Source organism: Paroedura picta, chromosome 3 (assembly GCF_049243985.1).
Source record: "Paroedura picta isolate Pp20150507F chromosome 3, Ppicta_v3.0, whole genome shotgun sequence".
In the NCBI taxonomy this organism is placed as follows: domain Eukaryota; kingdom Metazoa; phylum Chordata; class Lepidosauria; order Squamata; family Gekkonidae; genus Paroedura; species Paroedura picta.
The window spans coordinates 134,066,735-134,310,527 of NC_135371.1; the positions used below are offsets into that span (position 1 = coordinate 134,066,735).

The window sequence follows — 243,793 nt, forward strand, 5'->3', positions numbered from 1 at the left end:
TGACCAAGACAGTCCAGTCATCAAAAAGTGGGCTGGAGATGGCTGGGAGTGGTCAAGACAAATCAACAGAAACATTATACAACAGGAGAAAAGTGGCTCAAAATCCACTTCCAGAAAAAGATTGGGGTAAAAGTGGTCTACAATGGGGAGGGGGGAACTAAAATGAAAACTAAAGAGACAAAAATATGTATGGAAATCAGGGGATAAACTAAATCAGTATGGAGCTGGACCCTTATTAGTCACATTTTTTCTTCTTCTCCCTTCTATCTTGGGGGGTGGGGGAAGAGATTGACATGCCTGGTTAGCGGATTCTTATGGGTCAATGACCAAACATGGACAAAAAGATGGCTCCTTGACCAGTGAGCTAATGCAATGTTGTGTTTGGGCTTGGTTTAAGGCCCTTTGTGATTGTAGTGCTAGCCTGTACTGTTGAGTTAAATAAAGACAAGACAGAGACTGATCAGGCTAACCTGGGCTTTTTATAGGACAGGAAATAGGTAGGCAGGTGGCACCTGGGCCCTAAAGGACCAGTCTCAATTGGTACACTTACAGAGACTTGTACCTCAGTTATATGGTGGTGGGAGATTCACAGGTAGAAACGCGTTTCCCACTGAAATGGATGCAAATTTTTAAAATATCTGAATGACTAAAACAAATAGCTTTACTAACACATTTCATCAAGCTGAATAATATTGAAAAACAAATATCTTCTCTCTGGTGGATCTCTTATTTGGGAATTCAGATGTTAGACTGATATACTTCACTCAATCTTTTCATGGCAGTTTATATTGACCTACTCTGAGTTGTGTCTACCACTTTATTTGGGTTTTAGGCTGCAATTTAGTTGGTAATGTTTTTTTAAATTTGGTCTAGACATTTTATACTGTTGTAATTTATAAGTTGTCTTGAGGGCCTAAATAGTTGAGAGGCGGAATATACATGTTTTAAAATGAATAGCCATACAGTGCTTTTTGAGCGTTCAAGCATTAACATACATTAACAAAGTATTCCTTATAACTTCTTTGTAATGTAGGTCAGTGTTTACTATCCCCATATCGCAGATGGGCAATGAGAGTGAGGGACATTTGCTGCCATTTGGTGAGTTTATGGTTTTATGTGATCTTAAATATGCAACACAACTTCCAAAGTATGGATATTGTACCATCCTGAATTCATGTTTGGTGTTAAAATGAGTAAAAATATATAAAGTCCTGGCATTTTATTTATTTATGTATGCATTAGCTGCCCTTTGCACTGAGACTCAAGGTGGATTACAAAATGCATAACCATGCTGACACTATGAGACATCCAATATAGGGCTAAGATTACAAAATGAGAAAACAATGCAAACAAAAACTGTATAAGCTATGAAGTGCCATAAACAGTGCAGATAACAGAACTACAAAGAAGACAACATTGCAGTAAGCATAAGATAATACATACAATAATACATGATACAATGCAGTAAATATAAGGTAATACATACAATAAGCAGTGCAATAGACTACAATCCTATTTCCTTTATAAAATGTACTCCTGAACGTTTGTTTTACATGACCTGTAGAATGAAAGAAGTGTGGGAGCCATCCTGACTGCCTCAGGTAGGCCATTCTACAAGTTGGGAGCCAGAACAGAGATTGTATGTGTAAATGCAGCTGTTGATCTTACCCATTTGTAGAAGGCCTTGCTCAAAAGAGGAAAGGTGTAACAGTAGGGCATAGCAGGAGGTGGTCCTGCAGGTATGCACATCTAAAGCCATTCATTACTTTGTAGGTGATAACCAGTACTTTGAGTTGAACCTGATAACTGATCTATAACCAATGCAGTGGCTACAGAATGGGTTGAATAATGCACTCTTCCTAGCTCCCTTGAGTTGAATCCTATGGCAGACCGATACAGAGGATATTGTAGACTCCTTGTGGGACCTCCAAAATTACAACTTATTTCTAGATGACAGAGATTAATTCTCTTGGAGAAAATAAATACTTTGGAGGATGAACTTTGTGACATATCCCACAGAAGTCCTTGTCCTCCCAAGGGTCCATATCTCCAAATCTCCAGGAGTCACCCAATCTGGACCTGACAACTCTGCCCCCACCCCCCACCAGTGGCCAGGGGGACCTTGCAACCCTAATTACAACAGCCTAACACTAAAGTTACCATAACATGGAACAAAGTGACCAGATTAACCAAGTTAAGATGGGATTGGTTAATTTCCCATAATCATAAATATTCAGGCTTGCTGTTTTAACTTCAGTTTGTCTCATTAAAGGAGAGTGAGAGAGAAAGCAATGTCAAATTACGTAGATCAGATTTTTCAAGTTGAAATCTGTGTTTAAATTCTTGAAGCCTTAAAAAATGTAGACAGCTAGTTTTTGACCTACCAGTATTTTAGGTGCTCTGAGTGCATTTCACTTGTGCATGTGGTAAGAATCTTATCTCTAGAAACCAAACATGGAATATGTAATGACTTAATTACAGTTAGCATTATTTCCCAAATATAGTTGAATTCTGATGCAAGTTATATAACTGGACTGTTTTTATACATTGGTTGAACTGAAATTAAAAAAGGAAATTATTCTCCCGATACTCAGTTTTAATCCCCATCTGTCTGTGTTTTTAATTTTCTGTGCTTGCAAAGCTCCCTTGATCAAAAGGTCTTGAACAGATCCCAGATTTTCTAATCTAGTGTGCTTATGCAACCAAAACTATAACAGGAATTTTCCCTGAGGGTCACTAAGCATATATTTGAAGTTTGTCTCATTTTCTTAGTCCCAATAATGCTATAAATAGAAGGAACCTTGACTTCAGTCCATTCTATTAACATGACAGGCAACATTTGTAAGGTTTTAAAAAGAGATAAGAGAGAGATGGCCAATGGCTTAGCAGAAAGCCAGTGTGGTGAAACACAAAAGGACAAAATGAATTAAATAAAATTTTCTTTTACTTTCAGACCTGGGCAAGATACCATCTAAATTCATTCACAAAAAGGAAAAGCAAAGGTAAAGATTGGAAGGGGGGGCCTCATGAATACACACATAAATTGTTAAGCTAAACATATTTTCATTCTTTTATCACCGCAGTATCAAGAGAAAATACAGTAATATTATTTTCTGTTCTAGACAAAAGTAGTGCTTCTAAAAAATAAGTATTTTATAGCACTCACAACCTGTTATGTATGAGTGTTTTCCCTTGCGTTCATCATGCATGTTGGTCAGGTTTTCTTTTTCATTCCTTATTGATTTTCTTCCCTCTAGCACTTAGTTTCCTTTCCGGTCTCTATTTCCTCAGGTTTTCTGAGAGTGGTTCTGTGCCAACTTTCCCCTTGTTTTCCATCTGAATGGAAAGTCATTCAAAAGTGTACAGCTTCACTCAGATACCCCCCTACTGCCCCTTGAATGTCACTCCCCACCTACATCAAGGTATTCTGTACCTTTTACCATTCATCAGTGAGAAATTTCCATTTATTACTTTGATATGGGGACTATCACTGGTCTCAGATTGTGTGTGTGCGTATGTGGGGAGAAATGACAGGGGGAAATCTGTTTCTCTGTTAGCTCTTTGAGAAGCCTTTTCACAAGCTCTGAGCAAGGGAAGGGGAAAGGGAAAGATTGGCAATGAAAAAGGGGGATGGAGGAGGTTGGTTTCTCTTCCATTTTTCACAGTGGCCAAAAACACAACAAAGACTCCAGTAATGTTCAACCACAAGAAATGGAAGCTTTGCAGCTACTCTAGTCAATTTCAAAAATAGTTCGGTCAGTTTCAGGATTTTTTAAAACTTTACCTGCATTCCTTTGTGTTCCCATTCAAGGAACTGAAGCAGAAGGATTTAAATGGAAGGCACTTACTTGATACTATTGTGCAGCTGCAAAAGGGCAACTAAGTTAAAAAAAAAAAAAAACCTTTGGACACTCCCACACACACATGTCATAAGTGATGTTCCCACTCCAATTAAGAAAAACAGCATTTTGGGGTTATAGCTGCAGAATAAATATGCCAGAGAAAAAAGAATGTTTGCATGGCAGTCACAGAATCCAAAATCAAGCTTCTAATACTTGATTGCTCAGATTCTGTGCAGTAAACTGTGTGCGTAATAAGCAACAGATACTGAATTGACAAATCAGACACCCATAATACTGCTGGGTTATGTTAATTCCTGTGGTGATCATTGCTAATCTAGCAGCATTACAAATTGTGGTGCAGCAAACCCAGTAATGACAGCATCAGTTCCTTATATAAGTATCTCTTCTGTGAAATATTTTCTGTTCATTTGTTGCAGAGTAAATTGCTAGCTGCAAAGATCTATATCTTGAACTCAAGCAGATTACACTGAGCCATACAGGCCCTCAATGACATGATGGGGAAATCAGTGATTTCTTCAGAACCAAAGCTGTACCACACATTGTTGGATATTGCACTGCTATAACAAGAATCTGCAACTGGATTATCTTATCACCACAGAAAGCTCTATTTGGAAATGATTGCTATAGTGCAACAATAGCATAATATCCAACCATGTATGGATGCAGTCCAGCATCAATTTTTCTACACTAGTTACTGAGTCCCAATATCTACTGATGAAATCAGAAATGGAATGAGTTATTTTTAAGGTCAGGTATTTTTATCTATTCATAGAAAATATCTGTTGAGACTTTTGGACTTGACTTGGTTTTGAGTCCCTCCATTGAGCTGCAGAGTAACAGAGTGCTTTGAATGTATGCTGTTTAGTTACTATATATATCCATGCCTTCACCTTCTAGATCAGTGGTCTTCAGCCCATGGGTCAGGACCATCAGTCGGATTGATGAACCCTACCTGCTGGGACACCTATAGAACTCCCGTATTTTTGGCTGCCATTTGGAAGAACTTGCTTCTGGTATGCATATGAAGAGGGCAAGGACGGCTTCTGACTCAGCATGCATTCTGAGATGAATAGCAGGCCTATTCCTGAGACTGCCTAGCAGTGGAAAGGTTTCTCATATGGTTTTGATGTTTGATTTGTTTCTTATTGTTGGCTTGTGTTTCCATTCCCCATTCCATGATCACATTGCTCACAATCAGCATCAGATTGCCTTGTACTTGTAGTTCAGTAAGTCTCAAAGTGCCATGTGGGGATTAAAGGTTCAGGTCCTGAAAAGTTGAAGGCCATTGCTGAAATGCAATAGACCACAGAGATATTTATCAAAATCCATCTGTTAGCATTATTGTTGTTAGACAATAATGACAAGGTGACCTGTGGCCCCTATTTAATGGCAGCATCCTTGTGAAGGGTGTAGGAATAACTTTAGAAAAGGCTTGCTCAATCCAGACTGCTCAGAATGTGGAGTCCTCTTTCCAGGATCCTCAACATGAAATCTTTTACTAGCATTAAATTTAAGCAGTTCGTTCTGCCTAGGCCTTAAAAACAAACAAACCCACACAAACACGGCCCTGAGGAAATAATTAATCCAAGGATAAGATATCAATCCTGTTTAAGGAAAGGAAAATAAACGTAACTAGTTGATTATTTGGACATGAATCAACGATGTCTTAGAGCAAACAGCTGGTGTCTTGTCTGGATTTGGCATTTTTTTTTCACCATGTTAGATTTATCATTGATGCTACTGATTTGCAGCCCCAGGATTTGCCTCTTCTCACACTTCATTTCTTCCCTGATGTCCTGAAAGCAGACAGTTGTTAAACCACTAGTAATCAATACATGCCAGTGTGTGTCCCCTACCCTTGTGTCAAATGTCACTGTTCTAAGTGGCGAGCACCTAGTTTATAAATAACTCCAGATAGAGTTACTTCCTGGCCTTCATTTCTCAGCTTTGGAAAATCAAGAGTAGGCCAATGAAAAATTATTGACTGACAGAACAAGTCAAGCTCTGTGCTTTGGGCATCCCTGATAAGTAGTGCCTTCCATAGGGAGCCAGAATGTTTATGTTAGCACTCTGCACAGTCTATTTCATAAGCCTCTAGCCACATGTCAGCAATGAGGAGTCCTTCTCTATGAAATACTAGCTTTTGATTTAATCATTCTGACAGGCAGTTGACTTCCACGTAGGAGTTTCATACTTGGGTATGAAAGTACAGTGGGATTTTTTTAAAGCTCCCACATCGCATTATAGTGTATTTTTACGCCTTCGGTTTTTTCTCTTGTGATCGTTCCTAAATTTTTGCTACATTTTTTAAAAAGGCTGCTGTGGGAATGGGAAAATGTAGATTTTCCTCAATCCAGCCCACATTTATACCATTTTCTGTGCCCAGTCCCCCATGGCTGTCCACTTCCCCAGTGCCATCTGAGGGCTTTTGGGTGGCCCACTTAATTGGTGATTAACTATTAAGAACAAAAAATGGTAAAGTCATCTGTCAATTTCTTATTAAAGAACCCAAGCACTCTGATGGCGTGGGATGGCTGCTGGGGACTGGGGCAGGAGGAGGGTGTTGAAACATGCCATGGGGATGTGCTGTTGCCATTGTGAATGGTCCTGTAATCTCAGCAGCCACAAGAGCCCACTCCTGTGTAGGACCAGCCTACATCTAAATCTAAATTATGGACAAAAGGCAATATCAGATGGATGTTCAAGATATAGGCAGACAATGGTGTCCTCTCTGTTTTTTAATTGGCAACTGATTGAAGTGATGGTATGCACGAATACCGTTTTTAAAGTTTAGTCAAGGATATGGTATTCCCAGTTGCAATGTATGGCTGCGAAAGTTGGACCATAAGGAAGGCCGAGCATCAAAGAATTGAGGCTTTTGAACTCTGGTGCTGGAGAGGACTCTTGCGAGTCCCTTGGACTGCAAGGCGAACAAACTGGTCAGTCCTAGAGGAGATCAGCCCTGCCTGCTCCTTAGAAGGCCAGATCCTGAAGATGAAACTCAAATACTTTGGCCACCTCATGAGAAGGAAGGACTCCCTGGAGAAGAGCCTAATGGTGGGAGCGATTGAGGGCAAAAGAAGGGGACGACAGAGAATGAGGCGGCTGGATGGAGTAACTGAAGCAGTAAGTGCAAACTTAAATGGACTCCGGGGAATGGTAGAGGACAGGAAGGCCTGGAGGATCATTGTCCATGAGGTCGCGATGGGTCAGACACAATTTCGCACCTAACAACAACAACAAAGATTGTGTAAGGGTTTGTTGAAGACCATTTGACCTGTCTTCTTCCCTCCTTCCCCAGGATGCAGCAGCAATGTAGAAGAGCAGCTCATAAATTTGGGCATCAGGACCCTCAATGTTCTCACCATTTTAATCAGTTCTAGGATAACATTATCTATATACACAAATCTCCCAGGAGAATGTGTATTATAAACTCCATAAATGAGGGAATGTAGCATCTGCCATACTGGTGCTGTGTCTAGAAATTTATTGCACAATGTTTATATAGATCATTTATACCCTGCCTCTTGCCCTAATGGAGACCTGGAGCAACTTATACTGTTCTTTGTTTCCTCCATTTTATTCACATAAATACCTCACTCCTGTGAGGTAAATTACACTCCTGTTGGGACAAACTCTTCAGTCAATTCTGTGTCAATACTTAGGGCCATTCCGCATGAGTTTAATGTAGCAGAAGGCTTTCATATTGTAAACGCTACTAATTTGCAGTTCCGCAAGACGTCGCACACAATCTGCAACACTCCTGCAACAGTTCCGCAAAAAGCGATTCATTGTAGCGCTTCTAGAGAAATTGGTAAAAGTGGATTCACCCTTTGAAAAGCGCTACACTCTTGCGAACAATCTGCAACACTCTAGCAAAAAGACCTGTGCGTTCTCATTGTTGCAGTTCCAACAAAGTCCCTCCCCCTAGCTCTCTCCTCCGAACCTCCGGCGAAGCAATCGCCGTTTTTTTCCCCTAGGAGCGAGCAGGGAAAGCAATGAACCAGCGAGGCTTCATTCACCCAACGAGGCTTCCCTCCACAGAAGTGCTTTAAAGCTCCCCTAAGTCCCCAAGCACAACACAGCCCCGTTTGCAAGTTCCCTTTATTTTCGGCCGAAAATCGTGCCCGTGCGGGGGGGGGGGATTTTTTTTTCACTCCAGGGGAGCGTGGTAATGATGAATTGCCAGCTCACATGCCAGCCAGATGGGTCTCTCTGTTGCAACGAATCAACGCATATTCATTGCAATGTGTGTTTTTTTTTTAACTGTGCTTAAAGGGAATGGGGCTTTTCCGGAGCATGATAACAACCGCCCATTGGCTGTTTGTTTGATTGATGGCCAGGGGCGGGACCAAGCACAGAAAAAATTGCTTCCTTTCTAGCGATTCCTGTTAGACCGGAAACCTGTGGGGAACGAATGAAACACTACTGGATTCCACTACAAATGCAGGTATGCGTAACACCGAGATTCCACTATTTAAAATAGCATTTCCGCTTTGTGGAACCAATTGGCAACATTGATCCTTGTGTGGAAACACCCTTAGAATTTATCTGGAAAATCAGCACTCTGATCTGGGCCTGTCAGCAGGGGACTTCATAAAGTCTGTTAGTGGTACTCTGCTTCCTGAATTAGGATATTCTCCATTACTTGCCTGGGCTCCTTTTTTTCCAGATGCTGCCCTGCTCCTGTGAAACAACATGCTGGAGGAGGTAGAATAGGCATCTATGGGTATGCCCTTTCTGCAAGGATGTAAAATAGAGCGAGTCAGGAGACCATATGAGTCAGACTGCCTTGGTTTGGCTGTAAAAGGGTTGTGGTCATTTTTGTTTTTTAACATTATATAGTTTTCCTTGTGTTTATAGTTAGGACCACTTAAGGTCCTAACTATGTTACCTGAGTAACATAGTAACATCGTTACCTACACGGGTTACCTTAGTAACATGCTCTACCTATGTGGGTCTTTCCATTTCTTACCTATATTAAGGTAAAATTCCAGTTTAAACCAGAGAATTTCCTACTAGGATTAATAGACAAAGAAGTGGACAAACAATATAGAACCCTGTTTCAATATATGGTAACAGCAACAAAGCTTGTTTTTTCTAAGAAACGAAAAGACCCGTAAATACCAACGATAGAGGATGGGATATTTAAATTAAGAGAACTTCCTGAGATGGCAAAATGTTCATAAATGATTGGAAACCCCTATTGGAACTTTTGCAAAAGAGAGATAAAATGACTTACTAACTGAAGGCTTTGAAAACTAGAAACTCAGTCTATACACTCGGGCAGATGCCGGTCAGCTGGCTGCAGAATTTTGAGTAGGAATGCTGTTGTCTCATCAAAGGGACCCAGGTCTTACCGGCTCTGCTGCATAACAGGTGATGAAGGTTCTCGTCATGCAATGCGTTCTGGAGAGCTGAGGGGATGAGTCTGGTCTTTGTATGATGGTGTCAGAAAGAAGGGGAGAGGTGAGTCGGGGTATCAGGGAGACGAAGTCCGGGTGCTTCAGTCAAGCAGCTGTGATTCTTTCATGGAGTCTCATCATGGAGGCCTGCCTATTTAGCTGTTGGGGGAGGCTGTTGGGGGAGATCTTCAGGGGGAAGTTTGCATGCTTCCCACTTAGCACCCATGTTCAAAAGCCTGGACTTGCCTTTTCTGCTGAGAAGGACCGCAGATTCAGTCCTGTGACTCTGCCATCTTCCCTGGAAGTCCAACATAATTATGTATTTTGTTTTGGGTTTTTTTTCTCTCCCCCTTTTTAATTTTACTCTTTTTCCTTTTTACTCCAGGACTTTGTTTCACTCTATGTTTTATTAATGAAAATCCTTAATAAAAATATATATGAAAAAAATTAGGTCCTGACTATGAAAGAAAAAAGCATGCATATAAATATTTTAAAAATAAATGGGACTCAAAACATTTAACCACCTCTGATTGGACATCTAATGGAGTTGAAAATAGAACAGTCTTTCTGTCCACTACACAACCAGAAAATATACTAACCCATCCAACGGATGAAGCGGATCCAAGAGCAATCAGTGGAGAGCACAACTACAGTGTTCCCCCGAAAATAAGACATTGTCTTATATTTATTTTTCCTCAAGATGACACACTATGGCTTATTTTCAGGGAGTGTCTTATTGGTATTTAGAAAAGTCAATGCCTTCAACAAAGGTGTTTATGTGGGGCGAGAGAGACCCACAGACTGTTGCTGGTCAGGGCTAGGGAGCAGCAGCTTTACTGGTGTTTGTGGGGGGGGGGAGAAAGACTGGGGTGGCCAGCGCAGTGGCGTGCTGATGCTGGTGGTGCACCAGCCTGTGCCTGCCCACAAGTGCAGAGCTTTGCGCCTGTGTGCAGGTGCTGGCTGGTGTGCTGGTGCCGGCTCCGAACCTCCCACCAGGAAAGCAAACCCCAAAAGGGCCAGGGGAGGGAAGCGAGTGCACTGCAGGGGAAGGGGGGGAGAAAAGCGGGGTAGGGTGTAAATGTGCTGGGAGTGCTGGGGCTGGCACCTAGGAGGATGCCTGGGTGGCTGCAGGCACCCAAGTCTTTCACCAAGCATCAGCAGACAGCCAAGGGTACACTGGCCATCCCACTCCGAAGGCACTGAGGCCACCAGGAGCCCCACAGATGCCCCCGCCAGCCCCGCCTTCAAGAGACAGGGCTCCAGAGGAGTAGGCAGCTGTTCTCCCCACAGCCTGCTGGCGTGTTGCTGCTGGTCATCCCTGGTTACAAAAACACCCTCCTCACTGACTCGCCTTGCCTCGCCTCTCCTCTCCTGTTCTGGATGCTGGGAGCCACCTGGGATTGCTGCCGAGGAGGAGGTGGCGCACGCCAGAATCTGCCACATGGGAGAGAGGGAGGGTGGCTCTCAGAGCGGATTCCCAGCCCCACAACCTGGTGCCCCCGCCCCCCCCCCAGCCCTACCACAGGCTGTTGCTGGTTGGTTCTGGGGAGAGAGACCCACAGTGCTGAGTAAAATGGCAGCCACAGCTTTACTTCTATGGCATATATTGCGCAAACAGTTAGAAATCCTGCTACGGCTTAGTTTATGGGTATGTCTGGTTTTCAGGGTATGGCTTATATTGCACAAATGCTTAGAAATCCTGCTGCAGCTTATTTTATGGGTATGTCTTATTTCAGGGAAACACGGTAGATGTGACGGCATCCCTGGGTTGGACATAAGGACAACAATGCCATTTTAGTGCCCAGTGGGACATTTTTAAAAGCTTCAAAGGCCAAATCCTGATCCGGCCTGTAGTCCTTGTTTGCTGAAACCTGGGGACACTGTCATGTCTAGGTGCACCCATGTATGTCTGTGAGTCTTCATGGTTGTTACAAAGAGTGTACCCCCAGTGGGCCAATGTAGTTGTAGTTAGACATGGGGAAGACAGGTATTTTGCGGTATGGGGGGGTTATTTTAGGGTGAAGGGTAGGCACGAATGACTATGTCCAAAACAATGACAAAATACAAATGGTCAGTCCCCTGAAGTTATTAGCAGGACTTAGGAATGACTGTAAAATTTCACCCTGGCTCACTGACTGCAGTATCTGACAAAGGAAGCAATGAATCTTGAAAGCTCATAATCTGAAAATATTGTTGGTCTCTAAGGTGCTCATGCATTCAAGAATTCATTTTTCTTGGATCACAAATTGATAAGAGTGGTGATTGCAGTATGGAAATAAAATGTCAAATTTCTCTGGGTCACTCAGCAATGATAAGCTTGAACTGAGCATGGAATTGCAAGGACACAAGCCAGACTACCAAGTGCAGACTATTCCGATCTGTGATATTTCCAATAACCACTTATGGCTGTGAAAGTTGGATAATGAAAAAAATGGACAAGAGGAGAATTGATTCATTTGATTCATCTGGTGCTGGAAAAGCTTCTGTGGATTCTATGAACAACAAAACTCACAAACAAGGTAATAGTAGAACTTATGAAGCCTGATATATCACTGGAAGGCAAAAATCACAGAACTCTGGCTCACTTACTTTGGCCATATCATGCAATCCAACTAATTGGAGAAAGCTATTATGCTAGGATTGGTCCGGAGTAAAGGGAAACCAGGCTGACAAAGAACACGATAGTTAGACAAGATCAAAATGGAGACTGGCCATAGCATTATACAACTGAAAGAAGCGGTGCAAGATAGAAAGACATGGAGACAGCGGAGCCGTAGGATTGCCGAGTCACAAGTGAATGGCTATCATCATCAAGGCACTACTGGATATGCAAGATCTGTAGTGTGCATGATTCAAAGGTATATGAACAATATCCTACAGGAGGCATCAGAGGAGATGTATATTTAGCATAGATAGAATAGGAACCTCTTGATATTTTTCAAACAGTCTCTTCCTATGAAGCCCTATGAAGATAGGTTGAGGGACTTGGGAATGTTCAGCCTGGAGAAAAGGAGGTTGAGAGGGGACATGATAGCCCTCTTTAAGTATTTGAAAGGTTGTCATTTGAAGGAGGGCAGGATGCTGTTTCCGTTGGCTGCAGAGGAGAGGACATGCAGTAATGGGTTTAAACTTCAAGTACAACAATATAGGCTAGATATCAGGAAAAAGTTTTTCACAGTCAGAGTAGTTCAGCAGTGGAATAGGCTGCCTAAGGAGGTGGTGAGCTCCCCCTCACTGGAAGTCTTCAAGCAAAGGTTGGATACACACTTTTCTTGGATGCTTTAGGATGCTTAGGGCTAATCCTGCGTTGAGCAGGGGGTTGGACTAGATGGCCTGTATGGCCCCTTCCAACTCTATGTTTCTATGATTCTATAAATATTTCAGTCACATAATTAACCCAGCTAACCACTCAACTCCCTGCTGTTACACTTCTTAGCATGTACAGTCCAGTCTTAACTTTATGATTCTATGATTCTATGTCCGGATTGGCTCATTTGGAGACTGCTGGCTCCTTTGAGAACACCTCCTCCCTGCTTGCCTCCAGAACAAACAGACTGAATGAATGCAGAACAACAGTTAGATAGTTAGTTAGGACACTCTCTCCTCTATCTATACAAAGTTTGTTTCTCTTCTTAATACAACTATTTTAATCTTTTAAGTAGCTTGGTGCTTTGCTTCTCTTGCAAATTTAAACTCTAGCTGTTCTACTGCAGACCAAATATCCCAGTTTCTCCAGCTGCAGGACAGAAACCCTAACTACTTCTACTAGACTGCACATTGTGGTCCATTATATCATTATCCTGTCCCAGTTAAATTTGGCCTGTTTGTTTGAGCCAAAAGAGTATAATCTTTGCACTATGTGACATATAAGCTGCCTATGAAATGACTCAGATAAACTGAATGGGAAGGAAAGAAGGCAGATGTGCATTGGTAGAAATCTGAGAATCAGATCCATGTGAGCTGTGTCAAACTCTCACAGCCTGTGCAGCCTGATCTGCTTCTGCCTAAAGAAACGCTGCATGGATGGCTACCACTACAATAGTCCTACATACTGTAATATTTAAGGATTTTTGCCCATCTTTTCTCTCCATTGGGGATCCAAAGTGGCTTACAAATAAGTAAACAACCAGAAATCAATATGACATATCTTGGGCTAGTCCTAGTGCACACAGGACCACAGGTGATCGGCCAAGAGTTCTTTTGCATGGCTAGGCTAAATATGTAAAATAGAAAACAAACACAAGTTCAGGCTGGATTTCAATCACCTGGGAAAAAAATTATTCCCATCTTTCTTCTACTGCTAGAAATGTTTCTGTTACCATCCATGCTTAATAACTGTAGTATTATTATGGAATTCTTACTTAAAGAATATTTCTTTTATTTGCAGTTATATCTTGCCCTCCCTCCTATGGTGGCATCATCACAACAACCCTTTAAAGTAGATCACAATGAGACATAATGATTTCATGGCTAAGCAAGGATTTGAATCCAAATTTCCCCAGTTACAGTATGTCACATTTGGTCTGCTTCAGTTCCAGTTTTGTGGTACACAGCCAGTGCGCAAGGAATCACCAGGCTTGTGTAAACATCAGCAAATGAAACCGAAACTGTAAGGAGCACTGTGTGAATCCTGTCTGCCTGTCTGCCTGCCTGCCTTCCCCCCAGCCTCTCTTTATGCAATGCAGGGATGCAGCCTGGAGGAATTTGATGGAAACTACCAGAGACTTTTAAAAAGCAAAACTGTAAATCTAGTAGACACCATTTAGGCTTATTCCTTAATCTGCTTTTGGTTATATAAGGAGGACTTAAAAAAATCAAAACAAAACCACACCGACCATATTGTCATTCATTCCCACTCACATATGTTGCAGTTAATCTTACTGCAGTCTATAAATATCATGTAGCATTCACTTGTCTCTGCTCCCAAAAAACCTGCAGTTAAAACCGCGGCCAACATTTTTACTTCATAGCTAGCAAATATACTATAAAAAGGCAAGTGTGTGTGTATGCGTATATAATCAGACCCCTTTAGATGTGTGTGTGTGTCTTCGCAAATAGACGTTAAAAAACAAAAAGGGGAGGAAAAAAAAGAGAAGAATTCAATGCCTGGTATCTCTGTAAATGATTAACTGCAATTCTAAGCAATGTTAGACTCTTCAATAGGCTTAGAAAGGTGTAACTCTGCTTAGGATGGCACTTCCAATCCATTATAAATAGCTCAGCTTGCTTTGTTTTCTTCTCTTAAGGTCAAGACTGCAACCAAGATCAATATACATGTCAACATTCTGTTGATATTCAAGGGCTTTCCGCACCGGGATCTTTGTAGCAAATTGGTTGCTGAATGAAAAATCGCCATTTAAAATAGTGGAATTCGTCGTTATGCATACCTGCCTTTGTAGTGGAATCCAGTTGCGTTTTGTAGCGTTTCCCACAGGCTTCCGGTCTCGCCAAAAATCGCTAGAAAGGAAGCGCTCTTGCCAAGCTCGTCCCACCCCTGGCCGTCAAGCAGCCAATGGGCAGCCGTTAGCATGCTCCCAAACAGCCCCTTTCCCTTTAAGAAAGTTTAAAAAAAAAAAAAAACCAGACCCATTGCAACGAATCTGTGTTGATTCGTTGCAACGGAGAGACCCATCCAGCTGCCTGGTGTGTTTGAGCTGTCATTTATTCGTTGCCACGCTCCCTCCGAGTGAAAGAAAAAATCCCCCCCCCCTCTCACGGGCCCGATTTTCGGCTGAATGAATGTGTAAAAAATAAAGGGAAAATACATCAGCAAACGGGCTTCTCTTGTTTGTGCTTAGTGACTGAAGGGGAGGGACTGAAGCCGGGGAAGCCTCTAAACAGAAAGAGGCTCGCTGTCATTTCATTGTTGCCACGCTCCCTCCGAGTGAAAAAAAAAAATCCCCCCCCCCTCTCACGGGCCCGATTTTCGGCTGAATGAATGTGTAAAAAATAAAGGGAAAATACATCAGCAAACGGGCTTCTCTTGTTTGTGCTTAGTGACTGAAGGGGAGGGACTGAAGCCAGAGAAGCCTCTAAACAGAAAGAGGCTCGCTGTCATTTCATTGTTGCCACGCTCCCTCCGAGTGAAAAAAAAAAATCCCCCCCCCTCACGGGCCCGATTTTCGGCTGAATGAATGTGTAAAAAATAAAGGGAAAATACATCAGCAAACGGGCTTCTCTTGTTTGTGCTTAGTGACTGAAGGGGAGGGACTGAAGCCGGGGAAACCTCTAAACAGAAAGAGGTTCGCTGGTGTGTTTATCCCCGCTTGCTCGGAGAAAAAAAAAATGGCGATCGCTTCGCCGGAAGATCAGAGGAGAGAACCAGGGGGAGGGACTTTGTAGAAACTGCAACAATGTTAACGCACAGGTCTTTTTCGCTAGTGTTGCAGATTGGTTGCAGGAGTGTATCGCTTTCCGGAGGGTGAATCCACTTTGGGGGATTTCCCTGAAAGCGCTACAAGGAAGCGCTTTTTGCAGATCGTTTTCAGGTGTGTGGCAGATTGTCAACGACGTTGTGCATAACGGCAAATCAGTAGCGTTTTCAATTGGCAACCATTGTGCGATTTTGAAGGCGTGCGAAAAGCCCCTCAGGAACACCACAGCTCATAAAGCAAAAAATAAATGCATTCCCATTTAGTGCTCCTAGAGCCACGCAGATAGCTCCAGTGCCTCTGAAACGTATGGAAAAACCAGTTCAATTAATCAGAATGAGAAAAGGTAAACACAAACTTAATTTATATCAAGTCTGTATTGTTTCCTTACTCCATATTTTGGCTTAAAAGGAATTTTTTCTGAGCATCTTTGAATTTCTTTCCCCCAAAGCACCAGAAAAATCACATCTGAAATAAATTGTTTAAAATAAATTTTAAAATACATTGGTTCCATTCTGACTAAAGTTAAGTGTGTCAAACTTCCACTGAAACCAATGAAACTAGCGAGTCACAAATTTGATGCTTAAGTCCTGTTGCTTTGAGTCTGGACAAAAAGAATTACAAGCTTTTCTCTGCTTGCAGAACAAATTATTGCTGCCTTCTCCATTCAACTGCAGCTCTGCCCCAACCCCATCTTATCAGCTGCTGGGACTCTTGAAAACTTGCACTTCAAGTGTGAAATCAACTCTCTGGGAGGAGTGACCATGTCTTCCTAGAATTCCTTTTGAAATGGGGGGCCAAGGAAGTTCGTAGTCAGATGTGTATGTTAGACTTTCGTAGGGCGGACATTAATAAACTCAGAGACATGATGAGAGTCATCCCATAGACAAGAAAACTGGAAGAGAAAGGAGAAAGTGATGGGTGGGCTTCTCTTTAAACAAGAGCTATTGCATGCTCAAGCCATGACTATTCCAGCAAGATAGAGACATGGTAAGGGATCCAAGAAGCCTATTAGGAAGAAGAGAGAACTTCAGGAGGAGCTAAAGAAGAAAAAGGAAATGTTCAAACAATGTAGAGAAGGACAGACCTCTAAAGAGGAGTACCTGCAGGTTACTAGGCACTGTAGATCAGCCATCAGAGAGGCCAAAGCAGCTAGTGAGTTGAGGCTGGCCAGGGAAGCCCACTATAACAAGAAAAGCTTCTTCAGATATGTGAGGAGCAAATGGAAGGTAAAAAAGGCAATAGGCCTGCTGTTGGGTGAAGATGCAGAGGCTCTGGCAGAGAACAGAGAGAAAGCAGAAAGGTTAAGTACCTATTTTGCCTCTGGATTTTCCCAGAAAAATATGGACACATCTAGGGATGGTAGTAGGCAAGGGATAGTGTCTGGGTGGCGGGTTGACATGGACAGAGAGGTTATCGAGAGGCACCTGGCTGCACTGGATGAGTTCAAATTCATTGGGCTGGATGGTGTGTACCCAAGAGTACTCAAAGAACTTTCTGGAGAACTTGTGGAACCCTTCTCCATCATCTTTAGGACCTCTTGGAGGACTGGAGAGGTGTCAGAAGATTGGAGAAGAGCAAATGTTATCTCAATCTTCAAAAAATGGAGGAGAGATTTTATCAGATTGGAGGGAGGTGAGCAGTGGGGTGCCAAAGGGCTCAGTACTGGGTCTGGTACTTTTCAACATTTTTATCAGTGATCCTGATCAGGGGGTGGAGGGTCTCCTCATTAAATCTGTAGGTGACATCCAATTGGGAGGAGTAGCAAACACCCCAGAAGATAGAGATAGAGTTCAACAAGATCTGAACATGCTGGAAAAGTGGGAAAATAAGAACAAGATGCAATTCAATAAGAAATGCAGATTTCTACATCTGGGTCACAAAATGGGAAGCATGCATGCTGGATGGCAGATACACTTCTGAGTAGCAGGGTGTGTGAACATGTGAACATGATCTTGGGGTACTTGTGGGCTGTAAGCTAAATATGAGCAGACAGTGTGATGTGGAGGGAAATGTGAAGTGTGAAGGAGGGAAATGCAGTCTTAGACTGTATAAATATTGTTGCTATGTTGTGTTTTTATTAAAATCGCAATGGATGTTATCCATTTATTTATACATATAAAACAGCAGATATTCCTGAGATTACTTTTTTACCAAAGGGCATCAAAATATCAAGAAGACTAGTTTACCCTCTTTTCTAATGATTCCCCAAGTTGCAAGTGAATTCAACAAAGGTGTCTGATTTTATAGCCCCTGGAATAAGGTGCCTCCAGCCACCTTTACTTAGTGGGAAAAGATATAAAAATGACCCCTGGTTTTCTGGGGCAACATTTTTTTTTAATCAGACTAAGTGAATGCAACTAAAAGTAGTTCATCCAGGGTGTCTGTGTAGCAAGGGGCCGGCCACCTGCCACTCCGATCGTGTTGCAGAGAGTTGAGAAGCACTCTCCAGGCAGATCCAGCTGGCCACGTTCTAGCATAATCCAAGCAAGGTGCCTCTTCCAAGAGTAGCAAACGCGGCACCCATACAGTGCAAAACAGCCAACATAATGGACCACTGCTGTGTAAAGACCAAAGAGAAGCACCGTTTTATTTTGATTTAAAAGTGGACAGAATAATTAATTTACAGTGCTAAGAGATCTGGGAGTCATTTTGGGAAGCCGTTATTTGACTGCCTTGGATATAGCCTAGGTACCTGATCCAATGCTGGGTGAGCTGGATGATTATTAGGGTCAGCAGTATTCAACTGCGGACTTGTAGTCCTTGCAATAATCTTTACAACAATCCTGTAAGGTAGGCCAGTATTATTACACATATACTATAACTGTGAGACTGAAGCTGAGAAAGTGTGACTTACTTAGGGCAACTGAATAAGTTTACAAAAGATGAGATTTAGACTGGTGCCCTGTCTCGGATTACAACCCTCCTAGGGCCAAGCTAGACTGAATGGCATCCTCATGTATAACAGAATGGATTCCACCCTGTTTTAAAGTGATTTAAAAGTTCTGCAAAGGCCTGATCCTGAGCTGGCTGAGGAACTCCTGTTATCCCTCCTCTTTAAAGCACAGAAACAGCTGCACCCCCCCTCCCCCCCAAAAAAGGAAGGGGGAACAACAAGAGCACCTCAGCCTTCTGCACTATGAGCCTATGTGCTATTTTTAAATTACTCTAAAATTATGGTGGAGCCCCTGTGGCGGACATGTGGACACATTAACATCTAGTTTGGCCACAGTACACCATCTCTCAGATGACAGTAGAATTCTGAAAAGGTGCACAGGAAACAAAAAGCAGTTTGTTGAACCAACAAGTTTTATCCTCAGGAGCGGCTAAAATTGCTTTTACTGGAAGGTACCCCTGGAAGTCATCGATGGCTGTATCTGTTAACTCACAAGACAATTCTAGAGGGAATGCCAGGGTGAAAAGCTGAGGGGCATTCGTACCTGTGGAGAGCTGCTAATTTTTAAACTCAGCAGCATGAAATCTCCTCTGGGGCGGTCTTCCAAATTATTTTAGCAAATGTGGCGTAAGACTGTTTTAAGCAGCTCCTTCCAAGAAATGGATTAAATTGCCTCCAAGGGAGAAGTCTTCTACTCGAAACATGTTGAGCTGTATTCATACAGATGGCACTTTGCTGGCATAACAGCTAGCATGTGTGTGCACGTGCGTTCAAAATGTGAGCGCACACGGACACACATTCTACTGATCTTGTCATTTCCCCTGAAGGATCAAATTGTGAGTCTGTTCTTACTTTGTTTTTTTCTGGACAGCCTTTGCCTCTGCTTCATGATAATAATACCAGGGTAGGAGAAATGCAGGCACTATTTCTATTCTAACCAGTTAAGATGAAAGAGAGACTGTTCTGCTAAAGTTCAGCAGTTAATGCTTAACCTTTGGTTCACAGCCAGCTTACAATGCTCTTCCTATCATTTGCTATTACTTTCAGAAGTAGGGATGCCAGCCTTCAGGTGGGACCTGGGAATCCTCTGGAATGACAGTTTATCTCCAGATTCCCCTGGAGAAAACTGATGTTTTTGGAAGGTGGGCTCCATGACACTGTACCCCATTAGGGTCCCTGTTCTCCCCAGGATTCACCTGCAAAGCTTCAGGACTTCCCCAACCTAGATCTGGCCATGCTACCCCACTATCTCCCATTGGTGCCAGCGGGGACGTATTAACCCTATTTAGAAGATGCTTTTCAGGTATGATCATTCTACATTTTTGCTTAGTACAAAATATTTCATGTATGCAGTTCTGTTCCAAACCCACATTCGTGAAAGCCACTGTCTTCAGGCCTCTTTGGAACAGCTGTTTAGATTGCACAGAAATTCTTTGCTAAGAATTATTCAGCCTCATCGTACTGGGATGAAGCTCTGGCTTACTTCCAGTTTCTCTTCAGGTCCCCACAGACAAACCAATAAATGTGATTTGTCATGGATTTCCCTCCCCCCCCCCCCCGGTCAAATTGCACAGCCTCTTCCCAACAATGTTCATAAAAGAACATGCATACTGGCTGAAAATCCAACACTGATTTCCTCTTTGATCTTCTCCCAATGCTTCAGGCTGTCTACCTTTTATTTTTTCATCTTTCAACCCCCATGCATGTTTTTTTCTGAGTAAGCATGTGTTTGATTGAATTTGACAGACTAATCCAACAAGGTAGCTTTTTGACTGGCTACCCCTTGTGACAGTGCTGAGGAGCATACAGGAAGAATGGGCTCCCCCTGACCTTTGCCCTAGAGAGAAGGCTGTCAAGTCAAGTTTATTTATACAGTCACAGACCAGAAAGAAGCTAAAACTTTAAAACTTTCAGAATTTAGACAATATAAAAATTAAATGTTTTCATTGAAATTAGCTAAAAGGATTTGGTGATAGTGGTTATAAGTGTTTTATTGTTCTGGCGGGCTTGAATCACGTGGGCGCAGAATTTCTGGAATGAAACTCCAGGCTTTTCATCCTTAATGGGCAGGTGCACAGTCTCTGAGAGATTGGAGTCCTCTTATATCTGCCCTCCAGAAATGCTGTAGGCATGGCCGAGGATCTTGCTAGTGTAAAGGCTCTTCTATATCTATTGATATCAATTGATTGGAGATAGGCAATTGGTTTTAATGTATATCTTATAGCTGGCGATGAGAGAAAAGCTGGAGCGTTTGCTATGTCCATTTGCCTTTCAGTGTCTTCTGTTTTTTGCCTGAGGACTTGCTTAGCCTGTTGTTCACCCAGACTAAGTCACTTGTGAAGAAGCCCAGGCATGTGAGTTTAGTCTTCGTACCTTTAAGCCAGCTAGATTTAAAAGGGTCTTGAAGAATCAAAGGAAGAAGCCCTTGGGCTGAGTTTTATTTTGAGCCAAAAATATAGGGATCTGACAGACCCTTGCCTCGACTCTTAAGATATCAGTTTTGAGTTGTATCATGGCATTCGAGATACATCTGCATTTTTGAAAAACAGCTCTCAGGTACTTCAACTGGACTTGCTCCAAAGGTATCAGGCAGCCTTTGGGAGATCCAAGATGAGTCCCATATAGCAGTATAGATATTTAATAAATAAATGTAAAAATATAGCTGAGATTGGATCTAAGCGGTTGTTAAGATCCTTTCATACATTCTAATACTGAAAACAATTTGCTATGTTGGTTGCAATGAAAAGTTAATTTCTGCCTTGTCATCTTCACACGTGAAGTAAATTTATTGTGTAACTGCAATGTTTGTAACTTCTAAATCCTGTAGAAACACCATTCAGATTTCACTTACCCTGACTTCATGGAGGAACTTCCTCAACCATGTTCTACAGAGCAGCTGAAGTTAATAAGAAGTCAAGATGCCTATCAAATGACACACGAGCATACAGAAATATAATGTTCATAAAGGTTAGTGGTTTATCTTTCCTACAAAACACCCAAGACAACAAGGCTTCTTGTATCCATAAAAAAAATATTGATTATTTTCTGGATGCTCATCTCTTAAAAGGTTTAGAAAAACAAGAATATCTGTAGCCCTCCATCAAATGCCATCTTCATAGTGATTCTAGCACTGTGGAAGTTGCTTCCGTGTGGAGCAGCTCCTGCCTGGGTGCCAAATACATGGGGGAAACCCCAATTGCTCCGGCACATAGCATTCACACAAGACCTTGAGTGTCAATGTGGGGGCCGTTCCGCATTCATCCAAAATAGCACAATGGTTACTAATTGAAATCGCTACAGTTTTGCCGTTATGCACAACGTCGTTTAAACAATCTGCAACACTCCTCAAACCGATCCGCAAAAAGCGCTTCATTGTAGCGCTTTCAGGGAAATCCCAAAAAGTGGATTCACTCTCCGGAAAGCGCTACAGTCCTGCAACCAATCTGCAACACTAGCAGGAAAGTTCTGTGCGTTACCATTGTTGCGGTTTCTGCAAAGTCCCTCCCCCTGGCTCTCTCCTCTGATCTTCCGGCGAAGCGATCACCATTTTTTTTTCTCCGAGCGAGCGGAGATCAACGCACCGGCAAGCCTTCGTTTACCCAGTGAGGCTTCCCTGGCTGCAGTCCCTCTGTTCAAAGTCACCAAGCACAAGCAACACAGAGGCCCGTTTGCTGGTTTATTTTCCCTTTATTTTTCACACTGTTTTCGGCCGAAAATCACGCCCGTGAGGGTGAGGGTTTTTTTTTTTCACTCGGGGGGAGCATGGCAATGATGAAACGGCAGCTCAAACACCACCTGCTAGCTGGATGGGTCTCTCCGTTGCAACGAATCAACGCATATTCGTTGCAACGGGTGTGTGTGTGTGTTTTTTTAAACCTTCCTTAAAGGGAAAGGGACTGTTTGGGAGCATGATAACAGCCGCCCATTGGTTGTTTGACGGCCAGGGGCGGGACACAGATCAGCAATAGCGCTTCCTGGCTAGCAATTTTTGCCGAGACCGGAACCCTGTGGGAAACGATAGAAACGCAACTGGATTCCACTACAAAGGCAGGTATGCATAACGACGAATTCCACTATTTAAAATGGCGATTTTTCGTTCTGCAAACAATTTGCAACATGGATCCCGGTGCGGAATGGCCCCAGGATTTGGGAGACCTAGGTTCTAATCACCACTCTGCCGTGGAGGCTTGAAGGGTGACTAAGTGCCAGTCCCATAAACTTAACTGAACCTGCCACACAAGGCTGTTGTGAGGATACAATAGAGGAGCAGGAACAATGTAAGTCTTATTGGGGAGAAAGGTAGAGTATAAATGAAGTTTTTTTTTGGGGGGGGGTTAAGAAGCCTTAGCACGGGAAATTAGTTGATATTTAGGAGTGGTGCCTGGGAAGGAAAGACTATAGGGATAGGATGTCACTCAAGGACTGCAGTCCCTCCTAAATGTTATGGTACACCAGAAAGTCCACCTTCCAAAGCTGCCTTTTCGTTCTGGGGAACAGATCTCTGTAGCCTTGAAATCAGTTGTAATTGTGGGAGAAGGCCAGGTCCCACCTTGTGGTTTGTAACTTTAATCCATATATGTGCTCCCGCTCACAAGAGCAATCTTCAAAACGCCTGCTTGCTTTTTGCATTGAAGGCAATCTGTAGAAGCGGTCTTAATTGCTCCACAGTCACTAGGGCATCTAGCCTACTTGGCTCCCAGGGTGGACCAGTTTGGTGACATGCGGGTGGGCAGGGATGCCAAGCTCCAGGTGAGTCCTCTGATCTGAAAATAGCAACGCCTTATCCCTTGCTGGTGGCCAGGGTGGGGACCTGGCAACCCTATTAGCTATTAAACACCCCCACACACACTTACCTGAACAATGGTGGCACTGTCCTTCAACTCTCAGAGGAGCAGCCCAACAGGCCAGTGTCTGTTCACTCTGGGAGCAGCCCTGCCTTGCTTGGCTGCCTCCCTGCCCCCAGCTTTCGCTCTGCCCCAAGCTCCCCTCCTCCCCATCCTCACTAGCCTCCCCACAGCCTGGATAAAACCCTCCATGTGCCTCTGGAGCAGGGCAGGCAAGTTGGTCCAGGCTTCCTGGCTCCAGCATCCAGAAAGAGCACCATGGCTACACCAAGCAGGGAGTAGCTCCCCAGCTTCAACAGGCTGAGTGTCCAGGAATGGAAGTGATCGGTTCATACCAACAATTTTTCCTATTTATCTCTGGAATGTGTTAACCATTTTCATTATGCTGTATGTAAATTTACTCTTCCATTTTGCCTATAAGTATGAGCTGATCCCCCCCTTCAAGGATCGCTGCCTTGTTGTGGCAAGGGGGCTTGCGTAGTTCAGTGAAGCTATGAGCTATGCCGTGCAGGGCCACCCAAGACGGACAGGTCATAGCTGAGAGCTCTGACAAAAGGTGATCCACTGGAGAAGGAAATGGCAAACCACTCCAGTATCTTTGCCATGAAAACTCTATGGACAGTTCCAATAGGCATAACGATATGACGCTGGAAGATGAGCCCCTCAGGTCGGAAGGTGTCCAATATGCTACTGGGGATGAGCAGACGGCTAGTACGAGTAGCGCCAGAATGAATGAAGCGGCTGGGCCAAAGCCGAAAGGACGCTCAGTTGTGGAAGTAACTGGTGGCGAAAAGACAGTCCGATGCTGTAAAGATTTTTATTCCATAGGAACCTGGAACGTCAGATCCATGAATCAAGGCAAGCTGGACGTGGTTAAACAAGAAATGACAAGACTGAACATCGACATTTTAGGAATCAGTGAACTAAAATGGACAGGAATGGGTGAATTTAATTCAGATGACCATCAGGTATACTACTGTGGACAAGAATCTCGCAGAAGAAATGGAGTAGTCTTCATAATCAATAAGAGAGTAAGAAAAGCAGTCTTGGGATACAATCTCCAAAATGACAGAATGATCTCAGTTCGAATCCAAGGCAAACCATTCAACATCACAGTGATCCAGGTCTATGCCCCAACCACTGCTGCTGAAGAGGATGAAGTTGATCAGTTCTATGAAGCCCTACAACACCTTCTAGAAGCAACGCCCAAAAACGATGTGCTTATCATCATGGGGGATTGGAATGCTAAAGTAGGAAGCCAAAAGATAACTGGGATAACAGGCAAGTTTGGCCTTGGAGTACAAAATGAAGCAGGGCACAGGCTGGTAGAATTTTGTCAAGAGAATACAATGGTCATAGCAAACACTCTTTTCCAGCAACCCAAGAGACGACTCTATACATGGACATCACCAGAGGGTCAACACAGAAATCAGATTGACTATGTGCTCTGCAGCCAAAGATGGAAAAGTTCTATCTAGTCAATAAAAACAAGACCAGGAGCTGATTGTGGTTCAGATCATGAGCTTCTTGTTGCAAAATTTAGGCTTAAATTGAAGAAAGTAGGGAAAAGCACTAGGCCACTCAGGTATGAACTAAATCATATCCCCGACGAATACACAGTGGAGGTGACAAATAGATTTAAGGAATTAGATCTGATAGACAGAGTGCCTGAAGAACTATGGACGGAGTTTCGCAACATTGTACAAGAGGTAGCAACTAAAACCATCCCAAAGAAAAAGAAATGCAAGAAATCAAAATGGCTGTCTGAGGAAGCTTTACAAATAGCTAAGGAGAGAAGGGAAGTGAAAGGCAAGGGAGAAAGAGAAAGATACACCCAATTGAATGCAGAATTCCAGAGAAAAGCTAGAAGAGATAAGAATGCCTTCTTAAATGAACAGTGCAAACAAATAGAAGAAAACAATAGAATGGGGAGGACCAGAGATCTTTTCAAGAAAATTGGAGATATGAAGAGAACGTTTCATGCAAAGGTAGGTATGATAAGGGACCAAAATGGTAGGGACCTCACAGAAGCAGAAGAGATTAAACAAAGGTGGCAAAATTATACAGAAGAACTATACAAGAGCGAGCTTAACATCCCTGATGACCACAATGGGGTAGTTACTGACCTGGAGCCAGACATCCTGGAATGTGAAGTCAAATGGGCCTTAGGAAGTCTGAGCAACAATAAAGCTAGTGGTGGTGACAGCATTCCAGTTGAACTATTCAAAATCTTAAAGGACGATGCAGTAAAAGTGCTATACTCAATATGCCAGCAAATTTGGAAAACTCAACAATGGCCACAGGATTGGAAAAGGTCAGTTTACATTCCAATCCCAAAGAAGGGCAATGCCAAAGAATGTTCAAACTACCGCACCATTGCACTAATTTCTCATGCTAGCAAAGTTATGCTCAAAATCCTACAAGCTAGGCTCCAGCAATATGTGGACCGAGAACTTCCAGAAGTACAGGCAGGATTTCGAAGAGGCAGAGGAACTAGAGATCAAATTGCCAACATACGCTGGATCATGGAGAAAGCTAGGGAGTACCAGAAGAACGTCTACTTCTGCTTCATTGACTATGCTAAAGCCTTTGATTGTGTGGAGCACAACAAATTGTGGCAAGTTCTTAAAGAGATTGGAGTACCAGAGCATCTTATTTGTCTCTTGAGAAATTTATATGCAGGTCAAGAAGCAACAGTGAGAATTGAACATGGAATCACTGACTGGTTCAAAATTGAAAAAGGAGTTCGGCAAGGCTGTATACTGTCGCCTTGCCTATTTAACTTGTATGCAGAGCACATCATGAGAAATGCGGGATTAGATGAGTCACAAATTGGGATCAAGATTGCAGGGAGAAATATCAACAACCTCAGATATGCAGATGATACCACTCTAATGGCAGAAAGTGAAGAGGAACTAAAGAGCCTGTTGATGCGGGTGAAGGAGGAGAGTGCAAAAGTTGGCTTGAAACTCAACATCAAGAAAACAAAGATCATGGCATCCGGCCCTCTCAATTCCTGGCAAATAGAAGGGGAAGAAATGGAGATAGTGACAGATTTTATTTTCCTGGGCTCCAAGATCACCGCAGATGGGGACTGCAGCAAAGAAATTATAAGACGCTTGCTCCTGGGGAGGAAAGCTATGGCAAATCTAGACAGCATCCTAAAAAGTAGAGACATCACCCTGCCAACAAAAGTGCGTTTAGTCAAGGCTATGGTCTTCCCAGTTGCAATGTATGGCTGCGAAAGTTGGACCATAAGGAAGGCCGAGCGTCAAAGAATTGAGGCTTTTGAACTCTGGTGCTGGAGAAGACTCTTGCGAGTCCCTTGGACTGCAAGGTGAACAAACCGGTCAGTCCTAGAGGAGATCAGCCCTGACTGCTCTTTAGAAGGCCAGATCCTGAAGATGAAACTCAAATATTTCGGCCACCTCATGAGAAGGAAGGACTCCCTGGAGAAGAGCCTAATGCTGGGAGCGATCGAGGGCAAAAGAAGAAGGGGACGACAGAGAATGAGGTGGCTGGATGGAGTCACTGAAGCAGTCAGTGCAAACTTAAATGGACTCCGGGGAATGGTAGAAGACAGGAAGGCCTGGAGGATCATTGTCCATGGGGTCGCGATGGGTCGGACACGACTTCGCACATAACAACAACAACAACATGAGCTGATCCATTCCATGACATGGTATCTGAGGAAGTGTGCATGCACATGAAAGCTCATACCTTAAATAAAACTTTGTTGGTCTTAAAGGTGCCACTGGACTCTAAATTAGTTCTGCTGCTTCAGACAAACATGGCTACCCACTTGAAACTAGGAAATACCCATGGTTTCTTATGCTTTGCTTATCTCACCGGGGGAGGGGGTCTATATGTGATACTAGGGCCATTTAGAAAGTTCTCAGAGGTTCATTATGTCTAGACCAGATTTATCAACCATTTTACCACAGAGGCACACCTGAAAATTTGTTCAGGCTTCGAGGCATACTGGAAGTAATAACAGCTGGCCATGCCACCCTGCCACCTCCCCCGAAAGTGACATGTCACCCAGAATTCACACATGCACAAGAATCCTGGTGAACTTCACATTTTTTTAAAAACCCTATGCCACCCATGGCCCAGAGTGCGCAGAAGGCCCCTCTGCCACCAAGTAAAAAAAAAAAAAACCCTCAAAACACCCCTAACACTTCCACCCACCCCAACTCCAAGGAAGGAGTTTGATATCCTGATTTAATGGACTTAGGCAGATTGTGGGTGTGTGGGCAGGTAGTTGTGAGTTCCTGCATTGTGCAGGGGGTTGGACTAGATGAGCCTGGAGGTCCCTTCCAACTCATATGATTTTATGATTCTATGAAGGAATCACATTGCTGGACTCCAGCCACCACCAATGACACAGGTCAACAAAGTGGTAGGAGCCTTGGTTGGCAAAGATTAGAATGGGCAGGGGCAGGGCCCCTCCTCCAGGCCTATAATTGGTCACTCCAGGCCCATATAAAGGAGTGTTTTCCTAAAGCAAAATAATATATATATTTTAATCCCAACATGCTGCAGCACACCTTGGGTGCACCAACGGCACATCAATGTGCCATGACACATGAGTTGAGAATCCCTGGTCTAAACCATGCTTTGTTGGACTCATTCTTACAACTATCTTTTAATATGGCTAAGTAAAGGCTCTGTCAACCTTCATGTGAAGGATTTTTTTCCCTACCTTCCCACAAAATTACTTTGGTTGATTTAATTTATATTTGACTCTGCTATACTTAACATGATTTTGAGACCTCTTTTATTGATTATGTGTTTACTTCTGGGTGAAGGTTTTTTTTAATGTTTATTTTCAATATCATATCTTCTTCTCTTTCCCTGCCTCATTCTCTCCTTCTCAGCCATTCACCAACCTACCTTTTATCTGCCTTCCATCTTACATTATTTATTTCATTTATACCCTACTTTTCTCCACTGTGGGGATCAAAGCAAGGAAGATCTGGGGCCTCTCCCAGAATCAGCCTATCCATCTGGGACCCTGGATCTCATCTACCCTCTACCCCCCCCCCCCGAGGCATTGTAAGGAGGCCGTTGAGTAGGGGAGGATTTGTTGCCACCTGGTATGTTTTAATGTATGTTTCTTATGCTTTTCTTATGTTTCTTAACTGTTTTATTGTATTTTATTGCGGGCACGAATGTTACCTGTCACAAGCCACTTGTGGGGGAGTGGCAGGATACAAATATGAAAATAAACAAACAAATACATTAATAAAATTCTCCTTTCCTTCTTTTTATCCACATAGCAACCCTGTGAAAGTATGTGACTGAGCTTCCAAAGCAATGTGGGAATTGGAATTGGAACATGTGTCCCCCAGACCCTAGCACAACGTCTTTCATGGGGTGGCTGAATACTAGAAGACAGCTAGATCTAGCTGAATAACAAAAATCAGGTAGTATCATCAGATGCTGCTTCTAGGCCTAGGGTTTCAAAACTCCAGGTGGTACCTGGAGATCTCCCAGAATTACATCTGAACTCTAGACAAAGAAATCTGCACTCCTGGCCAGCTTTGGAGGGTGGACTTTATGGCATAATATTCAGCTGAGGCCTCTCCCCTTTCCAAATCCTGCCTTCCTCAGACACCAGCACAAATCTCCATTAATTTCCCAGAACTGGCAACCCTAACCAGGCCTATCCCCCCCCCCCCCAAAGACCAAAATAGGCCTGGAAAGGACATCATCCCCTCCCCCTTTTTATTTAGAGAAACCCAGCCTGGAAATCTGAGGTTGCCTAGCAACAGCCATATAGGGAATCCATTGCTTAAAGCCACAGGCACTCCTTTTATCATTTTCAGCTTTTCTAAAGCCTCCAACGTAGTTTTTCCTGCACACAAGGCCCTTTTCTGGTTTGTAGAATGATCTGTTTTGCCCATTCACATTTCCAGTCAATGGATGTCAGTATCCAAAGAGTGGCTGACTTCACTCTTATAAGACAAGTGTGGGGGGAAACTAGCAGAGAGTATGCACCCCACCCACTACCACCTTTGCTCCTTCCTTTCTCCCTTCTCAGTCTTCCACCTCCCCCTTCTTCCCCACCCCCTTCTGATAACCTTACCTCCTTCCTATAGTTCTCCTCCATCGCCTTCTCTATCTCTATTACTAACTACACATCTCTCTTTCTCCCTCTGCCCTCCTTGATCTCTTCAGCTGCAGGATGACCGATGAAAGGGGGAATTGAGTTTTAAAAGTATAACTAAGCCAGAGACTACAGAGAGATGCAAGGAGAGCAAGCTCAATCTCATCCCAGGCTCTGTAGCTGCTCCTTCATCTACCCTTTTAAAACTTTCTCCCAGGTTCTAATTGGTCAGACCGTGGGGAGAAGCAGCTCAGGAGATTTGGGAGGGGGTGAAGCAAAGTGTTTTGTGTGCAATTCCGAGCCATCATTACAGTCTTCAAGCATCATGAAATGCCTCTCTCCTTTTTGCAAGCAAGGAAGTGTAATCTTTTTTGAGCTTTTAAGGCATCACAACACATTGCAAAGCAAAGGCAAAGATTTGACATGGTATTGCCAAGATGTCCTTTATTTCTACTAGCAGTTCTTACATGATGGAAATAACAGCACAAGGTCTTACAACCAAGAGGAGTGGTCCCAGAATAGCAAGCAGCCATAGCAGTTGCTGGCACCCCCGAAAAGACAGCCTCCTACACACACACGCCAGTAAACTCTGACAAACAGTAGTGAGACAAAACTGCCAAGAGGAGATGCACAGTCTCTGTGGAGAAATGGCATCTACTGATTTGCTATTTTTGCAAGATGGCTACATCTAAGATAACTTTGGCAGTGTTAGGGTCAAGCACATGCTACTAGGGATAACCTTTCTGCTCAGGTGGCAGAACAGTTGTTTAAGTATAACTTCAACTGCTCCTAATGAAATTTCAAATAATTAACATTGAGAACTCATTCATGTCATGTTTTTCAGTAAAGGAAACAAGGTTAAGTGGGACACACGGATTCAAAGAATAACAAACTGAGGAGAAAGTGTGATTGTGTATAAAAAGGCCACACAATTAATATATTCTCATAGTTATTTATGGTATACAACTAGAGGTTAATATGTCGGTTACAACAGGGGTCCCCAACCCCCGGTCTGCGGCCCGGTACCGGGCCGCAAAGGCCATCGTACTGGGCCGCCAGCGGCCCGCCTGCCTCCCCCCCCCCTGCAGCGAGAGGGGGGGAAGAGGCCGGCCCGGCAGCCAGCGCGCCAGCGACACTAACGCACACGCGTGGAACTGCCGCGCATGCACGTTTGCGCCCCTGGTGGCCAAAACTCGCATGTGCGGCAACTCTGCGCATGCGTGTTAGCGCCACCTGGTGGCCAAAACGCGCATGCGCGGCAGTTCCGCGCGTGTGCGTTTTTGAGCAACTGCGGCAGCCAGGCCGCTGGCTCTCCCCCACCCCCGGAGGCGGTCCCCGACCAGATGAAGGTTGGGGACCGCTGGGTTACAATATTATGCCTTTACTTTGGGACATAAGAAATTCTTCAATATAACAAAAAGCAAAAATCTCTACGATATGTTCAGTCATTCCATGCAATGGGATATTACTCTCCAGCAATGCAATGACTGAGTGTATCTTAATGCTTTTTAGTAAATCATAATGTTCCTATGTAAGATATCTATATGCCAGCCTGATATAAGTTTAGGATTCACATGGAATGTTTGTAGTTAACCTATATTTTTATGGTAAAATTGAATCAGATTTCAATTTAGGTGTGTAGAAGTCCCCAGGCTCTTTACAAAATGAGACTTTCATTTCAAATTACGGCTATTTATAATTCAAATATGATTAAAGAAATGGTAATGAGGTTGTATATTTAAACATTTTAATCCCATTGCTAAACGGTGGGTAGAAAAACCAATTAATTAAAGGCTTACTCCTGTATTGTATAAATATATAAATACTTATTTACAAAAGGTGACTACCAGTGCATCTATTTCTTTCACACATACTTTTTTTTTCTATTAGAGCCCTGTAAAAATGGACACTCTAGGCAACTTTCCATCTGATCCTGAACTCAGCCCATACTGGTCTTCAGTCTCACACCAAAGGACTTGCTTGGATTTAGCCTATCCATTTCACAGACTACTCTGACTCACCAGTATCCAAGATCCAAATAAAATATGAGGAATACAAGATTAATATATCCCAGCTTCAGTCTGCAATAGGTCAGGAGCACTCTGGAGGACTTAAAGTACTGAATGAATCACTATGTGAGTGGATTCCTTCCATCCTTTGGGGCATGTTTGCAGCATGGCTTCATTCAACCTGTATTATGCTTTTAACACTAAAACATCCTAAATGCTGGGAATTTGAAGACTTTTCTATTTATAAATCAATGTCTTCCTGTTTTGAAGGATTAATTTTCTACTCTGACTACTGATTGGTTTTTTATGGGGTAATCTCTCAATAAATATTGACCATATTCCAACCGATTGTAGTTAGGTTTGAACAGCTGCAAGAGAGAGGAAATATAATACTGTCTGTTGAACTTTTGATGACCTGAAGTTGAAATGTGATCTTTGACATTCAGTATTTCTTAATGTTATGTCATGATTTTTTGATGAAAATTTTTTTCCTCCATCACTGTTCTATATATGTTTTTTTGAAAGCAGAGGCCAATTAAGATGACCAAATGATGCCCACAACCCATTTAAGGTTATTTGGCTATAATTTTCCAACCTGAATGAGTAAAATTGGGCTTCAGGGCATTGTTGTTTTGTTTGTCAATTCATGTGCTCTCTTGTGGAACCAAGACTTCAGGCATGCATGGAGTGGCAGATTTATACCGTGAAAAAATACCTGTAAGAAGTGGTAAGTCACTAGGAGCATCCAAGCCTCTTCTTACTACAGAATTCATTTCTAAAGCCCTGTTTACAAAATCATAGTACTCCACATAAAAGCTTTCTTACCAGTTTTAATGCTTTTGTGCAAAACAAGTTAGTTTTTTTTTTTTTTGGGGGGGGGAGGGAAGAACCAGGAATGTTGATAAACTTTGGTATATGTAAATCTTCGATTCAAAGCCAGTCTTCCAGGCATTTTTACTGAACAGTTGGCTATGTGAGCTCTGTTGCAGTTCCCTAGTGTAATGTAATTGGATGATAAAAGTCACAGAACCAGGAGCTGTGCTAATTTGGTGCTGGATCCTATGAATCCTATGAATCCTATGAATCCATTCCATGATCTGATTAATATATTCAATGAATGTGAATGGCAGAGTCTTCCTTCCATGGAAGGTCCATGAGGCAGGGAGCCTTTTTCCAACAGAAGAGTCATGTTGCCGTAGAACAGGCTTTCTGGATCGGGGTTTCATGGAGTTTCTTGAAGGCCCTGGAAGGGTTTCCTGAATGGGTGAGATTTAATTATTTATTAATATTTGTTTTAATTTGTTAAACATTTATCAGGTGATATGGCCAATTATGGGCCTGGAGGGGGTGGAAAGAGGAGGGACCCTGAGTGAGTATGTACACAGCTATGCGGCCTGTTAAATCTGTGGGTTTGGAACAACATGAACACTGGAAGAGATTTAAGCTCATTATTAGATTTAAGCTCATTATTATTTGCTGATACAACAAAAGAGCAGAACTGAATTGAAAAACTCCACCAAACCCCCCAACTTATATACATGCACAAGCAAAGGGATCTTCCCCCGCTGCATGCTATAGGTCAGTTTCAGTTTAACCCCTGCAGGCGGGATCTAGCCACACATTCACTGATGCAATTGCAGAGTTCAGATCCTGCATCAGACCTCAAGCTAGGTCCTCAGCAAGTCAACAGGCACAGCACCTCCCAACGATATTCTGCATGATCGTGCCACTTCTGGAGTTTTTTGAAGCCTGAAGAATGTTCCAGGAGCTTCTTAATGGTAAAGTTGAGAAAGGCTGCTGTAGAACAAGGCTGCTTGTGCTAGAGGGAGAGTCAGCTATAATGGGAAGGGTTTTTTTCCAAGGCTAGAATGGGATACCAGATAAGCCACACACCTCTCAAGACTACACCATCAGAGGGAGGGAAGGACTTCTCTCAAGCAGGGGAAGCACATGGCTCATCCAGGCAGGGGCAACAATGGTGGCCAAATATACTGTCAGAGAAAGGGTTAACTATTTGTTGACACTAGTTGCTAGTGGAGACATGCAGAGTGGGTCATGTGATTTTGTTTATTGGTATATAAATGTTGTTTCTCCATTGATTTCATGTCTGTTTATACATAAGCCACAAGATTCTCCTTCCTCCCTTTGTTTTCAGAGTTCTGCTTTAGAAAGAAGAGAGATCTATTTTGATCTTTCACCACTTAACAGCCTGATAGAGCTCATAAAAGTTATGTATTTTTCTTGTTTTACCTTCCAGTATTCCCTACCCTGATAGTTCTAGTAAAATAGTATTTTTATATCCTTATCCATTGTTGTTCCTCTATATATTTATGAAACAGCCTAGGGGGTGGGATGTGTCCAGCTGTCCAAGTTAGAATAGGGCTAGTCAGGGTGCAGCCAGCTTTGCCCTGATTGGCCCTGCCCCTGCAGCTCCTGCCCTCTGTCCCTGGACTCTAGCCTTTTTGCTCTCAGATGCCTCAGTGCCTGGAGCCAGCAGCAGGTAAGGGGAGAGGCCTTGGGCAAAGGATCGTGGTGGAGGGCCTTCTAACGAGGGCCTGCTAGGCTGGGCCTGCTGATGAGGGCCTCCTGGCCTGTTAATTGCTCGTTAAGGACTGCTAAGGAGCTGACTAGCTGACTGCTAAGGAGATCTGTCCCGGCCGTGCTAACTAGCTGCCCAGCCCCCACCCGCCCCACTTGATCTGGCTGCGAGCTGCCGCTCAAGGCCACCTTAAGCTGCCTGGCCTGGGGTCTAGGGGAGGGGACCCTTTCAAGGCCTGTTCTTAGGAACGGGCTTTGAAGCTAGTACTATAATAATACTCCCTTGTCTGATCTCATCATTTTTATAATAACTCTGCTACTTTTACACAAAATATATCCAACAGTCTCACATTCCAAGCTGGCTGGATCTGGATGGGGAGCTCAGCAGAGGTGGCCCTTCACACAAAAATTTTCATCAGGATTTTTCCCACCTGCCATAATGGCCAATCTACCCCTGAGTTTGTTATGGTTGTGCATAGACAACGTTTTCCCTGCATAAACTATGTAACACAGTCTTTTCAGACTGTTAGACAATTTCTAGGATGGTATAATATTTATGACTCACCTCTTTCTGGCAACTCAGGGGTTTATATAAATAGGCTGAAATCAAGATAAAGGCTTTAAACATATTAATTAAAAACATTAAAACCAATACAAAAATATTTCCTAGGTTTTAGTATCTTATGAGAAAGGGCAGAGGAGGATCATACGACCCTTTAGATGGAATAGATTTAGTGGGTTTCCAGTTAGAAGGCCAGCAATTTCAGGTGTCATCTCAGCCTCAGCCATAGGGCTGGTGGAACAGCCCCATTTTATATGCCCTGATTAGGGAACTGATTAAGGTCCTGCAGGGCTCTGATCTCATCTGGTACAGTGTTCCATCAGGTTGGGGACAGGGCTGGTTGGGGCCAATTTAATATTGAGCCCAGGGATCCTGAGCAGACTTTGGTCTGCAGTTCTTAAAGCTCTTTGGAGGATATACGGGGGGAACAAAACAACAACAAAACAACAACATTGTCTTGGTTTATCAACTTTATCCAGAGGCATTAACCCATCTGCTGTCACCATTTTAAAACTATAGGCAAGGAAAATTTTGGAATTATTGGATAATGAAGTAATAGTACCCCCTATAATGGTCAAAAGAGCCTCTTGTGGCGCAGAGTGGTAAGGCAGCCGTCTGAAAGCTTTGCCCATAAGGCTGGGAGTTCAATCCCAGCAGCCGGCTCAAGGTTGACTCAGCCTTCCATCCTTCCGAGGTCGGTAAAATGAGTACCCAGCTTGCTGGGGGGTAAACGATCATGACTGGGGAAGGCACTGGCAAACCACCCCGTATTGAGTCTGCCATGAAAACGCTAGAGGGCGTCACCCCAAGGGTCAGACATGACTCGGTGCTTGCACAGGGGATACCTTTACCTTTACCTTTATAATGGTCAATGATGCCCTTTCCATGCCTGACAGTACCTGAGAGGTGGTAGGGATCTCTGTTCTTGAGAAGGGGCTTGCCCACTTGCTCCCTTTCCCTCCTCTCATACAAGTAGATTGCCACCACTCAAACACTGCCTTTTCCTCATGATCAGTCATTTGAGGCACGGGTAGAGGTGACGATATCTCTATGCGTATGTTTGTTAGCAAACACACATACTGCTAATTAACTCTAGCCCAGTCAGGAGTTTTAGCCTATGTGCGGATGAATGGCCAGGTATTTTTATTAACAATTTTTGGTCATAGTCTGAGATCTTTTAAATAAGAAAAAAAGATCTTATTTACTAACCAAATTTCTAATTTCTGAGAGTATAGAACCATAGGAAACTCATATCAAAACATTAGCAGAAATGTTACCAAAACTAATCAAAAGAAGCAAAGCCATGAAGCTAATCACTGGTTACATTTCAGCATTGCATTCTGATGAATGGATACAAGCAAAGCTAGAATTTCAAAGTAGATGCTAGTCAAGACAGATTTCATTTCTCCCTGTTCCCTCGTTCTTGTCTTGCACACTTGTTAAACCATTTAACTCTTTTCCTTCTAGCTGGAAGGATTTATTCCTGACCTATCTTGGAATTTGGTTTGAATTTCCACATGTGCTACCTTGCACCTTTACGCAATCAAAACAAGTGGGGTTGTCAGGGCCCCCTTGGCCACTGGCAGGGGTTGGGGGGGTAGGGTTTCCAGATCCAGGTTGGGAAAGTCATGAAGATTTGGGAATGGAGCCTGGGGAGAATAATGTCACATTCAAGGCCAAGCCTGGTGTTTACTGAACATAAGGCTCCAGAATGCACAAATACAGTTGAGAGCAAGCAAAACAAATGTCATATTCAGGACAGAGACTGGCACTTTTTACTATACCCTGGGGCTTTTCGCACACCTTCAAAATCGCACAATGGTTGCCAATTGAAAACGCTACTGATTTGCCATTATGCACAACGTCGTTGACAATCTGCCACACACCTGAAACCGATCCGCAAAAGCGCTTCCTTGTAGCGCTTTCAGGGAAATCCCCAAAAGTGGATTCACCCTCCGGAAAGCGCTACACTCCTGCAACCAATCTGCAACACTAGCGGGAAAGTTCTGTGCGTTACCATTGTTGTGGTTTCTACAAAGTCCCTCCCCCTGGCTCTCTCCTCTGATCTTCCGGCGAAGCGATCGCCATTTTTTTTTCTCCGAGCAAGCGAAGTTCAACCCACCAGCAAGCCTGTTTAGAGGCTTCCCCGGCTTCAGTCCCTCCCCAGAGCTGTTTATTCACTAAGCACAAACAACAGAGAAGCCCGTTTGCTGATGTATTTTCCCTTTATTTTTTACACTGTTTTCGGCCGAAAATCGGGCCCGTGAGGGGGGGGATTTTTTTTTTCCACTTGGGGGGAGCGTGGCAACAATGAAACGACAGTTCAAACACACCTGCCAGCTGATGGGTCTCTCCGTTGCAACGAATCAACACATATTCGTTGCAATGGGTGTGTTTTTTTTTAAAAAAAAAACCTTTCTTAAAGGGAAAGGGGCTGTTTGGGAGCATGCTAACGGCTGCCCATTGGCTGCTTGACGGCCAGGGGAGGGACGAGCTTGACAATAGCGCTTCCTGTCTAGCGATTTTTGCTGAGACCGGAAGCTTGTGGGAAACGATAGAAACGCAACTGGATTCCACTACAAAGTCAGGTATGCATAATGACGAATTGCACTATTTTAAATGGCGATTTTTCGTTCAGCAAACAATTTGCTACAAGGATCCCGGTGCGGAAAGCCCCCCTGGATGCACAGATGTAATCACAATCAAGCCAAAAAAAAGAGACCAAAGTCCACAAACCAGCAGAGTCAGGGTGCTGAAGGTTCCATCTGAATGTCAGAAAAACAAGAAGGTCTGGAAAACAAAGTTCAGAGTTTGAGAGCCAGGACAGGATATACGGTCTGGGATTCTAGCTGAAAAACAAATACAGGTTAGCAAGACAGGATGCACAGCAGCAAGCAAGGCAATACTGTCTTTGCTGAGAGAACCAGCTCAGAGCAGTGGTAAGCAAAGTTGATTCCACAATAAGTTCCATTAAGTGTGTTCCTTTTATCAGCCTAATTAGCTGATACAGACCATTTCTTTGGCTTGTTATTCCTGCTCACGAAATGACTCTACTTCAGCGACTGTTTACCTTTTCCTGAACTGTCAAATCCTCTCAACATCTCCTGCGCTCAGCTGATTCAGGAGATGCCAATGGAGACTGACACTCTGATTTCTGTTCTACCTCTTTCATTTCCTGCCAGAATGAGCATCCTTCATTTCCTGGCTCTTCTTTCACTGGCTCTGTTTCTAAATCGAGCTGCTAAAGTGGCCATTCTACTGTAAAGGACCTAATTCCTCCGTTTCCTTATCCTTGGAAGAGGAGGCAACTGGCTGGCTGATAAACAGGGACCTCTGTGGGGACAATACCATAAAGTCCAACCTCCAAAACAGCCATTTTCTCCAGGTTTACTGATCTCTGTATTCTGCAGATAAGCTGTAATTCTGGGGGATTCTCAAGGTCTCACTTGCAGATTGGTATCTCCAATAATAAGGCCCATGTCTTGAGTGTTTATGGTACTAATACAGGATATCCCAAAAGCAAGCTACCTTGCCTCTTCCTGGCAGGTGGACAAATGGTCATTTTCATCATGCTCATGTATCTCCATAAAGGCAAATGATCTTTCAGCATCAAATCTGAGGAGTCTATCAATTCATTCAAAGGAAAGAGGGTAACCTATTTGCACCAGTATTAGCAAAGGACGTTCTTTATCATAACACCTCAACTGAATTAATTCTCCAATGCCCACCCCAATGATAAGTGTACTAAAAAAGAAGAATCTCCTGCAATTATTATTCAAGTGCAGTCATGTATAGAAAATGTCAAGAAAATCCAAGTGCATATTATGTGAGATGTTTGAGAATGAATGGAAGCTGTAATATCCATGTTGTGCCTGCCCAATCTTAGTTTACAGTTTTGCAAATTGAAGCCTGGCTGCTCTTCTAGGCTGTTTTGATTTAGTAAGGATGGGAAGCTTCATAAATCCATTTTGGCCAGAAGCAATAATTCCCAATCTCTGAAAGCTGTAAAGGGACTATGGCAGGTATCCATAGGCGCTATATCTATGTTCATCTCCTAAAAGCATTTCAGCACTTAGCATCCCAAAGTACATGACATTTTTCAAGGACTGATCAGGCTTTGTCTGGTGGTACAATGGATGCCTTGGGAATGGCATGCACACTTAATACATACCAGTACTCTGTTCACTTCCTTATCATGTTACAAAACACCCCGTAAACAGAATCATTTTAACTATTTGATCTCTCCCCTCCCAGACACTATTGGCAAATTGATTTTCCCTTCTCTCATACCAATTCCACACCAGCGCCACCACTCTGAAGCACCACCAGTCCTTTGCGGTGGAGCAGCATGCCCTGTCGCTTCCTGTGTCCCCACAGGGGACTATTTTGGGCGCCAGACCATGTCCACCCCAGATTTTTGTGTACCCACAATGCAGGCAGGGTGGAAAGAGGATTAGCTCCTCTGCCTTAGGAGTGCTGGCCCAGCCTTTTCTGCCCATGCAGAATCTGTCTCAGTGTCCTTTCTTCTTCAGAAAGTAAATTTAATGTGCCTTGTGTCAGGATGGCCTATGTATAAAGGGCTTGCTTGGCAAAGATGAGTCCAAAGCATTATCAACATCCAGCTGAGCGGAAACCAAATCCTCAAATCCCTGGGATCACCAGAAGTTCAAATTGCTAGGATTTCCCTATTTTGCTGTCTGCCTGGCTAAAGCTTCAAGGACTTAGCTGCAGAAATTGCTAGTATGGTCCTAAAATTATGAACTCTGTCCTTTTTTATTATTTTGAGAGTATGCTTTTAATCAGCTTACCACATGACTACTAATTTAAGGGAAGCAGGAAATGCAGAGCATTCAATCTGGTCTGGCATATGAGTTGATTTCCTTGAATACAATAGCAAAACTCCTCTAAATATCAATGAAAGGAGGAGTTCACCCTCTATAATTTAGTTTTAAAATGCCTTTACTTTTATAATTACTATGAAGAATATTTGAGCATTGGCAGGATATTTAGAGATGTATAGAAAGGATTTAAACATAGTCATTGCTTTATAGCAGAGCAGGAACATTTTTAAAAAATTTAAAATATATTAACAAACAAGGATTAATAAGTATCTGAAACATAAGATACTCTCCTTATGGACAGATCAGCAGTACACTCTAAATTGTTTGTTTGTTTGTTTTGCTTGTTAATCACATTTTTATACCACCACTCCCAGCATAGCTGTCTCGTGGCAATTTACTATCAATTGTTGTTGTTGTTAGGTGCGAAGTCGTGTCCGACCCATCGCGACCCCATGGACAATGATCCTCCAAGCCTTCCTGTCTTCTACCATTCCCCGGAGTCCATTTAAATTTGTACCAACTGCTTCAGTGACTCCATCCAGCCACCTCATTCTCTGTCGTCCCCTTCTTCTTTTGCCCTCAATCGCTCCCAGCATTAGGCTCTTCTCCAGGGAGTCCTTTCTTCTCATGATGCGGCCAAAGTATTTGAGTTTCATCTTCAGGATCTGGCCTTCTAAGGAGCAGGCAGGGCTGATCTCCTCTAGGACTGACCGGTTTGTTTGCCTTGCAGTCCAAGGGACTCGCAAGAGTCTTCTCCAGCACCAGAGTTCAAAAGCCTCAATTCTTTGAAACTCATCCTTCCTCATGGTCCAACTTTCACAGCCATACATTGCAATTGGGAAGACCATAGCTGTGACTAGACACACTTTTGTTGGCAGAGTGATGTCTCTGCTTTTTAGGATGCTGTCTAAATTTGGCATAGCTCTCCTCCCTAGGATCAAGTGTCTTTTAATTTCTTTGCTGCAGTCCCCATCTGCAGTGATCTTGGAGCCCCGGAAAATAAAATCTGTCACTATCTCCATTTCTTCCCTATCTATTTGCCAGGAATTGAGAGGGCTGGATGCCATGATCTTCGTTTTCTTGATGTTGAGTTTCAAGTCAACTTTTGCACTCTCCTCCTTCACCTGCATCAAAAGGCTCTTTAGTTCCTCTCTGCTTTCTGCCATAAGAGTGGTATCATCTGCATATCTGAGGTTGTTGATATTTCTCCCTGCAATCTTGATCCCAATTTGTGACTCATCTAACCCCGCCTTTCTCATGATGTGCTCTGCATACAAGTTAAATAGGCAAGGCGACAGTATACAGCCTTGCCGAACTCCTTTCTCAATTTTGAACCAATCAGTGATTCCATGCCCAGTTCTCACTGTTGCTTCTTGACCTGCATATAGGTTTCTCAAGAGACAAGATAATCAATAAATAATTACAATCAATAAAATATAACAAAACACCAGTAATACTATAAAACTTCATAAAAACATACTAGAAAACCTAAACATTATAGTAACTACAGAAATCACAACTACAAAAATCACAAGATGATTGTAAAAACCAATTCTCTGTCCCAACAAAGTTGTATCTGTCTTTGGCTCCAGCACAAAATGGCTGTGCAACCAACCCGATACATTTTCAGTGGCTGGAGTTGCTCTCTGTCCACACAGATCTGTGTTTGCGATGGATGTTGCACTCTAGCCAGGCACAGTAATTGGAGGCTGATAATGAAATCGGCTTTTAAAAGTTTTTTTGGTCTACCAAAGTCCTCATACGTTTCTTCTCACGAGGAGGAGCATGTGCCATCCAGCATTAGTGACAATTTCAAATGACTAACACTTAAGCTCCAAAACTAAAATTTTATAAACCAATGATCTTGTTACAGCGTTACATTATTTCTCTCCCCATTGCAGACAAGATGAGATGAAGGTGTTGAGACCACAGATAACCCCCCCCCTAAAAAAAATCCCCAGAACTGTGGGCAAAAACTTTTAACCATATCTATTCCACTTAATATTTCTGGTAATTATTTGGAGGAGGGGCATGTCTCATAGCTTAAGAGCCACTCACTGCTTAACACCCACTCAGGGTATCTGTCCCACCCCTGAGTGCCTTCTCCTCCAACTGGCTTGCCTGTCTGTCCAGCAGACAGTGGAAACTAAACATGGCGGCGGAAGGGAGGGGACCTATTTAATTAGATAGGAATCTTTAACCGCTCCTGCAATATTAAATAAAAGAGTAGCCACCTGGGGAGGAGTTAGGGCGGGCCCTGTCCAGGATAAAAACTCAGGCCCAAACAGGAGCCGCAAAGCGGCTCCTGATTGGGCCCTCCGAGTGTCCATCCAGGGCCAAGCAGCCAATGGGGAGGCGCGTAAAGCGCCTTCCTATTGGCCCCTCACCAGGACAGACCAAAATTCCATTCACCCAGCCCAGTCTGGCTGCCAGTCTGCTCCTGACTACCAAAGTGAGAAGAGGTCAGTAGGGCTGCCAAGGGGGATGAGAACAGAGGCTTGGTCAGGCTGTGCCAGCCCTTTTCGCCCCAAGGCTGTCCTAACTGCCATGTCCAACTGCAAATTGCCTCAGAACCCTGACAGAGCTGGCAGGAGGCTGCAGAGTGCTCCCCCTCCCCCCCTTCAGGCCTGCTGCGAAGGAGCCTCTGACAGGCCCTGACTGAGGGGAAGGAGGCCTTTCCAAGAGCAACGCAGGGGACCCTGAGGGCCTTCCTTTTGAGGGGGGGGGGTCTTTCCCCTGCCAAACAGTTGGCTGACAGTGAGGCCACAGAAAAGCCCCTTCTCACTTAAAATACTGCTCTGCCCGGAGGTTAGACACAGCCAAGCCATGTGTCTTTCTTCTTTGCAACTCTGCAGATTTGAGGCCACTGCACAGCGTTATTCTGCAGAGGAAACTGGCTCTTTTGTCTCCTGTTTCATATGCACAACAACCCTGTGCAATAGGCCTCAAGTCTTTCAATTCAACAACAACCTGTGTGGGAAGACTTAAATGTTTCTTTTCTACCACAACCCTGTCCAAAGTTGCCCTTTCTGCCTGGGGAGCTGATCTTTATACTCTGCAGGTGAGCTGTAATTCCAGGAGCTCTCCAGGCCCCACCTGGAGGTTGGCTACCCCTGGGTTGGAAATATTCCTGGAGGTTTGGAGGTGGAACTTCAAAATCATACAAACTCCTCCCCTTCCTCTTCCCACTGCCAAGCTCTAGCGCCCGTTGTATTCTTGGATACGCCGAGCCGCCTCCCGCCCTCCAAAATGGCTGCTCGCAACAGTAAGCTCCCTGTCCTCACGCTACCCTTGCGTCTTCATCCCTCTCCCTCCGCCATCCGGCCCACACTACGGGCCGCTGTCGATGCACCACCTCTACCACCCCTCTCCCTTTCTACCCACTGGGGGGGCTGTCGCTGCTGCACAGTACGGGGCTGCTTACACGGACCCCTGCCAGAGCCCCCCCCCCACAACGTCGAGCGCCTGCTAGCGCCCATTGTATTCTGACTACAATGGGCTTTATTCCTAGTAGTGTTATAATGCAATAAGCCCCTTTTTTAAAAAAGCGGGGGAAGGGGGAGTTGACGATGGAAGTGACGCTACAGGGGGGTGGGGAACAATGGTGTCCACAGACAGGAAGAGGCCGAATGCTATGTTTCTGCACTGAACGGTTCCAAATTAGACCCCACTAGAGGAGATCAAATTGGGTTTTCTGGGGAATCCTTTGCTATGGGGCAAGTAAGAGGGCAATTTGGGTCTGTGCTGGAAGATGCAGATTTCAGATTTCAGTGCAGAAATGAACTGAAAAGTCAACCCCTTTAAAAACGCAAATCTCAACAATATCTCTAGTGTGAAAACAGTCAGAGAGAGAAAAGAGTGGAGAGGGATACTGCCAGTCTACTTAAAATTTGATTACACAGATGAAGAGGAGGAGAAGTTAAGCCAAAGTTTGCAAAATATAAATCTGTGATTCAAAAAAGACACAGTGGCTTGTCCTTCCAGTGTCACGGAGTACATTTACCCAGCTTCTTAAAACTTAGCTTGTTCTTTTCATTCTGCTAGCTTTTAGGATTGTCATGGGATTTATCCTATTCGTCTTGTGCTTTGATTTAATAATACTCAACTACAAGTCTGTACTAAGAAGAAATACCCCTAAGGAGTCTGACTGCAAGGCTGGAGAGTATAGCCAACCAGTTTATGACAGCACACTTCAGTCCACTGGGTAATAAACTTTCTTTTTGGGCTTCCAAAACCACTGAGTACATCAAGCTCTTTTAATTATTAATTAGGCCTTCTGCAAATCCTATAAGATGTAGAAGATGAGCCAATCGTGTTGCTTTTAAATTAATTTAAGGGCAAAGGAAGCCTTCAAGCATAGGACACCCAACCCCTCAGGTGGGAATTATTGAAGCCAGTGGGTGGGCAGTGAGATTCCCTGATGACTGAGTGCTGCAACTTGGGTCTGCATACTAGAAAAGTACATAGCCATGAAAAAAACATTTTTTTAATTGCATGCAATTTTTAAAATGGAAACCCATGTGTCTATTTCCCTAGCCCTTTAGTGTCAAGGCAGAGCTTCTGGGTCAATTCTACCTTTATTGCCTATGCCATCTCAAATTTAGGGTGTGTTCTTTTTACATTATTTACAATCTGTGCATTATCCTTTCCTGTCCAATACCACAAATATTTCTTAAAAGGCCCAGGGACTTTTATGTCTGGTATTGGCCCTTTTAGAACAGTAGGAGTGGTATAGGGGTGAGGAGATGGGGAGGTTGTGTTCCACAGGGGGAAATCCCTTCCATCCAGGGAAATTACCTGGTCAGTATATTAAATTAGATTGTTGGAGACCTGTCTGTCAGTTATCCCAGTGGCTTTGCACTCAATGGCCAGAGCACTGGAAGGCAAGGGCAAGGATTTTTTCTTACAGTGGAATTGGGTAGAATAATTCCTGTACGTGATCCCATATTTATCCACCAAAACAAGGCTAGAGGCTTACTTTGGTAAACGGCAACTAAAAATTCAGAGAGGGGGCTGGAATGAGGGTGCCATGGTTCTGGTTTTTAAGAGCCATCCTGAGGCTTTCTGACTGTGAGGTTTCTACAGATTGCCCCAATAACGAATCCTTGATGATGCAAAAGATTGATTTATTGAACGTAATGTAATTAAACCAAATCAATGCATTGCCAGAACTGGTCTGCAACAATAAGGCTTCAGCTTTTATCCCAGCATTCCACTACCCCTACCCCTCTCCCAGTGGCATTCAGGTTTCAGTGGGAGAAAATCGAAGCCAAAACAAACGGGGCAGTGTGAAATCAATAGGTTCTTATCAAGGACACTGGCCTGTCCACCCAGGAACATTTGGAAGATAGATGGGGGTGGTGTGAAGACAAAGCCAAGGAGGGCGCCCAAATGACCAGGTGTCAGAACCTGGTTGTTTCTGCCATGATTTTTGGTTGTTTATTGAGGTTGCTAGCTATATAGGGTCTGTAGTTGAACCGACCTGTTGGCTATGTTTTATTACTCTGATGCTCCTTCCTGAATTCCTATCTTCTCCTCCTTGTATCTCTCACCTCCTCCCGATCCATCTCCATTCCCCTCTGGAATGCAACCTTGGAATTTCCCAATCTGATTGTTGAGACTGTTTGAAGTCTTTCCACTTTCCTGGGTTTACCACGGGGGGGGGGGGGAGGGCACAAGAGTAGCATAGCTGGCTTTCTTCCACATGCGCCAAGCCAAACTATTAGTGCCCTAGTTGACTCCAGAACACCTAGTCACAGTGATCCATGCAACAGTCACCTCTAGACTGGACTTCTGCAGCTCGCTCTACACAGGTCTACCCTTAGCCTTGATCCTGCAGCTGGTCCAGAATGCAGTGGCCAGGATCCTTACAAAAACACCACGGTGATCCCACATCCTTCCTGCTCTCCAGCAGCTGCACTGTTTACCACTTCAGTTCTTGATCAGCCCTTTAAGGCCATATGCTGTCTGAGCCCAGTGTACCTGAGGGACTGTCTCACTGTCTATATCACCCAAAGAGCTTTAAGTACCACCACTTCCAACTGGCTGGTGATCACTGGCCCCAAAGAAGCACGTCTGACCTCAACCCAGGGCCAGAGCTTTCTCTGTGCTGGTCTCCCACCTGGTGGGATTAGCCCCCCCCCCCCAAAAAAAAAGATCAGGGCCCTGCCTGAGCAACCACAGTTCTGCAGGGCCTGTAAAATGGAGCTCTTCTGCCAGGTATTTGGCTGAGGTTGACCAAACCAAAGATACTTGCTGGGCCCCCAGAACCCCTCGGCCATGAATCTGATCCCCAAACCAACCTACCTATGAGACCATAATTGACAATGTTGTCACCACTGATGCTGGAACTGTTATGGAAGTGTTGCTGAAACCTTGTTACCAGCTGCTGAAACCACAATTGCTGTTATTATTGTGTTATTTGAGGTTGTTGTACTGTACTTATTACCAGTCAAAACAGGGAGATACCTCTAAAAAGTGGGGAGATCTAGTGAAGTTAAGTGCGGTTAGAAACTGACTTTTAAAACCCGACGGTTAGTAAAGATCAAGAAGAGTACTGGTGTGTTTAGATAAGTGGTTTGAGGACTGGATAGGGTGTCCAAGCCTTCTGGAAACCAAAAGAGTCAATGAACGCTCAAAGAAAGTGTACTGGAGTGTTTGAGAAATGATGGAATGAAAGAAACAGTCACTGTGAAAAATTTATGAAACTCTCAATAACTTGAAACCATTGAACTAAAGTCTGTACATATACTGATTTACATAAGAATTATATTGCATTACCTCAGAAATCTTATCCCTGTTACCTTCTATGTTGAATGGTGTAGTGGTTAGGAGTGTGGACTTTGATTTGATTCCACACTCTGCCACATGCAGCCAGCCGGGTGACTTTGGGCTCACCACAGCACTGATAAATCTGTTCTGACCGAGCAATGATATCAGGGCTCTCTGAGTCTCAGCTACCTCACAGGGTGCCTGTTGTGGGGAGAGGAAGAGAAGGTGATTGGAAGCCACTTTGAGATTCCTACAGGTAGAGAAAAGTGGCATATAAGAACCAACTCTTCTTGTTGTTGTTAATTTGGAATCTCAAAATGCCTTGAGTGCCATTTCAGCTCTCTCCCTCAGGTTCCTGGTCTGAGCCAACAGCCAAAATATAATCCTGTGAGAAGGTAGGACAGCAAAAGTTTTTTTAGGAAAGAAGAAAACAGATACATAGAGCAGCTCAGTCAGTAAGGGTGGGGAAGGTGGAGGGAAGGAAAATATTGCCTCCGAGGGAGGGAAGTGGACAGGGGGGTCATAGGCACCAAAAGGATGATGCTATCTAAAGGTGGAATTTCTTTGACAGTCATTCTAGTAAGTAAAATGTAATGGTTTCTATCTGATGTGACTAATCAGAGACCCGTAAAAGTAACCAGTTCTGAAAGACAACGCAAGTATTAGGTTTTCTAGAAACGGACCACATTATACTATGCCACACAAGCAATATTAACATGCTGTTTGTTGCAATCAAAAACTCAAATGCAGTCTTACACTAGCATGACCGAATGTCTTTGCCCCAAAATAAAAAAAATTAAGTTGCAAAGGAATAGCACTGGATTTTGTTTTGTGCTGCCCCCAATCTTCTCTCTGCACGCAGCCAACAAAGCTGCAAACTTGAGAGACGAAGTCTACTGTCTTTTCCCCCTAAAATTGTTATATAACTCAAAGCCCCATGAGGATGAGCTAAAACAAGGTTTGAGGAGATGTTAGCTCGTTCTGGTGCTTTTTGTTTTGAGCTTTGTTATTTTTGGATTTTTCCCTAAAGGACAGACAAGATGTTAGCAACTCATGAAATGTCTGCCTTTAGGCAGCCCTAAAAAGATTTGGTGATGCAGCTAGATAAACAAAATTCAGGTGTTTAAGGTCATTTCAACATAGGTTACTTGCCCCGGCTTGGATGGTATTGGTTGTTTCCTTGCTTTCCACAGTATCATGATGTATTTGTGTTCCTCTCAGGCTTTTCTGCAATCTTTTCTGCAAACTTTGCTGTGAAGTCTTGGGAAAGATTGTGGCAAAAAAGTCTGGCTGCATTGGTGCTGCCCACATTGGTAACATTTCCCCTGCCCACGTCCTCAACAGCAGCCATTTCCTCACCCATTATCAGACAGCTTGTAGTTTAAAAGTGTGAGGAACCTCTGCCCTGGCTGCTGGAGGGCCCCCCTCCCTGAGTATTGCCTGTGAACTTTTGAGTGGAGCCCCCTGCAGTTGGTCCACGGATGGGAGAGGAAATGGGCTATCCTCTCCATAGTCCTTGCCCTCCTCACTGGACTTGGTAACTCGACTGTTGCCCCCCTGCAAGTTGGGACACTCTTCCCTGCCTCTCTGGGCTCCCCCAAGGCCACTCTCCCTCCATTCTGGTGCTCTCTTCCTCCTCTGTCTCCACTCCTTCTGTTGGTTCTGTCACATCTTCTCTCCGTCTCTCACCTCTCTCTCACGCCTGAACTCTGTCTGTCCACTCTCCGCGTCCTCTTTGCCATCCGCTCTCCAACGCTCACCACTTCCTCCTCTTTCCATCTGACCCCAAGCTTCCCTTGTGTCTATTTTGTTCCCCTTCCTATTCTAGACTCTGCCTGTCTCCACCTCTTCCCAAACTTTGATGAACCCCATCCTCCCACTCAGCACCTTCCTGGCATCTTTAGCCTCCTCCCATGGTGGGTAGACATGGCCCATGTTGCCTTCTTCAGCCCTCTTCTCCAGAGGCATGCTGCTGCCTCCCTAGTCATCTTCATTGCTGTGGGGGTGGCTGTTGTGTATGAAGACCAGCCAAGGACTGAGCTTGAGGTCTGAGGCAGGATTGTAAATCAGAGCCAACAATTGGCTGGTTTATCCACAGGAGCCAGTAGATTCATGCCAGGCAGCTGCAGTCGAATTGGACGGCTCACAGCAAGATCCATGAAGGACCCAGTCAGTTCAAACTGTCATGTAACCCAGTGGTCCCAAAACCCCGGTCCGGAGATTGGTACCAGTCCGTGGCTCAGTTGGTACCGGACCGTGGCTCCTCCTTGTTCTCCTCTCTGGCTGCTGCCTCGGGGGCTGCCATGCCTCTTTGCCGCTGGCTCATCTTTGGTGCTCTCCAGCGGCCGCCATGGCTGAGGCTCCCCCTCAGCGTGGCATTGCGCAGCTGCTGCTGGCAGTGCCCCCACAGTGGGTGTTGGGAAGTCAGGGGCACCGGCGGGAAAGAAAGTGGAGCAGCGGCGACGTCCCTCAGCAAAAGACTACCCCCCCCCCCCGGGCCACTGTAAAATTCTCAAGAATTGACTAGTCCCCGGTGATAAAATGGTTGGGGACCACTGATATAATCACCCACCATCCCAGGTTGTGTTTCTTGTGTGTGTGTGTGTGGGGGGGGGGGGGTTGCATGAGATCAGCTCAGTGTGTCAGGGGAGTCTGAAGCCTGCTATGATCTCTCCATTACTGGAAGTGGTGGTGAATGTTAAAAGGAGAAAGGGCACCATTTAGGCCCCATGGGAGAACTTCAGCTAATTTAAGCCTAAATGCTACTGCTGTTGCTTCTACTGCACTCTCCGTATTCCCCGTTTCCTCTACTTTTTAATTTAGTGTTTTGATTACATTCTAAATAAATTTGATCAGTTTAAGACAAATGTTTTTTCATTAAAATAATCTTCAAGTACCACCTGGCCTGTGATGCTTTAACCTACTAACCTTAATTTTAAATACATGTTAAAAGAAACATTCCAAAAAACACATTACAAAAGGGCAAAATTGGATACTACTCCTGTAGGAACACTTGTAATTAAATAGCTGGTGCTTTTGCAAAACAGCCTAGCCTTATTGCACCTGGATTAGTATGTCCGTCTTGGTCCATGTGTCGTGTCCTGCTCCTATAGCGATACCCCCTGTGCAGCTGCTTGAGATGCTGAGGAGGAGGAGGAGGACATATGGTTGTGAACTTTATATATCATTCTATGTAATTTAAGAAGCCACAGCTGATTCAATAGCAAGTCCTGACATGAACATCTCAAGCATTATTGTAAAAGGACAGGCAAAACCAAGCTACTTGTGATGGCTACAGCAGCAGCACAGAAGTGGAGCTTTAATTTATTTATTTGAGTTTTAGGCTGCCCCTCCCAGCACAGCAGGCCTGGGGAAGCATACATTGGAGGTTTAATCCACAATTAAAAACATAAAATACAAATTAAAACAATTCAAAATTAGTAATTCTACTTATAAGAGTAGCACTCCCATGGATAAATTAGTAGATTGCTCAGTTTTTAAAAATCTAATATTTCCTTTGGTGGGAAGGGGAAAGGAGGGGAGGGGAGCCCAATTTTATGGTATGCTTGCTTGTTTGGACCATTTTACAGGCCCTTTAGATGGTCTGAAAGGACCTGGATCTGTACTGGTAGCTCATTTCACCCAAAAGGCCCTGGCTTGACGTCAAACACACTACTTTGGGGCCAGGGATCACAAACAGATTGGAATTTGTGGAATGCAACAGTCTTTGGGGGACATACTCAGAGAGGTACAGAGAACCCAGACTGTGTAAGCCCCTAAAGGTCAAAACCAACACCTTGAACGTGACCTCATCTGACAGCCAATGAATCGTTGAAAGGCAGTTTGAATATGGGCTCTTCATGGGACTCAAGCAGCCACATTCTTCACCAGTGTGATTTCTGGATCAAAATCAAGGGACGACCTGCATAAAGCAAGTTACTGTAGTCCAGTCTGGAGGTGACTGTTGCATGGATGACCTTGGCCAGGTATTCTTGGGCATCTTGCTTTAGTCAGAACGTGATTTCTTAAAGCAGGGCAACCTGATACTCAGAAACAAAGCCACCTGGAAGCCAGTGCATGGGAAGACACCGCAATTTTTTTGCACTTTTGTATTTATTTATAGATCTATATAAAAACATGAGGATGTAACAGGGAATGGTGACAAGAATAACAGACAAGAATATCTTGGCTGGCCAGTACAGTTGCTTCTTTTGTTCCTGATGAGGGCTTTATGCTTTCCAAATTTTCTTGAAGTCAAAGACTCACAGATTTTCTTGAAGTCAAAGACTCACAGACAAGCCTTCTTGTAACAAAGCCTTTGTCACCAGTGCATGAAGTCAAAGCCAGACACCAGCATCCTCTCTGGATCACTGTAAGCTGAAACAGAGAAACGGACCATCCAACAGATGAGCACATCTCTGCCCACATTGCTTGAAACGGCATGTTGCCTAATCAGTCTTGGAGGATTTTTGGTGGTGATCCTGTGAGGCCACTTTTAGGATATACAGACTTTGGCACACAGAGGCTCCTTCTGTCATTGCAACAAAGCCATCCCTTTTATGGGCAAGACCAACAAGTCAGTTTTCAAACTGAGAAAGCTATAACACAGGCTGGGTGAGATAATAATAACAACTCGGTTTTTCCTCATTATTTTGGATAAACCTGTGATAAATCAAAGGGGACCAGGTAGAAAGTACATTCATACATTGACTCTCTTTGCAGAAGTCACTGTAATATATGCAATGGAGTAATAATGATAACTTTAAGTGTTGTTGTTTTTTTTATTCCATACTCATCAAGCCAAAATTTTAAAACAGCATCCACACCTGTTAAATGTAGTGACATGCTTACCTTATGTAGTCGTTATATTCCGGCCCCTCCATATGACGTCACAACATCCATTGTCTGGGCAGTAACCGGCCAGCTACATCCTCCATTTTAAAGCACAAGTTGGGGAATTGCATCACTTGGATTCACCAACTTATTTAGCACAAGCTACAGGAGAGCAAGCAGCAGAGGGAAGGTATGGGGGCTCAAACGTGCTAAAGGCACTACACCAAACTGGCTCCTCAAGCTGAGGAGGGGCTTGGAGGCGCGATAATATTTAGCGCTATACCATTTGGCTGGCATAACACTATTTTTAGTGATGGGTGGAAATGGCCCAATAATATTATATTAGAAAACGAGCTAACCAGCATCTGGTATCGCATGATATAACCCCAAAGCCAGTTTCCTACCAGCAGTGGGGCAGGCTCTGCTTCAGCTCCTCTTGCTAGTAATACCACAGGACTGTTGCATGTGTTACCAAGATGATACAAAGTCCTTGAACATTCAAAAATCCTGTATTATTATAAAGTACAATAAGCTTCTCTTGGGATAAGTTATGTGTCTGTATAAAATAAATGCTTCCCCCCCCCCCCAGTATTCCCTAGATCTATAAGAATACCGAGTGACGGTCGACTGAAGATGGCGCCATAAAAAAGCTGGACTTCTGTTCAGCTCTTAAGCCATGCCGAGGGTCAGGAGCTTCTGCACCTGGCTGACCTGAGCAGATACGCAAATCTGCTCGCCGATCGCCCCAGGAACCGGGAACGGCATCCTGAGGGTCCTACAGATCCGTGGGGAGGTAGGGGGACCGAACTCCCCAGATTAATAGCGGCCTGTGCTCAAGGTCACGATGGCGTCCTTGTCGCAAACAACTTTACAAGCTTGAAACGACCAGCTGACCTTACACTCTTCCGACCATCTTTTACCAGACTGACAGCAGCGTTGACAGAAGCTGAAGCCCACAACAGTAAGGATTGAAAGCTTTCTGGCTTTTTTCTTTCTTCTCCCACAAGCTCTTCCCTCCCCCCCCCCCTCAACCAATTCACAAGCGAATTCCCTCCTTCGTCGAGTGAGAGACTCCCAGCTAATTATACCCACTAACCAAACAAAGAGAGAGCTTTGAAGATTTGTCGGTGAAAGTTCAGTGGGGGAATTTGACTTGATACGGAGATCGACAAACTGATAATTTGGGATCGCTCGTGCTCCCGCGAGACCTCACGAGACTTTCTGTTTATAGTCTGTGACTGCCTAGAACTATGGAAGAATTAACTAAGGCACAGCTTTTCCATTTGTTATGCAAAGGAAACTCAAAGATACTGAAAGCAGTCAATAAGCTGGAAAAGGAAATCCATGGGACTAAGGGGGAGCTTTTGGATGGAGCCCATGGTCCGGAGAGACCAGCTGATGACGTAGCTCAGCTAACAATAAATCAAACGAAACCTCAATGTCTGGAAGTTAATCAACTGGAGGGAGAGAGTGCCAGAGATGTAAAAACCCAAAGTACCTTTGAAGAACCTGGGAAAACAGATTCAAGGAAGGAAAGTACCGAAAACCTGGAAGCCTATTCAGAGCAGGAAATGATTTGGATCAGCAAAATAAAAAGAGTCTATTCAAAAGCGACAGCAACTAGGAAGCTATCAGGAGATATTCCTTTGCGACCAGAGGAAGAGATCCAGATTGATAAAGGATTCAGAGTCTACTCAAAGGCGACTGCAAGCAAGAATCAAGTAAGAGATTTCTTTGGCCCTGACAGAAGGACAATCAGAAACACTCTACTATGGAAAAAAACACAATTTCATTTTCTGCGACCACCTGAAGGATGAGTTGAACAATGGAGTATTCTCCTGGCTTCCTGTGGGAAAGACAGCAGCAGTAACTTTTAGGACAGGACCAATATATGAAGGGAACTGACTTTATATCATCTAAGACAATAATAGAATATATCCTTATAATAGATTATACCCTCATATGTATCAACAACTACTTTGCTAAGAAAGATGGTAATAACTCCTAGATCAGGATTAATATGCCGGAATTGAATATGTATGTCAATATGTATGCACTTTATAGGCATTAACAAGACGGCAGTAGTAATTCTTGGGTCAGGGACAATTTATGGAGACTGACCTAATATCATTTAAGATAATAACAGAATGTATTCTTATAACAGATCATACTCTCATATGTATTAACAATCACTTGACTAAGAAAAATGGTAAAAACTTCTAGATTAGGAATAATATGTGATGGGAACTGAATATCTATGTTAAAAGAGATGGCAAACCATATCAGCTGGTCGCTTTCTCTTCTCAATTTCTCTGTAAATGCTTTATATAATAATAAATAATAAAATTATAAAAAAAAAAGAATACCGAGTGACACATTGATGACTTCTGCATGAGGGATTTGGCTGCGATCACTGCTTGTTTGGGTATGGGGCTAATTCCTGCCTGCTTCCAGACAGAAGTGGTTCCAGGCCTGGCCCAACTCAGGCTCTTAGTTGGCCCACAGTAAGGGAACATGGAGAACCCACGTTCCCTTTTTTGACACGGGATCTAACAGTGTATGTTAGAGCAGGGCCATGTGTAAGGGGAAACACTCAGGATGTCCCCAGTCAGGGCACAAAGCTTTTTCTGGCACACGTGGGAGCGCAGTGGTGATTGAGACCTGGGCAAAAGCAGAGAGTGGTATATATTTAAAAGGTGGGCTCCAATTCAGATACCTTTATATTAGTAAGACTAGTTGGAGCAACACCAAATAGATTATTCTTTGCTACCCAACAAGCCTTTTGATTTTATACATGAGTGCATTTCTCATAATAATTTGATCACTGACGAAGAGCCCTCAGGGTCAAGACATGCTAGGTCCATTCTATATTGGTCTATTCCATGTGTAGTTAGAAATGTGATGTTTTTAAATTATAATGACTATGTTTTTAATATGTTGAACTAGTGCACTTGATATAATAAATATTTGAAAATGCAAAAAATTATTTTTGCAGCTCAACCTTTGGGCTCCTAACTACATTGGGGCTCCCTTGGTGCCTGTGAATGTTTGGTTCTTGGGTCCGACCAGTCCTGACCCTGCTGCAGTGGGCATGTGCCAGGAGGATAGGGCTGATTTGGGCCTCCAAGCCAGAGAGATGTGGCCAGGGAGGAAGCTTGGGTGGCTGGCAGCTCTTGCCTTGGGGACCGTTCCTCTCATGGCATGAGTGGCATGGGATAGAAAGGCTAGGGCGCCACTGCCAAGGTGACTGGGACAATGATGAACTTCATTCATTACAATGTGTGCACTACTAGGAGAATACACCATTGAAATTTTGGGCAGCCTTTGGAAGAGAGCTAATAACTGATAACTAGACATCTTTCATTAAGTGACTCTGATACTTTACAGCTCTTACCTTGGAGCTCTTATTGGCTGCTATACATATTTTATATGAGTTAAGAACTCGTGTGTGTTAAAACCAGACCTTTGAGGAAGGCCCTAGAAACAACGATTGATTGACAAGCCAAAAAGGAAAAGAAAAAAGCAGGAAGTTTTCACTTCCTGGCCTTTAGCTCTCCCATGTGCACACAACTCCCATGGGCAAACAGGGGAGAACAGGGCAAGGGCTCCCCTTGTGGTCATTGGAAGAATCACGGCAAAAATCCCCAGGCAGCGCGGCATAACGCCTCCTGTGCGGTAGATGTCATTGAGAGTGTTGGTTGTAGAACTGAGAATCTTCTTAGAGATTTCAGAAAACTCCTAGAGGAATTCCAGCACTATCCTATACAGAATTATATTTCCTAAGCATGTTTTCCACAAATGTGTTAGCTGCCTTGAGCACCGCTGGGGAGGAGAGATTTTACTATTAATTAATAACAACATATGAAATATGACACTTAACTGAATACTGTCAGTTTAATGGTTCAGTGTTTGACTTTAAAAGTAAAAGAAACTGAGCTGAGGGAGGAGTAAGGGAGGGAAAACCTGCCCTTGAAACTGAAGAAAAGATTTCGTATTAAATTTAGTGGCCAGGCTTCCCTTTCCCTTGTGTGTGATCAGTACATACCGTTCTGAAGAGATCATCAGTGTTGTACACATCAGCCTGTTCCCCTCACTCTCCTCTGTTGCTGCCAGTTAGACGCTCTTCCAGTCCCAACAAGATTTCAGGCTCCCCTCTCCTCATCCCGTTGCCTCTGCCAGTCATTGTGGCCCCATGTCTCCTTATTTCTGTTTTTCACCACTGCAAGTGTGTTGCAGGAGGCGGTATATTCACGGTCTGGAGATTTGTTTCTAGGTAAAACCTCTGCTGAATTCCCAGGGTAACAGCATATGTCATATGCCAACCAGAACATATTTCCAGGCTATAATAAGCACATAGGAAGCTGCTGCCGAACAGAGTTAAGTGGCCTCTATAATATTAATTAAGTGGCTGTCATTCTCCCATTCCTGATGGTTCTAAATATTTTACTCCACAGAATCATTCCCTGCAAAATAATATTTTCCAGCGGCTCACATAGGTAGCCTTGTTTGCGAGTAACCCCTTTTAAATCTGGAGATCAGCTTCTGTGACTTGTTACCAGTGTACATGATTAGTTTTCTACATTGTTCTTACGCATAGAAACCTACACTAAATACAAAAGATTGTGATGCAATGGGGCACACTAGAGATCAAAAAGAATCAAAAAGTGCAAGAAAATTTACTGTTAAATTAGTGGTAGCACTGATGAGGTACAATGAGGCTGATTCTGCACGGGTGGAAAAGGCCAGGCCGGTGCCCATCTGGCTATGGAGCTAATCCCCGCAGCTACACAATGTTGCCACCATCCCGCCTCCAACCCGGACCTGGCATGGACCAGGCCCTCCGTTGCCTTATGGAAAGGAAACACGCAAATATACACATTCCCTTTTTTGCCATGGGGGAAAACAGGGCCTGTCCTATGGAGGCCTGGAGGAGACAAAAAATGGATCACTTGTCTCTGCAGCACTTGGTGGTGACACAGGGCTGAATGAGCCCTTTTTTCTTTTTTTTTGCAGGATAGTACGGTTGCATTCTCATGCAATCCCACCCCTGCCACCACTGCTTCAGCCACCACCACACTCCCCACCCCTTGCGGCGGAACCTTTCCACCCCAGTTGCATACGTCAGGATGCTGAAATCTGGGGCAGACAATATCTCATGAGGATGCTGGAAGCAGCAGAGAATGCAGTCCCTCCTCAACACGCTGGCGGCAGCCTGGAGCCATGCCACTTGTGCAGAATAGGCCTAAAAGAGGTTTTCAACAGTGACCATATACAGAGTGATGTCAGATTTGCTCAGTATTTTGAAACCCCTCACATCAGCTAGCCTGCTCTGAAATTTTTCTGTGCTCTGCAGCACAGCCCCTTATACCTGAAGCCACATTACCCTCTGGTCATTTGTGCCCAGGCTATGTTCTTGTCTGTATCCACAAACTATTGGGGGGGGGGAGCAAAACGTAAAAACAATTTGAAGTATATTTAAGAGGGATAAAAGGAAGTGCTATTTCTTGCAGCTGTTAAGGAATTCACTGCTATGAAGTAGTTATAACCACTTTATTTCTGTTTGTTTGTCTGCCATCAAGTCACAGCTCACTTATGGTGACCCTGCGGGGTTTTCGAGGCAAGAGAAGTTCAAAAGCAGTTTGTCATTCCCTGCCTCCACGTCACAACCCTGATAGCCTCCCTTCCAGATATTAACCAGGGCCAACCATGCACTGACCTGATGAGGTCAGGCTAGCCTGGCCAATCCAGGGCTGAATCTGAACAGAGCTTTTATTCCAATCCCAGGTCGATTCAGTCCCTGCCGTCTCCACTGAATGCAATTTCCATTTTGATTTTGTCCGATTTAAATTTTCCCTCTGCAACAAGCATGATTGATCCGGAGTGACCCTACCTTTTCCCCGCAATATCCTAGAGTGGATATAACCCTCAATATTTGAAAAATCAACATGAGAAAGCATGCAGATCCCTCCTTATTCCGAACTTGCTGCTGAGCCTCCATGGTAGAGAAGCCTGATTAGCCCAGGCTTCAGTTCAAAGGCTTCGTTCCCAGGCTGCAAACATTCCTTAAAGGGGAAGCCTCCTGCTGTGCTTGGCTCCCCCCTCCCCTTCTGAGCTTCCCTAACCACATGCAGAACACTTTTCTGTTTCAATGGGGAGGGCGGGATAGAGGAAGACCTGAGTTCAAATCGATCTGGATTCAGCAGGATCCACAACAGAATAAACAAAGTAAGTGCAGAATCAGCCCAGGTCAGGGCACTACTGGTTCAGATATATTTTAAAGGGGGTGTGGAAAGATTTTTTTGAAGGGTAGGTCTGTCATTGTTCATTAGCCATGACAGCCAAAGAGGGCTGATTCCAGATTCAAAAGCAGATTTCTCCTGCTTGTCAGATGCTGGGAGGCAGTTGGAGGGGCCCTCAATCACCATCATACCCTCACTCCCAAGTTCTACTATGCTCCTATCAATATTACCCTGAGTGTTTACACAACCATCCCTTTGTACTGACTTGCCCCAAACTGGAGGCTCTCCAGCTCCTGCCACCCCATTCCTTCTAGTTACTTTTTGACCTTGCATTTCTTTCTTGCTGCTGGCTGCATGGATTATGTAGAAGCCCTGAGAGCCAGTGACTCTTGAGCAATCTGTTCCACTCGCTTGAGCTCAGCTGCTCACTTCACTGATGCTAGAGTCACTTGTGTAGCCCTTTTCCCTCTCCTTTTCTCCCCTCCCCCCAAATGTAACTTTACTTAGAAAATATTTCACCATCTGCTTGACCGCCTGATGCAAAAAGAAGCCTAGGGCAAAAGAAGAATATAAACAGCAGAAGGAAGAAAAAATGGAGAGAGAAAGAACTAAACTAATGATATGCTGCGCTAACTCTGCAGCACAGACCTTCCCTCTTGAGCATTTAAGCCTCTGCAGTAAGCATGACGCCTAGCAATAGAAGACTCACATGGTTCTAATGCCTGTCGTAGACAGAATGCCCTACAGTCTTGGCATACCAGGCTTCAAAATAGAACATACACAGCTTGGCCCCAAATATACTGATGTGGAGCATAGGTAGGGGCTCCAGACAGAATTCCAGAGCTAGTATTTCCTCCCTCTCCCTTTCCCCTTCCCATATCTTATTTGTGGATCATCAGGCTAACTTAACCCTTTTGATACTGAGAACAGATTCTCCACCCTGGTCATTTTCTCCTGCAGAGATTGGTTGGCAGAGGGATATCCAGTGGAGGAAAGACAGGTACCAGTGGCTGATATTAAAACTGATGTGGGACTCAAATCTTCCATTGGGTGAAATTGGAGAAGGGTAGGCTACAAAGATGCTGTTCCCAGTTTGATCCCCATGAGCATCTAAGAACAGCAGGGTATAAACACAAAATTAAAAGCTGCCTTGACAGATTTCCAGCAGTAACAGACATCTGAATTAAAAACTGTTTTCTAGAACTTTGACTCAGCCAGACTCCCTCACAAGTCCGGCCACTCTGTAATCACATGTGGTCATAGTAAAGAGAAAAGGGAGGTCGGAATCTTAACCTTCCCACACCCTCTCTCAGAAAAAGAGCTCAATATATATATCGAAGAAGTGAGCTATAGACTGACCTGAGGCAGCCTGGGTTTTAATAACTTTTATGTTTTATTCCCATGGTGGTAGAAACAAATACCAAAGTGTATATCATGAAAAAAGACTGGGGAAATATATTAAAAGTGCACCTCAGGGTCATATAAACACAGCTCTCCACTGACCAGGTTCACTGCACTGGTGGACAACATAGGAGATGTACACACCAATGCATCAGATGAAGTGAGCTCTGACTCACAAAAATTTATGTTGGAATACATATTGTTGGTCTTTAAAATGCCCTTGGATTCCTGTTTTATTTAGCTTCCAAACTATTTAGCTTACAACTAACAAATGACTTTGGGATCCACATGATGATCCCATTCTCTAAAGTAAAACCCAGAAATTCCATATATTCCTTAAACACTTATTCTTCAGTGTTTCCAGCAGCCAGTACTGGAAGCCTATTGATTTACTCTCGGGTGTCCACTAACCTAATGGTGATTTTCACTTACTAGATATTTTACCAGGGCCATTTCTGCAAAAGCAAAATGTAGCTGGACAGCCCCTGCATGTTTGGGGCATATTTAGCTCTCTCTACATGACATGAGCCTCTTGTGGCGCAGAGTGGTAAGGCAGCCGTCTGAAAGCTTTGCCCATGAGGCTGGGAGTTCAATCCCAGCAGCCGGCTCAAGGTTGACTCAGCCTTCCATCCTTCCGAGGTCGGTAAAATGAGTACCCAGCTTGCTGGGGGGTAAACGGTAATGACTGGGGAAGGCACTGGCAAACCACCCCGTATTGAGTTGTCCATGAAAACGCTGGAGGGCATCACCCCAAGGGTCAGACATGACTCGGTGCTTGCACAGGGGATATCTTTACCTTTACCTTTACATGACATCACCAATATCCTGAGGCTGCCCAGTAGCCGGCTTGTGATTTGGCCATTTTTAACTCACAATTATAGAAATCGAGAAAAGTGGATTTACAACCCTAAAACACGCGAACCACTGGTGAGCAACCAGTGAGCAATCAGGGAAAAGACTGTATGGAGGGGGAAACGCATGATAGTCTGAGCAGCTTTGTCCCGTTCACACCCCTGCCTCCCTCTCCCGTGCTCCTGGGCATGGAAAGTTTTGGTTTTTACAAATGGTGCCACATACACAGCAACACGTATGGGCATCCATGTGTGGGCGAGTCTTCAAAAATAGAAAACCATTTCACATATATTCATGTCACATGAAGCTATCATCTGCACTGGTCATTACCATCGAAATAAAGAAATTAACAGTAAATATTTTTAGTTAACAATCATATGTTGGTGGCAGGCCGCATCAACCACATTTACAAATTTATCATTTTATTTGATATTGAGTGTGTATAGTGCATTGTTGTTGACTTGCAGGTCTATTGTCGTGGTCAGAATAACGCGGACACCGGTATGGCATTACAACAGGCCACAGCTTTATTAAACACAACATAACCTATGATGTTGGCAGGACAAGGAGAGGACTCCCCCCCTTTTGTGGTCACCGACCACACACCCCCTACCCATCAACTCCAGCTGTCTGCATTTCCTCATGCAGCCCTGAGTCTGGCCGATGGGTGATCTTCTGAGGAAGATGATCCCCTCAGGGTGCCGAAGGAGGCGTAAACCTTCTTCGGCCCACCCTGAGCCATCTGGCCCTGCGAGCCGTGCTAGCCTTCCCCAGCCGGGTCAAGCTTAACTCACAGTTTCAGCCACCTCAATAAAGGTCCCTCTCCGGTACAGGTGCCCCTGACCTGATTCTGCCTCAAATTGGGTCCTCTCCTTGTGCTTCCCTGCCACTAGAGCAGGGCCAACCGGCCCTGCTCCCGCCAACACCTTCTAACCATGCCGCAAGCGTGGCCCTCACGTCGTGGAGCCAGACTTCCATTCCCCAGTCCGATAAATGTACACCATCCGGCCTGTAAAAAGTCTCGTCCTCCTTGACAATGCCGAAATGGTGTATTACCCTGGCCCCACTGACCGCAGCCCATTTTCCAACCGCCCTATTGATCTTCCTGGCGGATCGATTAACTTTGCCAACGGAGCTCGCCCCACGCCAGGCACGTCTCTGGACGATGTCTGACCAAATCAGTTGCGTGTCCGGCAGCAACCGCTGCAGCGCCGCCAGGTCCGCTTTTATGAGGAACTTCAAGTCCACCCTTGTCATCTTGGTCAGGTCGTTGCCTCCCAAGTGTAGCACCAGCACCGCAGGGGGTCCAGTCAGGGACAACCGCCGACGCACCGTCTCCAGAAGGGCCGTCCATAGCATGCCCCGGCGCCCGATCCATTCAATATGTACTCCATCTCCCAGGCCGAGATTCTCTCCCCAGCCTGCCCGACCAGCATATCTTCCAGCCCAGAAAACGTAGCTGTGCCCCAAGATCCAAACGGCCACAGCCCGCCCGGGTCCTGCAACATATTAAAAATCAGAGCGAACATAAGTTTTGTAGGCCTTGGACCGCCAGCGGCCCAGGGCCATGATCTGCCCTTGAGACGCCCCCTGCAGGTGAGCCTGTGTAGCTGCCCCGATCCTGAAGGAATGTACCCCGTACCATTCCTCCCGAACCCCCATTCGCCGCAGGCACTGCCGGAGCACCGCGACAAATTGGTACCTAGACAGGCACCTGCCATCGGCATGAATCAGCAATTGCCCCGATGTTCGCGGGCGAAGTGCTAAGTAAGCCTTCATGCTGGTGACCGGGCAGGGTCCCACCCTCTGCGGTGACAGATGCAGGCATGCGCCCTTGCCCCTCTGATCCGTCTTGGACCTTCTCAACCTGACCTTATAACCTGTGCCGTCTGGCACCACCTCGTGCCGTCCCAGGGAATAACACCTTCCCGCCCGCCTAGAGGGAGCAAGAAACTCGCTGCTTCGCAAGGCTCCAAAGAATGCCAGTGTAAATGCAGCGGAAAACAGCTGCAACTCATAAGGGCTGGAGCAAACCCGTGGCAATTGAGCCACCAAACCCTTCAGCGTTGTCAAGGTTATGGGGCGCCGTTCGTCCCTTCTGGGCGGTTCCGCCCGCCGCCATCCCTCGACGGCCCGGCGGGCCAGGAATGATGTGCTAGGGTCCCAAGACCCGAAAACTCTGCTAAAGAACGCTAAGCCAGCCATGTGGACCCGCATCGTCCCCGGGGCGATGCCCTTGCTTTGAAGCCAGGCCAAATAACGAAGCAATGTTTGCTCCCTCATGGGCCAGGCCTCCTCCAGCCCTTCTCTCTCAGCAAAGGTCAGGAACCCCTTGGCCGCTCCTTTGTAAGCCCTGCATGTAGACGGTGCCAGGGACCCCAAAATCCCTCTCAGGATTATTCCTCTCCAAGCGTCCATAGCTCTTCCGGGAACTCTTCCGGATCCTGATTGGCCCCCGGCGCGAGCTGGCGAAATTTTTCGATCTGCAGGCGAGAAAGGGAGTCTGCTAATGCGTTATTCACACCCGCCACATGCTTTGCTCTGAATGAAATGTTGCCCTTAAGGCACAACAGGACCAACCGTCGTACGAGCCGCATGACCCGTGCCGATTTGGAAGATTGCCTGTTAACCACCTGGACAACTGCAAGGTTGTCACACCAAAACAGGACCTTGCGATTAGAAAAAACCTCCCTCCAAATATGAGCGGCCACCAGGACGCTCCAAGAACGTAAGGTCCCTGTGCACTGCCTCCCCCCAGTGCTCCGGCCATGGTCTGCAGCACCATCTGGAGTTGTAATAAACCCCAAATCCCTGGCTGCCCGCTGCATCAGAGTGAACTTGCATCAAGCCGCCCAGCTGCAGATGATTCTGCCATATCGATACCCCATTAAAGTTTTGGAGGAAGACCTGCCAAACCCGCAAGTCTTCCTTAATCCCCTGATTCAGCCTTACATGGTGATGCGGTGCCCTTATACCCGCCGTGGCCCTTGCCAAGCGGGCACAAAAGGCCCGCCCCGGTCCCACAACTTGACAAGCAAAGTTGAGGTGCCCCAATAATGCCTGTAACTCCCTCAGTGTACATTTTGATCTTTCCAGCATGCCCTGGATCATTCCCTCTATGGTGTCCAGCTTCTCCCGGGGCAGCCTAGACGTGCCCTGTATCGTGTCCAACTCCACCCCCAAAAAGGTTAGCCGGGATGCTGGGCCTTCCGTTTTTTCGTGTGCCAATGGCACCCCCAGTTCCGCAGCCAACTGCTGAAACACCCGCAGGCGTGCTGCGCACTTGCCTGACCCCGCCGGCCCCGCCACCAAATAGTCATCCAAAAAATGAATGATTTCCTTAAATTGCCCCATCACCCTGGCCCCCCATTCCAGAAAGGTGCTGAATCTCTCAAAGGCAGCACATGCCACTGAGCAACCCATGGGCATGGCCTTGTCGAAATACCAATTCCCCCCGAACTTAAATCCCAGCAGGCAAAAATCCTTTGGATGTACCGGCAGGAGGCGAAATGCTGACTGAATGTCGCATTTTGCCATCAGGGCCCCTTTTCCACAGCTGCGCACCATCGCCACCGCCTAGTCAAACGATGCGTAGCGGACCGAGCAAAGCTCAGCCGGGATGCCATCGTTAACCGAAGTCCCTGCTGGGTAGGACAGGTGATGTATCAACCTGAACTGCCCAGGGGTCTTCTTAGGCACTACCCCTAGCGGGGAAACCCTCAAGTGGCTAATCGGAGGGGTTCTGAAGGGGCCCACCATCCTTCCTGCTCTACACTCCTTGTCAATCTTACTTGCCAAAATGTGCGGGAGCTCTCTAGCGGAACGCAAGTTACCGGTACATGTGGCCACCCTCTCGCCCTCGAAGGGGATACGGAATCCGTGTTCAAAACCGGACAGCAAGTAGGCCGCAGCCGCCCTGTCCGGATACCTCTCTAACCAGGGGCGGAGGGCACTTACCTGCACAGGGGTCGGTGCCAAGCCCTCGGTGCTACCGGGTTGGCCCTCAGGCAACTTATGCATTGGCGGAAGCTCCTCCCGTGCCCGGTCCCCCATCCTTTCAAACGGGGGGCCGGGCCGCCCGAAAGGGCTGCTGACTCCCTGCGGCCTTACTGCAGGACTGGCCGGTGTGGCCCCCCCCCGCAGATCTCACAAACATGATTGTACCTGCACTGGGGTCGTTTACAAGTCTTTCGGTTATAATCCCAGCACGGCAAACCTGTCCCCTTTCGCATCGGCAGGAACCGGCGCTCGCGCTCCCTTGCCGGGCGAACGCTGGGTCCCACCTTCACCAGCCATGCATCGCTATTTCGCAAATCCCACCTTGCCAAAGAATTATATGATGCCCGCTCCCTAAAAAGGTGATCATATTCGAGAGCTGCTTCCTCGCCTGCCACTTCCCTGGCTTCCAGCACGTGAGACAAATGCCTCGCTAAGTGCCACCCCCTCTCCGGGTAAGCCGCGGCTAGCAGTGCCAGGTATTCCACGTAACCCCGTAGCCAATTGGCAAAATTGCGCTCACACCTGGGGAGGTCCCTACTACGCTTTTCTTTGCGCTTGCCCGTATCCCCCCCTTTATGCCCCGTCCTAACCATGGCATATATATCCACAAAGTACCCGTCCAGGGCCCTGTCACGCAGTCTGCGCGGCAGATGGATCCCCGGCGGAGCCTCCGTGTCGATATAATGGCCTGGGGGCTCAGCCACACACCCAGCCGCTCTTCCCCGCTCAATTTGGCTCTTGGCCTCCGCCCGCCGCTTTTGCAGCCATGCGGGCAGCCCAGGAACGAAAGCCCCATCGAGCCAGTAACGGCCCTCCCTGTGTGCGCTGTCAGCCTCCTCGCTGGAGGTTGACTCACCAGAGGGAGAAGAAGAACGCGCCCTGCAGCGCTTCTTGCGTCCCGCCTTCCTCCTCCGCTTTCGCCTCGCTGGGCCCCCTGACCTGTCCGTGTCCACGGCGGCAGAGCTCTCGCCCGAGGAGCTGTCTTCCATTGTGCTCGTAACACTGTCCTCTCTCAAAGGGGCGCTCGGCCCGGACAATTGTGCCACCGCCCTGGCATACCCTCTCCAGTACGCCGACGTGCTGCTGTCGGGCGTGCTGGGGCCTTCGCTTGGGCTCAGCTCCCTGAGGCCGACCCGGGGGGCTGGAGTCCTGTGTCCCCTTGCAGGGGGTCTAAGATCTTGCGGGCTTCCCCGCGCCCCACCCGACGGCCCGCCCGCACTCGGCTGCCTCCCGCCGGTCGCGGCTGCCTCCGCCCCAAGGTCCATACGAGCCCACGTGCCCGACTGGGGCGGTCTGCTGCCGTGCGGGCCGAAGCCGGCAAAGCCGAGGCCCATGCGGCCCTCGCCCTTGCTGCGCTCGCCCGCCTGCCCCCGACCCTTTGGGCTGAAACCCCGCTCCCGGGGGAACCTCCGTCCCCTTCACCTTCCCGCCCGCCGGATGGGGTAGGCCCGCTTCGCGACCCAGCGGCTGAAGCCCGGCTGCCCCGGCGTTTGTGCGCCATCCTTGCAACCGGACTCGAGCAGCTCTACAATATAGTAAAGGAGGGGGGGATGAGCCACGCACGAGGCCCAACCGCCCGACGAACCCGTCCTCGACGCAGCCAAGTCACGCTGACTCGGCTCCGGGCGAAAAGGGGCGGGCAGCGCGCACGAGGCCGCTTAAATAGCCCCGCGCTCCGAGCCCCACCCCAGCCCAGCACACGTGCGTGCGTGCGCATGCCACCTCCGCCGCTGCCGCTCTTTTCTTCCCCACCCGACCGCCGCATCAACAGCGGCTTGGGTGATGTTCTCAGCCGCCTTTTGTTGTTGTTGTTGTTGTTGTTGTCGTCAGGTACGAAGTCGTGTCCAACCCATCGCGACCCCATGGACAATGATCCTCCAGGCCTTCCTGTCCTCTACCATTCCCCAGAATCCATTTAAGTTTGCACCTACTGCTTCAGTCACTTCATCCAGCCACCTCATTCTCTGTCGTCCCCTTCTTCTTTTGCCCTCAATCACTCCCAGCATTAGGCTCTTCTCCAGAGAGTCCTTCCTTCTCATGAGGTGGCCAAAGTATTTGAGTTTCATCTTCAGGATCTGGCCTTCTAAGGAGCAGGCAGGGCTGATCTCCTCTAGGACTGACTGGTTTGTTCGCCTTGCAGTCCAAGGGACTCGCAAGCGTCTTCTCCAGCACCAGAGTTCAAAAGCCTCAATTCTTTGACACTCGGCTTTCCTTATGATCCAACTTTCACAGCCATACATTGCAACTGGGAAGACCATAGCCTTGACTAAACACACTTTTGTTGGCAGGGTGATGTCTCTGCTTTTTAGGATGCTGTCTAGTTTTGCCATAGCTTTCCTATAGCTTTTCACATTTGTTGCCGAAGCTCCGTACTAGAGAAGCCCTGATTGTCCAAAGCTGTAAGCTTTCTTTAAAGAGGAAGCCCTAATTTTCTCTCAACCTACGCTCTAGAAGCCCTAACTTCTGTGGGTAGAGATCTGCCTTGTGTTTTTTTCTCTCTGTCCTCTGCTCTCTCCCCCCCCCCCCCCACTCTCTCCAGTGGGAAAAATCCGACTGATATGCAGAGGCTGCTGCTCAGTGCCAACACATAGACCGTTGTTGTGGAAAGTGCCAATGGCAAAAAAATGGAGAGGAGGACGAAGGTGAGACGGCCAAGTGGGAAAAGGAGTGGCCTCTGGGTGGGCAGTCAGCCAAGAAGCAGCTTCAGAGTGAGAGGAGGAGGCAGAAGCATGTCCCACTCCTAACCAACCTTGGTCAGACTCTTGGAGCAGGTTAGAAGAGGACACGAGGCAGTCCAGGGAGCTGGGGGATGTGATGCTCCAACTGGAAAGGGAGAAGTCCAACTGCTTCCTGGAGGACTTCAGGGAGGATGCCATGCTAAACAGGGAGGGGGCAAGGCTAGCCAAGAAAACCCTCTCTGCCAGCATAGAAAGGAGCAACAGCATCCTGCAGGGGACTTTGGATTCCATGAACAGGATGGGGGACCTTGTTGAGAGAACAGTGGTTGTGATGGAGGGCAGGGCAAGGGAGAACACCAACCCAGCCACCCTTGAGCTCCCCACAGCTCCCCAGACACCCCCTGCACCACCAGCCCCCCCCTACACACACACACACACACACATACCCCTGGAATGAGCTAGGCAACCCAGACCAGGCGTTTGGTCAGGCCAGGGGCCACTGCCAAAAGGCGGAGGATCATTAAACTGAGGGACAAGTATTCCCCTTGACCCTAATTGGCATCTCCCACCACCACTACGCCCCTCTGTTTCATTAAAAAAATCAACGTTTTGTTGAGCTCCTACTTAGATTGTTGTGTGCATTTATTTTGGGGGAAATGTGGGATGTGGTGTTGGGATTCAGCACTCAGAGCTGGGGCAGGATGGGACTGGTCAGTCACTCGTGGAGAATCCCATGCAGTGATGCATGCATGTTTGTGGGTGGATTGGGGGGAACAATGTTTTTAGTTTTTGTTAAAATGAAATGCAAGGCAACTTTGGTGAAATTTAAACAACATTTATTAATACAAACAACCCACCCTTTCTCCCTCCCTCCCTCCCGCCCAGACCACCCCAAGAACAAACAAAAGCAATAATTGGATAAAAACAAACACAGAATAATCCACCCCACCCTCCCACCCAAAAAACCCCCAACAACAACCTATTTACATTCCCTCCCCCCTCCCCTTTTGAGCAGGAGTGCCAACCCTTATTACAAGTAACTCTTTAATGAGAAATGCCAGGAATTAAATTTAGGAGCTCCAGCATGCAAAGCAAGTGCTCTATGACCCCCTTTCCCCAAATATCAAATTCAGTGGCCTGTATCCTAAGTCTCCACTGAGCAACATCTGAAGGCTTCTTAAGTCTCCACGAGCAACATCTGAAGGTTTCTTCCAGCCCCGCCCTCCCGATTTTAAATGGCTCTTCCCCAACATAATAGTCACATGTGTTGAAGAAGACTCCAGAGTCAGCTTGGTGTAGTGGTTAAGAGCAGCAGCCTCTATTCTGGAGATCCAGGTTTGATCCCCCACTCCTCCCCTGCTTAGGACAGTCACAGTTCTCTCAGCGCCCTCTCAGTCCTATCAGGGTGCCTGTTGTGGAGAGAGGAAGGATAGAGAATTGTAAGCCACAAAATCAGCTCCTCTTCTTCTTCGCCTGGAAGAACTTCCTCCAGCCTACAGTAGGATCCTTGGCAGTCATTGTAGCAGGAAGACCATGCTTGTGGTTTAGCAAGGATAATGCTAAATAACAATAGGTTGAGTTTCATTTGTAGGACAATGTCCACTTTAACACAGATGGGGATGCTTAGTTATGGTGCAGTAGGATTTCCTTCAAGTCTTTTCTCTGGGTGTGAAAACCCTACACATTATTGCTCCAAGTCTGAAAAGATAGAATATATAAAGTGTTGTTGTTGTTATTATGTGCGAAGTCGTGTCCGACCCATCGCGACCCCATGGACAATGATCCTCCAGGCCTTCCTGTCCTCTACCATTCCCCGGAGTCCATTTAAGTTTGCACCTACTGCTTCAGTGACTCCATCCATCCACCTCATTCTCTGTCGTCCCCTTCTTCTTTTGCCCTCGATCTCTCCCAGCATTAGGCTCTTCTCCAGGGAGTCCTTCCTTCTCATGAGGTGGCCAAAATATTTGAGTTTCATCTTCAGGATCTGGCCTTCTAAGGAGCAGTCAGGGCTGATCTCCTCTAGGACTGACTGGTTTGTTCGCCTTGCAGTCCAAGGGACTCGCAAGAGTCTTCTCCAGCACCAGAGTTCAAAAGCCTCAATTCTTTGACGCTCGGCCTTCCTTATGGTCCAACTTTCGCAGCCATACATTGCAACTGGGAAGACCATAGCCTTGACTAAACGCACTTTTGTTGGCAGGGTGATGTCTCTGCTTTTTAGGATGCTGTCTAGATTTGCCATAGCTTTCCTCCCCAGGAGCAAGCGTCTTTTAATTTCTTTGCTGCAGTCCCCATCTGCAGTGATCTTGGAGCCCAGGAAAATAAAATCTGTCACTATCTCCATTTCTTCCCCTTCTATTTGCCAGGAATTGAGAGGGCCGGATGCCATGATCTTTGTTTTCTTGATGTTGAGTTTCAAGCCAACTTTAGCACTCTCCTCCTTCACCCGCATCAACAGGCTCTTTAGTTCCTCTTCACTTTCTGCCATTAGAGTGGTATCATCTGCATATCTGAGGTTGTTGATATTTCTCCCTGCAATCTTGATCCCAATTTGTGACTCCTCTAATCCCGCATTTCTCATGATGTGCTCTGCATACAAGTTAAATAGGCAAGGCGACAGTATACAGCCTTGCCGAACTCCTTTCTCAATTTTGAACCAGTCAGTGATTCCATGTTCAGTTCTCACTGTTGCTTCTTGACCTGCATATAAATTTCTCAAGAGACAAATAAGATGCTCTGGTATTCCCATCTCTTTAAGAACTTGCCACAATTTGTTGTGCTCCACACAATCAAAGGCTTTAGCATAGTCAATGAAGCAGAAGTAGACGTTCTTCTGGTACTCCCTAGCTTTCTCCATGATCCAGCGTATGTTGGCAATTTGATCTCTAGTTCCTCTGCCTCTTCAAAATCCTGCCTGTACTTCTGGAAGTTCTCGGTCCACATATTGCTGGAGCCTAGCTTGTAGGATTTTGAGCATAACTTTGCTAGCATGAGAAATTAGTGCGATGGTGCGGTAGTTTGAACATTCTTTGGCATTGCCCTTCTTTGGGATTGGAATGTAAACTGACCTTTTCCAATCCTGTGGCCATTGTTGAGTTTTCCAAATTTGCTGGCATATTGAGTGTAGCACTTTTACTGCATCGTCCTTTAAGATTTTGAATAGTTCAACTGGAATGCTGTCACTACCACTAGCTTTATTGTTGCTCAGACTTCCTAAGGCCCATTTGACTTCACATTCCAGGATGTCTGGCTCCAGGTCAGTAACTACCCCATTGTGGTCATCAGGGATGTTAAGCTCGCTCTTGTATAGTTCTTCTGTATAATTTTGCCACCTTTGTTTGATCTCTTCTGCTTCTGTGAGGTCCCTACCATTTTGGTCCCTTATCATACCCATCTTTGCATGAAACGTTCTCTTCATATCTCCAATTTTCTTGAAAAGATCTCTGGTCCTCCCGATTCTATTGTTTTCTTCTATTTGTTTGCACTGTTCATTTAAGAAGGCATTCTTATCTCTTCTAGCTTTTCTCTGGAATTCTGCATTCAATTGGGTGTATCTTTCTCTTTCTCCCTTGCCTTTCACTTCCCTTCTCTCCTTAGCTATTTGTAAAGCCATTTTGATTTCTTGCATTTCTTTTTCTTTGGGATGGTTTTAGTTGCTACCTCTTGTACAATGTTGCGAACCTCCGTCCATAGTTCTTCAGGCACTCTGTCTATCAGATCTAATTCCTTAAATCTATTTGTCACCTCCACTGTGTATTCGTCAGGGATATGATTTAGTTCATACCTGAGTGGCCTAGTGCTTTTCCCTACTTTCTTCAATTTAAGCCTAAATTTTGCAACAAGAAGCTCATGATCTGAACCACAATCAGCTCCTGGTCTTGTTTTTATTGACTGGATAGAACTTTTCCATCTTTGGCTGCAGAGCACATAGTCAATCTGATTTCTGTGTTGACCGTCTGGTGATGTCCATGTGTAGAGTCGTCTCTTGGGTTGCTGGAAAAGAGTGTTTGCTATGACCATTGTATTCTCTTGACAAAATTCTACCAGCCTGTGCCCTGCTTCATTTTGTACTCCAAGGCCAAACTTGCCTGTTATCCCGGTTATCTTTTGGCTTCCTACTTTAGCATTCCAATCCCCCATGATGATAAGCACATCATTTTTGGGCGTTGCTTCTAGAAGGTGTTGTAGGGCTTCATAGAACTGATCAACTTCATCCTCTTCAGCAGCAGTGGTTGGGGCGTAGACCTGGATCACTGTGATGTTGAATGGTTTGCCTTGGATTCGAACTGAGATCATTCTGTCATTTTGGGGATTGTATCCCAAGACTGCTTTTCCTACTCTCTTATTGATTATGAATGCTACTCCATTTCTTCTGCGAGATTCTTGTCCACAGTAGTATACCTGATGGTCATCTGAATTAAATTCACCCATTCCTGTCCATTTTAGTTCACTGATTCCTAAAATGTCGATGTTCAGTCTTGTCATTTCTTGTTTGACCACGTCCAGCTTGCCTTGATTCATGGATCTGACGTTCCAGGTTCCTATGGAATAAAAATCTTTACAGCATCGGACTGTCTTTTCGCCACCAGTTTCTTCCACAACTGAGCGTCCTTTCGGCTTTGGCCCAGCCGCTTCATTCATTCTGGCGCTACTTGTACTAGCCGTCTGCTCATCCCCAGTAGCATATTGGACACCTTCCGACCTGAGGGGCTCATCTTCCGGCGTCATATCGTTATGCCTATTGGAACTGTCCATAGAGTTTTCATGGCAAAGATACTGGAGTGGTTTGCCATTGCCTTCTCCAGTGGATCACCTTTTGTCAGAGCTCTCAGCTATGACCTGTCCGTCTTGGGTGGCCCTGCACGGCATAGCTCATAGCTTCACTGAACTACGCAAGCCCCCTTGCCACAACAAGGCAGCGATCCTTGAAGGGGGATATATAAAGTAGAAATACTTTAAAGTTAATTTAAAATAGGAAAGGCTCATAAAATGGTAGGACAAAACTAGCGAGGGGAAGTGAACATGCAAACACATGTAAGAGGACGGAATAAGCCCTTCTATCATAGAGCCGGAGGGGGAAGGTAGTAACCTACTTTTTACTACCCAGAAGATTCTCGAAGTGACCTACAATCCCCTATCCACCCTTTCCCCACAACAGGTACCCTGTGGGGTAGGTGAAGCTAAGCAAGTTCTGAGAGAACTGTGATTGAGTGGCATAAAAAAAGTACTTTAGCCTTAAAATATTTTTAATGAGTCCAGTATCATATTCCTCAGACAATGAGGACTGTGGTTCTCATAGAGCCACTGTATATATAATGCATTTAAATACATTGGGTTTGCTAGCTGAGGAAAGAATCACATTTTCCAAGGAACAAAATATTATATTGTATTGCTAGGAAAATATGTCAACACTTTGTCTCCACTGCACATATAAACACAGCAAATGGAAAAGGTATTTGAATCCTCTTGCAAATGGGCATACTAACTGTAAAACAAATTTTGGGGTACTGAGCAAGGATTGTACAACTGTGCAATAAGTTTTTCATCTGGAAAGATGGTCAATGTTCTACAGAGTCGAACAACCTGTAAACACAAATCTAGCCTTCCTAGATCTATTGAATGAATAAAAAAATGTTCCAGGTTAATCAGGCAGGATTAATTATCCAAAACTCAGGTTAAAGCAAAAGGGAATGGATATCTGAATATGTTCCCCATACTTCTCCAATTGATGCAGGAGGATGAGAGAGACATAGTGTACCAACAACATAGCCACTCCCATATCAGGGTAGAAGGGTCATATTCTGGGCTATCAAGTCAGAGTTGATATTTGGGGAAGGCTAAAAGATTTTAAGAGCAGCTTAAGTAGTTACATTTTATGACATCAAAAGGAACATCTAATGTTCGATTTCACATTTGTGGTTAGGTGTTTAAGGAAAACTTATTAAATTTCAAGTCAACAGAGTTAGCTGGGTCAGTTCTTCAACTAACCCACCCCAGTGATTGATTGAGGCAGCAAAATGAGAAGGGTGGCTAGTGCACCCCAAGCTGCTAGTGTAGGGTTGCCAGCATCCAGGTGGTGGCTGGAGATCTCCCATTATTACCACCGATTTCCAGGCAACAGAGATCAGAACACCTAGAGAAAATAGCCTCTTTATAAGGTGGACTCTTGTTGTTGTTATGTGCGAAGTCGTGTCCGACCCATCGCGACCCCATGGACAATGATCCTCCAGGCCTTCCTGTCCTCTACCATTCCCCGGAGTCCATTTAAGTTTGCACCTACTGCTTCAGTGACTCCATCCATCCACCTCATTCTCTGTCGTCCCCTTCTTCTTTTGCCCTCGATCGCTCCCAGCATTAGGCTCTTCTCCAGGGAGTCCTTCCTTCTCATGAGGTGGCCGAAATATTTGAGTTTCATCTTCAGGATCTGGCCTTCTAAAGAGCAGTCAGGGCTGATCTCCTCTAGGACTGACCGGTTTGTTCGCCTTGCAGTCCAAGGGACTCGCAAGAGTCTTCTCCAGCACCAGAGTTCAAAAGCCTCAATTCTTTGACGCTCGGCCTTCCTTATGGTCCAACTTTCACAGCCATACATTGCAACTGGGAAGACCATAGCCTTGACTAAACGCACTTTTGTTGGCAGGGTGATGTCTCTGCTTTTTAGGATGCTCTCTAGATTTGCCATAGCTTTCCTCCCCAGGAGCAAGCGTCTTATAATTTCTTTGCTGCAGTCCCCATCTGCAGTGATCTTGGAGCCCAGGAAAATAAAATCTGTCACTATATCCATTTCTTCCCCTTCTATTTGCCAGGAATTGAGAGGGCCGGATGCCATGATCTTTGTTTTCTTGATGTTGAGTTTCAAGCCAACTTTTGCACTCTCCTCCTTCACCCGCATCAACAGGCTCTTTAGTTCCTCTTCACTTTCTGCCATTAGAGTGGTATCATCTGCATATCTGAGGTTGTTGATATTTCTCCCTGCAATCTTGATCCCAATTTGTGACTCCTCTAATCCCGCATTTCTCATGATGTGCTCTGCATACAAGTTAAATAGGCAAGGCGACAGTATACAGCCTTGCCGAACTCCTTTCTCAATTTTGAACCAGTCAGTGATTCCATGTTCAGTTCTCACTGTTGCTTCTTGACCTGCATATAAATTTCTCAAGAGACAAATAAGATGCTCTGGTATTCCCATCTCTTTAAGAACTTGCCACAATTTGTTGTGCTCCACACAATCAAAGGCTTTAGCATAGTCAATGAAGCAGAAGTAGACGTTCTTCTGGTACTCCCTAGCTTTCTCCATGATCCAGCGTATGTTGGCAATTTGATCTCTAGTTCCTCTGCCTCTTCGAAATCTTGCCTGTACTTCTGGAAGTTCTCGGTCCACATATTGCTGGAGCCTAGCTTGTAGGATTTTGAGCATAACTTTGCTAGCATGAGAAATTAGTGCAATGGTGCTGTAGTTTGAACATTCTTTGGCATTGCCCTTCTTTGGGATTGGAATGTAAACTGACCTTTTCCAATCCTGTGGCCATTGTTGAGTTTTCCAAATTTGCTGGCATATTGAGTGTAGCACTTTTACTACATCGTCCTTTAAGATTTTGAATAGTTCAACTGGAATGCTGTCACCACCACTAGCTTTATTGTTGCTCAGACTTCCTAAGGCCCATTTGACTTCACATTCCAGGATGTCTGGCTCCAGGTCAGTAACTACCCCATTGTGGTCATCAGGGATGTTAAGCTCGCTCTTGTATAGTTCTTCTGTATAATTTTGCCACCTTTGTTTAATCTCTTCTGCTTCTGTGAGGTCCCTACCATTTTGGTCCCTTATCATACCCAACTTTGCATGAAACGTTCTCTTCATATCTCCAATTTTCTTGAAAAGATCTCTGGTCCTCCCGATTCTATTGTTTTCTTCTATTTGTTTGCACTGTTCATTTAAGAAGGCATTCTTATCTCTTCTAGCTTTTCTCTGGAATTCTGCATTCAATTGGGTGTATCTTTCTCTTTCTCCCTTGCCTTTCACTTCCCTTCTCTCCTTAGCTATTTGTAAAGCTTCCTCAGACAGCCATTTTGATTTCTTGCATTTCTTTTTCTTTGGGATGGTTTTAGTTGCTACCTCTTGTACAATGTGGCGAACCTCCGTCCATAGTTCTTCAGGCACTCTGTCTATCAGATCTAATTCCTTAAATCTATTTGTCACCTCCACTGTGTATTCGTCGGGGATATGATTTAGTTCATACCTGAGTGGCCTAGTGCTTTTCCCTATTTTCTTCAATTTAAGCCTAAATTTTGCAACAAGAAGCTCATGATCTGAACCACAATCAGCTCTAGGTCTTGTTTTTATTGACTGGATAGAACTTTTCCATCTTTGGCTGCAGAGCACATAGTCAATCTGATTTCTGTGTTGACCGTCTGGTGATGTCCATGTGTAGAGTCGTCTCTTGGGTTGCTGGAAAAGAGTGTTTGCTATGACCATTGTATTCTCTTGACAAAATTCTACCAGCCTGTGCCCTGCTTCATTTTGTACTCCAAGGCCAAACTTGCGTGTTATCCCGGTTATCTTTTGGCTTCCTACTTTAGCATTCCAATCCCCCATGATGATAAGCACATCATTTTTTGGCGTTGCTTCTAGAAGGTGTTGTAGGGCTTCATAGAACTGATCAACTTCATCCTCTTCAGCAGCAGTGGTTGGGGCGTAGACCTGGATCACTGTGATGTTGAATGGTTTGCCTTGGATTCGAACTGAGATCATTCTGTCATTTTGGAGATTGTATCCCAAGACTGCTTTTCTTACTCTCTTATTGATTATGAAGGCTACTCCATTTCTTCTGCGAGATTCTTGTCCACAGTAGTATACCTGATGGTCATCTGAATTAAATTCACCCATTCCTGTCCATTTTAGTTCACTGATTCCTAAAATGTCGATGTTCAGTCTTGTCATTTCTTGTTTAACCATGTCCAGCTTGCCTTGATTCATGGATCTGACGTTCCAGGTTCCTATGGAATAAAAATCTTTACAGCATCGGACTGTCTTTTCGCCACCAGTTACTTCCACAACTGAGCGTCCTTTCGGCTTTGGCCCAGCCGCTTCATTCATTCTGGCGCTACTCGTACTAGCCGTCTGCTCATCCCCAGTAGCATATTGGACACCTTCCGACCTGAGGGGCTCATCTTCCAGCGTCATATCGTTATGCCTATTGGAACTGTCCATAGAGTTTTCATGGCAAAGATACTGGAGTGGTTTGCCATTTCCTTCTCCAGTGGATCACCTTTTGTCAGAGCTCTCAGCTATGACCTGTCCGTCTTGGGTGGCCCTGCACGGCATAGCTCATAGCTTCACTGAACTACGCAAGCCCCCTTGCCACAACAAGGCAGCGATCCTTGAAGCGGGACTCTATGGCAGGCATGTCAAATATAGCGAAAGCTTTTATCTGTCTTGTGAGCAACTGGTGTGGGAGAGGGAAAGCAGGTAAGGGGCTGTATGTGTGTGGTCAAAGCTGCCAAGTAATAGAAAGGACATTGCTAGGCATCAGAATTATGAAGCTGAGGTAAAATAGTGGGTAGAATAGCAGTGAAAGTGGGGAAATAGGAGGTGTATTTCTTTCCCTTCCTCCAGCCACAGCTCAGTGAGGACTGACAAGGCCCTACATGAAGGGGCGGAGCCAAGCGGTCGATGCTGCCAGGATCACACCAAACGACGACTATGAGGGGTGGTTTGCCAATGAAGCAACAGGCTGTGCTTGGCTGCAAAGGCTGGGCCTATGAGGAGGGTGCTCCAATACTAATTTTCTTGTGAGGAAATTGACCCATCTCCAAAAATTGTTATATATCCATAAATATCTAATTTGTATGGAAATGTAAGGTAAATCTTGGGGACCAGCAAGTGCAGCTCTTGGTGCCCTCCCTTCACATGGAGCAGGCAAGGATGTGCATGTCTGGCCATTCTCTTCCCACTACAGCAAGTCATGGCAGTGGCAGCAGCTGTCACCCCAGCTAGCCACCAGCTGCCCAATGGGCACTATTCACATGTATGCGCCATACAAATGCAGACACACATCTTTGCCATAACTGAGCAGGAGGGAAGGAAAATCAATGGATAACAAACTTGTACACTTGATGGATGTGCATGGTGAAAGCATGGAAAACATCAGTGCCTTAGTTAAGGAGATGAACTACTGAGTTCTTCTGGTCACAATCACCTCAGATGGTAAAACTGTAGAATTGTACAGATCCTAAAGCCCATCTTGTTCACTTGCCTCCTTAAAGTCAGGATCTCCCATACTTCTAATTCCTATAGGGCTAAATCATTTATTTTTTATTTATGGGAAGAATGGAGACTCCAACCTTACAGAAAAGTTCTTCTGAACACAAATATGACAAGCTAGATCCCGAGTATGAAAGCAAAACCCACCCGCAGAACAAACGGCTGTTTGTGATTCACCCACTGTCTGTTGAGAGGCCGGCAAAATAGAAATCTGCAACTGTCGTGAGACATATTGGATCATGAAGCAAGAAGCAATCCAAAAATGTGCTTAAAAATATGTAAGAGGTACTCCAAAATTTTCATCTTCATCAAAACAATGACTCTGTATGTGTCCAACATTTTCTTCTCATAGCATTCTAGTAAAATCGAACAAATCGATCTGACTCAAGCACAGCATGCAGGAAACAGGAAGGAGAACCACAAAACATGACAGGTTTGTCTTCAACAACATGCTGAGCTCTGTACTCACAGCAGGGCTTCCAGGTCCCCTCAACCTACTAGCAACACAACATATCATCTCACAAGGAGCCCACAAGATATGGAGCAGTTTAAAAGTTCTGCAGCATGAGGAGTTGCTCCCAGAGAGAAGAATGAGAGGCTCTGACCATGAGATAGCCAATGTCTTTGGCCTACAGTCATTATATGTAGTCAGGGCCTGTCCTCCAGCAAGCTGACCCAGTCAGACTGCACATTGAGAGCTCTGATACGGCTTGCTCCTGGTCATCAGCCAATAACTGGCACATGTCCTTCTGAGCCCGCACTGCCAGTGGCCTGCCCTAAGTCAAGCCTCTGTGCCTTGGACCTGCCAAGCAGTGGATGGGCCAGTTTACATTGTCTGAGATGACAAAATGCCATGAGTTGGCCAAGTATATAATTCCCCCCCCCCCCCCCTTTGGACCAAGGCATCCATTTTAATATGTGGATCTATTTACCAAATGATAGTTCTTTATTAGGGAAAATATGTTTTGCCATTTTCAGTTTTCAATCAATGAGGTTTTTTGTTCTTGTTTTGTTTTGGTTTTGGTTTTTTTGCAGTTATTGTCTCCCTGCTAAAGTTTCTTACTTATCAGTAATGCAAACTGAGAAATTATCGATTTGACAGGATGGTTTGGCTACAACTGAAAGGAATAAAATGATTACAGTATATTTACAGATATCTAAAATCACTTTTGTCAGGCTATCTTTTTTTAAAGAGAGTGAGAGGCTGCTGCTCAGTCACAGTATGGAAGGCTCCAGGTCCTCTCCATGACATGCTGCAGTTGAAAATGTCTTGGGGCAAGCATTGTGAAAGCACTTCCTTTGCTTGAGGCCCTGGGTAGATACTGGAGACAGTACTAGGCCAATAGGCAAATGCTCTGAGTCCAAATAAAGCAGCTTCATATTATTATGATGGGACCTGTTTGACATTGTTTGTTGAGCCATAGGCCTGATCCAACATGGCTTTTCTTATGCTCTTATTGGTTTAACTTGTGATTTATTCACCCTTTTGTCCTTTATGTGTATGCATTTGTAGAATACATCTGTTATGCTCAACTGGCTTCTGTATTCAGATGTCTCGCTTACAAAATAACTCTTCTAAACAATATTCCTTGTACTGCAGGAGACTAATTTCAGATATATTTTAATTATTACGAATTTCATCTTAGCATACTGAAAGACTATCGATATAATAAAAAGCTTGTTTTTATAAATTGATGAGGAACAGAAGGAGATGGAGAAGTATCTACAATTCTGTAGATCTATACATTTAAAATTAAAAGGCCACATTTCTTGAATCCACTATGGCAGAATCTAGTTTATCAAAATGAAAAAGAAGACAAAGAAGACCACCGAAGGTTTTCTTGAGGAGAAGGTGCAGAAAGGGAGTGATTATGCTACAGGTGTTCCATTAGCATAATACAGATAGGAAGACTAACATATTACCAGTTCCTGCTATTGTCATCCTGGATTAACTATTAAGCAAAACAAGTACATGCATAGGGCACCAAAGGAAGGGGAGACACCACAGAGTTCCTCCCTAACTATCATGCTCTTAACTCTTTCACTTCCACACTCAATTTTAGTTGAATTTTTTGTAATCGTCAAGTAGCCTTTATTGGCATGAAACAATAGCATAATACACAACCAACAGTACAACTGCAAGGCTCTGAATTTTTTGTAATTGTCCTTATTTTCTACATTCAACTTTAATCTGCATTATTTTAAAAATTCTTTGGCGTGGTGTGACTAAAGTTTAAAAGTTTGGTTTCAAGGTGTCATCAGATATCACATTTGTTTCCATCTCACGGCATGAGGGTTTTGCTTCTGTCAAGTATAAACACAACTGGCTTAGTCTGGATAGCATTTATCAGCTGATATGTGTACCTGCAAGCTCTTTTTTATTTATTTTATTTCATTGGTTTTTCACATAAGCAAGGTAAGTTTTACTGCTGAAGGGCACCATTGTTGGGCTGTGTTTAGGGTATCAGTTAATCTTAATCTGGCCCTGGCTGCTGGGAATGATCACTGAGCAAACCTGTAAACAAAAGCCATGGAATACACTTTATGAAGACCAACTAAATTAACACAACTGACTTGTTTTCACTTGTTCTAATAAAAGGTATTATATGGCTTCTAGTTTGGGGCTTTGCTTTGGGCCCCCGAGGTTATCTCCATTCCCTGTGCTTATTTTTGAGCCTTTCAGGTAACATTACTGTCCTAGAGTTACACCCTTCACAGGAATCAGTGTGCTAAGGATGGCCCTGTAGATGTCATAGACATTTGACTCTCGCACCTCAATGCTCTTTAACTCAATTGTTAGTTTTTTTGTTGGATTTCTTACCCGCCGCTCTCAAGAATGTCTCACGGTAGGTTACAAAAAGAATAAACCCCCACATCAATTAAAGTCTTGAAACATTAAAACATTAAAATAGCATACTCTGGCAGTGATAAAATTTGAACCCCATCCCATATCCACGCTCTCCATCCTTCAACCCCAACCCCCTCAGCACCTCGGGGCATAGATTCCCAGCAGGTGCTGACTATTTCCCATATAGATAGATCTTCATCTGCTGGTCTTACTTGTAGTTCTTATATGTAGTTCTTATATGTGGGTTCTCTGTATTCCTGAGTGTGGGTATATGAACAACGGAGGACACATTCCATGCATCATATTTATTATCTTAGGAAATTTATATTCTGCTTCTCTAGTGATGTGGCAGAAGTAGCTCACAAAGTTGGCAGTATAAAAACAAATAATTTAAAACAGGCAATAAATTAAGCAAGCTCTGGCAAAAAAAAGTTTTATGTCACAGTAATTCTGGTAGTCTTTATGTTCTTGCAAGATGGCTTTTTTGGTTTTGCTGCCACAGACATGCACTGCTACTTTTCTGGAACTCCCCGGACAGAACTCATGCAAGAGTTAAAGTGGAGGATCTGTCAGAGAATCCCTTGCCACTACATTGGTCATTTGGGACAGCAGCATCTGCACATAGCTCTCTGACAAAGGAACTCTGTCAGGCATTGTTAGAACAAGAAACTATCTTATTGTATTTCTGTGCAACTCCTAATTGAATAGGAAGTCTTGTGGACAGCTCTGTACTGGTGGCTTCTGTCCTTTTCCTTCTGTGTTCAATGCATTTATTTATGTTGCTGAAAGCGGATGGGAGATGGCACAGTTTTGGCTGACTGAAATATGACTGCTTTACATTACATAAACTATACGACTAAATTGCTTCGAGCAGTGACCTAGAAACGATTATTTGGATCTATGGCCAGCAGAAGTGCAGATATTTGCTGTGTTCCTTCCTGCCTCTCCAGTTGGGGGAGTTCTCCAAATCAGTTCCGCTATATGCTCCACTTTTAAATTTATTTCAGAATGGGTGCTTTTTGGGGGGGGGACTGTCTGCCTTGTTGCCTTGCTGGCTAACAGGATGACAGAAGAAGATATTGCCCCACCCCTGTATAAATCAGTGATGTGGATAACAAGGCAAAGGAGAAGAAGGAGAAGCTTTTGATAAGGTTCCACATCATATTCTTGTTCACAAGTTGGTAAAATGCGGTATGAATCCTAATTCTGTCAGGTGGATCAATAACTGGTTGACAAATCGTACCCAGAGGGTACTTGTTAATGGTTCAGCATCTTCGTGGAAAAGAGTGACAAGTGGAGTACCCCAAGGATCTGTCCAAAGTGATTTGGATGAGGGATTAGAGGGGATACTTATTAAATTTGTAGACGATACTAAACTGGGAGGGGTAGCAAACACAACAGAAGACAGCAACAGAATACAGGATGATCTTGATATGATCGAGAAGTGGGCTAAACTGAATAAAATGAAGTTCAAATGTAAAGTTCTGCATTCGGGTAGGAAAAACCAAATACACCAATATAAGATGGGGGAGACTTGTCTTGGCAGTAGTATGTGCGAAAAGGATCTAGGAGTCTTAGTAGACCATACATTGAACATTAGTCAGCAGTGTGACTGAGGGGCTAAGAAGGCAAGTGGGATTTTGGGTTGTATCAAATGGAGTATTGTGTCCAGATCACGGGATGTGTTGCTACCGCTGTACTCTGTTCTGGTTCGGCCTCACTTGGAGTACTGTTTTCAGTTTGGGGCACCCCAGTTGAAGAGGGATGTAGACAAACTGGAGCGTGTCCAGAGGAGGGCAACAAAGATGGTGAGGGGTTTGGAGACCAAGACATATGAAGAAAGGTTGGGGCAGCTTGGTCTTTTTAGCCTGGAGAGGAGATGACTGAGTGGGGATCTGATAACCATCTTCAAGTAAGACATTCCTGACAGTTAGAGTGGTTTCTCAGTGGAACAGGCTTCCTCGGGAGGTGGTGGGTTCTCCATCTTTGGAAATTTTTAAACAGGGGCTAGATAGCCATCTGACAGAGAGGCTGATTCTGTGAAGGCAGAGGGGTGGCAGGTTACAGTAGATGAGCGATTAGGATGTGAGTGTCCTGCATAGTGCAGGGGGTTGGACTAGATGACCCATGAGATCCCTTTCAACTCTATTATTCTATGATTCTATGATTATAAGAAGCTTGTTGGTTTGTTGAAGGGTGGAAGGTCTCCACGTGGAAGTCTAGCACCACTGAGTCTGAAAACAAGAAACATATTTGTAAGCTACCTTGGAAACTAAATGGTGGATAGGTTCCATATACATCACTGAAACTGAATTAAATGTTTATTTATTTGTTTGTTTGTTTATTTTTCACATTTATATACCACTATCCCCGAAGGCTCAGAAAACATTACATATAACTAGTTATAACATTAATAATCTTTAATAAACTGTAATAAACTGATCTTCCTTTCTGGCTTGCCCTGGAACCTCCAGTGCTAGATCTCCAATACTCCCAGGCCTTGGAACTCAGTCTCAAATTGATGAGCCCCACCCAACCCAAAGCAGCCACTTCCAGGGAAGAGCCAACTCGTGAGAAGGCTGAAGCACACAAGACCCACCAAGTACAACTCGGAGTAAGAAGCTTTGCCTCCACCACCAGTTCTGTCCTCCTCCTGGGCTTCCTGAGTGCCCTGCCCGATGTAACTGACCTCCTTTCATGGAGGAGCTCCAGGGACTGCAGAATGTTCTGGACCATCAGCTTCTCCTCTGGAACTGCCAGGAACTCTACTGCTGTTCTCTGCTTACACCCGATACCAATGGTGGTCGGTTGTTTTCTCCTCTGGATACACTTACCATCACTGCCAAGAAGTAAGGCTTGGGGGAATGGGTGGGCCATGAGGCACAGCCACCCCAAACTGCAGGGGCCTGGGCCCAGGCAAGGAAACAGACTGCTGCCACTTGAGCCCACCTGTTCAGGTCCAGGGCTGCTGCCTTGGTCCGTAATGCTGAGGCGGCCTTTCCCTTTCTCCCACTCCAGGAGCTGGCAAGAGGCATAGTGAGTGGCAAAGCTGACCACTCCTGAACTCCAACACTCCTATCCTTATGTTCATCCACATTCCTAAAATTTTGGCACAGGCCAGTATTAAAAGCCTAATTCCTCAGTCCTCGGCTAGAACAGCTTGCTCATGCATCTGTCCCAGCCGCCATCTTTGGAAGTCCTTTGTGCCTGATACTTGCAGAGCCACTGCCACCTGGCATAGACACCAATAGATTTAATAATCCTTTCTCTACTTTCTTCATTTGAGCTCTCTGGAATGGATCTAATCTCAGGAAAAACTCTTTCTCACTCAATTCCAATAAAGCCAAATTATGTAATTCTTTTTTTCCAGTCATCTGTCCATAATTTATGTCTTACTCTGTAAGATTTCCATCTTTTCATTGGATTGCTTTACTTCTTCATATATCTGCTTTATAGAACTTTCCAACTTTTTAACTTCATCTGCCATATCTTTTTCATTCATGTTAATAACTCTTCCATCCATTTTAATAAATAATTCATCATTCTTTTCTCAAGTGCTTCCATCTTGCTTTCCATCAGTTCAAACAGGTTATGGAGCAGCTCAGGTGTAACTGTTTTTTTTTTCCAGGAGTTTGATCTCTTGAACCTCTTTTCCTAGTGGCTGGCCATTATTTATTTAAACCCAGAGGCAAAAGTGTCTCTAACATCCAAGAAGAAAAGGGAGGAGTCTCTGTAGCTTTAAACTTTTACACTCCACACAGCTTCCAAGCAAATCAACTTTAACAAGGAATCTCAGTTTGAGTCTTATCTTTTGTTATGAAATACCACCGTTAGATGCTCTCTTAAACTATACACAAAAAGTAGCACCACAGAGGTCCAGTCTTTTTACCCAGCAACTTTCTCCCACTGCATTTTAATAGAGGTAAAGTAATAAAAGATATAGTGTGCCCTTTTCCATTTTAAAACTTTTTTGTCTCTTCTCTTTGTTATGCTTTCTGCACAAATTCTTAGATCTTGTAGCCCCTTCTTAATTTATAGTTCCAATAAAGAGGTGATCTCACTGTAAGGGAGTTCAACTTTTCCATATGGAAAATCTCTCTTTGTCTGTGGAATCTATATACATAAAATCATGACTATACACCCCAACAAAATGCTGAAGGTTTCGAAACCTCCTATTGGTGGAATCTCCCCCGACACACACACAAACCCTTCTGGGCCACCCTTTCCTTCAGGCCTGCTGTTAAGGGATCCTCTAAAAGTCGCTGACTGAGGCGAGGGACAAGTTTCCAAGAGCAAGGCAGGGGAGTCTGAGGGCGTGCCCATGCTCTCTTTTTGAGGGGGGAAAGCTTTCCCCTTCTGGCTGGCAGACATGGAAGCCACAGAAAAGCCCCTCCTCATTGACTATACTGCTGTGGCAGGCCTTGCTGCTAGAGACAAGCCATGCGTGTCCCTTCCCCAGTCTCTGAACATTTGAGGCCTACCAGAGCAGATGAACCTGGATGCTATGCAGGGATTCTTTTGCCTCCTGTTAGATCAGCAAGACAACCCTGGGTAGTAGGCCTCAAGTGTTTCATCTCTACAACAACATGTGTGGGTGAATAAAATGTTTATTTTGCACAGCAGCCCTGTCCACCCTCCAAAGCAGCCATTTCTGCCTGGAGAGCTGATCTTTATAGTCTGGAGATAAGCTGTAATTCCAGGAGATTTGCAGGCTCCACCTGGAGGTTGGCTACCCCTGGGTTAGAAATATTCCTTGAGGTTTTGAGGTGGGTCTTCAAAATGGTACAATGCCTCAGAGTCCATCCTCCAAAGCAGCAATCTTTGCCTGCAGAGCTATTCTTTATAGTCTAGACATAAGCAGCAATAGTAGAGACAATGGTAGATAGTAGAAACAATGGTAGAGACCTGCAGGCTGAGGTTGGGGTGAAATGGCACAGATGTATCCCACCTGGGCTATGTGTATCCCACCTGGGCTGTGGGCTCTGGTCAGCCATTACCAGCAACAGTTGTATTTTTGGGCGCAAGCAGACAGACCAGCAAGGGTCCGGTGAGTTTGGAAAGTGCAGGAAGATCTAAATAAGGAATATTTAGGGCCCGTACCTGTAAATGTTAAACAAGCAACTGGCTGGAGAGACATAGGAGCTGAAGTGACTTTGCTCCAGCCTGGCCTGATAAATAAAAATCAGTATTTGCTATGAAGGTCCTATGAAATAAAAGGTATAAGCGGCCCAGAGTTTCAAGTGTAGTTAGCTTGGAAGTTCACATATAAAGAGTTTACAGGAAAGTAGACAGTAAGACTTGGGGGGAACTAGGTTTTCCAGTTTTATTAAGGGACTAGATATTAAGCCCGCTGTACCCAAAATACAGCGGGCGCTAGCGGGGTGAGTGGATGGATGGGCGGAAGGAAGGAAGGAAGGAAGGAAGGAAGGAAGGAAGGAAGGAAGGAAGGAAGGAAGGAAGGAAGGAAGGAAGGAAGGAAGGAAGGAAGGAAGGAAGGAAGGAAATCAATGCTGGGAGGAAGGCAGGCAGGAAGGTCCCATGAAAGGGGACAGGGCAGGGGTGGGAGGTAGGGGGGGGAAGGTTCAGTTGGGAGAGGGGCAAGTAGCAATGGGTGGGTAAGAGTGGGGGTTTAGAAAGGTGGCTGGGTGGCTGGGTGGGAAAGCGGTGGTGGTGGTGAGTGACAATGGGGGGGCTTGGAAGATTGGGGGGGCTTGGAAGATGGGGCTTTGAAAGGGGAGAAGGAGCAAGGGGAAGGGACGGAGGAGGGATTTCTCCCCACCTCGGCTTACCTGATCCAGGCATCCCGGGCTTCTTCAGTTGGTTTCCTTGGGAGCAGCCGCGTGGGCGGGTGAGCATGAGGTTCCTCGGGGTTTCTGGCGGCTCCAGGGATAGCCCCACCACCCACGCAGCTTGCTCTGGGCTTCTGGCGGGCCGGTGGTCCCTGGGCCTGGCAGAAGCCCCCAGCCGCCCATGCAGCCTGCTCCGGGCTTCTGCCGGGCCCAGGGGCAGGCTTGCTGCGTCGTTGACGCGGCGAGGATATCCCCGGACCTGGCAGAAGCCCCCGGCCGGCTGCGCAGCCTGCTCTGGGCTTCTGCCTGGCCCAGCTGCCCTGGCAGCTCTGCCCAGGCGGCTGTGAAGAGCTTTCTCCCCCTCCCCCCAGGCTAAAGGTGTTCCCAGCCAGCCGGGCTGTGCTGTCGCCAGCTCTTCGAGCCGGCGGCCGTGCTGCCCGGGCAGCTAGGAACATCTCTCCCACACACACACACCCTCCCCCCAGCCCCCTCACCTCTCAGGCTGACAGGAGCAGGTCCGCTGCGTCTTTAACGCGGCGGCCCTGCTCCTTTCCCGGCAGCGAATGCTCTTCCCCCAGCCCCCTCACCAGACTGACACTCAGAGGGGCCAATCATGAGCTGCTTCGAGTTTTTATCCCGGTTTTATCCCAACCTATTTTTTATCCCGACCTATTTCAGGTCAAGAAAACATTGCAAAGGGGAAGTAAGATTGCTAGGTGTGCTTGAACCTGACTTTGGTCAGGACTGTTGTGCACTGAGATACCTCCTATTAGGGTTGCCAACTTCCAAGTGAGACACAAAACCCACACCAAACTGTGAGCTAGCACCTGTTGCATTACAGCATGCAACCGGCTTTACTTCCAGTTAATTTATAATCCTTAAACAATTAAGAGATTAGGTTGGCTAAGCTTAATGTCCACATAGGGTGCAATGTGGTTGTGAGCTCAATATCTTCTCAGGCTAGCTGCAGAAACATCCATTTCAGCCATCTGGAGTACAACTGGGTTATCTTGCAATCTCCCTTTCATCCAGGAAGATAACATCAGCCAGAGTTCTTTTTTTAGCTGGTGTTCTCAACTGTATTGCTGCACTAGAATTCCAGAGACATCAGCCTGCCGTCTTCCTCACCGGAAGCTCTGAAAAGTATGGTCTCTAATATTTAGTTACCCGTACAAAATCAAACCTTCACATACACATGCCCTTGTGACAGCTGATAACTGGAAGAGGGAGTCAATTTTTGAAGCAGCCCCTGTTAACAACAGCTTGATCTGCAACAAGCAGACAGGTGAAGGCTTATCACAGCATGGAAAGCTTCACCCATTCATTCCTGAAGACCAAGCTGATACGAAAGGCGTTGCTAGGATGTCCATTGCTAAAGGAGTAGCTACGGTGTATGGCAACCTTCTGGAATTATCATGGTTCAAAAGTTGACACTTCTATTTTTAGTCAGCTGCAGTCAGTCATGTGTAAAGAATGTTGTTAAAGGCACATGGGCAGGTCAGGTCATTTTTTCCTGGTCAGTTGACAACTCTGGCTGGATAAATGCCACTGTCTCTAGAGTGCCAATTTGTTCGCCCTTCATTTTGGGGTTCTCCTTTTCTTATTTTCCCCCATTTTTTGACAGCCGCCTTTTAGTGCAGAATTGCTGAAAATTTAGTTTGCTTCAGTCTTCGTAATTGACATGGAAACTGAAGTGATTTGCCACCTGAGCTTTCTTGTCCCTGCTCCTTGGCTTGCACAGCAGTTTGGGCAGATAAAGTATGTTTCACTTTCCCTCCCTTCTCTGTTAACAAACGTGCTAGCAATTTTTCTGCCTTTGACTATGTTAAATGGGAAAACTATGGTGCCCATATGTCCAAAATTACATAGTGGCTGAAAGGCAACATATTCTATAAACATTTTCTTTCAAGGGAAAAGACATTAACTGTGTTCAGAGCTCAACTCGGAAACACCTCATGGAAAATTCCACAGAATGTTGGTGAAAGGTGTTGTGGGTAGTGTCTAATTTCTCCTCCCAGCACAAGACTTCTGACTTCCCTACCCCACCCAAAGCTGTTTCTGGAGGGTCCCCTTTCCCACTGGAGTAGATGTCAGGGGATATTTTGGGTAGGAAAAGGAGGAGGAAACAGAGAAACTCAGCTCTGCATCTGGAATTTCCTCTGGTCTGCAGAAATCTCCAGTGAGAAGAAAATTATAATCTCTCTTTAGTTTCTTATGGCAAATTATCCACAATTTCTTCTGCTACAATGCTGGAGACTGATAGAACTAATACTAATACTATGTAGGGTCTGTAGCAATGTAACCAGTTTACTTGCTGAGACTAGGGGTGGGGGAGAATCTTGCCCAGTTGAATACTAAGATTTAAGAAAGGTACTAAAGTTGCTGCTTGGCCAGACCATCATTTCCGTTAATGCCTCAGGGAACATTTATTTGTTTTTGAAACCCTTTTTTGTTAAATAATTCCAAGTGAATTCCTTAGATTAGAAGTGGGCACACACCTCAACAGGAGTCTCAAAAATCCATAAAAACTGCTGGTTGTCATTCATGATCCAGCATTCACGCAGTCATGCCCCCTACGATGGCCCAAGCCCATACAGGCCCTTTTCCCTCTTGTGGGCCTGGCGGTTTTTGGGGCGGAATTTCTTTTTTGTGCTGTCTTCAGTGTGCCAGAGGTCTTGGGGGTGCTCTCCTGTAGGCAGAAGCTTCAATCACTCCCCTCTGTACTTGATAAGCATCCACGGCACCCAATAAGATCCCTCCCATTCCTGTCTATGTGAACAGCAAGCTATATATGCTACTAGCACTCCACTCGTGGCCAATCACATTGTGTTTTTCATATTAGTGAGTGGGTGCCGTGCAAGTGAACTGTAGAGCAAGCAAAGATGAGAGAATGTTTTGCCTGATAGATAGTGGGGTCTGTTGGAGGGGAGAGAGAAGATGAACACATTTGTCCTACTAAGTTTTCAGCTGCTGGTCTGGGCCTGGGTGGAGCTTGCACGGAGCTTTTATTCCAATCCCAGATCAATTCAGTCCCCACCATCTCTACTAAAGGCAATTTACATTTTGATTTTGTCCAATTTAAATTTTCCCTCTGCAACAAGGATGATTGATCCAGAGCAACCCTACCTTTATCCTGCAATATCTTAGAGTGCTTTTATCCCTCAATATTTTAAGAATTGGATTGAGAAGCCATGAGGAACTCCAGCTGCTTCGCATTTGATGCAGATTCTGTGGTAGAGAAGCCCTGATTGGCCAAGGCTGCCAAGCTTTTCTTAAAGAGGAAGCCCTAATTTTCTCTCAGCAGAAGCCCTAACTTTTGTCGGTAGAGATTTGCCTCTTGATTTTTTTCTCCTTCCTCTGCTGTCTCCAATCCTCTCCTCCCCCCCTTCAAGAAAAGAAAGAAAGAGGCTCCTGCTGTGCTTGGTTCCCCCCTCCCCTTCTGAACTCCCCTAACCACATGCAGAACAATTTTCTGTTTCAATGGGATGGGTGAGGGGAGTGAGGAAGACCCGAGTTCAAATCGATCTGGATTCAGCAGGATCCACAATGGAATAAACAAAGTAAATGGAGATTCAGCCCTGGCAATGCCTGGCTGTTTTTCCGGGGGGGGGGGGGGGGAGATCCATCACCTCTCTGATGAGGCTGTTTGCAATTTCAGCTGAGAATTGTTTTCCTGGTGATGGGTAAAGCCTTGCTAAAGTCTGTTTTTTTCTTGTTTGGCTTTGAAGAAATACCTACTGTTAGAGCATAGACACTCAAGGTTTCCTTCTTTTTTATTTCTCGGTGCAGGGATAGCTTGCTGAGTTTGAGAAGAAAGTAAAAGTCAGATATACAGTGATCCTCGTGGATCCCCCACTTTAAAAAGTGAACTAAAATCAAGTATCAAGTGGAAGTATCTTGTGGAAGCCAGGACTATGGACTGGACCATTAAAAAAATGGACCCAACACTTTGTGGCATGACAGCAACTCAAAAACATGGATCTGAGACACATATCCTAATAAATTTGTATGATTTTTTATATCAAAACAAAATAAAATCACCATCATACAGTAGACCATGTCTTAGACTATAGGGATCACCACAAAAATCACACAGCCACTGTGTCCTGGGGATGCAATAGCACAAAAATGTAGTTGAATACATGGATCCTCATGATCTTTTTCACTAGTTCATCCCAAACTCAACATCAGGTCATCTATAATATCAATAGCCACAGTGTGGACCACAAGAATCATGGTGTTGTGGCAACACTATGGAACCAAAACATGGTTCAAAAGCACAGATCCTGATGGATCCTCAGGGTTTTTGCATCAGGTTACCCCACACTCACCATCAAATCACATATCATGTCCATGGCCACAGCTTGCATCACATAAAACATGGATCCATGCCAGGTGAACAATATTTGGGCAAATTACAGATTCTCTGCGAAAGTACTGCCTTTACTCATGCACAAATGGGAGTCAAGACTCAGTATGAACTTCATTGAAGAGAGAGTTGAAGAGACTAGGTGCCAGCCATTCTGTACAGCCACCCTCCATATTTCTGGTGGGAAGGGCAATTAAGAACAACATGGGAGGAACATTAGAAAAGCCTTGCTGGCTAAAGCATCTATTCCAGCATCCTCTTATGCAGTGGCCAACAATTTGCACTGAAGGTCCAAAAATATAGAATATCTATATGATGTTATTTATAGCCATGAGACCCACAGATGATTACACAGTGTAAGGTCATGCAATCAATTGGATGGAGTATCTAATAAGCCAGGAGTCCCCAATGTGATGCTGTGGGTGGTAGAGGAGCAATGTCTGCCTCAGCAGTGTGCCTCCGGACAATATAGTTTCCCAACCCCAGGGGAGGTGGGTGGTATCGGGCAGGGCAGGCCAGTTCTTGAGGAAGACTTGGCCAAGGTCATGGTGACAGTGCACCTAGCTGGAGTACTAGACACTCAAGGCTGCCACATGGCCTGATCTCTTGAATTGTGCCATGAATCTACTGTCCTGCCCCCTGCCCCTACACATAAACACACCTGTTCGTTCACTTGGGAGATATTATCAGCCCATGCCGCTCATGCCTCAATTCATGGCGTGAGGAGGTGGATGACTGACCACCTCGCAGGGGAAAAGGGGAGAGGGATGGCCCATACCCAGAAGCCATGTCCACAATTATTATTATTATTATTATTATTATTATTATTTCGATTTATTTCCCGCCACTCCCAAATGGCTCGCGGCGGGTTACAATATCTTAAAAAACCCATTAAAACTCCCATTAAAAGGCTTTAAAATGTCACAACATGGCAGCACAATAATAAGATCCCCTTCCTACCCCCATTCCTAAAAAAAGGGGGGGGTGGAGGAGAAGGAGGTCAACGATGTTCAAGAAGCCCGGGGGAGAGCAGTCGATGTACCCCGGCAGCCCCAGCCTCAACCATAGACCTGGCGGAAGAGCTCCGTCTTGCAGGCCCTGCGGAATGTTAAAGGGTCCCGCAGGGCCCGCAGCTCACCCGGGAGCTCATTCCACCAGGTGGGGGCCAGGACCGAAAAGGCCCTGGCCCTGGTCGAGGCTAGGCGTGCTTCCCTAGGGCCGGGAACGACCAGAAGATTCTCACTCGCAGAGCGCAGAGCCCTGCGGGGGGCATAGGGCACTAGGCGGTCCCTCAGGTATGTGGGTCCCAGCCCGCGTAAAGCCTTAAAGGTTAGAACCAGAACCTTGAACCGGATCCGGACAGCAATTGGTAACCAGTGCAGCTGCCTCAGCACAGGCTGGATGTGGGCCCTCCAAGGTGTACCGGTGAGGACCCTAGCGGCTGCATTTTGTACCAGCTGGAGTTTCCGGATCAGAGACAGGGATAGGCCCGCGTAGAGCGAGTTACAGAAATCTAATCTGGAGGTGACCGTTGCATGGATCACAGTGGCCAGGTGTTCGGGGGACAGGTAGGGCGCTAGTAGCCGGGCTTGGCGAAGATGGAAAAATGCCTGGCCGGCTACTTTCCTGACCTGCGCCTCCGTAGTCAGGGAGGCATCAATGGTCACACCCAAGTTTCTGGCCTGGGACGCGATGGTAAGATGCGCCCCTGCCAGGGTGGGTAAATGCGCTTCCTGTTCCCGCCCCCTACTTCCCAGCCACAGGACCTCCGTCTTGGAGGGGTTGAGTTTCAGGCGACTCTGCTCAAACCATTCTGTCACTGCTTCCAAACATCTGGCGAATGGTTCCGGGGGGGAGTCTGGGTGGCCGTCCATGAGGAGATAGAGCTGGGTGTCATCAGCGTACTGATGGCAGCCCAACCCAAAACTCCGTACCAGCTGGGCCAGAGGGCGCATGAAGATGTTAAATAGTGTGGGGGAGAGAACCGCGCCCTGTGGGACCCCACAAGGGAGTCCATAAGGGCGCGAGAGCTCATCCCCCACTGCAACCCTCTGGGTCCGGTTCTGGAGGAAGGAGCGTATCCAGCGCAAGGCTGTACCCCGTATCCCCGTACTGGCGAGGCGGTGGCCCAATATCTCATGGTCCACGGTGTCGAAAGCAGCCGACAGATCCAGAAGGACCAGCACGGCTGACCCGCCTCTATCCAGCTGGCGACGGAGATCATCCAGCAAAGCGACCAACACCGTCTCCACCCCGTGGCCAGGGCGGAAGCCAGACTGATATGGATCGAGTGCCGAAGTTTCATCCAAGAAAGCTAGGAGCTGGTCCGCCGCAGCCCTTTCCACCACCTTGCCCAGGAACGCTAGGTGCGACACTGGGCGGTAGTTGGCAGGGTCCTGCGGGTCCAGCGTTGATTTTTTCAGGAGAGGGCGAACCACTGCCTCCTTCAGCCGCTCGGGGAATTCCCCGGAACTCAGGGAAAGGTTGATAATATCCCTGAGTTGGCCTCCTATCCCCTCTCCGCTCCCCTTGAGAAGCCAAGAGGGACAGGGATCAAGGGGGCAGGTGGTCGCCCTGACCGACCCCAGCAACTTGTCCACTTCGGAAGAAGAGAGCCGTCTGAAGCCATCAAACCTCGCTGCCAAAGACGGCCAACAGGTCTCCAGTTCATTTACTGTATTAATTGTGACAGGAAGGTCATGGCGAAGCGACAAGACTTTATCCGCAAAAAAGCTCGCTAATGCCTCACAGCCAAGTGCCAATTGACTAATATTTTGGCGCCCCTGAAGGGCGGTAAGGGATCTAACTACCCTAAATAATTGGGCCGGGCGAGAGCTTGCGGACGCGATTTCCGTGGCGAAGAACTCTCGCTTCGCCACTTTCACCGCCATCTCATACGCCCTCATAAGCGTGCGATAAGATGTTCTTGTAGCTTCGTTGCGAGTCTTCCGCCACACTCGCTCTAGTCGTCTCACCTCCCTCTTCTTTTCCCGGAGCACCCCCGTGTACCAGGGGGCCCGTTTGAGTCGAGGGCAGAGAGGACGCTTAGGGGCAATCTCATCTATAGCGGCTGTCAGACGGGACTGCCAGTCCTCTACTAACGCCGCCAGTGAGTTGCCAGGAGGCATCGGGCCCCGCAGAGCATTCCGGAAACCAATTGGATCCATGAGTCTCCGCGGGCGGGCAAAAGTGCGCCCGCCGCCCAACTGGGGAGGGGGTGGCATCCCAAGCCGGGCCCGCAGGGCATAGTGGTCTGACCATGGCACGGCCAAAGCTGGCTCCAGAACCACCTCTATCCCGGCACCGAAAATCAAGTCAAGCGTGTGGCCGGCGTGATGAGTGGGACCGGCAACAAATTGCGAGAGCCCTAGTGTCGCCATGGATGACACCAGGTCCCCACCAGGTCCTGAAGTGGGCGAGTCCGCATGGACATTGAAGTCACCCAGGATTAAGAGCCTAGGGAACTGCAACGCCCAGGCGGCCGCCGCCTCCAGCAATGAAGTGATGCACTCAGGCGGCTTCACAATGAATTTCATATCTCTAACACACTGGAAGACTGCCTACTTCATAACGAATCCAATGACTCTAACTGGACTGCAAACACAATAGGGTTTCTGTAAGTTCAGTGGTTCAAGATTTGTGACACACAAACATGGCCTGCAAGCCCCACAAAACTCAATTTTTCAGGTTCGTGCCCACCTCTTATTTTGACACTTCTAATTTTCTCCCCATGTTTTTAATTTCACAACATGTAAGGATGAATACAGAGCCTCTTGTAGTACAGAGTGGTAAGGCAGCAGACATGCAGTCTGAAGCTCTGCCCATGAGGCTGGGAGTTCAATCCCAGCAGCCGGCTCGAGGTTGACTCAGCCTTCCATCCTTCCGAGGTCGGTAAAATGAGTACCCAGCTTGCTGGGGGGTAAACGGTAATGACTGGGGAAGGCACTGGCAAACCACCCCGTATTGAGTCTGCCATGAAAACACTGGAGGGCCTCACCCCAAGGGTCAGACATGACCCGGTGCTTGCACAGGGGATACCTTTACCTTTACCTTTAAGGATGAATACCCCTTTTTGAAACAACCACTTCTGTGGAGGATATTTCCATAACAGGGTTCTTTGTTGCCAGGTGTTAAGCTGGTGGGGAAGGGAAAGAACTGATGGAATAAGGCCTGGCTAACAAAATAACTGACTCCCTTTGGAACACACAACAATGGTTAAACTCTGCCTTTAACTCAGTGTTGATGTTTCTAGCTTTACTGGAGATTGTCAAGGTTGCTATGGTGAATTGACCTCTTAATTACCAAGAAAAGTTCAAATATTTGGCAGTCAGCCTTGCTATTTCTAGAAGATTGTAGGGCAACTCACTATCCTAGTAGACAGCAAAAACAATTTTTTCTTTTTTAAGATCACAGAATCAAAAGGTTATCTAGCCAGGAGGTTGGGCCTGGAGATTTCCTGGAATTACATCTGCTAGACTGAAATCTCTTCTCCAGAAGACAGTCAGGCATGTACCTGGCTATCTTGGCACCTGGGCAAGGGATGATGCAGGGTGGGATCTGGTGACACAGTGGCAGGGGGCCCAAACCCCATAGCTGCCCCAGAGTGTTGATCCCAGCCCACCCCATCACCTGATGTCCCTCCACCTAGCCCGTGGGCAGAGGGGCCAGCCACCTCAGGCTGTGAATCTCCTGCCCCTGCCTCAGGGCTACAGTGTCTGGACAGGTGCTGTGTGCTGCTATCCTATGACCAAGGGGCAGGCATTGGTGGTGCAGGTGGGGAGGAGCACAGAGGAACACCACACCATGCCTCAGGGCTGTGTTTTCTGGATGAGCACCATGTGCCATCAATCTCTGCCCACATGGCTAGGTGCTGCCATCCTCCGCCTGCAGGTTGGACATCGGAGGTATCGGTGGGGGCACCTGGGAGACCCCTGCTGGTGGTGGGTAGGGCACAAGTCACTTCCTCCCACACACCCCATATGGCACCTATAACATGTGCCACCCCCTAAATACATCTCTGGAGACAATGGAAGGCAAATTCTATGGTGTTATACCCCATGAGGTCTTCCCCAAATCCTTCCCTCCCCAGACTTCAGATCTTTCCCAACCCAGAGCTGGCAAACCTAATAGTGGGCCTCCATAGCTGTTGTTTTAGAAGACAAAAGACATATTTCACCCTCTACGAATATTCACCACCATCCATGACAGGTATCCTTTCACCATATTTCTCTGAAAGGCATTCTGGGTTAGGTGTACATTTGCTTACTCTGCTTAAATTAGGATTGCCAACCACCAGGTGGGGCCTGGAAACTTCCTGGAATGAAAAATGATCTCAGTGTGCATACAAGGATGATTTTTCTTTGTACAAATGTTGAGTAACATTGTGGAGACAAGCAATACCTCTAGACACTTGGGGCCATTCCGCACTCATTCAAAATTGCACAATGATTGCAAATTGAAATCGCTACTGATTTGCTGTTATGCACAACATCGTTGACAATCTGCAACACTCCTGAAACTGATCCGCAAAAAGCACTTCGTTGTGGCGCTTTCAGGGAAATCCCAAAAAGTGGATTCACCCTCCGGAAAGTGCTACACTCTTGAAACCAATCTGCAACACTAGCGGGAAAGTTCTGTGCGTTACCATTGTTGCGATTTCTGCAAAGTCCCTCCCCCTGGCTCTCTCCTCTGATCTTCCGGCGAAGCAATCGCCATTTTTTTTTCTCGGAGCGAGCGGAGATCAACGCACCGGCAAGCCTTCGTTTACCCAGCGAGGCTTCCCTGGCTGCAGTCCCTCCCCAGAGCTGTTTAAAGTTACCAAGCACCAAGCAACACACAGCCCCGTTTGCTGGTTTATTTTCCCTTTATTTTTTTTCCACTCGGGGGGAGCGTGGCAACGATGAAACGGCAGCTCAAACACCACCTGCTAGCTAGATGGGTCTCTCCGTTGCAACGAATCAACGCAGATTCGTTGCAATGTGTGTGTGTGTGTGTGTGTGTGTGTGTGTGTGTGTGTGTGTGTGTGTGTGTTTTAAACCTTCCTTAAAGGGAAAGGGGCTTTTTGGGAGCATGATAACGGCTGCCCATTGGCTTCTCATTTGATTGACGGACAGTGGCGGGACATAGCTCGGCAATATCGCCTCCTGGCTAGCGATTTTTGCCGAGACCAGAAACCTGTGGGAAACGATAGAAACGCAACTGGATTCCACTACAAAGGCAGGTATGCATAACGACGAATTCCACTATTTAAAATGGCGTTTTTTTCGTTCCGCAACCAATTTGCTACATAGATCCTGGTGTGGAATGGCCCTTGGAGTACGATTCCACAATGACAAGGAACGACTGACCCTGAAACAGTCCTGCAAAGTCTATGTGGAGTCTTGACCATGGCCATTGCATAGTTTTCCAGGGATGTATGGGAGCTTGCTGGCCTGACTCAGTTCTACAGGGCCAGAGCTCTCCCACCACACATTTGGTTAAGGCCGATGAACTTCTGCAATAACATTGTTTCCTCATGCCCCCCCCCAATGGATCTCCCCCAAAACCCAGATTTTGATTGTGCATTTTAAGAGTTACTAAGGGGACAGCACAATAAAATCAGAGTCCAGTAGTAATACAACTATTAGCCAGCCTGCCTGTTTGAATCTTTTTAACAGATTTTAAAAGTTAATAATTTTTAAATTAATTGATAAATTGATGTTTGTTTTTATGGATTATTGTATGGTTTTTGTTGAAACTGTTGAAAACCGCCCCAAGATGATTTTCTGTCAAGAGGTGCGGTCTTGAAATCAAAAAATGAATACATTTCCAAAGCTTTTCATTTTCCCCTCCCAGTACATGCCTGATTTGAATCTTGTCAAACTTGTCAAGAGGAATCTTGAAAACTGGCAATCAGTCCTAGGCCCAGGACAAGGTCATAATGCAAACGTAGGGACTTACTATACATTGTGCACAACACATAGCCAATTTTGTTTGTAAAGAACAACAGATGAGAGGGGAAAGGCAATTGACATAAAGTCTTTCCTTTCTTACCATTTCCAGTCCAAATATTATCCTGGAGTTCCAAATGGATGTTCAGATGTGTTTTGAACTTTGCAGACCATGAAGGAAGGGGAGATGAATTTGAATGAGAAGTGGGAAATGGGGAAAGGGTTAAGCATGTGTTCGTGCACACAGCCTGCCACTTCCTTGCTCCAAATCTCACCCGTTCCACAAATCAGAGACCCAGTCTGGCTTTCTTCTTCCTCATTGAGGTAGGAGATGCCTCAGAAGACCCCTGGAGTCTGTAGGGAGTGTATATTCAGAAATAGATATCAACATAATTTGTAATTGCTCATTCATGGCAGCCATTTTGTGGTGGTGCACATTACTCTTTCTCAAAATTTCAAAAGTGTCCAGAAGCTCAAAAAGGTTGGGGATCCCTGCACTATACCTAAGAAGGGCACAAGAACAGAAAGTGCTTTTGTTTAGTTTGTTTCATTTCAACAGAAACTGCACAAGAGAAACTTTCTGTGAACAGCCAACTCTGCTGTCTAGCCAGTGGCTGATCTGTCTTTCCCCCAGCACGTCTCTCCCACATATATGCCACATTATTCTAATTAGGCCCTGTAATCTCCATTTTCAGAATGATACATTATTCATGGATTAAGATGGTGTAACTACAGCAGCTTCCTTTATGAGCTGCAATTTTAAACGGAGTATTCCAATACTGTGTTCAATATGTCTCTCTAATATCACTGGACATCACAAGTTATCATTAAGCACAGGGGTTCATGCGTAAAACATAGCTACTCTTTCAGTGTCCCTCCATGAATGTAAAAGCCAGGAAGTAATGTTATAGCAGCAACTTGTTTTCTGTGCGGCTTCCCAAAGCCAAACTTCCAAGAGAATGTAGAATAACTTCTAATCCTTTTATCCGCTTCTAGGCTGTGTTGGGTTCTGCGAATAGCACAGCAGAAACACTCCTATGTAGTGTTCAACATATAAATACACAAAAGCCGAATAACCTGGGGTCCAAGCATTATGTGAATAGTGGTTATGTTGATATCAAGAGGACTGATTTCTCAGTGCTCTACGCTCCGCCACCACCAACAGGCTAATGGTCCCTAGCCCTAGAGAAGTCTGCCTGGCCTCGACCAGGGCCAGAGCATTCTCTGTCCTGGCCCCCACCTGGTGGAATGAGCTCCCGGAGGAGATCAGGGCCCTGATGGAGCTTAAGCAGTTCAGCAGCGCCTGCAAAAGGGAGCTCTTCTACCAGGCATTTGGTTGAGACAAGGCATAACCAACAACATCTGCGGGGCCCCTGCCCCCATCCCAGAAATCCATCAGTGCATTTTGCTCCTGGACCTGTTGCACTGTTTGCACTGCTACAATTATCAGTAATTAGTATTAATGTTACAGTTATATATATGTTATGGATTGTTTCTTGTATTGTTTATAGGTTTTATGTAAACCACCCTAACCCTCCAGGGACGGCGGTATATATAATAAAATATAGCTGCATTTAGGGGATTTTCAAGAAATTGCCTTCAGTTTTCTGATGGAAACAAGATTATACCCATTCATTCCATGCACTTCCTGGATTTCAAGTATCCGATGACACTAAAGTTTTCAGAAGGGGATTTCTGGAGAGAGAAAAACACTTTGAAGGGGGCATGCATCCTGAGCACTTCTTCCAAATCCATTTCAGTGACACCAAATACTATGCTGTGAGCAGTGATGTCACCAAGTTCTTAATTACCCAGTTCAATATAAGAATTTGCCTGGCTCGTAATGGTGAGCTGTATTATGAACAGAATGCAGTTTCCCTGGGAAAGTCTGCTCAGAATGGTAAATGAGATTCTGGGCATGCACAGTCAGCATTCAGCAAGCCGAATCCGGCTGCGTCACAGCTGAGCAGAACTTCTTTAATCCCTCACTCATGATAAAATTCTCAGTGAATTGCCATGACCTTCGTGACCCCATCCTCCCATCTTATCAAAACAGCCTTTTGTTGGATACTGTGGCATAGATTGGGCTCAGTGGATCCCCTTGCTTGTTTCTAACAAATGTTTCATGTGGTTCTTACCTGTTCTCTACATCTAACCCCCTTGCTTTTTCCTGGGTGTGTTTGTCTGAGGAGGAAGTGAGGAATTTTCAGATAGCATTCCACCATGGTCAGTGCTGAAGGGTGGGTGCAGAATAGCTGATATCAAAATACAGTGCCCAGGAAACAATACAATCACATGCATGAACTAATACTGTGATCTGGAGAGGAATCTCCAGGCCAAACTAGATGAACACTAGGGGGTTCTATTATTAGAGTTTCATGTGTTTTGCTTTCAAATGCAGTTATCAAGTTTGTGTGTTGGGGGAATTTTCAAGGCCTTAGCATAGGGGTAAGGTTAAGCCTGATCCCATGCCATTTCCCCAACATCCAACTGTCCCAGGATACTCATAGGTTTGCCCTATGGGACAATGAGTAGCTTTCTAAAATCGTTTCCCAATCTCGAAATACCCCTGCATAGTTGTTATTGTTCCTGCCGAGGAAACAAGAACCTCCATGTTTCCCACAACTGAGCTCAGTTGGAAAAATGACACAGTTGGAGGCTTGAATTCCTCTTCCTTGTACCATGTTCCCAATCAGAATTGTGTTCCTTCTGATAATCACATTTTTAAAAACCACTAGAAGCTCCAGCGTTGGAACTAGGCTTGTGCACTTTGGCGTGCTTCATCAGCCATTCAAGCCCGAGGCGGCCAAACTGGCCAAAGTGTGCCGAATCGTACAAGCATAGTTGGAACTCAGAATATAGACGATCATTTTCAAAATGCTCTTTGGGAGAGCTTCAAAACCCACTGCTCTCTACTTTTTTACCATTGAGAACCCCCTGAAACATTCTTCAGGCTTTGAGAAACCCCAGAAGTGGTGCAGAATATGGTGGGGAAGCATAGCTGTGTACACACCTACCTAGGGCCCCTCCCCTTCCCACTCCCTCCAGGCCCATCACTGACCATTTTGGGAAGGGGGGTGAGTGGGTCAACATGAGCATTTATGGTCATATCACTTGGTAAACGTTTAACAAATTTAAAAATCAAAACCCTGGTTGAGAAAACCTGTCATAAACATAGGGGCAATTTTTAACTTCTGAGGGGAGATACTCATCACCATCTACAAGAATTCTACTCCTAATAGAACAAAGTTTGAGCCCAATGACACCCTTAAGACTAGCAAAGTTTAATTCTGGGTATAAACTTTCATGCATCCACATATCTTCAGATACACTGAAACAAAACTTTTTCAGTCATTACATATAGGTAGTGGGCAGGGGGTAGTTGTCAGGAAAGGCTAATTAGAGTCAAGATGCCCAAGTATCTTGTAAGGCTTGATTACAGCTGTTAATAAGACCCAGAATAGCAGAAAATTAGCCTACAGATAAAATAGCTAGCAACCAGATGTGATAACTAAGTTTGAGTCTAGGGGTACTTTTAAGACCAATAAAGATTAGTACTGGGTATAAGCAAGAACTGAGTAATTTAGCATGTATAGTGATATAAGAACCCGATATCTCTATTAAGTCCAGGGGGTTTCATTGTTCTGAGTGTTGTAATAACTTGTAATTCAGCAATTTCTCATTCCAGTCTGTTTCTGAAATTCCTTTGCAATAAAAAAGCTACTTTGGGGTCCCCTACTGAATGTCCTGAGAGGTGCAAATGTTCCAGACCAACACAGCTACCTGCCTAAATAAACTACTACTAATACTAATGAACAAAGAGTTAATGTTTTAAATAAGGTTTATCCTGTTGGTAGGGTAATTAACACAGCAAGGGTACACAAGCTGACTAAAAAGTAAATATTTAGTTACAAACTAATATGCTTGATAGTAAAGTGGAGAGACAAGCTCCTAACTACATCTCTAGTTGAAAGAAAGTGACTGCATGGAACTTCCAAGAAGGAGGAGGAAATTACTGCAAGACCTTTTCTGTATTGGGAATTCGCCACAATCCACTGTTCATCTAGTGGTGGGGTAAATTCCCTGTTCTATGTGATGTTGTCGCCGGGCCAAGGTCATCCCAGGCCTAGCCTAACTCAGGCCCTCATTTGCCCCATGGACCGAGTCACGGAGCGCCCAGCTCCTCCCCACCCGCATCCGCAACTACAGTATCCCAGAAGGCACAAAAATGGCCCTGGCCCCCACTGCAATGCAGCGCAGCAGAATCTCACCACCACAGCTGCCTCGTCTGGAGGCACAAATCCAGGGCAGACTGGGTACAGCAGAGAAAATGTGCCCCCATCTGGACCCAGGAAGAGGCGGGGCAACCTGCATCAGCCTAAACACCTGGTGGCAGGCCAGCATGGCACCACCAGTGCGGAATAGTACTGAGAATACACGTGCTACCTCGGCAGAATTATAGATCGTATGTACATAGTAGTTGCATACATCGGATGTCAAGGAGAAATGTAAACCGTGTTTGCTTTGTAAGGAGGGGCTGTAGTCTGTAGAACTTTCAGGTCAGATGTTGTATTGGTTGATTGATTTAAGTAGTCTTGTTTCCGGAGTGTTTGCCTCATAGGATTTGTAAAGGCTTAAAGCTTCATTTTACATCTTGTCATTGAGGGATAGAAATTCATTCGGCTTTTCACAGAATGCCACATACCTTCAACAGCAGAATGTCTAGAGTCTCAGCCAGGAAAAATGAAAAACAGACGGTTGTTCCCTCTAAGACAACTTCTTGCATCCCAGGCTGCCCTTTGAAATGCAAACACCACTCAATTCCCTTCTTTAAAGAGTTAATTGCAACTTGATAGGTTGGAATACACTCAAGCTGAATACTGCAACAAGCTCCCCAGACAGAAGGGCAGTCCCTGTTTAGGGAAGGGTGTTCCACATTACAAGGCAGCACCACCACCTGGTGGTAAATGACCAGACTACAGTTTTAAGTTGAATAAAGATGTTTCATCAGCCAATGTATGTGTAGATGCAGAAGCTACAGATCAGAGTCAAAAGAGAATCAGGATATTGACACCTAATTATTATTATTATTAGTATTAGTATTAGTATTAGTATTAGTATTAGTATTAGTATTAGTATTAGTATTAGTATTATTTGGATTTATATCCCGCCACTCCCCGTAGGCTCGTGGCGGGTCACAGCAGTCCTATCCCCATTAAAATACCCATTAAAAGACTTTAAAACAATCCCAACATGGTGGAACTTATTATTCCCACCCCTGCTATCAGAGCGGCAGGGAGGGTGGGGAGGAGATGCTAAGTCTGGGGGGGGGGAATGTTGGCACTCATTCGCTGACCCCGGCCTCAACCAAAAACCTGGCGGAAGAGCTCCGTCTTGCAGGCCCTGCGGAAAGCTGGTAAATCCTGCAGGGCCCGAAGCTCACCCGGGAGCTCGTTCCACCAGGTAGGGGCCAGGACCGAAAAGGCCCTGGCCCTGGTCGAGGCCAGGCGCGCTTCTCTAGGGCCAGGAACGATCAGGAGATTCTCCCCCGCTGAGCGTAAAGCCCTGCGGGGGATGTAGGGCGGTAGGCGGTCCCTCAGGTATGTGGGTCCCAACCCGCATATAGCCTTAAAGGTCAAAACCAGAACCTTGAACCTGATCCGGGCAGCAATTGGCAACCAATGCAGCTGCTTCAGCACAGGCTGGATATGGGCCCTCCAAGGTGTGCCAGTGAGGACCCAAGCAGCTGCGTTTTGCACTAGCTGGAGTTTCCGGATCAGAGACAAGGGTAGGCCGGCGTAGAGCGAGTTACAGAAATCTATTCTGGAGGTGACTGTCGCATGGATCACTGTAGCCAAGTGGTCAGGGGACAGGTAGGGCGCTAGTAGTCGGGCCTGGCGGAGATAGAAAAACGCCTGACCCGCTACTCTCTTGACCTGAGCCTCCATAGTCAGGGAGGTATCAATGGTCACCCCCAAATTCCTGGCCTGGGGCGCGATAGTAAGTTGCATTCCTGCCAGGGTGGGTAAGCGCGCTGCCTGGTCCTGCCGTCTGCCTCCCAGCCACAGGACCTCCGTCTTGGAGGAGTTGAGTTTCAGGCGACTCTGCTCGAACCATTCAGTCACTGCTTCCAAACATCTGGCGAATGGGTCCGGGGGGGAGTCTGGGCGGCCGTCCATGAGGAGATAGAGCTGGGTGTCATCAGCGTACTGGTGGCAACCCAGCCCAAAGCTCCGTACCAGCTGGGCCAGAGGGTGTAGAATATTTGAATATACAGAAAGTGGAGTCACAGAGGAAATTGGGGAAAGCCTGGGAGGGGGTGAGAACAGATCTTCAGATTATGTGACTGGTCTGGAAGCTCTGTACCATTGCAGGACCAGTATGGCAATGGACCTAGTGACATGGAAGACCCAGGAAGAATGTCTTTTCACTGTCTTGGGACACTTAGTTACAAAAGAAGCCTTGGATGAAAAACAACATCTTGAGCAAACGGATGAAGAAAAGGAAGGCAACCTTGATAGAGCAGTTAGCAACTTGGGAAATTGCATTCAAGACCAGGAAGCAGCACTTGTTTCATTGGTCGAAGAGTAGTCTGTTACTGAAGTGGTCATCCCCCACTTCATTGAGCAGTTCTCTCAGACTTGCAACTCAGAAAGGCCAATGACTTTGGGAGCGTGTTTTGCAATTCCCTGTTTTAAAGTTTCCTTCAGAACATCAGCTCAAGAGTGCTGCTGTACCACATAGCTCTCACCATTCATCACAGGAGCATAGGTCAGGAGCTTCCTCTTGCAGTAGCAAGTCATCTCAGAACTCTACAACAGGGGTGTAGTCAACCTGTGGCCCTCCAGCTGTTCATGGACTACAATTCCCATGAGCCCCTGCCAGGGTTTGCTCTACAGCATCCCTTATGGTGGCTGAGGCCCTACGAGCAAAGGCAAAAGCAGCAGCGGCAGCTGAGTGAGCAGGATTTGCCAAGAGGGAAGAGACCTGCACAACATCAAGTGGAGAACTCAGTATGGCAGGTTAAGTTACAGAGTGAACGGGTGGTTCTTGAAGCTAAGCAGAGGGCGGGGAGAGAAGGACAGGAGGCAAGACTCTATGTGTTGAAACAGGCAGCTGAAGCAACTGCTCAGGATACAGTTTTTGAGGAAGAAGTTAAGGACACTGAAGGTGAGCTCCTTTGGGAAGGGTTAGAAGAGGAGGATCCAATATGGTGAGTGCTGTCCTGTGTACAGGACACATCGGGTCCTTCAGCAAAGGGAGTCACTGCCTCGATGGATCTAGAGTTGTTAGATGTGTCAGGATTGACACGAGAACCTTGCACAGGTAGACCTACATTTGTGGGTCCTTATCTGCCTGTGGGTACTCTTGCTATAACACAAAGGACTGTTACAGCTTGCTCCTCTACTGCCCCTGCAGCTCCCAAATCGGCACCTTTGATAACAACTACCCCAGTGGGGAGTCAGTTTATGGCCATTGTATCTTCCACCACTCCTGAGATTCTCACACGAATGCTTCCCATGTATTCAACCATTGGCGAGATCTAGCAGACAGAGGAGCGCAAAAGTTCACCATCGTCATCTGAAACTGATCACCAATCAGAGACCCAAGTTAGATCCTGATGCACCACTGTTGCTCTTGCTGGGCACCGAACTCAATGGTAGACTCACTGGTGGCTTCAGTTGTACCATTGCTTGCCATTGCTAGGCAGGCTGCCTAGCACAGCGATTCCATTCTTGTCACCAGTAATAAGTCTGCAAGTTCGGCAGACACAGCTCTGCGAAAACAGCAGCTCTTTTACTGAATCCAAACACCAACCAGAAACACCAAATGCACATCAACAGATCACAATGAATTACATACATTTGTTTGAGCCTGACACAAAAACTGATGGGTCCTTATTGGGGACAGTTCATTGGTCCACAAGTTCATGAAAAGTTCCTTCATTAGCATAGTGGTTGGTATACTAACTGTGTGTCCTGCCCTCTCCTAAGTGTTTCCATGCATTTGTTGAGTTTACACCATCATTGTGGATAATGTTCTGTTAATGGGATTTTATGAGTTACTCTGTTTTATCATTTTATTCTGTAAGCTGCCTTGAGACATCTGTCAAGAGAGAGATATTTATAGGAGAGTCAAGTAATTAGCCATGTTGGTTTGAACTAGCAGAGCTATTGGATTCAAAATTTGCATTTATAATAGGTATTTATCCAATGGGGGAATGAGACATAAATTCAAAACCCAGTATGATGACAATATCTGTGGATGGGAACCCTGCAGATTTACAAGGAATGGGACATATAGAGGGAACCATTAATCTACAGGTAAATTCAAAACTAAAACTCTGGGACACAAAAATGAAGGATTCCATTGCACAGAGTATGGGAAGCAAGCAGGAAGAACTAGGGGTCCTCGTTCTACAGGAAGGGAACTATGACCTAATAGGTATTACAGAAACTTGGTGGGATAATACTCATAACTGAAATATTAGGATTGAGGGGTACAACTTATTTAAAAAGGATAGACAAAGAAGGGGGAGCCTGTATATAATAATATGATGTCATTAGATGGGAAAGGTCACAACATGCAGGAAATGTAGTGTCTTTCAGAAGAATTAACTGACTTCACTTCTCTCAAAGTGTAGGTGTCCTGACAATTATTTTCCTATAACCGCACCCAATCTTAGTAATGTTGCTTTCCTTCCCTTACACAAGATTTCCACTATGTGGAAGTCCCAGCCGCAAACCATTCCACTGCCTTTCTGATTAAATTTACTATGACAAATTTCATATACAAGAAGAACCTTGCTATCATCCTGCTCCCTCACACTCTTCCAAGTTCCTTCTAGCTATTTTTGAAGTTCAAACAAAACTGCCAATAAAGCAGCGACAGGTGATGAGAAAAGTGACATTTGGTAGAAGTTAAAAGCACAAAACAGTGTTTTTCAAATGTGTTCAAGGAAACCGCAGAGTTCTTTGGCAGCTGATCTTTGAAAAGATCAGTATTAGTGGATGAGTTTCCCTGAAAAGTAGCGAGCTCACATGTAGGGTTGCCAGTAGGAGTGGGGGAGGGGGGATGTCCTGTATTTTTAATGATGTGTGAAAATGGGCACATGGAGTTTTTCATGGCATGGAAGTAAATAACATCACTCCATAAACACTATTCCAGTAAGCCTCTATTAAAGGGACAAGGCATTTTTCTTCAGGGTATTTGGCAACCCTACCCTCTGCCAATATATTCCTACAATGCATAGTCATTGGAAGGTGCTATATGTACAGAAGAAGAAGAAGAAGAAGAAGGAGAAGAAGGAGAAGAAGGAGAAGAAGGAGAATTGGTTCTTATATGCAACTTTTCCCTACCCGAAGGAGGCTCAAAGCGGCTTACAGTCGCCTTCCCATTCCTCTCCCCACAACAGACACCCTGTGGGGTGGGTGAGGCTGAGAGAGCCCTGATATCACTGCTTGGTCAGAACAGTTTTATCAGTGCCCTGGTGAGCCCAAGGCCACCCAGCTGGTTGCATGTGGGGGAGTGCAGAATCAAACCCAGCATGCCAGATTAGAAGTCCGCACTCCTAACCACTACACCTAACTGGCTCTATTTATGCAAGACAGCACACCTGACCTAAGACATGCTCCTGAATTCTTTGCAATATGCAGGGATTCTGTAGGAGTCACATTGATATGGAAAGAGCTCTAAAAGGATAAACATTTTAAAATGCTGACAAATACATACCACATGGTGTTATGTGTTCATCTCAACTCGTTTTCACAAATAGGCAGCTGCATTTTGTACCATCTGTAACTTCTAAATGCTATTCTAAGGGAATCCTGGGCAGGTCATGTTACAGTCATCCCATTTGCACCAGCAAGGAGAGATTGGCTAAGTCTGGAAGGGAGGATAGTTCTTTATTTATGTGTAACTGATAGCTAAGCTACATAAAGCTTTTTTTGAACAAGTCAGGTCTGGGTTTCACTGACCCAACAGTGTAGCTACACAGCAGCTGTGGGGAATGTCATTTTAAAAGACTCCTGGGGCTTGATCTGTAGGATTGCCAGCCCAGCACTAGCAATCCCAGGAAACTGGTAGAGAGGAGAGACCTGGTGAAACAGGATCACACAATGTCATGATGTCACTTTTGGCTATGTAACCAGAAGCAACATTGCTGCACTGAATGACACTCTAGGATTTCCCCAGAGCTCTATGGTAAAAGCTGTGGTTGCCGGGCTAGAACTATCAACCCCCAGGAGGAAAGGGGACAGGCCTGGTTTGTTAGTATGGTGACATTGTACTTACATTACTTCCAGTAAAAAATAGTAGTGCTACGGTGGCCTCTCTCCACTGGAATTTTGGTCCCAAGTCCAATCAGGCCCTGCAGTCTTTTGAAATGTTTTCCACAGCAGCTTAGTTTCCTGGACCCAACTGATTTTTTAAAGTCTTGTATAGTTTGGCCCTGAAAAAGACATCCTTAGTCACAGCGTACATTTGTTCTCCAACTTTAAACAAGAAGATCAATCTCCAGTATTACATCAGATTTATCCACCAGCATTAACCAGTGTGGTACAGTGGTTGAAAGTATCAGACTAATGTATGGGAGACCCAGGTTCAAATCCTCACTTGTGCCATGGAAGGTTGACCTTGGGCAAATCACACACTTCAGCCTAACAGACCTCACAGGGTCGTTGTAAGGATAAAATGGAAGAGAGAAGAATGAAGTATGCCACTTTGGGTCTCCATTTGGAGAATGCATGGATTCAGTATCAGTTTGTATTTCCAGTTCATATGCCCAGTATATTTAGACTCTGATTCATGGCAGAAACTACATGTAGAGGCTTAGAAATGAAATAGAGAGCTGATTGCATCTGCAGGTTGATGACACCTATCCCAATAAAGCCTCCAACATTGCCTTGTAGGGTGGGCAAGTTGTCTGCTTTGGAAGGCAATCTCCCATCCTCAGCCTCTGTCCTCCTTCAGTACAAAATATGGCACCAGGAAAAGTCAGGGGCTGAAATGCTATCAGCTATGCTGCAGTATCACTGCCAACCATAGAATTATAGAGTTGGAAGGGACCTCCTGGGTCATGTAACTGGAAGTGACATCACCATGTCACGGTACACTCTAGGATTCCCCAGACACTCTATGGTTTGTACCATATAGTTTGGGGAAATCTTAGGTGTAAACTGCATGGAGCTTTTATTTCAACCCCAGATCGATTCAGTCCCTGCCCTCTACACAGAATGCGATTTCCGTTTGGATTTTGGGCGATTTAAATTTCCTTCTGCAGCAAGAAGGATTGATCCGGAGTGACCCTACCTTTATTGTGCGATATCTCAGACTGCTTTTAAGCCTGAATATCCAGATTGGAAAAAAGCTCCGTGGTAGAGAACCTCTGATAGGCTACACCTGGTCATGTGACACGCTTGCCTTACAGGAGAAGCCCCTAATTTCTCTCAACTTCTGTCGTCCTGGATTTTTCCTCCCTCCTCTGCCTTTTTCAATCCTCTCCCCCTCCCCTCCAAGAAAAGAAAGAGGCTCCCTGCTTGGCTCCTCTCCCCCCCCCCCCTTCAAGAAAAGAAAGAAAGAGGCTTGGCTCCCCCCCCCCTTCTGAACTACTCTAACCACGTGCAGAAGACTTTCCTGTTTCAATGAGGAGGGGGGAGAAGAGGAAGATCCGAGTTCAAAGCGATCTGAATTCAACAGGATTGACAATGGAATAAACAAAGTAAGTGCAGACTCTGCCTTAGAGTGTCCCATGATGCAGTAACATCACAGCATATGGAAGTGATATTGGGGTGTCACTGGATGCTATCTGAATGTTGATTCTTCCCCACCCACCCCTCATGTTTTCCTGAGATTGGTAGCCAAAGCCTGAGACCTTCTTGGCTTGGAAAACTCCTGTATATTTGAAGGTGGTGTCTGGGCAGGGCAGAATTTGGAGAAGGAAAGGAGCGCAATGGGGATGTGATACCATACAGTCCACCCTGCAAAGCTGCCATTTTCTCCTGGGAATTTGTAGTCTGGAGATTGTAATTCTGGGAGAATGCTATGTTCAAAGTTGGTAAATCTAATAACAAAGTTTATTTCATAGCTAGCATACCTATTAAACATATGATACTACAGAACCTAAATGTCTGCACAATTATAAGGGCTGTGTAGCTGCATCTTTATCTCTGATGAAAATTCTGTGTCTATTGAACAGGGGCGGAGGGGAGACAATGATCAGAGAACTGTACAGGTGTAACTCGTTTCTCCAGTTGATGGTACTGAAGGCTGCAGAGACCTCTACTGACAGAATTAGCATTCGACCCTCTGGAAATGGAGACCAGTGGCACTGAAATCGTTTCTGTGCCAAAGACACAGTGAAATTGCAGTCATTGAGATATACCCACGTGAGATGCTAATGCCCATGCAACTTTTAGTTTGCTACACTTAACAAGCCTTATAGTATGGTTCCCAAAGTAATTGTTCACTAGCAATTACTAACTTCCTGCATGAAAAAAATCTTCTCTCTCTTTAATAAGGGTTTAATGGGATGTCCTTTACCTTTATGTCAGCTACCCATTTCCACATGTTAAGCCTCAGTTAATGGGACAGATCATTTTTCTCCATTTTCTCCATTTTTCTCCATTTTTCTCTGCAAACCGAAATGCATTTGTTCAGTACTTTCTTCATGACATAGTCCCAGCAATGTGTGTGTGTGTGTGTGGCTAGAAGCAAGCTATGGACTGGAGATTTCCATCACACACCCCTTCTAAATCAAATTCAATTTGATTCTCCTCTGTCTAGTGCCAGGGTTATTGATCCACTAATGCCCCATCCACTGCCTGAGACCATAGCCAGGGCACATTTAAAGTGAAGTTTAACTTTCCTTTTTATTAAGAAGCTCACTGCCTCATAGTACATCTGCACTTGTCTGCTGATTTACAATTGGGTAGAAATAACAGCAAACAAAAAGCCCTTGCCTCATTTCTTCCCCTATTCCAGTAATTTATTCCCCACCACACCACCTTTCAAATGCTGTTTTGAAAAGAGAGCAATTTCCTTGCAGACTTTTTATAAGCAGCAATGGAAATTAAACTGTATGTTTAAGGAAGTAACTGTCCCCATCCATCACATGAGGATAGGATAGGCCACCATGCCAGAAGAAAAAGAAGTCCTAAAACAACATCCTGAGCAAACAATATTGAGAGCCAGTGTGGTGTAGTGGCTAAGAGCAGTGGCCTCTAATCTGGAGGCCCACGTTTGATTCCCCACTCCTCCACATCCAGCTAGCTGGGTGACTGTGTTTACAGTTCTTTCAGAGCTCTCTCGGCCTCACCTACTTCACAAGGTGTCTGTTGTGGGGAGAGGAAGGGTACGCATTTGTAAGCCACTTTGAGACTCCTTCAGATAGTGAAAAGTGGGGTACAAAAATCCAGCTCTTCTTCTAAAAAGACCTGGAAATGTACTCCAATATTTGCTTTTTTAAAATATGCAAACCAGAAATATGAAAAAGATCACATAATGAACATCCCTTACTGCTTCGGATGCAGGGCAAAAAGTTTATTTGGAAATCCCAGGTTGGCCCCTCTGTGCTGGAATGAATGTCCTATGATGAAAAAGCATATTCATGAGATGCCAAAATAAAACAGGCAGCCTATTGACAGGCAGTGTAACAAGAGAGGTCCAAACATACATTTCCTTGCTGCAGTTCAGCCACTTAAAGCTTAGATGGTCCATCTGTACAGGCCTAGAAAGGATAACCGTGCAGTGCTTCCAAGCTGGGGGAGGAGGTGTATTTTTGTTTTAGGATATGTAATTATTTGGCAATAGGACACCTGTCCCTTTCTAAGTGATATAATGCCATCAGTCAATGAAGAAAGAAATTAATAATGTGAAGTGATAACACTGGGAAAGAAGCCTTTTCATGTGTTGAAATGGGGCATAAAATTTGAAATAAATTTGCAAACAAATTATCTTCAGGGATGGAAGCTTTCCGCTATAGAAATCTTGAAGCTGAAATGGTGCTGCCATGCTTTTCTCAAAAAACAAAACAAAACAAAAACCCATATTCTTGGTGCCAGCAGGGCAGCTCATGGACAAAATGCAGATGAATGAGCTGGGTGTAGAAGTCATTTCCTTTCATTCAAGCACAAAGGATGCCATTCCTATGAGATGCGCAAAAAAGACCGTTCCACTAGTGTCCTTCTGGGGGGAAACTGGTATTTTAAAGTTTACAATAAAGTACGGCTTTAGTGTGGAAAGACCAGGGTGTTCGAGATCTGACCATGGAAGTAAGATGAGGTCATGTAGAAATAGAAAACAAGAAACAGCCTCCACACAAGTCTTGTGGCTGGAACAGGGCGAATGCAATGCATGAAACCATCCCTGGTTGGATTATGGCAAAGGTGAATGATCACCACCTTCTTAGGCAGCCTATTCCACTACTGAACTACTCAGACTGTGAAAATAAATCCTGATATCTAACCAGTACTGTTCTACATGGTTTAAACCCATTACTATGGGTCCTGTCCTCTGCTACTATCCTATCCTCTACCACGGTCCTATCCTCTGTCCTCCTCTAAGGGACAACCTTTTAAATTCTTAAAGACAGGAATCATGTTCCTTCTCAACCTCTTCTTCTCCAGGCTGAACCCAAGTCCCTCAGCCTTTCCTCACAGGGCTTGGTTCCCAGACCCTCATCACTCTTCTCTGCACCTCTCAATTTTGTCCGCATCCTTTTTGAAGTGAGGCCTCCAGAACTGCACACAGTACTCCAGGTGGGGTCTGACCAATACAGTGGGACTATATCTTATTGTTTTGAAGTGATGCTTCTGTTGATACAGCCCAAGACTGCATTTGCCTTCTTTACCACCACATCACACTATCTGCTTATATTTAGCTTACAGTCCACAAGTACCCCAAGATCTTGTTCATACACGTTACTACCCAGAAGTGTATCTCCCATCCAATATGCATGTATCTCCCATCCAATATGCATGCTTCTCATTTTTGTGACCCAGGTTTAGATATTCTCCTCTGGAAGATCATTTCAGAGGGGTGGAGCTATCATTGAAAAAACAATTGAGTTAATACAGATGGGCGACAGAGCAAGCAAGTATTACTGCAAACTATTAAGTCAAATGCGTGGGTTCATACCATGAGAGACAGTCCTCCAGTTATTTAAAAAAAATTATTATATGTACAGATTCACTGAGATTCAAGGTGGATGCCATGAAGTGCTTTGAAAGTTAGAACCAGAAGCTTGAATTGGATCCAGAAATACACATGGCAGTACTGAGGTGTGATTTCCTTGTTACCAGTGTGGTTCTCAACAAAGTCTTACAGCAATGGATGATCCACATGGAAAGCTATACTCTGACCTTTACTTCAAATGAGCTAAAAAAAAACACCACCCATCACACTGTCTCCAGGAATGAATGAAGACACTGAAGCACCTCTGAGAAAGCTATACTCTGCAGTTTACCCATTCCTATTGGCCGCTAGCAGAGTTTCAATAGGCAATGATATGCAGAGCACCGTCTTAAAAGAATAAAATAGTTTAATTATGAAGAGAAACAACTTTGGAGAGAGAGACAGAGAGGGAGAGACAGATAGATCTTGGGCTCACCACAGCACTGACAAAGCTGTTCTGACTGAGCAGTAATATCAAGGCTCTCTGAGCCCTATCTACCTCACAGGGTGTCTGTTGTGGGGAGAGGAAAGGGAAGGCGACTGTAAGCCACTTTGAGTCTCCTTCAGGTAGAGAAAGGTGGCATATAAGAACCAACTCTTCTTCTTCTTTCGCTAGCTCATTTTGCTCAAGCACCTTGAGTAGGATGAACATGATGCAGAAAAGGGGTTAGAGCCACATGTCTCTACACTCAGCAAAACTTTTATGAAATGCCATCATTTTTTCCTAAACAAAAAATCCAATCTAATCTTTTAAAAAATTAACCTGTTTACTGACATTAGATCATCCATTGTCAAACACCAGGAATGCCTAATCTTGTTGAATTGTTAGGCATTTTTGGAACTTTGTGAACAAAAAGGCACCACCAGAAAATGGTTGCCATTGTTCATCTACTAATGATGATGATAGATAGATAGATAGATAGATAGATAGATAGATAGATAGATAGATAGATAGATAGATAGATAGATAGATAGATAGATAGATAGATAGATAGATAGATAGATAGATAGATAGATAGATAGATAGATAGATAGATAGATAGATAGATAGATAGATAGATAGATAGATAGATTTTTTGGGGGGAGACAGACAGACAGACAGACAGACATAGGTTATCTACTGGGCGAATCACAAAATGACTGCCACTAGGCTGGGTCTAATAGTAAAATATTTGGAGGTTGACAAAAGGTTAAGTGGTTCCAGACCAAGTAGCTTTTTGTGAAGTCTGGAGGTGCTTCCTTTGTAGACATAAAAATGATGATTCCTCAGCTTTTCTCCAACTGCAGTAAAATCCAAGGTGTTTTATGTATGGCAGGAATCCTCGCAATAATTCTGCCCCAAAAGATTTTTTTATTTCTGCTCATGGAATCGTTTTTGCTGTGTGAAATCCATCGTGTTATTTTTGATTATGCACAGCAGCCCCTATTCATAGTGTCAACTGTGTTTTTTCTAAAACTAGCTTTTCAACAACTTTTCTTGTGTGATGGTACTGAGGATGCTCTTTTTTGATGCATAAATGTTAGTGTGTTTTTTGTCCCCTCCCCTTTTCTGCTTGCAGTCCTTCATCCACCAATGTTGAGTTCGAGACACCTGCTGCTGATTTTCTGCCTCCTCAGCGTCAGCAATCAGTTTGCCTGACAACCCAGCAAACGTTATTGGTTTATTGCATAATATCTCAAGGTATTATAGCCCAAGCTTTGCTGGACATTTACAACAGCCTTCCTTGAATGCCCCTGAGACTACAAACCTAGATTTTCTGTAGAACTATATCACATAATTATTTCCAGTGGCAGTATACTGGCAGTCATCAGTGACCATGGTTATGGAGGGGGGGATATTGTTTGACAGTTCATCAGGCTGGCAAAGTGGAGGGGTCTTCCCTATGCCACCTTGCATTAGCTCAGCAGCTGTCTGAAATGCCAGTTCTGTCTTGCAGGAGAATGAGGAAGCAGAGCTGCTTCAGGTGATGGGTGGATGTTCCCATTTTGGGTTCACCCGTGATTTAAAAAAAAAAACTCCACAGGGGAGGGGAATAGCATGGTGGTTCATTTCCATGAACTACAATTCCTATGGGGTCCTGTTGGCAGCATATGCCAGAGTGGCAATCAGGTGACATTTTCCAAATGCATGACCACAGCAATCTCCCCTCCCCCCCAAAAAAATCCGGTATCAGAGCACATGAATAAATGGGAATGGTTTGAAAATGTTTTTTAAAGGATAATTTAAAAGGGTTGGCAAACTGATTCTGGTGAAAACCATTACATGTTATTTGTTTTGGGAAACCGACACTATAGGAAAGCAGCAAGTGGGAATCAGGAAATACATCAGTAAGTGGGTACCATAGTTCATAGTGTGGATTAGTCCCTGAAGAAAATGGCATAGGAATTAACTGCTGAGTCCAGCGAGTGTGGTTATATACAAATTAGGTGTTCAGCTGGCAACTCCCCAGGATAATTGGGTGGATGGGACTTATGGTCTCCCGTGACACAACATAATTTCTAACTGTATAAGTGGAAGTGATACTACTGCATCGTGGGAAGCTCTAGGACTCTTTCTCCAAAGCCCTAGGGTTTGGGGTGAATCCTAGCATGTCCTGTGACACGGTTATAGCACTTCTGGTTAATTGACTAGAAGTGACACCATAAGATCCCTTTTCCCCCTTGTTGCCCTACTAAGTGATGGGGGACCAAGAACAATGGTGGAAGGCTGTCCATCAAAGCAACCTGGCCAGCCTAATATAAACAAATGTAATGCTGGATATATTGACTCATCGTGCTTTTATGTAAAATCTGCTCCATTGTAAGTCTTCGATGTGGTAACAGGAATCTTGGATGTCATTAGGCAGCAAAAGGAATCTTCATTCAGATTAGAAGACCTGCCTCTTGCAGTGCTGTCCTCTTTTAATTACCACTTGCTTCTGTGACTCTATTAATTACACACAAGCATAACACACACCCTCCTTTGTGATGAGCCACCCAACTAAAATGGATATATTTCAGCTGGTACAATCACCATACTAGTATATCAGGCATGGTGAACCAAATGATGTTTTTTTCATACAGCTGTGGGTATGAAGAGACAGAGTCTATAATTTAAGACTGTGTGTGAGAGAGAACAAGGCTAAGCAGAAAACTGTGTAGGAAATTGCAAAAGTGCTATCTTGGTTTCAGCTTGCAAGGCAATGAATAAATTAGTCTGTGAATCACACACACATTATGAATCACACATTCATTATGCATTCTGTTTATATTGTTATATATGTTTTAAATGTACTAGTTCTGCTATTCCATGTGCACTGCCCCGAGATGTCGCAGTGAGGAGTGGCATATAAATTAAATAGATACATTCATTAATTAAATAAATAAACATATGCAAAAGAAAATCAGTGTCAGACACTGGGATTCTTCATTTTAGAATGGCAAGTGGGGGGATGAATGAAGGGGACCAAAAAAGAAAAAAACACAATACAGAGACAATGAACTTGAAAAACACTGGAGCGTCTTGACTTGGAAACCCAACAAAGTTTGGAAATATCTAGAAGAGACAGGGGTGCCACCTGTCAACTCCTAACCACAGTGCATTTTGAATCCTGTGTGTAGCACTTGGTGATGGCACTGGGGTGGGGGAGAGCCAAAAGTCAATCAGAGGTAGGTGGTTTTCTAGAAATCTCTTCCCCTGCAATCCCAGACTGAAGTTTTCCCTGGAAAGCAACTTCCTCTATAGCTCCCTGTGTGTTTTCTTTCATTTAGAATGTTTTGTGTTATAAAACTGTACATGAGCCAAAAACTCGGGGTCCTGTCATTGACCATGTATATAATGACACAGTCACACAATCACTTTTCAAAGGAAGATGCCATTTAAAAACATTCCAGTAGAGCACAGGGATCCTACTTAAAAGTTAATATCATGCATAACATTGGTGCTGCTACTTCAGGGGGAGAGACAGGCTGCCACTGGGATGCCTGAGCGGGCAGCACCAGCCAGCAGGAGGGAGAGGTGTCCTTAACCGCCACCTCCAGTGCTCTTCCAGAGCGTTCATGGATAGAGCAGGGATGCTAAGCCAGAGATGCTTGGGGGGACTGGCACTTGGGTGCCCAGAAGTGAGTGTGCTGCAGCACACAAGAGAGCCAGCCAGAAACCTGCGCCAATGATGGCAGTCAATGTGTATAGTTGTAGGACTAGGTTTAAAAGTTTAATGGATGTGAATGTTGTTTCTCATACTTCACTATCTTCAATGTTCTGTTCTTATTCTCTACAATATAATTGGCTAGCCATATTGCTGACTCACTTTTTACCCAGAGGTCCCTTTGTGACTCCATGTGCGACTTCCGATTGACTGCCCGCCTCCATCTCTTTTGCATTGGACACTCTGGCAGCCATGTTGGACGAGGGCAACCGGTCACTCCTTTCTAATGGAAGCTTCTAACAGCAACTGGTTGAGGTGAGGATTGTGTTTCTTTGTCTGCCTGTGTCATGCTGAGGGGCAGCCATCGCTTCCAGGCTTCTGAGAGTAATGCAGGGGTGTCTGTGGGTGGCAGTGTGCATTATTTTTGCAGGACCACATGAATTGGCTGACAGGGAGGCTGGAGAAAATGCAGCCAACCCACCTGTGCCTCTTATCCCCAGCTCCCTCCAGACTCCCATCAGCCCTCATTGCCACAGCCTCAGACCATCCTTGGCCTCTTCCCCCATACATGTCCCTTTCAACACATCCTCCTCCTTTTACAAAACTGCACCATGAGATCTTCTTCCAGAGCCTTGCATACCTTGTCCTGTTGAAAGAGACCAAACTCCCCCTCCCCCAAGACTCACACACACCTTTTTTAGACGCGGTTGTATTTTTTATAATGGGTTTTAATACTACCCATAAATAAGTTTTTTGATATAACTCTGTGTCTAAGGGAAAGAAATACACACACACACATTTCTCAGTCTACATACAGCCATTATGGAATGCTAGTAGTAAAGCCCGTTGCATTCCGTAATGCAGTGGGCACTAGCTCATGGTTTGGTGTGGATTTAGTGCCTCACTTGGAAGCTGAAACCCCCAAGAGAAGGTTTCTCTGTGCACAGCAGTCTTGACCCTAGTCAGGTTTACGCACATTCCAGAACGTGAACCTGCACCAATCTGGCAACCTTACCTCCTCCATGCAATGTTTTCTTGACCTGAAATAGGTCAGGGGATGCTATGTGGCTGGTTGGGTGGTTGTGGAGGCATTATACCCTTTTGAGGCCCCACTTCCAAACCTCAAGGAATATTTCCAGACCAGAGACAGCCAACCTCCAAGTGGGGCCTGGAGATCTCCAGGGATTGCTGCTCTTCTCCAGACTATAAAGATCAGATCCCCAGGCAGAAATGGCTGCTTTGGAGGGGTGACTCTGTAGCATTGTACCCCATTGAGGTTTAGGGATGCCAGCCTCCAAGTGGGGTCTGAGGACCCCCTGGAAGCACAGCTCATCTCCAGGCAGCTAGGCTGATGAGAAGGCTCTTCCCCCCCACATGCGCTTCTTCAAAAGGAATACATGTGGCCACAGACACCCCTCGGCTAGCACAGTCTGTTGCTTGGCTGGTGATGTCTGCCCTTTTGATGCCTGAGGCCTACCACTGGCAGCTGCAGTTCCTGTTGTTATCTGCAAGGCCAAGTCACTGCCTAATAAAAGTGGATCACCTAGTTCCCACAGTTCTAACTGTCTACTTTCCTGTAAAGCTAACTCCACTTGAAATTCTGGGCTGCTTATGCCTTTGATTTCATAGGATCTTCCTGGTAAATACTGATTTTTATGTACCAGGCCAACCTTGAGAAAAATCACTTCAGTTCCTATGTCTCTCCAACCATTTACTTGCTCGCCATTTACAGTTTCAAGCTATTAATATTCTTTATTTAAATATTCTTTCTTTATTTTATTTTCACTTTCCAGACTTGCAGGACCCATGGTGATCTGTCTCTCAGCCTGTACCTCAAAATACAAACAGTTGCTAGTAAGGGCTGGCCAAAATCCATAGCCCAGGTGGGACACACCCACACCACTCCACCCCAACCTGAGTCTGCAAGCCTCCACCATCATCTCTACCAGGGTGGACTCTGAGGCATTGTAACATTTTAAGGCCCTCCTCCAAACCTCCAGAAACATTTTTAACCCAGGGATAGCCAACCTCCAGGTGGGGCCTGGTAAGCTCCTAGAATTACAGTTTATCTCCAGATTATAAAGATCAGCTCCCCAGACAAAAATGGCTGCTTTGGAGGGTGGACAGGGTTGGTGGACAAGGCCTCCCACACAGGTTGTTGTGGAGATGGAACACTTGAGACCTACTGCAAAGGGTTGTGTAGTTGAAACTGGAGACAAAATGATCTCTGCATCAGCATCCAGTTTCATCCGCACAACCACCTTGCGTGGTAGGCCTCAAACGTTCAGAGGGCTGCAGAGAAGAAACATGCATGGTTTGGCTGCATCTGCTCTCAAGCAGCGAGACTGACTACAGCAGTATTTCAAGTAAGAAGGGGCTTTTCTGTGGCCTCCATGATGATTAGGCAGAAGGGGAAAGCTTTCCTCCCTCAAAAGGTATGTCCACACAGAAGCACACGGACTCCCCTGCATTGCTCTCAGAAACACATCCCTCCCCCTCAGTCAGTGACTGTTAAAGGAGGAGGGGGTGTGGAATCCTGAGCAAGAGCAGTAATTGGCCCTGGGAGAGGGGAGATTCCACTAATAGGAGCCTTTGGAACCTTCAGCGTGTTGTCAGATGTATATGAATCACATTTTATGTACAAAATGAATGAACAGTGGAAGCAATTGGAACAGTGTTGGAGCCCCAACCCCAATAGTTCTGCGTGAGAGCTGCCTGTTGATGTCTCTGGAAGTGAGAGAAGATCTGAGGTGTGAGATGGTCATGACTCTCTAAAGATTTTAAGAGACAAGGTTGGTGAATGTGGCATTCTGACCTACTTATAGCCCATAAGAAAAGTGAGATGGTAAGGTGGTAAGTGCCGTGTTTGAATGAAGAGCTGAATATCAGGCTTTCAGAATATAACCACATGCTGATTTTAAGTTTTCAAAATCTAACCATATCCTGATCTTATTACTGCTCATGCTCTTGATATGCCAGAGTGGGACCATTTTAGATGACTGCATACAGCATAAATAAGCTGAATTCAGCAAATATGCAGAGCAGAATGTATGAGCTGATATGCTGGAGACTAAAAACCATTGTTTTGTTGTAGACAGGACATGCTTAAGGCCACAGCATCTTAAATAACAATGCATAGCTTAAGTAGACTGCATTTAGCAAACATGCCAGACTAAGGCATTGTGTAGCACGAGGCAGGCCAACCTTGTCAAGTGGACAATTATTCTTGTTATAGTTGTAGCGTGATGGATCCTTTGCATGACCCACATGTAGAGGTTGTATAACCCAATCGTAATTTGTGCAGGCTTGAGAAGCTGTTTCCTATTGTACTACAAAAACTGATACCATAGTGGTCTTGGCTATTTTTCTGCTGCGATTTCACTTTACTACAATAAAGTTTTTTCTGCTCCCAAAATCTCACTGGTGGTATCTCTAATTGGAATGAGGCTCAGTAGGCAATGGGCCATGTGGCCTACACTGTGGAACTACAGCCTGTCTGGAAGCCACTGCAGCATTCAGCCCAAAAATCCAACAGTTCTCCTTATCTTTACTAAGTGAATATGTAGGCATTACAGACCATCCACTGTTGCTAACAACTAGCACTGTAATATTATCTTTCAGTCTCAATGTGAGGATTATTACCGACATCCAGTTTGGCTCAAGTTGAATTTGGAGATCAGTCATGTCCTCTTAACTCAATAAAAGCAACGCTGCTAAAGAATACACAACAGATGGAATCAAGTTTGGGGTCTGTCCTGCATTGTGTTGGCAAAGAGCTGATTTTAGCTATGTCAATACATTCTTAACAACCAAAATCTGTGCTCACTGGGGTAGCAAGAAAGACGCCAAGTCAAGTGTGCATTTCATATACATATTTATATATATATTTCATGTACAAAGTTACATTCTGAACCCCCAAGGATTCAATAATAAATACTGAAATAACTTCACTGCTATGTGAGCTTTTCTGGCTCACAGAAAAGAAGCCTCAAGTTTTAAACAGACAGCAAGTTTAACGCTGCAGTATCCATCTCAAGGTTACAGAGGCAAGTAAGATTCAGCATAAAGTGTCTAGACATTTTCCAAAAAAAGACCATAAAATGTTTTAAAACATGTTTAAAAGACTGAGAAATGTGCAGCAATGAAATTATTAGAGGGGAAGAAAAACATTTAGTGTATAGAACAATGTTTGGAGGTGCAGCATAGATTGTTACAATATGGCATAACCCTGTTAGGAAAATAAAGTTAGCATCCACAAAGAATGTGTTTTCTCCATTCTGTGTCATTTTTACAAATTTAAGATCTTCACAAGATCCTGTATGCACAAGGTCAATTGCAAGAGTGCCAAGTCAGTTTCAGTCCTTTGGTAACTTTCATAATACTCATTTGTAAATAAATATTCAGTTACACTTTATCTTCAAGACACTGTGTCCTTTCAAAAAGTTAGCATATTAGAAGTTTATTAAACGTTTCAGAGTTACTAAGGCAGCCTATGATAAAGTGTCAACACTCTGCCAGTCCTAACTCATCCGACTCAGGAAGACCTTACAAGAAGTGAACAGTACGGCAGGATATATAAATTTTGTTTTGCCTTTTACCATGCAAGACACATCTATCTCAGACAAACCATGTGCCGCATATTGTTGTGCTCGAAATGCTCTCTCAAACTATTAATAAAACTGTCAACTACTGAGAGATTCATTTCCAGCTGATTTTTTTAAAAAAACTTTGAGATTGTGATAACACAAGATACACAAGACATTCTGAACTGTGTTTTTAGGCATTCAGCTGATCCACGAGCCTATGACGTTTTACGACCTACCCTTAAAAGTGCTTGGCAACAGGGGGTGTAAAAATCTCAGTGAATGGTGATGATTCCCACCTTCTAAATTGGCTACTTCTCAGGACAGGGTCTACATTTTAAAATTAAATAAGGGTAAGAGAATGTATGTCAGTCTCTCATTTGTGCTGCTAATAGCTCTGAAGTTTCTGCTGAACTCTCCCCTCTTACTTCAAATAGCAGTTGAACCAAAGAGAATATAATGGTCCAGTTTACCCTACAGATCTGGCAAGACATGAGCTTGCTGCCAGATGTAGTTGTTTGAAAGCAGTGAAGCACTTCAGGGAAACAATACAATCATTTTAAATAAAAGCACAACCCAAAGTGTGTGTGTGTGTGTGTGTGTGTGTGTGTGTGCACGTGTCTGTGTGTGAGTTGGAGATGCAGTGCCCAGAGTTACAGGCTCACACTATGTAGAAGAGATAGAGTTTCACTTGCATACCCAAGATGGAGAGCTCCATTCTGAACTTGGAAAGCTTAGAGGACAACATAGAATCCAAAAGATGCATCTTGAGTCTTATGCTGTGAAGGCTTCTTCATTTTTTCCCCCCTGCTGAATCCCATCTTCCAAATTTGGTTTGAAGTTGTAACTCAGCATGAGCTTGGGGTGTGTGCGATTGAAAAAAAGCAAGACAATAAAGTCGCGTGCTCCTCCAGATCTTGATTTTCTAAGGACAGTGTAGTTAAACTAAAATTTGAACGTAAACTGTGATCACGCATTGCTTTTGGCATACTGATGGGGAGGGGGGAGAATTCTACTACCAAGGTATTAGATACTCAGATGATTTTTAATCACGCATGATGGCCTAAAAACATACGTACCAGAACCAACTGGCTGTGTACAAAATATGCTCTTAAAAGTACTTTTTACATATAAATCTATAACCATGAGATCTGAATGGAGTTTTACTGAATTTTATCAGGTAAGATGCACATTTTTAAAAAGCTGCCTAAATAAATTGCACAATAGACAACTTACTTCATAAAAGGTTTAGGCAGTTTTTCAAGGCAATTTAGTTTGATTTCTTTGTTTTGATTTTAAATACTTTTGAACTTTTTCTATTCTGTCACTTAACTATATTATCAGCTCCCATCTAATAGGAATAACCTCCATCTCTTGGTGAGCACTAGCTGAGTAATAATTTTTTAATTCATACTTTACAAGATATGAAATGAGACTGGGAAGATTTTATACTTTTTAGGGAATTAAAAAGTGTAGCATTCAACTGAGTTTTGTCAACAATTGGGGACGCTGTACAAAAGGAAGAGACTCAACCCACATTTTACCATATATTAAAAATATATATGTATTATATATATATAGCAAGAAGGCAGAATGAGTTGGTGTGAAGTTATTTCTTGTTATCCTCCAACTCTGGGGGAGACTCTCAGACCCTGTACAATGGCATTAATCAATTAAAGTAAAGTAACGTCATTTGCCAGTCTGTTGGTTATTCAGTTCACAGAAGAAAAACGTCATGTAGAGCTTCATTAGTTATTGAAAAACAATGCACTTTATGCCTGATAGGGGCTGTTAGGACTTCCAGCTGGTTTTCTTCTACTGCTGCTTCAGTCTTCCACACAATGTACCATGAAACTGAGCAGCTAAGGTCCATGATGGAAGGCATGCCAAAAACAATCAGACCTCTGCTCAAAGAACAGAAATGTAGTTTGAAAATCATCCTAAGCCTGTCCTTGGAGATGACTTTAAAAGTTCCCAATATAAAAGGAAGGAAACCAGGAAAAGATTCTCCTGACAAAAAACATGACCCTCACCATCAAGGAACAGCATCTTTCACATCTTGTGTGTCACAATAATTAATCCTGAAATGAGTTATTACTGCTCTGTGTCCATAGATTCACCTCTGCTATCTTCAAGGCTGTGATATGAGCAAAGGACATGTAAGTGCAATTGGGTAAGCAAGATGGATGGGATTTTGAAACAACCATGTAAAGAATTAACTCATTTTAGCCCTCATTGAATGTACAGAATGAAGCTTGGTTTATAATTCAGCTGATATTTTTAAAATACTTCATTGAAAATAACTTGCTATTTTACTCAATAAATGTTGTGCAGATGAACAAAAACGTTCTAACATTTAAAAATTGATCTGTGGTAGAAAAGTGACATTGTCAAACTAGACAAAATCTGCTGCAGAGATGGTGCAATACGGTAAAGCTACAGAGCTTCCTTTGGGAGGGGGGGACAGATCTGTTTTTGCTACATAACACTGATGCAGTAAAACAGCATGAGCCAATTCCTGTATTGATAAGATTTGAGAGGTTTGTGATATAAAGCCAAATGGCAAAGGAATGCTCAAAAATGTATGCAATGGAACGGGTTTTGCATAAAATAAAATGAAAACCAAAGACATGCAAAAAGTTGTTGACGTCTCCATCCACTTTCCACATAGCTGGGGGTGCTATTCATTGCCATACACTACTTGCCATACTATCAGGTGGCTCCTCTCTGCTTTGGCTACAGAAGGCTCAAGTTGTAGTGCCTCTCCGAGGAGTTCAGATTCACCAACTTCATCACCTGGAAAACAGAGACAGTATTTCATGGGAACAGGCCAAGGCAACTGCAAGGAAGGACTGCCATGTTCTGCATTAACAGAAGCACACTGTCCGGATCATGCAAAGGGATAGTATCACTTTACTCTGTTCTGGTTAGACCTCATTTGGGAGTACAATTTTGGGCAGCACAGTTTAAGAAGGTCGTTGATAAGCTGGAATGAGACTCGAGGCAAAGAGGGTGAGGGGTTTGGAACTGCGTATGTTCAATCTGGAGAGGAGATGACAGAGTGATATGAAAGCCCTCTTCAAGTATTTGAAGAGTTGTCATATAGAGGATGGAGCGGACTCGTTTTCTGTTGCCCAAGAAGGGCAGACCAGAACAGGTCAAAATTAAAATCAAAAGAATATTCTTCTAAACATTAGGTAGAATGTCCTGACAGAGCAGTGGAACACATTTCCTCAGGGAGTCTTGGGAGTTTTTAAGCAGAGGCCAGAAGGCCATCTGACTGCAATGCAGATTCTATGCTCAGCTCTTGTGGTCCTTTATTAAATGTTTAGGGTAGTGCCAATTACTACTTTGGGATCAGGGAGAAATTTTCCTCCAGAATGGCCCAAGAAACCTAGAAGTTTTTTGCCTTACTTCGGGCAAAGAGAAAGATGATCCTTGTGATCCCTTCCAGTTCTATATTTCTATTTTTTATTAAATAATTAAGACCAAGTAATACTAAGCTGCCCAATGTCCCTACCTATCTATGTACACAATAAAATCAGAGTCCAGTAACACCTTTAAGACTAACAGAGATTTATTCAGGGTGTGAGCTTTCGAGTGCAAGCACTCTTCCTCAAACTATGATCGCCTTACATGACAGGGAATGAATCTATCTATGTACACAGCATTCTTAATATACCGAGTTACAGGCTGCCTCAAGAAAAATACTTTAAACATGACCTTCGGGTCCCACCCCTTTGTTTCCTTAGACTGGTGGAAGGAAGGGAACCAGGAGGGCCTCCAAAGAACAACAGGTGCCTCCCCTCGCTAAGGGAGATGGTTGTTGCAGGGAATCTTTCTTGGCACTGTACTCTTCAGCAACCAACTTCAGGGGGAAAGGCTAACAGAATCCCAGATAAAAATTTAGAAATCAAATATTCAAATGACCATAAGTTAGAACAAATTGGATTTTTTGGTGGGAAAAGCTTGTATTACACTTTTTTATCCAGCCCTTCTTCAAGGAGTTCTTCAAGGAGTTCTTCAAGGAGTTGCCCTACCACTTTACCTTCACAACAACCCTTAAAGGTAAATCGGACTGAAATGGTCGGAATGGTCACGCAGTGAGCATAACGGGGGGTGAGTGGGGGTGAACCTGGGTCTCAATGGTTCCATTCCAATATTCTAATCATCACACTAGTTCTTGATATGAATGACAAAGTATGAGGGAATTTGTGAGGGAGCAAAGCATACTACATTACAATTCACTCATATGTACTCAAATGGAAGGTGACCCTCCCCACACACAAAAAAAAGTTCTACAATGTTATGCACAAAAATATTTGTATTGGCCATGTCTGTAACTTGTATGTAAATATAAGACGATCCCTTGATTTTTTTATGGCATACCTGTGAAAAAGTTAATCCTGCATTTGAGTAAATACTTCAAATGAACCTCTCACTCTCTCACACTATTACCATGAACAGGAAACAAACTTGGGACAAGGTTATGCAGGCAATGGGACAGGGTTATAGTGATAGGAGTGGCTCAGCTCCCAATGGTTCTCATTGAGTTTTATGACACAAGCAATCCAAAATATAGCTGTTGGGCAGGGAGAGTAAAGCCTCACCACCAGGGACAACATCCTTCACTAAAAGAAGCCCACAGGGGAGGTACTGGGCACTATGTTCCAATAAAGAAATGCTGTAGATAATTTAGCCTGAGTAAATTGACAGTGATGCAAACCCACGTTTTCTATAAGCCAAAGAAAATACAAAACCACAGAAAAAAACAGGACAGTCTATTTGTTCTCCTAAATGAAGTCAAAGGAAATTTAGAAACATCCTTAAATCAAGCCACCTTTGTAAATCAATCAGAAAACCTCTTATCATATTTTACTGAGTAGATCAAAGCAAAAAAGTTCACTCAATAAGTTCAAGGTTCTTACCCATCCTGAAGTCAATGTATCCTTCTCCTCCACTTATTACCAACATGGATTTCAAAGACGCTTGGCTGTTGGATTCCTGTGAATTGAGTATCATTTTATCGCCTGACAGATCTGGACTTCCTCCCGTCTGGGGGCAAATAACTTGACCTAAGTGTCAGAAAAAGCATCAACAGCATTACATTTTATGAAGAAGTTTTGAGATACAAGGGTGGTTAACAAGATCATTAACTAGATCAGGGCTCCGAGTTTTTTTGAGACTGGTCACCCTTAGAATGCTGACACAGGTTAGGAGGCACAGCCACAACATAGCTGCCTCCAGAGGTAGAGCCAACCCTAATATGGCAGCTTTAGGAGGTGGAGCCAACTATAAAATGTCAGGAGTGAGATCATGCATCACTCTAATAGTCAGTCTTGAATATTTTGAGTCGAAGCTCTGTTAACAGAATGCCTTTTAAATTGAACATATAGTTTTAAAAGATTTTCTGGCATACAGAGCTGTCTTTCAGTCACCAGGGGGATTAAACTAGTAATCTTACCAATCTATCTTCTCTAGGTTTGGGTTGTTTTTTCCTTGCTTCCTTTTCTTTTACCTTCCCTACTTTAATCCAAAATATTGTGCATGTAGTCTCTATCCTTAAGTCAGTGCTGACTCTCTGCCACTTTCTCAACTTAAAGTTTATGTAATTATCATGCAAGCTCTGGCATCTTCTATAATACAGAGATGGATCCTGTACCATTAGAAGAAAGTTCTGAAACCACAAATCCCATCTTTCCCTTCTCTCTAGTAGCCATTTCCGATCCTGAGGAAATTTACTTATGGAGTTGCAGAACCTGCATGGTGTAATAGCCTTGAAGGTTGGGAAGCTACAGGATAACTCCCGCCTGTCTCTTGTGTGAGAAGAGCTCTCTTGATGGAAGGGAAAGAAGCAATTTCACCCCCTTCCCCCTGTAGCCTCCTGAACCAGGTGGCTATTACTTCACATGCGAATAAACCTTTCTGGGTTGGAGGGGAAAGTTGGGGATCCATGCACAGACCATGCATGGTTCTTGAACTGGATCTGACCCATTGTCTTTACTCCCCATTCCACCATATCTTGTCTCCATTCCTGTCTTACTAGATGAACTCTTCCACAACCGGTCTTTTGTCTGTTCTTTCAAGATTTGCATCTATATGCTTCCTGACTTGCTGCTTATGGTTTCTGCACACAAGGGTTTCTCCTTTTTTCTGAGCAGTCACTTTCTGAAGTTCCATTCAACTTGCCATGAAGCATGACAGAAATTGCTTACAGGGCTTATGTTCTATAAAATGTATGACACAAAGTTGGCACTAAATAACAACCTTGAAGTGTCAGACATTTACACTAAATCCTATTGGGAAAAGTGAAGACAGCATGGCAAAAGTGAGAATCCACAAGGAAATTCCTATGTGAAAACTGTGTAGGTGAGAAACAGAATTCCATTTGGCAGGAGAACCTGTAAAAAGATCTGAGGGATTCCAAACAAGGAATCTGTACATTAATCCTCTTCTGTTGTCACACCTGTCCATTTCCCTTTGATGGGGATGATGAGCCAAGCCAGCTTGGTGTAGTGGTTAGGAGTGCAGACTTCTAATCTGGCATGCTGGGTTTGATTCCGCACTCCCCCACGTGCAGCCAGCTGGGTGACCTTGGGCTCGCCACGGCACTGATAAAGCTGTTCTGACCGAGCAATGATATCAGGGCTCTCTCAGCCTCACCCACCTCACAGGGTGTTTATTGTGGAGAGGAAAGGGAAGGTGACTGTAAGCCACTTTGAGACTCCTTTGGGTAGAGAAAACCAGCATATAAGAACCAACTCTTCTTCTTCTTCTTCATGGTGGGGGGAAAGTCCATGGCATCCCTATTATCTTGCCCCTGGACTTTGCTGCAGCTGGCTTTAAGCCAATAATCTGCGACAAGACAATCAATGCACAAAAGAATGCACCAATGTTACGTTCAGGAAAATATGTCTCGGTTCAGTTCAGTACCCTTATTGGCATAAAAAATGCCAATATATTTACCTCTCTTTAAAAATTGCCTTGGTGTTTTCACTTCATCAGTTCACTATACACTGGTGTGAACATATGACCCTCCCTCTGAAAAGGTGCATTCAGTCTATGGTTGAAGCAGAGGTAGACAGCTCTGCTTATTTTACCTAAATCAATAATGAGGAAGTCATTAAAGATTCCATAAATACATCCAAAGTCTAGAGAAAAGAAGCTTCCACCAACTCAACCAATAATATTACCAGGCTGAAAGGGTCGTACACAATTCTTACCAGGGACTGCAACAAAGAATTTAACAGCATCACGATGCCCATGGAAACAAAGCTGTGCGTGTGCCATTGAACAATAAGGTATGAAAGTTCCAGGCGTCACTTTGTCACTGTTCTCATCACCATAGACACGTATTACACTGCCTGGACGATTGCCAGAACCTGCTGCTGCTTTATTAGCTATAAAATAGAGAGAGAGAATATTTTCCACCTGAAATTACTCACTGTAGAGACAGTTATTCATTTTCAAAACCTTATGGAACCATCTAGAAGCTAAAGCCAGCTCAGATATAAATGAAACAGAAGGGGCAACAAAATGCCAGTTTCAAGACAGAGCTGGAAAGGAATAAAGACAGCATGCTTAGTTATTTGAAGTACTTCTGGGAGAGAAAAAATGGAGCAGCTTGCTAAGTCTAGCATAACTCAAAAATTTTTTAAAGGAAATCTACATTCACAATAAAATGTAGTACAGGTTTTTCATATTAAAGACACTGAGCAAATCTTAACAACAAATGTAGAATTATGCTTTACAAAAATAGAGAGATTTTCAGATGGGTAATGTTAGTCTGCTGTAGCACAGGCAATCCAGAATCCTGTGATACCTGAAAGACTACCAATTTGATAGTAGCATAAGCTTTTGCAGATGTGCTCATGAAAACTTAGGTGACAAAGAACCCTGTTAGCCATTAAAGGTGCTATAGAAAGCCTCCCTTAGCAACTATGATTCTTGAATCTGCTAAAACAAAAGGAAAAAGCAGCAGTCAGTGGCCATCTGCAGGCACCGAGGAGCCCTATGCCAAGTGCATTGTTCAAAAGATCTTAAACATCTACAGACCAGCCTATTGCTTCTCATAAATCTGTATGCTAGACGCACAAAAATATCTCCATTTAAAACAATATTTATCAGAGGGAGAAGGAAATGCAATTTGTCATAAGAAGAAAAAATGATGTGGATTAATGACAGTTATAAGGTTATGGTATCACAAATGGCACTGGAAGGAAAAACAAAAAAACTAAGTTTGGTATGAAAAAGTTCAGCTGCAACAGAAGATGGAGGCACTAAAACTGCTGAGCAGGACTGGTGGTCATTTAGCAAACATAAAGAAGCTGCGATGCAAGTAACTGCCAGTCAAAAAAGGTTTAGGAACATACAAAGAGGGTGGGGTGGGGGTAAATTTAGAGGAGTGGCGGACAGCCTCAAAGTGGCCATTAGAGAAGTCTCAGGATAGATTGCTTTGATTTGGGATCAGCACTTACCCCTCAGCCCCAGTAAACGTCCCTGGTGGAGGATTACAGCTAAAGTAAGAAAGGAGGAAAGGGGAAATGGATAGGTGTGACAGCAGACGAGAAGGATTAATGAGAACCCACCACGTGTTCTGGTATTTGATAAGAATGAGCTTTTATGCATCAGCTCCAAGCTACTGAAAATACAGTCAAATGAGCAGTAATGAACTTTCCTTCTACACATTTTAGTTCAAAGTGGCCAAAGAAAGTAATAGCACTTATTTACCAGCAAAGTATGTTTCCCCTTTCTCTCTTTTCTTAAAGGGATGCTACTGGAGTTCACATGAATAAAACCACAAAGACGATACTTAACCATTTTTTCCTCTGGAAAAAAGAGGGAAGCCTACCCCTCCTGGAAAATGACTATCCAACTCATTCAGCTTGTGTGCTGACAAGTATCAGACAAGATTACTTCCACTCGCTTTCATTTTTCCCTCCTCTCTCATTTAAGCACCTTCTAATTTCATATGAAGTGATGGATTAACTTAGATCTAGTTGATGGTCATTAGTTTTGTTCTGTTTTGCGGGCGGAGGGGGAAGGGGGGGTCCATGTTTTAACTTTGCACAGGCTTTTGGAAGCCCTGCTGAGCCACTGGACAGCTCACTTGTAAGTGCAAACCCTAGAGGAGTATATTTGATATATGCTTATATTAGTCGTATTTAATTTCATTTATTTATTTCCATTTTATTTCACTGTATCACCTTATTGGCTATTTTAAGTTCATTCATTGAGCTGTAACAATTAGTTGCAACTAAACTGAGACTTATGGGTCGAAAGAGGGTGACTGATCTGCCCCCTGAGCTGGTGCATTGTAAGCAAAAGACAAAAACTTCTCTCCACCACCCTGCCCACCTAGTGCTCTTGTTTCACCATAGGGTTACTGAGGGCAGGTTATAGGGTTACTGAGTCAGGTTATTGGAAATGTTCTCACTCCCCACAATAAAATGGCTTCTGCGGGGTTCTGTAAACAGTTTCTCTTGTGTAGCTGTAACTGCTAAGACTGGAGAACACATGCCCAGCTCAGCAGTTGCTGCAAGTGACTGCATAGGGCAGGGGTAGTCAAACTGCGATCCTCCAGATGTCCATGGACTACAATTCCCATGATCCCTTGCCAGCAAATGCTGGCAGGGGCTCATGGGAATTGTAGTCCATGGACATCTGGAGGGCCGCAGTTTGACTACCCCTGGCATAGGGTCTTCTAAAAAAACCCCTATCTCTTCTCTTGCATGGTGTGTGTGTGTGTGTGTGTGTGAATGTGCTCCTAAAATTAGGAATAATTTAGTGCAATATAAAGGAAGATGGATTGCTCTTCTCAATTTCCCTGGGTACAACTGATTAAAGCAGATTATTAGTCTTGGCAGCATAGAATAAATGGGGCCTCTTCCCCTCTTTATATACAAACAGTAATGTATCATTATCCTGTTCCAGCTACAAGTAAGGTATCAACCAGGCTGAGCATAAGGAATACAGGCTAAACGTTTCCAGCTTTAATAGTGTCCCTTTCAAAAACCTATTCACAACCAGTTGAAGAATCTCAAAAATTTAAAAACTAGTTATGAATGCAAGCATTTGTTTTTACACTTATGCAGCACAAAACTAGACATTTAATGGATGATCATGTAATGATACAATATGAAAAACAATGTATGTGGTGTTCAAAGCAATGCAAAAGAATGCGTTCTTAGCAATTAATTTGCTACAAATCCCACAATACTCTACCAGCCTCAATGCCAAAGAGATTTTAGATCTAGAGATAAGATATTTAACATATCGAAATTAACTGTCATTCAAATAAGGATGCCCAAGGAGAGAAGGGTGTTTTGTTTGTTTGCTTGTTTGTTTGTTAGAAAAGGTCTATACAATGAAATGGGTTGAGTAATAACAACAAAACAGTACTTTATATGAGAGTTTTCATTATCACATACACACTTCAGGCAGTCTGAGTACAGAATGAGGGTCCCTCCACGTAGATATAAGAGGAACCTGAATTTTTACCTCTCTTTAACTGATTTCCCAGGCAGAAGCTGGGATTATTATAGTGAGAGGGGAGATATGTAGTCAGCCGCAGGATCTATCTGGAAATCCAAGAAAGCCACCTTGATTTTGACATGGATTCCTTTCTCTCCCCCAAAAGCTTTTGAAACCATAAGTTGTTCAGCAACTATATACCTTCTTGGCATAATAAAAAACATACTACCTTAAGCATACTTCCAGGTGGGTAACTGTGTGAACCTGTAACAGCAAAACAAAATTCGAACCCAGCAGCAGCTTAGGGACTTACAAAATTTTCCAGGGTAAATCCTTTCATAAGTTAAAGCTCACTTGATCAGATACAAGATTTTATCAGATTTCGTATCTGACTAAGTGAACTTTGACTCATGATTGCTTTATACCCTGGAAATTTTTCATGGTCCTTTAAGGTGCAATAAGAGATTTGAATTCTGCTCTACTTTAAGCATGAGTCCTGTTTTAATACTGTCCTTTTCTGCATCGTTTTTAATTGTATCATAATGTCCTTATTGCATAGTTTTTAACTGTGTAATCCACCTTGAGTAGCAATGAAAAAAGGCAAACTATAAAGGAAAGTGTTTTTCCACTATTTTACTCACTATTTTACTCACAACTAATAATTCCTATATCTGAAGAATGCTATCATACCTTTGCATCAAGGGACAAATGACATGTAATATTTGGCATACATGTTTGTAACTGAACTGCAAAAAAAAAAAGTCATGCTGGCGGGCTGGGACAAAATATGCATCGGGCCATTATGCTGAGGAAAGTAAAGTATAGCTTATACTTACAACCTTATGCTCTCTGGTTTTCTCTCTCAAAAGGGGGGAAAGTTAGGCAAGATACAGAGACAACCCACATGCAGCCCATATTGGCCTTTTCAAGTCAAGAAAATTATTTGGGGGCAGGGGTAGAAGACAAGCCTCTTTTTCTCCAGTGTCACAGCAATGGAAAACATATCAAGGCTTTAAGGACCAGAAACCATGCTCCATGAGTAGAATTCTGTTTGGAAAGAGCATCTTTCTTCCCTCCTCCTTCCCACAGTCACCTGCAATTTGTAAATAAACCACTCTGAATGGTCAAGGGCTCATTCGACATGGACAGGGAAGCAGCATAAAGATCTGCAGTTCAAGAGAAAAACCACCAGAAGTCATGGACTCTTACTCTTCTGCAAGCTAATATTCTGCAAAGAGGAGCACGGGGTAGTGGATCTAATACTAAAGCTATAACTCTATACACAGTGGAGCATACTTTGAAAGATTACCAGGAAAACCTTTTATTTATCTATTATTTGATTTATTACCTGCCACTCTCAGACTGGCCAACTTGTGGCGGCTTACAAGTAAAGATCCCAACGATAAAACATTAAAAACCTCAACCCTTGAGAACCACAGTAGCAGCAGCAAATCCAGTCCCCCTATTCCCCTCACACAGCCCAAACTCAACAGACCCCCCCGGCATATCCTGTGCCTCAGGGGGATAAGGGGGGAGGTATCTTAGAATCATAGACTCACACAGTTGGAAGGTACCAGCAGGAACATCTAGTACAACCCCCTGCATAATGCAGGAACTCACAACTATCTGCCCACCCACAGTGGCCTAGAAGGTCAAAACCGAAACCTTAAATCTGATCTGGGATACAACTGACAACCAGTGCAGAGAGCCAGTTTGGTGTAATGGTTAGGAGTGCGGACTTCTAATCTGGCATGCCAGGTTCGATTCTGCGCTCCCCCACATGCTGGGTAACCTTGGGCTCGCCACAGCACTGATAAAACTGTTCTGACCGAGCAGTGATATCAGGGCTCTCTCAGCCTCACCCATCCCACAGGGTGTCTGTTGTGGGGTGAGGAATGGGAAGGTGACTGTAAGCTGCTTTGAGCCTCCTTCGGGTAGGGAAAAGCGGCATATAAGAACCAACTCTTCTTCTTCTTCTTCCTCAGCACAGGCTGGATGTGGGCCCTCCAACATGTCCCTGTGAGGACCCTAGCGGCTGCATTCTGGATAAACTGTAATTTCCAAGTCAAGGATAAGGGAAGACCATGCGTAGAAAGAATTAACAGAAGTGAAGCCTGAAGTTGACCATCACATGGATCACTGTGGCTAGGCGCTCTGGGGATAGATAGGGAGCTAGTAGCCTCGCCTGGCACAGATGGAAAAATGCTACTCTGATGACTCGTGTCTCCATCGATAGGGAAGCATCAAAGGTCATCCTCAAATTCCTGGCATTGGGCGAGATCTTAAGTTGTACCCTGGCCAGGTTGGAAAGGTGCACTTCCTGATCTGGCCCTTTCTTCCCAACTACATGGGAGGAGGGGAGAGAGTCTGGACAGCCATCCATCAGGAGATAGAGCTGGGTGTCATTGGGTACAAACCAACCCAAAGTTCCCAACCAGCTGAGTCAGAGGGTACATATAAATGTTTTAAAAGATGAAGGATAGAATTGCTTCCTATGGGACTCCACAAGGGAGCCGAAAGGGGTGGGACATCTCTTCCCCCACTGTAACCCTCTGTGTCTGGTTCTGGAGAAAGGAAATCAACCACTCAAAGGCTGACCCACATATTCCAGCTCCTGCATAGCACTGTGCTACAAGACCTTGAATCCCCCAAACACATTTCATAAGCACCAGTGTAAAAAAACAAAATGGTCTATTGGTTAATGTGTCAGCCTTGGAATGGGGAGTCTTCATTCTGGTACGAGTCAACTAGAAGACTGTGCACCAGCCAATAATTCTCAGGTCCATTCTGCACATCTGCCAATGTTGCTGGATGTCTGCGGCAGCACGAACCGCTACAATTTGTAGTGGAATTCTGACATTTCGCACAGTGCAAATTGCAGCACAATATTCATGCACCTGTAGTGCTTTCTTGGTAGCGCACATGTTTCCGGTCTTGCAGGAATTGCAAACAAGGTGCTCTAAATTTGTGGCGCTTGCCTGCCTCAGCCTATCAATCAAACTGAAGAGCCAATCAAACGGATCGCCCTTGCGGCTCTGAAATGCCCTTTTCCCTTTAAATTTTACTTTTAAAAAATCCAAAAACACACGTGGCTATGAATATGTGTTAATTCATTGCTTCGTTGCTTCACATGGAACTGTATTTTGTTGTAATTTCTCCCAAAAAATGGCTTTTTACACAAGGCTAAAACAGGAGGGAGGTATTAATTAGAGATGGAAAAAAGCCAGCTGAGGGAGCTTTCACAGTTCCTCCATCCATGCTAATTAATACAGCCTGCTGGCGGACATGCGTGTAATCGCTGACACGCGTCCCCACCAAAAAATAATAATAACATACAATGCATGTTAGTACCGGCAGGGCAACATTCGGGGACACGGTGAGCAAGGGACTCTGTGACGTTATGATGCTCACTATGAAAGTTTAAAGTTTAAAACCTTCTGCTGAATGAAAAGCATGCTTGCTTGTTTGTTGTATTATACAGTTTGTAGGGGTGGGGGGAAAGCATTCCCGACTCCTGGAAGCTTGGGGGCAGGAGCGGAGGAGGGACCTTCTTCCTACCACTATTTTGAAAACGCACATGTCTTTTGCTGATGTGTTGCAGATTGTTCTCAGGAGTCAAGTGCTTTTTAAAGGGGGAATCCACTTTTTACCATTCCCCCCACCCCCGAAGCCCTATAAAAAAGCAAATGTTGCAGGAGTGTTGCTGGAGTGTTGCAGTTTGTGTACGACATTCGTGCATAATGTCAAAAATGTAGTATTTACAAAATATTACAATTCAGCTACATTTAAGTTGTGCGGAATGGACCTCAGCATAGCCCACTACACTGGGTTGCCATGAGAACAAAAGTGAAAGTAAAATACACACAGTTCTGTATACTAGTATTCTCTGCAGAAATTTCTGTATCTCTGGAGTTCCATTATGTCTCCAACAAGGCAGAGATGCCAGCAAGAAGAGATACTGTTAGACCACGTTATAATCAGAAAACTGCCAAAGGTATGCAGCAAACATTTCTATAAATATTTCATATTTGGCAATATTTGGCACTTTTGTTTGGTTCCTATCATACTTACTTTCTGTTAGTGGTATGGAGATGATGACACCATTCCCTGTCCCAACCCATAACCGGTTGCAGGATACCATAAGAGCTGTGATTCTAACAAATGAAAATCCCAGTTTGCCAGTACCTGGAACAGCCACAAGAACTTTAGAACAGTACATTAGAACTTTAAAACAGATACTTCTGCATAAATCCTCTTATCTATCTTAAAATTTGAACTCCCAATTTTCTTCATGCATTTCAAAGTTTTTAAAAGAATGTGGATACTCTTATTATAAGAAATCAATGTTTAATTCTCCAAACTATTTATCAGCTGCAGTTTTAAAAATTAGATGCCCACTTGTCTCCAAAACAAAGTTTTAATTCTGATTATTATGATTGCATAATTTTGGGGTGTATATTTGATCTATCAAATTTTCAGAGTGCATGCATAAGACTCAAGACTGTCATTAAAAGTGTATGACATGAACTTGTTTACGAACTGTGCTAGTTAATATACAGATATCTATTATCCAGCTAAGGAAAGCAGCACCTCCCTGTATAGAATCCTACATCTGACCTTATCAGTGCATGCCCAGAATTTTATTGTGATGTCAAAAGAATGCAATGATGACTTAAGTTTACTGGTTTGATGTTTGAGAACTCCTGCTCCACTGACAAATGCATTATTATATATAGTAATATGTATGTTTTCTTTAAACCAACTATTTGTATTATTTGTAAAAAAGCAGCAAATGACTTACCTAGCATTTTGCTTACATAGGGCTCAATGTCCACATCTTGTAAATGTTGGTACGTGTGTGCATGATAAAGACGGAGTGTGGAATCTAAACGGATGGACACCCACACTCCATCTCCCACCCAGGCCAGCTGTCTTACTTGGCTCTCTTTCCTTGGATGTGCATCAAATGATTTCTGAAATCAATTATAGCTCGATTAATTAATGAATTAATATTTATAAACCGCCCTCCCCTGAGCCTCAGTATTCCCTCCACCATTATATATATATATGTTTACAAAAACAGACTTCGTGTCACCTTTAACATGCAGTGACTGCACTTAAATTCATTTTTTTCCTCATAGAACAGAGTTTCTGCTAACATACAGTCAGGAATATGGCTCCCCTTGTTTCTTTAATTTTCATCACCCTTAGATTACCTAGGTTTCCAAAATAAAAACATGCAAAAATAAAACCATGAATGAAAATAAAACAAAAAAATGCAGCTTCTTAAAAACCAGAATTGCATAAACACCAACAAACAGATATACATTTTTCAGCCTATTAAATTTCAAGTGCCTGATGATAAAGGAACACCATTAGCTAGGAGTAGCTGCGGTTAATACGACCTTATAATCTGTCTAAGAGACATGTATTTACTTATATCAAGTTTGCCTGAAATACTAATAATTTAATGTCCCTTGACAAAGCCAGTGGGCGAAACGTGTTGGGACTTGTATGAAATAAGAATCAAAGAATTACTGAAACTGAAGAGAGACGACTCTATATAAGTCCAATTTGGATATTTTTTATTGCCATATTGGTTTCCCAGTGCAACTGTGCTATTCTATATTTGCCTCTTCACTGGGACCCTCCCCTCCCAGTTCATTCATTTTTGCTGATGATAAAGGACAGCTGCCTTTACCTGCTTCTGAAATGAAGCCAAAGAAAGGGACAGGTGGACTTCCTGAAGAATACATTCTTTAATAGAAGGGCATCCAGTAAGAAAGTCCTTTTCTGCTGCAAGCTAACTTTGAAACTAAAGATGGCACTTTAGCAAGGCCTCACTGGCAGAACCTAAGGAGAGGGAAGGTTCATATGCAAGACTAAGGGATGGAGCATTATATTTGTTCAATTTAATTATAGTGGACGAACATGGCATTCTTATTGGCTTCCACTGTTAAAGCAGCAATCCATATCCCAGAGTTCTTACTGTTCTCTGAAAGGTCCTTATCAACCATTTCTGTTTCTGGCAGCCTGGCCTTCACAGCTACCTCAATGCAATAAATGTTATTTGTCCTCAATCCCCTTTCCTGCAAGAATGTTCTCCTCACATTTAACTCTTACTCCATTCATCTGGGGACTATTATCAAATATGTATTCACTATGGTGGTTTGTGGGTCCACATAATGCAATAGACTGGATCCATGCAATGCAGGTTATTACACCGCTTGGGAGCTACATTTTTTTTGTCTGTGCTGGTAAGCATTTGGAATGTATTAAATGCATGGGGAATTGTTGTTCTAGATATTGTGATGGCTCGGTTTGTATTTTCTGTATTTTTCATATTTCATATCTTTTCAGATAAAATATGCTATGACAAAGCGGAGGTGAAACAAGGTATTCAATACCAAAATCTTGTCACATACTAATGCAGAATAATATTTACAACTGGAATAACTGAGCACTGGGCACATGGTTACAGACCAGAAGCTGGTAGTACTTTTCTTGATCCTATGTCTTAAACAGAAATAAGAGACAATGGAAGTATTTTAGTTAACCCACTCTGATGAAATACTTTTAACTTGCCTCTATTTTCATGGCTTTTGGCTGAACCACATAGATTTTATTTCTGTAGCCACACCAGACTTTATCATGTACCACAGTCATACATCGGATGGAATGATGAGGTCGACCCAGATCTAGAAGGTGATAGTTGGTCAAATCCCACTGCCCGTCTGTAAAAAATAAGAAGGGGAGTAGATTGAAGGATCAGGAAAATAACTCGTTTGTAGATGTGCACATGAATTTTCAGCAATTATACACTAGCACAAATCTATTTAAAAAAACATTAAGATTCTGTTCTAGGATTTACTTATCTTTTCATCACAAAACCCCATCATTACATGCAGGATTAATGTCCAAATACATGCAACCTATGTCTTGCATTCAAAGAGTATTTCTTTTAATTATAACGTTGGATAGGCAAAGCTGACACAGAACATTTAATCACCATTTTAATCACCATGAAATTGTAACCTTTAAGGCAATCAAAATCCACAGGGGAAATTGTCAGTCATCCTTCGACTGGTTCTGTGGAACAGACCCAGTTCTTAAGGGACTAGTTAAGTGCTCTACAGCTCATATCCATCTATCTACATAACACCAGTAGGGATGCAAGCCTCCAGGTGGGACCTGGAGATCTCCTGGAATTAAGGCTCATTTCCTGATTACAGAGATAAGTTTCCCTGGGGAAAATGGAAACTTTAGAGGGTGAGCTCTATGGCATTGTGCCCACTGCGGTCCCTGTTCTTCCCAGGCTTCACCCCCAAATCTCCAGGAGTTTCCTAACCTGGATCTAGCGACCCTAAATACCAGCAAACATTGCAAAAGATTGTCCAAAGAACAAGTATTCTGTACAGAATCCACACATTGAAGAAGGAGGGGGACATACATGGAGGAAGAGGTCATACTTGATGATGTGCATCTACAACCTTTGCATTGCTTGCTGATAAAATGATTATCATTAACAAAAATGATCTCTCAGCGATCAAGTCCCAAAAACTAAAACCTGATGCAAGAGCTGTACTATAAGCCTTTCAGAAGCAAATCAGAAATGTATATGCGAGGCAATGTTTAGGCACTTGGGTGGAATACTTACCTACTCCTCTATGAAATATTGCTAAAGTTCCATCTGCTAGTGCAACTAATACTATTCCTTTTACATGTCTGGATAAGAGAGGGAGAGGAAAAAATTCATATAGTGAGAGTGCTAAGGGCATAAAACCAGAAGGCTGTGCTCAATCAAGACTTCTCCACCCACACATCCTGCCCTGGTACTTCCCTTAGTGTGGTGCCTTCTTCCCCTTCTAACAGATGATCAGTGCTGTTAGCATTCACGTATACAGACAGGTAAGAGTTAACAGAAACCGTTACATAATGAATCCAAAACTAGCAATTATTTTGAATTTGTTTGGAATGTCTCTTATTATAAGTAATCCCTTCCTGCATTCCTCAAGTCCAAAGAGACTCAGTCAATTGTTCCAGTGAAGGAATTTCCCAGTGTTCAAAATTCTGTATGCTTGGCCTCTAATGAAGTTCCCATGATCCATACCTCAAGCTATACGTTTCACACCACCAGGCATCCCTGATGGCCAAAGGAAGGACACAGATTTTGTAAATAAATATAAATTCAATAAAGTTAAAGTGACATATAGACAATGCAACATTAAGCACTCTCCAATGCTTAAATTGGAGGGTGGATGGAGCATCCATCATGTGTGGTGGTAGAACACATCTGCACACAAAAACTCTTCTCTTACAAACCACTATTAACAAATAGGGACAATTGTGTATTTTACTTTTTTAAAGATGAAATTTACATGCCGTATCCCCCCCCCCCATTAGTAGTTATATTGGTCTCAAAAATTCCAGGAAGAGCTCAAGAAATTCTGACAGTTTCATAACTGCAAATATCATACAACCCCATTGACTTAATTACAACTCAAGAGTTCTCTTCTCCAAAAGAGAATTAGAGTATTCTTTTCTAAATGAGTACTTAATATAACAGAACTTTCTGTATAATTGTTTTCTGCTGAGCAAATTACAGTTTAAATGTTAAAGTTTAAGTTTTATCTGGATGTACTGTTTTTAATTTTGATGTTACCCACCCTGAGTCTATGGGGAAGGACAGACTGTAAGGTTAAAGATGATGATGATGATGATGACTAAAAATATAAATGAATTTGGTAGTAACTTACACAATACTGAGTATGGAATCTTTAAGTTTAATTGCATGGACACATTTCCTCCACTGGGCCACTGAAGAATGAACATATAAACTGCAATGATAAAAACAGAATGTTTTAAAAATCCAAAAATGTAAGTCCCATATCAACATTTTACACATGGCCCTACTTCTGGACAGATTAGCCAAAAAATTCTAATGGAAAATTAGAACTGTTGTTCATCGATGTGTGCAGATGCACATTGAGACTGTGCATGCACAGGCCTGCCATGAAGTAGATTTTCTAGCTTAAAAACTCCAAAGGGGGTGCTCCACAGCCAAACCACGCATGCACGGGTTTTCCCACCAGCTGTGCCACCTGACCCTCAATTCCTTGAGCCACCATGAACCCAATCGTTTATTTGAGATAGACAACCACCCTGAGGTCTCACAGTATGGTAAGAAGAGAAGGAATGTGTGTCTGCACACAAGACATTGATGAACAACAATTGCAGGTAAGCAATTCCGTTTTCATCACTCATCTTGCTGTGCAGCCCCACATTGGGACCATAACGAGCTAGCCTACCTGTGGCAGTGGGTTCAAGGCCCTCAATGAAATAGAGAGGACTCCACTGTGAGAAGGCTCAGGTTCAATGGGAAGGTGAGAGCTGGAATATTGGAAAGCCAGAGTATTACAGGGAACTGATGCTGGCTAGGCCTACACGGGGCAATGAGAATTACATGAGTACCCTCCGCCTCCATCTTGGCTAACACACTAGGTAACAACAAGAGAGGCGGGAAGGCGTAAAAGAATGCCGCAGACCATGTCAGTTGAAAAGCATCCCCCGGGGATCCTTGATCTAGCCCTCTCAGTGAACAAAACTTCAGGGCTTTGGTGGACCAAGCCCTGGCAAAGAGATCTATGTCTGTCTTCCCCCCCCCCCCCCGGTTTCAAAGATTTCTATTAAAAATTGTGGGTTCAGGACCCATTGGTAAGAAGCTGGGAACACCCTGCTCAATCTGTCTGCTTCTGTATTCTGGGCCCCAGCAAGGTGAATTGCTCAAAGGTCTGCATGAATCCGGATGACTTCTGTACAGATGCTGAGAGCTTCCCTGCACAGCCAAAGAGATTATATCCCCCTTGCTTGTTGAGATAATACATCGCCAATGTATTGTCCATGCATTGCTTTAAGCTGCGGAGCCCTATTGGACCTTGCCTTTGGTGAGAAATGCTGGCAGATAGTGCAAGCCACAACATTGTGCCCTTATCATAAGCAAAGAAGGAAGGTAAGCAGGGTCGAACCTGGCTAGCACCTGGAAGGTCATATTCATTAGAGTGCAGCATCTTAACCGTGCACTGACCACATTTCTTAAGTAAGGCCTTCATGGCCATTTTATCGTGAAGAGATCAATGATAATGAAGCAACTAGAAAATATGACTAACTTTTACAGTAGCAAAAAAGGAACTGAGAGATGGGGGCACTCTGCCTACAGGTCAGGTGGCACAGCCGGCGGGAAAACCTGCACATGTGTGGTTCGGCTGCAGAGTGCCCCCTTTGGAGTTTTTAAGCTAGAAAATCTTCTCCGCAGCAGGCCTGCGCATGCACAGTCCCACTGTGAGGCTGCACAGCAAGACAGATGATGAACTACAAGCAATATTACATATTACTAACTCCAACCAGCCTGTATTAATTCTCTTGGCGGCATCTTATTTATTAATCTTTGCTGATCCCGTGCCCAGAGATTCACCTTGCTGTTAGTTCTGAATGGATCCTTTAATACAGACATGCAAAAGCATCTTATTGACCCATTATGCACGGGGGGAATAACGCACATTCGGGCTGGAATGGCGGCGACTAAAATCCCCGATAACACATGGTGCCAGCTGCAACCGGCCGCAGCGTCAGTGCATGCCGCCGAAAAAGCCGCGTTCGCGAAATGCGGAAGGAAGCGCAGCTTCTGGGTGACCGGGGCGCAACCAGAAGTGGTGCCAGGATCGCCGCGTGCATAATCGGTTACTCTGGGTTTTGCCGCCGTCGCATCCCGTCCCGTGCATAACCTCCGCGTTTTCCATGTGACCCGAAATCGCCGTTTTGGCGGCCGTGCATAATGGGCCATAGGGGTGAAATGAAGTTAAACCAAGATTCCCATACCATGATAAGTAAAACCAGTTCATCTAAATTTCAGCCCATTGCTAACTTCAAATTAATTAATTAATATCTGGTTGAATCTTGTGCAATTCATTTGGTACACAAACTGCTGTCAAGTATAGTAACTACAAAAATCTCAGTTAACATTTATTGAACGTCTCCACTTGAATCAAATGAACTGCCAATCAAAGATATATAAATTTTCCCCTGCATTTTACTCCCCTTTCCCATAGCAGGGAAAGCATATCCAAGATGGATAGCCTAGGTTAAGTAGGGTTGGGCGCTTCAGCTGCTGAAGCGGCCATTTGCACCTGAAGCCGACGGCACCACGGCGCCAGCGAACCTGTCAGCTCACACATGCCGGTGCAGAGCTCTGAACCTGCGTGCATGTGCCGACTGGCATGCCGGCACCCGCGCCACCCCCCCCATGCTGCAGTGCTGGCTGCTTTGGGTATGAACGGCCACCTTGGCAGCCAAAGCGCCCAACCCTATAGGTAAGCCTAATCCCATCAGATCTTGGAAGGTAAGCAGGGTCGAACCTGGCTAGCACCTGGAAGGGCAACCTCCAAGGGATACCAGGGTTGTGACACAGGGGCAGCCAGCCAGACAATCTTAGGAAATCCTGGCTATATTACTCACATACCATATAATAAATATCCCATTGCTATAATGAGGCAGAAGATGTAAGTGATTTTCTTCCCTCTTCTGGGAAGTGCAGGAATAATGTATCCCAGAGCATCAAAGAGCCATGGGGATGGGCCAGTGTTTGGATTCAAGCCAGCATCTCAAGATGGAATTATGGTTGCAGTTCAGCAAGGACAGTTTTTAAGGCTGATACTTCATTTTCAGGCACTGGACTAACCACTAAAGGACTTGGCAAGCCAATTACAAACAAAGCTAAGCCCTTGCTTACCATCCATTTTGTGCTCCAAGCCACATAGTTGGTAAAAGGCTGCTCATTTTCTGAGCTTCTTCTCTGACAAGATCCTGCTCATTTGGCAACACAGCAACATCTTTATACAAGTCTGATTCATTGCTGAGAAGAAGGGGAAAGTCATAGTATTAAAGAACACTATAAATAAAGGACATTCAGAAGTAATACTGCAAACTAATCTAACACAATTCCAAGCTAAGCCTTGTTGTTGTTAGTTGCGAAGTCATGTCCAATCCATCGCAACCCCCTGGACAATGACCCTCCAGGCCTTCCTGTCCTCCACCATACCCCAGAGTCCATTTAAGCTCTCACCAACTGCTTCAATGACTCCATCCAACCACCTCATTCTCTGTCATTCCCTTCTTCTTTTGCCCTTAATCGCTCCCAGCATTAGGCTCTTCTCCAGGGAGTCCTTCCTTCTCATGAGGTGGCCAAAGTATTTGAGTTTCATCTTCAGGATCTGGCCTTCTAAAGAGCAGTTAGGGCTGATCTCCTCTAGGACTGACCGGTTTGTTTGCCTTGCAGTCCAAGGGACTCACAAGAGTCTTCTCCAGCACCAGAGCTCAAAAGCCTCAATTCTTTGACGCTCGGCCTTCCTTATGGTCCAACTTTCACAGCCATACATTGCAACCATACATAGCCTTGACTAGACACACTTTTGATGTCTCTGCTTTTTAGAATGCTGTCTAGATTTGCCATAGCTTTCCTCCCTAAGCCTAGTAAAACATTTAAAGTACTGCCTTTTAACATACGAACTGTCCATATATTCAATGCCAAAGCTAAGTAAGATTAGAATGAAATCCCAGTAGGAGAGATTGAGAAAAAAAAATCTGCCTTTCCTTCAAGGAATTCAAGGCCCTTATTTTTTGGCTTACATCCTCACAATACCCTGGGGGTACATTAGACTGAAAGATGGGAGGCATTACATTTTTCCTTATTTTCTGTAAGTGCTCAGTGAAATTCCCATTTTAGACAGAAGTTTTACTATAATTTCTTCCCTATTTCTGAAGAATGAAATTGGTTGGGGAACCTGAAATATGTGAGAAAGGACACTCTTTAGCAACTGAAAGCAACAGGACCCTCCTGTCATTTGGTCCAAGTGTGTCAAATTTGACAGGTCCACCAAGGGCCAGACAACATGTTGCATGCAAAATTTGTATAACTGAAGTCCAAAAGGCTCTTTTTTAATGGTTTCTCTAAGAGAAATCCCCCTTCAAGGATCGCTGCCTTGTTGTGGCAAGGGGGCTTGCGTAGTTCAGTGAAGCTATGAGCTATGCCGTGCAGGGCCACCCAAGACGGACAGGTCATAGCTGAGAGCTCTGACAAAAGGTGATCCCCTGGAGAAGGCAATGGCAAACCACTCCAGTATCTTTGCCATGAAAACTCTATGGACAGTTCCAATAGGCATAACGATATGACGCTGGAAGATGAGCCCCTCAGGTCGGAAGGTGTCCAATATGCTACTGGGGATGAGCAGACGGCTAGTACGAGTAGCGCCAGAATGAATGAAGCGGCTGGGCCAAAGCCGAAAGGACGCTCAGTTGTGGAAGTAACTGGTGGCGAAAAGACAGTCCGATGCTGTAAAGATTTTTATTCCATAGGAACCTGGAACGTCAGATCCATGAATCAAGGCAAGCTGGACGTGGTTAAACAAGAAATGAGAAGACTGAACATCGACATTTTAGGAATCAGTGAACTAAAATGGACAGGAATGGGTGAATTTAATTCAGATGACCATCAGGTATACTACTGTGGACAAGAATCTCGCAGAAGAAATGGAGTAGCATTCATAATCAATAAGAGAGTAGGAAAAGCAGTCTTGGGATACAATCCCCAAAATGACAGAATGATCTCAGTTCGAATCCAAGGCAAACCATTCAACATCACAGTGATCCAGGTCTACGCCCCAACCACTGCTGCTGAAGAGGTTGAAGTTGATCAGTTCTATGAAGCCCTACAACACCTTCTAGAAGCAACGCCCAAAAATGATGTGCTTATCATCATGGGGGATTGGAATGCTAAAGTAGGAAGCCAAAAGATAACCGGGATAACAGGCAAGTTTGGCCTTGGAGTACAAAATGAAGCAGGGCACAGGCTGGTAGAATTTTGTCAAGAGAATACAATGGTCATAGCAAACACTCTTTTCCAGCAACCCAAGAGACGACTCTACACATGGACATCACCAGACGGTCAACACAGAAATCAGATTGACTATGTGCTCTGCAGCCAAAGGTGGAAAAGTTCTATCCAGTCAATAAAAACAAGACCAGGAGCTGATTGTGGTTCAGATCATGAGCTTCTTGTTGCAAAATTTAGGCTTAAATTGAAGAAAGTAGGGAAAAGCACTAGGCCACTCAGGTATGAACTAAATCATATCCCTGACGAATACACAGTAGAGGTGACAAATAGATTTAAGGAATTAGATCTGATAGACAGAGTGCCTGAAGAACTATGGACGGAGGTTCGCAACATTGTACAAGAGGTAGCAACTAAAACCATCCCAAAGAAAAAGAAATGCAAGAAATCAAAATGGCTGTCTGAGGAAGCTTTACAAATAGCTAAGGAGAGAAGGGAAGTGAAAGGCAAGGGAGAAAGAGAAAGATACACCCAATTGAATGCAGAATTCCAGAGAAAAGCTAGAAGAGATAAGAATGCCTTCTTAAATGAACAGTGCAAACAAATAGAAGAAAACAATAGAATGGGGAGGACCAGAGATCTTTTCAAGAAAATTGGAGAAATGAAGAGAACGTTTCATGCAAAGATGGGTATGATAAGGGACCAAAATGGTAGGGACCTCACAGAAGCAGAAGAGATCAAACAAAGGTGGCAAAATTATACAGAAGAACTATACAAGAGCGAGCTTAACATCCCTGATGACCACAATGGGGTAGTTACTGACCTGGAGCCAGACATTCTGGAATGTGAAGTCAAATGGGCCTTAGGAAGTCTGAGCAACAATAAAGCTAGTGGTAGTGACAGCATTCCAGTTGAACTATTCAAAATCTTAAAGGACGATGCAGTAAAAGTGCTACACTCAATATGCCAGCAAATTTGGAAAACTCAACAATGGCCACAGGATTGGAAAAGGTCAGTTTACATTCCAATCCCAAAGAAGGGCAATGCCAAAGAATGTTCAAACTACCGCACCATTGCACTAATTTCTCATGCTAGCAAAGTTATGCTCAAAATCCTACAAGCTAGGCTCCAGCAATATGTGGACCGAGAACTTCCAGAAGTACAGGCAGGATTTCGAAGAGGCAGAGGAACTAGAGATCAAATTGCCAACATACGCTGGATCATGGAGAAAGCTAGGGAGTACCAGAAGAACGTCTACTTCTGCTTCATTGACTATGCTAAAGCCTTTGATTGTGTGGAGCACAACAAATTGTGGCAAGTTCTTAAAGAGATGGGAATACCAGAGCATCTTATTTGTCTCTTGAGAAATTTATATGCAGGTCAAGAAGCAACAGTGAGAACTGAACATGGAATCACTGACTGGTTCAAAATTGAGAAAGGAGTTCGGCAAGGCTGTATACTGTCGCCTTGCCTATTTAACTTGTATGCAGAGCACATCATGAGAAATGCGGGATTAGAGGAGTCACAAATTGGGATCAAGATTGCAGGGAGAAATATCAACAACCTCAGATATGCAGATGATACCACTCTAATGGCAGAAAGTGAAGAGGAACTAAAGAGCCTGTTGATGCGGGTGAAGGAGGAGAGTGCCAAAGTTGGCTTGAAACTCAACATCAAGAAAACAAAGATCATGGCATCCGGCCCTCTCAATTCCTGGCAAATAGAAGGGGAAGAAATGGAGATAGTGACAGATTTTATTTTCCTGGGCTCCAAGATCACTGCAGATGGGGACTGCAGCAAAGAAATTAAAAGACGCTTGCTCCTGGGGAGGAAAGCTATGGCAAATCTAGACAGCATCCTAAAAAGCAGAGACATCACCCTGCCAACAAAAGTGCGTTTAGTCAAGGCTATGGTCTTCCCAGTTGCAATGTATGGCTGCGAAAGTTGGACCATAAGGAAGGCCGAGCGTCAAAGAATTGAGGCTTTTGAACTCTGGTGCTGGAGAAGACTCTTGCGAGTCCCTTGGACTGCAAGGCGAACAAACCAGTCAGTCCTAGAGGAGATCAGCCCTGACTGCTCTTTAGAAGGCCAGATCCTGAAGATGAAACTCAAATATTTTGGCCACCTCATGAGAAGGAAGGACTCCCTGGAGAAGAGCCTAATGCTGGGAGAGATCGAGGGCAAAAGAAGAAGGGGACGACAGAGAATGAGGTGGATGGATGGAGTCACTGAAGCAGTAGGTGCAAACTTAAATGGACTCCGGGGAATGGTAGAGGACAGGAAGGCCTGGAGGATCATTGTCCATGGGGTCGCGATGGGTCGGACACGACTTCGCACATAACAACAACAACAAAGAGAAATAATGAAGAAACTGGAGAGGAAAGTTAGTTAACCTTCCCGTGCTTCACAAAGCCCTCTCCTTGCTACAGAGTTTTAAGGTAAAGGTAAAGGTAAAGGTATCCCCTGTGCAAGCACCGAGTCATGTCTGACCCTTGGGGTGCCGCCCTCTAGCGTTTTCATGGCAGACTCAATACGGGGTGGTTTGCCAGTGCCTTCCCCAGTCATGACCGTTTATCCCCCAGCAAGCTGGGTACTCATTTTACCAACCTCGGAAGGATGGAAGGCTGAGTCAACCTTGAGCCGGCTGCTGGGATTGAACTCCCAGCCTCATGGGCAAAGTTTTCAGACGGCTGCCTTACCACTCTGCGCCACAAGAGGCTCATACAGAGTTTTAAATGTTACTTGAAATCCCATGTGAATGGCAATTTATGTGGGGCACAGTGTGAGGAAGAAAAAGATAGGAAGAGAACAGTTTAATAATAGCCCTAGTCCCTCACCAGTTCTCTGCTGCAAAAGCAGCTTTCGAAACAAATTGACACCAAATTACAAGTGCAATGAATGCTATATGGTTTTCTTTTTAATTCTCTTTTTAACTCAAAGACTACTATGAAGTTTAATCGTCCTTTTGAAATTCTGGCATTTCTGTAACATGAATTTGAAGATATCCAAGACAGAATGCTGAAACTTAATGTTTATTTATTTATTTTATTTTATTTTAGATTTCTTACCCACCGCTCCTAGCGGCTTGCGGTGGGTTACAAGCTAGGGTTCTTAGACAATAATAAACCAATAATAAGAAACAACAAGAACATTTGTAGCACACCTTCCAGACATCCAGGGCAGATAACATCCATAAAATAACATACAATTTAAAAACTTAGAACAATCATTCTGACGCAATCAGCCCACTAAAATACCTAGATAGGGGTGTTCTCTAGTTTTTCCTCTTCCTCCTCCTGGTGGTGAGGCTAGCAGTTTGATGGGTGCTATTCTGGGCACTGACCATAAGCTCAGTGGAACAGCTTGGTCTTGCAGGACCGGCAGAACTGATTGAGGTCCCACAGGGCCCTGATCTCCCTTGGGAGCTCGTTCCACCAGGCTGGGGCCAGGGCCAAGAAGACCCTGGCCCTGGTCAAGGCCAATTTCACCTCCCTGGGGCTGAGGATCACAATGCTCTTGGGCGACTGTAAGAAAAAAGGCTGCCCCACAGGTTTATTAGCTGAACTGATAGGTTACATCAGTGGTCCCCAACCTGCGGTCCGCGGCCCGGTGCCTAGCCGCGAAGGCCAGGGCGCCGGGCCGCGGTTCCCTCTCCCCGCCCCTCCCCCGCATTAAAAAACTTTCCCGGGCCGCAAGCTTGCGGCCCGGGAAGCTTCTTACTGCAGGAGGGGGGGAAGAGGGAATCAGGGCCGTGCATGCGCACACGCGCCATGCGCGGGTGAAATCGCACACATGCGGCACTTTCACGCATGCGTGCATGTGCGAAAGTGCCGCGCATGTGCGAAAGTGCTGCACATGCGCGCTGCACGGGCGGGGCAGTTGCCCCGCCAGTCCCCAGCCGGAAAAAGGTTGGGGACCACTGGGTTACATGAACCCTTTCTTGGCCACTGTTCATATAAAGAGTTCTCTGAGCAGACTATATCACTAACAGGCAAAATCAGATGCTGCATTAAGAAGTACCCAATGGCTGATAACCTACATAATGGTTTCATATCTCTTAAATGAAGACCTTCACCTGACTACAAATGTAATAAGATATGCATCCTAACAGGCATTTACCAGCCTCTATATTATGTTAATGTAAAAAGAGGCATACCAAGGCAGATATCCTGGAGAACCCTCTACAGTATCTTGAACTCCCAAAGGATCTGTGAAAACATGTTCTGTGTAGACTCCAGTTTGTGCAACATCTGCTCCTTCTTCTCCTGAACCAGCATTGACTTCTGTTGCTTCTGTTGCTTCCTCAGCTGTTTGGACATTCTCATCCACAACATCATCATCTTCAGCTGCAACCTCTGCAATTAAAATTTTTTCGCAGTCAGAGTAGTTCAGCTGTGGAATAGGCTGCCTAAGGAGGTGGTGAGCTCCCCCTCACTGGCAGTCTTCAAGCAAAGGTTGGATACACACTTTTCTTGGATGCTTTAGGATGCTTTAGGGTTGGACTAGATGGCCTGTATGGCCCCTTCCAACTCTGTTTCTATGATTCTATGATTCTATAAATATTTCAGTCACATAATTAACCCAGCTAACCACTCAACTCCCTGCTGCTACACTTCTTAGCACATATAGTCCAGTCTTAACTTTAGATTGTTCTTGCATTCTTTCTATTCTCTTTCTGCAATTTCACCATTGATGGTGCCACATCTAAAGTATAAGTGGTGGGGGGGGGAAGAAGGGGACTAAGCAGGAGAATTAGCTTGTCTCAAGCCAGGAGTGACTTGCTTACTTTATAGTACCTCTCTGCATGAGCTCCATCTCTGTTGCATGCAAGGCACTACCATCTCTAATTCAGCAGGCTACATGTCACAGTTACTTGTGAGTAAAAACGGGCTGATTACTTTGTAAACCAGCGATCCCCAACCTTCTTGTAGTCAGGGACCGCCTCTGAGGGTGGGAGAGAGCTGGCGGCCCGGCCACAGCAGCTGCACGTAAACGCGCATGTGCAGTTGCCGCGCATGCACGTTTTCGCCACTAGGTGGGGCTCACGCGCATGCGCAGAACAGTCGCACATGCGTGTTTTTGCCAGCAGGGGGCGCAAACACGCATGCGTGGAGGCTCCGCGCGTGTGCGTGTGCGTCGCTGGCGTGCCAGCAGCCGCACCTGCCTCTTCCCCCCCTCTCGCTGCGGGCGGAGGGGAAGGCAGGCGCGGCCGCTGGAGGCCTGGTACCGGCCCGGTACTGGGCTGCAGACCGGGGGTTGGAGACCTCTGTTGTAAACCACTCAATACAAAGGCATGAAATGGCAACAATAATAAGTCAATAACCCCAGGGTTTTTCAGGTAAGAAAGCAGCAAAGCAAGCTTCTACCCCCTACATATATATGGTCTACATAATGTGTTTTATTTCTCAGGTCGGCACGTAGGTAAAACGTTGATATCCTCTTGTTTCCTTCACACATACAAAAATACACACCTGCACATCCCATCTCCTTTCAGCTAATGTATTACAAATAATTGCTGTACAGCCAGCTGAGACCCAGGATGAAATCAACCCCACAAAGCCACTGTCAAATTAACATGTAGTTTGCATTCTGGAAGCACAGATGTGTTCTTGGTTTCTATTGCAATTGTCCCCCCCCCCCCACAGTGCATAGATTCTGCAAGCTGAATTGTTCTAGGTCATTCTGCTACACAAAAGATCCAATCCTCAAACTGGAGGAGAATTAAAGTAGTATCCAGAGAATAAAATTAACAATTCAATACTATTCTAGACCACATCAAAGAAAACTCAGTACATTTAGATGTTCCCCTACCTGACTCTTTATCTCCCTCAGGTGAGGCACCATTAGCATTGTGGGAAGCAGAAGGTCCTGTAATACCCTCTGCAGTACAACCAACTACCGTGATTCCTCCTAACAGACTGTCTGTTTCTGCTGAGCTGTTGCTGTTCATACTGCTACACAAAGATGATTTGTCCACCAGACCAGAGTCTGTTTCCTGGGACCCTTCCTCTCCTGTAGGATAGTCAGTTTCCCTTGCCCCTGAAACAAATACAAGATTTCATTCAGGCCTTTGGGTAGAGTTCAGATACTTCAGTGCTCTTTTGTGGCATGGGTTACCGAAAAACACTGGCAGTTTACAGAATGTGAGCTGTTCAACAAAACGTACCAGAGTTGAGAAATATCCCATAATACTCACAAACCAGGTCTCACTGAAACCATATAGTTAGGTAGAATTGCAACTGAAGAAATAATAACCTCTTTAATACTAATGATACAAATGAAGCAACTGATGCCTAATTTTCAGAGACATGAAAATAAATAAATATTTATTGGGCTTATAAATAGGAGTTTTAAATGTTATGGTTTTGTTTGATGATCAAAAGCAGTGGGGAATGAATTTAATCAGATTGTGAATTGATGGGGGTTTACTGGTGCTGAAAATGTAATCAACACTGTTTAAAGCACCTAGGACAAGAAAGTTGTCTTAGAAAATATTGCTGCAACTGAACACATGTTTGGTTCAGTAATTAAAGATAAAATTTCCTTAATCAGCTGTTCCAAATGTCAAGGATTCAAGCATGTGGGGAGTAATAATCAATCTGGGTTTTGCCTTAGAATGATTCAAAGCAAAGCTTTAGTAATATTAACTGGGAAGTGATTCAACTATTTAATACCATCATCAAGGCTAGCAGCAAGAATCAATTTGCTCTACTTCTTTACTACAACAAAAATGGCGTATTGGTAAGTCAAAGGTCTTCACACAGCCATCTGTGAGTTCCATGTTACAAAACTGTAGCAGAATTTGGACTGGTCAAGACATATGCTTGTTCTAATATGTTCTGGCCTTCATTTGCCACTTGAAACAGTCCATTGTTCCAACTATATCCAGTAGAAGCAAAACATTCCAGCATTTCCAAGACAGACAGAAACTAATCTTTGTTAACGGCTCTGTCAGGTTTCTTACCTGGCACGCTAGCTATACAAAGTACATGAGAATTGCAAACAATGAAACTGTCTAGGATGTTTTCTGGCTGGTTAGCATCCACAATGATCACTTTAGTAGCAGAATGAGTGCTAGTACAGATCCAAACAAGGCTTGATAGTTCCTCCTGGTTTTTCAGTTCATTTTGCTGGTCCTATAAAGAGGAAACCCAAGACAAGTTAATTTAAGTGAAAAACTACATGATATACAGAGTAAGATTTATGGAATGCTATATACAATTTCTGGGGAGAAATTTATGTTGAATTGCCAGATGTATTCACTGAAAATACAGATCAAACGAGAAAATATTCAGCCCTGCTTAGTAGAAAACATATGTATTAAGCAACAGAGGTACTACAGCAGTTCTGCAAAATCTTTAATTGCCCACTTGATTTTAATAATGATGTACAATGTCAGATAGACTACACTATTCCAAATCAATACGAATATATACAAGTTCTTTTATTTTTTAAGTCAAAATTTTACAAATGAGCAGTTCTTTTCACATGCCACCAATTTTGATAAAAATAAAAGGAATTAAAGTTTGGGCAATAAAGCTCCTTGCGGAACCTAGAGTTTGATGACTGACTCAGAGCCTATGTGGTGTAGTTAATAAAGAATGGCTGCTTCTAAATTGGAGAACTGGGTTTGATTCCCCACTCTTCCACATCCAGCCAGCTGGGTGACCTTGGATGAGTCACAGTTCCCAAAGAGCAGTTCTCTTAGAACTCTCTCAGTCCCACCTACCTCACAGGATATCTGTTGTGGGAAGAGGAAGGGAAAAGTGTTTGTAAGCCATTTTGGGACACCTTTGGGTAGGGGAAACTGGGGTATAAGAAATCAGCTTTTCTTCTTTATTGCAAAAGTATGTGGTGAAAATGGGCGAGTGAGCATAAGAGAACCAAATGAACCATACAATGCATTTCTAAGAAATGGCAAATAAAAGCCAGCTTGGTGTAGTGGTTACACGGACTAATATCTTAGAGACCCAGGTTTAAACCTCCAGTTTGCCATGGAAGCTCCCTGGGTATCCTTGGGCCAACCCCACACTTTCAGCTATGTTACCTCAACAGGCTTTGGGGAGTTATAAAATGGAAAAGTGAAAAATATTTGCTGTAAGTCTGTCTGGGTCCCCTCCTGGGGAGAAAAGTGGGTCAAAAATGACATAAATGAAATAAATACGGCAGTAACTTGTAAAGAGTGTAGTGCTTCTGCAAACCAGCACAACAGACCACAGGCCTGTGATAGCAGGCTGTTCTCAAAACACTTAGCTGAAGCCTTAGTCGCCTGAGGCTTGCTGTTGAACCTTTTTGGTTGCAAACAGAGTGGCCAGCAATGTTAAAAGGACTCCTAGATTTTTAACTAACAGGACTGTGCCACCACTCCTCAGATCCACGATAAGAGCACTCAGCAGCAATAAAATAAATGAATATAAGATCAAAATCTGAAATGAAACTCTGTGCAGCACATTTTTTTTACTGGGACATTAAGCTGCATAAGAACATAAGAAGGGCTCTGCTGGATTGGATCAATAATCCATCTAGTCCAGCATCCTGTCTCACACAAAGGCCAACTATCTCCTCTGGAGGGCCAACAACAGGGTATAGAGGCTGAGACCTTCCCTTGATGTTGCCTGCTGGTTCTTAGATTAGTGCCTCTGAATGCGGAGGTTCCCCTCAGTCCCCATGGATAGTAGCCATTGACAGATTTAGCGTCAATATATCTATCTAATCCCCCTTTAAAGCCATTTATTCCTGTGGCCATCACTACATCCTCTGGCAGTAAAATCCACATTTTAATCACTCTCTGTGTAAAATAGTATTCTCTTTATTCCATCATAAACCTACTGCCCCTCAGTTTCATTTAATGCTCTCAAGTTCTAGTATTTTGGGAGAGGAAGTAAAATTTCTCTTTGTCAACTCACTCAACTCCATGGATAATTTTATATACCTCTGTTGTGTCCTTCCTAAACTGAAAGTCTCAGACTCTTCAGCCTTTCCTGGCAGGGGAGGTAATCCAACTGTTTAGTGAAATGCTGAGAATCAGAAAATAAATATTACTGAAAAAGCCCTAGGTAGTCTGGAATGAAGGCACCTGAAAAATCCCTTCACCTACAAGCCTGCCCAGTGTAAGAAGCCTCATGGTTCTGCCATGATTTAAGGGGCTGTTTGTAGTTAGGTGCCTGAGTTTGGCCTTGTAGTAATCAGTGCAGCTTGCTTCTGATGTTTGGCTTATGGTGCTTTCCATTCCTCCCCCAAAATTCCACCCCTCCCCTCCATCCCTTCTCATACCATCTCCTGCCATTCCCTGCCTCTCCTGGTGTCTTGGAGTCCAAGTCCTTATCAGAATGTTTTGGCTATTTAAAAAAATGCCATTTGTAGGCACTTTTGGGGGCAGGTGGATACCAGGTGAGGATATATGTAAAGACCTGTATCCCGAACCCCCGTTCTGTCAATCCTTTCAATGAGTGTACTTGCTTGGCTCAATAAATGAAACTTTTACTAAAATAAGAATTTGCTTTTTGTCCTAGCAAAGATCCTCACACACTTAGATCATTATCTGAGGCTCCTGTGTGCCCAGAGGTGGAACTTGCTTGATTGCTTTTGACTAGTGCCAAATCTATCACTTAGGTGTCAAACAGAAATTTTATTTTATTATTTCAAAACACAAAGTGCAACAGTCAAATATGTACACACAAGTCTATGTCTTTTTTATGCTCATAACTGTTTTCCCTTTTTAGATTTGCTGACATCCTTTTTATTTGATTGCTCTTTTACTAGTTATGTACTTATATTAAATTACATCAGTTTTATGCTGCTACTTTCACTTTGTTTTTAAAAGGGACATGCAAGTATTGCTTTCATTGTTTTGTTGTAAGTTGACTCAAATACGTTTATACAGAAAATGCTGAACGGAATAAATAACAGCACATTAATAAGTTTCCCATTTACTTGAAGTGCTATCAGACCTTCACAATTTGTTCATCATTTGATCACACATCTTGGCCTTACCTTGAGTTCCTGATCTAATCTATCCAGGCTACTCTGAGATGCACTTCTCTGTTTGTTGCTGTTGGCATCCACAGCTGCTACATCATTATAGAAGACACTGGCACCAACCACGGAACCTCCATCTCTTGTCTTTCCTCCTGATAAGTTAACTCCAACAGCACACCACAGCTTGAAAGACAAAAGACATTCATATTTAGATAGCCCAACATTCTGCAGCGGTGGTGAGCCAGTATGGTATACTGGTGACGATGCTGGAATAGGAATTGGGAGATCCAATTTCAAATCCCTACTCATCTTGAAATTCATTGGTTGACCCTGGGCCGGCTGCTCACTCACTCTCATGCAGCCTAATCTACCTCTCACATGGTTCCTCCTGCAAGGATCAAGTGGAGGAAGGGAGAGCTTGAGTAAAATCCTGAGCTTGAGTAAAAACCTAATGAATACCTAATTTCATAATTATAACAACAATATACTACTAATAAGTATGGTACTGTTCTTAATAGCCTGCAGAAAAAAAGGCTCTATAGTAGTCTAGCAGCACAACTCAAAGCAACAGATTGCTAAGGATGGCAACTAAACTTCATGCCAACGTAACTCAGTGATAAACACTGAGGGTAACTATACAAAATTAGGTACCTATTTAGGTAAGTAACTACACACACTTAAATCCAAACCAGAATCTCTCCTCAAAATATTGTCCCTACCATTCCCATACAGCTAGTGTAGCATACTAACTAAATCTGCAGCCAATCACAGCTCCCCCATCATAATTATATATACGCCACCCAAAAACACCCATTTTTCAAATGACAGTCTACAAAGCATGGGACTACTCAGGAAGACTGCTTGACGTATAATAAAAATATAACATTGTCATTCAACCCAAGAAAACCTCTTTCTATTCAGTACAACAAGGACCAGATGTGCTCTAGGAAGGGCAGCCTATCGAGAGCAGCTGACTGCTACTTGGGTGTAAGTAGGGGAATAGCTTAGCCTACTCAATCTCCTGAGAGCTCAGACTGGAGGAAGAGATTTCCAAACTGTTTTTCTCCTCATAGACCCATTATGCACGGAGTGGAAGGTCCGCATTCAGGGTGGAATGGCGGCGGCTAAAATCACCAATTATGCACGTTGCAGGAGGCAACCAGGCGCAGAGTCAACGTATGCCGCCGAAAAAGCTGCATTAGCGAGATGTAGAAGAAAGTGGAGCTTCCCAGGACCAGGGCGCAACCAGAAGCGGCTCCAGAGTAGCCGCGTGCATAATCGGATATTTTAGGTTTTGCCGCCGTTTCGTTCCGTCCCGTACATAAGTAGTTTGCTTCGCTTCTTCCTCCTCCACCTTCTCCACACCGCCGTTTCAGCGGCCGTGCATAATAGGCCATACAGTAGTTCCTCAAGAGCCCCACCCCACTCACCGCAAGCTTGTAACTACTTGATTAAGCACCTACACATTAACCTGGACACTGTACAGAAACTCAGGACTTCCCATTAACATATGGAGTTTGGTCAGGTGGTTTATTAGGCCTGGTATAATGAAACAGTAAACAACTCTACCTTCATGGATGTATCTTTTTCATCAAGTGGTCTCAAATAAACAGGCACAGGTAAATTCTTCATCTTACTATCACCCTGGCCACCGCCATTCACAATCTAGAAAGCCGAAGGGGAGTTATTTACTTCACATGAAAGAAGATGCTGATATCCTGCAGATTAATTCAATCACAATAATAAATTTATTAAAATTATCCCAACCATGCCTCTGTGCTTAATGGGTCTCACCAAGGTGGCCAGAATATTGAGCCAACTGAGAAAATATATTCAGACATTTTTTAATGTTATGAAGCAAGAGAGAGAAAGACTACTTCCCATAAAAATTCAAATGAATTTTTCCAACAAATGTATGCAGTAAAAAATGAAATAGATAACATCATGCATCTTACAAAGGACAGAATACTGAATAATCAGAGAGGCAGTATCTCATACAGAGAAAGGAGCAAATAAATGTTAATGCATGACTTGCAAGCAATTCAAAAGCCTTATGTACAATGCTGGTTTTGATCTGAACTGTATTTGTTTTCTATCACAACATATCACAGCTCCGGGACGTTGCAGTGAGGGGTGGTATATAGATTAAATAATAAATAAATATTTTTATGTTTCTGCAAACAATGCACACTGAACATTCCATTACAAGCAGCTTGAACATGCAGCCATCCCACTCCTTCCCCAGTTCAGTGACCTTTTACAGCTAGAATTATTTTCTCAGCAGCAGTTGATGCTTTAACTGGGGGGGGGGGGGTTGACTTTTTATAAGCAGTCTAAGGAACCTTGATTTGCCAATATTTACTTTTATACTTTCATACACTATAACAGAGATATCACTATCTGTCTATTAAGCATACACATACTCATATATGTACAGTAGTGTTCTTAGGATATTTTTCATATTCCATGTTTACATTTCCTTGCTGCATAAGGAACAGTGGCTTCAAAGTGGTAATCCCAGAAAGGCAACATGGCAGCTCTACAAGATTACCGCTTTGCAACTACTGCTCCTTCACCAGACTTATTATATTTATATTTACAACTAGCTTTTCATACCAAGTTACAATTAAAACACAGACTATACAATTAATTCAAAATTAATTCAAAAGAAATTCCATCTAAACATCCGGAAGAAGTTCCTGACAGTTAGAGCAGTTTCTCAGTGGAACAGGCTTCCTTGGAAGGGAGTGGGTTCTCCATCTTTGGACATTTTTTTAACAAAGGCTAGATAGCCATCTGACGGAGAGGCTGATTCTGTGAAGGCTCAAGGGGGAGGCCGGTTACAGTGGATGAGCAATAGGGTTGTGAGTGTCCTGCATAGTGCAGGGGGTTGGACTAGATGACCCATGAGGTCCCTTCCAACTCTATGATTCTATGATTCTATGAAATAACAAGGCAGGGTTTCTTCACCAGTAAAACAGTTGAGAGGCTTTCACCCTGGAGGGCCCTTTCCTTGCTGAAAGTACCAAGGGGGGCTGGGGTGGCCATAACTGAAATCTTCTTGCCAAGCCTATTGCTGACACCGCCGCTGTCACTACAGCTGTTCCTTCTAATATTTACGACCTATATACAACCCTCCGCAATGAAGCTCTGAAAACAGAGCCCAACCCAGAGAACCCCTTGCCACATGAAATAAGAACAGACCTCCCCAAACCTAAGAGCCAAAGGCCACATATATATAATATAATTTAAAGGTAAGATTTGGCCCTTTAGTATAATCTTTATAATTTTTATAAGTTTTACGATAATAGCCAAAAAGCTGGCTTTTGATTTATATATATATTAAAGTAACAATGACTGTATGTTTATAAAAATTATAGGAGGTATGTACTATTGTAGACTAGAATAATGACTATGTTCAGTTAAATATGTTCTCTTCTGTTTTGTAAAAATGGTTGATAAGCCTGTATTAATTGTATGCTTTTGTATTTTAGAAGGACAACCACTGAGGAAAACAAAATTGAAAACGGTTTAATCTAGAGGCCGTTCTGGTTGTGCTTATACACATAAATTTACAAGAAGAGATAAGAAACGTTTATTTGTATTTATTGTGGAATTGTTTAATATAGCCCGGGATAGGTTCTGTTTTCTGTCACATGAAATAAGACAACAAGGAACCTATGGAGAAGTCTTTTGGCTGGCATCATAACCAAAGATTGTCTCTGCACTCTTTGGGGAAGGGGGGGGATAATGTAAAACTTGTTTTAATTTTGCAAGGTTTTCAAACATTCTTCATAATACTTCCAATGCATTGAAATTTTCTGCAGCACTATATGGTGGCTTTACATATTGCTTTGGATTAAATGTTTTAACTTAGCGCATTATTCCATGTAGTGAGTCATGTCATGCTATTTTAGGTGATATCACTTCTGACAATAAAATCCTCCAGGCAGCTTTCCAACCATTTTTTTTTTCATTTAATCTTACAAGTGCAAAATTGCCCCCTGTGACCACATAGGCAGTGAGACCTAGCATAGCATTCACACTGTTAAGACTGGGATCTGGGAGACTTGGTTCCATTTACAATGCTTTGTCATGAGGTTAGTAGCTGAAGGACATCTGTAATCACCTCAGCACAATACCTGTTTGTATTTCTGAGGAAGACTCCAACCAAAAGCTTGCACTCTGCCATCTTCCTTTTGAACATGTGCTTTCACTTGGCGGTATTGTTCCCTCTTCTGCTCTCTACGTGAGGCAAGACTGGCCTCAGACCTGGGTAAAGAGAAATAGATACATGCTGTGCTCTACACATTCAACTCCACTCAAATTCCTACTTGTTCAGATATGACTGGGGGATGGGGAGTTATATAGGTGTGGCACAAGCAAAAAATTGAGACCCTTTGAACTTAAGTCTAGATGCCTTTCCCTGAACACTGTAACAACTGGGCTAGCTTCTGTGAAATTGTCCAAATCAGGCTTTCAAAGCATCAGGTATTCTCAACGTTCTTGGTTGCGTCCAGTGACTCACCAGCAGAAGGAACTAATGGTTGTAAATCTTCTCAACTTTCTCCTCTTCTCACCATTCACTTTTAAAAACAATTGCAATCCACATAAAAGATGGACTTCCTGACACAACATGACAATGGCTGGCAGGTCACATGCCCTAGCAGAGTTGGACCTTCTCATCACAGGCCAGATTTGCTCTTCGATCTCTCAGATTCACATCCTAGTGCTTCTAGATCCATAGCTGTATCTGGGAGCCCAGGACGTCATGATGGCCAGGCATGCCTTCTACCATCTTCATTTGGAAGACTCTGACACTTTTCAATTTGATGATGAACTGGCAGAGTTGATTTAGGCTTCTAAAGGGCTGAAATAAACCTCTCTATTTTTTTTTCAAAACTACTGTAAAATATAGGACTACATAAGCATAACACCTGCACAGCTATAATGTCTTCCTGATCTTTTGAGGGACAGAATTCAAGATGCTGGTTGTAAAAGAAAGCTATGATCCTACACAAAGGACCAGCATGATCTAGTCCCAGACCCAGCTAGCAGCCAGACTCAGCGCAAAGCAACTCACTGACTGCTCTTAAGGCAGTCACTCTAACCTACATCACAGGGTTGTTGTGAGCACAAAACAGAGATGAGAGAACCAAGTACAATGCTCTCAAATACCCTGAGGAAGGATGTAAGAATATAAGAGAACATAACACACTTCAGGACCTCTTTCTTTCCACGTACTCTATTACAAATTTTCAGATCACTAGAAAAAGCAAATGGAACAGAACTTTGAAGCAGAGCACATTCCTAACCAACTTTTTAAAAATCTCACAAAATAGTATGGCTTTTTAAGGCAAGTAATTCAGCAAGGAATGGAATGTGTTGAATAGGGGTGGGAAGGCGACATGTTCTTCTCCACCATAAACTACGCCCACAAAGTACCAGCATAACTCGCAGAAATGTCAAATGCAATTAATACCAAGACTAAATTATCTTAGGGACAGATAGCATTTTCCTGGTTATTGACCAACATCCAAAGACTGCTTTCAACCTCAACATAACAAGAGCAATACAAGACAAAATAACGCATACACTATGAACAGAAAAAACGGTCAAAGAAAAGAAAAAGATTATACAGAAGGGCCATGGAGAATTTTGCTGCAAGTTACCACAGAGTCAAGTAGCACAGTACTGCATTGTAGTGTACTCTGTCTGGGAGTTATGATATCAAAAATGTTTGCCCATCCAGGTTGTTTCAGGCAAGGGGTTTTATTGGAACTGCACTCAGCAAATATGACAGAAATGTCCCAACAGTCTACCTGCTGATATCTGAACAGCAGCGATTATTGATATGTCTTTCTGGTAAGTTGCAGCACAGAAAATGGAAGCCCTGATTAAATCTATTTTACAACTACAACATTAGCAAGTTGATATTTATCATCATCATAACAGTACAAGCAAAACAGGTCTTACTCTTCACTGAGGAAGTCAAAGGCTTTTGATTTGTCACTAGGTAGCTGAGATAAAGTGCTGCTTCTTTTCTTGACTGATGGAGTAATATGAGAGGTTGGAGCATTGTATTTAACATTTACTGGTGGTTCTGGTTTCTTAGCAGTTGTGCCTGAGGAACTGAACAGCCTGCTAAAACTGGGGTGGGGGAGGGAGAGCAGAAGCAGACATATGCATAAATACACCTAAAAGACAGACTTGTTTGGCATAGTTTCTTACATACATGACACTCTGCACACCGCCCAATTCAAAGCAAACAGTAAGGAAGAAGAATAGAATAGAATTGAGTCCAAACACACCAGCCATTAACTACCCAGCACAACTCACACCACCAGGGAACTGGCAGATGTTTAAGTACTCATAGCACTCATTGAAATGACCCCATGCATTTCCAAACTAGAAAAAGAGAAAGAATGGACATTTATATGCAGGAGCTGGAGAATGCCCAGATGTCCAAAAAGACACCTGCTTGAAATTAAGAGTTTGATTCTTGAGAACTAGAATATTTTCAGCTTTCCTTATATGTATAGGTTTTCACATACATTTTCACATATGTATACTGGTTTTGGTTTTGATTGGATCTATGACCTGCTGTCATTATGTTAGCTTCCCTTGGTGGCCTTAATTGGGCAGAAAGGCAGGATATACATTTTGTAAATAAATAATATAGTAAATAAGTTAATGCTATTTAAACTCAGAAAACAGAGCTCATTAACTGAGCTCTCAAAACAATGTATCAAGATAATACATTTATGCAGTTCATTTTCTAACGTCTGTAGACCTGCATACTTTCTGGCCAACATCTGAATTAGTATAGCATAGTATTAAAAGCATAAGCACTGTAAGCCAGCAGGTGGCCTTAAGCAAGATACTGTCTGTCATACCATTTTTATCCACATAGTACAAGTGCAGACAAATTGTTTACAAAATTGAAAAATTGCACTTTTAAAATTGATTTACATAGTTCTACATGTGTGACAAAGTAGGAGCTTAATACACTACAAGACTCAGATCTATATGATTAGATTTCTCACAAAAGAAGACAGGGACAGACAAGACTTTCATATTCAAAACATGTGGCTCAGTAGAACCTTGAAGACTAACAGGATCTTGCAGAAGTCCAAATCTTATTGATCCAGTAGCTTCACCTGCAAAATCATTATCCCAGTCTGTTACCTGCCCAATATTCCTATATAATTCAGAGCGAAAGAAAGAAAGCTCTGAACATACACAGGACTTTCAGGTATTTCTCATGCACCATTTCAGTAATCTAAACATTGAATGAAACTTAGCAATTCAAATTCTCACATGAATAGACAGTGTGTGTGTTTTTGTGCTGCCAAAATGCCTCTGGTTTATGGAGATCCTATGAATGAATGGCCTCCAAAATGTCCTATCATTAACAGCCTACTAGAATTACATGCAAACCACACAAAAAGCACCTCAGTTTGATTTACTTCAATATTCACAGAACAGCAGCTACTAAAGCTCTGATCTGTTAGATGAGGACACTGCTTCCTATTTGTTACACAGATTATGGCAACTGCATTTCTCTGCCAAGTGCACAACCAACATTGCAAGATGCATCTTACAATTTGTCTTTAAGATCAGTCTTACCCCGTTGGCATACTAGGTAGCAAAAAATAAAATAAGATTTGTATTTTAGTCCCTCAGCCTCTAAAGAAACAAAAAGACCAACTGTATATGAATATTAGAACAAAATATACTTGATTATATTTCGAGACTTACAATTGCCAAAGGCTTGATCTCTTTTTCTCCTGCATGGCTGGATTTTCTCTTGATGCCCTAAAGAAAAACAAGTCATGAACTAATTGCTCAAGTCAGAAGGAAACAGATGACCACCTAGAATGGTCTGTGCTGTGTCAAGAAACCAGTGGCTTAGGCGTGATTGCAAAGCACCATGCTATCAAACAGAGATAGTAAAAGCTAATAAAAGAACAAAATGCTTCATTTTTAAAAAATTAAGGACTAAGCCAGAATATTAAAAGAGAAATATAAAATTACTGCATTTGCATATAAAGATGGATTGTTATTTAACAAAACCACTGTTTAAAGAAACATGAGAGTATTAACTATACTGGAAATGCAGACATAAGGAATTGTCTGTGCAGCCAGAACTAGAAAGAAAATTCTGGATGAGAAGGAAAATCCTGCTACAGAAAAATTCCAAATAATTTTATTTAATTACTAGCCTACTTAAGGCAATTAAAGCTGCAGAGTTTGGGAAGTTCCTTTTTAGAAATAGCAACCTATATTTAATGAGGACAGATTATTTATTTATCTATCCATCATTTATATACCATCCTTCTTTGTGGCTCAGGGCGGTTCACAGGGAACATGAAAACCATGTGGATAGATTCAAATGGGTAGCCATGATGGTCTGATGTAGCACAATAAAATCAGAGTCCAGCAGCACCTTTAAGACCAACAAAGATTTATTCAAGGCATGAGCTTTTGAGTGCTTGCACTCGAAAGCTCATGCCTTTAATAGATCTTTGTTGGTCTTAAAGGTGCTACTGGACTGATTTTATTATGAAAACAATGTGACAGATGCAACATAAGTTCAATAACTGCCTCAATTAACAATAACAACAACATCACTAACAGTTGAACATTTGATTGCTTACTTTTGACCATTAACGTTTCAACTATGTTGTTGCTTTTAAAAAATAATGTTTTCTTGCAAACAGCTGGGACAATATTATAAAATCGAAATATGTTAAAGTTGCCCAAAGCTGTTAGCCCTGGCATGAAATACCAGCATTAACTTGTACATTATCAAGTATCTTAGTAAGTAGTATTTAGAACACAGGAGGGGGTGTATCAGTTATTTTTAAAACATTTTATATCAATATAAGCAGCCATAAAAAGTCACAACTTCTAGAAATCTGCCTTTTTGATCACTTCCCTTCCCATTCCCAAAAAGCCTCTTTGACATTAATATCTACTCATTCATTAGTATATTGCTTAAGGGATAAACAAAGCTAAAGGGGTGCTCTGCATCATAAGATCAGCCTAACACAGGAGTGACATTGTTAAAGCAGTAAATAGACAAAACATCAACAGGGTTTGTTGCAGCTGGTTAAGGTTCCTAGAAGAATGTTGAGCATTTGAGTGAGAAGAGCAAGTAAACATAATGGGCTGCTGAAGGCATATTAAATGTGAATACACCAAAGGAAAAGCAGCTTCTTTGCAGAAGGTGACTGCAGATCTAACTGATACAGAACAATCCAACTTAGTCAAAAAAATTCTTCTGTAGTCAATAGCTAGAACTACAGATGCTATAATGATACTGGGCCATTAGATGGCAGCAAAATATGCCATAATTTGGGAGTGCCAAGGAAAGGGCCAGGCCAGACACAACTGCAGCAGAGATGTGTGTTGAAAACACAGAGCAGTAGAAGAAATACTCTTGATAACAATAGGCTGTGCAAGCTAAGAATACGCATACCCCATTTCAAGGGGAATGATTGGCTGTTTTGGCAAAGAATTATCATTGGCTGTATTTGGATGTGTGACAGTTTACTAATGTAACAGAATTAATTTTTGCTATATATTCCCACGGTCATGTAAGGAGTTCTCAGTCTGAGGAAGAGTGCTTGCACTCGAAAGCTCATGCCCTGAATAAATCTTTGTTGGTCTTAAAGGTGCTACTGGACTCTGATTTTATTGTGCTACTTCAGACCAACACGGCTACCCATCTGAACCCATACAGACATGCACTCCCCCCCCCCCCCGTAGTCAGACCATACCCTTGCAGGTATCCCCTCCCTCCCCTGGTCAAGCTTTAATACACAAAATAGAGAAAAGTACTGGAAGAACAGAACCAAAGGGAGGTGAACAGCTGATGAAGGGAAGGTTATGTGCTTCTCTATTTTAAAATATATATATCCAGCAAAAGAGTTCAAGATGCAAGACTGTGGCTCAGATAAAACAAATGTTCCAACATGGCATATTCAGTAATATTTTTGACACCAGTCTGATGTAAACTAGGCCACCCTGGAAGCAATCTGACATACATATCAAAGCTTCCCTGGATGCATCAACATCCCTCAGCTCCAGGGAAAAGAAAGAGAGCCTGCTCAATGAAGGGTCTCTCTCTCAACAGTGACACCAGCCATCACTGTGACCCCTTCCTCTCAACTTGGGATGCCTAGTCAGCAAATAGACATCTGCATTCCATGACACATCTCTATTTCTTGTGGGATCTTTTCTTAATGCACCCCCCCCCCAGTCCATAGTGGAGATAATTATTATTATTTGAGCATTGGAACATAAAGATTTTGTTATCAAGCAACATCTGATAAGAATACCACCATTCTCTCTCATGTATTGGTAGCTTATGCTGGCCTAAACAAATAGAAATCTAGAATCTTCAGAAATCAGAGCTTTAAAGTTGTGCCTACCCATGGCTGGATTGGGCATGAACCATTTTAGTCTTACTGTAGATAGATTGTTAACCTATGTGTTCACAGTGTAATGAGCTATTTCTCTCTCTCTCTCTCTCTCTCTCTCTCTCTCTCTCTCTCTCTCTCTCTCTCTCTCTCCTTAGCACTAACACTCTCATCCCACCCAAAACAAAGTTTCTCTACTTGCCGTATCATTTCAGTCCATCGCACTGCTTCTTGAAGCTCCATCAGCCTCTCTTTATACTGATTTCTTTCCATGAGGACACGTGCCATCTCAACCCGAGTGAATCGTTTCCTCTGAGCAGTAGGAATATCACTCTGTTGCATATCAGGGAAGGGGTGACAGGGTATCAGGGAGAAGAGAACAAGGAAACTCATTGCATCATACTCGGAAATAAGAGGATTGTCTTTCAAAAATTATTTCTTGGCTACAATACCTCTGAACTACAAAATGACAGTATAGCAAATTCAAAAAGATTAATGGGCCATTATGGCTATGCCTAACATGCAATAATTGGAAGAAATAATAGGAGCAAATGGAAGCTTCTCTGAGTACAAAATAAGCTGTTAGAACACCCTCCACCCAAAAAATCCTTGTCCCTATTTGTAATCCAGTTGTGAACTATGATCCAGCTTTAACCAGTAAACAAAGGAGATGCACACAGCCCATAGTAAATACACACTTCTTCCCAATATTTCCATGGGAAATGTTTAGCATTTGGCAATATTACACAGAGTAGAAAAGAAAAAAAGATTAGATAAAAGGTCAGTTCAATTACATACATCGTCCTCTTCCTTTGCTTTTTGCCTTGCTTCTTCTGCTTCTGCTCGGGCTCTAAACAAATGCAAGAGGTACCAATTACATTAACCGGAATGTCTTTCATGGCTCTCTCTGCCACAATACGTATGGAGTGTATTATACTCACTTTCTAAGTTCCTCCTCCAATTCCTTGTTCTTTTCTTCAAGCTTTTGTTTGGCAAGTTTGACAGCTTCCAGCTCTCCTTTCAATACATCTTTCTCACAAGACAGTTCATCCACCTTTGCAATTAAGTCATTCTTCACCACATTCAAGGCATTTCTAAATAAGAGATATTTGCCACAGGCCATTTTAAACAGTGTCACAGGGCAACACAAAAAACACTCAACTTCTGTATTTCACTCTTGTCATAGGAATGTACACAATAGAGTAGCCTCCTTCTTCTGAGAACAGCTCCAGTTCATCAGGATCTGCAATACTCTAAGCAGGTCACTAGGCACTCTTAATTTCTTGTAATCGTTTTGCTGAATGAAGCCCTAACAATTTGTATATTTGAACAAAATGTGGATATTGTTAAGAGTATAAAATCACTACTCTTAGTTGATCTACGAGTTCAGAACTGTCTCTCAGTCCCAGCTGTAAGAAATCAGTGCTGCACTGACCTGTAACCGCTGTTCAATGAGTGGTCTTTCATGCAGACACATATGGGACTGCATGATCACAAGCCAGTGGCAAAAAGGAGCTTTCCAGCTTTTATCTAAAGAAGCTTCTAAGTATGGAGTGCCCCCCCTATCCCTAGAGAGGACCCTCTTCCTACCCAAACAGTCACGTGACAGAGGGGGTTGAGCACAGCCTCCCTCAGTTCCCTTTGCCACCATGAGGAGGACTTAGCCAGTTCAGCAGCCCACAGTAGGAAAAGGGGGGGAGGGATGTCTGCACAGAAGGCCACTCAATGAACAGTGGTTACGGTAAGAGCAACCCTTTTTTCATCTTTGTGGTTTTCTATAAGAGGGAAAGCATAAAATAGGTGGCCATAGCATCATGACTGGAAGGCATCCCCCATAAACCCCTTGCCCCCTGGCTATTCTTGGGCAGAATAATGGCATTTTTTGTTGTCTGCTAACATAAAGGTTTATCTTCGGAATACCCCATTTTTAAAAACCTTGAGCCATGTAGCAGTCTGATAACAGGCTGAGCCAGGTCATTGGGCTATACCTCTTCCCCGAGGTAGAGGGTACCACCAGATCAAGGGGGGATTACGGGTTTTTTGCTGCTTAGATAATTTATTGTTCTGGAGTTTTAATAGGGTTTTATTGGGAAATAATTATTTGTAACCCACCACAAGCAACTTGTGGGAGTGGCAGGCTAAAAATCAAAATATAAATAAACAAACAAATAAATATGGATCAGTCTTGCCTCGTGCATGTGTCCCTGCTTAGGCTATCTGCTACCACATTGCTTAATCCTTCTATGTGAATGGCGGTCAACTTCATCCTGCGTCTTACTGCCCAATGCCAAATGAGTGGGGCCTCTCTGCAAAAGCAGAGGGATCCCATGCCTCCCTGTTTGTTCAGGCAGAACTTTGCTGTGACATTGTTGCCACAAAACATGACTCCCTCTGATGATTTCTGTAAAAGAAGTGAGAGCAAATTTGATGGCGCTCAACTCCAATAGGTTTAAGTGGAGAGTAGATTATTTCTCCGATCACACTCCTCTGACCTTCAACCCTTGCCAATGTGCACTCCAACCTATGAGTGAAGCATCAGTGAAAAGTTGGGTATCATGAGATTGAGTTCCTTCAAGCTGGTTCTTTGACAAAGACCACCATAGAAGGGATCTTAAAATGACTCTAGGGATAGACAGCTTCCTTCATTAAGGATCTGAATTACTATCCAAGTTCCTTATAAAACAATTTTGCAACAATCTCATGCAGAGGCAAGCATATGGGGCTACTGAGGTTGTGGATGCCATATATACTAAGAGTCTCTGGATGTGTTTGGCTGATTGATATCTCTTCGAAATGAATTTGTTGACAAGAGCTAACATGATCTTGGTCTTGGAGAGCAGTAAGTATGTTTTCTCCTACCAGGAATCCAAGCAGGCTTCAATGAAAAGTTGTTTGAACTAAAGCAGGACTTTCCCCAATTCACCAGAAACTCAAACAACTGAATGGTATGTGAAACTAAGCTCAAGATCTTAAACAGTTCCTCTACGGCAGTGATCCCCAACCTGTGGGCCGCGGACCACATGTGGTCCTTCGACTAATTGGAGGTGGGCCCCGAAGGACGCCTTCTCCCCCCCCCGTCATGAGTTAAACTGTCAGTTTAACTGTCATGAGTTAAAATTTCCATGAAAATAAAATGTTCCTTATGTTCATTGTTGTGGCGTGTCTGTATCTTATTTTGAAGGGATGTTTAAACATTAACATAGCGATCAGAGAGCGTTAGGGCAGTGGTTGAGAGTAGAGGAGTAAACTACCCCCCCCCACCGGGCCTCAGTAAAAGGCATTGAGTGGTCCCCGGTGAGTGGTCCCCGGCGTTGAGTGGTCCCCGATGATAAAAAGGTTGGGGACCACTGCTCTAGGGAGTCATCTATAAAAAGCCAACAATACAACTAAGGATAGAGTATACAACCTCTTAGTCTAAAGTGAACTAAAACTTCTGCAACACACTTGGTAAAAATCATGAGCACTGTTGCAAGCCTGAAAGTAAGCATCATGTACTCATAGGTAGCCCCTGAAAAATTGAACCTCAATTACTTCCTATTGCCTTTTTATATCAAAATATGGAAGTATGCATCCTTTAAATCCAATGTGGCAAATATTACCTACTGCGGGGATGGTATTTTGAGTTTTAGGACATTCAAGTGATTATTAAAGGTAAAGGTAAAGGTATCCCCTGTGCAAGCACCAAGTCATGACTGACCCTTGGGGTGACACCCCCTAGCGTTTTCATGGCAGACTCAATACGGGGTGGTTTGCCAGTGCCTTCCCCAGTCATTACCATTTACCCCCCCCCATCAAGCTGGGTATGCATTTTACCGATCTCGGAAGGATGGAAGACTGAGTCAACCTTGAGCCGGCTGCTGGGATAGAACTCCCGGCCTCATGGGCAAAGCTTTCAGACTGCATGTCTGCTGCCTTATCACTCTGTGCCACAAAAGGCTCTTAAGTGATTATTAGGGGTTCTCAAATCTACTGTCAATACTGAAATATTAGTGGTGAAATAGTCAATGATAAAATAGTATCTATGAGTATCTCCACAAGACAATACTTGTTACCATTGATCTGCTGTTGCAATCTGCTATAAGCCTTAAGGCTCTGAGCAGTTGTTTTCCTAATTTTTGACCCTCTAAAATAAGGATCTTAGCTACATATTGTTTATCAACTGGCCTTATGTCAAGAAATTGTGTCATTTTTTATAACATTTAATAGCTCAGTCCATAATTTACATAAATATTGGTTTAAAAGTACATATTGTCTCCATATACAAGAATATATACCAAACACGTATAATTCAAACTGAGTACTCCATTAATTTAATGTGTATGATCAGTTTTATGTATGTTTTGTTAAATTAATGCTGCTTAGTTTGAATTATACCACTGAGGAAGGCCAGGTGCCAAAACACGTTTGGTTCTTGCATAAAGAGACAATATGTACTTATTTATATAGATGGATATTTCCTGGCAACCTATCCCCCTTTCTAGGGCTGATCCTTTTAACTAGAGTTGCCAAGGACAGAACCTAAGACCTTCTGCCTGTCAAGCTCTACCACTGAGCCATAACCCAATAGAGGTGATGGTTTCCTACAAGCACAAAGGAATACTTTTTATTCCACTCAGTATTTATATAGATGGACATTTGTCTTCATATTGGTATTAGGTACTTAATGCTGAGCCATGGGATTGTTTTTAAATGCTATTTTAGAACTTTTGAATGTATTTTTAAATTATACATGCCTTTTTGTACATTTTCACTACACATACAGTTATATTTTACTTTCTTTTTCTTTGTTTCAACCTTTTTGACTACCTTATTTTGAAGCTACTATTAATAACAATTTCTTGAGGAACTGGGACTGCATCCTTTAGAACCAGCAGCCTCATACAAAGGCATGAATTAGACATACAATCTTACTGAAAGAGCTGAAGGAAATTATCTTTCCCTGCAGTCTATCATTTGTCCTGAAATTATTCTGAAGACGAAGAATGGCTCACAAGCAACTCAAGCCATCGGGTAAATCCAGCAACCATGTGGAATATCAGGTAAAACGGTCTCCCTATCTCTTCCACAGATGTACACAGCAGATGGAAGAGGGGGAGGTTTTACCTGATTCCCCCTTGTCACTGCAGTCCTCCATCATGTGATACAATTTATTTAGGAGTCTCTGCCAATCCTAGAACAGGAGCTTAAGGACAAATAGCACGCTGCTTGAATAAGCAGAATGCAGAGAGGAATCTACTCTGATAACACCATTCAAGAGCTCTTACAGTTAATCTTATGCTTAAAAACAAAGCAAACAGGTTAGCAGAAGTAAACCCATGTTTAAAAGCTGAAAATGGATGACTCACTTGGTTTCTAGCAGCTGTGTGTTTTCTAAAATAAGGTTTTCAACTTCACGGCCCATTCCTTTCAAAGAAAGAAAAGAGAAACACTGAGATGTATCAAATTTATGCATTTTAATCCAGAATTCAGGGTGTGGAGATACTACACCAACAGGTCTCAACATTAATTTCAAAGGAGTGTATATGTTCTCCACTGAGATGGAAGAGAAGTCTGTGCAGTTGTGGTTATATACTAAATTATTTGCACTCATTATTAATGGACTGATATACAGCTTTAAAATAAATTGATTATGTTTTTGCTGGAAGAATTTGCAAATGCTTAGGGTGGAAGCTGACAGCCTTCAGAAGAAGAAAAATATTTTAGTCCAAGTTTTTATGTTTCAATGTACTCATGTGGTTTTTGCCCCTGGGTCTTTCATATAACCCTCCCTCTCTTCCACATCAGCCTTGACTCACAAAAATGGACACTTTTTTCCAGATAAATAAAATAAATTCAAGTTTACAAGGGTTAAAATCAACTAGGATTCTTGACATAGTTGTAGTATATGCTCTGATATTCAAGCTAGGTAAATTTACATTACACAAAAGACATGCTGAATATGGAAAGCTCAAAGACAACCCAACTTGCCCTGCAGATGATCCCCAAATGAGATGAAGCCTTACCAAAGAAATCATGGTCTTTTAAAGCCCATGCATCCCATGAAGAGCAGAAAGAAGAAAAGACATTTCATGTGAGGAGGACAGTATGGGTGAGGTGTGGTACAAGACTAGATATCTGTTAGATATGAAAGATTTCAAAGCAAAGATGAAGCAGAAAGTTTGAAAAAAAGCATGTTCTCTTTATAAATAAGAGTGGTAGAAAGAACAGCAGTTAAGAGAGTAGTGTCAAAAAGATAAAATTAAGAACCCTGCTCATCAGATCACAAGTCTATCTACTCCAGCATTTGAATGCCAACAGTGGCCAAACAGATGTTGCTAGAAGTCCACAAATAGATTATAAAAGATACAACCCACAGTTTATCTGTTGCAATTGATATTCTAATATGCCACTGCTGAATGCAGAGATTTCAGGGAGCCATTACAGCTATTAACTGTTAAGATCTATCCACCATCTGTCTAATCCCCTTTTAAAGTTATATAAACCAGCAGCTACACCACATTTTATAACAATTCTAGGTATTGTGTAGTAGTATTTTCTTTGTTCCCTCCTGCACCTGCAGTCCATCAGTTTCTACAGGTGACCTCAGACTTAAATTTAGCATTATGAGACACTCTATATAACTTAATTGAGGTTACATAATAAATTAACAGAAATAGTTAAATGCATTTACTTGCATTTACCCTCTTCATACCATGAATAATTGTATAAAATTTGATTATTATATTTGTCCTTCCTGTACCTTTTTCAACTCTGCGATATCCTTTTTGAGATGGACTTGCACAGAACACACTGCATAATAAAACTTATTACAAACAAGATCTTGATAATGGACCCTTGCTATTCAAGTGTATTTGCTTTTCAAGTGTGGGGGGAAGACATTCACAGTTTATAATGCATCAATACCTGTACATTTCAGATGTTCAAAAGAAATTCTGTTTAAAGAACTATTTTTTAGAAAACTGCAATAAAAGCAATGTTTGATTATTACTTTTAATCTGTTCCATGTCACTTAGAATGCAGGGACCAATAAACGATTAGAGGTTCCACGTCAGATCTAGGAAAACTATTCCAATTTAATATACATATTTGGGATTAGATTTGATATTTATAGCAAATATTTATAACTTGAATAAACAACACTGATTTTCATAAATACATCTTTTTAGAGTACAAGACAAATGTCCTGAGCTATAAATGCCCATACTTGCTTCCATGCACACATGGAGCCCTCAAGCAAATGGGTTTTCCTGTTCACAGGGTGGTATGATGGAAAACCAAAGCTTGAGAAACTTACCCTTGTATTAAGTGAACAAGAAAGTCCTTATAGGGAAGAAAGCTCCTTGTGCACATCAGAAAACTGAAGAAAGTCAGTGGGTCAGGGCAAAATCACTAAATTTAGTAAATTTTGTTTACCTTTTGAGTGATAGGTGTAAAATGAAGACAGTCTGTATGGAACACTAGTGAGAGTACTGCAATAGGTTCAAATCACCACTTTCCATGAAACTTACTAGCTGACTTTAGGCCAGTCATTCTCTCAATCTAACAAAACCCACAAGGTAGTTTGAGGGGGGAACCCTGAGCTCCCTGAAAGAAGGGCAGGATAAAAATGCACTGAAGAAATAAATTTATTCCCCAACACATATAGAAACGATGGCATCTTAACAAAAGTGAATAGTGTTTCAACATCCACAGTTGCTGAAATGTTATGCCGTCCCATAAATGAAAGACCCACTTCCCAAAATGCAGTGCATCCCATTTTTACTGCATGGGTGGGTATGAACCTCAACTAGCTTTTCAGCTGGCCCAAAAGGAAAAGGAGGTTGAACTCTTCAGTTGAGTTCTACTGCATATGGCTTTTTGTCCAAGTGATTCCCAGAATTCCCACCTTCTGGGGGGGGGGGTCAACCCCACCCTGCAACGCACCTACTCTGAAATTGGTGGGATCCAACTCCAGTCATATGGTGCTGGAGTAGCGATACTGCAATATATTATTTATAGCTTACCAGTAGCCAGTACTTGTATTTACATCTACAATATGCTTGGCAAGTTTAAAGGACTGACACTCCAACCTGCACCCAGTAACTGGGGCATACTGAAGGTGCTTCCAGAAGGCTGAGTCCTGGTCATGTCCTTGCACCAAAACATGCTCTTGGGGGGTTTCCTACAAGGCATAATTCTGTTGACCAGGAAAAAAGGAAACTGGTCTCCCTTTCTTAAATGAATACTTGTGATTTGGCTTTTTAAAAGATATTGTATAAACCTTGTTCAAAAAGAGTACTGGACTTTTTGCACTACACTTTTAACTTTAGGCATCCCTAGCAGAGAAATAAATATTAAGCAAAATAAAAGATACCAAGCAAGATTGCTTTTAAAGCACACACATCATGAGAACATCAGTCATGAACACTGAATTTTAACATAGAAAAATCATACACACCAGAATATTCCCCTGGGTTTGCAGCCCAAGAGAAAGCAGATTGGAGAATCCCAATTAACTAATTTTGTAGAACTGTGCACCATAAATCAAATGAAACAATCAATACACAGTATGTCTACTGCTAATAGAGAATACGCCATGGAAACATAAATATGAGTAAAGCAGCAGTCCAAGCAAACTTGTTCATATTACTTATATTCTGTGTTTCTGTGAATAAACACATGATGAAGGTAGTTCACAAGTTAAAAATGATAAAACACTATATTTTTCTTAAAAGTAATACAGAAATGCATACAAATAAAACTTATTGAGATCATTTATATGGCAGTAATTTCTATCAAGCTCAGTGAAGTGTCTGTGTAGATATGTTTAGGATAATGCTGTTAATTCTATTTGCACAAAGCGTTTTACAACCCCTCCCTCAAAAGACCTCAAACCCAACAGAATTATTAAGAGAACTGGATAATATGACAAGGGAACTTAAGATCCTCTCATACAAACAGATCTAGCTGTACCTAGGAAAACCTTACAAGAGCAGCATTGTTTACAAGTCTGCTCTACAACAGAAAATCCTCAATTAAACCCTTAATACTTTCTTCTAACGCTAAGTGTGTGTGTGGTTGGATCCAAGCTCCTAAAAGCAGAAAGAGTTAGCAGAAGCAGATCCTTCTTGCCCTGCCATTACTCTAGGAGCCCATGTCCCCTGAAAAATGGAGACTCGAGGCACCTGTGAGGGAAAAATGTTAAGCAGAGATGGGCATGGGCATCCATGATCCTTCATGGAACACTGAAATCAAGAGGTTTGTGACCCAGTATCATGAAACCATGCCCCTCACAACCACACAAATTCATATGGGTCTTTTCAGCTCAGCAGGCTCAGGGGTTTGGTGTGGGGAGGTGCTAAATAAGCCTCCAGTCTGATATGGCAAGGCTCTTCTGAGGTTCTGACCACCTGGTCCAGCATCTTCTTGGCAGCCGGCCTTTGGGGGACTAACTTCCAAGCCCTAAGCAGAGGAAGCAGCAGGCACGGCACTTCGGCTGGGTGCTTGTGAGAGGCACCAAGCTGTGGCTCCTTGAGAAGCCAGGCTAAGCCATCTCCACATGTGCTGTGTTCCATCCCGCCTGTGCACCCTCCTCTCCAAGCCAATCCTTGTGCCTCCTGTTGTGAGCCAGAGAGCACAGGTGGGTTTCTGGACAGGTGAGTGCCAGTCTGGGACAGGGGCACCTGGGAGGGAGGGAGGGAGCAGGAGGTTTAGCAGGTGCCTCACAGAAGCACCTTCTGTTGGTGGCCCAGTTAACCTTCAATGGCAGCATGTCCAGGCCTGAGGCATAGTGAGGGGTGGGGGCAGCTGGCCCACTGGCAGGCATGGCCCTAGCCAGCCCCCCTCCCCCCGGGAGCTGTGCCTGCTGCTGACTCAGGTCTCAGAGACAGAGATGGAGCTCTGCTACCAGCTCCTGTGCTCTACCATCCTGGCTGAGACTTTAGCAGCCATTAAGACCTGTTTGCCGTAGCACTTTCAGTCAGCCTTGGGGACCTATAATGCAACCTCAGGCTGCAGGAGAACCGAGGCGGAAGTTCCGTTTTACCCCTTTGTGATCCATGTGCTCTCCGTGGCAGCAGAGTTGCACCAGGACTAGGCTGCAACTAAAGGGAGAGCGGGGTGGGAGCTGATAGAGTGATGTGTCTGGTATCTTCACACAGTCCCCTCTCCTAAGTAAGAAGAGTATATCTTTCAAGCTGTTGTGGGTTGTGTGTGTGTTTAAAGACGACAAGATGCCAAGAGACTATTTAAAAGTTGCCAACTGACCAGGAAGGGAAAACAAGTCTGCCCTTGTCCTTTAAAGAGAGGGGCCTGGGTTGTTGCTGCAATTGTGACTTAATGAATGCTGGCACATTGAACTGCTGGGAAAGACAGAGGAGTAGGGGTCACTTAAGAAGTTAGCAACCTTCTTGAAAGTGCATGGACTTTGCATAAGGTCTGTCTCTGTGGTTCTGTGAGACAGAGTGGTTGGAGGGGGAAAAGGCAGATGGAGGAATGACAAGGGAATAACAGAACAAATTTAAAGTCCAGTGGCACCTTTAAGACCAACAAAGTTTGATTTAAGGTCTGAGTTTTCATGTGTATGCACACTTCCTCAGATAAAATGACATGGAATGGAAATAATCAGTTTATACTTATGGGCAAAGTGTAAACAATAAATTAACATACAGCCTAATGAAAAATGGTTAATAGATTCCAGAGATAAGTAGGAAAAAACAACAATTTGGATTTGTTTGGATTCACTTGAGATTGAATAACATCTTGGGTCCATAAAAAAGGTATCTACATTGGAGAGTAATGAGCAAATCTATAATCAATTGCTGACAGCAATTAGCTCTTGCCCTTATGTCCCCTTCCTCTCCTCTCAAGCATAGAAGCATCTTAGGGCAGGGGTAGGCAAATGCTGGCAAATGCTGGTAGAAGCAAAAGCTGTCAGGAGCTCATGGGAGGACCACAGGTTGACTACCCCTGTCTTAGAGCATCATCTGCTGTGAAGCAGAGCAGCAGTCCCCAACCTTTTTATGGTTGAGGACTGCCTCCAGGGGTGGGGAAGAGCCGGTGGCCCGGGCGCCGCACACACACATTTTCACCAGCAGGGGCACTAACGCGCATGAGTGGCAAGTCCACGCATGCATGTTTGTGTCCACTAGCATGCCTGCAGCCGCACCTGCCTCTTCCCCCCCTCTCACAGCAAGAAGCTAGCTGGGCCGCCTGGTGAGCTTCTCACTGCGGGGGGGGGAGGCAGGTGCGGCCCTGGCGGCCCATTACCAAGGCCTTCACGGCCCGGTACCGGGCCATGGACTGGGGGTTGATGACCCCCGAAGTAGAGCACAGGAAAAAGAGAAGACAGATGGAAGAGGAGCAAGACACTTTCCTTACATCTCGCCTTCATGTTGGAGGACGTTGACTGAGGTCTCATCCTTTTTTGTGGGGGAAGGGCTTTAGGGCTTGCCTTTGCAGGACATCCACAACAGTCTACAGGCTTCCTGCCTTTTCCCTTTTTTTCTTACCCCCATTCACACTGCAAAGTCTCATGCCAAAGCCAGTCATGGCTGCTTGGGGTGCCTTAGGGCATGTTTAGGGGAAGATCGCCTTTTTGGCTGGCCCCTCATGTCAACAGGGTTTGGATGTAGTTTCACCCTTTGGGGTTCTGGGAATCTCCAAGAATCCCCATAAATCAACCCATAAATTGTATCTGTGTCCATCGCCCTTTTATCGGTGCCGTCTCGTGGGGGACATGCCAGGTTTCCATGGGTCAAGATGGCACATGGAGTTGTGCCCACCCAGCCCACTTTCCCATGTTGGACAGCCCACCACCTGCGACACCTCTCAGGGATCTCCTGCTGGCTAGTACGCATCTTGTCGAAAGTGGAGCCAGGACCTCAGGAGTTTGGTTTAACTTTGGCCTCCCAACTCTACTTATCACCAATGTTGCTTTTGCTGTCCTCTTGCCCACCAGCGAGGGATGCACATGGGCCGCCTGGGATGATGGAGGACATTATTGCCATGTAGTATTATTTCCTCCTGCATTCTGTTCCTAGTTTGGGGGTGATCATACATCTTCTGCATGGGTGTAGTCTCTGACTCCACTGTTGAAGTCTTGGGAAGCAGTTCTGTATTGAGGGGGAGTGTTCTGCCAGACTTAAAATTGGAATATGGAAGAGGTGTGTGGGTGGCTACCCCCTCTAAAGGTATGATATAGGGAAGTGGGTAACCACCACCCAGGGGCAAAGGCGAGAGAGGTGGCTCACATCCAGAAATCATGTCCACAATGAGAGGGGTGGCTTCACAGTGAATTTCACATCTCTAGCACACTGGGAAACAGCCCACTGCATAATGAACCCAACAAATTGAACTAGTCCATAAACATGATAGGGTTTGTGTCAGTTCGGGGTTCAAGGTTTATGACACCACCACCCCAACCCACGAACCCCCACAAGCCTCCATTTTTCAGGTTTGTGCCCACCCGTAGTGTCAAGTGCATGGGGGTTGCAGTAAGAATTGGAAATTTCTTCAAATCTTCTCAAGAAGGCCTCCTGTTTCTCAGCAGCAGCATTTCAGAGAACACAGTGGGGCACTGAGAAGAAGCTATGCTTCAAACATCTCCCATTCTCTCACAGGATGCCTTCTGGACAGTGGGAATGTTTATGAAAACATCGCCATCACTAGTCACATCCCTTTCCACTAGGCTGTCCCACTGCCTCATCTGCATCTTTACCTCAGCCCATTACCCACTTCGTCCCTTCAGTTCCAAGCAGGCTATAATCTATTCCTCTGGTCATGTTGATAAGATTAGTAGCAGGAGTCATAATGCACCAATACCCACCCTTCATCCATTTACTTCCCCTATGCTGAGAATGGGCACTGGTAAAAGGGATCATAGAATCATAGAGTTGTAAGGAACCTCCAGGGCCATCTAGTCCAACCCCCTGAAAAATGTAAGAACACACAACTACCTGCCCACCCACAGTGACCCCGATTTCATGTCAAAATGATCCCCCCCAGCAGTGTTGTTGTGAAAGCCACTGTTGCAGGAGGTGTCATTCCCACATGACATTGCCAGCAAGGAGGAGGCATTTAGGCTCTCTCACAGGTGGGACATTACAGGTATCCTAAATACATTTTCTACTGTCCTCTCCTGTTCAGCTTCCAGACTGTGCTCCTCCAGCCTACATGAGCAAAAAGAAGAAGGAGCAGCCAGACTAGCTTTTGAGATATAAAATATTACTACAGAGAACAAGTATTTTACTCAACAATGTCATAAGAAGGCAAAATTAAAACCATGCAAAGCAAATTCTAAATCCTCTGAAAAAATATGAAATTGCCATAATGAAGTCAGATGCACAGTTGCTAAATGGCTTATAGACAGGAAATACAGTCAACAAAGTGATTTACAGTAGGGATTATTACCATTCAGCTGTACCTTTTCTGCCAATATGTGATTTCCTTTTAATTAATATAATAAGGCTGCATTTAGTAGTTTCTCTTCAGACTCTAAGAGTAAAACTACAAATGATGATACATAACAATCTTGTTCAGGACTAGGTTGCTGGGATGGAGTTAACACACACAGAGACCATTGTACCAATCAAAATCCAGTACCCATCCCTGTCCTGGCTACTTGTACCTTTTTTCCAGGCAAGGAAAAAGCAACCTGTAGGTACCATTTCTGATTGAGGGAAACAGCACAAGGGAGGGAAGCTCTCTCACGCACATATATAGTGTCTTCCCCAGTGTAATCCAGACATTCCCCACCCCCGGCTGTTTTTAGGGCCAAATTCTTGTTATTAGCTGTATTTGCTGCCAATTTATCAATGTATCTAATTCTTGGCACTGCCAAATCTACAGATACTTAAATCTGGAGAATAGAGCTGTGAATGGACAAGACAGATATTTCTACAAACCTAAAAAACACCCCAGGTTTGCAGAAAAATCTAAAAAAAAATGTTTAAACCCAACAAGGGGGTTAAAACTCCCAGATGATAAAAAGATACACCAGTAGCTTTTATTTTATTTTACGTTATTTACAGTCTGCTTCTCTTATTTAGACTCAAGTTGGATTACACAGAGTAAGTCACTACAATCAGCAGGAAAGGGCAGTTAACAAACCATGCAATTAAGATTAGGGTTGAAGAACCAATCAGAAATAAAAAGCATAATGGAAACAAAGCATAAGTATTACCATGACACATTAATGATGCAAAAATCAGTTAGCAGGGTCCTAATTTAAGAAAGCTGTACACAGTAGTATATGACATGTTTCCTAATAATTTAGCCCAATAACTCTGTAAAACATTTAATACAGTGTACTTCCATTAAAAAGCTCTCTTGAATAATTCAGTTTTGCATTGTTTGCAGAAACCCAGAAAAGTGAGAGCTTTCCTGACTTTCTCATGCAGGCCGTTCCATAAAGTGGGGTCACAGTGGAGAAGGCATGTGTATGGGCAGATGCTGATTTTGCCCATTTGTAGGTTGGTAAGAGACCCTGCTGCAGTGACTGAAGCTGTCATGACAGAGTGGGAGAAGCGGTCTCACAGATATGAGGGTCCAAGTCCATTATGGGTTTTGTAATACCTTAAATTGAGCCCATTAACTGAGGCTGTGAACTGAGTGCAGGATGAGAGTAATATGAGTCCTCCATCTAGCTCCCAATAATAGCTGAGCAGCAACATTCTGTACCAAGTGGAGTTTCTATACATTACAGTGCACTCCATTAGCCTAATCTTGATGTTATGGTGACATGGAGCCATAGGGCCATATCAAGGTAAGGGGCCATTTCTGAGCTAAGCTGAGTTGGAAAAGGCCTTTTTTGCAACAGCATTAATATTCAGGGTTTAGTTTCAATTTAATTTGAGTCCAATGACACCTTTAAAACCAACAAAGATTTATTCAGGGTGTGAGCTTTTGTGTGCATGCTATAATAGATGCTAGGGGTTAGTTGCTAGCAGCCAGGATGGGGAAGGATCCAGAGCACAAGTAGTGGTTTTCAATGATACCTGGATTTTGTTGATATCCATCATAGAAACTCGGACAAAATGATCCATAAACAGACCTGGCAGTGTATTTGTCTTGTCTTCTGGTGTGCCTGTTACAACTGACATCCATATCAGAGCATGTTTTGATATATCAGCAAAAAAATCCTGGCAAATGTATCACAGATAATCTCTGTTCCTGAGACAATGAAGCCTCACATTTTTGCCAGAAGTTGATGAGTGGACTTGAACAGTTGAGATGGTCTTGAGCTAGCTGATGCTATAGTAGCAAAGTAGTAACAGTTCCACTGACAGAAACCAAGCCTGGAATGCTGGCAAATGATGGGGGGCAGTGCCTATTTCAGAACTGTTTTGGTTGTTGAGGGAGGATTTATCAGTGCCTGGTAGCAACCACTGGACAAGTTGATAGGTGACTTGCAGTACTCCTCTAAAGCCAGCTACTCACTAGTATTCAACTGCAGCTATTCCATAAAAAGTCAGTGTTGTAGAGTGGTTAAGAGTTTCAAGCAAGGATCAAATCCCCACTCTGTCATGGAAACTTGCTGAGTGACCTTGGGTCAGTCATACACTCGCAGACACTCTCAAACGCTACACCATCACAGGGTTGTCAGGGAGATAAAATGGGGAGGGGGAGCTGCTTAGGGTTTCCATTGTGAAGAAAGGCAGGATATAAATGTAGTGCATGTTTATTAAATATAGCTGAACATGAGAGTGACAGATAAAATGTAGATCAGCGGGTGGGTAGGAAGGACAAAATAAAGCAAGGAAATACTGGGAATATGGGCGCTACGAGGAATAGGGAAAAAAGGAAATAGAGTGGGAAGGGGGATACAAGACAAAATGAAGTTACAGGGTGGAGCATGATAGATTTCAATGGAACCACAGCTAAAAAAAGAAAAGCTTTTATTATTATGTTTTGTGGCTGGTTTTGGATAATACTGTGAGATGAGCCTATGAGTGTATTCCTGTGCACAGTGAACACACAATACAGGAAAGTGGGTGTTCAGTGCCCATACCTGCTGCTGCCACCAAGTCATTCTACTGCATTGCTCCTGGCAACTCTACACTTCCCTGACTCAACAGAATTGAATGCTAAGTGGGGGAGAAAGCTCCAGAAGAGGTAGATGCACGACACAAATCCAACACAACAGCATATCAAATGGTACACTGGGACAGAGCTCATCCAACTAGCACATACATGGGTTGCACAGTTCAAACACGCACAAAAAGAACTATGTCAACTGGCACTTGATAAAATCCCAGTAATTGCTCAAATTCTGGCAGCCAGCCCATATTTGTGATTTTTTGACATTAAAAGTTCAAGCAGCTGTCTCAGTTTAAAAAACGACGACGCAGGGTTGTTGTTGTTTTCTAATTCTTCAGAAGGCAACTATGTTGATACAGCAAATTCTGGATTACTGACCCATCTCCTGATTTAGGACTAAATGCTATTGATCACCAATGGTAGAATGGCCATTAGATACTGGAAAATTCCTAGATGGCTACTACCCTCATTCATGACATCAGCTTGTAAAGTATAATTTGTTTAAACTTTAAAAGAAAGAGGAAAAATGAGGCCCTTTGTGTTGTTTATTATTTATTTGTTTGGATTTTTTAATACTGGCCTTCCATACGGCTCTGGGCGGTGTACATAGAATGTTGTAAAAATAGTTACATAGAACATTATAACTATCTGTCAGATAACAATCATACTATAACATAGCATGTTATAAGAGTAATGGCCATGAGAGCTTCATTCACAAGCTCAAGTTAGAAAAACTTGATTGCCCCAAATTGTTTCCAGAGCATATTGGCAAAATGGCCCACCATTTGCTTGACAGCAACTGCCTGATAATTATATATACAAAATGCTGTATCAGCCATCTTATAACACTAGTTGGAGCAGCACCTAACATATTTTTCTTTGCCACCCAGCAAGCCTTTTGATTTTGATTTTATACATGAGTGCATTCCTCACAATCATTTAACCACTGAGGAAGACCCCTCAGGGTCAAAATGCGTTTGGTCCATTCTATGTTGGTCTATTTCATGTGCAGTTAAGAAATGTGATGTTTTTAAATTATGATGACTAAGTTTTAATATGTTGAATTAGTGCACTGTATGTAATAAATATTTGAAAAAAATGTAAATTATTTTTGCAACTCAACCTTGCAACTCCTAACTTTTCTGGTTGTGTTCTGGTTTCCCTTTTTGGTTTTGCATCATATGATTAATTGAGGATACAGGATAGAGACCTATGCTTTCCTTAAAAAACAGCAGCTTGAGTTGTTATATGCTTCCTCTATTGTTTTGTGTAGATTAGTGATTCTGGGAGTGGCTTCAGAGCGCTCCATGACACGACTCTTGTCTAGACCCAAACTATCCACCAAACAGCTTGAACAAAGTGGTAGGCACATTTTAGTATATAATGATTGTTTTCATCCTCATCACAAAACCATTTGTAAGGAACTCAAAAGGTCACAGTCAAATTTAATCATCTTACTTCAATACTTCTTAAAGTGTAATTTCAATGCTTAAAAGCCATGAAGCAATCTTTATGGTTCTTAAATTTCCATTAATTTTACTATTTATCTTCAATAGGAGTTTCTGAAACTTACCCAGCAAGTCAGCTCCTTCATCCACATCCCCAATCAGACCAGAGCCAGCAGAAGACAATTCTTCAAAGAGTGATTCTGTATTACGATCAAATGCTTTGTTTTCTATGCCTTTGGTAGGAGTGCTGTGCAACAGAATTGCAATTTAAAGAGTAAAGTTTTTTTTTAAAGCTTCTAGTGTTTGGCTGATTTGAACATCATCTATGTAGACCCAGGTTAAACCCAACCTCAGCAGATCTTGGAGGCTAAGCGGGGTCAGCCCTGGTATTTGGATGGGAGACCACCCAGGACATCCACAGTTCCAAAGGCAAATGACCTCTCAATGTCTCTTGCCTTGAAAACCTTATAGGGTTGCCATAAGTCAGCTGTGACATGAAAACAGTTTCCACCATCTCATGTAGATCTAAATCTGTTTAATAAGCAGATGAATGAATTTTCATTTATTGCCAACAGCTCTGAAGTCTAGATCCAGTAAAAATATAGTACAATTTTCCTCTTCAATCTACCCATGAATTTCTCCAACTAACTCATCCATAAACTTCCTAACCACTCCATCCATCTGACAACATATGTTCTTGTATATAATGTTGCATATTTATCTTGCAGCTCCTACAGAACTGCACACCTCAGTGTATGCAAAGCTGAAGGTCATATTCACATTGGTCATATTCATCACACAGAGGTGCATACCTAGTCTTCTATTCCTGCCTCTGATCCTTTTCTATACTTACCTAGCCCATCTCATTTCCCTTTTTCCTCAACACCAACTTGGTTCATCTTATCCTCTTTTCCTCCCCTCCTCTCCCTATCCTCTGCATATCTAAGGTGTACAGTCCTTCACTCTGGGCCAGATTGGATGCACAGAGTTTGTCACACTGCCCTCACCTTTCTGAGTGACAATGAATAAAATGCTTGAACCTTCTTGTTATCTTGTGGAGGCAGTACAGGATGCATTCAAACTGTTTCTGACTTTCCTAAGCACCCTATGTAAAATGGTTTTGTGGCTGTCTGAATCACTTAGGGGCTGCAGGGGCATTTGCTCTAATCAAAGATCTTTATAAATTTACTGTTTTTCTAAATTCTTCACTGGCTAAAAGACAGTACCTTGAACCTTTATATCCACTAAGGTCTTTATCCATATCCAGCTCTGGAGTGGATTCAATGATTGCCTGAACTTCAGATTTGTCTTCATTTTCATTAGAACCTTGAGAAGAAAGTAGTAAATATAAATTAACAGGAAGGGAGAAAAATGCTTATGAAACTTGATATGTCGCATATACATTCTAACTAACTTTGGGACTTGTGGATTTTACAAGGAATTAGAAGTATTGATAAACTTTTTCCCTTCCTAGTGTCTGCTAATGGCCTATCACATATCGGTTATATTCTGCAATCCATAACTGCCAGGATCAGGTATTTCCCTTGTTTCCCTCCCCTCAGTGGCTTTTTACAACCCTGAGAAAGGTGATACTATAAGAACTGAGAACCATGTAGGTAATCATCATATGGTTGTTGCAGTGGGAAGAGGCAAATTCCCATTCTCGTCCATTTTGCTCCAGCGCAGCTGTGCTTACGTAAGAGGAAGGAACAGAGATTTTGCCCCCTTCTCTTTCCCAACCCACATGATTAGCAGTCCAGTTTTCTGATGGGGGGAGGGGAAGGAGGTCTGAATCCACCAGTGATTTTCACAGATTGTAGGATGAATCCAAAGGCTACAGATTAATTTGATAAACTGATTGGTTTCAGTATGATGGATCTTGCCAAATGGCAAAAATTTCCTTAGTATATTCTTCCTGGGCTTTCCTATGCTTAAAAGAAAGTTATAATGGCTTTTCCCTATGCTGCAAAAACCCAACACAGAATTTGGTTTCAGATAGAACTTCTTCAATGTTTGAAGTGGCTGGCCCCAAGACAATTCACTGGTAGTTTCCATCGACATTCCTCAGGCAATAAAAAAATACCAACAATACCATGATGCCACATGCAACATGGAAGTAAGTTGCATGGAAGCCAATTAAATACCCTGTAAGTTATTAACTACTTATTAGCAAAGCCTGTTTTGAAATGGGCTGTAGAAAGGGGGGAGCGGTGAACAGTGAGAGGGATCCTGCAGAGCAGGACAGGCCAAGTGGCGAGCTGGGCCACCCATAACAAAGCCAATTTTGAGACTCGGCAGTAGAAAAGTGGGGAGGGGGGAGGGGGGAGAGTAGGAGGGCTCCTGCAGAGCAGGAAAGCCCATGCGGAGAGCTGGGCTGTCCGCAGCAAAGCCCATTTTGAGACTGGGCTATAGAACGGGGGGAGGGCAGAGGGCAGGGGGGCTTCTACAGAACTGCAATAAAGTGACAGCAAAGCAAGCTTTATTTGGTTCTATGCAAGGGACTTAGCACTACATTGCTGGCTGTGCACATCACAAAGAGTTAAGAAACCCTCCCCTCTGCCAGCAGCAAGAAAGCAGACTGTACCACTCTGCTTTATTCTGGTTCAAGGCACACTGGATAGGTTGGCCACTTCGAGAGCCCCTTTTCCTTCCCAAAGCAATGAGGGAGGAAGGCTTCCTGACAGCTGGGACAGAGAGGGCTCTCTCCCTTCAGGCGTGGGAGCGCAGCAGGCCAACAATGGGGGCCGGTGCTGGGAGGGCCAGTGCTGCATGGAGTGCAGTTAGCCAGCCTCCTGTGTTCCCCAGCAAACAGGAAGACTTGGAACATGGTGGGCCAGTCGGGTGAGGTCAGCCGCCTGGGCCAGAACTGTGGCCACGGTACAGCACAGTCAGCCTACTCCCTTATTTCCCCGGCTCAAATTCTGCCTGCTCTTCTTCCTCCTGGCACATGGCCAGAAGTGGGTGGGGAAGACCCACAATTGGCCCTCTCTCTATTGGGGGCATGCCTCACACTGACCGTTTATGCACTGGGAACTTTGCTGCCCCAGCTCCCATGCAGGAGCACAAATTGGGGGCAGATGAGGCACACCAGGCCAAATGCTCCCCCGGGTGGGTGAAAGAAGAGGTGGGGCAATTTGCCCTGACTAAAACTCTAGCCTGCAGCCTGGCATGAAACCTCCAGTGCGTAAACGGTCACTGAGGGTCAATTGGTTTGGAACATTCAACACATCATTGGAAGGACAGCCTTGTTTAGGCTATGATGATGTGTATTTCAGATCAAAGTGCTATCTCTTCAGAGAGCAGTATTTCACCGGTGCATGGATTTTTATATATACATTTAATCTAATATATGCTGGATTAAGAAACCCTAGCCAATTCTGTTTTTACAATGTGCGTAATGTTTTCGACATGAAGGTGTTTCCTATGTTATAACTGCATACTATTTAAGAAGTCCTAAATATTAACTGATATATAGTCTTCTAAATCTCAGTCAGCTGTCAATTTTATTAACACAATAAATTTGGATTTAAATTTTTTAACCAAATCTTAACTGTAGCCACACAACCATTTCAGGAACTTACCAATGGATACATTTCTTGTTTCTTGAGCTACCTGTACTTCAATGTGTTTACTTATGTCCAATTTCATGTTCTCTCTCTCCACAAGTCCTTCATTGTCTTCATTAAGGGGAGTTTCAGCAGGTGCAAGTGCATTTGAAGCAGCAGTTAATATTGGCGTAGTAGATTTTGAACCTGCTTGGCTATCAGAAAGCTCATCCTAAAAGACAGAGAATTTTGCAATAATTACAGAATTTTATGACACTCCTGGATGGATATTTAAGCCAGTTAATAGTCACAAATGCCTATTACTACCAGAGCATATGGAAGGAGTAATTCCATATGCTAGACACCCTCTTTTGCCAAAGGAGAATCTCATGTTCATAGAAATGAGATGCGATGTAAGTCATTTTTACTCTTGAAGTAATAGTACTCACATAAATAAAACTGGTGCGGTGTCATTGACAGTGTTTGAATGACCCAGCAGATCCAAGTTCAAATCCTCACTCATGGTCAAACCAAATAAGAATTCTTTACATAGCGGGGGTGGGGTCGATTCATATTGAGTTTGTGGCATGAAGAAAGTGCTTTTTGAAAGTTCCTCCTCCTCCCCCCTGCCCACATATACAGATGTCCCAGCATGAAACACTGATAGAGTTATTATTTGTCCCACTAAGAAAACACACAGATACTGAAACTCATATATTTGCCCCAAGAGAGAAAAATCGCAGCACTATGGGTAATTTCAGGATGACATATTACCAGAAATAGTTAATACCCCCCATGTCATGGGCTCAACCTGAATGGGGACTACATGTATCTATTATTCCAAGGAATAAACAAACCGCTGAGAGATCCCACTTTCATGTCCAGTTGGCCCTTGGCCATAATGTTCAGTAGGCAACTGTGAACTTCCTTTCTCAATGCAATTTACCTCTGAGCTAATGGGAGAGTCAAACAGAATCAGAAGGAAGGAAGGATCAAAATGTATTATTATATATAACTCCTGCAAGTAACAATATGAATGTGTCAACCAGAAAATCAACTGGTTTTCAGACAATCTAGAGCCAAATGATGACATCTTACAAGGGATCCCTCCCTCACTCTGAATAATCTTATACCTCTCCCTTACTCTGAATAGCGCTCAAGGAGCCCTTCTGCTCTCTCTCTACCTTTCTACAACTTGTTTTGAAAACAGGCTTCCCTCCTAGTATGGGAATATATGGAACACATTTACAAATTATTCTAGGCACATCCATGTGTTTCTTCACAACACAAGCTTTTTTTCTTTCTTTCTGCATAATCATCTATTTATGCTATAAATGGAACAAAGGACCAAAACATACTGGCTAGGGAATAAAGAACCAAACATTATGAGAAGCTGCCAACATTGAAAGCCATATTAGAGGCAACAGGGGCATCCGTGATGATTTATATCTACATGTCCCCTGTTCGCATCTACAAATGGACTTACAAAAAGTTTGTGTGAACAAATGTAGCTAACATCCCTACCCCGACCTGCCTGTGTTCAGTTACTTGAAGCACCATTCTCACTCTACCGGATTTCTGGTGTCAGAGCTAGAGAAGAAAAATGCCTGCAGTGATGAAGCATGCTAAGGCAAGAGATGGAAAAGGGTTCAGCAGGTCTCCCTCAGGTGCACCTTTTCCTACCAAAAAAATAGACTTTCAGCACTCTCTTCTTCAGAGATTATCAGGGCAAACATATTTCTAGGAAGGGGCAGCCAATAACAACATCAACATGGATCCCATTATGTCTAACGTGACACAGCTTGTAAGTGGAGATCCAGAAATTAGTCTGATCTGACTATCGTTCACTAATGAAATTTCAACCTTGTGTACAACTGGAAGAAACCTCATCACAATCGAAATGGATAGCAATATAATCAATAACTGAATGTTGAACAAAAATGGTTCATCTTTTTACATTTAAAAAACTTTTAATTATAACTCACACAAAGCATTTGTCAGTCTGTTGCCTTACAGGGCTAAAATCACTCTTGAAAGTCAGTTTCACTAAAATGAATGAAACAAATATTTTCTTAAGGCCAGCTAACATTTCTGAATTTCTTGGTGTACTTGCCTCTATGGGCATATTTAGCATGGAAGATGAGCATGAACCACATGGAGGGTGAGCAAGTAGTGAAGGATCACTGAATGGTTAACCCTGGCTGGCTGCACTAACCTACTTGCGTGGATGTTGCTGTGCTTTCTGCAGCAGCTTCAGTCACTGGAATCACCAAGTTGCACAGCAGAGTTCATATCAACTTTTCCTCACATGTACATGATTGCATGGAAAAATTCAGCAAAAAACCATGCTACACACATTTCCAAATTACACACAAATGCAAACCTGCAACCTAGAAGTCCTTTTCAAATGGGAGAAAAATTTCATGAGATGGAAATGCAGTAAAAAGGCCACCCTCCGGTTTTCTGCTCCCCACTGTCTTGTCCAGAAATAAGCTTTTCCTTCTCAAAAAGGGCTGCCCAGCTACTGCCATATATATCGGCCTGTAATGGGTAGCTCAGCCATTAAGAATCTATGCTAGATGCATCTGTATTCTAATTCTGAACTGGACATTTCAATGTAATTTATTAGACTCGCTTCCTTACTTTAAACATCTCCATTTTAGTAATCTCAGAAACAAATTAATTACAAAAGCAAAGCAAACTGGAGAGCATTCAGGGGAAATGAAGTGTGCAATATCAAAAAAATAACTAGAAGCCAGTCAATTCCCAATGCTTCAGCAAGAACTTATTTTGCTACTTCCAAGGAAAAAAGGGAACTAATGGCACAATATCTAGAGTTAAGTAATCAAAGTAGGGCTTTTACTCAGGTGAGGTGTTTAGTTTTGCCTAAAGCTGTGCTGAAGGGACATTGTAAGAAAACACCTTTCTTTCAAAGATATTGCCTTTGCAACAGCAGTTTGACAGAGACAAGTGAACATGTCTTATTCTGCTGTCCCATTTATAATGCTATTAGATTAAAAGTTAAAGTAAAGGTATCCCCTGTGCAAGCACCTAGTCATGTCTGAACCTTGGGGTGATGCTCTCTAGCGTTTTCTTAGCAGACTCAATACAGGGTGGTTTGCCATTCCCTTCCCTAGTCATTACCATTTTACCCCCCAGCAAGCTGGGTACTCATTTGACCGACCTCGGAAGGATGGAAGGCTGAGTCAACCTTGAGCCGGCTGCTGGGATCAAACTCCCAGCCTCATGGTCACAGCTTCAGACAGCATGTCGGCTGCCTAACCACCCTGCGCCACAAGAGGCCTTATGCTATTAGATTAGATGTAATCTAATTCAACTGGTATTAGACAACTACCTAAGATTCACCTCAAAAGAAAAGATCAAGTTTTTGCTCCAAGATGAAAGTACACAAGTAACTTTTCTTACAGCCAAATTCTGCGCCTCTGCTATAAATTATGTAGCATTTTTGTAAAGCAGAAGGCACCTGTATTATTCAATCTGAATATTGTAATTTAGTCAATGGAATTTAATGCTCATCATAAATATTGACTTTTAATGTTTTAAAGTTCTAAAGTTTTACTGGTGGTGGATTTCAAACCTCATTTTTCTGTATTACATTCCTTTACTGTAAACCACCGTTATTTATGTGTGCATGAAACTTTGGCCTAAACAACCGTAAATAAATTGATTGACTAAAGGCACAATATGTAGAAGACAGCTGAATTTTTAAGAGGGCTGTAAGAAGCTCTAGAATGTTCACTGACTGATATGAACAGCTGTTTCGGGGGGGGACCAAAGAACTAGCTAAAACTCACTTTACTGCCTGCACACATTTCTTGCAGTATTGTTACACACTCTTTAGAAATGAACAGAATATGATTAAATTGCTGAAGCAGAACTGGTCAGCTATAAAATTCAATTGATAAGCATAATAGGTCTCAATATTAAACATCAGAGTTTTTCAGAATATTTGCTAATAATAAAGCAATACTCAGAAGTGGTACTTCAAATATAAACTTTTATACTGATCAGAGGCTAGACAGTCTTTATTTAAGGCAACTCTATAAGGTGCAATATAAAAAATCTTCTCAAAACAATTCAGCACCCTGCAGCAACCTGAAGCAACATTGTTTTTACAAAGCAAATTCAGTTCAGAAAAAAAGCCTCAAAAGAGACTAAGAGCAAGCTATAAGTGACAGTGCCAAGTCAAATTCATGTGATATGTCAGCAATAGGGTTACTCAACATGGGTTCAAGGCAGGAGTTGTTGAATCATCATCTTCCCAAGGACTTTCTATCCTCAATACTGTAATCCTTCCTTTCAAGTTAGATATTCTGCTAAACAGCTAAACAATATAGGAGGTCATGAAGTGAGGAGTGAAAGGAGGACCACTTGACGAATAACAGTCACAGGAAGGTGCAACTCTGTTTTCACGGTTGTGGCTTCTGTGCAGTCCCTCACTGGACACTAGAAGATTGGCAAGTGAAGGAGATGAGCATGAAGCTCTCCAAAGCAGAGACCACAAAGGACCACCTTCCCAATAGTTGTTTAGCATCCCATATTAACCTTCACCCAGAACTGTCTTATAAAGGAACAGGGAGCTCTCTACAAGTATTCTTGTAGATATACACAGAAACATGGCAAAACAAAGAGCTGTGGTACAAATGGCAATGAACAGCTATGTGCTCAAGACACTGTGAGATAACCTGTACCAACCCACAAGCATGGATTTATTTTTTTATTATTTACCAAACACATTTATTGATTTCCCTTATCAGGCCCCTTTTAGGCCACCGCTCCCAGCCTGTTGGCTCACGGCAGCTAACAACATTTTAAAAATTTTAAAAATAAAAACATCAAACTCCACAATCTCATCTTCAGATAGTTACAGATGATTCCTCCCCATCAGACTCCCCAATCTACAATTAGTCTCCAAGACTGATGGTTTATTAGGGTTTTTTGGGGGGAGGAACCCCCCCCAATGGAGGAGCAAGATCTTCCATCAGCCTGGCCTTGAGCAAAAGCCTTGCAGAAGAGCTCTGTCTGTATGGTACTGTATTGTAAGAGCTCTGACAGGGCCCTTAGTTCTTCCAGGAGCTCATTCTATCAGGCAGGGGCCAGGACCAAGAATGCCCTGGCCTTGGTCGAGGCCAGGCAAACTGCCCGTGAGCCCAGGATCACCAACCTATTCAAACCCACAGAGCAAAGAGCCCTGCGGGAGGCATAGGGAGAAAGACAGTCCCTAAGGTACACTGGGCCCAGGCCATGTATAGTCTTAAAGGTTGTGGTGGTGTTTTCATTGATGTTCTTCTTTTGGGGGAAGACGATGAGAGGTATCCAAGTTGCAGCAAGGGAGGCCCATATGTTGGTTGCTCATTTGTCTGAACAGGCCTCAACCATAAGCCTGGCAGAGGAACTCTGGCCCTGGCCCTGGCCCTGCTTGAGGCTAGTTGGACTTCTTTTGGGCTGGGGAACTATCAGATAGTTTGCGGGATAGTTCCCCTCTGGGGAACATATTCAGATAGGCAGTCCCTTAGATACAACTGGCCTGGACCAAGTATAGCCTTATAGGTTAAAACCAATACTTTGAAGCAAACCCAGAACTTCACTGGAAGCCAATATAGCTGCCGCAATACCGGTCTTATGTGTACCCTCCATGGTGCATAGCAGCATTTTGGACCAGGTGTAATTTCCAGATTAGGGTCAAAGGTAGGCCAGTGTAGAATAGCGATCCCCAACCTGTGGGCCGCGGACCACATGTGGTCCGTCAACTAATTGGAGGTGGATCCCAAAGGACGCCTTCTCCCCCCCCCCCGGCCCTTTACAACACACTTCGGGTTTCATTGTCTCCCATCACTCCCAGATGGGACTATCTCGTTGCAGAGAAACAAGCTCAGGGTTCCCATTGATTTCTCATTGTCATGAGTTAAAATTTCCATGAAAATAAAATGTTCCTTATATTCATTGTTCTGGCGTGTCTGTATCATATTTTGAAGGGATGTTTAAACATTACCATAGCGATCAGAGAGCGTCAGGGCAGTGGTTGAGAGTAGAGGAGTAAACTACTCCCCCCCACAGGGCCTCAATAAAATTGTCAAGCGTTGAGTGGTCCCCGGTAATAAAAAGGTTGGGAACCACTGGTGTAGAGCATAGATTGTATGAGGATACTGACCAATCCTTCATGGAGGTAAAAAAAAAAATCAAACAAGGGGTTATATCTCCATTTTGCAACATCTTTAGAAATCCAGTAAAAAAGAGGAAAGTAGAGAGAGCCTGAGTTCAACCAGTGGCCAAAACATAATCCTGTATTCCTTTCTGTCATCTCATTTAGATAAACCTTTCACTTATTAAAGCAAATGAAAGGTCTCTCCGGATTTCATCATTGCCTATGTTAGCAGTCTTTTAGAGTTACTCTCAGTTAATATCTTATTCTCTTGATTCTCTCCTTCAGCTTCCTTTTGACCAGTCCATGCATTTGTGCAAAATCTATTATTCTGAAATCAAATGTGACTGATTGGTACTTTCTGATCAACTTTCTGAACAATAGTACTGCAGTTATCACTTGCAACTGGTCCAGTAATATTTCTGTATCACACCACAATCACATCCCTGATCACCATTCCCTGTACTTGGATCCGTGACCAATTGTTAAAATGCATGGTCATTTATGGTGCTCAGAAACCTTGTCGGTATGGCATGATCTGAACACACATTTGCCCAATCAATCTGAGGGCAGTTGTAATCAATCATTATTACAATTTTAGGACAATCTATTATAATTCATTGACCTGCCTTCACAGAATGCCTCAGGAAAGCACCTCTGGAAGATGTTTTTAGCTACCCTATTTAGTTCACATGCCCTTGCATGTTTATTTCTCCTACCCCACAAAAAATCTCAGCAATGCAGCTGAGTACTTCTTTTCTATTTCATCTCTTTATTAATGAAGATTCACAAAGAGAGAAAACTGCAGTCCAGAACTCACCCATGCAGGGGAATAAAAACTTGGCTTTGTGCAAACATTTCTCAGCTTCTGTATTCCAACTGCATCCATGAAAGAATGCAGAACACAGACCACTGACTTTAGCAAACAAAAAGCTTCCAACAAATGGTCTGACTGCCAAGGAGAAAAAAGAACCAAGGAAACCTAAGCAGTTAGCTAGAATAACTGAACAAAGAAAGGGTCTAACCCAGTTGCATAATTAACATTCTACTGATTAGAATTGTTGCATTGCTGTTTTTATCCATGTATAATTTTTAAACATCATTTATTGACTTCTATGTAATCAGGAATGTGTATAATCCCACTCAGGATTCTGGGTTCTCCTACTCACCCCTATTTCCCAAGAAGGAACAGCCATGTAGATCAACAGAATGCAAGAGCAGAAGATTTACAACTCCATAATATTTTTCTTGGGATTATGCTATTTCTCCTGTTTGGGGTTGGGGAAGGAAAACCTCTTCTATATTATTGAACAGGAGGGTATTTATACAAAAGAGGTTTATAACGTTTTTGTACTGTTGCATTTCATAATGTAATTATTAAATTTGCATATACTTGCTCTTCCTAGCCAATTACCTTTCACAACTTCGCCTGATTTATTACAATACAAGTCAATACCCATTTTAAAGTTTTGGAGCATCTACACTATATTCTCTGAGAAGTATAATAATTATACATTTTATTTCATCATGTAAGCAGACTGCAAATAACTCTCTCACCTCTCTTTAAAACTGTGGTGCAGGAAACAGAAGAATAGTGGGAGAATGTCTTCAATATACTGTTGGTTTTGTTAAATTTACTTCACAATATTTTTCATCTGAGTGCATTTCGATATTCAGCTACACAATTCCCTAGACAGAGCCCAAAAGATATCCCTCCACAAGATAATCCTAATTTATGCTACCCAAACAATGTACCACAGTTTAAATGATCACCTCTTTTTTCATTTGCTTAGTGGACAGTTTTTTTAATTTCCGCATAGGATTTTTCAAGGCAAGTGACATTCAGAGATATTTTGCCATTGTCTGCCTCTGCACAGCAATCATACTATATAGTTGCTATATACCTCAAGCTATATAGTTGATTCTATTATTTAAGTTTTGAAGTGTCTAAAATTTTTAACAGTGAAAGAAACTGAGTTTTCACTATGGACGTTAGTAAGTCATTTAAGCCCTGCTTGTTTGTACAACTTAGGGGGAAAAGGAAAAGACCTTAATTGTCTTTAGACATGCTATGCTACTGATATCAAATCTGTCTGAAAAATGTCAGGCACAATTTATATTCCTTTACAAGAAAGAAACTTTATATACATATATACATACATATGTATGTATATGTACATACACACACACATACACACAGTATTTTTCTTTATACTATTTTTTTAATTTAGCTTTTTAAACTAAGTTTGGATATTGTTTTTACCCCATCAACATTTGTTTTTCCCATATAAAAAAACAAAATGACAACTCTAATCACACTGATAGTCCAGCAGAAAAATGTAACCACTTAGTCAATTCATAACAATACGCATATAAAAAGCTGTATACCACTAGAAAACAAAAAGAAGAAAGTTTCCCTAGAAAGCCAGAAGTTAGGGTTTGTGCTTCCCACAATCCCAAGTGCCACCTCAGACCCATTCAAGACTCAGAACAGAAAATACTCACCTGCAGCTTACCTGGGAGAGACTCACATTTAAAAGAGTAAAAACTAAAAACAAAAATTGGGGGAAATAGGTATCATCTATAAATGATGTTATCCCAAGAATTATTTTTTTAAACTGCTCATAATTAGAAAATGCCCTCTAAACCACTAACTCACCTTTAGGCTGGTGTGAGAGCGGGGCTGGCTTAGATCATGGAACTTCCAATTGTCTGACCCAGGAGTTTCCACGGCTCCTCTCTGAGTGTCAGGTGTAAGAAGTGCATCTCCTGGAGGTAGTGGAAAGAGGCCCAGTGATATAGGACGTTCCTTTTTGCTGGGGGAAAAAATTATTTGTATCAGTTTCTTATACTGCATCTACTTTTGAATCACAAAACTAGCGCAAGTAACAAAAATTAAAATATATTTATTTGCAAAGCTGTTTTCTTATATGATTTACTTTAAAACAGAGATGTGGGGTGTAAATTTTCACAGTGCTTTTTTCTTTTTGCAGGAAAATTTCCATTTCTAAAGTTTTATTGTTTGATGAAATTAACAACAATAAACACATGCCATTGCCATTAAGAGAAGCTAGGCCATTTCAGAGTTACAATTAACATTTAGGTGATCATCCCTGTGAATTTGTGAGACAGTATATGTATACTTTATTGATTTGTAAACACAGGGAGGGGCACAATTATATATAATAATCCAGATTCTGTTCCCCTGTCTCTTCAGTTTAAATCAAAACCAAAGCTAAATTATGTGTGCCCTTTCATGTGGTAGAAAGGATATGATCACCAACCTGATGTGAAATTAAGGAGCACAAGTGATGTGATGTGTGTTGGACAGTGAAACCCAGGTGAAACCCCAATGTCCTCCATGGAACAGAGTTAAAATTTTGTTGAAATAGCTACATAGGCAACTACATATCCATCCATAGCTTACATAATACATAGTTCTTCGGGTGTGCTAAAATTAGTTTATCAACCGTTTTCAGGGTTTTTTTTTCTTCAAGTTAAATAATGTAAGGGACTAAAATCTTTATTTCCCTTATATTTTTGCAAATATGATATCAATACTTCCCATATAACCGTTTAATTATAATATCAGTCACATTATTTTTCCTCAAATTAAATGTTCTAATTCAAGTTTTGTTGCAACTGAGATATAAAATTAACATGGGGCACTTTTAAAACTATATCAAATAAATCAGAATAAACATACTAAATCCAATTATATACTATTGAGGCCACCGTCAAATTTTCTAATTCATACTTTTCCAGAAAACCTACATCACTGGTTTAAACTGATCTGGTGTGTGCCTTTTGCAGGGAACTGTTTGTATTCCAACAATGTCCACTGTCAGCAGTTAGAACTACAAAAACCTGAAGCCCTCATTTGTAGCTATGTTGTGGCATGAAGAAAACAGCCAAGGCAAAGACTTATTTCAGATGTACATAAGCAAAAAAATGAGTCAGAAATGAGTCAGAAAAAGAGACAACAAATGGTGAATGATATAGAACAAATGCATATCCTATGTCCTTTACTATTTGTTGCTTTTTACAACAAAATAGAGAAACAGACAAATACTTTAGACTGACACATTATAGAACAGAAAACTTTTATCATTTGGAGAGCAGGGATTAAGATAAGACTTCAAAGAAACCATACACGTACTTTCTATATACCATAGTATGTGCACATTGTGCAATAATTTGTAAAACAGCATGTTTAAACCACATGTATTCAATACTAATGTTGCTACAGTAAAAGTGCCCCATGCTAACATCTCAGGCTAGACCTGGCCGCCTGGAGGGATCAGTGGTTATTAGCATCTTTCCCAGTATCACAATGCCAGAACAATGCCTCTTGTCCTGAAAGCAAATGCTATGAACTGTATTGCTTTTCTGACACCTCAGCACCTGTAAGACTTGTCAAAATAACTAGCATGAACCATCTTGCATACATGCAGTGATGTATGTAGCCTGTACATACAGGAGGGCACAAAAGCAAGCTTTTAACATTCACATACCTGCCTCTACCCTGCAATAACCTTTAATAAATTCCTACAGTGTTGCAACCATCAACTTTCTGGGCTTCCCCAACTCTGCTGTGGTTTTGCCAGATCTCGAAAGTGTGGGTTTTCACACCTCCCTGCCAATATCTGGGATCACTCCCCTTCCGCCAAGAAGATACTTCTTATTTTAAAAGAGGTATCCCAACTAGTGATAATTTTTCAATGACAAAGTGTCTGCCAGTGGCAAGGGGGATGGCAGATGGGAGAGGTAAGCACCAAGTAATTCTCCACGTGGAAGCACTGTTGAGGTGAATGCAGTCACAGCATCAGTCAGATCAGAATAGGGAATCATGCATGTGCAGAAGCAACCCTAGTTTCTTACATAATAACAATAAGTGGAGGTATCCTTGAATCAAAGAATATGTTTAAAAATACACATAAATAATGGGGAAAACTTAGCATAACTTCCATAGGTTTTTTTGGGGGGGAGAACGACTTGAAATCACAAGAAAAAGAAAAGTAAAACAAGCAATGTATAGGCTAAGTACTCATGACAGGATAATCATAAACCAGGCAACTGTCCTGCATAGTGCAGGGGGTAGGACTAGATGACCCAGAAGGTCCCTTCCAACTCTATTATTCTATGATACTAACTATGATTCTATGATTCTCAACTAGTGGCTGAGGCAGAAGTGGCATGTTTAGAGCATTTTCCCATCAGCTCTACACTGCCTTTTGAGGGGGGGGAGAAAATATTTTCTCTGAAAAAGATAAACTCAGAGGGAATGGAAAAAGAACAATGTTTGGATCACACCCAGCAAGTGAATAAATCATTATACGTTCCCTGTACAAGGGCTACTTTGACTGGAAAGACCGCCAGATTAAGTGGCAAGTTAACTTGTCTCTTCCCCATATTTTAAAAAATATGTATATGAAACAAAAACACATATTTAAAAGCATCTTTGAGTCTGGAAGATGTCACAACTGAAATTACACCACTGATTAAACACAAGGTCATACAACACTAATTCACTTAAGTGAAGGCTAATCGTGCACTACTACAATACTACAACTATGGAGCCATGCAGTCACGTTCTTCATACTTCAGAGAAATTTGTATGAACAGAATTTCTCTGACCCTACTTAATCTAAATCCTTTAAAAATTCCTTACATATTATCCATAGCACCCTTAACTTTTTATATTAAAAGGGATAAAAAGTTTACTAGAAGGCAGTATGGATTCTTGCAAATTGTTGGTTTTGAGTGAACAGATGTTAACTCAGAGAAGTTATTTGAATTTGTTTTAAAATTCTGAATTTTCCATCATCACTGAAGTTACTCTAATTGGATTGAGTTTTTACATGGGACCCACATCAGTGCTGCTTGCATCACACAGTCTCTGTTCTTGTGCTAAGAGGTCCTAAGGACCAACCGGAAGACCCCATGCTGCGGCTCCTCCTCATTCCAACACTGACTCACAAGCTTGGTCTTCAGAGTGTAATGGACTGTGCCTACTGAGCACATGTAAGATAAACTTTTGAAGATAGGCAACGTATTTCACTTTTATTCAACAAGAACCCAAAGTTTAAAATGGCCTGCTACGCTGCTCCCTATTACATAATCCACAATGAAAAAATCAATACCAGTGGACTTTATAAATTATAAAAACTTGCACTCTGTTTAAAGAACATATGCCAACTCTGCCTTAACATATTATGCAAAAGGAAACTGCCTAACACATCAAATATTAAGCTTTAAAATATAACAGAACTTCTCAGAAAGCCATACTACAGTTCTGACCACAGTTTGGCTGAGAATCTCTTACAATGAACATAAATGGCAAATAGATGGAATGAAAGGAGCTATAACAGAGTTTAATAGAGGTGTTTAAATATATTTTCCTCACCTGAAATACTTAAAATAAATTTGCATTCCAACTATTAATTTTTACAAAAATATCCCCTACAAAGAGTCAATTATACTATTTTGCCTTTGAAAGGCTATTTCGGTATCAAATTCTGCAGAATCCTCTGGATTTTTTTTTTAAGGCAGATTGAATAAATGAAAGGCCTCTGCAACCGGGCTATCCAGAATTAGTCAAGTACCTGACAATACAGTGAATGTAAATCTAGGTCCACAATGTTTTCCCATAGCTTTTTATGCCGTTTATACAAGGTATAGTAATGCAAAGGCTAACCCTGTTCTTGAAAACATAATTGACTTTGTTACCATCTCAACAAAAGCACAAAGAAAATGGCATTTTCTGTTTTCAGTGCACAGTGCAAGGACTCACACAGCCTATGGATGCTAAGTTTAAATAAGGATTTTAAATCAGCACTGAAGAGATCGCCATCCCACTACCTCCTCTCCCAAGAAGACAGAAATAACAGGGAGCCAAAGAACAAAGAATACAGCTGGCAGAAGATCCGTGGCCCGAGTACCTGAGAATCCTTGGTAAGTTCTGCGTCAGAGCTGGCACGCCAGTGGATATAGAAAAGTGCACAAGCAGCAAAACAGAGAGAGACACTAAAATAGCTGAATTAATGACCACCGCCCCGCCAACGAAGCCAAACACAAATAGCAGCATGCATCCAGGACTCATGGCGCTGCACTGGCATGGTGAAATGCAGGAACCAAGGCTACACAGGGGACAAGGGAGTATCTTTGTAGTGAGAGTCTGTCATTCAGCCGCTGCCACAAAAACAATGCCATCGGCAGCAGCTTTCCAATCTCTTCCGCAGCAGCTCCAAAGGCAATGACATCACCCCGTTCTCCTCCCCCACCTAACAAGGGAAAAAAGCCACACAGCGCTGCTTCTCTTCTCCCCGGCATCTAGGCAGCAACCTACAGGCACAAGCAAGCTGGCAAGCGGCTTTCCCCTCCCCGCCACTTCAAAGCTCTACAGCTCAGCTCTGGTTCATTGGATGGGAAGATCCGACATCTACATAATGTAGTCACAAAGCTCTCTTAGAGAAGCTGTCTCAGGAACATGTGGACAAAAGTACAAATCATGCAAATGTAATTCAATTATTTCAAGTCCTTTAGCAGGAAACCTTTTCATTGCTGCTTTTGTGCTGGTTTGGGTGACAAAAGGAGAAAACCTGCCTTACCAGAGATGTAAGAAGATATACTCAAACTTATAGTAGCAGTGGATAATCTCAGCCAGGCCTCCCATTACGTCCACAGCGTAACCATTTCCACCCACCCTGCTCCTATACTGCTCTCCTCACACATGCCACCCACACATAATTCTGATTTAGCCTAAGCATCACTGAAGACAACACCACACAAAGCCTTGAAGATACAAACAGATTAAGGCCAGTGAAAAGCTTACCTAATTCTACCATGCATGATGGGCTCTAGTTGATCACCCCCGGTCAGTTGGTGAAGCTTGGCTCTTTCCAAGTGCTCCATGTAATTATGAATCATCTGTTAGCAAACAGAAAAATATAAAGCTAAGAATTAATGTTTAAAACTACTCCATATCTGTTTCAACAGGTTAGGAATGAAACGTATGCCTTTTTTCCTCCACCCTGCCCAATATGATAGCAAACCTAAGCTAGTTCATGAAGTAAACTGGTAAAATATTTGACTATTGAATAAATATTTGCTTAGAGCCCCAATGTTACTCTGATTTTTCTCCCCCAATATATAGTATACAACCACTTAACACTGATTAATCACTGATTATTTACACTGATGAGGTCTTTATGACTTTCAAGATTACTAAAGCAGCATAAGCACCAACAGTTACTCTTCTCAATTAACAGTTCCAAACATAAACAGCACAGTAAAAAACATACAAAAAGTATGTCAACCACATGCAACCAAAAGATCCAATAGGCACCCAGTGATTGAATGAAAGAGGGATTCCACAGTTAGATGAGAAACACACAAAATGCGTATTTGCAGCATAAACTTATGCACACTAATTCCTTGTTTTAGTTAAATCTTGATTTTGGCTATCATTTAGAATACACATGACACTGGAAACTAAAATTATTTTAATGCAAGCTTCAGAGCATATATTCACAAATATAACTATGGTATTAAGCAAATTTTAGAATAATTTCTGAAATAATTATGTATCATATATTGTATATCATATCATAATCATGCAATAAAATGGGATAGGTATTTCCAATGACATTTGGGCCCTCTGATTGGTCCTCGGGAGGAAGGCCCACCCAAGGGCCACTCAGAGGAACTGCCATGCAAACAGAAAGCACCAGTGGGCCTCTGATTGGCTCCCACTAGGAGGGGACTCTGAGAGCCAATCAGAGGCTCTTCCCCACCTCCATGAGGGCCAGGCACCACCGCCAGTCTCGACCTTGGTTGTTTGCGATTCTGGCTGGCCTCCGTGCAGGGTGGGGGGTGCCACCAGCCTCTTCCTCACCCCAGCCACTCTTGCCATTTTCCTGGTCACCAAGGAAGGTGGTTGGAAGCTGGGTGCACACTCCACCCCAACCCTGTCACAAATACAGTCCTCCTGGCCTCTGGGAAAGGCTGTGGGAAGACAGTGTGTGCTTCGCCCCACTATGCCCCCAGCCCTCCGGAAAGGCAGCAAAAATCCAGGTGCATGCTCCACCCTGATCCTACCATGCCCGTAGCTCTCCTGGCTGCCAGGGAAGGAGCAGGAGACTGTGTGGCTGCAATCTGTGCCTCCCCCCCCCCGCCAGCTCCCTGGATGCCAGGGGAGCTGGGGGAACAGGCCCCCCCACCTGTGTTTAAAATAGGCTTCCTACTAGTTTATAAGCAATTGAATATAACATACAAGCCTTTGATAAAAGTGTGAAAAGTGAACAAATAAGAGTCAGTATTTAAATAGCCCCCACATCTATAAAATTGTGTGTGTCATGACTAGACACATGAGAGTTTCTGAGCCAGTTTTGAATACTGGAAAGTACTTTCTCAAGTTCTATTACCAGTTACTTTTGATCCACAGAATGCATACTTCTACCTTTATTAGTATATATGACAACTTTTTAATTTGAATCAAGATACTAGGTTTAGTCACAGCAATGATAAGAAATGCAGATCAATCAAATCATCTACACAGTGATACAAAAAGCAAGTAGATACCTTGCTTACCCAAATATGGTATGGCACATTTGTGGTCACCTATGGTAGGATATAGGGACAAAGAATGCTGGGAATTCCCAAGCAATAGAGGTTGGGGGATCACTGGCACCAGATAAAGGATTTTGATAGATGTCTGCAGCTGCACCTCTTCATTGATTCAGGATCCTCAGCAGCAGCCTGACTTGAGCTAAAGCCAGCTTCCCTGAGATAGCTAAGGAGTTTCCAGGGCACAGCTTAGTAAAAACACAACAGCAACATTCCAAGTAAAAGAAAGGTTTATTTAGACAGAGAGAAGAGAAAGGATGGTAGCTGCGTTAGAATAAATTCTGATTTAATTGGGAAGTCAAAATGAGTTAAAATCTACAATGGCAAAAAATTAATACAAGCACATCCATATTAGCACACCAAAAATATCAGAAATCTAAAATATCCCATTGCCAATGTCATGAATACCAGGATTCAGATCCTCCTAACCTCCAGTGATGGCCAAGAACATAGGAATGAATAACAACTATAGGATCACTTTTATTGAATTGAAAATCTGGTGACTAACCATCTCCTGGCTTAATCCCTGCAGCAAATGAAAGGGCTCATCCTTTCAATTGGTCAGGTGGGAATCTAAAGTTAACATTCACAAGTCATTCTGCTATTGCCCCAGCTTATTGGGTACTTATGAGACTCTGGGGCACTTATTTGCATACATGTGCAGATTTCTTACCTGCACAGACAACATGGCAGCTCTATTCTACCACCACCATGGAACTCTTAATGGCTCTGGCAGTTGCCTCAATATCAGAAGGCTATACCCATTGCCATGTTACTGGGTGCTTGAACCATCATGGAATTCAATTATTGGCTGTAATATGTTATGCTTGTTTATATATATATTGTTTTGATCACACGTATGATCTTGTTAGTCAGAGGGAGAGAGGGCTGTAAATCCTGGGGCCAGATATTGTTGCTTCATGATTCTCGCTTCATCCTTGGGAGAAAGGCAGACATTTTTGCCTCCAGTCTCCTTGTCATCTTGGTAGATTTGTATAAGTTAGAAAAGTGTAACTGATAGTGTGGGTAAAAAGTGGCCCCTAGATCCCTGTCCGTCTTGACTGCTCAAAGAGGGTGGCCAGCAGATAGGAAGTCAACTCAGGGATATTATCAACCTTGTCTATTGGAGAGTTCCCTGAGTTGCTGAAGGAGGCAGTAGTTCGCCCTCTCCTCAAGAAACCATCAGTGGATCCATGGGACATGACCAGTTACCAACCAGTCTTGCATCTTGTGTTTCTGGGTAAGATGGTTGAAAGGGCTGCCGTGGACCAGCTCTTAGTTTTCTGGGAAGAAACTTCGTCACTCGAGCCATACCAGTTGGGCTTCCGTCCTGGCTACAGGGTAGAGATGGTGTTGACAGATTATCTCCGATGTTGGCTGAGTCAGTTGATTCAGCCACCCTCATGTTAGATCTGTCAGCTGCACTAATGTGGTTGACCGCGAGCTCTCTGTCCACCGCCTCACTGGGACGAGGATATGTGGGACAGCCTTACAATAGCTGCTCTCCTTCCTGTAAAACTGAACACATGGGTAGCAGTGGGAGATGAGACGTCGTGCCCCTTCCGACTCCCATGTGGGGTCCCCACAGAGGCAGTGCTCTCCTCCACTTTGTTAAACATCTTTATACAACCTCTGGCCCAACTGGTACGGAGTTTTAGGCTGGGTTGTCATCAGTATGTGGATGACACCCAGCTTTATCTCTTCATAGATAGCCAGCCGGATCCCACCCACCCCCCGGGACCATTCGCCAGATGTTTGGAAGCTGAAGATAGCTGGCTCAAGCAGAGTTGTTCAAAACTCAACCCCTCCCGAATCTAGTGGAATGAGCTCCCAGAAGAGCTGAGAGCAGGGGCTCCCTGCATTCCACTCCAACTCATTCAGCCAACATCCTTTGTATGTGAACTTCCAAGCTAACTCCACTTGAAATTCTGGGCCACTTATGCCTTTTATTTCATAGGACCTTCATGGCAAATTCTCATTTTTATTTATCAGGCCAGGCTTGAGCAAAATCACTTCAGCCCCTATGTCTCTCCAGCCAGTTGCTTGTTCACCATTTACAGTTACAGGGTCTAAAAATTCCGTATGCAGAGCTATCTGCACTTTCCAGACTCACGGAACCCTTGCTGATCTGTCTGCCTGGCTATGCCAAAAAATAATATTGCTAGTATGGGCTGGCCAGAGCTCACAGCCTAGGTGGGACACACCTCTGCCACTCCACCCCAACTTCAGCCTGCAAGCTTCTACCAATCATCTCTATTATCCCATTGGCCTGCCTGCCTGCCTGTTTGCGCCAAAATATACAAACTGTTGCTGTTAAAGGATGCCTCTACCATTGTCGCTACTAACCAGTTGGTCTGTCTGTTTGCACCAAAAATATAAACTCTTGCTGGTAAGGGACACCTCTACCATTGACTCCACTATTGCTGCTCATTTCTAGACTATTACGATCAACTCTGCAGGCAAAAAAATCCTCTTCTGGAGGGTAGGGCTCTGAGGCATTGTACCATTTTGAGGCCACACCTCCAGACCTCAACCCAGGGGAAGCCAACCTCCAGGTGGGGTCTGGAGATCTCCTGGAATTACAGCTCCAGACTATAAAGATCAGCTCTCATGGCTGTTTTGGAAGGTGGACAGTGCTGCTGTGCAAAAGAAACATTTGATTCACCCACACAGGTTGCTGTGAAGATGAAACACTTGAGGCCTACCGCACAGGGTTGTTGTGCAGATAAAACAGGAGGCAAAATAGCCCCCACAACAGTATCCAGTTTCATCTGCACAACAACCTTGCGTGGTAGGCCTTAAATGCTCAAAGAGTGGTGAAGAGACACGCATGACTTAGCTGTGGCTTCCCTCCAGCAGCGAGGCCAGCCACAGCAGCATTTTAAGTGAGACGGGGCTTTTCTGAGGCCTCCCTGTCAGCAATAGATAGGCAGAAGGGGAAAGCTTCCTCCACTCAAAAGGAAAGCATGCCCATGCCCACCGACTCCCCTGAGTTGCTCTTGTAAATGTGTCTCTCACCTCAGTCAAGGGCTGTTAGAGGCTCCCTTCACAGCAAGCCTGAAGGGGTGGGTGTGGAATCCTGAGCAAGAGCAGCCCTGAGTGGAGGAGATTCCACCAATAGAACTCTTTGGAACCTTCAGCATTTTGTCAGGGTGTATGGTCACGATTTTATGTATATAGATGGAGGATGGATTCTATTCAGGCCTAAGATTGCAGAAATAACATCAGATAGATGCTGCCCTCCCTGCATGAGAACCCATCAAGCCTTCAAATTCATCCAACATGCACTAAAAATTTTTTAAAAATAATTTTAACTTATTTTAAACCTATAATTGACTAATGTTTTATTATATACGTAATTTAATTTTGAGCTGATAGTTTAACTTTCTTACCCCCCCCCCCGATCCAACCAGGAAAGGGTGGGATATAAAAGAAACTATTATAGTAAAATTGCTGAAATCTAAGGATACTTAAATCTGGTGATTGGAGCTGTGAACAGACAAGCAAAATCTTTGAAAACCAACGAAAAACCTCACATTCACAGAAAACCCTGAAATCTCAAAAAAAAAAAGGGGGGGGAGGCTTAAATGTTGGCAATGTTTTGATATTATTGTAAGGGGGTTTAAAATGGGTTTCAATTTTTGAATTGTTAGTCACCACAAGCTGGTCAACGGGAGTGGCGGGACAGAAGGCCCTGACCACGCTCCCAGAATTCCTCAGGGCCTGCAAAAGGGAGCTCCTCCACTAAGCATTCAACTGAGGTTAATCCAACCTATAAACATCCGGCAGTCCCCCTCAAGTCATACCCTCCATAACCTGAAGGTTCTGACCTCCCTAAGGGTTCTGTTGATGTTGTTCTATTAAAGCTGTTCAATGAGTTAATTATGATAACCTGTTAAACTTATATTCACTGTTAGAACTGTTATTGATATATTGTTGTGACTGTTATTAATGTATGATGTTCTATGTATTCAACAATGTATGGGAGGGTGGTTCCTATGTATGGGAGGGTGGTATAAAAATCTAAGAAAATAAAAATAAATAAATAAATAAATAACAAGTGCATCTCTAACAACATGCTAACTCCATGAGTGCCCTTGACATCTCAGGTTAAATAGGTGGCAACCCAAAGGTAGTCTTTGTCATGGCACAATAATAATCATCATCATCATCATCATCAATAAATAAATAGAAATTTCTCCTCAGGAAAGTTCATATATCTCCCTTTATCACTGTCTTCCACCAGCAGCTGAAGACTTCCTCTCTGTTCATGTGCTTTTATGCATTTGTTTAAGTATTTTATATATACACTAGGGATAAAGCCCATTTATAAAAATGGGCAGAGGTTGGGCATTGGGAGAAGTGTTCTGGTAGGGCGTTGGAGGGAGGAAGCGGTGTAGTGTTCGGCGGCAGCTTTTAGGGGAAGGCAGGGAAGCAGTGCAGCATGGGCTGGGGGCGGGGCGAGCAACGGGGAGGGGAAGGACGCATGCTTGGGATTCCGGGCATGTGTGCAGCAGCAGGGGGGCAGAGCCGGGGCAGCACGTTGGGCCCTGCAACCAGGCATGCGCGTGACTCTGCACAAACCTGGTTCATTCCAGGGCCATGGGAGCAGCTGGGCAGAGCGGGCCGGCACAGGCGAAATGGAAGGGAAGGGCCAGGGCTGCGGAGGACCGGGGTAAGGTGAGAGTTGTGTCGGTGAGGCTGGAAGGGCGGGGCTGGGCGATAGGCGGCGGCTGGTTGTTGGGGCTTCGTGTCGGGCCGGGAAGGGGTCTGGGGAGGGTGATCGGATGGTGTGCATGCAGGTGTGTGTGTGTGTGTGTGCTCAAAACGTGGGAAGCTGTGGTGGGGGGCGGGGAGGGTGGGGGGTTAGCGGCCGGCGGGCGGGTGAGTGTGTGTGGGGGGGTATTTTAAGGGAGGGGAGCGGCGGTGGGGCAGGAAGGGGTGTGGGGATGGAGGGGGGGTAGTTAGCATCGTGCGGCCATGTAGTGTGTTTGGGGGGGAGGGAAAAGAGCAGGGATGACGCGTCTTCGACGTGGCATCCCGGCTCCTTTCCCCAGGGCGATGGGAAGGCAGGAGGACTCACCGTGGGCGAAGGCAGTGTGTCCTTCAGCGCAGCAAGTTCTTTGGGGGGCAAGGCCACATGGCCCTTGAGTGGCACTCGGAGGGGCGAATCAGATTCGCCCCTCCACGTTTTTATCACGGACAGAGCCCGCCCTAACTCCTCTCCAATAGCCCTTAGGGCTTTATTTTATCTGCTCCACAGGAGCGGTTAAAGATGCATTTTAAATCATTTTTAATACTTGAAATGCTTCAGTGCTTGAAATATTTTTATGTTTGGCACTGTAGGGAACCTGAATTTGGTAGAAAGGCACAGAAGCACTTTAATTTTTAAAAATATACATTCCTGCATTTAACCAACTGATAGCAGGATATAGCATCATAGCAGATCACACTGTGGGTATTCAATATGCCAAAAGGTTGTTTTTCCAGTCCTCAGGCCACTTCAGCTCCAAACCACAACAGAAGATACTATTAGTGCCAAACTGAAACAAATACATAATTTATCCTTTCAACATTTTTGCTGACATCATGAGTGTTGTTTAACTCAAAGAAACAAGACTTTGATTTGCCAATATTCACTTTAATTTTATTATATACTGTGGGGAAATAGGTTCACAACAATTTTCCATGTTAAGGACTATAAAATCATTTGTTACAATAATAATCAGTTATAAGGAAGAAAAACCACAAACAAGGCCAAAGCTAAATAAAATAAACATATGAGGGGTGAGTTAGAAAGGAACTGCACATAGGGGAGGGTGACAAAACAACTCTTTCAGTGTGCTGAAACCCTTGAGTAAGTTTCCCCATCTCCCTCTGAGTTTCCTCCACACACCTTCAACAGGTTCTCAAGAACTCAACTATAACGGTAGGTATGACTTTGTTTCTAGAGGCAAGCTGGAAAGATTGACAAAGCAAAAGGTGAGTTTATTCATTCCTTTTATGACCTGCTTTTTGGTCAAACAATAACCAAAACTTGTACCAGCATTATGTAAAATCTGTTCAGCACTGTCGCTCTGCATGGCTTGTACCAGTATCACTTGGATAGATGCCTTGCGTGTTTTGTAGTTAATGTCTGAAGCCAATGAACTATGAACAAACAAATTCACAGAATGGCTTTCTCACTCTGTAGTCCCTCTAAAAGTTGCTTTCAAGGTATGTAGACTTAAAAAACAGAGAATATCACTTGAGGGAATATCAGCAGCAGTCTCTCCCTACTCTGATGTGAAAGATTTCTACCAACAGCTAGAATCACGCAAGGAGGCAATTTCTGGTAATATAGAAGGGCAGAGCACCTGCTTTGCATGCCAAAAGGCTTAGGTTTCAGTTCCGGACATCTTCAGTTAAAAGAATCAGGTAGCAGGCAATATGAAATACTTCTGCCCGAGGCTCTAAAGAAATCTTGCCTGTCAGACTAGACCAGGCTTTCACCACCAGTTTCATGAAACTCAGGGGTTTCTTGATGATCCTAGGAGGGTTTCCAAAATCAGTGGGAATTAATTAATTTTTTGTAATGTGTTAAACATTTATTTGGTGATATGACTATATATGATCATGTTGACCACCCACCGCTCCCAAAATGGCCAATGATGGGCCTGGAAGGGATGGAAAGCGGAGTGGAGGGGCCCCAGGTGGGTGTACACAGCTATGTTTCCCAACAATGATTCTGCCCCTTCGGGAGTTTCTTGAAACCTGAAGAATGTTTCACGGGTTTCTTGATGGTAAAAACAGTTGAGAAAGGCAACCATATATGATCATGTCAACCCACACACCCCTCTCAAAATGGTGAACGATGGGCCTGGAGGGGGGAAGAAAGGGAGGGCATGTGCACAGCTATGCTTCCCAACTATATTCTGCACAATTGCACCACTTCTGGGGTTTCTCGAAGGCTGAAGAATTTTTCAGGGGTTTCTCAAAGGTAAAAAACGTTGAGAAAGGTTGGACAGTATTATATGGACCAACTTTTTGACTCAGTATAGAGCAGCTTCAAGAAATCTTTCCAACCTTCCTATGAATTGAAGTTCATAACTAAATGGTCTGTTAGCAGAAGAGATGGAAGTAATTTCCACCAACATACTGATCTGGAGTGTCCCCCAGGAGCAGCATTTCAAAGAGATGGGTGGCGGGCATTCTGTTCCACTGATAGAAAGAGCTTTTGGATGAATGGAATATTTAGTTTGAATCTAGCCTTTAGACTTCTAGACTTTACACTGGAGGAAAGCCTCAGTGCTCTGTCTTGTGGATTATCTCTTTAAAAGAGCATTTCTAGGTGTCAAAATTGTCAGCTATTGAAACGTTAGCTACGCTCCCTGTATTACTGGCATAACATCTTGCAATGATTGCAGGACTTGCATTTCTTTATATTACAGGATTTCGTGACACTGAGGTTTCTTGACAGCTCTAGGAGGATTAATTATTTTAAAATATTTTTTAATTTGTTATAAATTTATCACGTGATATGCTCATAAATGGTCATGTCAACCTGCCCTCCCCTCCTGGAGGGCACGTACACAGCTATGCTTCTCAACCATATTCTGCACAATTGTGGCACTTCTGGGGTTTCTTGAAGCCGGAAGAATGTTTCAGGGGTTTCTCAACAGTAAAAAAATCGAGGAAGACTGCTTTATACTCTTGTGAAATCTTTCAACCAATGACACAATTGTCTATAGAGAAGATTCCCTGCTCCAAAGGTCACTGCATACCATCATTAATTCACAAGGATCCAGTTAATATCAAGATTATTTGTTACTAACGAATGCTTTCATCCACGTACATACCCTCTTGGATCAATGACTGTAACAAACAGACAAAAACAACCAGAAGCAATCGTAGCTTTCATTAAGCTTGCATCTCTTCTTCCCAGCTTATAAACAATTCTTACTTGCAAAATATTTTCAAGATTTGTCAGCAGACTACACAAAGTATCAGTTACTTCGAGGTAAAATTTTTAAAAAGTAGGAAGAAATGTTTGGTTGGTTACAGTTAACATTATGACTTAAGCAGCAATGATAGTGACAGTACTATTGTAGGAGAATATTTTGGTTTAAACAAATGGTAATGACAACTTAATTTTTCATATGGTTATGATGGTGCCATCTGTAACACAAAAAAGTTTTACATCAAAGTCTGAACAAGGTTACAGACACACACAGTGCCATTCCAAAAAAGCAGTATACGTGGGGAGGGGGGGTAAGCGGCAGACATAAAAAGTATGAGAAATAAGGAGAAATTATGAACTCTTCTGCACAACACACTTTCAAATATAAAATTCACATCAAATTAAAAGTTCGTTTCAATGAATTATCTTTTTCTTGTCCCTTCTGTGCTACATCCTGTTCACAACCTAACAAATCTTTATGCCTAAGGTTTCTTTAAGTACTAAGTACATACCACAATGACCTTAATACAAACAATCCATTCACTGCAACAAACATGCTGTTCATAAATACTGGCAGCATTTTTTTTTGAAGGATATTGACATTGGCATTAATTCATAAATATAATTCAGATGCTGCAGAAAAATGCCTCATTAGATCTCAGCATGCCCTAACAAGCCTGATTGCTCATTATTAAGCTCTTTTCTGGATAGCTTGAAACAGAATGTTTGATGTGAATACTTAAATGTCGCTGTACTATTTCAAGCAAAGAATTAGACGAAACAATCTTGCCCAACAGTATGAAATTACCATAACCAGACAAAGAAAGTCACAAACATTTATCAAGGCTTTCAATAACAATCTCTCAACATACCCTCAAGCTGAAGAGTGCCACTGGTGTGAAGTGAAACTCCATTTATGTATTGACATTTATAGTTCACCTTTCCACTAGGACTTAAGGTAGATTACACATAGTGATTCAATACAATCAACGGGATGGGACATTTAGTGAAGAATGCAATAGGATTAGGGTTGTATTGTCAACCAAAAATCGAAGAGGAGGAAGAGGAAGAAGAAGAAGAAGAAGAGTTGGTTCTTATATGCCGCCTTTCCCTACCCGAAGGAGGCTCAAAGCGGCTTACTGTCGCCTTCCCATTCCTCTCCCCACAACAGACACCCCTGTGGGGTGGGTGAGGCTGAGAGAGCCCTGATATCACTGCTCGGTCAGAACAGTTTTATCAGTGCCGTGGCGAGCCCAAGGCCCCCCAGCTGGCTGCATGTGGGGGAGCGCAGAATCGAACCTGGCATGCCAGATTAGAAGTCCACACTCCTAACCACTACACCAAACTGGAAGAGGAAGAAGAGGAAGAAGAACTCAAGCAAAGTATAAGAGTTAACATGGCACATTAAATGATGCAAAATTACACAGTAGGCTCTTATTTGTAGCAAACTATACACAGTATTATGGGCCACAGTCCTTAATCATTTATCTGTAACTTTGTAAATCTTTTTTTTTCAAATTTTTAATTTTATTTATAGTATTAATATATTGACCGAAAGAGAAGGGAAAAAAAGGGCTAACAACTAAATTAGTACTAAGGATATCATTGAACAATACAGAAAAATAAAATAGAAAGTCCTCCTCACTCTATCTATGCTATTCCATATAAAATGTTTAATGCACCTGACTTCCTTTCTTGAGATAGTCCATAAAATTGCTCCATTGTTCATCGTATTTTTCACTGGCTTTTTGTTAATCATACTAGTAAGTCTAGCCATCTTTGCTAGTTCTGTAATTTTATCCAACCATTGGGAAATAGATGGAGTCTCCATCGCTTTCCAATTCTTCGCCCAAACCAACCTCGCAGCCGTGGTAGCATAGAAGAAGAAAATCCTGGCTGTGTTCAGTAAAACATCTGGATGTACACTTAACATGCAAGCCGGTTTGAGTGGGAATCGGAACTTAAATATTTCCTATAATATAATGTGTATTTTGGCCCAATAACTTTTCGCATTCTCACAATTCCACCACATATGATAAAAAGAGCCAACCGTATTATTACATTTCCAACATTTATTATTATACCATTAAGCCATTTTTGCAATAACTTTAGGAGTAATATAACATCTTGTACCAATTTTCTCTTAAAATCTGACTATTCATTTGTTTAGGAATTGTAGATCAAGCTCATTCCCATTTTTCCATAGTAACAGTCATTATTATTATTATGATTATTATTTAATTTTTAGACCGCCCTTCTCCAAATAGGTCTCAGGGCGGTTTACAACATAAACAGTTAAAAAACAATAAAATCCCCATAAAACCCCGAATTTACGTCAAACAACATGTCACATATAACATATAAGCAGCGGTGGTCACAATTCTAATCATATTTACCCGACTTCCCCCAAGTTCAGCCTGGTGGGGAGAATAATATTCAGAAAAAGGGTGGCGCCAATGCAATAGATCTAACAATGATATCGATGTTAGAGATCTCAATATTGGAGGGGATCCTCCGATGGATTAGTGGGAGAGCTGCCCTGGCCTCAACCATATACCTGCCCATATGAGAGCTGCCCTGGCCTCATCTCTAATCTATTTGATCATACAGTTTTTAACTTGTTCCGTTTCAGTTTCATATTTCAAAAGAAGTTTATATATCTGACCTTGCAAATGTGGTTTATTAAGTAATAAAGTAAAGTCAGTAAGGGGAGAATTAATATCTGCCAATTTTTCAAAATCTGAACTTAACCTTGACACTAATTGATTGTATTCCATCCATTGTATTTCCAATCCTTCTTTTTAAATGTTTTAAAGTTTTAATGTTGAGTAACAAGATAGGTACCAGAAATTAAGCACTTCTCACTTTGGTTTTGCAAATCATCTTTCCCATCATTACCCGGGCAAATGAATATAAAATGAAAATAAAACCAATAGAAAATCTTTTCCACCCTAAATGCATCCCTTAACAATGTCCTGAACAATGTGCAACAGACTTCCAAAAACCAACCTACTCCCCCAAAAAAAACCTGATTCAGAAAGCAGTAAGCTGCCCCTTGAGCATAACTGCAGACAAGGCTGCAGTCTTCATTACCTACCTCTGTATGTCTTGAATGAAGAGCATTGTATTCCTTTTTCAGTTCTGCTTCCCTCTCCTCCAGTCTGCTAACTGAAAAATATAAAGTTAGTTTATTCAGAATCAGAGTTGACATCAGCAGTAGAATCAGAGTCCATTTACAGCCATTTCTGACCTTCCAACAACATGTGAACACCTCTTTGTTCCAAGCAGAATCTGGTGTCACTTTTATACTGAACACTAATTCATCTACCCAAATCCCTGCCATCCAGGCAGTAGTCCAAGCTGTCCAACTGTCTCAGTATACTCTTAAAAGTACACTGCAACAGTACAGGGAAGCCCAAGCATCCATCTTGCATGATAAGAATGCACCATCTTTGTCACTAATAGAAAGGCAGCTGCTGATGGACTCCCGCCCATCCTGATCCCTCAAAAATGCCCAACTATTCCCTGTTCAGCAACATACACTTCTAACAAGGGTACTATAGAGGTGAATGGAATGGAACGTTCTCCAGTGCTTCATTTCCACAGAAAAGTTTTCATTTCATATTGTTTCACAAAACAAACAATGAACAGATGCTATTACCAATACAGTATTAGGGAAGAATAGCCGTTTGAAAATCACAATACTTTTAGGGCAATTATTCTTAAAAATTAGAAGGTATTTTATTTTACTGATTTATAAACAGGTTGGGGGACCACTGGACATAATGATCCAAATAAGAAGCCAAGTTATGACTGGTTGTGCAGATCAAACAAAATCAAAGCTAAAATTTTTATTGTTCTACCTTCTTTCACATGGTGGAAAAGACAGCATCGGCACAATCTTGGCACAGAACAAACAAGTAATGACTGGTGCTAAACAGAGCAACATTGAAACAGGCACCCAGTGACCACCACAGAGAAAAGTTAAATTCCATTGAATGGACAATTATATTTGTAGTATACCATGAACAGGTCTAAAATGAGCATGTCAGCCATTTTCAGTGTCTTTCTTTTTTCTTAAATTTAAGTAATGTAGATCAGTCATCCCCTGCCCTGTGGTTCACAAAGAACCACATTCACAATTACCATCAACCAAAAGAGCCATATGACTACTGTATATCCTGTAAATCACCCCTCCAAAAACATACATTCAATTTGTAATTACTGGACTAATTCTAAGTATATAGGAATGGCTCTCCCCAATGCTGAAATTTTGCCATCACTTATATATTTGAGGAAAAATGAAGTTCCCTCACAACATCAGGCATAGCAGTTTAAGTGAGTGAAACTGCCAAGTTGCCTGGAAGAGAGCAAGCTGTTCAAAGAGGAAGGGGGGGGGGGTAAAACCATCATCACCACCATCCTGCTATGGATATCTTGCTGTTTTACTGCAGGGCCACCATAGCTGCAGGGCTTCTGTTGTCTCCTCTGTGGCCAGACTGCTTTCCTCTCAGCAATGAAATAAATGTGCAGGGGGTGGTGGGGTGCTGGATAAGATGATCTTTTACTTCCATTCCTAGCACAAGGATCACAAGGTCCTTCAGTCCCTGCAGGGGTGGCTGTTTTAAAGTGGGAACTGCCTGGCAAATGTATGTTCCATCAGAGGGCACTCTTGATCACTTTCCTGGAACACAGCACAGTTACCAAATAGTGAAACAGTGCTCAGAAGAGCCACAGGTGGTTTCTCAAACAGCAACACGAAGAGGATCACTTCTGCAAGTAAAGTATAAGCTCTATAGCAGTGGTCCCCAACCCCCGGTCCGGAGACCGGTACCAGTCTGTGCATCAGTTGGCACCGGGCCGCGGCTCCTCCTCGTCCACCTCCCCGGCTGCTGCCCTGCTACTCTGCCGCCTACTCACCTTTGGTGGTCACCAGCGGCTGCCATGGCTGGGGCTCCCCCTCGACATGGCACTGCGCAGCTGCTGCTGGCAGCGCCTCCCAGCGGGTGGCAGAAAGTCAGGGGCACCAGCGGGGAAGCAAGTGGAGCAGGGGCTCAGGTGGTGGCAATGTCCCTCGGCAAAAGACTACCCCCCCCCCGCCGGGCCTCAATAAAATTGTAAAGCGTTGACTGGTCCCCGGTGATAAAAAGGTTGGGAACCACTGCTCTATAGCCTTTAAGGTTTTACAAGTATTATCTTTACACCGCCCGTGGCGCCACGGGCGCCACGGACTAAATAAAGCCGTAAGGGCTGTGTAGGAGGAGTTAGGGCGGGCTCGGTCCGGGATGAGGAAGGATGCCGATTGGCCCCTTCCTCTTGACGGACCATCGGCCGAGCCAATCGGCAGGCGCGAAGCGCCTGCCGATTGGCTCGGTCGATTCCCACCCCACTCACAAGGAAGCAACTGCGAGCCGCGCGAAGCGCGGCTCGCAGTTGCTTCCTTGCTGGCGGGCTGACGCGTCAGAGGCGCGTCGGAGGGGCTCCCTGCCCGGCGGCTTGGCGCGGCGAGAGGCGCGAAGCGCCTCTCGCCGCGTCAAGCCGCCGCTCAAAAAGCCGCCTCCGCCCTCAAGCCTCGGTAAAGCCGCCTCGCCGCGGTAAAGCCGCCTCCGCCCTCAAGCCTCTGCTGCCGCCGATCTACCCTCGCCTCCGCTCTTAAGTGCTTCCGCCTCCGCCGATCAAGCCGCCGCCGCCATCAACCCGCCGCTCAAAATGGCCGCCGGCCTACACTGTAAAGCCGCCTCCGCCGCCGCCGATCAAGCCGCCGCTAAAACTCGCCGCCAGACACCAAACCCAGCGCCGGGTAAGTAATCTTTTACTCTCCCACTGCCTCCTAGCGCCCATTGTATTTAGGATACAATGGGCTCTTTTACTAGTTCCACTATAAAGAATAAATATAATAAAGCTTTGTACTTGATTTGTACTAATTAAATATTTCATTTTAAGTATTTCTCGCTCTTGGGACACAAATTACTGTAACATGGGTACCTTTAAATTGTTGTGTACAAAACAGTCAAAATAAATGCGCTAAATCAGATAGCATTTTATTTAGAGCGCTGGAAAGTTTTTCCATTGAAACTCATGTGGCTAAGACAATCAATGCAATAAATTACTATTAATTTAGCTTTACTAGCCTGTACATACAGCAAGGAAGTTAAGAAAGACTGAGGACTGAGCCAGAGTTGTTTTGCATATTTAGATATAGGTTGCATTCACAACCAACCAGGTGGTTTACAAAATTAAAATAATAACCATGAGAACAGCACAAACTTTCAGCTTTAAATTTTATACCATTTCCACTACATATTTTACAACATGTATTTGCAGTGACTTGAGTGCTATTTTAGTACATTAAAACAATAACTGCTTGATCCAGTTTGCAATGCCTATATCCATTTAATATTTAGCATACATGTAGACCACTCTGACATTATTTAATTTATACACTGCCCTCCCATGTGGCTCAGGACAGTGGAGAACAAGCAATTTACATCTAGAGCAGCCAGAGAGGATGGCTGTAATTACGATGCGTCAGCATGGCTTTTTCAAGAACAAGTCATGTCAGACTAACCTTATCTCTTTTTTAAAGAAAGTTACTACCTTGCTAGATCATGGGAATGCTGTGGACACTGTTTACTTTGATTTCAGTAAGGCTTTTGATAAGATTCCCCATTATATTATTGTTGGCAAGTTGGTAGAATGCAGTATGGATCCAATTATTGTTAGGTGGATCAAGAACTGGTTGACAGATCTCACCCAAAGGGTGCTTGTAAATGGTTCATCATTTTCTTGGAGAGGGGTGACTAGTGGAATGCCTCAGGGATCTGTCCTGGGCCCTATGTTGTTCAAAATATTTATCAATGATGTGGATGAAGGAATAGAGGGGGTGCTTATTAAATTTGCAGATACTAAACTGGGAGAGGTATCAAACACATCAAAAGACAGAATCAGGATGATCTTGACAGGCTGGAAAACTGGGCTACAATGAGTAAAATGAATTTCAATAGTGAAAAATGTAAAAGTTCTGCATTTAGGTGGGGAAAATCAAATGTATCACTATAGAATGGGTGAGATTTGTCTTGGCAATAGTCCATAAGAAAAGGATCTGAGGTCTTAGTAGACCATACACTGAACATGAGTCAGCAGTGTGACTCAGTAGCTAAAAAGGCAAATGGGATTTAAAAGTATAGTGTCCAGATCATGCGAGATGATGTTGACCCTTTACTCCGCTCTGGTTAGTTTTGAACACCACAACTGAAGAAACATGTACAGAAACTGGAGTGTGTCCAGAGGAGGGCTACAAAGATGGTGAGAGGTTTGGCGACCAAATCATATGAGGAAAGATTGACGAGCTTAGTCAGTTTAGCCTGGAGAGACGGCAACTAAGAGGTGATATAACCATCTTCAAATACTTGAAGGGTTGTCATATAGAGAAGATAGAGCAGAGCTGTCTTCTGTTGCACCAGAACCAATGGGTTGAAATTAATTCAAAAGAATTTTCAGCTATACATTCAGAGGTTCTTGCAGAGTGGTTCCTCAGTGGAACAGGTTTCCTCTGGAGGTGGTTGAATTCTCCTTCTTTGAAAGTTTTTAAGCAGAGGCTAGATAGTAATATCACAGAAATGTCAATTTTATGAACTTAGACAAATTGTGAGTGGGTGGGCAGTAAGGGATGTGCCAGTGTTTGTCTCTTGTGGACCTTCCTTGCATACCAACGGAATTGCTAATTGCTGCTGCAGGTAGGTGAATTTCCTCCAAGGGCAGGCTGGATTCTGGAGATTCTTGATGGAGGGCTCACTTGGGCATGAAACTAAGGTCACCGTGGGTAGGCATGTAGTTGTGAGTTCCTGCACTATGCAGGGGATTGGACTAAATGACCTTGGTGGTCACTTCCAACTCTATGATTCTATAACAAAAACAGTTAAAAGCCTTACAATATTAATATTCTGGAATAAGAATATTAAAATAAAGTGCACAACAGTACAAGGGGAACAGTAAGAACTAACAATCAGGTGAAGCTGCCTCTTCCTCCCTGTTATTCCAGCGAGAGGAAAAAGAAGACTATTTTCCAAATTTACCCTTCTTCACATATCGAGCTGCGCTTTGACTACAAGGTTCTCGCAACCCACAGAGAAGATTTTCCAGGATGCTGGGAATTAAAAGCAAGAAAAGCTGCATTCAGATACAGACTCCTTTTGGAGCCTTTGGGATCCATCCCATTATTTATCATGTGACATTTAACTTCCTCAAACATATATTTTTATTTCATTCACAAGTCACCATCATAAAATAAACAAACTCATTAATGTACATCCAAGAAATGCTCCTTAATCTTGACTAGTTACATGAAGGCAGGAAGTAGGAAAGACTGCTTTCAGATGGGTTTTTCTATTCCATTTCATGTAGTCTCCAATTGTATAACACGACTATTTCTAGATGCTGAGCCCTTTGACAAACAGCTTCTGCTCCATCTAGTGGACTCTTGGTTTGATAACAAGCAGACTTGGAAAGGGTAAGCAGAATTAATTATTGAGTTCCTGCTGTATACAGCATGAAGCAACAATACTCACTCCTCTAAAATAGGGTGGGGGGGACTCGCAAATGTTTAATATATTTTCATTCTACTTTTCACAGCAGTTATGCTCAAAAATAGTTCAAAAACACGGCTCAAAAATAGCTTAGTTATACTTTTATTATCCATAATCATGATATTGCCCTTGCATGAATCTCATAATACTTGTGATTCACATACATAGTGCCCTGTCTTAACAGGCCTTTTCAAAAGTCAGAAATTTGATCATTTCTTCAGATGCAGTTCCATATCTGAGGAGCTGCTACAAAGAATACCCACTTGTGCACTGAGTAAACCATACTGAAACAGAATGGACAAAAGCAAATGCCATCCCAACTTATCTGAACACACTATACTATACCAGTTGCTGCAGCCAAATAATATAGTTGCCCTATTAGACACCCCAGATTCTTCTGAATGTTTATTAAATGGCTGTTTACATGCAGAAGTTCCAAACAGTGTTCAATCACCTGAGAGTGACTGAAGAGCCAACTTGGTGTAGGGGTTAGGAGCACCGACTTCTAATCTGAGCCAGGTGTGATTCCGCACTCCCTCACATTCAACCAGCTGGGTGACCTTGGGCTCACCACAGCACTGATAAAGCTGTTCTGACCGAGCTCAGGGCTCTCTCAGCCTCACCTACCTCAAAAGGTGTCTGTTGTGGGGAGAAGAAAGGGAAGGTGATTGTAAGCCACTGAGAATCTTTCAGGTAAAGAAAAGCAGCATATAAGTACCAACTCTTCTTCTTCAAATTCCATATTATCTTACTCTGACTAGCAGGGTTTCAAGGTTGAGGTCTTCCTCAGCACCAATACTTGATCCTTTCAGCTAGAGATGCTAGTAATTGAACTTAGGACCTTCTACATGCAAAGCCACTTCACTTACCACTGAGTCATGGCCCAACATTTATCCTTCCTTGTATAACTCTTGCAGTTTTGACTTTTAGTTGCAAATAAGAGAAATCAGTATGAAAACATACCCAGAACAGAAAGAAAAGAAACACTTTCTTATGAAAGTACCCTGGCCCAGGGCAAAGTAGGCCAGAGTTTAAGGTTTCCTTGGCTAACCAAGGAACAATCTAGACATCTCTTATCTTCCGTAAGAACCTTGGGGTGGATACAGATAAAATTCCACACATTTCCATATCATTAAACGTAATTGAATCTTTTCTTCATTTTGGCTGCCTTTAGATAGGAATATGTTATTGCTCTACAGTCAAATCTGAATGTAACAATTATGAATCAGCCTGATCTCCTTGGGGGTTTGTCTGTTGTAGTTGTTCTCGCTGACCAAAGCTAATGAAGTTCTGTTGATTTAGATCTACTGCTAGATTGTTGCTGAAGTGTTATTTTGTTACTGTCTTATATGTTCAGACTGTTCCATGTATTACCCCTGAAATGTTGTATGTGAACCACACTGAGCCATATGGGAGGGCAGTATAGAAATCTAATAAAAATAAAATGAATTGTATCTTTTATGGAATGCACTAAATTGTCTCAGGGACTTCCTCCCCCCAACTTATCAACTATTGGCTAAAACAGTGGGGTCATCTGAGATTAGGGGTGAAGATGAAAGCTTCAGAAAATACATTACTGTTAAAGTCATTTACAGCAAGTAAAATCAGACAGTATTTTTGTTGATGCCTTTGGCCATATGAACCCTATCATTCTTATTACCTTCAGGAAATGTAAAAGAGCAAGCTATTAAAAGAATACAATGAAGTCTATCCTTTCCTTTTTATGTGAGGGTTGGCAAGAAATGCAATAAGGGATCTTTTAAACATAGCCCAAAGAGAACGCATGATATAACCCTACACTGAGTCCAATGGTCCATCTACAATGGTACTGTCCATTATGAATGACAGTGGCTCTCCAAGGTCTCAGGTAGAGAAGGATCTTCCCCCAGCAACCGCTATCCCAGGTGGTTTAATTGGAGTCACCAGGGACTGAATTTAGGACACTGAAGCCACAACCACTCACTTGTTGTTTGGTATCAATCTGGAAGCTTCCTAAGGCTTAGGAAAGGAGAAATGGCTCACATTCCACTACTTCCTTCATTCCTTGTTTAGACAGAGGTGCATGTTATGAAAATGTTCCAAGCACAAGAGGCATCACACATTCTGGCTCCAGGGAAAAGATAAAAGCTTTACTGGGAATACAGAGGGGAGAACATAAGGCTTCCAATGAAGTGGTGAGAGGAAGGAAATCTTGGATGGCAGGGAATGGTAATATAGCATAGATAAAAACATCCCTGATACAGCTGGCCTACTTTTTTCCTAGCTTTACATTTATGTCAATTTAGATGACATTGAACATTTCAATCCTGGGTAGACACCTCACACAAAAGCAACCCCTAGTCCTCTTTCACATTCGCTGGGAAATGTGCATATGAGTTTCCATTTTCTGGGATTTTAATAGCATTGGCAAAGCTCACACCCACCCATTTGGAAGTAGAATAATGCTTTGAGAAGAAGCTGCTAGTTCTGGTAAAGCAGGTAGATAGAGATCCACACCTTTCTAGACTGAGGGCATTTTTGCACATCAAAAAATAGTGTTATGCCAGCATAGGACTAAATATTATCGCACCTCTGGCCATTCCTCACCTTGACATCTCACTGCCTTTTAGTCTGCTGCCTTTTCGCGCTTCTCACCCTCTTCAAGCGCAGCTGGAAATGGCGGTTTATAGGAGACTCTCTTTCTGCCTGTCAATCAAACCAGGTAGCCAATCCCCTTTCTCCTTTTTTTAAAGGTCCCACAATGTCCGCCAATTTTTTAAAAATTAATAGTTCCCTGTTTAAACCCCCTCCTTTCAGTCCCTGTATTAGGCAGCATTAGGGTTCCTGTGTCATCTATTTGTACTGCCTGTCAATATTACCATTAGTAATGGTACAGTTACAACTCATCTTATATACAATTTAGATGAGCCTCTTGTGGCACAGAGTGGTAAAGGCAGCAGACATGCAGTCTGAAAGCTCTGCCCATGAGGCTGGGAGTTCAATCCCAACAGCCGACTCAAGGTTGGTAAAATGAGCACCCAGCTTGCTGGGGGGGTAAACGGTAATGACTGGGGAAGGCACTGGCAAACCACCCCATACTGAGTCTGCCATGAAAACGCTAGAGGGCATCACCCCAAGGGTCAGACATGACTTGGTGCTTGCACAGGGGATACCCATACCTTTATATAACATTTAATTCAAGCACAAAGCACTTTATGGCACTGCTTGCCATGGACAGCATGGGATCCACTAGAGTGCTTCCTGGTGCTTCAAAGTATTTTTGAGTCCCCAATGCGTTTCATGTTAAGCTTCCTCAGGGGGATATCACTTCAGATTTTCAGCTGAATGTTACTTTCATTCCTGGTAGTATTCTTTCAGTTTCTTCTCCAGAGCAAAGAATCAGTCCCAGCTTTCCTCCACTTGGATTGGAATAGGAAATGCTCCAGAACCACCCAAGCAGCATCACCTCTGTGCCTTTAAATATTAATTACTTTACTATATTTACACCTACTTATTGCAGGTTCTAGAGTTATACAATTCAGGTGTTAGCATGTGGCAGTGTTTTCTTCATGAAAAATATTTGTTTTTTGGAACTCAAGGAATGCTTTTCATTATTACAACAGGTTGATCATGCCTTTGGTAGAATGTCTGACAAGCATTCACATGCCTACATTTCCCTAACTACTACAGCATGGAAAAATTCTCCTACTGTCAACAGAGTTATATCTTTATTAATAGAAACAAGTAGGATGGCTGAGACACCAAAGAAGACTCTTTTCCTTAATGGGAACTGACAATCAGTCCTAAAAAGACATCAACACTGTCCCAGAGTATTAGGCCAAGTGTCTCTATGTATTTATTTATTATTGTTATTATTTATTATACTTATATACCACCTTTTCCTGGGGCTCACCGACTGCTGCAGATCGATTCTTGTTGTTTCCTGTTGCTATTATTGCTATATAAATTTCCCATTCTTCCCCAATTCCAAATCGCCTAAAAAGCTCACAATCAGGATCACCATAACTGAGATGTTCTATTTTGGTATGTGGTACCCTTGGTAACTCATGCATCAGGTGGATCAAGCCTGTGTTACTACAACACTATAGGGAAAAAAATTTAACGCATAAAAATGCACAGAACTAACTGAACAGAAATAAACCATATTAGATTTCTATCACATTTCTGCTATATTCAAGGCATCTCACTGTTTAAGTTTACTTAATTTTTTTAGTGACAACTGCAAAGGAATTCAGAATAGTTTGCTATAGACCAGTGGTCCCCAACCTTTTTATCACCAGGGACCGGTCAACGCTTGACAATTTTACTGAGGCCCGGGGAGGGGTAGTCTTTTGCCGAGGGACGTCGCCACCGCCACCTGAGCCTCTGCTCCACTTGCTTTCCCGCCGGCACCCCTGACTTCCCACCGCCCACTGGGGGGCACTGCCAGAAGCAGCTGTGCAGTGCCACGCCGAGGATGAGCCCCAACCATGGCGGCCACCGGACAGCACCAAAGCTGAGCCGGCGGCAAAGTGGCAGGACAGCCCCTGATGTAGCCCCCGAGGGAAGGAGGACGAGCCGCAGCCCAGTACTGATTGATCCACGGACCGGTACCAGTCTCCGGACCGGAGGTTGGGGACCACTGCTATAGACTACTTATCCTAAAAACATTCAAGCAGGTCTTTCTCTTAATTATCATCCCACAGTACTTTACAGATACAGGTAAGATCCCAAACTCCACATCAGCATATGTATTCTTTTGGAGTAATGCAGAGTTTCTCAGAGAGGAGTCCATGGACTTCTAGGGATCCACCAATGTAATCCAGGACTGATCACAAGTAAGAACAGAAGCTTTCTCTTGCCCATCTTGCTAACATGAAATGAAACCACTTCAGTTTTATAGAAGAGGGCAGGGGCTCTCCACCTCAATGGAAAAGGATGGATATAACTTCTCTCTCTTTCAGATGGTAGGCACTCATAGTTGTCACCACCTGGAGCCACCCAGCTTCCAAATTCTCTCCACCCTAGCCAGAAAATGCACTGATCAGTCAAGGGATCCAAAAGCTCAGAACCAGGAACTATAATGGCCTAAGTGGAACCAAGGAGATGCAGTCCTAAAAGCAGTCATCACAGCTCCTTCCAGCATGAAATCCCAACGATTTTTTCACTGTTTTTCAACACAAAGGATTTCAGTACACAGAGATTAACTTCAGTTCCACAGAGAGTCGTAAACCTATGGCTATTTTCAACATAGTATCAGACATCCAAACTTTATGCAATGCTGGTCTTTGTCTATACAAGTAAATCTGAAAGTTGATCTTACAAGCCCCTTCCAATCCCTGTTCAGGTAGTCTCTAGCTAGAAGTTATTAACCAATCAAGAAGCTTCTTGCAGATGCCCATCCAATTTGTCTTCCAATTGATCAGATCGCAAATGAATCCCTTTTGAGTTATGGTTGTACTGAACCAGCTACCTTCTAAGACCTGATCTTACATGCCACAGTAAAAATAATTTATTTAAACTTGTTTTTAAAATTTAGCTAGTATGGTTCTCAGTGTGTTGTTAGAACTCAAAAAGAAAGATCTCCAGGGGGCATGCATGGCTTGCCATTCCTACATCGAAAACGGCTGTCTGGTACATCCAAAGGGGGAAATGAGGAGGGCCTGAGATACACTTTACCAAAATAGATTTCTCAGGTATGAAAAACGCAGATAATGTTTACATGGGTTAGCCATGTCATTTATTGCAGAACTAATTTCAGATATACTGTGCCAGCAGAGCTCTAAACACCATTTATGAAAATTGCTTTACAATTTTACTGCAGCTCCAACTGGAAGTACTGCTTACATCACGGCAAAACAAAACTTGAAATGATTATTTTTCTAAGGGAAAAATATACCACAATACGAACACCCAGTTTTCTCTTTCACTAACCATTTTTGCAAGAAAACATAATATCATGTGCTAAATTAGGAGTTCCCAAAGTAGGCACTACATCCCCTGGGGGCTGTGGAGGGATCCAGGGTAGCAGGGGAATTTGGGAGCCACAGGGGAGCAGTAATCTGGACATTTTCTCTTTCATACACTCAATCCTCCAGCCTTCATTTTCTGTTAATACTTCAGCAACAATATTTTTCACGGTCAAGCAAAATTCATATTTAATTAGGATTTTTAAGTACTTTTAACCTCTGATTTCAAAGCCTGTTGAAGGGTTAGCATTAAGTATTATCCAAGATTAAGACTGCCAGGAATTCTTGCTGAGAAGGGATGAAGCACACAATCACAAACAGTGTGCTGTATTTTGCAAGTCCCAGGGGATAAGTCACTATGCTGGATTTCATTGAAGAAAGGGAGGGATAATATTACCAATCTAAAGTAGCAAACACCTTCATATCACTGTTTTAATAAAGCAATCAAAACCCCAAACCAGTCAACATCCAAAGAAGTATGAAGCTACTTTGGTCAGTAGACAGGCTTGTTCAAATAGAGAAACTTTCAGGGAGATACTTTAAGGAAATACAGAAAAAATGTTAATGATTAAAATATATTTTTCTTTTGAGTTAAAAGTATTGTTAATTGGTTTTGTCTGTGTCATTTATAAAATTTGTATCTCTGGTACCTGGCATTATATTTTATGGCACACTGCGGCCCAACCTGACAAAGTTACCTTTTGGTCATATCAGGCTTTTGTAATGAACCAGTTCCACCCCTCTGAATTAAATGATCTTTCACAGGACATCTTCCTTCAGTTGTACTTACAGGAAATTTCTAGTTACTACTGAAAGATGCTATCAGTGTCATCTAACAGAATGAGACAAAACAAATTTGGCAAATGGGGAAACAGTCACATAAGACTGATTAGCTGCGCAGCTTGGTTCTCGTGACTGCCAAATAAGAACTAAATCTGAGATACTTTTAACCATAAGAGTAAAACATATCGGTTATACATGGTGCACAACCATTTATTTTATACAGAAAGAGGAGTGAAACATACATGCAACGCATACAGAAAAGTCCTAATTAGAGCCTTGTTTATATAGTCCTACTTACTTTGATCAGCGTAGTTTTTTGCTTTCAGTTCAAGTTGCCGAGTTTGTGACTCTAAAGCTTCAACTTTTATCTGCAGCTCTTTCTTTTCTTGTTCTTGAGAATCTTCAAACTCAATAAATTTCTGATGAGTATAAAAGATAAAACAGTTAAATAGGCCCATGAACGTGTACAAATCCATTTTATCTTCATAGAAAGGTTCAAATGTTCATTGAACCATTTATTTTCGTAGCAACGCAATGTCTCAGTATTAGCTCTCAGACCAACAGTGCCTCTATATCACCACACAACATGGGTGACAACACAAACTAAGCCATTAAGTATTCCTTCTAGCCTTATATTGTTGTAAGATCTTAGGGTCCCTTAGGACTAAAATGGTAGGATACAGGCAGACAAAATAAATCCTGTTTTCTTTCATGTGTACATTAGCTAGTAACTCAGACTATCTGTTCCACATAATATATTTCTGGTAAGGGCTTGGAGGAGGAGTATGTCTCATGGCTCAGCACTTAACACCCAAGTGCCTCCTCCTCCAACTGGCTTGCCTGTCTGTCCAGTGGTCAACCAATCACCTTCTGTCTCCCACTCCTAACCATCTCCTCCTCCTTCCACTTTCCTCCAAGGTTTGGAGGCTGCAAATCCCTGCCACATGAGAGCTGCCCCTGCCGGTGAGTTCCCTAACAGCTGCCTGTAGCCTTTCCAGGTCCTGGGGGGAGGGGAAGGTTGTCCGTAGAGTTCTTCCACCCCACCCCACCCACAATCTAGCATCTAGTATTCCTGAACGCAACAGGCTTGGCCACATCATAAGTCTTCAAAGTAACTTTAATGATTACTGACCTAGTTTTTATTCCACATGTAATGTTTTATTAAAATATTATTATTACATTACCAATTCAGTATCACCTTCACATGAATAGAAAGGTATGTCAGTTCTTTGCTATAAAAGAACAGTTCTTATGCCCAGTGTCCTGGCTTCCTTCCATGAATCCAGAGATATAACAAAATATGTTCACAAGGGGAGCAATTTCCCCTTCCCATCAGCACCATCACTCATTACCAAGTATCTCATAACCAACAGGAATAGTGGGGGGGGGGGGAGTTCTGCAATAAGACTGAGACGGGAAATACTGATACTACAAGCAGATGTGGTTCTTTGGAGTTGCTTCACCATATATTGTAAAAGCCGAGCATGCTCTCCCTAATGGCAATTTTACAAAACACACTTCTTAGAAATGAAGAACAGTGGCACCTTGAATGAAGTTTCATTCACAGTATAAGCTTTAGCATGTAAGCACACTTCTCCAGATACACACAAAAACTTGAATAAAACTTTGTTGGTCTTAAGTGCCCCTGGACTCAAACCTTGTTCTGCTGCTTCAGACAAAATCAGCTACCCACCTGAATCTATCTAAGAATGAGGATTCCTAGAATGCTTCCCATGATACAAAAAGCCATTTTAAAAGGCCACTAGATGTTACCTGAACTCTGTACAGAAAAGATGGATCAACAAGCAGAAAGACACATGTCTGAGCCATTCTTACACTACAGCTTCATGTATATGCAAGACACTAATTATTTTCAGAAGCTGTCCTATTTCTGGAAACTGCACTGTACAAAATTGCCTTTATCAAGTCAACTGGTGGTTACAAAATAGGGCAACACATGAAAGCTTTAAAACTACAGGGAATTATTTACATGGCAGGGCAAGAAGCTATTCAGCACTGCTTCAAAGTCTTCATTCTTTGATACTGAAAGACAGCAGTCCAGTAAGAATTAGCACTATTTCACCAAAAACAGTACACCATATACCAGGCATCCCTAAACTCTGGACCACATGCTGCCCCCAAGCTCTATGTGCAGCCCCCCAACCTGCTTATTTGCTGCTATCACTCTCAAGACATTTCCCATCAGACTCACACTGTTCTTCATATCACCAGATAAATTAACACATTTTAAAAACACATCAAAAATTAATTAACTCCCACCCATTCAAGAAGCCCTTCCTGGGCCACCAAGAAACCTCAGGATCTCATGAAGCCCTGGTTGATAAACCTTGAACTAGGAGAAGAGCTGTATATTAAATTAAATGCAACAAAAATAGAGTTCAATAACACCTTTAAGAGCAACAAACATTTATTCAAGCCGTGAGCTTCCGAGTGCAAGCTCACACCTTGAATAAATCTTTCTTTCTCTTAAAGGTGCTACTGGACTCTATTTTCGTTGGGCTACTTCAGACCAATGCAGCTACCCACTTGAATCTATTAAATTAAGTGGTATACTTCCCATGCAATTTCACTACATCATCTATCAGCAAGTCTTGCATAGTAAGATGCTTGCATATTGCTGTATACATATTGCTATATCCAGCTTTAATTACATCAGTCCTACTCATCAGTTTCAAGATTTTCTCAGACAGAAATGCAGAATATGGAGATATATTGCACCATCCATGTCTCATGCCATGCTTGGTCCTTGTCAATTTGATCATTTTCTCCCAGGCTTAAGTTGTACTTCTGGTGGGTCCCCCTCCCTGCCCTGTATGCTCAGTTATTGTCCAGCTCTCTGAAGTGCAGAGTATTCGTTTGTTGTGCTGTCTATCTGGCTGTTCCCGGCTAGAATACAAACAACTCTAGTAGCACACTAGAAGATGAAAGCAGGTACTAAGGCTATAATAGAAAAGATATTCCCACTTGAAATATGGAGACTGAGGGGGAGCATGGGGATGAGGATATAATTGTTCTGGTTTCTCGGGGCAAACCTGTCTTTCACAATGTTTGCCTGTATATGATCCCCTTTTGATAATTCTTGATTTTCTTCAATAAAGACTAACTTCAGTTTTATTCCAATGCCTGGAACATCTGGCTCTGAAGAGAACTGTGGACATGACTATGCAGGTCAGGTGGCTCAGTAGAGGCAAACTCCTCAAATATTTTTTCAGTCTTCATCATGAAATCGGTGAACATATTTTGTTATATCTCTGGGTTCATGGAAGGAAGCCAGGACACTGGGCATAAGAACAGTTCTTTTATAGCAATCTCAGCATGAGTGCCAATTGTAGTAAGCAACAACAAGTCTGAGAATCCCCCCAGAAAAAGCAACATATATACATGAAGCAGACAACAGATCTTTGTGCCAGCATGCACAATTGCTTAGACCAGTGGTAGTCAAACTGCGGCCCTCCAGATGTCCATAGACTACAATTCCCAGTGTTCGCTGGCAGGGGCTCCTGGGAATTGTAGTCCATGGACATCTGGAGGGCCGCAGTTTGACTACCCCTGGCTTAGACAGAGGTTTAAACCAGTTGGATGCAGCAGACAGGATCTAGCAGTGCATTGTCAATTACACATCTGCTTGGATCCTGCCTCAGATCTCAAGCTTGGTCGTCAGTAGATCCACAAACACAACATATTTTATCTAAAGTTGCAAGGGAAAGGAAATTCTGTGCATGACATGTATTCTGAATTGAAAACTTTTGGAGCAAAACTAAACATTTTTATGAAACAAGTTAGTGAAGGTAATTTTACAAGCCTCTTATGCGTAAGTGGACAGAAAGGACAGGAATTTACAATTCAGTGCTGAAAAACAGACACATCAAAATACTGAACCTATTGCAGATGGAATTCCAGAACAGATGCACTGATTGCCATAAGCATGGAAAGGAAATAAGAATGTTTCAGAATCCATTTGAAGTAGAACAGCTTATGTTTTTATACCACACTTTTCACTACCTGATGGAATCCCAAAGCAGTTTACAAATACCTTTCCCTTCATCTCTCTATACCATGTGAGATAGGTGGGACTGAGAGAGCTCCAACAGAACTGCTCTGTGAGAATAGCTCTAAGAGAACCCTGACAAATCCCAGGTAACCCAGCTAGCTACATCTGGGGGAGCGATGAACCAAACCCGGTTCTCCAAATTAGAGCCTGCCGCTCTTAACCACTACACCAAACTGGTTATCAAGTAGCACTAGAAGATGAAAGCAACTCTTTCAGATGGAACCAATTGTTTTGCAAACCAGTGATCTCAGAGACACTTACATAGAAAATAGTCTGTTAGATTTCTATTCTGGTCTAGCCAATATATTTATCACCCCAAAGAAATTTGCTGCAGGCATTTCAGTCTTGGCATCACATACAGCTGGGAAGCACCTTTTTCTGAGAGGAAAGTTGTGAAATCCAGATGGAGGTCATGACTTATAGATGAATACATGACATTTTAAGGGTGCCTGTGTCACAAACTTTGACTTAGATATTAATGCTTTGGCTAACAAAAAACTCACACTGATTAGGGAGGCATTTGTAGCTTGATTTTTTTTTAAAGCTTGGTGTAGGAGTCCACACTCCTAACTACTAATCTGGTGAGCCGGGTTTGATTCTGCACTCCCCCACATGCAACCAGCTGGGTGACCTTGGGCTCACCACAGCACTGATAAAGCTGTTCTGACCGAGCTGTTCTCACCTCCCTGTCGTGGAGAGAGGAAAGGGAAGAAAAATGTAAGCCACTTTGAGATTCCTTAAGGTAGAGTAAAGTGGCATCTAAGAAGCAACTCTTCTTCTATTCCAAATGGACTGCATTCAAGTTAACATTACTTCACTGATCTCTGAATATTTTTCTAAATTGACAGGTTAATAATTGTTACATTTTGATTAAGATGTGTCCCTCTTAAGCCGTATTGTTCCTCTAATGTGGCCACCAAATGCCAGACGATTGGGTCCTCTGCTGTATACTCATCTGAAGTTATACTATACTGCATTTAGGAAACATTAATTACTAATATGAAAGGCACAACTGAAATTCTACAAATGTAAACTATAAAGTGATGGATACATTGTAGAGAAGAAAGCTATCATGCCTGAACAACTGAGACTGTGATATTGCAACTCCCAAAGATTTGATAGCTATGGGGCAGGGGTAGTCAAACTGCGGCCCTCCAGATGTCCATGGACTACAATTCCCAGGAGCCCCTGCCAGCAGATGCTGGCAGGGGGCTCCTGGGAATTGTAGTCCATGGACATCTGGAGGGCCGCAGTTTGACTACCCCTGCTATGGGATGTCTAAAATTGCCATTACTGAAAACACAATTGCTAGCACTGTTCTCTGAGGAGACTGCTTTCCTGTTTCCTTCACTGCCCCTTATTCATTCTCTTATGTCTATTAAACTGAGCAAGCTAGTATAGTGGCAACCTATTTTGGCTCTATACACAGCTACAGTTAATACAACCCCCCCCCCCCCCACTAAGTTATGTTTCCCTGTGATGGAGTATGTCATGTGACTCTAGAATGTTCAACTGTAATTTCTTAATTCCAAAAGAGCATTTAATTTCTGGTTTTGTCCTCTCTCCCTTAATTTTTAGTTTCTAGTAGCCAACAGTACTTGGTTATAAGTTCGATAGCCAATGAGTTTAACAAAACCTTGCTCCCTCATAAAAACTGCAAGCCTCAAACTTTCAAAGTAAGAACATAAGCCAAAAAAGCCCAAGTCTAAAAAACACCACATGCCTTTTAATCTGCTGTTTGAACTCTAAAATACAAATCCTGTCTTCAAATAAACTGACAAGGCTATTAACAAAATTATTCCACCAGTTAACTCTATAAAAGCAGAGGTGATCTTTTTTCCTTTTTCTTTCTTTTTTTTTTTTTGGGGGGGGGGGAGGTTAGGAATGAATCACAACCAAAAAATTAGTAATGAGTTGCTTAATGCAGATATACCACTTGGAGACTTCCATAATATTTCTGACCTATATTTTTAGCACAGATATCTAAATCTGTTCAAGTATAATGTTATGACAACTGAATGCTGGTTTGAAGGAGAGTACATGGTCTGGTTTTACTTACTAGTAACTTAAAAATAAATGTTGAGGAATACTCAGATACTGTCACTGTCAACAGTAGGCAGCTCTCACTACAGCCTAGTAACCCGTCTCTCTACATCTCTTTTCCCATGTATACTCACCCTGTTAGAACTGGGGAATGGGAATTCTTTACACAGAGGACTGATAGGACCTGATCCTGTGACAGTACAGCAGCAATCACAGAAGGGGAGCTTTCCCACCTCTGCCAGTAAAAAACATCCTGGGGGATTAGCAGACCTCCAGAAACAGTATGGTAGAGAGAGGTGCAGTTGAGGTAGAGATGTGTATCTGAAGGATAGGAATCAGCAAAATCATCTTGTTCCTCACCCTTAGCTGGTGTTTTCCACAAATAGAAAGGTTAATTAATGTTTACACCAGCATTCAACCAAGGAGTTTCAAAAAACTCAGTAAGCAATCTAATCAAAACCCTATAGGATACAAAGTGCATAATTTCAAAGGTATTTTAAAACAGGACACAGCAGAGAGTGCCATAAACTATCATACAGCCAGCAATGCCCAGAATCAGGATCTCTGGGAGCATTTGAAGAAAAGGGGAAGTATCTATAGATCTCTGCAAGGTGCAGGTGACAAAATGATTCAGAAGTATAGTAAACAATGTAAGCCATCATAGCCACAGAAGCATAGATACCTGCAGGCCAAAGTCACCCAGGAGCAATAGATCACACAAATGCTCTCTGCTCATCATTATTTAAGGGGCATCTTAACTACAAAACCCCCTTGATTATTTTCATAACAGTCACATTGCAAAACAAGTTATTTAACGGTCACATGTAAACCACTACCAGATCATCAGATTCTTCTATTTCCTAAAATTTATGGTACAGCAAGCTAGATCAGAAAAAAATCTGAAGGAATTTCTTATCACATGCCCCACTGTGGTAGTAGAAAGTGCCATCAAATTGCAGCCAACCCCAGAGGGTTTTCAAGGCAAGAGACAAACAGAGATGGTTTACCATTGCTTATCTTTAGGCAGCAACCCTGGATTTCCTCAGTGGTCTCCCATCCAGATACTAACCAGAGCTAATCCTTCTCAGCTGCCAAGATCTGAAAAGATCCTGAGCCATCCAGCTCAGGGCACATATGCCATAGGTAACAGAGATTGCAGGAGGGGGAGTGTTAAATCTTTTCTGTAGCCTATACTTGGGCACAATTATTAAATTATTGATTTTTTAACCTTAACATCCCCACACACAATATGAAAAGTTAGTAATACAATAAAAGCTTCTGGATTTGGTAAATCCAAGGGTTCAACTAAAAATAATTAATATACAGCATGAACATCTGAGACTTCCTTATTGGGAGTTAGATCATTTACCTACCTAGCCCAGAATTACCTATCCAGACTGGCACAAGTTTTCCAAAGATTCAAGACTAAGGTCTTTCCTCAATCTGGTACTCAATTGAAACTAGTCTTGGAGATGCCAGATATTAAGTCTATTCCATAGTAAGAGTATGTGTACCAAGGGCCTTTCTCCAAAATGTAATTCCCAGCCCTAGGGAAGCACGCCTAGCCTCGACCAGGGCCAGGGCCTTTTTGGTCCTGCCCCCCTCCCCTGGTGGAATGAGCTCCCAGGAGAGCTGCGGGCCCTGCGGGCCCTTTCAACATTCCACAGGGCCTGCAAGACGGAGCTCTTCCGACAGGTCTACGGTTGAGGCTGGGGCTGCCGTGGTACATCGACTGCTCTCCCCCGGGCTTCTTCTTGAACACCGTTGACCTCCTTCTCCTCCACCCCCCCTTTTAGGAAGGGGGGTAGGAAGGGGAACTTACTATTGCGCCGCCATGTTGTGATGGTTTTTAAGTCTTTTAATGGGAGTTTTAATGGGGTTTTAAGACACTGTAACCTGCCACAAGCCATTTGGGAAATAAATCAAAATAATAATAATAATAATAATAATAATAATAATAATAATAATAAAATGAAGCAATGAATTATTGTGATTCTAAAATCCACAACAGTAGCCCCATGGTCCCAAAAGTGGATGTATTTACTCTGCTAAGACAAACATTAGCTATTTGTTTGACACTTAACAGTATTATAAATGTTTTTTCCTCCAGATCTGCCTTTCACTGCACACTCAGCTCAACATCTCTGCATTTCAAACCAGATTCAAGGGCTTCAAAATAAATAAAAAATGCATAATCCTATTTGCCAACAATTATACTTTCACCTCCAGGGTTATCAGTAAGTTATATACAAGGAAAGCATAAATGGATTCTGCTGTTGAACTGGTTGGCTAGACTGAACATATTAAACACCACAGAAATATCATACCGACTATATCTTGTCACAGACTTTGTGGCCGTGTTTATTTACATTTCTGGCCTGTCACATATTCCACATGTCACATCACACAGACAATAAGTGAGAAAACAAGCATGGATCCATCACTAAAGTACCAATTCCAGACATCAAATATAGGCATGCAAATTTTAAAAGTGTCCATTTCACCAGTTTTTGTCTTGTATGGCGCTTCGCTCACGGCCTGGCTAGCTTTTTGCTGCGGGGGGGGGGGGGGAGAGGCAGGCGCAGCCGCCGGCACGCCAGCAAACACAAATGTTAGCGCCCTCTGGTGGTGAAAACGCCTGTGCACGGCAGCTCCACGCATGCGCGTTTTCACCACCAGGGGAGCTAACTCACATGCGCAGTGCCCGGGCCGCCGGCTCTTCCCCACCCCCGGAGGCAGTCCTCAACCCTAAAAAGGTTGGGGACTGCTACTTCATTCCACTGGCTTTGTCACATAAAAATATAGCAAGAAAGGCCATTCATTCTATTTCCATCTCTTAACCTTAAATAACTTACCACTTATCAAACAAGCTGTTCACAAGTGAACATAGAATTGAACATTTATTTATTTATTTATTTATCCAAACAAATGCAGCTCTAGTAAGCAAAACACTACTACTAAAGAGTGTGCATAACTTATTTACTGTGTTTTATTTGTGCTTTGGCATAGTCCTGGTTTTTATCAAACACGCATTCTTAGTTATTTTTAATTCTGCATATCCAGTATACCCCAGACCTGAAAAAAATTGCCTATTCCTGGCCATCAGTATCAACCATTTTAGAAATTTAAGCATAAGGTGTCAGATCTGATAACACTTTTAGTTACTATTTCCTAAAAGTAGTTCCTTTATTTCTGGTTTTAAAAACCCAATGACATCAACAGTAAAGGAGTGATTACATCACATCAATCAAGTAGGCATGAGAACAGTATTTGTCTGCAGCTTTCACCCTACCATCAGGAGCTAGATTTGCTCAGATCTTAAACTTCTTGCACTTAAAGCCTATGTACTTTCAATCGTCATAGTTAATTGCCAGTTAAATTCCCACAGCTTTTCTTCTAGAAGTTTTATGAAGAACACCAGTAGGGGTTGTGATACAGAACAGGAAAAATGAAAGTATTAGTGAGAGAAGGGGGGTTAACCCTTCCCACAATTATGTTTCCACTTCCAGAATTAAAATTATAAAATGTTTCAATCTAGTTTCATTAGAAAAACTGAGACCCAGCAGGGTAGAGCAAGTCATAAATGGAACAATGGGCCAAAGTAGCAATCACACTCTCTGTTCTCACATAACATTTCTTTAGATACACATTACTAGAATCAATTATATACTATAAATAACTGAATAGAATTCACTTGGTTTTGCATTTGAAGTTTTTGCTGAATTGAAATTTGGTTGCATCACCTGTTGCTTAGCTCAAATTATTTTCAACCATCAGACCTGAAGATCATCACTCTCTAATCCCAAGCAGTGCAAGTCACTGCATTTTAAGCAAGTGTATGTATATTTGTGCCTCACACTTGATGATTTACCACTAGACAAGTTTAGAACCCCAGGGAAAGGAAACATCAAAAGCTATACACTGAACTTTCTCTTGTCTCGTCTGACCTGCATCATGAGAGTGGCTGTGCTGGGTAAAACTAACATCCACCTTAATTAGTATTCAGGAACACTTCTAAACAGGGCATGAATAAATGCCACCCACTTCTCTTCCTTTACCCAGAAGCAGCCTTCATGCTTATAGCATTGGGACCTCTCCTACACACCTATCTGAGCCACCTGCACTCCCTGCCCCAGGCACCTCCACTTCGATTATGACAGCGGTATCACACCAGTTCTCTTGTCGCCCCTTTTGTTCCCTTGACTAGCGTCGGGGAAGTGCCCCCGTCGCCCAGCTCAAACTTCCCTCCCGCGCCTCATCGCTGCCTCTTTGGGCAACCGCGCCCTCCTCCTCCTCCTCCGGGATGCCCGGCAGACCCGGCCGGCTCCTTCCCGGTACCCCGAACGAGCACCGTCCTCGCCTCCCCACCCACCCACGCACCTCCTCGGCCTGCTTCCGCAGCGCTTTCTCCCGCTCGTACTGGGTGAGGAGCTGCTCGTTGTCGTCCCGCAGCAGCTCCAGCTCCACGCTGGTCTCCTGACTGTGAGCGCAGACCGAGTCCAGGTTCTCCAGCACGGCCACCACCAGCGGCATCAGCTCGGCCACCACCTCCTCATCGTAGCGCCCGATAAGCCGCTCGAACTCGCGGTAGATGGAGCCCGCCAGCCCCGACACCCGCTCCGACATCATGGCCGGACCGGGGCCGCCCGGGTCCTCCTGGTACACCACGCCGTCCGCCAGCTCCATGCCTTCGGAGCGAGCGAGCGAGCGGGCCGGGACGAGCGGGCGGGCGGGCAAGCGCCAAAAGCTTCTTTCGGGAGGATCAGCAACAGCGACGCCTCCCTCTGCAGCAAGGCCTTGCTTACAGCTCAGTGCCAACGGGAGGGAGCCTGGGTGACAGGCGCGCAGCACTGACCTCACCCACGACGCCGGGGAGGGGACGCGGGGCAGTGACGTTCGCCAGGGGCGGGCGGGGCCGCACTGACGTCTAGACGGCTGGAGGGAAATAAATAGGCGGCGGGGTGGGGCCGCTGGAGGGAGGAGGCGCGTGGCGGGGGCTGGGCAGGAGGGTCCTGGCTGCCCTGGGGAATAGTTGCGCAGGGCTTGCTTTATAAGAAAGTCCTGTTCGGCTGCCGTGGAGTTGACGAGATAAACTGGAGGCTGGCCTTTGCAAGACAACTTTCGCGTGTACGTAGTTCAAATAGCGGGGTATAACAGCCTCAAATAGCGCCTTGCTTATTGTCGATCAGATGTGATTCCCTGTCACAATGTACTGTGTTTTGCAAAACATGCATACCTAATTCCCTGGACTGTTAAAGCAGCGTGTTGTGTGTTCTGTGAGGTATTTGTATATTTAAATCATTTTTATATGTCTACTTTTCCTCTAATCAGGACCTAGTATATGGATAATAAAACTATTTATTTTATTGGATTTATACATTTAAAATCAAGTCCCATCAAAAAAGTCATAAAATTAAGAACAGACAACAGGCTTAGCAAATGAACATTGCTTCTTTTTAAATGCCTCTTTTCTGTATCCTGACCAATTGTCATTGATTTTTATTTCTCATTAAAAAAAAAAACCCTCCCTTGCTAGTAGAGTCTTAGAAGAGCTTCTGAGTAAACGAAGGTAGGATCCGGCTGCAACGGAATCAAAGGAAAAGGACACTTTGGAATATAATGAGATATGTGAACAGTGTCAAGAAGATTATGTTTTGAGAGCCAGCTTGGTATAGTGATCAAGAGTAGCAGCCTCTAATCTGGAGAACCACAGTTGATTCCCCACTCTTTCCACATGCAGCCAACTGGGTGACATGCCATTCACAGTTCACTCGGTCTCATCCACTCCACAGTCTGTTATGCAGAGAGGATGGGTAGGTAATTGTAAGTTGCTTTGAGACTTCTTTGACAAAGAAGGTGAAGAAACTAATCGTTGCAACAGTTAACGGGATTGTTTTTCTTTAAAGATTTTTATTTTTACATAAGTTACAAAAAAAGAAAAGTTTATGGATGTTTCAGATATTTGTCCCAGTGCTTTTGGAAGTCTTCTGGTGGTCTATGGTTGATCAAATTTGTTAATTTAGCCATTACAGCTAGTTCTCCAAGTTTTGTACTCCATAAATCTATGTGCAGAGCTTGCTGCTGTTTGAAGTCGGAAGCAATGAGTCTTGCTGCAGTTGTTGCATGAAAAAAGAACTCTGCGCCATGTTTTGGTATACCTGTGGGTACAATAGTTAACAACATTGTTTTTGATCTAATGCAAATTTACATTTAAACATGGTTTGCAGTTTATAATGAACTTTTATCCAAAGTTTTTTGATCAATTTACACGTCCACCACATGTGAAAGACCCAATATCATCTTGGCATTTCCAACATTTACCATCAGTTTGATTAGATATTTGACTAATAACTTTAGGTGTCATATACCATCCATAAAACATACCAATTTTCACTCAATGACTGATGTTTGTCAATTTCACATTTTTACACCCTAAGCGTTCCCATTCCTAGTGATAGTCATACTAAGATTTTTCATCTATGTGGTTTCACTTCTTCTATCTCAGTTTCATATTTAAGCAAACGTTTGTAAATTCTACACAAGAGATTTAGACTTTACTTTTTAAACTCAGTTTGTTCTCTCAGAACACTTCGGGTTTCTTTTCATTCTTTCGGCTTAGATGTCCATTGCATGTAAGTAAACCAATTTTTTTTTTTTTGCCTTCTTGTAGGATTTACTGCTAGGTTTTTATTTTTCTCTCTGTCGAGCAGAAATAGAATCTTTAATAATTGTACAATTATTCCTCTGATGAAGTTGAATGTGAAATGTCTAGGGATTTTACAATTTTTAAAGATTCTTTTTCCCTCTGCAACAATTTGTTTCTTTATCTTCAATTTGGACCTAATAGTTCTACCCCAACCAGTCACCAGGGAGGACCTGGAAATTCTGGCCTGATTTATAATTGTTTTAAACAATTGGACTCTCTAAAGAAAAGGGCGTGCTGTAGTGACGGGAAATCCTTTTGTGCTTCTGAGGGCAGGAAAGACGCGCCTTTTTCCTTGGAAGAAGAGGAATGGCAACAGCAGAGCCTGCAAAGGATGGGTGTGTCCATACTGAAGACTTGTGATGTTTTGAATGAGTACCAACGCCTCCAGCATTTACTGTGTGCCATGGGTATGAAGCAGAAATTATGCCTTTGGCAACTTGGTACTGTGATGCCTTTGGCAAATGATGCCTTTGGCAACTTTCTGTGAACATTTTTTGTTAAAGTGCTAAAAAAAATCCAATACAAATACGAGAAATTTTGTGTCGGGGGAACTTGCTGTGTTCAAATTAATATATTTTCAATATGTTTACTAAAAGTCACAGGAATGATAAAGTCTCATGGATTTTTTTAAGGCCAAATATACTGTATATCAGTATGCAAATATTTTGATATTTCATTTTAATTGTGCAACAACTATATGTGTGTGTGTGTGTCCCTAATATAATTTTGTTAACTATTGTACTTTATGATGCCTGATGAAGTTTTCACCACACTCTTTTGAGGCGGTGGTGGAGTGGCTCAAGGGTAGCCGCCTCGAGATTGGACCAGTGTAACTCGCTCTAGGCAGATCTACCATTGACTGTAATCAGGAAATTACAACCGGTCCAAAATGCTGCTGCATGGGTCCTCACCAGACCACTGGAGGCCCCACATAAGGGGTGTATTGCAAAAGGTGTATTGGCTTCCATTGGAGTCCCGAGTTTGCTTCAAGGTATTGGTCTTAACCTTTAAGGCCGTATGTGTTCCGGGCCTGTTGTATCTAAGGGATCGCTTATCTGAATACATTCCCCAGAGGGCACTGTGTTCAGTGTCCGTAAACATTCTAGTAGTCCCCAGCTCAAAGGAAGTCCAACTAGCCTCAAATAGGGTCAGGGCCTTTTCAGACCTGTCCCCTGCCTGGTGGAAAGAGCTCTCAGATAATATCAGGGCCCTAACAGAACTATAACAGAACTATTATGGCCTTTTCCATAAAGGCTTTCTCCACCAGGCATATGGTCAAAGCCAGTTCAGACAAATGAGCTACCAATATAAGGGCCTCCCCTGCCATAATTTAGATAACTCTCACCATGTTCTCCCAAAAGAAAAAAACAATGAAGATACCACTAGTTTGGTTATTTTTTGTTACTTTTTAGAAATGCATTTTATTGTAATATTTATTCATATTGTAAACAGCCCTGAGACAGCAGACGGATAGGGCGGTCTATAAATGTGTTGAATAAATAAATATATAAAATAAGTTTTTAAGTGTTATAGATTTGCTTTAAATCCAGCTCTGGGTTACGAAACTCCTGGAGATTTGGGAGCAGTTCCTGGGGAAGAGAGACCACTCAGCTCGGATGTGATGCTATAGAACCCACATTCCACAACTGCCACTTCCTCCAGAGAAACTGCTGTCTGTAGTCAGGAAATACATATGGGCCCCACCCAGAAGATGGCCCTCTCTAACCCCATTCGTGTCCTAGTCTCTTTCTTGGTTTCACTTTATTCTAGTATAAAACTTGAACCTTGAAATGTATTAGGGAACTTCTATAACAATTTAATGGAATATAACTGAAGTTTCCAATAGGTCATGTATGACCAAAAAAACAAATGGAGAAAATACTATGAAGTGCAAAGGTTGGGAACACTACAACGAAGTGCAAAGGTTGGGAACACTCCTACAAAGTGCAAAGGTTGGGAACTACCTTGCCTTCTTGAATTACCTTAATCTACTCAGTACATAGATTGGATGAGTAGTAGGACCAAGAAGGGAAATAGAACAAAATTGGATGTTCACAAAGACGCATTTATGATTATATTATGATTAAAGTAATACATGTACTAGTGTCTGTCCAAAAGATCTTTCATTGTAAACATGCATTCCATTTTCTCTGTGATGATAAGAGAAATAAAGTAGAGAGAGATCAAGTAATTTGATTGTAGTAGTGACATCACTTTTACAGATGCAGTAAAAGGCGAAAGATTTATACGATCTGAAGAGAAATCTGGCCTGAAGGTTATACTTAGAAATGCACCCAACCTATGACCTTCTTCTAGCAATGTAAAGATGTATTTCCTTTTCCTTGACCCAGTTATTTATAAGCCCGTGTGTTTTGAACCAACTGAAGTTTCTGTACCATCTTCAAAGGCAGGTTCGTAAAGCACACATTACTGTAGTTTTATTGACTTTTCTTTTTTATCTGTCAAGGGTGTGAACCTTTACAACAGGGAATTGTGGGTGTTCTTTGTCCGTGAAAACTTTTAAGGTCAACCAGATACAGCTTTCTAGAAGTTTAAAATACTAAGTGGACATACGTTTCCAAACTGGGAAGGAGATCTCTCTGGATTTTTTTTTTTTGGGGTGGAGGAAGGGGGTGATTCAAGATTCTTAAAGGGAAAAAGTTGATTTTTATATTGTGCTTTTCACTACCTGAAGGAGTCTCAAAGGGGCTTACAATCACCTCTCCCTCTCCTCACCACAAACACCCTGTGAGGTAGGTGAGACAGAGAGATCTCTGAAAGAATTGTGACCAGCCGAAGGTTATCCAAGCTGTGGTGGGAAATCCAGATTAGAGGCCACTGCTCAATCACTTCACAAAGATGGAAATCTTACAGTTGTAGTTACTTTGAATTCAAACTATCATGCACGTGTGCTATTGGTTCACTGTAAGAATCGTTAGCTTTACAGTAAAACTGATGTTGAGTAGGGAACCACTGAATGAATGTTCTATAGAATTTTAAAGTCCTCCTTTCTGAAGACATTTTCCACATTCCCCAAGGGAAGTGCAGCACTGACTCAACATAAGCAAGGAACTGTAGCTGAGGAAAGTGAAAGGTTAACTAACCCATAGCCCAAGATGTTCATAACCCCGGGAGGGTGAAATCTTGAGGCTCTTCTGATTCCAGCCAAAATGTAGCTTATTCATGTCAGTGGAGGAAAAAGCATCAAAAGAGAGGAGAGGCACTATATGTAGGGGCTACTGCATTCATTTCCACTAGAGAGCAGCAAAGACTTCTTTTTAACTAGAAGCAAAGTTCCAAATGATTGATTTTGTCCAAGAAACATTGCAATACACACACTGCTATGAGCCTATGAGAAAAACACTCAGGGGTACAATAAAATCAGAGTCCAGTAGCACTTTTAAGAACAACAAAGATTTATTCAGGGTGTGAGCATTCGAGTGCAAGTACTCTTCATCAAGTGCTTTCACTCGAAAGCTCACACCCTGAATAAATCTTTGTTGGTCTTAAAGGTACTACTGGACTCTGATTTTATTGTGCTACTTCAGACCAACACCGCTACCCATTTCAACCTATACTCAGGGGTACACTGAGAGTAATCTATGCAATATAAAAACAAGAGGGCTTGTCCAGAGAGATGAAAAGCAACATGCAGAAGTGTAATGAACAATCAAATTATTATGGAAGTTTTCTAATGCATTTCAAAGTTCGAGTTTAATATATTTTACCCTGTTTTATAATACAAGAAAGTGAAATCAAGAAAGACACTAGGACAGGAATAGATTTAGGGTTGCTAACTTTCAGATGGGCCCCAGATTTCACCTGGAATTACAACTGATTTCCTGATTACAGGTATCAGTTCCCCTGGAGTAATGTGATGTCATAGAATCCAGAAAGTGGATTATATGACTCTACATCCTTATGGAGTGTTCTTTCCTCCCCAAGGACTGCCCCCAAATCTCCAAGAATTTCCCAGCTCAGAGATGGCAACCCTAATGTTGACTGGTATTCTGAGGAAGAGTATTTGCACTCGAAAGCTCACACCTTGAATAAATTTTTGTTGGTCTCAAAGGTGCTACTGGACTCTGATTTTGTTTTGTTGTGCTGCTTGAGACCAACATGGCTACCCACTTGAATCTGTCTTTCCTGTAAAGCTAATGCCACTTGAAATTCAGGACCACTTATGTCTTTGATTTCATAGGAACTTCCTAGCAAATACTGATTTTTATTTACCAGGCCAAGCTTAAGAAGAAGAAGAGTTGGTTCTTATATGCCGTTTTCCCCTACCCGAAGGACGTTCAAAGCGGCTTACAGTCGCCTTCCCATTCCTCTCCCCACAACAGACACCCTGTGGGGCTGAGAGAGCCTTGATATCGCTGCTTGGTCAGAACAGTTTTATCAGTGCTGCGGCGAGCCCAAGGTCACCCAGCTGGTTGCATGTGGGGGAGCAGAATCGAACCCGGCATGCCAGATTAGAAGTCTGCACTCCTAACCACTACACCAAACTGGCTCTCTTAAGAAAAGTCACTTCAGTTTACATATCTCCCCAGCCATTTACTTGTTCACCATTTACAGTTGCAGGCTGTAAATATTCTTTATTTAGATCTTCATGCATTTATTTAGATCTTCATGCACTTTCCAGACTTGTAAGAACCATGATGATTTGTCTGTCTGCACCCCAAAATACAAACAGTTCCTGGTAAGGGCTGGCCAAAGCCCAAAGGTGGGACACACCTGCACCACTCCACCCAACAGCCTGCAAGCCTATACTTGCTTCTCTACTATACTTGCTTCTCTACAAGCCTATACTTGCTTCTCTACTATTGCTGCTCATCTCTAGATTATAATGATCAACTCTGTAGGCAAAAATGGCTACTTTGGAAGGTAGACTCAGTGACTGCCCTACTGTTGACTGTATTATCCGACTGAGCTGCATTTCAGCACTAGGACTAAGGGGCACTGTGTTAAGGTGGTTTGAGTCCTGCTTGAAGGGTCAGTCTCACAAAGTGATATTGGTGGATTCCTGGTTGCCCCATGGCCACTGGCCTATAGGATACTGCCAGTTTCCACCTTATCCCCCATACTGTTTATTATTTATATCAGGGGTAGTCAACCTGTGGTCCTCCAGATGTTCATGGACTACAATTCCCATGAGCCCCTGTCTGGCAAGGGGCTCATGGGAATTGTAGTCCATGAATGTCCGAAGGACCACAGGTTGACTACCCCTGATTTATATGAAGCCACTGGAAGAGATTGTCAGGAGGTATGGGCTACAGTGTCAACAATATGCAAATGATACCAAATTCCGCTTTTTCACCTAATTCCAAGGATGCTGTTGATGTGCTGAATCAGAGCTTAGAGTCAGTAATGGGCTGGTTGAGGGTGAACAAACTAAAACTTAATCCTGACAAGATAGTGGTTCTCTGAGTTCGTAGAAAAATAAATCAGGGACTCGAGATCTCTCCTCTTCTTGGATGAGGTTATACTTCCCTTAAAAAGCCAAGTTCTCTGCCTCGGAGTGCTGTTAGACATAAAAGTCACCTTAGGAAGTCACCAGGTACTGAAATGGCCTGAAGCATCTTTTGCCAACTTCCACTGGGGTGTCAGCTATGCTTGACTATTCATTCCTGATTCAGTCAGATCTAACCACAGTAATCCATGCCTTCGTTATTGACTGCAATATTGCAATGTACTCTACCTTTGCGGAGAATTTGGAACTTGCAGCTAGTGCAAAATGCTGCAGCTAGATTGTTGGTCAGCCCAGCAATTGGGAACAAGTAACCCCACTACTACAGCAATTACACTGGCTACCAATCCATTCCCTAAACAGATAAGACTGCACATGCTAAGACAGGGGCCCATTTTGACACCA

General features: G+C 43.3%; 1 protein-coding gene and 2 long non-coding RNA genes across 10 annotated transcripts; 2 read left to right on the plus strand and 1 right to left on the minus strand.

Annotated features, from left to right (window-relative positions):
- Window positions 1-119,559: 119,559 nt before the first annotated feature.
- On the minus strand, window positions 119,560-236,073 carry SPAG9 (sperm associated antigen 9). Of its 6 annotated transcripts, XM_077327984.1 has the most exons (30): window positions 235,596-236,072; window positions 225,399-225,519; window positions 212,882-212,952; window positions 200,053-200,147; window positions 194,878-195,034; window positions 186,092-186,287; window positions 183,737-183,836; window positions 182,636-182,757; window positions 170,391-170,448; window positions 165,987-166,139; window positions 165,844-165,895; window positions 165,248-165,378; window positions 162,380-162,436; window positions 160,595-160,768; window positions 158,761-158,890; window positions 156,188-156,283; window positions 154,634-154,801; window positions 151,605-151,776; window positions 150,452-150,679; window positions 148,797-148,995; window positions 142,544-142,666; window positions 139,515-139,595; window positions 138,416-138,483; window positions 137,344-137,492; window positions 135,560-135,731; window positions 134,830-134,943; window positions 128,763-128,801; window positions 127,509-127,685; window positions 125,214-125,360; window positions 119,560-123,081 (listed from the first exon to the last, which is right to left on the minus strand). In XM_077327984.1, the coding sequence occupies exons 1-30, from the start codon at window positions 235,899-235,901 to the stop codon at window positions 122,966-122,968; spliced, it is 3,972 nt and encodes a 1,323-aa protein (XP_077184099.1). In that variant the 5' UTR covers window positions 235,902-236,072; the 3' UTR covers window positions 119,560-122,965. The 6 variants fall into 6 exon arrangements, 5 of the variants coding, with proteins under 5 accessions (XP_077184099.1, XP_077184100.1, XP_077184102.1 ...); XM_077327985.1 differs by lacking the exon at window positions 128,763-128,801 and having other exon boundaries at window positions 235,596-236,071; XR_013229439.1 differs by lacking the exons at window positions 119,560-123,081; window positions 125,214-125,360 and having other exon boundaries at window positions 127,576-127,685; window positions 128,763-131,924; window positions 235,596-236,073.
- LOC143832900 (uncharacterized) lies at window positions 175,131-182,803 on the plus strand. The gene is made up of 2 exons (XR_013229443.1): window positions 175,131-175,197; window positions 182,619-182,803. It is a non-coding gene; the product is annotated as an uncharacterized LOC143832900 (long non-coding RNA).
- A 123-nt stretch (window positions 236,074-236,196) lies between the features above and the next one.
- Window positions 236,197-239,437, plus strand: LOC143832899 (uncharacterized). 3 transcript variants are annotated; one of them, XR_013229440.1, is made up of 2 exons: window positions 236,197-236,496; window positions 236,752-239,437. It is a non-coding gene; the product is annotated as an uncharacterized LOC143832899 (long non-coding RNA). The 3 variants fall into 3 exon arrangements; XR_013229441.1 differs by having other exon boundaries at window positions 236,755-239,437; XR_013229442.1 differs by having other exon boundaries at window positions 236,197-236,342.
- Window positions 239,438-243,793: the final 4,356 nt, after the last annotated feature.

What these genes read in the sequence shown, in the direction of transcription:
- SPAG9 (XM_077327984.1), bottom strand. Translation starts at nt 235,901, where the DNA reads ATGGAGCTGGCGGACGGCGTGGTGTACCAGGAGGACCCGGGCGGCCCC. An exon ending in AGATCAAGCCTTTGGCAATT is followed by an intron (nt 160,769 to 162,379) that starts GTAAGTCTCGAA and finishes CCCCCACCCCAG; the next exon opens with TTTTAGCAGGCTGTTCAGTT. An exon ending in CAAAAGCCATGAAAATAGAG is followed by an intron (nt 135,732 to 137,343) that starts GCAAGTTAAAAG and finishes AATTGATTTCAG; the next exon opens with AAATCATTTGATGCACATCC.